Source organism: Oryctolagus cuniculus, chromosome 15 (assembly GCF_964237555.1).
Source record: "Oryctolagus cuniculus chromosome 15, mOryCun1.1, whole genome shotgun sequence".
NCBI lineage: Eukaryota > Metazoa > Chordata > Mammalia > Lagomorpha > Leporidae > Oryctolagus > Oryctolagus cuniculus.
In genome coordinates this window covers 61,007,677-61,257,342 of record NC_091446.1, presented here as the reverse complement: position 1 = coordinate 61,257,342, position 249,666 = coordinate 61,007,677, and the positions used below count along the sequence as shown (strand labels likewise).

The 249,666-nt window shown below is 54.5% G+C and overlaps 4 protein-coding genes, 2 long non-coding RNA genes and 1 other non-coding gene across 13 annotated transcripts; 2 read left to right on the top strand and 5 right to left on the bottom strand.

Annotated features, from left to right (window-relative positions):
• Positions 1-12,515: 12,515 nt before the first annotated feature.
• On the bottom strand, positions 12,516-57,209 carry TSPAN15 (tetraspanin 15). 4 transcript variants are annotated; one of them, XM_051823851.2, is made up of 8 exons: positions 56,974-57,209; positions 30,130-30,315; positions 28,907-28,981; positions 22,148-22,243; positions 19,651-19,767; positions 16,279-16,322; positions 14,572-14,688; positions 12,516-12,802 (listed from the first exon to the last, which is right to left on the bottom strand). In XM_051823851.2, exons 1-8 carry the CDS (start codon positions 57,067-57,069, stop codon positions 12,685-12,687), a joined length of 849 nt encoding a protein of 282 aa, XP_051679811.2. In that variant the 5' UTR covers positions 57,070-57,209; the 3' UTR covers positions 12,516-12,684. The 4 variants fall into 4 exon arrangements, with proteins under 4 accessions (XP_051679811.2, XP_051679810.1, XP_051679813.2 ...); XM_051823850.2 differs by having other exon boundaries at positions 16,279-16,326; positions 56,974-57,207; XM_051823853.2 differs by lacking the exon at positions 12,516-12,802 and adding an exon at positions 13,434-14,120 and having other exon boundaries at positions 56,974-57,205.
• Positions 39,324-46,515, bottom strand: LOC138845376 (uncharacterized). Its single transcript, XR_011382430.1, has 2 exons — positions 46,352-46,515; positions 39,324-39,832 (listed from the first exon to the last, which is right to left on the bottom strand). It is a non-coding gene; the product is annotated as an uncharacterized lncRNA (long non-coding RNA).
• A 28,149-nt stretch (positions 57,210-85,358) lies between the features above and the next one.
• On the top strand, positions 85,359-95,163 carry TACR2 (tachykinin receptor 2). 2 transcript variants are annotated; one of them, NM_001082331.1, is given in 5 exon segments: positions 85,359-86,159; positions 89,088-89,282; positions 92,831-92,984; positions 93,344-93,540; positions 94,729-95,163. In NM_001082331.1, coding segments are annotated over 5 exon segments (1,155 nt in total). In that variant the 5' UTR covers positions 85,359-85,767; the 3' UTR covers positions 94,946-95,163.
• A 1,433-nt stretch (positions 95,164-96,596) lies between these two features.
• HK1 (hexokinase 1) lies at positions 96,597-189,706 on the bottom strand. Of its 2 annotated transcripts, XM_070057777.1 has the most exons (21): positions 189,343-189,706; positions 177,045-177,233; positions 172,374-172,454; positions 168,048-168,095; positions 137,665-137,827; positions 128,263-128,411; positions 123,872-123,991; positions 120,042-120,137; positions 119,372-119,471; positions 119,102-119,285; positions 113,539-113,694; positions 112,780-113,013; positions 110,212-110,516; positions 109,298-109,446; positions 108,758-108,877; positions 107,234-107,329; positions 106,708-106,807; positions 103,602-103,785; positions 102,142-102,297; positions 98,937-99,170; positions 96,597-97,454 (listed from the first exon to the last, which is right to left on the bottom strand). In XM_070057777.1, exons 3-21 carry the CDS (start codon positions 172,398-172,400, stop codon positions 97,310-97,312), a joined length of 2,766 nt encoding a protein of 921 aa, XP_069913878.1. In that variant the 5' UTR covers positions 172,401-172,454; positions 177,045-177,233; positions 189,343-189,706; the 3' UTR covers positions 96,597-97,309. The 2 variants fall into 2 exon arrangements, with proteins under 2 accessions (XP_069913878.1, XP_051679186.1); XM_051823226.2 differs by lacking the exons at positions 168,048-168,095; positions 172,374-172,454; positions 177,045-177,233; positions 189,343-189,706 and adding an exon at positions 156,799-156,959.
• On the top strand, positions 157,394-166,301 carry LOC127484121 (uncharacterized). Its single transcript, XR_011382429.1, has 2 exons — positions 157,394-157,834; positions 166,088-166,301. It is a non-coding gene; the product is annotated as an uncharacterized lncRNA (long non-coding RNA).
• A 1,091-nt stretch (positions 189,707-190,797) lies between the features above and the next one.
• On the bottom strand, positions 190,798-239,497 carry HKDC1 (hexokinase domain containing 1). 2 transcript variants are annotated; one of them, XM_070057778.1, is made up of 18 exons: positions 239,294-239,497; positions 234,303-234,465; positions 226,372-226,520; positions 226,161-226,280; positions 220,937-221,032; positions 219,525-219,627; positions 217,761-217,944; positions 214,711-214,866; positions 213,075-213,308; positions 211,729-212,033; positions 209,099-209,244; positions 208,879-208,998; positions 205,284-205,379; positions 205,006-205,105; positions 203,544-203,727; positions 201,147-201,302; positions 193,637-193,870; positions 190,798-191,687 (listed from the first exon to the last, which is right to left on the bottom strand). In XM_070057778.1, the coding sequence occupies exons 1-18, from the start codon at positions 239,354-239,356 to the stop codon at positions 191,540-191,542; spliced, it is 2,757 nt and encodes a 918-aa protein (XP_069913879.1). In that variant the 5' UTR covers positions 239,357-239,497; the 3' UTR covers positions 190,798-191,539. The 2 variants fall into 2 exon arrangements, with proteins under 2 accessions (XP_069913879.1, XP_002718490.3); XM_002718444.5 differs by having other exon boundaries at positions 219,525-219,624.
• LOC127484286 (small Cajal body-specific RNA 11) lies at positions 197,671-197,804 on the bottom strand. The gene has a single exon (XR_007911167.2). It is a non-coding gene; the product is annotated as a small Cajal body-specific RNA 11 (non-coding RNA).
• Positions 239,498-249,666: the final 10,169 nt, after the last annotated feature.

The following is a 249,666-nucleotide window of genomic DNA, read 5'->3' as shown; positions in this document are numbered from 1 at the left end:
TAGCTGATGGAGCAGTCATGAGCCAGGGCCTGGAGCCAGATTGCATCACTTTGAATCTCAGCTTTGACACTTTGTGGCTTTGGACATCATTTTATTTCTTTTTATGTCTGGGTTTCCTCATCTGTAAAGTGAGGTTAATAATAGCAGTTCCTCCAAGGAGATTGAAGATCCAACGAGTGGATATTAGCTGGTCTTCAAAGACAGCCCTCACTGATTCAAAGTTCTGGGCAGCCCCCCCCCTCCCCTCAGTGTTGAGTCTGGGCTGATCAGGGACTGACAGATGATGGTAGGGGAGTCCCTGGGTCAGCCCGGCCCTAGTCTTTAATAGGACTGACAGTTTCTGCATTCTCCCTCTTGGTGGGCGTGGCCCTGAGCTGCCCTGCTGGAGGAGCCACCTGGACAGGTCACTTGAGGGGAGGCCCCAAGGTCACATCGAGCAGGAGTAGAGACCAGCCATCCCGTCATCACCCCAGGTTCCAGGCTGAGTCTCCAGGTGAGCCCAGGTGCAGCTGTTGGTCAATTGTAGCTGCACAAAACACCCCAAGGGAGACTACCAGAGGAACTGCCCAGCTGAGCCCAGCCACCCCATGGAACTCTGCGGGATGAGAAAGCCACTCAATTTCTAGATGGATTTCTATGAGCAAGGAGCAGCCAGATCAGCAAGCAATACGCTTAGAACGGAACCTGACTCTCAGTAAGCACTGGGTGTGCTGGCTCATGGTCACTATGTCCTAGGAGTTCTTGCTGCCATTTGTACCACATGTGCAGGGGAAGGGCAGCAGGCCGTAAGAGGAGAGATGTGGAGTCAGAGAAGCTTCCTAGGAGAGGCAGGTCTTGAAATAGGCTTGACTGGTGGGCGGATGCCTTGTGTCTACCTCTTCTGAAATGAGGTAGAACTTGGTTGGAGGTCTCTCTCTTCCCATGGGCCACCACACTGTCTTGAGGCCCACCCACCATACCCAGCAGTCTAAGCCTCCTGGCTCGGGAGTGTGTTCTGAATGTCTCCAGGCCTGAGATCTGTAGGGCATGCACTGGTCTCCCTCTACTGCTTGGGCCCAGGGCTGGTTTCTTTCTTTTCTTTTTAAGATTTATTTATTTATTTGAAAGGCAGAGACAGAGATCTTCCCTCCACTCCCCAAATGGCTGCAACAGCCAGAGCTGGGCCAGTCCGAAGCTAGGAGCCAAGAGCTTCTTCAGGGTCACCCATGGGGGTACAGGGGCCTGAGCACTTGGGCCATCTGCTGCTTTCCCAGGTGTATTAGCAGGGAGCTTGAACTTGAACCAGTGCCCATATAGGATGCTGGTACCACAGGTGGTGTCTTTGCCTGCTATGCCACAGCACTGGCCTCAAAACTTGATTTGTGAAAAAACCACACACTCCAAGTATAGTCTGGCATGTGGTAGACTCCCAGAATGAGGCAGCCATTACTGTGGTTATCTGGTAATATTTTCAAATTTTTCCTTTCAAAATGGTTTAATCAATGCCTGCATTTTAGACACTGACTCAGGACTCCTCCAACAGGTATGTTTTAAAAGAATGCTTGTTATTGGTAGTTAGAAAAGTCACTTTTTATATTGATTACACGTTAATATGGCTTGGCTATATTGAGTTAAATCAGCTGTGTCTGGCTTCTAATGCAGGCATGTGAAACACCAAGGAGGCTGATGGGAAGGGAGTTTTGTGGGGAAGGAGGCAGGGAGGCCCCAGGCCACAGCAGGAATTCTGCTTCCTAGCTGCAGTGATTTCACCAAGGGTGGCTCCTCTCCTCTGTTATCTGATTACACCACGGTGCTGTTCACGTGAGAAAGGCAACATGAGAAAAACTGCTTGATCTGTTCTCTTCATGTGGCAGGTTCTAAGACGCTAAATTGCTCCTCTGGCATGCTCCACGGGAGACAGACTAGTTTTCCTGTTATTTCTGTTCTTTGTTTTTGGTCATTGTGAACTCATAGGCTAAACATCTGATAGACTGTCAATCCATCATAATTGAAGCTCAGATTGTCCCGTCTTGGTCAGTGGGAGCCTCTTCGAGTTGCTTCTTGGGTCCTTTTGATGCCATCCTGGTAGCCTAATGACGTCATGTTTGGTAAAAAAAAATGTTCCAGAATGTTCTAGACTGACTCATGTGTTTCCTGTCCCGGAGTAGGAATCTTCTATTTCTCAAAAATTCTTATTTCTTTTCACGGGGAGTGGTATTTCAACACTGTAAGCTGGGCCCTAGGAATGTCCATGGGAGCCAGGAAACAGAAGTAAAATATATACTGGGGGTGACCAGCCTGCCACGAAGTTCCCACTTGGGGCGCCCGTAGTGCCACAGCAGAGTACCTGCTTTGAGTACAAACTACTTGACTGCCCAGCCAGCTTCCTGCTAATGAGTGCCCTGAGAGGCAGCAGATGGTGGCTCAAGGACTTGGGTCCCTGACATCCATATGGGAAACCCAGATTGAGCTCTGGGCTCCTGGCTTTGGCCTGGCCCAACTGGCTATTGTGGGCCTTTGTGGAGTACACTAGAGATGGGGAGATCTCTCTCTACTCTCCATCATTCTCTCTCTCTGCTCCGTCCAAATAAATAAATAGTGTTTTAAAAGCAGTGTAATTTTGGTGAAGTCATGAAGACATTCCTTGGGAGGCCTGCATCCTGTATCAGAGTGCCTGGATTGGAGTCCCAGCCATGCTCCCCACCCCAACTTCCTGCTAATGTACACTCTGAGAGGCAGCAGTGGCAGCTCAAATAGTTGGGCTCCTGCCCTTGAGGTAGAAGACCTGGATGGGGTTCCTGGCTCCTGGCTGTGGCTGTCCCAGCCTCAGCTGTTGTAGGCATTGCGGGGGTGAACCAGCAAATGAAAGATCACTCTCTTTCCCTTTCAAATAAAATAAATACATTATTTTCTAGAAATAGTCCTGGCTATCAACACATAGAGGGTGAAATGATTAGAACAACGCATGTTGCATATATGAGGGGTCTTCAGAAGTTCATGGAGAATACAGATGTATGAATTTCAAGACTTTTGCACCCATTTAAAAATTCTATTTTTCTACAAACATTTTGAAGTACCCTAGTGCAACAGTCGCAGGATAGCAATACTGCCACTGCCACTACCAAGCTGGTGACTGAAAGATATCTTTGCAGAGGCTTCCCCTTCTCCTCCTGCCCCCACGGGCCTGGGGGGGTCGCACTATAATCATGCCTGGGACCCTAGAGCCGGCGCACTCCCGCCAGTCCTCGGCTGCGTCTCTCTGCTCTTTCTGGTTGTGTGAAGCTCGTTCCTCCATGGATTCCTCAGGAGCGGGTCCTGAGATAATGTTTCCTGAGCTCATGCATGTTGTTAACAATTTGCCTCTGCTTTTGTAATTATTTTTAAAGATGTATTTATTTATTTGAGAGACAGAGTGGCAGAGAGAAGGAGAGAGAGGGAGATCTTCCATCTGCTGGCTCACTCCTTAAATGCCCACAATGTGCAGGGCTGGGCCAGGCTGACTCCAGGAACCTGAAACTCCACCCACATCTCCCTCATGGGTGGCAGGGACCCAAGTACTTGAGCCATCTTCTGCTGCCTTCCCAGGCCCATTAACAGGGAGCTGGAATGGAAGTGGAGCAATAGGATTCGAGTCAGCACTCTAATATGAGATGTTTCAGCGCCAGTTCCAGAATCTTAGGTTCTCCTAAAAGCTTGATGAGATAAAATCCACACACCACATAATCTGCTCATTTAAACTGCAAAATGCAGTGGTTTGTAACATATCCTCAGTTAAGTGCAGTCATCGTCACAGTCCATTTAAAGCACTGTGACCACCTTCCAAAAGACAGCCCTCCTCTGTCTTCCCCCAGCCCCAGGCAACCACCAGCTTCTGTCTCTGTAGATGTTGCTGTCCTGGACATTTCGCTCGACTCAAGTCATGTAATACTGTGATCTTTGGGGAGTGGCTTCTTTCATTCAGCGCAATGTTTTAAAGATCCGTCCAGAGTGGGCATGCTTTTTTTTGACTGCTTGGGACACCCACATCCCATATCAATAGAATGCCTAGGTTCGAGTCCCGGCTGCACCTCTGAGTCCAGCTTTCTGCTGATGTACCCTGTGGGAGACAGTAAGTGATGGCTCAGATACTTGGGTTCCTGCCGCACATGTGGAAGCCTTGAATCAAGTTCCAGGCTCCTGGCTTTGGCCTGGACCAGCCCTGGCTATCGTGGGCATTTGGGAAGTAAGCCAGTAGATGGAAAAATCTCTCTCTCTCTCTCTCTCTCTCTGCATTTCCAATAAATAAGTAAATATTTTAAAAGTTCACCCATGTTGTAACATGTGTCAGAATTTCATTACTTTTTATGACTAGACAATAGTCCATAGTATGGATATAATACACTTTATCCATTTGTTTGTTGGTGGACACCTGGGACGGTTCCACCTTTGGGCTATGATGAATAATGCTGCCATAACATCCATGTGCAAGCTTTTATGTGGACATACATGTTTCCATCACTCCTGGGTGTCTACCTAGGAACAGAAGTGTGGGGTCATCTGGGGACTCAGTATTTAATCACGTGACATTGTCAGCCCGTTTTGCAAAGTGGCTACACCCTTGCACATGGCCATCAGCAAGGTGGGAGGATTCCACCTTCCCCATGGCCTTGCCAACACTTGTCATCACCAGACTTTCTGATTCTACCTATACTAGTGGATACAAAGTATTATTTAAATCACAGTTTTATTTTTAAGATTAATTAATTTATTTGAAAGGCAGAGTGACAGAGATTGTCTATCTACTGGTTTACTTTCCAAATGCCCACAACAGCCAGGGTTAGGCCAACTGAAGCCAGGAGCCAGGAACTCCATCCTGGACCCCGACATGGGTGGCAGGGCCCAAGCACGTGGGCCATCTTCTGCTGTCTTGTAGGCACATAAGCAGGGAGTTGGATCAGAAGTGGAGTAGCAGGGCTGGCACTATGGCTCAGTGGGTTAAAGCCCTGGGCTGCGGCATTGGCATCCCATATGAGTGCTGGTTGGAGTCCTAGCTGTTCCACTTCTGGTCCAGCTCACTGCTAATGTGACTAGGAAAGCAACGGAAGATGGCCCAAGTCCCTTGATCCCTGCACCCACGTGGGAGACCCAGAGGAAACTCCTGGCTTTGTCCTGGCCTGGCCCTGCTTGTTGCGGCCATTTGGGGAGTGAACCAGTGGATGGAAGACCTCTCTCTCTCTCTCTCTCTCTCCCCCCCCCTCTTCCCCCCACTATCTCTGCCTCTCTCTGTAACTCTGCTTTTCAAATAAATAAATCTTGGGGAAAAAAAGAAGAAGTTGAGTAGCCAGGACTCTGGCAATTCAAGAAGCAGCTTAACCCACCGCCCCACAGCAGCCCCTACATCATGGTTTGCCATTTCTCTGATGACTAATGGTGTCAAGCATCTTTTCAGAGCACAGTGGACATTTATTTGTACATCAAACTTGAAGCACTGTCTGTTCAGGTTCTTTGCCTAGTTTTAATCAGATTTTTTTAAAATTATTGAGTTAAACCAAGTCATCGATTTTTCATTGCATTTTAATCTTTTTTTTAAGATTTATTTATTTTATTTGAAAGACAGAGTTACAGAGAGAGGTAGAGAAAGAGAGAAAAAAAAAAAAAGGTCGTCCATCCACTGGTTCACTCCCCAGATGGCCGCAACAGCCGGAGCTGTGCTGATCAGGAGCCAGGAGCCAGGAGCTTCCTCCAGGTCTCCCATGTGGGTGCAGGGGCCCAAGGACTTGGGCCATCTTCTGCTGCTTTCCCGGGCCATAGCAGAGAGCTGGACAGGAAGTGGAGCAGGCAGGTTTCGAACCAGTGCCCATATGGGATGCCGGCGCTTCAAGCCAGGGCGTTAACCCACCGCGCCACAGCGCCGGCCCCTGCATTTTAATCTTACGTGTGGTTATCGGCATTTTAAAGTTTATTTTTGTTTGTGGACTGGTTTTGTTAATTAATCCTAAAAACCATTTACTTCTCCAGTTCTTCCAGTTCACTGCTGTAGAGTTGCACATCGGGTTTGCTAATTCCTTTCTTGTCTTTCAAACCTGTGCTTATCCCATGTTTCTTGTTTCTAATGCACATTTTAGCTTCTCCCCTATGGTCCCAACCTTATTCAGGATTGTCAAGCACTAACTCTTTAATAAAAGCTAAAGTTCAGTTTATTAATCTTTTTTGTTTTTTTGTGATTTTCTGGTTCTCCATTTATTTATTTATTTCAACTTTTACCTTTTTTTGAAGTCTGTCTTCTCCTTTGCTTGTATTTTATTTCTTTTATTATTTTATATTAGATTGGATAGTCACTCAAGTTTCTTTAAGACTTTAATTCTGGTCTATACATTGAAAAATGGCTAAAATGCTAAAATTTAGGTTACATATATTTTACCACAACAAAATAATTCACCAAAAAACATCAAAGTGTATATGAAGTTCCTGAAGAAAACATAAATTCTCTATAGAAATCCTTAATGGTCAAATATTCACATCTGATCACTTCTATTTCCAGTTTTTTATTATTTATTTATTTGAAAGGCAGAATTATAGAGAGGCAGAGGCAGAGAGAGAGAGAGAGAGAGGCAGGTCTTCCATCGCAGGTTCACTCCCCAGATGGCTGCAGTGGCTGGAGCTGTGCCAATCCGATGCCCAGGCTGGTTCTCTGATGCTGGTGCAGGGGCCCAAGCACTTGGGCCATCTTCTACTACTTTCCCAGGCCATGGCAGAGAGCTGGATCAGAAGTAGAGCAGCCAGGACTTGAACCCGTACCCATATGGGATGCTGGCACTGCAGCTGGTGGCTTTACCTGCTAGGCACAGCAACCACCCCTAGTTTCCAGTTTTAAAAGAAAATGAGTGGGGCTCATGCTGTGGCGTAGCGGGTAAAGCCGCCGCCTGCAGTACTGGTATCCCATATGGGTGCCGGTTCGAGTCCTGGCTGCTCCACTTCCAATTCAGCTCTCTGCTACGGCCTGGGAAAGCAATGGAAGATGGCCCAAGTCCTTGGGCCTCTGCACCCACATTGGAGACCCTGAAGAAGCTCCTGGCTCCTGGCTTTGGATCGGCACAGCTCCAACCATTGCAGTCAACTGGGGAGTGAACCAGCAGATGGAAGACCTCCCTCTCTCTCTCTCTCTCTGCATCTCCTTTTCTCTCTGTGTAATTCTGATTTTCAAATAAATAAATAAATCTTTAAAAAAGAAAAAGAAAATGAGTAACACTGTACAGACAGGGCCAAATCCCACTTGGCTCCCAGTTCCATCTCCTTTCCCCTTTCGGAGTCTCCTGCACCTGAGACGCCTCCTTCCGGCCCTCGTTTTCATCCTGTCCCTCTCGCAGCGACACCCGTAAGCAGCAGTCCTGTCTCAGTTTGCATAGATGACGTCACGCTCTCTGTGTCGTCACGTGTGGAGCTTCCCCACCCACCGCCATGTTGCTGCGGCACCTTCCTTTCCCGAGCTGGGTAACATCGGCTGCACCTGGCTAGCTGTCACTCCGCGAAGGGCAAGCCCTTAGTGCCCATTTTCCACTAGGAGAAGCAGCGTTGCAGTGGAGCGCTTCTGGAGCCCGCCAGTGCCCGTGCCTGGGACACAGGTGGTTACGGTTCTAATTCCTGCAGCCCAGGGCCTGGGCACCTCCCCCTGCACTCAGGGAACGCTCAAATATTTCTTCTTTCTCTGTGTGCATTGAAGAAAGCAGAGAAAAACTGCCATTGGTTTTGTGCATTTTTTAACTTTACTGGGGATTTTTCACTTTTTAATCAAGAGTCTGCCCCTCCAAAAACCTTGATGGTTGCTTGGTTCCCTTTAGGCCAGAGGTGCGTGTGTCTGGCAGGGGTGGGGGCTGAGACTCCTGCAGTCCAAGTCCTGACGCGCTCCTGGTGAGGTTCTGTCCTCATGCTTTTCCATAGCAACCTGGGAATGTTTTCTCCTGCTCTTTTGATCTTGTACTTGACTTTTACACTTTGGGGTCTACTATTTGTTGCATCCATATGCACATTTTAACTGAGCTGTGGTATTTTTTGTTTACCACAGCCTCCTAATAGAAATTGTTCTGACCTAATTGTTCTTTATTTTTTTTTAAAGATTTACTTACTTATTCGAAAGAGTTACACAGAAAGAGAAGGAGGGGGGAGAGAGAGAGAGAGGTCTTCTGTCTACTGGTTCACTCCCCAGATGGCTACAATGGCCAGAGCTGGGCCGATCTGAAGCCAGGAGCCAGGAGCTTCCTCTGGGTCTCCCATGCGGGTGCAGGGCCCAAGCGCTTGGGCCATCCTCCACTGCCTTCCTGGGACACATCAGAGAGCTGGATCAGAAGTGGAGCAGCTAGGACTCAAACCAGCACCCACATGGGATGCCAGCACTGCAGGCTATGGCTTTACCCGCTACGCCACAGCGCTGGCCCCCCTATGTTCTTGAGTACCTTACATCTTAGAGCCTGACATATGCATGTGCTTTTTTTTTTATTTATTCATTTGAAAGTCAGAGTTACACACAGAGAGGGAGAGACAGAGACAGAGAGGTCTTCCATCCACTGGCTCACTCCCCCAGTGGCCGCAATGGCCAGAGCTGGGCCAGGCTGAAGCCAGAAGCCAGGAGCTTCATCTGGGTCTCCCATGGGGGTGCAGGGGCCCAAACCCTGGAGCTATCTTTCCTAGGCCATTAGCAGGGAGCTGGATTGGAGGTGGAGCAGCCAGGACACAAGCCAGTGCCCATGTGGGATGCAGCTTCTCAGGTGGTGGCTTTATCACAGCGCCGGCCTCTGACATACACGTGTTCTGATTGTGCCATTTGAATCTCGTGCTGAGGAAGACGGCACACTGAGTCATGAATTTACTGGACAAATGCTTACTGAGAACCTGCTCTGTGTCTTGTAGTTGCTAGTGCTACAGTGATTGTACGACGCAATCTGCAGGGGGATGTTGGGGTTTGTAGCACTCAGTGACCAGGCAGTGGCTGACATTCCCGACACAGGGTTCCCCTTCTGGCTGTGGGAGCCGGTTGCGGATACTCTGCTGCTTGGATGATTTATCCGGGGGCTCACTGGGTATGGGGAGCGGAGTAGAAGCCATGGCACGTTTGCCTCAGCTGCTGGAGGAGAGGACATGGGAGAAAGGAGATGAAGGGGGGACAGGTGGCATTAAAGGGCGTCGTTACATCTGGCATGGCCGCCTCCTGAAAACTAGGCTCCCTCTGGAGAAGAAATTAAGGCCTCGAGGGGGACGGATGCTTGACCGTGCTGACAGTCCCTGACCCTCAGGGGCCCAATCAATGCAGGTGCCAAGTGCTCCAGGCCACTGCGGTCCCTTGGTTGGCACGTGGATACAGAGCACCTGCCGTGCACCCTGCTCCACCATCTCAGCTACAGGGAGAGAGCAGAGCATAGATTAAAACCCTGCTGTCAGCAGAGGGGACTGCTGAAACGGAAGCAAATCAGTACAAGAGCGCAGTCAGTGCCCGCCACGTTACCACTGCTCACCGTCGGCGTGGCCGGCTCAGCGCACAGAACAAGGGCCTGGGGCTGGCCTAAGAACTGCTCATGCACCGTCTCTTGTCGTCCTCACGGGGACCCAGGGTTCACAGGTGAAGAACCTGCCCTGCAGAGTCCCAGGTGCCTGTACGGTCTCAGGTCTCGGCATCCGAGTCCAATACTCTCCCCTTGCCAGGCCCTGCTGTGGCTGTCTGAAGGCCAAGGTCTCCCTCTGGTGGTCACATGACACCAGGGCTGAGGCTGTGCTGGCTGGGAGGGGTCTGCCCTTGGGGTGCAGTTTAGAGTAGGGGAAGGAGGCAGCACTGGACTGACAGGTGGCCCTGGTTCCACCGTCTGGCTCAGAGGCAGGCAGAGCAATAGGACTTCTGGCTCCTCCCATTTATTCACTGACTGTGGCAAGAGCAAGTCAACTTCATCCCCTGCAAAATTGGCGTGATTAAGCCTTGCCTGTTGCCATGGTGACTACACAGGACGAAGAAAATATGTTCAGCACAGTGCCTGCTACACAGACTTACTGACAGCCAAAAATAATGATGGAGGTTAAGTTTCCTACTCTAAAATGGGGGTAGAGATGTCTCAACTATGCCAACCTCAGAGAATAGTCATTTGTTCATTTCATAAGCACCTACTGTATACCAGTATTCACGGTATTTTAGGCTCCCTCACCTTGTGGTCTACTCTTTTGTGGGTAGTGGTTGGGGGTACACTCCAGCAACTGCACCCAGAAGGTTCCCAGGCTATTGGGGCCAGGGAGGGTGGGGTTAGCGGGTTCTGGGCTCTGCGCAGCGGGTGGGCAGCGCCACCTAGTGTCCAAGTAAGTTCTCATTTTCTTGCTGGAAAGATCAGTGTTTTTTTGTCTTCCTGGGCTCTCAAACTTAGAAATCAGGTTCTCTCCCAGGGCTCACTGGCTGTGCCAGAGCCGGCAGCACTTACCAGTCCCCAGGAGAGTGGAAGGCAGGCTCCATGTTGACTAAGATAGTCTAGCCTTAGCTTCTGTCCTCTGAGGAATAAGAAGTCATTAAATAAATCCTTGCACACACAGAGTGCAGGTGAGACTGGGGGAGGGAGGAGGTGTGTGGAGGGTTAGGAGCTGGGTCTTCCTAAGTGAGATGATAAAGAAAGCCTTGCAACCCAAGAATGAACTGGGTCAGTCCAGGGACCTGCTGCCTGGAGCAGGAGCCTGGTGGTGAGACCAGAAGGGCAGACTGGACCTCAGATGCCAGACTGGTGTGATGTGGGGGAGCAAGGGCCCTGCAGGCAGTCGTGCATCCAAACCCCAGCTGCAGCATGGGCTGCATGAGGGGCCGGCACCTGCTGTGCAGTGTGGTGACTGTGGGCCACTGTGGGTGAGGAGAGGCCAGCACAGAGTCAGTGAGTGGCCAGCATGAAAGGGGGACACTGGTGACTTGACTGACTGGGGATGGATGGTGCAGAGGTCACCCCAAGAAGAGGCGATCGGGGGCTCAGAGTCCATGTCCCTCCCAGGGCCCTGGCGCAGCCCTGGCACCACATGAGGCCCAGGCTGTAGCACCAACCCCATCCACCAACCCCATCCGAGACAAAGGCTCAGGACTGGCCCGCCTGCCAGGGCAAACTCGGGGTTTATTTCCCCATGGGTAGTACCTCCCTGGCCCACCGCATTCACTCTTGTCCTTTGTCCACAACTGACTGGCTGCTGCAGTGGGCACTCAGCTAGGTGCTGGGGGTACTGTAGGGATCACACAGCTCTGGACCCCATTCGAGTTTTCTCATTCCATCCAGGGCTGCAGGATCCAGCTCCCTGAGCAGGTGCAGTGAGGCGTGCGTCCCCCCGGCCCACCCCACCCCTCTCTTCCTGCCTTCAGATTCCTCTGGGCCGTGGTCTGAAATACCCAAGACCTAGGTAGCAGAGTCAGTGACTGTGGGGCCACTCTTTTTTTCTTAAATTTATGTATTATTTATTTATTTGAAATGCACAGTGACACAGAGAGGGGTTTCCCATTCATTGGTTCATTCACCAAATGGCCACAACTGCCTGGGCTGGGTCAAGCCGAGGCCAGGAGCCTGGAACTCCATCCAGGTCTCCCACATGGATGCAGGGGCTCAAATACCTGAGCCATCCTCCACTGCTTCCCAGGTGCATCAGCAGGAAGCTGGATTGGAAGTGGAGCGGCCGGGACGTGAAACTGCATTCTGCTACAGTTTCCCAAGCACCTGCTGCGCCACAGTGCCAGCTACATAGGCACCAACCCCTGAGCCCGAGGCCACATCGTAGCCAATGGGGGCAGCAGTCCAGGACGGGGCAGCCACGAGTGGTGCTGGAAGGAGGGCAAGACCGGGTGGCCAGGTCTCCAGGGTCCAGGTAAGGTGACTTTGGACAAGCAGACTCAGTCCCAAGCACCGCTCAAAGCCTCTGACCTCTTGCTCCCAAAGGCAGCTGCCCTCTCCTCTCGGCACAGGGAGAGGCCTCAGAAAATGGCCAGAACCATGAGGCCACCAGCCAGACATACAGCTTGACATGGCCTTGTGCCTAGAAGTCAAAATGGAGCAGGTGGCAAGCAGTTGCCATGGCAACCCTGCAGGGACGCACACCTGGTCTCTCTCACCTGGTTGTGTGTGCACACACGGTTCCATCTGACCATCCGGTGCCTCAGTCTCCCCACCAACAACGTGCGTTTACAAGCACCACCACCTACAGTTGTGAGGATCGATATCTAGACAAGTTCCTGCAGCAAAGGATACAGTATGATGTTTGCCATGGCTGCATTGCTCTATTTTAATCATCTCTACTACAGTTTCTCCACCTGGAACTCCACCTGGGTACAGGGGCCCAAGCACTTGGGTCATCTCTCGTGCTTTCCCAGGCACATTTAGTAGGAAGCTGGATATGAAGTGGAGCAGCCTGGACTCAAACCAGCGCCCAAATGGGATGCTGGTGTCCTAAGCAGGAGCTTAATTCATTATGAGATTAACCCATTATGCCATGCCTGCCTCTCCCCTGCCCTTTCTTAGGCATCAGACAATGAGGCTTATATAGTCTGCACACTGAGCATCCAACTCTTTTTTTTTTTAAGATTTATTTTATTTGAGAGGCAGAGGCAGAGCGAGAGAGCGAGCGGGAGAGGGAGAGGGAGGGAGAGAGAGGGAAGGAGGGAGGGAGGGAGAGGGAGGGAGGGAGGAAGAGAGATGTCTTCTACCTGCTGGTTCACTCTTCAGATGGCTGCAACGACTAGAGCTGTGCCACTCCGAGGCCAGGAGCCAGGAGCTTCTTCTGGGTCTCCCACATGAGTGCAGGAGCCCAAAGACTTGGGCCATCTTCTATTGCTTTCCCAGGCCATAGCAGAGAGCTGGATTAGAAGTGGAGCAGCCGGGACTTGAACCAGCACTCATGTGGATGCCAGCACTGCAAGCAGCCACTTTACCCACTACGCCACAGCGCCGGCCCTGAGCGTCCAACTCTTAATGGGAGGGTTCTGGGGGCACTTCCAATCCTGAGGGCGGTTCTTCAGGTTTTGCTTCTGTTGCCCTGGCTGCTAAGAACCTCACAGAAAATCCAGAACCCAAGAACTGATCCGCGCACATGCTGCCATCTCCAGCAGGGGGCGCCCAGCACCAAGCTTTGCTTGGTACCAGTCCCTGGCAGAATCAGCTGCATAGGATGGGAGCTGGGAGGAGCTGTTCCCGCTGTGCTGGTGGCGGGGGTGGGGGTGGGCGGGCCGGTGTGGGCCCCTCGGCTCTCCTCGTCCCCACCTGCCCCACTCCCTGGTGGTGCAGCCTCATGCCAGATGCCATGGGTCTTGGTCTGCCAGCCTGGGCAATGGGTGTGTCATCTCTGCCTCCAGCCCTGAGCTGCTCCTGGCCTCGGTGTCCCAAACTATGCTCACCCCAGCATGGTCTCTCCTCAATCCTTGCACCAAGGGCTTAAGGTTACCCCCTCCCCACCCAAACAGCGCAAATGAAAGGCCAACAACAACAAAATGCATGTCTTCATTGTTTGATTAATGGACTGGCTGGGAGGGCAGGCACTCAGCTTTGGTTAGTCAGAAACTCCCGTTAACTGTGTACAAAATATGAATGTTACAAAAATCACATAGAAAAATAGGGTTAGTGAAGCCGCAGCCCCTGCCCCACAGGCACGCACTTCTCTCCCCTCGGTTACGGATCACTACAGAAAGACTCCCAACTGGGGAATCAACAGTGCACCAAGGCACTGCCAGGAATGCAATGGACTCTGAGCTCAGCCCTGGAGAAGAGACCCCTCCCTGCCTTGTGGCCCAGCGGGCCTCAGGCTCCAGGAGCTCAACCATCAGCCTGGGGTGCAAATCCTCTTCTGGGAGGGCCTCAGGCCCTGCCCCTGGGGAGGGCGTGGCCATGGGAGCCCGTAACAGCATGGCGCACACAGCCTGGGTTTCGGTCAGGCAGAGGGGCCGTGGTGCTGTCCAGCCCAGGGCACGGTGTGGACTCAGAGGCGCTGGGCCACGTGAGCTGCTGGCGCTGCTGTCCCGGGCATGATCCCTAACTGGGGTAGCACAAGCAGCATCCCGTGGCCGCCGCCTCCACGCGGGGCTTGGCGCCCGGCCCCAGGAGCCCGTCGGTGACAGAGTGCTCCGTGATGATGTCCTCCACGCGGGTGATGTAGAGCAGCGTCAGCAGCACCCCCAGGAACTGTGTGGAAGGGCAGGGCTGGCCAGAGCTGCTGGCCAGTTCCCAACCCCAGAACCCCCAGCAGCCAGGGCACTGGGTGACCTGCCAAACTCCAGTGCCCAGCACGTCCACACTGACCCTCCCAGGAAACCCCGGAGACCTCTGCACCCCATTAGCAAGGGCCTTCCACTCTGGGCTTCCCCCTCCACTCCAACACTCTCGAGGGGCCCTGGGCACGGCACTAAGCCCTGCTGAGCCTCGCTTTCCTCCTCTGTGAACAGAGCACAGTAATGGCCCCTACCTTGCAGAGAGCCCATGGAAGGGCTTCGCAGCCCACGCGCTGGCCATTGCCCTCTGCTCCCAGCCCTCCCCGGGGAGGCCAGGCCCCGTTCCCAGAGCCGCCTCCCCTGGCTTCTCTGTGCCTCTCCTCCGGTCACCACACCACTCTTCCCTGAGCCCAGGGCCCACCCACCTGGGGGAGCAGGATGCCCAGCAGGAGGCCCGCCATGATGGTGTAGTTGTCCATGAACCAGATGAGCACGGCATTGGTGCAGCCCCGCACGTAGATGACGTCCTGCACGCTGAGGCGCTGTGCAGGGAGAGCCCAGTCAGCTGCGGGCACTTGCTGCCCACGCGGCCACTCGCTCAAGGCCCAGGCTATCCCTTGACAGCTCAGGCCTCCATTTCCCATGTGCCATGGGAGATGGGGGACCTAGACCACCCTAGGTGGGCAGCACTGGGGACCCAGATGTGCCCACATCTGGGAGAGCACAGGCTCAGGGTGCTCCCAGCTGCCTGTTTCTGGGATGGGTGCCAGGCACTGGTGCAGGCAAAAAACCTGCTCTAATGACCAGAACCAAAGCCCAGCTCAAGTACACAGGGAAGTGTTTTCTGCATGGTGTAAATCCACAGTGAATTTTCTAGAACTACTACTATGTAAACCAAGGAATGATTATCCAAGTTGAGCAACCCTAATGCAGAATTCTTTTTTTTTTTTTTTTTTGACAGGCAGAGTGGACAGTGAGAGAGAGAGACAGAGAGAAAGGTCTTCCTTTTGCCGTTGGTTCACCCTCCAATGGCTGTCGCGGTTGGCGTGCTGCGGCCGGCGCACCGCGCTGATCCGATGGCAGGAGCCAGGAGCCAGGTGCTTCTCCTGGTCTCCCATGGGGTGCAGGGCCCAAGCACTTGGGCCATCCTCCACTGCACTCCCTGGCTACAGCAGAGAGCTGGCGTGGAAGAGGGGCAACCGGGACAGAATCTGGTGCCCTGACCAGTACTAGAACCCGGTGTGCCGGCGCCGCAAGGCGGAGGATTAGCCTAGTGAGCCGCGGCGCCAGCCCTAATGCAGAATTCTTAATGCTTCAAAACCTCAAACTGTTTGCAGCCTGACCTGGTACCACATGGGAAATTCCACACAGTGAGCAGTCACGCTGGGACACATCGCAGAGCTCTGAGCTGTTGCACACGCCGTCCCCTTTGTCAGTGTGTGCAGAGTTCCCAGGTCAGGTGTGGTGGGAGCCTGCCCCATCAGTGAGTGGCACTTGGGGATAAGAATGAGGATGTCGCCCATTGTTGGTTGTTGACAAAGTGACTGTGGGCTCTGGAGTGTTGAGAACCATTGCTGGGCTATAGCTGGGGAACCTCAGCTTGCGTCCCCTGGGCCAGTGCCACTGCTGACAGTCCAGGGCCCCCACTATGCGAACTTCTGCTCCGTCACCGTTATTCTCAGCTCCCTTTCCAGAACCCCAGCTTCTCTCCTGGACCGGTGGGGTTGCCCAGGAAGCTGCCCTGGGGAAGACCCTCAAAGAGCTTGCCACCCTCTGAGAAATTCTGGGTCCTGAGCAGAGGGAACCCGTGGGAGTGGTCCTCAAACTAAGGGCAGAGAGACAGACAGGTGCTGAGCATGCTGGGAGTCCCAGCGAGGGCTGCACTGGCCTCATGGGACAAGCCCACAGGAGGTCTCAGCAAAGCCTGGCAGGGGGGCTTTCCCCACCAGGGGGAGTCTGGGCTCCCGAGCCCTTCTGTGCCTGGGTGGGATTGGGAAACCTTGGCAGTCCTGGCTCCACTTCACAGCCAGGAATGTTGGGAAATTTCAGCAGTCAGGAGCAACCCCGCCAATCATCCTGGGGGTGGGACAGGACAGCAAGGCCTCTAGGTAAAGGAATTCCAGAGACATTACCTCCTTGTCGATGGTTTTGTAGCCACACATGGTGTTGACGACATCTGTCTGAAACAGAAATGTGTATCACAAACACTTAACGTGGTGCTTACCCAAAAAGACACTGCTGATCTACCCATTTGGCAGAAGAAAGAACTGAGGCACAGACAGCTGCCCTGTCCAGCATGGATGGAGCTGAGATTCCAAGCTAGGCAGACTGGCTTGAGCCCGAATTTAACCACACGGTGCTTTAAGAAATGCAAGTCGCAGGACCGCCCCAAGAGCAGCCCAGAAATGCAGGGAAAAGGGTCCTGGCCCAGCCCCTGCTCTGCTGGCTTGGTCTACACTGTCTCAGAGGTCAGACTGGGGCTGTTCCTGCTCACTGGCCCTTAGGGAGGAAAACCTCCGACCACAGCTGGGATCCTGCCAACATGGTTACCTGTGGACAAGGCCACGGCTCCTGGCCGCGCTTCCTGCCCCCACAGACCTCAGCTCCACCAATGTGGGGCGCTGCAGGAAGTTCCTTCCAGAGAGGAGAGTTGGTCTCTGAGACTCCTGGCCTCTTATTAATTCAGGTACAGAGGAAACTGCCCAGGCCCTGGACCCCATCAGATCCTGTGCCCTGTGGTCTCCTTGTTCATCTGCCAGGTAAGACGGCCAGACCCTGTGTCCAGCCTGGGCTTCCTGCAGCCCTGCCCACCCCCATAATGGAGTGAATGTGGATGCTTAGGGGACCCCAGGGGTCAGGGACGACACAGAAGGCAACAGTGGAATGGCCGCCCAGCATGGCCTCTGGCGTCACCCCTCCTGGGTCCAGTTCCTGCTCTACCATTTAGGAGTTCTGCACTGGCCTTGCTTGGTGGGATGGGCACACAGAGGCCCTCAGTAAACAAGTCTTCGATGCATGTGCACACAGATGTGTGCATGACTGGGGGAGGGAGGGAATGCATTGTGTGCACCGACACACGCATGGCTGAGGGAGTGACCAGGTCCCCTGGGCTTTTCCACAAAGCAATGACAATCCATGACCCCCACCACACACACACACACACACACACACACACACACAGGCTGATGTCAACACAGTGAGACACATGAGCAAAGTCACAGTTAGGGGTGCGTGTGCAGGGGCCCAGCAGCCGACTGCGATGCTGCTTGGTGAACAAGGCCCTCATAGGAGGTGCTCTCAGACTAACACCTGTGGAAGGGGCAGAGCCAGAGGCAGGGGCGGGCAGAGGGAGCCGAAGAGCAGTGATGGGGGCTCAGTGAGGTTCTGCTGTGGAATCCATGAAGATGACTGGGCAGGGGAGCCAGGCGTTGGCACCAGCACGGTGACCACCCCGGAGCTGGCACAGTGACACAAGTCTTGTCATGAGGTAGGTCATAGTTATGTCCCTTGTCTCCCTTTCTAGAACACAGATTCCATGAGGACAGGGACTTGGATTTGTTCTTCTGCAGCACAAACACCTGGAACTGCAGTAGGCACACAACAGGTGCTCGATGAACGAATGTGCAATCCTGTGCCCTCACTCCCTGCACACCCTCATGCACCTGCCCCGCAGGTCTGACCCCCTCTAGGGGTCACAGTCATGGCCATGGCAGGGCCACAGTGATGACCGATGCTAAGGGGGCGCTTGGGGAGAGCTGTAGACTTGGGGTGGGGGATTCTGCTGCATACCCAGCTCTGACATTTGGAATGAGCTAGACGACGTCCAGGGCCCAGCTCTCCCTCGTGGTGGGAGGGCGGAAGCCCTTCTTTGCTTTCCAGAGGCTGGGATTGTGAACAAAGTCTCTCCAGTCAGTGATCCTGCACTCTGCCCTGGGCCAGGCCCTATAGACTCGCCTGAGCCCCAGCGGAGCTGTGCTGAGCAGGCACCACTCCACCTCCCCCGGCCTCTAGCCCCGCCCTTTCAGAGGTAGATTGAGAACACCTCCTACCAGGGCCCCTGCTCACTAAGGAGCACCACAGTCAGCTGACCTGTGACTGCTGGGTCCCTGCACACTTACTAGCCCTAACCCGATTCCCGTGTCCACCTGTGCCCTGCCATGGCAGCCACGGTGACCCCAAGTCAGACCCACCTGCATGGCCCCGTCACTCAAGGGCACACTGCAGTTCTTCCTGTGACCTGACTCCACCTCCTGCCCTTCCTTCCCCAAGGTCACTCAGCCCCAGCCACGCTGGCCACCCCAGGGCCTCTGCACTCGCTGTTCTGTCTGCCAAGGACCCTCTTCTCCCAGATACCTGCCCGGCTCGCACCCTCGCTTCCTTCAGGGTTTAACTCTGAATCCACCTTCAAAAAACCGCCATCCTCCACACTGCTGCTTTGCACACTGTTTCCTCCTGAGTTCTCTTGTCAGTTTCCCTCATGGTAATGTTACCTTCCGGTGGGCAGAGACTTCTTAGAGTTTTTTTTACCTCTGGAACCTAGAACTGTGTCTGGCGCACAGTAGGTTCTCAACCAGTATTTGCCGAATGAACAAATGGGTGAATGGATGCAGGTTGGGCTTCCACATCTGAACACGGACAAGTTCAGGTTCCCCCTCCCCACCCCAGCCCCGGGGCCAGGCTTCTGAAAACCCTGGGCTCCTCTCCAGCACCCCTGTTGCCAGAGATCTACCCTAAAATGGCAGCTACAGTGCGTGGGGCAGCTCCCTCGGGCCGGCCTTTTTAGGGTGCGGGCAGCCCGGCACACGGGCGAGGCTCCCACCGCGGCTGCACTGCAGTGGGCACGGAACGGCGGAGATGTCAGAAGAGAAACTTTCCATGGCTGCTTGCAGCATGAGTAACGGCCAAGCTCTCTGCCGAGTTCCAGTCCAGAAACCAAACAGCTCCCGGCCGCGGTAGGCAGATGCGGGCACTGACGGAGTGCTGACTGCCCGGCACAGGACACCACGTGACGGAGGAGGTGGCCGAGCTGACGGTGTCGTGCTGGCACATCACGGACCCCGCTCCAGGTGCCCTGAAGCCCACGGGAGACGCCCCGTGTGCAAGCCTGGCTCTGCCTGCGGTGAAGCCACAGAGCCCCCTGCCTGGAAGTCCCCTCCCTCCGGCCCCTCCTGTCTGTGCGGCACTGCAAGGCGGGGCACCCTCGCCTGGCCCAGTCAACCTGGGCAAGACCGCGAACTTTTCCATGCCTCAGTTTCCTCTTCTGTAAAGTGGATACGTCACAGTGGCTGCCTGGCAGGGCTGTTGCAAGGAGAGGGTGAGTTGGCACAGCCAGAACAACAGATGCTGACAGCACCGACGCAGACCACCCCCTCCCTCCAGCGTCTCCCCTCGCAGGACTCTCGAGGCTCTGACCACACCCTCCTGCCCACCCCGTCGCACCCCCACATCCTCAGAAAGCCCTGCCAGGTGGGCTGCACCTGCCCGCACCCCAGGGACAGCGCTACCGTGTTTCTGAAGCAGCAGGTGTAGGGCACCCCGCAGGCCAGGGGCCCGGGGGCATTGCAGTCGTGGTACTGGTTCTGGCTCCAATCTCGGTAGTCCTCGCCGCCACAGCACTTGAACTGAGAAAGGAAGCAGGCAGGAAGGCGGCGCTGCAGTCATCCCCAAGCCTTGGTCACGGGTGTGCGTGTATCGGGGGGACACGGGGTGGGGAGGATCTCGCCAGGAGACGGTGCCCTTTAGGGTGGGAGAGGCCCTGGCAGGGGAGCCACAGCGAACACGAGCGGCACACCTGCCAGGTGACAGCTGAGACCAGCAGGCTGCCAGGAGGCGGTGAGCACCCTGTCCCTGGAGAGTCGTGCAAGCCCCGGCTGGGCTGCCTCCGTGCAGACGTCAGGGTGGCGAGGGCACCTCTCCCAGACACCCGCACCTGCCTTCACGCTGTGTCTGCAGTACCAGGCCTTTCTGTCCACGAGGCCAGAGTCTCTGCAAGTCCCTTCTGCACGCTGACCTTCTCCTAACCCGGCTCCCTGAGCCGTGCCGCCCCAGCTGTGCTGGACCCGCCCTTGGCAAAGAGGACGTAGGCACATCCACGTTCTGCCCTGTGCCTCCCGAGCTCAGCTCGGAGAGTTCCTGGCTCTCCTCCCCTGCACCACAGCCAACACCTGGGGAAGTGGTTAGCAGTTCCACCGCAGTGCTGCCGTGTGCTGGGCTCTCGCCTGAGTACCGCAGAGACCGGAGAGGACATGAGCTGCCCACGTGGAGAGGACAGAGAGTGAGCACCGCGTGTGACGTGGGAGAGAGGGGAGCCGTGCACCCGACACGGAGAAACAGGGAAAACGAGTGGACAAGGGCACTCTCAGGCTGGGGGGTGAGGATGGCTTTCTGAGGAGAGGACATTTCATTGGAAAGATGAGCAACAGGAAAAGGCCAGCCGACACGCGCAAAGGCCCGCGCAGGACTGTGCCTGTATTTCATTAGCAGGTGCAGAGGTCGGTTTGTCCAGAACAGAACAAGAGAGAGTGGAGGGGATGCTGTTGAGAGGGCAGCAGAGGGCAGCGCGGGCTGGACCCTGCAAAGCCTCGTCAGCCAGAATACACAGGCAGCCAGGATTATATTACAGGGGCGACAGGAAGCCACTGGACAGCTCAATCAGGGAAGTGCCGTGGTCAGAGGGGCTGGTAGAAACAGACCCTCCCGGAATCCCCTTGGTGCCCCCTTAGCTCTTCAGGCTTCAGGACCAGAAGTGCCTGATTGCAGTGCCGTTCAAAGGGCCCAAGTTCAAATCCTCCCACCACCATTCCCGGCTGTGTGATTTCAGGCAAGCTGATCAACTTCTCTGGCCTCAGATCCTCATTGGTAAAGCAAGAAGAGCACTGGCAGCTTGGCACAGCTGAGCTGTGGGTACAGCAAGAGGCTCTGCATGAAGTACTCGGCACAGGCCCGGCACCACGCAGGTGTCCAGGGAGCACCAGTTACCTCCTACCCCACCCTGGGAAAAAGGAAATCTCCAAGCCAGCCGCAGGCCAGTTCCAATAAAAACAACCCACTCTCCTGGAGCTGTCTTGGCTCTCCCAGCCAGAGCTGGCAGGCTAGGGCCTCCCAGAGGCTGCACCTGTCCTGACTACAGAGGTCTGAGCCAAGGGAGTGGCCATTACAGTGCCCTGGGTGTGGCTTGGACGAGAGTCCAGGCCAGCTGGAGCCCCCAAGGTCAGGTTCCAGGCAGCACTGCCAGTGCTTGGTGATCCTGTGGACCCTCAGATGCTGCTCCCCTCACTTCCTGGGACACTGACCACGTGGCTGGCACTGACAGGAATATAATGAGGCTGCCCCTGTCTCAGCACTTCCCCTGAGTTAAGTCGAGGTAGCCCTACGACTGTGTTACCCCCTTACACAGATGGAGAAACTGAGGTTCAGGGCTCAACGACAGGGATGTAGCACAGCAATTGAGGACAGTGGCCAGCCCTCCACCTGCTATTATTATTGCACCACTATGATTATGGCAGTGTCGGGTGGCCTGCGGGGAGAGGGGCAATATCCCCAGAGGACACATGATCATGCCATTGAAGGAAGGGGAGGGGGTCTCAGTCTGGGCCTCAGTGTGGAGGAAATGCAATCCAGACAGAGCTCTCTCCCCATCTCAGCAGGGAGCTGGCAGAGGAGGTTGGGCCCAGGGAGGTCATTTTCTCATCTCCAGGAAGCAGGCTCCTCGTCCAGCGGAAGGGGCTACCTGGGACACTACAAGGCGGCCTGAAGCTCCGGCTCACCTTGTTGCATTTGCAGAGGGGGCTGTTCAGGGCCAGGCACCTGGGCAGAGAGCCCCAGCTGCCCCATCCTTGGTGGGCCATCTACAGCCCACCCTTGCTTCTCAGCCTGGCCAGCCACCTGCTCTGGGAATGCAGAAGTCACCCACCTGAGCCATCAGCCCACCCTTGTGAGCAGGGACCAATCAGGGCAGAGGACATGGGAGGCAGAGCTCTGACCCAGGGCCCCTTGGCTCACCTGCTTCTGAACAAAGTCCATGATGTTTTTGAAGTCCAGGTCATCATAGTAATTCTCAATTCCTCTTCTGATGTTGTCGTTGAGAAACTCAATGGTCTATTGAGAGAGAGAGAGTGACAAAGGGAAGCGCCACCACCCCCAGCGTCCCAGCCAGACTTCCTGGAAGCCCAGGCTGGCACAGAGTGCCCTGGGCCGGAGCTGCCCTGCCTGCTGCCTCCAGTCCCCAGCTGTTCCCTGTGACCAGCCCACCCACGCCCCTCCATGCACCCGATGCCATTTGGCACCCACATCTCTGCTATGGCCGAGTAGCCACCATTCATGCTGCTTCCTTCACAGATCAGCAACCCAGACCCTGAGAGGCCAGGGTCCTGGTGGGGGCTCAGCTCCTAGCTCTGAAGCAGCTGCAGCTGAGTCAGGGCGAGGCTGTCCTGGTTCCACTGCCCAGGGCAGACTGGAGCTGAGACTGCCTTCGCCCCACACTCCTCCACCAGCCAACCTCTTGCTTTACAGATGAGGAAACTGAGACTTGGGGGGTGGGGGGCAGTGGCAGGACTTGCCCTGAGTGGCTGAGCAGACCTCGCTGGTCAGGGGCCCCGCCAGGACTGGCTTTCAGGCCTCCTGACCTCTGCCCCTCACTGCAGTGCTGTGGACGCACAGACAGCGGGGCAGGGACAGCCCCCTCCGGGAGGCACACTGGCAGGCTGCCCTCTGCCAGTCACGCCGGGCTTTTTGGATCAACAGCCGGCTGTTGTGCCGAAATCCGGGAGCACAAAAGGCCCCACAGCGGGACAAGCTGGGGGTGGGAGTGAGGGCAGCCCAGCTCCACGCTCGCTGTGACAATTGCAGCTTTCAGAGCCCCGCGCAGGCTATCAGCAGAGGCTGGGGACAAAGCGGCATTCTCTGCAGACAGGAGCCAGACAGCTCCCGGGGGAGGTGTCTGGGGTGGGGGGCCTGGGCTCCTGGCCCCCTCCCAGCTCATGCCCCCTTCCAGGACCTCAGTTTCTCCCTTGTGAACCTGTCCAGCCAGGAGGATGAGGTCAGCAGCAAGGGAGTGCCAGGCCTCAGTCCCCGAAGCTACCCAGGCCCCAGGCACTTCCCGAAGCTTCGGAGCCTACAGACCCGGGAGGGAAACTCTGCCTCCGGAGGCGGCCGTGAGATTTAAACCAAGCTGGGAATGCGCACATGGCAGGTTCCGGTGCCACTCCAGAAACAGATACTCTGGTACCTGCCACGACTTCAAAGGAAAAGGGAACAGTGAGGAAACCGAGGCCCCAAGGACCTGCTGCGACAGAGTGGCCGCTAGGGCAGGAGGCCCAGGTCCGCCACGGCCTCTGGCCTGAGCCCCTGGTGCACCCCCGCAGCCCAGAGCACACCGCAGCTCGTCCCCAGTGGCCCAGTTGCTGAGACCAGGGTGTCCGTCCCACTGTAAGGTGCCGAGACAAGAACTCAAGGATCAGGGTTTGGGGGTCATCTTCCCAAACCATCTGCCACATCAGGAAGAGAGGGACAGAGAACGCAGACCCTGGGACGCACAGCACACAAAGCCCCGCTGACGGCGAGAAAGCAGACACAGGCTCTGCACTCACCAGCCCGTGACCATTCCCAGGTCTCCCGCTAGACCCAGCCGCCTGCCCCCTCTCCAGAGGACCTCAGGGCATGAGGCCTTCCCAACCCTGGTGCCCGCTCCTCTGGATGAGGAAGGGCCAGGCCAGCTGGCTGGGGCGTGGCTAGGGGCCCAGGACACACGACACCAGGGTGGGGTCACTCTGCTCCCCAGGGTGGGGCAGGCAATGAGCTCACAGCATTGGACCGCATGAGGCAGGGACCCTTGGCGGGGCTCAGCGCAGGGATGACACCAGGGACAGGGACATGGCTAAGGCCACCCAGGTAGGGAAGTGCACGGTGGGTTCTTCTTTGCTCAAGGCACCATAGAGAGCCTCCTGGGCCCCTCCAACCCTCTGCTGTGGGGGGTCCCCCAGAGCTGGTGACAAGGTGGGATGGTGGCAAGAGGCCCAGGGAAGGGAGGAAGAGGGTGGCAGAGGGGTCGCTGGTGGCCTGTGGGGCTGTCCTGCCCTCTCTCCCCAAACCAGCCCTGTCCCTGGGCACTTTCCAGGGGCGCTGAGCTGGGAGAGGCTTCTTTGCAAAGATCAGGTCTCTCATCTGCTAGGCTGAGCCGGGCTGTGCAGGGAACACAGGGTGACAGATGGCTCAGGGCTGCCCCAGTTCCCATCAGGAGGCTCCTGCTGGGTCTGGTGAGTGCGCATTGCTTCTGTATCGTGTGTGTGTGTGTGTGTGTGTGTGTGTGTGTGTGTGTGAGAGAGAGAGAGAGAGAGAGAGGAGGGAGGGCTGAGGAGACAGTGAGACACTGAGCTCTTCTTGCTCTGTGACTGGATGATGGGGGTGAAGGTGCAGGTGAGAGGTGAGCAGGTTGTGCAGGTTGTCCCCTGTGACATTTACATAAATGCGCACAGCATTTGGAGGACATGCCCCATGGGAGGGTGGCAGGGACCAGAGAGCCTGGCACCAAACACACCCAGTGCCACACAGAGCACCCGGCTCGGAATCAGGTCACACCAGCAGGGGCAGCGCCAGCGAGGCGGAGAAAAGCACCTTTCACAGAGCGCTGGTGCAGCCTCCGAGGGTCCCGTGGGCTGGAGTAAGCAAGCACTGAAGGCACAGGCTGTCCGAGCGTGCTGTGCAGAAGAGCTGGCCTTTCTGGTTTCTCTTTAAAATCTAGTTCTAAAAATAGCTGAGGCCTCCGCATCACCACCACCCCATCCCCGCCCTGGTGCTCTGAATGAATGAGGGCTCCAAGGAGCCACAGGTGTGAGGAGGAGAGCGGAGGCGCCGGCTGACTGCATGGGGCCCCAGCCCCTCTAGGGATGCAGCCATCCGGGGACCCCACAGGCTGACCAAAGGCTTCCACATCAGCTTCCCGGCTCTAAGGCCTGTGCAGCTGGACCCAGGGCCCGCCCAGTTCTCAGAGCTGAGAGCAGGGGTGGCTGACCGGGGCCTTTCTTCCCTCCTGGGGTGGAGCCATCATTTCTGGGCTTTGCCCAGTCCCTCTAGCAGCTGAGGGGGTCCTGTCCTCATTGACCCTGACACCAGCCCTGGCCCAGCCTGGCAAGCAGGGATCAGAGAACCTTGGGGGCTGGAAGCAGAGAGGCTGTTAGGCTGTCCCGGAGTATCTGCCAGAGCGTCAGACCTGGGGGCATCACAGGCTGGCTCCTTCAGTGGCGATGGCTGGGGGCGAGAGGATACATAGCAATGTCCCAGGGGCTGGGGACCTCAGCCCTCCCTCACCAAGACTGCACACAGTGGAGCGCACCCACTGTGGAAATCTGGCCAGACCTGAACTTCTCTGCTTCTGGAGCCACTAGCAGCTTTGCTCTGGGTGGGAAGGATCCATATATTCAGGCACTTGGCCAAGGCAGACCACAGTGCCACCTCCCTTCTGCCCCTGTCCCCAAGGCCATGCCCAGAGCCAGCTGGTGCCAGCGCTCTGATAAAGCGTATAGGCTCTGGGGGCCAAGCGGTGCGTCCTGCTGGCACTGGGTCTGACCACAGCACCCTCTTCTCAAGGCCTTGCTCTGCTGGCAGGGGCAGAAGGAAGACGGCATGGGCTGGGGGTACACACACCAGTGACAGCCCAGGGTCGCCCAGGTGTCCCTGTCCAGTTCAGCCCTGCTAGAAACACATGGCTGCCTGCTCCACGTGCACACCCCTGCCTCTCTCCCCAGGAGTCCCAGCACAAGCTGGGATGGCAGCACACGCCAACAAGGGTGAGACCCAGAGCGTGGGGCTGGCTTCTCAGGCCCGCCTCCCCCTGTCGATCCCTGCTCTGTGTGGGGCTCCCCAGGGCAGGGCCGCTGGCCCCTGGGTGAGTGGAGGACCTGCTTCAGTCTGACGGGGAGATGTGGGGGGTGGCGCCTGGCAGCAGAGCCCTCACCCGGGGCAGGAGGCAGTGGGGCACTTCCTACCTTTTGTGGACCGGCTGTGCCTGTGACCTGCACACACCCTTGCAAACCCAGCATCAAATCATTAGCCCACAGATGTGTTCCCATGTCCCTACAAGAAGATTCCAGAGTTAGCAGGCAGGCAGTGGCCTTGGTGACTGGATCTGTCATGTTGCGGCACAGAAAATCTGTCTTCTATTCTTGATGAAGAAAACAAGAGTATTGGGGATTTGCCTCCTCCTGGAGGCTGACCTTGGTTGCTCCTCACTTTTTTCTCTACCTTGTACCACCCCTTCCTATCACCGTTCACAGCCGGCAGCTCCTTGTCTATCCTCTTCCAGGTCTGCCTCACACGATGATACTGTATGAGAGCTGGGGGAATGGGGGGTGCTACTTTTCTTTATGCAGTATGTTCCCTTCAGTTATGAAACAAGAAGGAATTTGGGGAGCCAGGGAAATGATGTAAAGGAGAAAATAAAAATCTCCCAAGTCACACCCTTCAGAAGCGTTGATAAGCCAGTGCTCAGATTTCTGTCTATCTTTCCAGACCTGTTTTTCTCATTGGGTAATTCTATATCTGGGGTAGACATTTGGCACAGTGGTTAGGACACCCCTGGGACACCAGCACCCCATATCAGAGTGTCTGGGTTCAAATTGCAGCTTCCTGAGAACACAGGCGACAGCTCAAGTACCTGGGTCCCTGCCACCCACAAGGGAGACCCAGATTTGAGTCCTTGGCTCCTGGCTTCAGCCTGACCCAGCTGTGGCCACTGCAGGTATTTGAGGAGCACCCAAGCAGGTGATCTCTCTGTCTCCCTACTCTCTCTTGCTGGCTTTCAAAATAAGTAAATAATGTATAATTTTGTATTCTGTTTTTAAATCCATTGAATGATGGCCCACCCTCAGTCTCCAAACACCTTGGAGCTCCTGAGCGTGAGGGCCCTTCCTGGGCTGCACACCAGCACCTCCCCACGAGGGGACACTGTCCGAGGGGACGGAGCACACCTCCCAGGCCCTGGCACCCGCTGGGCTGGGCGTAAGTGGAAGCTCTCACCCTTGGCCTCTGAGTCAGGAGGACTGCAGGCCCCTGGAGGCCCTGTTGGCCAATGCCTTTGTCGGCTCAGCTCCCTCGCTTGGGAGAAGGGGATGATGTCATGGCCCTCATTGACCCACGGGGCACTGGAAAATGACCGTCCAGTGGCCGTTGTGCAAAGATGCTAGAGACGAGAGCCGCTGTGCACTTAGGAGGTGACTGTTTCCTAGGGCAGGGACACTGCTGACCAGGGACGGTCTTAGGCTCCAGCCTGGTGGACACCAACCGTGACCTCGGGGAAACCGCTGCTGGGAGCACAGGGATAAACCCACTCCCTCCTCAGGGCTGCTGAGATCCAGCCCCCAGCCAGCAGCTGCCCGCTCAGAGCACAGTGTCTGGAAAGTTGAGACAAGGCCAGGGAAGGAGCAGGTTGCAAGGCTGGGGTGTGGTGGGGGGGAAGACCCCCTGGGCTGCCTCTGCCTTGCTGTGTGCTCTTGGCGGGGGAATATTCCTAACCTCGCTGTGCCTCAGCAACTCCACTGATGTGATAGGAAACACCCCTGTCCTCTCCTGGGGCTCACACAACAGGAAGGAGACTCCTGGATTCCAGGAGGGCACACAGGCTGGGGTGTGGGGGCGGGCATACAGAACAGGTGCAGCCCTACTCCCCCCTGGAGCTGGAAGGCAGCCACACACACAGAGTCTGGGCGGTGCAAGGGCTCTGCCCTGCCCAGGGTCGGGACAGGGGCTGCAGCATGGGGCTCAGCTTTGGACACAAGAGATCATTGGGCTGCAGGGCTGATGCCTGACCCACGGCGACTGCCCAGGGGCACCAGGAGCCATGCCGTATGGGGTGGAGGCAGGGGAGTAGACACATTGGACTGGGATTCTGAAAACGCACTCTATGCATCAAACCCTGCTTGCAGCACTAAAGTGGGATGAAGACAAAGGAAGGTTAGAGAAGAAGATGGGGCAGGGCTGGCACCAGCCCCGCCCACCACCACCTTCTCAAGGGGCCTTAGGCACAACAAGCTAATGAGGGTCTGCCATGGGGCGACCCCGTGCTATGGTCATCCCACTCACACTTTCCTCCAATCTGCCACCCGACACCAGGAGCCAGGAGTTGTGACCGCTGAGGATCCAAGAGGCTGAGTGACTTGCCTGGGTCACACAGCCTGCAGTGAAGGAGTTGGAGGCCAGGAGCCACAGAGACCCTTCCAGCTCCCAAGGGCTCTGATCAGGCAAACCCTGCCTGGGCCAGGACGCCAGGATCCCTCCCAACCTCACCCTGGCACCAGCACAGCAGATCCGGTCAACACTGCCCCCCGCGCACACACCCAGTTCCGCCACTTGGCCCCATCTCTGTCTGAGCCATGGACAGCCATGTCAGCTGTCTGCCCACTGTCCACTCACCACCCGGCAGCCAGAGTGAAACAAAAACTGGATCACAGCACTTCCCACACAGAATTCCCCAGAGATGTCAACAGCCTTGAGAAAAAGTCCCGAGCTCCTGCCCCGTGGCCATAAAGGACCCATGGGATCTTCCCCAGCACCCGCGCGGCCGCACCCGCGCGGCCTCACCTCCACCCTCCCACCCTCTCCCAGGAGCTCTGCTGCAGCCTGGGGGCCTTGCACGTCAGGTGCGCCGGCTCAGTGCGCGTCTCCTCCAGCAGCCAGGGCTCTGGCCAGGCGTCCCTGCCCTCTCATTGCAGCCCCGCCAGCTCATAGGCCGTGCCACAGGGGTGCTCAAGACTCAATCCCCAGGCCCACCTGGTTCCGGAAGATCAAGGCCATCACGCCGCCAATGAGCTCCATGATGAGGCAGATCCCGAGGATGTACATAAACTGGAAGACAAGATCCGAAGACTTGCCTGGAGGGGCTGCTGTGAGATCCCGTGCAGCCAGGAAGCTGCCTGGGGCAGCTCGTGCCGGCTCCTGGACTGGGTGCCCCAGCTGGCGTGGGAACACAGGAGGCACTCAGGCCCTGGAGCAGCCAATCCCGGAGCCAGGCCCGGGACAATGCGTCAGTGCCACAGCCAGCCAGATCTCCACGTTGTCCCCAGGGCCCTCAGCGGGGCAAGGTGGCACATCACGCCTCCCAGTCACCGTGGAGGAGACCTGGGCCTCACTCCAGGGAGCAGAGGGGACAGGTATGGTCCAGTGGGTGGGCTGGGGCAGTGTTTCCAGCTCTCCCCGACAGCCCCTCTAAGTGGCTTCCCAGATCCCCCAGAGTAGGTGATGGGGGCCTGAAGCTTAGAGGATGCACACCCACCTCTGCCCTCTGTCAGAGAACAGGCATGGTTCAAACGGATTCCAGAAACTTCCAGCCTCAGCCACGACCTGCCTCATCGGGGCTTCCAGGTGCTCCCAGGTGAAGGGAGACAAGGAGATGAGGGCACCCACGTGTACAGAGCGAAGATGCCTGCCTGCCTGGTGGCCCAGCTCCGAGGACCCTCCCTCAGCCACAGCCAGGGGTCGTCTCCACTCCCTGACCCCAGGATGGCCACCAGCATCCAGGGGCCTTGCTGGAGTTACCAGGACGGACTCCCTAGGACCAAGAGCTGTGAAGACTCAGTGTGTGTCTGCCGGCAACAACCCCATAGGAAGCTGGGGACAACGCTGAGCAGAGCAGTCCCAGGTGGGCGGTGAGAGAGAATGCCCAGCCCCGCCCATGGGCACCATGCAGCCCCTGTCCAAGGTGGGACGGTGGGACACATGAGCCAATGCCCCTCTTGGGGCTCCGCTTGCTGGCATTTGAATGCTGTTTCTCTTCCTTGCAGCGAGGCCCAGAGAAACAGAGTCCAAGTCAGGATGGGGTCAAATCGGCCTGTACATGCAAGGCTGTGGCCTGGGCACTCCTGGGCATGTGTGGGCAGGAGCTGGTGCGAGAGAGGCAAGGACCGCCAGCCCCGCGCTGCCCAGCGGCCCAGGGACAGGCTCCCCGGCTCCCCGGGCCTCCAGCGCAGGGTTGGGGGTGGGGGCGGCTGACTCACCGCCTGGAGGAGGCACAGGTTGTCCCGCAGGGAGGCCAGCACACCGATGAAGGAGACGATGAACATGATGACCCCCAGCAGGAGGAGGAGGATGGCAGGAGCCAGGAAGGCACTTTCCAGGGTCTTGTATTTCTGCCGCTCGACCTCCGCGTAGATCCCCACGGACAGGACCAGGCCCCCGATGAGCTGCAGCAAGGAAGCCAGGAGTGAGGGGAGAGAAGGAGTCGGTCACCTGACCTCCCTGCAAAGAGCTCCCTGGGCGCCGTGTACCTGTGGCCAGGTGACCGCGTAGCACGCCCCCAGCTTCCGGGTGCAGTCCTGGCCCCCAACACCTCAGTAGAGATTTTAAAGGGGCGAGGGAGGTAAAATGTGGCCATTGGGTGTCCTTGTAAGAACACAACACAGACACCCCCCAGGGGAGGACACGCAAAGGCGTCCAGAGAACAGGGCCCTACGCAAGCCAAGGAGAGAAGCCTGGAACTGACCTTGGCCCCCAGACCCTGGACTCCCGACCTCCAGGGCTGTGAGAAGGGTCTGTTGTTCGCGCCACTTGGTTTGTGGGACTTCATGTTGTGGCAGCCCTGGTACACGAGCACAGACCCAACCTAGCGATGCCACGGCAGACGAGAGAATACAGCACTGGCTGGAGGGCCAATCACAGTTCGCGTCTTGGTTCTCCAGCCTGCTGGCCTGGGCCTTGGACGGGCATCGGGCCAAATGAACCTGAGTGCCCATTGGGAAGGTGGATGCGAAGACACTCATTCCTGTCCTGCTCACTCCTCAGCTTTTTGCAAGGCTTTGGCAAAAGCCCAAAGTGGGAAACACGATGAACTTGAATGCACAGGGCCACGGCAATGCAAGATGAGCAGGCCTGGCGCCCGAAGGGAAGCCTAGAGCTGCCGGGGGCAGGGAGCACCTCAGTCGGTGTCGTCTACGAGGAATCCACGTTCTGGCTGCCCGCTGGGAAGGCCAAAGGCTGGAGCAGGAGGAATTTTGAGGGGGTTTTTAAGCAGAATCCCTCATCACCCATCATCAGCTTTTGTAACAGTGGGAACACTATAGGCACTGCTAACGGAACACATTGTGAGTTCCCATCAGCAATCCCGGGCTGCTTCCTGCTCATCACACAAGCCAGGGCCTTTTGCACAGGCTGTGCCCACCTCGACAGCCCTTCCTCCCGACTTCCACACGGCTCGCTCCCCTCCTCCTTCCTGCTCCCTGTGGGCACTGAGGGTACCTCATTTACCAGAGGGAAGTTCCGACCCCCTGGCCCTGTTCTCTTTCCTGCCTTTGCCTCTGACCAGCTTAACATGCTCTGTTACCAACTGTTTTCATTGTCTTCCACACCAGAACATAAGCTCCAGGCCGGGGGCCGGGGGGCGGGGGGATTTTCCCACGGCTGTGGGCATCCCCTGGCCTGACACTGAGGAAGTACAGTCAAGCTTTGTAGGCAGCATCCACCGAGTGATTGGGAGCTGGGCTTTCCTGCGGAGCCCCTGGGTTTGAGTCAGACCCCGTCTACCCAGCCTCCGGGGCCCAAGGATCCAAGGATCCTTTCTGGGCCATGTGCTCCGGAAGGCAGGAAACAAACAACTGGACTTCTCCACCGAGCTACCCTGGCAGAGAAGCCGGACGCTGTGGCGCTGTCAGCCAAGGTCCCGGTGAAGGAAGTGAGGGATATGGCAGGCGGGGCGCTGGAGGGTTCCGCTGGGCACAGCCACCTGCCCCAGCGTGAGCACCCGAGCACAGCAGTGCACAGCGGAAGCTGCCCCTCCAGCCACCCACAGGCCTGCCTCAGCCCTCAGTGGACTGCACCAGGCCTCCTCGCTGACTGTCACATCAGCCCCCACTGTGGGCCCGGGACTGCCTCCTCAAGTGCACTGAGGCTACTGCGTCATGGGGAGTGCCCATGGCGAGTGGCAGCCACGCCCAAGTCCCGCTCAGGTGGGCGGCGTCACCAGGACACCCAGGACATCCTGCGTCCAGCGCCTGCTGCCTTCCAAGGCTGAGCACCAGTCCTCTGGGTTTGAGAAGCTCCCTGAGACCCAAGCCCTCAAGTCGAGAAGGGAGGGCTGAAGGCACGGACAATCGCGCCCGCCCGCCACTTACTCACTCGTTGGCCACAGCAGGGAAATGGGGAGTGTAGTGACGTCATCAAAACTACCCACTTGGGTAAACGTTAAATTCTAGAACACAGGAACACACATGTGTACACACATATATACATACACCCAGATATACACACACACGTGTACACACATACCCAGATACACACACATATACACACATGTGTACACACACACACAGAGAAACAGTGGCCACAGGAAACAATACAGCTTTGATAGAGAAAGATGAACCAGAAACTACCATGCCCAGTCCTGCTTCAAGGCCCAGAATGGGATAAAATCATCCTTCAAGGCTGGTCTCAGCCTCCAACACACTGAGAGCAACAGTGAGGAGACCTTTTTTTTTTTTTTTTTTTCCAAGATTTGTTTATTTATTTGAAAGTCAGAGAGAGAAGGAGAGACAGAGAGAGGTCTTCCATCCACCGATTCACTCCCCAAGTGGCTGCAATGGCCAGGGCTGAGTCAGCCTGAGCCAAGAGTTAGGAGCTTCATCCGGGTCTCCTACTTGGGTGGCAGGGGCCCAAGCATTTGGGCCATACTCCACTGCTTTTCCCAAGCCATTAGCAGGGAGATGGATTGAAAGTGGTGCAGCCAGGACACAAACTGGTGCCCATATGAGCAGTGCCCAACCAGCTACACCACAGTGCTGGCCCCAAGGAGCCTTTTAAAAGCCAAGTCCTCCCACCTTTACAATTACTGCACCTGTAAGGACCCACTCATTGGCCCACGACCCTGAAGCCAGGGCCCAGAGCACTTCCTACCCCAAAGCTGTTAGCAGATCAGAGCCCAGGCGCAGGGTCCATAAAATACTTGGAGACATAGCCAGGGGCAGGAGAGATGGGTTTTATCTTCCTCCCTGAAGAAGAGGCATTTTTTTTGTTGTTTTTTGTTTGTTTGTTTGTTTGTTTTTTTACAGGCAGAGTGGACAGTGAGAGAGAGACAGAGAGAAAGGTCTTCCTTTGCTGTTGGTTCACCCTCCAATGGCCGCTGTGGCTGGTGCGCTGCGGCCGGCGCACTGCGCTGATCCGATGGCAGGAGCCAGGTACTTATCCTGGTCTCCCATGGGGTACAGGGCCCAAGCACCTGGGCCATCCTCCACTGCACTCCCGGGCCACAGCAGAGAGCTGGCCTGGAAGAGGGGCAACCGGGACAGAATCCGGCGCCCCGACTGGGACTAGAACCCGGTGTGCCGGCGCCGCAAGGCGGAGGATTAGCCTAGTGAGCCACGGTGCCGGCCCAAAGAGGCAAATTTTCACCTCCTCACTGAAACAATTACTGCATCTTAGTATTTGCAGAATTGAATTCATACACTTGTGAGGGTTCTGTTTCCTGTTGCTAGAAACAAAATAAAAATAGTTCCTCTCCGGCAGGAAGGGCCAGGGGCTGCCCTCTTGGCACAGTGGCCCTGCTGCAGCCTGCCCCAGTCCCTCCTTCCTGCCCACGGCTGGCCTGGGGCTGCAGTGCTCTGCTTTGGAACCACCCCTGTCACCAGACCGTCCCTGACCCCAGGCCCCTCCGTAAAGGCCATCAGTGGCTTCTCTGATTTTCACAGGCTTCCCAGGCCCCGGGAACACGCCAGCCCAGCCTTGCTGGCAGAAAACAAAACTTCCCTTGCTCTGATCTCACTCCCCCGTTAGAAAGCTTTCCCATTAGCCTTGTGACATTTCCAGACCACGAAAGCCATGGGAAAAGCTCCCATGACAGCACCAGCCAGGGCCTCCCCACACCGCTGCAGGTCCTGGTTCTCTTGGCGGGGGGGTCCTCATCCAAGTGCCCCCAGGGGCAGGGGCATGGGGCAGAGGCCAGCAGAGAGCTCCCCAGGAAGTTCATAATTTCCAAATGGCACTTCCATCTCCAATGACGTCAGCTTATCCATCTGGGTATAAAATGATCTGTCAATGCCAGGCTGCCATCCCATCCACTCCTGCTAATTATAGCCCTTCCTTCACCACCCGCCCAGGCCCATTTGTCAAACAGGACAGCTGCAGCCCCCAGCTGGGGCTAGGGGCATGGGGCCACGCCCATAGGAGGCAAGAGGGGAAAGGCCCACGGCTGGTGGGTGGGAGCCCACAGGCCAGGCCCACCAGGCCCCGGGACGTGAGCTCTGCAGGCAGCAGAGGAGCCCGTCGCCCGGCGTGGACTGAGCTCTTCGGCCTGGCACGCAGCTTCCTCCCATACTTCTGCTAGGAGACAAGAGGCATTGGCAGCGCCTATCCCTGCCAAGTTCACCCTCAGCTGGGGCCAGGCAACACTTAAATAAGGGAAGCTCTCAGGTCTGTTTCAAGGGGACCTGCAAGATGCATTTTCACTCCAAAAGGCACAGGTCAGGCCCTGTATCAGGCTCCATAGGGTTACAGCGGGGGCAAGACTGCGAGAGGGGAGAGGAAGAGAGGCCAGACATGACAGTCCTACCTATGGGTGGAATTCAGGGAGTCTGACCCGGGGATGGAGAAAGTGACAGCTTCACTTCCATCAGTCTCTCACTGAACTGTCCCCTGTGTCTTTTTTTTTCTAAATATTTATTTATTTTACTTGAAAGTCAGAGTTACACATAGAGAGGAGAGGGAGGGGGAGGGGGATGGGGAGGGAGGGAGAGAGAGAGAGAGGGAGAGAGAGGGGGAGAGGGAGAGGGAGAAGGGGGGGGAGGGAGAGAGAGAGAGAGAGAGAGAGAGAGAGAGATCGATCTTCCATCTGCTGGTTCACTACCCAGTTGGCCATAATGGCCGGAGCTGCGCTGATCCAAAGCCAGGAGCCAGGAACTTCTCAGGTCTCCCACACAGGCACAGGGGCCATCTTCTACTGCTTTCCCAAGCCACGAAGAGAGCTGGATCAGAAGTGGAGCAGCCAGGACTTGGACTGGTGCCCATATAGGATGCCGGCACTGCAGGTGGCAGCTTTACCCCTATAGCACAGTGCCGGCCCCTGCCCCTTGTGTCTTGAGCATAGGCCTGAAACCATGGTGGTGTCCCCAGCAGCCAGGATGCTGTCACCAATAGAAACGACATCAGCGTTGGTCTCTTCCGCACACTCAGGATCACTGCAGCATCTGATTCATGACCAGGCCTTGCAACCTAATGCATTGCTAGGGGAGCACACGGCGTGACCACATCACAAACTTGGTTTTACAAAATTTTAATAATTTGATCGCAATGCAATTGGTTTCTTTTGCAGTCCTGTGTACTTTATGCATTTCAATATTTTGTTCTAGGGAAGGGTGCCCAGGCTCCCCCAGAGAGCCAAAGAGGTCCCTGGCACAAAACCAGTGAGGCGCTCCTGGTCTATGTTAGGATGTCATTCCAGCTGTGGACCAGTGTGGGGGCTCAAGGAATGCAAGGGGGTGGGGATTTGGCTCAGCACCTAAGATATCTGCATACCATGTAAGAGTGCTCAGCTTCAGGCCGGCACCTCAGCTCACTAGGCTAATCCTCCGCCTTGTGGCGCTGGCACCCTGGGATCTAGTCCCGGTCAGGGCGCCGGATTCTGTCCCGGTTGCCCCTCTTCCAGGCCAGCTCTCTGCTGTGGCCAGGGAGTGCAGTGGAGGATGGCCCAAGTGCTTGGGCCCTGCACCCCGTGGGAGAGCAGGAGAAGCACCTGGTTCCTGGTTTCGGATCGGCACAGCGGGCCGACAGCGTGCCGTCCGTAGCGGTCATTTAGGGGGTGAACCAATGGAGGGAAGACCTTTATTTCTTTCTCTCACTAACTCTGCCTGTCAAATAAAAAGAAAGAGTGCTCAGCTTCAAGTCCCAGCTCTGCTTCCAATCCCAGTTTCCTGCTAATGCACACCCTGGGAGGCAGCACGTGATGGCTCAAGTACTCAGATCCTTACCACCCACGTGGGAGACCCAGACCAAGTTCCAGGTTCCTGGCTTCCACTCGGACCAGCAGCCCCAGCTGTTGCAAGAATTTGGGGAATGAAACAGCAGATGGAAGATTTAAAGGTAATAATAAATAAAATGAAAACCCAAGAGGGAGGGGCAGATATCAGAACATCAGGATGGGGCCGGCGCTGCGCTGCAGTAGGTTAAGTAGCTGCCTGCGACGCCGGCATCCCATATCGGAGTGCCCTTCTCAAGTACTTGGGAAGGCAGCAGATGATGACCCAAGTCCTGGGGTCCCTAGTGGGGAACCCCAATGGAGTTCCTGCCTCTTGGCTTCATCGTGGCCCAGCCCTGACTACTGCGGCCATTTGGGGAGTGAACCAGTGGATGGAAGATCTCTGTTTTTTTGTCTCTTCCTCTTCCTGTCACTCTGCCTTTTGGATAAATAAATAGATGATAAAATATTTATCACCCTCCCCCACCACCAAAAAAAAGCACCAGGATGGGCCTCCTGGGGGAGCAGTGCTTCTGGGAAGGAGGTGAGAAATGGCTGCCTGCCACCCACTGCCCTTCTGTCCCAAGGTCAATCCTGCCTGACTCTGGCCCAAGCACCCCCCACAGACAGCCACGTGCTCAGCACACTTCTGCCCCAACCTCGCTCCCGCACACATCACCGTGCTGGGAGGAGGCCCAGAGGCAGGGATAGAGACAGGAGCTGGTACTCTGGACCTGCATGTGTTAGCTCCGTGCCCTTGCCCATGTCATGCCTCCCCTCTGGACCCCAATAGTACCGCCCACTGCCACGGACACAGCAGTGATGCTGGGCCAGCATCCTGCCAAGTGCTACCCCTGAGCCACCCTCCTTCCTCTGCACACCCAGGGACCGGACATGCTCATCTCCAGACCAGGAACACAGAGGCTGAGCCACAGAGCGCCCCGAGAGGCCGAGTCATCACAGGCACACCTGTCAGTCCAGCCTGCCCCCGAGGGTCTGAGGCTGCCAGGCCGGGAATTGAACTGCCTGGGGAAGCAGGAGAGGTTGCTCTGTCCTGAAGGGGGCTGGCGAATGCTTATGGAGCCTTCTCCACCCAGGGGCAGGCCCAGGACTTTTCATTACAGATGCTCTCTGCCTTCAGCAAGGAGACACCATCACCATCCAATGCTGTCCAGCACAGTGGCCACCAACCATATGTGCTCACATTTAAGTGAATTAAATCGAAATAAATAAAAGTGAATGGCTGAAACCAACCCGAGCCACACTCCAAGAGCTCACAGGCCACACGTGGGGAGTGGCTACCATACTGGGCATCACCATCGTCATGGGACGTCCTGCCGGCCGGGCTGCATGCTGCAAAGGGACACCAGTCCCCGGCCCACTGCGTCCTGACTACAGCCACCATCGTGTGAGGAACCAGCTCCTCCCAACCCCACCCCCCAGCCAGCTGTTGGAAGAGCAGCAGAGGCTGCCTCCGCTGCCAGCAGGAGCCCAGTCCCTGGTCTTGGTCAACGGAACTTTGCTGTCAGCTCCGCCTTGACCTCCACCCTTCTAAAAAAATGACATAAACTGCAGAGAGCTCGGTTAACTGTAGTCTTGGGCCCAGTCCTCCTGTTCCCTACAGATCTGCCGTGACCACTGTCACACCCTAGGGTTTCACACATGCCTATGCCTGCCCAATTCTCTCTCTCTCTCTCTGCTCCATTGGTCATTCTACTTGCCCCTAAACAAGCCTCCCTTTTGTGATGACCACAGCTTTCCAACACATTGTGGCAACTGGTAAGCCAAGTCCCTCTTCCTGTCTTCAGAAGAGTCCTGGGTATCTTGGGAAGTGGCTTTTTCTACATACTTAAAATATTTATATATTTACTTGAAAGGCAAAGAGACGAGAGAGAAAGAGAGAAAGAAAGAGAGAGAATCTTCCATCTGCTGGTTCACTCCCCAAATGCACACATAGCTGGGACTTGGCCAGGCCAAACCTAGGAGCCTGGAACTCCACCCCAGTCTCCCATGTGGGCAGCAGGGACCCAAGTACTCGGGACAGCACTTGCTGCCTCCGAGGGTACACATTAACAGGATACTGGGATCAGAAGTGGAGTGGAGACTCAAACCCACACACTCCAACATGGAACGTGGGCATCCCAAGCAGCATCTTTTTGTTAAAGACTATTTATTTATGTGAGAAGTAGAGTTACAGAGAGGGGGAGAGACAGAGAGAAAGGTCTTCCATCCACTGGCTCATTCCCCAAATGGCTGCCAACAGCCAGAGCCAGGAGCCAGGAGGAGCTTCGTCCTGGTCTCCCATGTGGGTGCAGGGGTCCAAGGACTTGGCCCATCTTCCACTGCTTTCCCAGGCCATAGCAGAGAGCTGGATCAGAGGAACAGCAGCTGGGACTTGAGCCAGTGCCCATGTGGGATTCTGGCACCGCCGGCAGAGGCCTAGCCCACTCTGCCACAGCGCGGGTCCCCAAAGCAGCATCTTAACTGCTGTACCAAACTCCTACTCCTTCTGTATACATTCTAGAATCACCTTAAAGTTCCATGAAAAGCCCCTCTTGGGGTTGACTAGAAGCACACTGAAGCTACAGACGCCCTGGGGGAGTCCATCAGAGTTTCCCCTCCATGAGCACGGCTCATCTCTCCCTTATTATTTCTTTTTTAAAAGATTTATTTATTTATTCACTTCAAAGGCAGAGTGACACAGGGAAATTTTCCATGGGCTATTTCACTCCACAAGTGGCTGCAACAGTCGGAGCTGGGCCAAAGCAAAGCCAGGAGCCTGGGTCCCCATCTGGGTCTCTCATGTGTGTGGCAGGGGGCCAAACACTTGGACCATCCTCTGCTGCTTTCCAAGGCACATTAGCAGGGAGCTGGATCCAAAGCAGAGCTCCGATATGGGTTTCTGGCATCACAGGTAGCAGCTTGGCCTGCTGCACCACAGCACCAGCCCCATGAGGATTTCTCCATCGACAATTCTCTGCATCTCCCTCAAGCTCTCCTGTGGCTCTGGAACAGCTGGGAAAGACTGGCCGGGGTGTCTCCCCAGCCTCTCGCTGGGCCCACGGAGGATGACATGGCCTTGGGAGAACACACCTCCGCGAGAAGCAGAGTGGGCACCGCTGTCTGCTTTGCCGCCCTCCTGTCGGCAGACACCGATTTAGAAGACGCCCATATGCACACTGCACATTGCAGGCTGTCAGGGAGCGAGGCAGAGAGACAGCCGGCCCCAGTTATTCAATCGGGGCAGAGAGAAGCATTTTATTTTATTTTATTTTATTTTATTTTATTTTATTTTATTTTATTTTATTTATTTGAAAGACAGAGTTACAGAGAGAGGGAGAGAAAGAGAGAAAGGTCTTCCATCTGTTGGTTCACTCTCCAGATGGCCGCAATGGCTGGAGCTGTGCCAATCCAAAGCCAGGAGCTTCTTCCAGGTCTCCCATGTGAGTGTAAGGGCTCAAGGACTTGGGCCATCTTCTGCTATCCCAGGCCATAGCGGAGAGCTGGATCAGAAGAGGAGCAGCCAAGACTAGAAACGGTGCCCAGATGGGATGCCGGCACTTCAGGCCAGGGCTTTAACCCACTGCGCCACAGCGCCGGCCAGAGAGGCATTTCTGATCAGGAGCCACTGCTGACACGCGAAGCACCAGGTAAGAGCTGATCACGCCCAGGGCTCTTCTCGCCCGGCAGCAGGCAGATGGGGGGCGGTCAACAAGGAACTGACCGGGACGTCCTGAGACAAGAGGCAGAGCAGGGACTTCCTCCTGGAGGCAGGAAAGGGCGGCGGTGGGCTGAGTGGCGCAGGATGCGCAGTCTGGTTTCCCGCCCCGGGGCCCAGTGCCTCGGCAGCAGGAATGATTGTGGGCCGTGAGCTCACTGCAGCTGCTTCCAAGCCCAAAGAAGGAGCTCTGCGGTGCTTTCCAGGGCTTAGGAGGAGGGTGACTCACGCAGAATTTGGAAACCATGGAAACAGCCGAGGGAAGAAGGAGAGTCAAAAGCACATTGGCTTCCACCAAGCACCCCTCTCCTCAGCTTTCCTCCCCCCGCCTCTCCAGGACGCCCCACGTGTCTCTCTCTACTTTCTGTGTGTGACCCCAGGGGGCCAGAACCCGCCTCCCACCGCTGGGCAGGGGAGTCTGCAAGTTACCTCCCAAGAGCTCGGCCCTGGGGGGCTCAGGCCAGCCCCCAGCCCAGGCTGACGCATGAGCCAGAGGTCACCCAGAACAGAAGCCAGGGCTCCCCGAGGTGTCCCTGCAAGCCTGGCCCTGGCCAGCTCGAGTCACTGCATACAGGCCCCAGCTCACAACCGGGGCTCCTGCCCGGAACACCCCAGGCTGCTGAGACCGTGCCCGTCACGGCTGCTGGCCGCCCCTAGGAGCCCAGAGGGCCCGGGCTGCCCTCACTCAGACCCCTGAAAAGAAGGCAGACTCACAAGGTGACCAGCGGGCTTTGCCCTGTACGGTGGCCTCTGGTTTAGGCCCTGCAGCTCTGCAGAGCCCAGGGAGTGGTCTGGACAGGGCCTATCCTTTTGCTGACCTAAGGCCTGTCTCTCCCAGAGACCTGCCAGGAGCCAGCACTGCGAGCTCACCTGCCCGACCCCTCTGGGCTGCTCCCACAAAACAGCAGGGAGCCACCCGCAAGGGCACAGGGAGTGGTGTGTGTGTGTGTGTGTGTGTGTGCGTGCGCAGGGGTGAGGAGGGAAGGGAGAGACGCAGGCAGTCCAGCTAGCAGGTAGAGGGGTCTGGAGGCCTTGAAGCCAGCCTGGCTGACATGGGTGTAGGTAAATTGAGGGCTGCCTCCATACCACTTCAAAATGCAATGCTAGGGCTCACTGACTGATCCTGTGAGTGTCCGGTGTGGCTAGTTTTTTTTGTTTGTTTGTTTGTTTTTTGACAGGCAGAGTGGACAGTGAGAGAGAGAGACAGAGAGAAAGGTCTTCCTTTGCCGTTGGTTCACCCTCCAATGGCCGCGGCGGCCGGCGCACTGCGGCCGGCGTACCGCGCTGATCCGATGGCAGGAGCCAGGTACTTATCCTGGTCTCCCATGGGGTGCAGGGCCCAAGCACCTGGGCCATCCTCCACTGCGCTCCCTGGCCACAGCAGAGAGCTGGTGGCTAGGTTTTAATCTTGATTTGGCCCCTAGAGTCCCAAGTTAAGGGTCACACAACAGGCTGGACACGCACCCCGATCATGGTGTCAGGAGGCGGGCCTCACGGGGGGTCCTGAGACCCTCATTCCCGAGAGAGAGGCTTGGCTGTAGCATCCTGGGCGGGCCCTCTGCTTCCTGCCTCTCCCTGAGACCCCTCGTCACAGGAGACGCCTGAGAGAGGACAGAGGTGCCCTCGCTGTCCCCCTTGGATCAAGGCACAAGCTTCTAGCACCGCCTCCTAGAGCAGCCTCAGAAAAGAGGCCAACTGTTCTCTGAAAATCATGAAGCCACGTGACTCTGTCCTCCAAGGCTCCACTAACAGCCCCCCTCCCCCAGGAAGCCTGCCTGGCTCTCCCCAGCCTCAAGAACCTCCCTCCACTTCTGAACACCTGTGAAACCAGCCGTACTGGCATTTACGATTACTGACTATGCCCTCGGACAGACGACTGCAGGAATCTGCAGCCACACACACATCAGCCTTGACCTCGGCACCCTCGCCGTCCACACACAGCGTGCTGCACACGGATGCCCGCAGGCAGTCTGGTGGCTTAGCGCCCGCCACACTCTCCCCACCGAAGCTGGGTGGGACGGGCTGGGGCCCAAGCCCCATCAGAACGGCCCAGCGGAGCACAGTGGCCCTGAACCGAGCAGCTGGGCAGAAGATGCTCCACCTGGCAGGTGTCCGCACGCCTCCCTCCCTCCTCAGTCACCGCGCGGGACGCTGTGGTGCTATTCCCAGAGATCCTGGTTTATCTCCAAGGGCGGGCAAGTCCCTGTGCTGAATCCCAGGGCATCACTCACCGAGTCAACACACACTCAGCACTTAATGAGGATAAGTACACAAATGAACAGGTTAAGACCCAGTTCCTGCCCTCAGAGAGCTTGGCACAGTGAGAGACACACAGGCACACCAAGAAATGTAGCAGAGTCAGGAACACTCTGGGGGTAGAGGTAATCCAGTGCAGGGCCACTGGAGGTGCTAAATCAGATGGGCAGATCAGGGAAGGCTTCCTAGAGGAGGTGACATTTGAACCGAGTCCACTTAACAGACACTCAGGAATTCCTGAGGTGCCCAGAGGGATAGGGGGTTCCCGAAGCCCCTGAAGGGACTACATAGACAGCAAGTCACTGTGGCTGGGACCACGGCCAGGGAGGCTCACAGAAGCCACACTGACCACGAAGGCCAGGTCTCAGCTGAAGCCCAGAAGTCTGTTCATTCATTCATTCATTCGACATCTGTTCACTGGGTGGCTATCCCGCACCGCTGTGGTTTTAAGTCGCTGGTCTTGGTGCTTGTTCTCAGAGCTCCTGTCCACTCTCCGGTATCCCTGAGCCCCTGGAGCTTTGGCCTTGCTGATTATTCACAAATCAAAACAGAGATATATTGTAAGCATGTACTCACTCACTGAGAAACAACAGGCACACGTGTTCACTAGCGAGAGACAGCACACTTGTAACGCAGAAGTAATGCAGTGTAGAAGGAAGTCCTTGCTGCAGAGTGGCACCAGCTCTGCCCAGGCCCTGCCCCGCCTCCCTGGGCAGCCATGGCACAGCCACGGGCCTCAGCCAGACCGGCCTCTCGGACAGAACGCGAGCAGCAAATGCAAACACATTCCCAATTTCCTCGAAAGGGATTCTGGCCTCACGGACCCCCGAAAGGAGACCCTGTCACAGGTCCCTGGGCCCGCTCTGAGGGCCGCTGTTTTGGGAATCGGGGCACAGCTAGAGCCACAAACCAGGCCCGATGTCCCAGCTTTGCAGGCACTTGTGTTCCAGCTGAAGAAATAAATAACAAAATACCTAGTGTGTGACGGGTGCAAGGGCTGAGGACAAAGCAAAACCGGAAAGGGGCTGTGGGCGTGGCCAGGGAAGGAGGCCTTTGGGACCTACAGCAGGGAGGCAGGGACAGAAGCCAAGGCCATGGGAAGTGTCCCAGTGTCCAAGGGAGGGCAAGAGGAGGGGTCGCAGGGGGAAGACAGAGGCGATGGGGAGGGGCCGATCAGGTTGGGGCAGCCTTTTGGGCTTGGCGAGGACTCTGGCTTTTGCTCTGAGTGGATGGAAGGCGCTGGAAGCTTGCAGAGAAGTGAGCTGCTCCGACTGTGCATTTTAAATGAGGGCTCGGCTTGGGGCTAGAGGTGTGGGGGAGGCCAACCAGGAGGCCACTGCAGGGGCCTAGAGGGTGGTGGCGGCGCAGTGGGCACGTACAGGTGGTGAGAAGCAGGCAGGCTCGATGCAAGCTGAGGCTGGAATGAGGAAATCGCTGAATGAATCTGAGAGAGGCGTCACCCGCTCAGGTCAGCTTTCAAAAATTCTTTCGCCATGGCGTGAGCATTGTGGCTCAATGGGTTACATCACCACTTGGGGCACTGGCCGCCCACATCATAGTGCGTGGCTCAAGTCCCGGCTGCTCCACTTCTGATCCAGCTCCCTGCTAATGCTCCTGAGAAAGCAGCAGAAGACAGCCCAAGTGCCTGGGCCTCTGCCGCCCCCGTGGGAGACCTGGATGGAGTTCCAAGCTCCTGGCTTCAGCCTAGCCCAGCCCCAGCCTTTGTGGCCATTTGGGGGGTGAACTAGAGGATGGAAGATTTCTTTCTTTCTCTGTAACTGTCTTCAAAAAAAAAATCTATTGCAAGGCATGAACTGGATTGTAATGCTGGATCCTGTTCTTTTAAAATGTATTATGGGGACTGATGTTGTGGTGCAGAGGGCTAAAGCCCTGGCTTGAAGCCCTGGTATCCCATATGGACCGGTTCTAGTCCTGGCTGCTCTACTTCCAATCCAGCTCTCTGCTATGGCCTGGAAAAGCAGTAGAAGATGCCCCAAGTCCTTGGGCCCCTGCACTCACGTGGGAGACCTGGAAGAAGCTCCTGGCTCCTGGCTTCGGATTGGTGCAGCTCCAGCCATTGTGGCCATCTGGAGAGTGAACCAACAGATGGAAGACCTTTCTCTCTTTCTCTACCTCTCTCTATAACTCTTTCAAATAAATAAAATAAATTTAAAAAATGAAATGTACTATGAAAGATATTCTATGGACAATTGAAGAAATTTTAGTATGGACTAGGTGAAAATGTCACGTGATTATATGCACAAATGTCCTTTTTTCTTTCTAGGAAACACTTTATTTAAATTGTCATCATGTCCACAACTTACTCCACAATGGCTGATGTTACAATTATCTGTCCTAGCCACGGGCCCAGGGTGCTTACGGCATCATTCTTTCACCTCTTCTATATATCTGAAATTCATTTAACAGTAAAAGGTCCACAATGCAAGCAGGCTCTGATCCCATGCCTTCCAGAGGATGTCTGGAGCAGGCCTGAGGTCGCAGACCAGACCAGACCAGCTGCCCGCAGGGAACTCTTGGGGGGCCGCACACTGAGCTGGGCAGCCTCCCCTGGCCTGGAAGCAATGCCCAAGCCAGATGTTTTGTGAGCTGCTCACTGGAGCTAAATACAGGCTCTCCCAGAACCTGTCTATTATGCACCGCAGTGAGCATGACAGGAGGGCTTGGAACAGGCACCCCCTGTGCAGGGGGTGGAGACCGGGAGGGGACACTGCTGTCGCCTGAAATCCCCCTCTCCTGTGCTTGAAGAACATGGGACAAGAGATGAGGCCCACCACAACAACACCTGGCAAGGAGCCCTGGCAGAAAGTGTGGCTGCGCCACCAGGGTGGCCTGGAGGCCTGGGCTGTGGTGAGCTGTGAGCAGCACCTGCCAGCGAGAGGCGCTCCCACCCTGGGGAGCTGTGCGTGCCTGGACAGACCGGCGCCCTCCACGCACCACCTCCTCTCCTCTGTGAGACAGGACTGCTGTGGTCCCTCAGAGGAGCCCTGGCGTGGCAAAGCCGCTCTGAGAAGCGGGAGAGGCTGGCACACATGCTGCAAACCCCTGTCCTTTCTTAATACAAATTTTTTTAAATTTATTTGAGAGGCAGAGAGACAGAGAACTCCCACTGGTTCAGTCCCCAAATGCCCACAGATGTTGAAAGTGGGCCAGGCTGACGCCAGGAGCCCAGAACTCAATCCAGGTCTCCCATGTGAGTGGCAGGAAGCCAACGACTTGACCACCGCTGCCTCCCTCCCGTTAGCAGGAAGCTGAGGTCAGGACCTAGAGCCAGGATCAAACCCAAGCACGTCTACATGGAGTGTGTGCTTCTGAACGACCTGGCTAAACGCCGGCTCCCCGGTTCCTTCTCCACAAGTCAGCAGCACACAGCCTGTGACACAGCCACGAGGGACCACAACACCCAAGTTCCAGAAAGCAGAGAGAAGGAGTAACTGGGAACTTCCACTGTCTCCCGAGCTCCTCTCTCCCTCAGGCCACGCCTCCATCAGGCCACGCCTCCTCTCAGGCCACACCTCCCCTCGGGCCACACCTCCCCACAGGCCACACCTTCCCACCAGCCAGGTTGGCCAGTTACTGGTATTATTAATGACCTGGTCTCTTCCTTTAAACTCTTATTTACTAAAAGTAAACACGACCCAGATCCAAACTAACTGAACTTGCAGGCGTGAGGTGCTGGTTCTCTGTACTACACATGACAGTCAGAACAGACATATTAAACTTTTAAATATCCCCCCCAGGAGCAGACAGATGGCTGCAAGCAAAGCTCATCCCACTACTTGGCAGATGGAGCCCACGGCCGGGGGAGAGGGTGCCACCCCCGGGTCACACGCCAGCCCACAGTTAGCAGCATGAGCAGCTGTGACCGGGTCTCCCGGCTCCCAGGCTCTCCCCACACTGGCTGTCCTCCATCAGCAGGGACAAGGGTTCCCACGCCCCCGTACATCCTTTCCAAAACAAGAAAGGGGGGGGACCTTCTGAAAGACGGAGGGTACCAGCTCCATTTCTCCCGGGAACCCAACCTGTTCCGTCAAGGCTGCTTGCCCCCTCCCCTCCCACACAGGGGTAGCCGGCAGCCCACTCCCTGGGGAGCCCCGGCCCCCACCCCTGGTGGCTGCCCCCACTCCAGTGCCCTTGCTCAGCCAGTAGCCTCGAGGAGAATGGCAGAGCTCCCGGATGCCAAGGGTGTTTGATGAGTGACGAAATGACCCAAGCAGTGGACAAAGAGCCACCCCCCCAGAGTTCCTCCCGCGAGGAGGCAGCAGCTTCCCCGCAGAAGGAAAGCACGCACCTGCATCTCCAGCACGCGCCAGCGAGTGACCAGCGAGTGACCAGCGAGTGACCCGGCGTCTCCGAGCCCCTCTCCCCGGCGCCATCCAGGCAGTAACAGAGCCCGGGCAGAGGACCGCTGTAGGATCCCACACGAGGCCGTCGGGAAGGCACTGGGCCCGAGCACCACCAACACAGGATGCCGTGAGAGAACAGCCAGGCCACAGAGGGCGGTGTGGGGGAGGAGGGCCAGTCTGGCTGAAAGGTCATAACTTTTTTTTTTTTTTTTTTGACAGGCAGAGTGGACAGTGAGAGAGAGAGAGACAGAGAGAAAGGTCTTCCTTTGCTGTTGGTTCACCCTCCAATGGCCGCCGCGGCTGGCGCGCTGCAGCCGGCACACCGCGCTGATCCGATGGCAGGAGCCAGGTGCTTCTCCTGGTCTCCCATGGAGTGCAGGGCCCAAGCACTTGGGCCATCCTCTACTGCACTCCCGGGCCACAGCAGAGAGCTGGCCTGGAAGAGGGGCAACTGGGACAGAATCCGGCGCCCTGACCAGGACTAGAACCCGGTGTGCTGGTGCCGCTAGGTGGAGGATTAGCCTATTGAGCCGCGGCGCTGGCCCATAACTTTTATTTATTGATTTGAGAGGCAGAGAAACAGATAGAGGGAGCTCTCCCATTTCTGGCTCATTCTCCCAAACGCCCTCCAAGAGCCAGGGCACTCCATCCAGGTCTCCCACGTGGGAAGCAGGGACCCAGTTTACTTGAGCCATCACTGCTGCCTCCCAGAGTATGCGTTAGCAGGAAGTGGGGTCACGAGCTGGCGCCAGGAATCAACCCCGGGGTACTCTGATGTGGGTCACACACCAGGCCAAGCACCTGCCCTAAGAATCAAGCTTAATTCCATGTGAGGCCAGCACCAGAGGAGACCACACAAGGAGGGGGGAAGACACAAGTAGATGAGAAACAGGGCCCCGGCCCACCTTGGGGTCTTTGGGCCCCTGAACAACTCCGGCTCTTAGGGTATTTCTCCCAGGAACGTGAGTCCATGCTCCTCAGGGACTGAAGGGGTCAAGTGGCCACTGCCGCATTATGGGAGCTCTGAGCCTGACTCTGTCTAAACCCCCAGCCAGAGCCCCCTGGGAGGCGCTGGCCAGGTCCATCTGCTATGACCACAGGCCTCTGCAGCGGCACCCTGCTAGGACTCAGCGGGTGCCAGCAGAGCAGGGACAGGGACGGGGCTGCCATGGCTGTCCTGCAGCCCCGCACAGGGTCAGGCAAGCCTGCCCTCTACACCCCTGGCCAGAGGTTGAGTCAGAAGCGAGCCAGGGTTCCAGCCTTGCCAAGAATGTTCTTTCCATGAGAAGTCCCCCATCAGGCTCTGTCCTCGGGCGCTGCAGCAATGGCATTCACGGTGTGGACACTTACTAGAGAGGCTGCCGCTGGGTGGAAGCCCGGAGTGGTATCCACTGTCCACTGCGGGTTGCCCACTGGTGAGTTTTAGGACCAGGCACGCTTGCCGAGTGGCCTGGCTCGGTTCCTCCTCTCAGACACCCTCCACAGCCCCTCTGAGCAAGCAGCTACAATTTATGTAAAGTAATTTTTATTTATTTTCCATGTGAAAGGTAGAGAGACAGAGACATATAGAAAAAGATCTTCTAACCATGGGTTTACTCCTCAGATGCCTGCAACGCCAGGGCTGGGAGAGGGCGAAGCTGGGTGCCAGGAGCTCCATCCAGGTCTCCTGCATGGGTGGCAGGGGCCCAAGCACTTGGACCATCACCTGCTGCCTCCCCGGGGTGCATTAGCTGGAACTGGAAGTGGGGGCAGGCACTCCCACACGGGGTGCAGGTGCTTACCCAGGAGTTTCAGCTGAACTGTGCCACCGAGGCCCTTCCTCAAAGCTCAGGTACTTGCTCCTGTTTTGCACGTTCCTTCCCATGCTCCTTGCAAGGGGCGGTCCCTGGGAGAGGTGTGCGGGCCCTGGGGCCTTACTCCCTGGAGGTGTGGCTGTTTCCTGCTCAGGGCTCCCTGCGCCCAGCCTTCAGTGCAGTCCACAGAAGAACGGGGTGTTCAGGGCCCTGTCCTGTTGCCCCACCCCCACCCCAGCAAGGCAACCCGGCAAAGCAGAAGGGGTTTGCATTTAGTCCTAGGGCTGTCTAGCAAACAATCGCCAACAGGGTGGCTGAAGACAACAGTGTACATTTATCCTGGAGGCCAGAGTGAGAAGTGAGGGGGTAAGCAGGGCCGCAGGCCCTCGGAGGCTCTGGGGAGAGCCCTGCCCTGTCCCATCCAGCCTGCGCGCGCCTCCGCCTTCCCCTCCGAGCGTCTGTGTCAGAGCACAGACAGCAGGGAGCCTGTCCCAGTGTAACTGGTAGGTGGGGCCTGGCCTCGCGGCACCCACCCCTGCACCCCCAGCCACCCCTACAATCTCCCACACTGCACCCAGCCAGGCCAAGGACAGGAAATGGGATGGGGTGGTCACGTGACAGAAGAGACATCCTGGGAGGGACTTCCAGCCACCTGGGAGTTGGAGGCTCCCCGCTCTCCCCCGGGCAGGAAGAAGGGAGGGCTCCAAACAGGAAAAACAAGCATGGACGGGGTCAAGGCTGCTCTCCTTCCACACCAGGCACGCATCGGCCTCCCTGCAGGAAGTAGGCCCTTTCGGGAGAGACAGAAACTCAAAAAGCACCACATTCTCTTTGGTGAAATCCTCTCGACTCAGCATGGGCGTGAAGGGCACATCTCAAACAAGGCACTTCCTTCTCTGGGCCTCAGTCTTCCCTTCCATAAAATGGGCCAAGAGCTCCTGTCCTGCCCGGCTCACTGGGCTGCTCTGAGGGTCCAGGGGGGTGCAGCCAGGAGGCAAGGCCAGCGTGCACAGCGGCGACTGGCACTCACCCGAGGCCCTCTCCAGCGCACTCCTCTCCCTCATGCACAGAGAAGCCTCACTCTGCAGCCAGAAGCTACCGGAGCAGGGCCCTCCCACTCCCAGGCTCCTCTCTGCTGGGCCTCCAGGCCCCTCTAGCCCTCTGCGGCCTCCCCGGGCCTCCCAGGCAGCCTGGCTCACCATGGCCTCTGCTGCCTCATCTCGACTTGCCCCCTCTCACGTGCGGACCTCTGTGTGGGGAAGGTGACACCTTAGACCAGAGAGTAGAACTCGGGGCTGACAAAGGTATCGCCTTGACCGCCATCCTCCTGACGCCCCCCCACCCCGCTTCATCACACCCTGCCCCAGGCGCCCAAAATGTGTCTCCCCGGCCTGTTTCTCCCGCGCTAGGACCAGCTCTCAGAGCCTTGCAGGGCGCTGCTCAGAGTGCCTGATCAGAGCCCGCAGGCCTACCGCGCGACCCACAGCCTCCCCTGGCACACCACCGCAGCCCGAGGACGAAGGCACAGGAAGGGCCCAGTGCCTGCAGAAGGCCACGTGCACCTCTGTGGCCAAGGGCACAGCCACCACCAGGGGCTCAGGCCGGCAGAGCATCTCCCACAGAAAGCGGCCCCTCCAGCAAGAGCGACTCCAGAGGCTCGGGCACACCCATGTCCCCAGCTGCCCAAGCCATGCGAGGCTCCTGGGACAGGCTCCTCCTCCTGTGGACCCCGGAGCTCCCCTGGGGCTCTGGCATCGCTCATCTCCCAGGAGCCTTCCTGCAGCCCTCAGGGGACTCCATCCACGAGAAGTCCAGGGGTAGCCGGGAGAGCTGGCTCTTGATCCAGGTGGCCCTGCCTCCAGGTCCTGGACTCCCCTCTGGGTTACCTGGACACGAAACTCCTCATCCAACAAGGCCCCAGCCTACCTCTCCATCCACCCACAACTCAGCCCCCTGCGGGCTTCCTTCTCACTCCCTGCCACTCCCACCCACCCCCCACTCCTCAATTTCCTCCTTAGCCAGTGATGCTTATTTACTGGTTGGCCTGCACTAAGCCTGTTTTGTTGTTCCCTGTCACAGGGAAAACTCCTTGTGCGATGAACACACCAGCTGTCCGCACCCCAGGGAGCAGGCCTGCTCAGGATCGGGCACTCCTCCCTGCCCACAAGACGGCCAGTTAGGCCCAGCATTGCAGTGCAGCAAGTTAAGTCACCACCGACGATGCCTGTACCCCATATGAATACAGGTTCAAGTCTTGGCTGCTTCACTTCCATTCCAGCTCCCCGCTAACGTGCCTGGGAAAGCAGTGGAGGATGACCAAAGTACTTGGGCCCCTGCACCCACACTGGGGACCCAGATGAAGCTCCTGACTCCTGGCTTCAGCCTAGTCCAGCCCTGGCTGTTGTGGCCATTTGGGAAGTGAACCAGTGGATGGAAGATCTCTCTCTCTCTATGCCTTTCAAATAAATAAAATACATTAAAAAAAAAAAAGTCCATTCAAACCCATTTGTGTACAGAAGTTCTCTCTGGAAAGACTTTTTTTTTTCCCCAACCTCCTTTGTCCCAGTTTACCCAGGAGATCTCTTGCCCCTGTGAGTGCGGCAGGCTGGTACAGAAATGTCATTATCAGCCTCTTATCTGCTTTGCTCCAAGCCCCACCCCAGGGTGGCAACGTGAGTCACCCAAGAAGAGAGGTGGGGACAGCGGGCAGCAGGGCAGGTGGCTTTTCCTGCTGCTCCAGGAACCAAACAACCCAAGGTGGCAAGGTCCAGGCCCGCAGGTTACAGCAACCCCTCCCCTGCCAGAACTCCGCACCAGGGGCCAAGGAGGCTTCTCCAGGCCTGAGTCTGCCTCCAGGAGCCAGACTGGGGAGCGAGCTGAGGCTTTCCCACAGAGCTCTGCGGCTGCAGTCCTGAGTCAGGGGTCCAGGGCCAGGTGGGGGGAGGGGAGGGCCTCCCGGGGCCCAGGACAGGCTGTGACATCACGTCTGACTGCCCATTAGGCACGGCTGGCCACTTCGCCCAAAGGAAGCTGCCCCACTTTCAGCTTGAGTTTCACTGTTTTCTCTTTGAAAATGGGCCTGGCCGATGAATCAAGCACAGTTGGAAAAATAATAAGGAAACAAAATGCCGAGATCCAGGTTCAAGGAGCAGTGCAGGCTGGGGGATGTGCACTGTGTAGAAGAGCCGCCCTCTCCCCGGGAGAGAAGGGTCCTGAATTGCTTGGATTTTTGTGTAACCAGGTGCACGTATTATTTTCACTAAAACAGTGAGGCTCTTTTCAAAAGTAAAAATCTCCTGCTGAAAACTAAATCCACTTTCTTTTCTGTTCGGTTTCAGTCTTGCTTCACTGGGGAGCTGAGGGGCAGGGTAGAGGCCTGGGTCCTTTTCCCTCCCTCTGATACCAGGAGGGAGTATCTGTGGGGGCTGGAAAGGTCAAGGGGACTCACTGAAGAAACCACAGAGAGGCAGCAGAGTCCGGTCTTGGGCTGTCTCTCCAGGCCTCTGGTTCTCCAGGGTAAAACTTACAGGATGCACGAGAGGAGTCTTGAAGCGCCCGTCTCGTTCTGTCTACGGCTTTGCACACTGAGGGCAGGAGGAGGGTGGAAAAGGATGGCTGACCTGCAAGGAGTTGACGGAGTGCCTGCCACGTGCCAAGGGTCATGTGCCAAGCCATCTCACCTCCTCAGCAGCTCCTACAGACAAGGAAACTGAGGCACATGGAAGTCTGGGCCCATATCACTTAACGCAGTAGCACCAGAGCTGGGATTTGAACCCAAGCTGTCTTGCACGGAGTCCACTCTAAAAAGAATCCCAGGCCAAGCTCTGCTAAGCAGGTGCATTCTCGGAGAAGGCAAGAGGTTCACACTACCCCTGGCACGCACCTCCTCCACCACCTACCCACTCCCACTCCCTGCTTCCCAGCCCCTCCACCCCCACCAAGTTCTGTTCCTCTTGGTTAGTCGACACCCCCAGCCCCAGTATCCCTACCCTATCAATCAGGCAACAGGCCCAGTGCTTTCTACAGAGCCAGGGGCTCCCTGAGGAGCTCAGCCCATGGTGTACATCCAAGGCCTCAGCAAACCTGACCGCTGCTCGCCTCTGCCCTGGGGCTGGAGCCCTGCCCTATATGCACAGGCGGGACTCATCACCATGTGCGCCTACTGGATGCCCAGCCCCAGGCCTGGCGCTAGAAGGAGACGAATGGACCCCACCCCTGACCTCCAGGAGCCTGCAGGCCAGCAAGGAAAGCAGAGCGTAACCAGATCTCTAGGATACCCTGGGCACTGCTAAAATTAGCAGCGTGTCCGCAGCAGTCTGAGGGCAGCTGTGTCAGCGTGGGAGGAAGAGGCGGGGAGTCCCTCTGGGTGGGCTTCTTTCTCAGGGAGACATCTGAGGGACGCAGGGGACACTGGGCTGAGACTGAGGAGACCAAGTGATCCAGAAATATGCCCTCGGGACCCTGGGTCCCCTCTCTAAAAACAAGAGGCCCCCGGTGGGGCCTGGACGTCACTGTCTCATTCACACACCCACAGATGAAGAAGTTCTTGTTCAATTCCCTCTGACCGCTCTGGCCACACCCGGGAGTCAGTCTTGGTTTTGGTGCTAGTTTGTCCTTAAGGTGCTCAGCCCTTGCCCACCTGCCTTCTGAGCTGAGATGGGTGTCAGGGCCATGGCCTTCAGCACATACAACATTTTCATTAGGATTTCAAGACCGTGTCTTGCTTTCCTTGCACTATATTTACTTTAACTGCTACCTGCTAGCTGTGACGAGAGGTGTCGGACTCCCACTGGTGGTAGTGATAGAATGCCTCCTTTAAAAATTAAATTTAAAAAGCCACTTTAGGGCCGGCGCTGTGGCGCAGCGGGTTAATGCCCTGGCCTGAAGCGCCAGCATCCCATATGGGTGCTGGTTCGAGACCCAGCTGCTCCACTTTCAATCCAGCTCTCTGCTATGGCCTGGGAAAGCAGTAGAAGACGGTCCCAGACCTTGGGCCCCTGCACCCACGTGGGAGACAGGGAAGAAGCTCCTGGCTCCTGGCTTCGGATCGGTGCAGCTCCGGCCATTGTGGCCAATTGGGGAGTGAACCAGAGGATGGAAGACCTCTCTCTCTCTTTCTCTGCCTCTCCTCTCTCTGTGTAACTCTGACTTTAAAATAAATAACTAAATCTTTTAAAAAAAAGTCACTTTAAAGAAATATCTAAAGTGGGCAAGCACTGGCACATCAATTAAGAAGTTTCTTGAAAGGTGCACAGCCCATACTCCAGTGCGTGGTTGAGTCCCAGCTCAGTTCTGATCCAGCTTCCAGTTAACACACACCCCAGGAGGCAGCAGGTGGCCAAGTTCTTGGGTCCCTACCACTCATGTAGGAAACCCAGATTTAGTTCCAGGCTCTTGGCTTCACTCAGCAATGGCCCAGCTCCAGCTATTGCAGGCATTTGAGGGGTGGGGGTGTGTGTGAACCAGTGGATGGAAGATTTCTTCCTGTCTCTGTCCCTCTGGCTTTCAAATAAATAAATTTGTAAAAGATTTATTTTATTATTTATTTGAAAGTCAGAGTTACACAGAGAGAGGAGAGGCAGAGAGAGAGAGAAAGAGAGGTCTTCCATCCGCTGGTTTACTCCCCAATTGGCCACAACAGCCAGAGCAGCACCAATCTGAAGCCAGGAGCCAGGAGCTTCTTCTGGGTCTCCCATGCAGGTGCAGGGGCCCAAGGACTGGGGCTATCTGCTGCTGCTTTCCCAGGCCATAGCAGAGAGCAGGATAGGAAGTGGAGCAGCCAGCACTTGAACTGGCGTCCATATGGGATGCTGGCACTGCAGGTGACAGCTTTACCCGCTAGGCCACAGCACCTGCCCTTCAAATAAATAAATTTTTTAAAAGAAATATATAAACAATATTACAATGGATATAAACTCTACATAGGTATACTTAACATCAAAATTTTAAATGTGCTACAAAACACATCAAAGCAGTTTTACACTGCTGGATGCTCTAATGGCAATCACCACTGATGAGAAGGGGTCGTGTCTGGAAGAGGGCAGGAGGGGCTCTTACCTCCACTACCCACGCTGCTGGTGGACCCAGTGGCTGACGGTCCAAGCTCATGTACTTTGTGGGAACTCCGCAGGCCGTGTTCACTTGTGATTGGCACGTTTCTGTTTGTGTGTTGTACATTCACACACCCTGCAACCCGGCCCCTCCACTCCAGGAATTAGCCTGCAGACCCACACAACTATGCAAAGGGACACATCGGAGGATTCTTGCTGCATCACTGGCCTCAGTAACAAACGACTGGAAACAGCCTCAGGGGTCCCCAGCCAGGAACTGTAAATTTTGGCAGAGCTCAATGTCCATGCAGTTATGAAACAAAACGAGGCAGCCCTTGTCAGATCTTCAAACTGCATGTGGGTTTAAATATAAATAAAAAAGTAAGAGGCTGGGGGCTAGCCACAGCTCTGTGCACAGTGCACTGTCCTGTGCGGGAGGAAATAGAGAGAGACAAATGCCTGTGCCTGGTCATTCTTTGCTTGGATAGCTCAGGTAAGAACCACAAGAAGCCCCCCACCAGATTAGGGGCGGCCAGGAAAGAAGAGCGAGGGGCAGACCTGTCACGGACCACCAAGCTTTGCTCCTGGATTACCTACCATTCCCATGTGTTTCCTATCAAGGATAACTTCTAAAGCAAACAGCCTTACAGAAGGTATACGGCCTTGGGGAAACACAGCCCCCTCCAGACCCAGGATGAAAGTGTTAGGGCTTCGGGCGTGTAAAGGAGGTAACCCTTGCCCTCCTCCCGCTTCTCCCGAGGACAGCACTGCAGATAATGGGCTTTCCTGTAAGTGGTTTCCAATTAATAGCAGACTCAGTCCAGGACAAATTACTCACTCAACTGAGCCCCGCCCTGCAGGCACACTCTGGCACCTGGGGCTGCTCTGGCAGAGTGCTTGGCATGGGTGGGGAGATGGGTAAGCAGAAATACTTCCAGGGATGGGAGGCGAGGGTCGGGAAAGGCAACCTTGGCTGGCTGAAAGCAAAGGATTTTGAGTCCTGCCCTGCCCCTCTAGAAGCGAAGCGAGTGGGCGGTGACAGAACAAAGCCTGGAAAAATCAAGTTCCATTTTGTTGTCTACATCTTTCGCCTTTGTCTTGCACTTGTCTTGCTCAAGCATCACTAACCCTACTGCCAATCCAGTGAGGGGCAGAGCAGGGTATCACCCATTTCACAGATGAGAAAATGGAGGTGGCCTTCCCCTTCTTACCTTCCCATCCACCTACCTTAGCCTTTCCTTTCCATTCTGACCCACAGCCAGACAAGGGGCAGCAAAGAACCCCTGGGAATGAAAGGGACCTACTGGAAGACCACCTGCCTTGCAACTTTCAATCCACATTAGTTACCTGGAGAGCTTCAGCAAATTTTAAAATTACCTATGCCAGGGCCCAACAATCTGAAGATCCCCCCCCCCCACTTCATTCTGATGCAAACTTGAGTGAGAACCACTGGACTACAGCTAAAATCACCACACCCAGCCTCCCAAGAGCTTCTGCCAACAGGTCCTTGCACCATCCTCAGGCCCTCAGCCATCCTGCTCACCTCTCTTCCACACTACCTGGAGTCAGAGCACCGGCCTGAAGCTGCCCCAGGCGAGTGGTCTAGATGGAAAAGTCAGTTAGCACTTCTGCAGCCAAAACTTCAGCCTACGTCTCCCCAGTGAGGCAGGACTAGAATCGGGATCTCCAGCCTGCCAGGCAAGGTCACACCCATGAGGCACAGGTGCAAGCCAGGTTAGACGGCAAATCCAGCAGCTCCAGGCAGCAGAACAGACCCAGAGAGAGAGCTACGGAACTCGGGGTGTCAGTGAATCCCCCAACCCAGGACCCTGGGCAAGTCTGCCCCTGAGGCATCCTGGGGGCAGGGGTGGCGCAGATTCCTCGCCCAGCCTAGTCCCAAGTGGCCTGATGGGAACCCAGGGCTCCTCGGGCCAGCTTGCACCACCAGTGTCCAGACTGCCTGCTCACATTCTCTGGAGCTCTCTAGAGCTGCTCTCTGGGCTGAGTTGCATTCGATCTCCACAGGCATCCTAAAAGTGGGAAATAATTATGGTCTGCAGAAGAGGAAACTACGGCCCAGAGGGATGAAGTAACTTCCCCGAGGTCACTCAGCCAGAAAGTGGGAAGGGCAAGATTTGAAGCCTGGTCCATGTCCAACCACGGCCGCCCTGCCCCCTCGCAGGACCAAGGGGAAGTGGAGCCCAGGAGCAGCGGCATAGTGACTGAGCCCCCAGGAGCCGCCCAGCCTTCGTCTAGGGGACTCCATGCACATCTTCCTTGCACAGGGACAGCGTCTAGCTCCGAGGCATCCCAATAAATAGTGCTGAACAGACCCGGAACCCGAGTCTCCCAAGCCCGACCACCAAGTTGACCCCTTCTCCACAGGCGGACCGGGAGACCCTCAGAAACGCTGAGCCTCCCGGGCCGCCCCTCTGAGGCCCCGCGCACTCGCCAGGTGACCCCGGCCGCTCATCAGGTGCACACAGGTGAGCCGCGTCGCGCACGATGGGCGACGGACTCAAACACTCCCGACCGGGCACGGGGCGGCTGAAAGGAACCAACGGCTGAGCTCCTCAGGCAGAATTTCCCAGTCGCCAGGGAGAGCGGGACAAGGAGCCAGCGAGCGCTCCGGCGCCTTCCCTGAAGCGGCTCCGTCTGGACCCAACTCCAGGGCGGGGTTGGGGACCCCCACACCCAACGCTGGGCCCCGCTGGAGTCACTTACCCAGAACACCGTGGAGTAGATGATGAGCGAGAACTTGAGCCAGAGGTAAGAGAAGCGAGCGCAGTAGCGCACCTGCTCCGAGTCCCCGCGGGGCATCCTGGGCGCTCCCCGCGCGGGGCGCCGGGGCTCCCCAGCTCGGGCTCGGTCCCTCCGCCGCCGACCGAGGCCCCACCTGCGGCTGTCCGGCTGCGCGCCCGGTCCCCGGCGCTCTCTCCCGGACTGACACGGGCGCGCCTCAATCACTGACCCTGCCCGCGAGCCTGCCAGCCCCGGTGGCCAATGGGAGCGAGCCAGTGGTCCAGCCTCTGGGAGGGGGCGGGCCGGGGCGGGGCTGTGGCCGTGGACTCTAGAGGAGATGGAGGGAGGGGAAGGGGAAAGGGTTTTGCAAAAGAGGTAGCGTGCAGCTCTGGAGGCGCCGCTGCTGCCGGCGCGGAGGTGGCGCGTGGAGAAGGGGGACGAGAGGTGAGCTGGGGCGACGGCCAGCGCTCGGCGGACACGGAGATTCAGCTGCTGCCGCCAAGAGGGCGGACTGTGGAAATGGGAGCGGAATGAATTGCTCAGGTGTTAAAAGTGCACGTGAGCAGTAGGAAATTGGGGGTGCCCAGCCTCCATATGCAGAGCGCTGTGTCCTGGAGCGTGTAGGGACCGCAGCGGGGCAGAGCTGGAATCCGGTTCCTCCTACACCAGGGCTGCTCCAGGCCTTTCCCCAAGAGATGTTGGAAATTCCCTTCTTCGAGGCCCCCAGGGGCTTCCTGGAAGCCATCCCCTAGCCTGCACCCAGCTGAGGTCAGCAGCCCCTCCCTCGCCCACTCCAAGCCCGTGCCCAGCAGAGCACCTTGGGGCCTGGCCCTTCTACCTGGGGCCATAGGTGGCTGTGAGTCTGTCTCCCCTGCTCGCTGGTCTCGGTTTTACTCAACGATTGTTTTTCGTCTCCCAGGTTTTGCTCAGGTGGGGGCTTGGGAGCCAGGCCATCTGTGTTTGTGGCATTCAGTAATTAAATGCGTGGCTCAGAGGTCAGGAGCTCCAGCAGTGCTGGGTGGGATCCCTGCTGGTGATTTCAGGAATAGCACCCCTGTCGAAGCCCCCTGCCCTGGGCTCCTGAGCCAGGGCAGACTCACAAAGAGAAGCAGAGGGACAGAGGCAGAGAGACAGAGACCAGAGCTGGAAGAAAGTAAGGGGGTGAGGGCGGGAGGCGATGCCCTGTCTGGAAGAGTAAAAGGAAATGGGTTTGCTGTTACAAATGGAGCCGGGCCTGCAGATGGAAGCAGGGGCTGATGCAAGTCTCCCTCGGATGAGTAACCCAGGGCCAAGAGGCCAGCCCGGCAGTGTTCTGAGTTGGCCTTTCTGCCCTCTGCGGAGGAGAACCAACTTGTGGCTCACGTTTGGGGGCCAGTACACCACCCAGGCCTGCTCTCACTCCCGGAGGGGCTAGCCTAGGGGCCTGCTGCCCTCCCTAGCCCTTGGAAAATCAGCTTAGCGCCCTGCCCCCTCCAGGGTCCCCCAGCCATCCTTCTGGCCCCTCTGGCCGGGGGCACTTTCTCTCATCTATCAGCTATTCTGGGGTGACACAAAGACCTCCCAGCAAGCCCTCTCAGCTCTCCTTCAACCCCCATAAAATGCCCTGCGGGCTGAGGGGGCTGGTCCTGCCGAGGGAGCCTGGCGCTCTTTGGAGCTGGCGTGGCTTTGCCCGGCTCCCAGCCTCCTTCACTGTCCTCCCACCCACAAGGGCGCTCAGAGCCACAGCTGCACACATGGAGAGCTCAGAAGCACACCTGTGCTCCACTCCCACCCACCCCCTCCCCGTGCCAGGAGCTCCAGGCTGGGGTCACAGGCCTGGTGCCAATCCTGGTTTTACCATGACTTTGTGGTGGGACCGTTGGGATGTGTGACGCACAGAAGCGAATGTGACCCTGGCTGCTGTTAACTATGTCTTCTCATATCCCAGCCCCATCCTGCTCAACACAGAATCTCTGCCAACGGGGACCTGAGGATCAGGATTTTTTTTTTTTTTTGAAAGATTTATTTATTTATTTGAAAGGCAGAGTTACAGAGAGGCAAAAGCAGAAAGAGAGAGAGAGAGAGGTGTTCGTCCACTGGTTCACTCCCCCAAATGGCCACAACAGCCGTAGCTGCGCTGATCCAAAGCCAGGAGCCAGGAGCTTCTTCTGGGTCCCCAACGTGGGTGCAGGACCCAAGGACTTGGGCCATCTTCCACTGCTTTCCCAGGCACATTAGCAGTGGAGCAGCCGGGATGCGAACCGGCGCCCATACAGGAAGCTGGCACTGCAGGCGGTGGCTTTACCCACTATGCTGCAGAGCCGGACCCAGTCAGGATGATCTTAAATCTCCCCAGGTAATTTCTCAAGTGCAGTCAGGACTGGGCCTTCCTGGTGCTGGAAGCAGTCACGAGAGCGAGGCAGTCAGGTGGCTTGCTCAGCGGTCCTCTGGAGTGCCAGAAAATGTTTAGAAATTGGCTGGGAAGTCGGGCAGGGCTGTGATCAATTTCCACAGTGTAAATACTTCCCCTGTGTCACATTGCAAGTTGCCAACTTGAAACCCTTGAATCTGGGAGTTAAGAAGAGGCGTGCCCAGTCTTGAACAGCCAGCTCAGTATCTCGGTCCCCACGGAGGCTCTACTGATAGCACAATGGATGAGTGGCGAAATCCGCAGCTTGTTAATGAGAATAATTAACATAACAGCTATGATTCATGAGCTCTCCTTTGGAGAAAAGATACATAGGCCGGCTAAGATAGTTGAGATGTCACTCATTCCATATTCAGAGACTCGGGAAGCTGCCGGTTCTCATTTAGGAAAGATGCTCTGGCTTAAATCCTTCGGGGGCCTCTGACCCGAGGTGTTCAGCTGCAGCCGTCCCTCTGACCGAGCGCTGCCCCTCGGATGCTGTCATTTCCTCCAGCAGATACATCCTGCGAGACGGCCGAGCTCCTAAAAGTGCAGAGAGCTGGGCCTCGGTTGATTTCACAGAAGAGGTTGTAGGAACCGGTTCTGTGACTACTCACTAATAAATGTTTCTTCTATGGAAATTTGCATGGGCAGCAGAATTTGTTCTGAGATCTGTTTTCCTGATAACTTGGCAGAGAGATTTAGAGAAAACATCTAACCTTTGCCTTCAGTGGCTACTGTGGTTTATGAATAAGGACTTAAGGACAGTACACGACCGACTTGGCTTGAGTAAGCTGGTACCCATGCTGCTGAGCAGGTGATTCTCTGCCTCTGTTTCTCCTTCTGTGAGGCAGTGGGGTTGCCCTGTTTCTTTCCAGCTCCAGTGACCTTAGCTATAATCCTCGGTCAGCAGATCAGCTAGCAGGTGTAGACTGAGCTTCTACTCTGAGCGAAGTCCCGCCTGGGCTCCGAGGAGGTGGCTTCACACAAGACAGACAAGAGCTATTCCACTTAGGAGACACACACGTGAAATGGGTAGCTTCAGTGTGGATACCACTGCAGGTCTGCAAAAAAAGACCTTCCAAGTGGAAGAAAAGGCATGTAGGATCCATGAGACAGGAAAGGCCTGGGGGAGAGCCTCATGGCTCCTGGAGAGTAGAAGGGTACATGGGCAGAGGAGTAAGACATTCCATAGCTTTAGCAAATGGTTTGGATTTCTCTCTAGTTCCAGTGAGGGCCACAGGCTCTGAGCAGCGAAGTCTCACAATGTGACTTGTGCTTTAGTGGGCTGCTGTCTGGGGGATGGACAGATGGCAGGGGGCAGTGGTGAGGACAGTGGCAGCAGTCCCATGCCAGGAGTGTTCTGGTCTGGATGAGGAGGATAGCTCTGGACACGGCGGCACCTGGTTGGACTGGGGACATAGATTAGAGGACCAGCTAGCAGGGCTTACTGACGGGCTGGATGTGTGGTGTGAAGAAAACCAAGTACTTCTTGCCTTGAATGACGAGGCAGCTGTTGCTGTCATTTACAAAGGTGAGGACGATAAGGAAGGGGTGGGGTTTTGGGGTCAAGGATCAGGAACGGTGCTGGTGCTGGGGCGTGGTGGGTTAAGCAGCCTCCTGTGATGTGGGCATCCCATATCAGAGCGCCGGTTTGAGTCCTGGCTTCTCTGTTTCCAGTCCAGCTCCCTGCCAAGTATTTGGGCCCCTGCCACCCATGTGGGAGACTAGAATGGAGTTCCTGGCTCCTGGCTCTGATGTGGCCCAGCCTTGCCTGTTGCAGCCATTTGGGGAAGATTTTTGTCTTTCCCTCTCTCTGTGTAACCCTGCCTTTTAAATAAAACAACAAAAAAAATTTGTTTTAAATCCCACTACTTTGGCCATTTTATTTTTTGAGATGTGCTTTCAAAATCCCTTGGGGAGCTCGGAGGTGAGGTCTGGGTTGTAGGACTTAAACTTGAGAGTCATCAGATCAGCTGACACCTTGGGCCTATGTGCCATCATTAGGACAGCAGACAGCAGGACCAGACAAAGACAGAGCCTGGACCCCTCCAGCGCCGAAAGGAAGAGGAACCAGCAAAGCAGCGGAAGGTGCAGCCAGGGAGGGAGAGGGAAAACAAGGCCAGGCAGGCGACAGAGATGCTTGGAGAAGCTGAGAGAAATGTAGAAAGGATTTAGGTCCGTGGGAATGCCCCTTCATACACCACAGCTTCTACTGTGTCCCGAGAAGATAAGTGGACAGAACACAGCATCACTCATTAGCTTTGCAAGATGGGGGCCACTGGTGGCCTGTGAGAGCCCATTCAATGAGCCTTGGCAGGGAAAGCCTTAGTAGAATGGATTGAGGGTAGTAAGGGCCAGGAAGGGAGGAAGCGAGGACAGATGACAGAAGGAAGGGGTCCTCCCAAGGATGCATGATGCCTTTCATGTGGAAGTTCATGCATGGAATTCCTCCCACGCCACCTAGCAGGCAAGAGCTAATGACTACCACACAGGAGACTTTAAATGGCCATGAATTCTTTGCAACTTCTCCCATCAATTTAGATTCTCCCTTGACTCAACATTGGCCTTTGGAGTGGCAGTCACCAACGGGCTGGGGTCCAGGTGAGGTTGCTGGAGTTCTAAGCTTAGGAATCCAGATACCTTGCAGCCTCTGTTTTGGCGCTCACAAAGCAGCAGCCCGGGGAACAGTGGGAGCTGGGCTGTGGGGAGACTGCACACAGTAGAGCCCAGCGTCCTTGCCAACAACCCTCAGCTATCATTGCCCATCCAGCCCAAAACCCAAACTCCTAACCTCACCCACGTGGGTAAATCCAGGTGAGACGAACAGAACCACCAACTGATGCATGAATTGCACCCCCCCCCCTTTTAAAGATTTATTTATTTATTTGAAAGTCAGAGTTACACAGAGAAAGAAGAAGATGCAGAGAGAAAGAGAGAGAGGTCTTCCATCCGCTGGTTCACTCCCCAGTTGGCCGCAATGGGTGGAGTTGCACCGATCCGAAGCCACGAGCCTGGGGTTTCTTCTGGGTCTCTCACACAGTGCTGCAGGCAGCAGCTTTACCCACTACACCACAGTGCCAGCCCCATGGATTGCTATTCTTATGACACTAAATTCTAGGGTGATTTGTTTTACAGCACAAGGTAATGGACACATTCTTAGATCCTAAAGCAAACGTGAACGTGAACTCAAATACCCATGCCCTTCCGCTTCCCTCTGCCTCCAGCTCTTCTTCCCAGTCCTGTCCTTGGAGTCTGGGCACCCATTTTTGAGAAGGAACTTCAAGGGTCCTTCAAGATTTCCTTGCCCTCCTTTGTTGCCTTCCCCTGGCTCAGGTTTTGGGCCACTTCTTCCTCTCCATCCATTTCTGTTCTCAAGGACCTGCACTGGTCCTCCACCAGTTACTTGTCTAACATAGGTGTGGGCTTTCACAAAAATCACCTCTTAATTCCACAACCCAGAGGATTTGTTGTTATTAAACTCACCTTGCAGATGAGGAAACTGAAGTGTAGAGAAGTAAGCTGATTTTCCTGTACCAGAAAGTTCAGGAGCTCCCTGACCCAGAAAACCATGTGCTTTTTAGTGCTGATGCAGTTGGTGCCCCAGCTACCTTTCAGTGAGATAAACTATGTGGGGATGGGCGTGTGGCCTAGAAGGTAAGACACTGTCCTATATCACAGTGGCTGGGCTCAACTCCCAGCTCTGGCTCTGTTCTCTAGCTTCCTGCTAATGCAGACTCTGGGAGGCAGCAGGTGCTGGGAGACCTGGATTGTGTTCCTGGTTTTGGTCCCAGTCCAGCCCTAGCCATTTAGAGAGTGAACCAGCAGGGGAGGACTCTCTCTCTCTCTCCCCCTCCCTCCCTGTCGCTCTCCCTCACTTTTAAAAAACAAAAACACACATGCCTAAAAAAGCAAATTAGAAGGATGTCCTCAGGGGCCAGCTCTGTGGCATAGTAGGTTAAAGCAACCTCCTGCAACACCAGCATCCCCATATGGGTGTGTCCCAGCTGCTCCTCTTCCAATCCAGCTCTCTGCTGTGGCCTGGGAAGGCAGTAGAAGAGGGCCCAAGTGCTTGGGCCTCTGCACCCACGTGAGAGACCTGGAAGAAGCTCCTGGCTCCTGGCCTCAGATCAGCTCAGCTCTGGTTGTTAAAGTCATTTGGGGAGTGAACCAGCAGATGGAAGAGCTTTCTCTCTCTGTCTCTCCCTCTCTCTGTCTGTAACTCTGCCTCTCAGATAAATAGAAAAAAAAAAGATATATTGAGCACTCAATCCTGCTTAGACTCGCACTTAGAGTTACTGCAGATTACTACAAAATAGCAAAACCCTTGAGATTTTAAGAGTTTTGTAACAAAGGATCCATCAAATGAGCATGAGAAATGCCACAGACTTCTCCCTGGGAGACGGGATGCGTACTGGAACCTCCAGGAGGAGAGAAGGGCAGCTGTCTTCTCTCACCAGCACCCACCTCTTGCCCTCACGCTGTGGACGGTGGAATTAAAGCAGCCCACCACGCTCCTGTTAGAAGACCCACCCTGCTTTCTCCAGACCCCAGCTAACATCCCGAGGAAATGGCGGTCTTCGGAAGCTTCTCTGGGAAACGCTGCCCTCGGGACTGGTTCCCAGTTCTCTGGAGTTGAAAGTTGGAATCTCCGTGTCCAGAGGAAAACCACAGGGGCCGGCGCTGTGGCTTCGTAGGTTAAGCCTACACCTGTGCCAGCATCCCACATGGGTCCCTTCGTACCCCGGCTGCTCCACTTGTAATCCAGCTCCTTATTAATGGATCTGGGAAAGCAGTAGAAGGTGGCCCAAGTGCTTGGGCCCCTGCACCCATGGGGGAGACCCAGAAGAAGCTCCTGGCTCCTGGTTCCGGATGAGCCCAGCTCTGGCCGTTGTGGCCATTTGGGGAGTGAACCAGCAGATGGAAGTCCTCTTTCCCTGCCTCTCAAATAAATAAATCTTTAAAAAAAAAAAAAGTGTAAAACTATAGAGAACGCTGATCATGTGTTGTGCCTGCCATTGCAGAATTAAACAACTTTCTCTGTGACCGTCTAAGAGCACACCTGGGTGACTGGGCCCAAGGGGACTCAGGGGAAAAACTTCCAAGGAAATGCAAACAGGGGCCCAGATCCAGCACATCCGTTCTGGGAATCCCTGAAGAGCTGCCTGGGGAAACCCTTGCTCCTCTGGCCCCCTCTCCCGACTGCACCACTGCCCTGGCTGCTTGGCGGCAGAAGGCCAACAGCCCCAGGCATTTCTCCATCTATCCTCGGGCCTCCTTCCTGCCCTGGTCTGCTGTGCATCCCTTCCCACAGCCCCCGCCCCAGGACAGGTCTGGACCTTCGAAGTCCCAGGGGGTTTCTGCCTCCTTTGGGCAGTCAGGACAAAATCACCTGCCAAAGAGGCCCCTCCAGTCCTGGAGGAGGCCCTGGGCAGTTACACAGATGCTTTCCTCCTGTGGTGGTCAGCTCAGGCCCTCCCTCCTACGGTTCCCTGCTGACCCTGCTGCAAGGCTGCACCTGACCAGTGACCCATGGAGCACAGCTCCAACCTGCGCTCCTATGGGGTGCTGGTGTCACAGGCCGTGGCTTAATCCGTGTGCCACAACGCCGACCCCGGCTGCCCTGCCTCTGATCCAGATCCCTGCTGATGCACCTGGAAAACAGTGGAAGATGGCCAAAGTGCTTGGGCCCTGCCACACACATGGGAGACCCAGATGGAGTTCCAGGTTCCTGCCTTCAGCCTGGCCCAGCCCTGGAAATTGTAGCCATCGGGAGAAAACCAGCAGATGGAAGATATCTCTCTCTCTCTCTCTCTCTCTCTCTCTCTCTGCCTCTCCCTCTGGGTCACTCTGCCTTTCAAATAAGTAAATCTTCACAAAATTTTTATTTACTATGAAAAAAGGAGAAAACAGAGAGTGGTTAGGCTGCTTCACCATCACCAAGGGACCAGGACTGAAGACGGTGGGGAGTGGAGGAGTGCCGGAGGCAAGATGATCTCCCCCTCCTAGGTGTGCGCCCCCACGTGAATGACAGAGAAGCTCACGCTGACAGCGGGGCGGCCCCCGCTAATGGTTGCGCATTTGTAGGTTGGACATACGCGCCATATTGCACAATAAAATGTTTTAAACACAAACACATTCTCTTTCACTTTCCTTCCCCTGTGACGAGTGAGGTTGAGCAAATATATGTGGCATGTTGATCGGCCCTTTGTAGTTTCGTCAGTTTGCTGTTTCTGTCCTTTGCATGTTTTCAAGTGGAGCAGTAGGTTCTTTTTTTTTTTTTTTTTTTTTTTTTTTTTAAGATTTTATTTATTTGAAAGAGTTACAGAGAGAGGTAGAGCCAAAGAGAGGTCTTCCATCTACTGGTTCACTTCCCAAATGGCTGCAACAGTCAGAGCTGAGCTGATCTGAAGCCAGGAGCCAGGAGCTTCTTCCAGGTCTCCCACACAGGTGCAGGGGCCCAAGCCCTTGGGCCATCCTCCACTGCTGTCCCAAGCCATAGCAGAGAGCTGGATCAGAAGTAGAGCAGCCAGGATTCAAACTGGGCCCATATGGGATGCTGGCACTGCAGACCAGAGCTTTAACCCACTGTGCCACAGTGCTGCCCCGCAATATGTTCTCATAAGTGGCCAACATTGTGGGTCAACAGCCTGAGAAAATACCGTTTTCCCCTCTTATGCCCACAGGACAGGGGTGCACCTGGCTGGCGGGGCTCCGGGTGCTCTCACAGCTTTGAAAGCGGCAGGGTCTCAGTGCTCCAGCAGGCTGCGGGCATTCCGGAAAGGCTGCCTGGGAGCACCAGCTGCTGGGATGTGGGGCCAGGCCCTGTGACTCACACTGTGAGGGGCCGGCTGTCTGGGCCGTGCCACCTGTCACTCAGGGTGCTGCCAGGGGAGGGCAGCTGAGCCACAGGGGAGCCGGCTGGGTTCCCAGGGCCATCTAAGGATGTTGTCTTAGTCTACTCTCTGTTGCTGTCATAGGATACTCTTGACCAGCTAATTTGCAAAGAATGGAAGTTTGTCTGGCTCATGATTCTGGCATCTGGGAAGTCCAGGAGTGTGGTGCCAGCTCCTGGTGAGGGCCTTGTGCTGCACCCCAGCATGGCAGACAGCATCACACGGCAAGACAGAGCAAGCCGCCAGCTCCAGTCTCTTCTCATACACCCAGTAATATCCTGGGGCCCCCATCTAACCCTAATGACCTCCCAATGGCTCCACCTCCAAACACTGTGAATATAGATGTGAGGGTTCAGTCACCAATACACGAACTCTAGGGGACAAACCATTGCAGGTGCTAGGGTAGGGGAGTGGGGAACACAGAAGTGGGGTCTGGGCTTGCTCCTGTAGCTATCGGGGCAGGTGGGCATGGGGAAGGATGGAGGGTTCTGCCCTCAGAAAGCTGCTCTGTGCCGGGGAAGGTACCACACCCAGCGTGGGCCACAGCCCCTGCAGGTGACATCACGGCTCACCGTGGCGCCCTGGCTACTCCTAGGTTGCTTGGATGGCGTCTCCTTCTCCACTGGGTTGCCGGATCCTACTGCGTGGTCTGGGTGCCTGGTAGGGTGCCAGGCACATGAAATAAGTGTGTCGCAGCCTGCCATCCCCTCAGCCGCACCTCAGACAGCAGAGGTCTGTCGTCCCCCCAGGCTCCCAGTCCAGTCTCCGGGCATCTGATGCACGCTCCGTCAGTCCTCTGTCCTCTGCTCCCAGCCCCTGGCTCCTGTCTACTTCCTGTGCTTTCCCCCAGCACATTTGCACTTCCTGTTTCCTGTTCCTGAGCTCATCTCAGTGCAGCACCTACTTTCTTGCATATCCCACCCCTCTCCACCCTGTTCTGAGAAAACACAAGGCCCTCCAATAGCAAAGCATTTCCTGTTCCAAGCAGGTGTGCACTGAAACTCTTCCCTCCGCCCCTCCCTCCCCCTCCTCCTCTTCTCCCTCCCCCTCCTCCTCCCTCTCCTTCCCCTCCCCCTCTTCTCCTCTTCCGCCTCTGTCTCCGACACCAGCAATGTTTCCCAGCAATGTTTCCTCACTCTGTCTGAGCAATAGCCCTGAGCCTTTCCCGACAGCTGCAGGAGACCGGGCTACTGTGGATTTCCTGGAGGGCTAGGGAAAGAGTCCGGTGAGCCACAGCTTAGCCTCCTGTTTAGCAGTCACACTGGTGCAGCAGAAGTGCCCTGGGCTGCCTGCTGATGAAAGCCAGCTGGGGATAGAGGGAGCCATGCAATCCTTGCGGTAAGGGACCCGGCCTTCCATTTGCTCTCTTGCGAAGTCAAATCCGCTGTCCCAGAAACCCTTTAATTTAGTGCTGCTCATCCATGTTTAACATTACCCAGGAATGCATTATACTAGTATTCCACAGCCCAGCGTGCATACAAGCAACTGAGTAAAAAGCCACAGAGAACAAATGCATTCATTTTGTGCATTCTTTGATTTCCTATAGGATCCCTTTTGTTCAATGCTAGTCACAGTCCACTGTTTGAAACAGGGGCTGGCACTGTGGCACAGTGGATGAAGCCACCGTGGATTAAGCCGCCACCTGCAGTGCCAGCATCCCATATGAGGGCCCATTCGAGTCCCAGTTGGCACCACTTCCAATCCAGGTTCCTGCTCGTGTATCTGAGGAGTGGGATGATGACCCAAGTTCTTGCTTGCACCTACGGGGGAGACCCAGATGGAATTCTTGGCTCCTAACTTTGGACTGGCTCAGCCCCAGCCACTGTGGCCATTTGGGAAGTGAACCAGATGAAAGATTTTTTTCTCTCTCTCTCCCCACTCCCCACCCTGTCTGTAACTCTGCCTTTCAAATAAAGTTTTTTCAAAAATGAAACCAGGGGCCATCACTGTGGCATAGCAGGTAAAGCCGCCGCCTGCAGTGCCTGCATCCCATACAGGTGCAGGTTCAAGTCCCCACTGTTCCACTTCTGATTCAGCTTCCTGCTAATGCTCCTGGGAAAGCAGAAGATGGCCCAAGTGCTTGATCCCCTGCACCCAAATGGGAGACCCAGAAGAAGCTCCTTGCTCCTGGCTTCGGATTGGCCCAGCTCTGGCCACTGAGGGCATTTGGGGAATGAACCAGCCAATGGAAGATCTCACTATCTCTTCCTCTCTCTCTCTCTCTCTCTCTCTAACTCTCCCTCTCAAATAATAAATATTTTTAAAAAAGGAAAAGAGGGGAATAAAAGTTATGGGGGATGGCATTGTGACCCAGTGGGGTAAGCCATGCTTGCAAAGCCTGCATCTCATATTGAAGTGCCAGTTAAAGTCCCAGCTGCTCCACTTCCAATCCAGCTTCCTGCAGAGAATGGCCCACGTACTTGGGCCCCTGCCATCCATGTGGGAGACCCTGATGGAGTTCCTGGCTCCTGCCTTCAGCCTCAGACCTGACAGTTGTAGCCATTTGGGAAGTGAACCAACAGATGGAAGACCTGTGTGTGTGTGTACGCACACACACGCGTGTCTCTTCTCTCAAATAAATAAATCTTTTTTAAAAAATAAAAGGCTATAGGAATTCTTGGGAAGTGGTAGTTAAGATGCATGCAAAAAAAGTTCTTGGAGCCTGAAACCCATGACTTGCAGAGGCAGGCACTGGCATAGCAGCGAAGACTCTGCTTGGGGCACTCACAGACCATGGCAGAGCGCCTGCTTCCAGTCCTGGCTCTGCTTCCAATCCAGCTTCCTGCTGATGTGCATCTGGGAGGCAGCAGGTGAAAAGTAGGTGGACCCCTGCCATCCATGTAGAGAACTGGATGGAGTTCCAGACTCCCAGCTTCAGCCTGGCCCAGCCTGGGCCATTGCAGGCATCCGAGGGAGCGAACCAACAGACGGACGATCCCTTTGGGTCTGTGTCTCCGTCTCCCTCTCTGTGTCTTTTAAATAAAATGAAAATAAATTTTGCAAAGAACGTGACTTACAAATACAACACTTCACCAGAGGCCAGTGAAAGTCCAGAATGGAGTCAACAGCCGGGAAGGAAATGTGAGTTGTGTCAACACACAGCGAAAGCACAAAAGAGGCAGCCACAGGGAAGGCTGGGCGGTGTGGAGGTCAGATCCACCGTGAAGAGGTGCAGCAGAAGCTGTTGGCTAACCCACCCCTTCCCCACCGCTTCCTCCCTTCTCTGACCCCACAGCGGAAGCTGGAAGAGTGAGATGCACTCATTACCAGCTTCCCTTCTGTATGACACAGTTCTGTCCAAGGAGATAGAAGCTTCCAGAAAGATTTTTTCCTGATATGAAATACACATGATATTGGTGCAACACATGTTCCTCCTTTCTTCTTACCTTAAATACGAACATGATGTCTGGAGCAGCAGCAGCCAACCTGTGACCACAAGTAAGAGGCCAACAGAGTCGAAGAGATGCCAGCCCAAACCCTGTCATTGCTGAACAATGAGCCAAAGCCAGCAATTGCCTGGCTCTGGGCTTCTCGCTAAGTAAGGGAGACCAGCACCGAGCCGCATTCTTCCCTTGCATTTTCTGCTGCTGGTGCCTGACGCACTCCTCACAGACCTGAGAAGTGATCATTAGAGAACCGAGAGAAGCCAAGTTCCTGTGGGGAAGGACAACTTGGAGCTTTCAAATTGAAAGGACTCATTGAGCTCCAGGCACTAATGGCCATGGCGGAAAGTTGTAAATTCCTGATCTGTCAAGAAAGAGAAAAATCTACAATATTCCAGTGGGGATAAAAGTTCTCTTAAATAAAAGAGCATCAAATAAGCATTTGATTTTTCATTTTGAACTCTTCAATCAGGAAGACAGAGACATCACAGAGAGGGGAAAACCATGACCTAAGACTCTTTGCCAAGATAGCATGCACCTGACAGATAAAGGAAAATGGTTTTCAGAATAAAACGCGTACACCTACCATGCATATATGTGCCAGAAGTACTCTAACCACATGGAAATGTATTTATCCTTAAAGCACAGATTAAGACTAGTGCCCTTGTTAAATCTTTCCTTATCTGAAAGGCGGAGACCCACAGAGAGATCTTTCATCCCCTGCTTCACTCCCTAAATGCCTGCAACACCTGGGGCTGGACCAGGCTGAAGCCAGGAATTCCATGTGGGAGCACGAGGGTGACAGGGACCCAACTACTAGAGCCATCACCTCCTGCTGCCCAAGGTACACATTAGCAGGAAGCTGGCCCTGGGCTCAGAGCCGGGACTTAACACGGGGCTCTCAACACGGGATGTGGGCATCGCTAGTGGCATCCTAACCATTGCATCAGACACCGACACCCACGGGGCCATATGAATCAGAGCAGACATCTGGGGGCGGGGGCGGGAGAAAGAGAAAACAGTTGTGAAATAGATACAGCTGAATGGATGCTATCACAGGACCCAGCGATCCTTCTGGGCATATATACCCAAAGGGAATGAAAGATACCTGCACTCTGTGGTCATGTCAGCCCTATTCGCAACAGCCAAGCTACGGAAACAACCTAGGTGTCGCTCGGCTCCGGGTGAGAGGATAGACATTGCACGTACATACAACGCAATGTTTTCAGCGCTACTAAGAACAAGACCTGGCCATCTGCTACAGCGTGGAGGTGCCTGGAGGACACTGCACTCAGTAGTCAGAGAGAAAAGCATTCCATGAGCTCAGTTAGCCAGTCTGTGGAATCCTTTTCATAAAAATTCAAATATACAGACGGAGGGCAAGAGTGGTTCCCAGGGGCGGGGTGGGGGGGTGGGTTGTGCAAGGGTGTGGGTCAGAGGACACAGCAGCAGAGACCTCAAGTTCCATGAGAAGATCACAGGTAACAAGGCTGTGTATGTGGAATTCAAGTCCTGGGATTCCACAAGAATGGATATGTTGTTCATTTACTCTCTATAGTAACGTCCGTATCCTGCATGTGTAACCCCTAGCTCTTGTTGTATGCCTTACATATACAGAATTTGTTTTTTAAATGTTTTAAATTTATTTGCATTTTCTTTGAAAGGCAGAGTGAGAAAGACAGAGGCAGACAGAGAGAGCCTCCATCTGCTGGCTCACTTCCCACCATGGCCAGGGCGAGGCCAGGATGAAGCCAGGTGCCCCACAGGTGGCAGGTTCCCAAGTACTTCCATCATCACCTCTCAGGGTGCACTTTGACAGGGAGCTGGAATCAGGGGTGGCACCAGGACTCAAACCCAGGTACTCTGATATGGGATGCAGGTGTTCAAAGCAACATCTTAACTGCTGCTCCAAATGCCTACCTAAATTTATTTTTATTTTATTTTTAATGATTTATTTATTTATTTGAAAGAGTTACACAGAGAGAAAGGGAGAGACAGAGTGAGAGAGAGAGAGAGAGAGAGAGAGAAAATCTTCCATTCACTGGTTCACTCCCCCAAATGGCTGCAACAGCTAGGGTTTGGCCAGGATGAAGCTAGGAGCCAGGAGTTTCATTCTGGGTCTCCCACATGGGTGCAGGGGTCCAAGCACTTGGGGAAGCTTCCGGTGCTTTCCCAGGTGCATTAGCAGGGAGCTGGATCAGAAGTGGAGCAGCCGGGACTCAAACCAACGCCCATGTGGGATGACGACACTCAGGCGACAGCTTTACCTTTTGTGCCACAAAGCCAGTCCCACAAAATTTATTTTTTTAAAAAACTAAATAGACGGTGGTAATATGATGGGGCATGGTGTGTGTGTGTGTGTGTGTGCGCGCGCGCGCGTGCGTTTAAACGAGAACTCTCAGAACAAGAGATGCACAGTTACAGATAGCCCATGGGGGTGGACATTTGGTCCAGCTGTTAAGTCGCTGGCTGAGCACCTGCAACCCACACCAGAGTACCTGGGCGCTCCTGGGCCTGTGACCCCATCTTCCTGCTCATGCAGGCCTTGGCAGGCAGAGGTGATGGCTTAAGTAGTTGGGTTCCTGCCGCCAGTGTGGGAGACCTGTGTCGAGTTCTCTCCTCCTACCTCCTGTCCCAGCCCAGCCCTCATGGTTGAAGACACAGGGAGTGAACCAGCAGATGGAAGCTCTCTCCCTATCTCTTTCTGCTCCTCTTTTTGTTTCTCAAATAAATAAAACTTTTAAAACATAACAATAGCCCAGGACTAAAGGAGTTAAATGATCTCAGCAAAACTCAGGACCTTAAATGGAGAAGAAAAGAGAAAGGTGCAAACTTTCCAAAAGCTGTATCTATCTTGCCAAAGACAGAAAGTAAAATGTCCTAGTGGAGGAAAATCTCTATTTCATGATTTTTATGTATTAGTAGAGAACTAAAGTTTTAATTAATTGCAGTGATAAAAAACTCTACAGCATGTATTCTAGAATTTGGCCAAAAACCAAAAGGAAAGTGAGAGATGAAAAAGAAACATATTGCACAGAATAAAGTGTAAATGTAAAATATGATGAAAGAAATAAAAGTATTTCAGTTACAACATTTAATGTGAATGGGTTCATGCTCTTATCAATTGTCAGTTGCCTTAAAAAGATAGGCGCTGTGGCATAGCAGGTAAAGCCACCGCCTGCAGTGCCGGCATCCTGTATGGGCGCTGGTTGGAGACCCATCTGCTCCACTTCCAATCCAGCTCTCTGCTGTGGCCTGGGAAAGCAGTAGAGGATGGCCCAAGTCTTTGGGCCCCTGCACCCACATGGGAGACCTGGGAGAAGCTCCTGGCTTCTGTCTTCGGATTGGCACAGCTCTGGCCATTGTGTCCAATTGGGGAGTGAACCAGCGAATGGAAGACCTCTCTCTCTCTCTCTCTCTGCCTCTCCTTCTTTCTGTGTAACTCTGACTTTCAAGTAAATAAATCTTTAAAAAAAAGAAAATTTAAGGAAAAAAGATCTAGCTGTATGTTGCTGATGTGAAACAGAAAAAGAAAAATTTGAAAATAAAAAGGGGCAAAGAGATACCAGGCAAATGCAAAAAAAAAAAAAAAAAAAGAAGAAGAAATCAGAATTGCAACATTCATATCAATGTGACATATAAGATTAAAAGCATAAAACAGGAAAAAGTATATTATATAACTTTAACATCTACGGAAAAACCATGCATCTTTAGGCACCAAATAACAGAGCAGCCAGACACACAAGGTAAAAATCCCATAATCCCATACCTACAGACAAATTTAAGAAAACACAGTTGGATTTTTTTATATACTTGTTTCAAAAGTTAAGAGATCAAACAAATAGTAATCATAGAGAATGGAGTAATAAAATCAATAGGTCTAGTTTAATAGATATTTTATAATTTTTAACACCACAAATATAGATTATAGATCCTTTTCATTTGTCTGTGGAAAGTTTACCAAAATTAGTCATGTACTTGACCATAATGGAACCTTTAACAAATTCTAAAAAGCAGGGATTTCACAAGAAATATATGCTGATCATAAGCCAATAAAACTAGGAATCAACAAGAAACAACTTGACCAGCAAATTCTCTCAACTATTAGAAAATTATGAAACATTCTTGTTCAATGAGAAAACTGCGGTTAAAGATTTCTAGAACACAGTGACATAAAGAATGCACCTAAAACCCGTGAGCTACAGGGAAACCACACTCAAAGCAGACATGACGGTCTTCAATTCTACTTTATTTAAGACAGAACATTGAAAATGCATGACTTCATTAAATTTAAGAAATTAGGGGCCAGTGTTGTGGCTGAGCAGGTTAAGCGTCGCCTACAATGCCAGCGTCCCATATGAGCACCAGTTCAAGTCCTGGCTGCTCCACTTCTGACCCAGCTCCCTGCTAAAGCAGCTGGGAAGGCAGCAGAAGATGGCCCAAGCACTTGGGTCCCTGTCACCAATGCGGGAGACTCGGATGGAGTTCCAGGATCCTGACTTCAGCCTTGCCCAGACCCAAGCATTGTGGCCATTTGGAGATGAACCAGCAGATGGAAGACCTCTCTCTCTCTCTCTCTCTCTCTCTCTCTGTAAACTCTTTCAAATAAATAAATCTTTAAAAAAAATGGATGTGAGTTCCAGAAAAAGGGCTACAAGAAGTGAAATCAGCTGCCCCTGGGGAACAGGAACGAGGATTAAGGAAGTATTATTACAGCACTGCTGCTATCATGATGGCATTATTTGTCTCCGTACACTATATAAGCTTATTACTTTGATAAGCAATAAATTAAAAATCTGCACCGTGGGCCGGCGCCGTGGCTCACTAGGCTAATCCTCTGCCTTTCGGCACCGGCACACCGGGGTTCTAGTCCCGGTCGGGGCGTCGGATTCTGTCCCGGCTGCCCCTCTTCCAGGCCAGCTCTCTGCTGTGGCCCGGGAGTGCAGTGGAGGATGGCCCAGGTGCTTGGGCCCTGCACCCCATGGGAGACCAGGAGAAGCACCTGGCTCCTGGCTTCAGATCAGCGCGGTGCGCCGGCCGCAGCACGCCAGCCATGGCGGCCATTGGAGGGTGAACCAACGGCAAAAGGAAGACCTTTCTCTCTGTCTCTCTCTCTCACTATCCACTCTTCCTGTCAAAAAAAAAATCTGCACTGTGAAGGGACAGTGGCTGCGGGCCTTCTCCCACCCCACAGGGACAGCGGCACAGCCGGCCCAGGCTGTGCGGCTTCCTCTGGGTTCTCTGGCGACTCCAAGTCTGGGTCTGTCTGTCTACAGGAGCACAGGAAGGGCCAGGGACACACCAGGCGCCCCCCCACTCCCCCCACTGCAGCACGAGCAGGACCCCGGCTGCAGACACTCGCGGATTAACTCAGTTCACCTGCGCCTGGCTTTCACTTCCTGGTTCAGAACTGCTGTGTTCTGGCTTTCCTTAAACCATCTGCATCTGAGGCATTTTCCATAGCCCTGGGGTGCTGGGGCTGACCGCTTCTGGGGAATCCTAGCAGCAAACAGCACCAGGGACGAGAAGCTGTGTCTCTGTGCATGGACACCACGGAGACGACCTGCACTCCCACAGTCCCGGGCAGGAGTCAGTTATTCAGAATCACAGAGGTCCCTCTCCTGCTACTGAGCAGACTCACTCCACGCACACTCCCAAACCCAGGCACCGAGGGAGCACAGGCATCTCTCTCTCTCTCTCTCTCTCTCTCTCTCTGCAGAGGCCTTCACAGTGGGCGTGGAAAGCGTGGGTGTGGGGGAGCAGCTGATTGGCCCTGCGCATTCCAGGGAAGGCAGCACTGCTAATCAGAGGCCCCCAGAGCAGTGGGAGTTGCCCAGGCACAGGGATGCCCAAGCCTGGCCACAAACTGGAGCCACCTGGAGATCTGTGAAAGGTCCTGGCGCTGGCTCCCATGCCCGGCATCCCGCCTTGGTGGGTCTGGGGTATGACGTGGGCCTCTGGGGTGGCCAAAGGTTCTCCAGTGAGTCCCTCATGCCTGGAGGGTCAGGAGCCACGAGCCGGCATCAGGGCATGAGGAAAACGGAACGGGGAGAGCAGGGGGAGCACAGGGAGCGATGGATGGGTTAAGGTTTGGGGTAGAGAAAGGACAGAGGAAGCCATGGTGTGGACAGAGGGAGCGGGGAGAGGCAAGTAGGACCCCAGGTTTCAGGCTTGGGCAACTGGGGGGATGCCGTCCTTTTTCTAAGATTCAGAACAGAGAAGGAGAATGCGGGGTGTATGGTAGCACCTGCTGAGTGGAGTGCTTAGTACAAGGCTGCTTGGCTCCGGAAACAGGAGATTTGGCCACTGCCACCATCACCACCTTCATCATCTGACTGAGAGAGGCTGCTTAAAGCCCTTGTGCTGGCAAGGATCAGAGCAGTGGCACTGCCCTCTAGTGTCATCACCTGTCTATTACAGGCACTCACACGGCCATCTGTATGCCGGCAGGGCAAGGGCTGAGCCCTGGCCCCAGCAGAAGCAGGGTGGGGGTGGGGGGCCAGGGATGAGTAAGGGTGGTGTCCTCTGAATGCCCAGGCCACTCTCGCTCAGGGGAGCCCACGCTTGGCCCCTCCGTGAGTGAGGATTTCCCCTGGATGAGCAGCTCTCTCCGCACGCTGGTCACCTGTCACGGGGCAGAGAAAGCAGGTCTCCGCAGAGACCCCGGGGCCCCAAGCTCCAGGACGTGGCTGCCTGCCTGCAAGTGAGTGTTGGTCCTCGTTGGGACCGGATGTCTCTGGAGGGCTCACATTTGTCTGTGATGACCACAAGATCACGTGAGACCAACGTTCTCTGTCCCGCACGTAAGAGATGAGGGCAGCTCTATGCTCTTTAAGAGAGGCCTGCCAAGTGCCAGTGAGGGGAGGTGAGGAAGAATCCTGGCAGGCTTCCTGGAGGATGTGGTGTTCTTTCTGGGCCCGGAAGCAATGAATGGGTCGGTAAATGATGTCTGTGGTGAGAGGTCAGAGGACAGAGAAGAATGGGCATGGGCTCTGCAGTCAGGCTGGGCATTGCTGTCGGCCCGCCCAGCTGCATGACCTCCCACGAGTCATTTAACACACGGTCCTGCCTGTGAAATGGGGATGTGATAAGCTATCAAGAGAAAATGTTGCTTAGCCCTGCGTGTCCAGTGCTGCTCTGAACACTTGGCATGGATTAAACTGACCTAATCCTGAAGCGACTACAAACAGCCCATTCTACAGATGCACAGAAGTCAGACAGAGGGCTTGTGTCGTTCGTCTAGTCGTCTGGCACACGGCTGGCACTCAGTGAATACAGGCTACTGCCATGACCACAGGGGTGACAGTACCGGCTGCACCAAACCAGGCAAGCTCCTGGCAGAGGGGACAGTGTCACGGGGGAAATCTCAACAGGCAGAAAAGCCCCAAGCTCAGCACCCCTGGCAACCACACTGTGACACCCCGTCATCCCTAGGGCTTCCCTAAAGGGGGCCCCCCCAGGCCAGGAGGGCAAGGCCTCTCGTGAGGAAGGCCGGCTGGGTCTGGAAGCAGGAAGTTCTCCTTTTCCCAGCTTCCAGGCAGCTGGGGTGGACATGTGACCTAGTTTTGGCCAATGACATGGGCCAGGGGATGCTGGGAAAGACTTCCCTCCCTGACAACAAGTCTTTCCTTCCTGCCCCCCTCCTGGGATGCCAGGGCTGTCATTCAGGGCCGTGGCACTCAGAGCTGTCCCAGGCGCCTTGCAGGCATGAGGGGCAGGCCAAAAGAACCCAATGTTCCCAAAGACCTGCTGATGTCCTGGAGCTGTTCCCCACGGACTCGCCTGCTCCAGACGTCTAAGTCGCTGCCACAGCAGCAAGGATTCCTGATGCCACACAGCTGTTTCGGAATGTCCATCCATCTGTCCCACCTCCCAGGCACCTCACCATCCAATGTCATGGGGCACAGCTCGGGGCAGGGATATGGCATAACCCAGAGAGACACAAGCCCTGGCCTCATGGGAACAGGTGTGGCGGGTCAGAATGTGGATCAAAGCGGGTTCAGGTGGATCAGCACCCAGGGAGTTCTGGAAGGCTGCTGATTAGCAGTAAGTGCTGGAAGAGACAGCCTAGCCCACAGGGTCTCAACCAGCAGAGAAGTTTGTTTGGTTTGGCTTCCTTTAAAAAAAGAAGTTTATTTATTTTCATCTACTAGAAAGGCAGTGCACCATACACAGAGAGACAGAGAGACAGAGACAGAGACAAGGAGAGGGAGAGATCTTCCATCTGCTGGTTCACTCCTCAAATGCCCACAACAGCCAGGACTGGGTCAGGCCAAAGCCAGGAGCCAGGAACTCCATCCTCACGGTGGCAGGGGCCAAGTACCTACTTGAGCCACTGCCTACTTCTCCCAGGGTGTGAGTTAGTAGGAAGTGGGATTGAAAGCAGAGCCGGGACCTGAACCCAGGCTCTCCAACATGGATGTAGGGGTCGCAAGAGACATCCTAATCACTGCGCCAAATGCCCAGCCTGGGTCAGTGCCATGGCACACGTCGAGGAGGGCATGGAGGGGAATGAGATCATACCAGAAGTGGCCAGGAGGACACTACGGAGAAGCTGATGACAGTGGTGACCTGGATCGGCTGGGGGTAGACAGAAGGGTCTGTGGACCCAGGCATGCTTTATTGCCAAGTGAAAAATCATTTATAATGACAGGAACCAGACGGGAATCTAAGATGAGCTGAAGCCATGTAACACTTTTTGATTATTATCATTATCTGAGAGGCAGAGCTACAGACAGAGGGAGAGAGAGAGAGAGAGAGAGAGGTCTCCACCCGCTGGTTCACTCCTCAAATGGCTGCAATGGCCAGAGCTGCGGCGATCTGAAGCCAGGAGCCAGGGGCTTCTTCCAGGTCTCCCACGCAGGTGCAGGGCCCAAGGACTTGGGCCATCTTCTACTGCCTTCCCAGGCCACAGCAGAGAGCTGGATCGGAAGTGGAGCAAGTGGGACTAGAACCAGCACCCATATGGGATGCTGGCACCACAGGTGGTGGCTTCACCCGCTACACCACAGCGCCGGCCCTGGCAATGTAACACCTTAACCCATCCCTGCTTCCCATTGCTCAGGTGATCTCCCACACCTCCAGTTTCATGAACTGAGAAGGTCAATTGGCTTTCACTTCTGAAACAGCCAAGCCTGTGGCAGGGCCAGGCTCTGCGCCCCTCCTAAGAGATGAGCGGGGTTGGGGGGGGGGCATTGTGCAAGCACCCTGGGGTGCTCTGTGAGGGTCAGGCTCGCGATCAGGAAGGGCATTTGCCCACAGGCCGTTCCAATCAGACTTGACATTTGAGGGGTCCCAGAAGGGCCAGCAGGGCTCTCCCCCACAGTCTCCCCACCGCCTCCCCTCCTCCCGGTTCACGCCACGCTTGAAGGATGGAACACAAATGTTTTTCACTTCCTAGTAAAGCGCAAAGATGAAAGATCTGCATATCCTGGGGGAGGCAGACTGAGTTGTTGGTTGCCAGTGTTCTGGGTCTCATCAAAGATGCATTCCGCGAAAGGCAGGGTGGCAGGCTGGGGCAGGGGCTGGGGTGGGGGTGGGGCAGGGGCTGAGGCAGGGAGCAGCGGGGGTGGCTGGAGCAGGCGTGGGAGGAGAGCACTGCGGGGCCAGGAGCGGGGGACAGGGGGAGTGGGGGGACCTAGGCAGCTGGACCTCTGGGGCCCAACCCCCAGCCACACCCCCAGTTCCCAGCCTCAGTCCCACAACCTCCAGCTGCCTGCAGAAATATGGAGAAGAGTCGCCCCCAGAGTGACCTGCGTAGGGGGTGACAACAGAGGCCTCTGCCAGAGGCCTGGGCTCTGTTTCAGCCCCACCCTGGGGGAGGGACTTGGAGTGATCTGGGAGGGGATGAGGGAGCTTGCCCTCCCTCTTGCCCCCCCCCCCCATGCACGCCCGAGGCTTGGGGGGTTGCTACTTCTTCCCTCCTTTCCTGCAGGAACCCTGGGCCCCAGCTGGGCCTCCTCCACTGCTTTCGGGAGCCGCTCGCTCTGTGTCAGCCCCCTCCTCCCCGGAAGCCTGACGCTCCTGGCACCGCCCCTGTGGCAGAGGGCATGGTGCGTTCTCTCTACCAGGCTGGGGCTTGGCTCTGCAGCTTGGCTGGGAGCTGCGTGCAGAGAGGGGCGTGGCCTGCCTGCCTCACTCTGAGCCCACCAGAGACCCTCCGGGGGCCCAGTGCTTCACACAGCACTCACTGGCCAGCCCAGGGCAAGTCTGCAATACTGAGGCTGGCACTGGGATGAGCCCTGCCCCCATTCCCACCCCCGCAGGCAAGCAGGTGTCAAGGGGACGCCTCTTGGGATGGGCCCCGCCCACTTCCTCCCCAGGCAGCCTTAGATGGGCAGATAGTGCCGGAGCCCGGAGCCCGGAGCCCGGAGCCCAGGGCGGGGAAATAAACACGTTTGTGTTAACAGCCTGGGAGCTCTGTGTACAACAGCCCGGCAGCAGATGTAAACACTCCGCCGCTTCTCCGCCTGGATGAACTGAGGCTTTCGGCCGGCGCTGCCCTGCCGTTCGCAGTGTTTACGGGAGATGTCAGCGGCAGCCGTGCCCTTGGCAGAGCTGCCTCTCCCCCTCCCAGCGGACATCCCCAGCACCAGGCCACCGATGCCCAGGCCAGGGGGCCCAGAGCGCAGCTCCTAAAGGGGCTGGCCTGGAACTCTCTGGCTTATAGACCGGGGGGGGGGGTTGGGGGGGGGGCCTCCGTACAGGAATCAACCCAGGAGTGCTACCGAAACTCCCACGCCTTCCAAAGGCCCCTGCCGACTTCAGCTCTGGACCCTGTGTAAACAAGGACGCTACCCCCTTCACCCTACAGGCTGGGCCGATGGCTTAAACATCACTCATCTGACATTTCCCGAGCACCTACTATGTGCCATGGGCCAGGCATCCTACTGCCCACCCACTCTAAATGATCTCAGGGCACCCTGAGTGCTCGTCCCGTGAGATGAAGACGTCCATGTCTGGGCCAGCAGTGTGACACAGCGGTAAAGCCACGGCTTACACTGCCAGATCCCCTGTGGGGGGGCTGGTTTGAGTCCTGGCTGCCCTGCTGGGGATGCAGCTCCCTGATAGCACACCAGGGAAAGCAGCAGATGATGGCCCTCATACTTGGGCCCCGGTACTCAAGTAGGAGACCCGGATGGAGGTCCAGGCTTCTGCCTTCGGCCTGGCCCAGCCTCAGTTGTTGGGGGCTGTCTGGGAAGTGAGCCAGCCGATGGAGTTCTCTCTAGCTCTGTCTCCCCCTTTGTCTCTGTCACTTTGCCTTTCAAATAAGTAAATAAATCTTTTTTTTAAGCCACCCATATCTGAGTGCGCTCTATGGGTGGAGATGAATGGTACATGTTACCATCACCCCCCAGCATCCCCAGGAGATTTGCTGCAGGACCCGCCCACACACCAGGACTGCAGGTGCTCAGATCCCTTACATAAGACGGTGTTGCGGGGGCAGTAAAGCCACGGCATCCTCCTGAGTACCTGGTCCTCTTAGATACTCACAACCCCTAGCACAGCGTTCGCACGCACTGTGCACATCACAGGTGTCGCCCAGCACTGCTCAGGGAATAACAAGGAAAAGAAAAGTCTCTGCACATTCAGTACAGATCGTGTTCTAAGTCTCTCCGACCTGTGGCTGGTGAGCACAGACGCCGGCCCAGACGTGGAGGGCCGGGACCTTTCCGTCTACCAGTCCCCTTGCACTGTTGTTTCATCCCTCATGTTCATTCAACCACCATCCACAGGCCATTGCCGACGCGGCCACTCGCCTAGACACTGGAGACAGGAAGATACGGCCTGGGCTCCGAGGGGCTCCTGCTTAGTGTGACAGGGAAGTGACCGGGAGTGACTCTAATGAGTGTCCAGAGGGAGAAGGCCGACAGGCCAGGGAAGGCCGTAGGACAAAGCAGAGCCACTGGGGGCGTGGTCCCATCTGGGATGGGACCCGAGTCACCCCCTCCCCAGGGCCCCGGTCCCGTGATGCTTCTCCAAGCCAGGAACCAGATCAGAGCTCTCAAGGGCTGAGAAAATACCAAAAATCCTAACTGAGAAATCCATGTGGTCACCAGCTTTTTATTCATCAAATAAGAAATTCTAGAGGCAAAGCAAAAAAGCAAGTGAACACCTGCCGCCCACCTCTGCCATTCACTCTGGAAAGAAAGGATGGTTTAGCACCGGCGCCCCCAAATTCACGGTCTCCCAAGGAAGGGTGAGCCTCGGGACCGGACTCAGGGAGCTGCATGAGAATTCACTGCCTTGTCCTCAGTGTCCTCCCTCTGCCCGCTCCAGGCCAGCTCCGTCACCACCTGGTACCACGAGTGCTGACAAGACGGCCCCCAGCACTGCCCAGTGCCAATGTGACCGGTTGAAGCCTCCACCCAGAGCAGTCTCCAGGCCACGGCCCCAGCCAGGCAGCTTCTAGACTCCCTCAGACACTGTGGGAGCCCCCTCCCTTCTCTCTCACCCACTTCCCTCATCCCTTGCACCTGTTCCCACCCTCTCCACCTCCATACGCCCCCTGGAAAACCATCCCTCCCTCAACTCTGGGCAGTGGGCCCCTAGCCTAGAGGTGACAGTAACTTAAGTCAGCAGGGAGCCCTTGAAGCAGCCGCCTGTCAGCCAAGTGGACGCTGTCATGTGATTCCAGACCCTCATCCACACTGGCTGTGCTGTCCAAGGAGAGCCCTCAGCTGTCAGCCCCTGGTGGCCTGGCCTTGTCAACTGTCTCGGCCCTCCCTGGGGTGGCCCACATCCAGCGATGGCTGTGGCAGGGGAAAGATCTGCTCACTTTTGCCCAATTCGGGGCTACTCAGATGGGCTCGTCCACTTCCAAGAGACCACGGGGTTGTCCAAGCCGGTGCTGGGCTGCATGGAACTCAGCTTCTTCCCCCTACTCCCGCCTCCTGCCCTGTCCTCCCCAGAGCCATTCCTGATGGCTCCTCCTTCATCCACCTGCACACTGGTCTCTGCAGCAGAGTCTGCTTCCCGGGGAACCCAACCTGAGCCGCTGGCTGAGCGACGCTGGCTGCCTTTGCCCCATTTCTCGCCCAGCTGGAATTTCCCATACGGATACCTTGATGCGCAAGCCCATCCAGTCCAGCTCTGTCAACAGGAACTCAGAGAACGGAGAATATTTTCTGTCTTTGAACAAAGATGGGCCTTTGAGACCACTGTCCAGTGGTGGTCTCGAGGCCAGCTCTGAGCAACATCGCCACCCATCACCCCTTGTGCCCTGGGCGGCCCCTCCCGCTCCCCCCCCCCCCCCAGAGGCTGCAAAGTGCAGAGCACATAGTTGGAAAGCTGCAGGCCCATATGATTTAAGGGAGAAATAAAAGCTCAGTTTTAATAGCTGCACAATATAATCCCCTTACATACACAGTGGAGGTTGGAGGACAGAGCGGGGAGCGGGATGGATACTGCTCTGGGCTGCTGTGGCGGGTGACAGTCAGGCATCCCTGCCTGCACTGTGTCTGCACCCGGAGCTCCACCAATCCTGGCTGCCCGGAAGCGCGAGGCCAGGACAGCAGTGTGGGGAGGCTGGGCTGAGCTCACCTTCTTGTTTCTACAGCTCTAGGTCCCTGGGCCAATGAACACAAGACAGAAGCGGGCCCCAGTGTTGACCAAGTGAAGTGGAAGGAGACCACGGGCAGAGACCCTTCAGCAAGGGCCCAGAGACCGCCCAGAGCACGTCGGCCCACACCAGGGAGGGAGCGGGCTACCACCACACTGCCTGGCCAGGGCTCCACAGCTGGTCCTGGGAGGGCGAGAGCGCCAGGATCTGCTGTCCCTGTCCTCACCGGGGCAGGGGCCCAGGAAGCTGCCCCTCTCCGAGGACAAGAACATACACTCAGTATAGCAGGGACATCAAATAACAGACATAATGTCACTGTTGACCGTTGATGGTCTTATCCAGAAGTTCACTCTTGGAAAAATCTAGAGAACAGCGCTCTCATTTTTGGCATATGTTTGAGTTTTATGAAGAGATTTTAAAAAGTTCACTGAAAAATGGAATTAAAAGATAAGCTTATTTGGGTGCAAAATAATTTTTAATTGTATATGAAGAGTCTTTGAAATGCTCTTGGAAAATGTGGATTATGAAAAGATTATGCATGGATGTAAGATTTCTTTGTATCAAAATAAATCTTTTGATCCCATTTTTCTATGAATTTTTTGAAGTTCCTCGGGCAACATAACCTCTTTGGCACTGGTCACTTTTAACGTTTCCCCCAGCTCAGCCAGGGAGGCAGGAGGCCCCACATGGGGGACACGGCACACGGAGAGAAAGGCAGGAAGGAGGGGACTGGGCGAGGGGCACGGCCGTGAGAGACCCGGGCTGTGCCAGGCAGAGCTGGGGGAGCCCAGAGCCCACTGCGCTCTCATGAGGGACACGCTCTTTCCCGAGCCTGCCTCGCCTTCCGGTCTGTGCCAAACAGGTGCATGAGTGTGTGCCAGCTTGCACACGCAGCCCCACAGTCACGTAGATCACCCGCACCTCACTTGGCGTCCGACACACAGGCACACGGCTAGTGCTCACGAGCTAACCCCAGAGCAGCCACCTGGGGCTTAAGATGCCAGCCCTTCTGGGGTTCACAGCCACGAGCCCCGGCCTTATCCTCCAACAGTGGTTCTCAAAGAGGGCGACCTGGGCAGGCGGCGGCGGCGGGGGCAGCATCACAGGGGAACTGGTTAGAAACGCCTGGGGCCCCCTCTTCTCCCTCTGACCGGGCCCTGAGCACCTGGGAGCCTCCTTCAGGGTCACAAGTCCATGCCACGCTTTCCACACACAAGTCCCTGCTAAGTGACCTTCCTGCACGTCATCGCGTTTAAAGCTCACACACCTCGTGCAAGACGCACCTTTGTTCTCTGTGCTGCGAATGGGGTGGCGGGTCCCCTCTTGTCCCCTCACAGCTCCACCCCAGCCCACCGGCCTCAGCCACCTCCCCACCCCCCTACATCCACCCATCTCTGTGCTTTAGCCTGTGGAACCAGGGAGTCCCCCTGAGTCTTTGCTGATTAAAACAGCTTGAAGGCCATTTAGCTAGGCCAGCCTTTGAACTGTACAGCCAGGGAAACTGAGGCTAGAGCAGAGCAGGACCCCTGACCCCTGATGCAGCAGGTCACCAACACAGCCAGGCGGCCCAGCACCCAGACCTGTGGGCTCTCAGCACAGGGGAGGCTCTCCCAGCATCTAGCCGAGCCCCCCTCCCCCTACAAGCACCTTAACACCCCTGGATATTTCTGAACATCCCACTAACAGTCATTTTTCAAAGTCAGAGGTCACGCTCAGTCAGATCTGGACTAAGATCAGGCTCAGTCCAGCTCCCGAGTGTGCACTGGCAATTACCGTCTCGCTGGAGCGCCTGTCCCAGGCTGAATGTAAACACGCAGCCGGGACTGTGCCCGCCGTGCCAGCGCTCCCGCCTCTCCCCCAGGCTGCCCTGGGTCTCTCCCTGCCTCGCAGCCAGTGCTAAATCTTCCAATAGACAAGGCCTGGCCGTGCAAGCAGGGGGTGGGCCGAGGGGCGGGAGCTGAAGCCCCACCTCGTGAGCAGGCAGCACCTCTGCCAAGGCCCTGGCCGCCCTGCCTGGGAGAGCAGCGGCACAGGCTGGCAGCTGGCGGAGTCGTGAGCGCACCCCGGCCCCCAGACCAGCCTGCACCCTGAATCCTGGAGGGACGGCCTGCTGCATAGGTGACCTGTGGGATGCTCTCCTGACCTGCGATGTCTCCTGAATAGCACTTAGGAGGACCCCGCGTTCCTGTGCCGGCTTGTCACCGACCCGCCGAGTGGCCTGCGCTGGTCAGATGCCCTCCGGAAGCCTGGATCTTTGGTAAAGGGGATGTTTCCTGCTCTGAATACGTGGCTTGAGCTCTACTTTTACATGCGATGTGCAAGAAGTCTGGCTGGGAGGAGGCACCGTGAGCTGACCATGGCCGTGCACCAGGCCTTCTGCTCTGCCTAGCCCACCTCTACCTGATACATAGGACCGGCGCCCAGGCGCGTGGCTGCATCTCCTTTACATCTCCTCCTCTCCTCACCCCACCCCTCCACGCTATACCCACGCACGGGAGAGGACCCAGGAGCTGTGGGCCCCAGCCCCCCGTGCCCTGCTCAGAAGCCACCATGGGGGCCTGTGACATTGTGACCGAGGCCAACATCTCATCTGACATTGACAGCAACGCCACAGGCGTCACCGCTTTCTCCATGCCCGGCTGGCAGCTGGCTCTGTGGGCCACAGCCTACCTGGCCCTGGTGCTGGTGGCCGTGGTGGGCAATGCCACGGTCATCTGGATCATCCTGGCCCACCGGAGGATGCGCACGGTCACCAACTACTTCATCGTCAACTTGGCCCTGGCTGACCTCTGCATGGCCACCTTCAACGCGGCCTTCAACTTTGTCTACGCCAGCCACAACATCTGGTACTTTGGCCGCGCCTTCTGCTACTTCCAGAACCTCTTTCCCATCACGGCCATGTTCGTCAGCATCTACTCCATGACGGCCATCGCCGCTGACAGGCAAGAGGGGAACCGGGGCAGCTCCTCCCTCCCCAACTCTGCTGGGGCTCAGACGGGGGCGGGCGGCTGCAGTCAGAGTAGACCCCAGGGAACTGCCTTCCAGACCTGGTCCGGGCCCAGAACACCGTGGGAGGCAGCAAGTAGAGTCCAGAAGACACAAGGAGAGAAAGGGCTGACGGGCAGACCGGTACGGGGGTCGGGGGGCGGCACCTGCGGTGGGGCTCTCGGAGCTGGTCTTTGGGGTGTTTCCTTTGCTATAAGAAACCTGCTGGTACTGTCTCTCTGTGGCAGGTGGGTCACAGGAGGGCACGCAGCGTCCACCTGGCCATAGCATTGTAATAGGACCCCTTCTTGTCCCGCACTGCCCTTGGGGGCTGAGACCCTGACCTCCTGCTGAGGGGCCCTGGGGCAAGCAGGCTCAGTACTCGGCAGTGAGCCAGCCTGGAGCCCTCTGGCGGCTGTTGGGACCGCTGGGGCCTGCCTTGGATGTGGGAGGGGACGTGAGGAGCCTGTGACCCCGGAGGCACTGAGTCCCTATCAAGTCCACCCACCACCCTCCCGCTCTGTGCCCCCTTCCCACCCCGCCCTGCTCCGGTAGCCCCAGGAGCTCTCTCACCCCAGCTGCGCAGCGCCAGGCTTTGCGGGTTTTCCTGTGGGAGACATCTTCTCCCACTCATTCCACGCGGAAAGAAACCTTGGAACCCCATTCATCTGCAGGGTGGGGTACGTCCTGGCCATAGAAGGCTGGCGAGTTCCCCGAGTCTGCCGAGGCCAAGGGGACAGACCCGCAGGCAGACTCGAAATCCAATAAAACTACAGCGGTGGATCATTTGGTATGGCCCCGGAATGAGGTTATACATATCCAAACGGCCCTTGGCAGAATAAAGCTCACCCAGGGAAACTGAGGCAGGGATGAGCAGGCTGCCGAGAGGTCGCCAGTGAGGCAGCGGCAGGGCCAGGCGCCCCAGCCCTCAGAGCGGGCCCCCCCCAGCACTCAGAGCGGGGCCCCTGCACCGCGCACCCTATGCCCTGATGCTTCAGCTCGTCTTTAGTTTTCTCGGCATTCCCACAGCAAATGTTCCCGCGTCTCTGTGGCAGGCACAGCCCTAGGAAAAACCGGCCTCCCAGAGCTTCCACTGCGGGGCGGGAGGAGACGGTGGGGGCCGGGGCGGGGGCAGTCGGGGGAACCCGCTGGAGGCCGGTGGAATAACCGGGCCCGCTACAGCGACAGCGGAGATTCACCCGTTCGGCGCCTCCTGTCCTCGCGCATGCGCGCAACAAGCACTTGCGCAGGCCTGTTCTGGCTCTTTGCAGGCCCTACTCCCCGATGCTGCGGCCAGCACCACCGGAGGCTGCCCGCTGGGGCAGAGTTTCAGTAATGAGCGCCTCGCCGCTTCCCACAGCAGCCCTGCTGACACCAACAGTCCATTTCGCAGAGTGGACAGGAGGCGGGGAGAGCTCCGCCATTTGCTGGACAGTGGGAGCACCGGTGGCGAATCCGTCTGAATCCCAGGTCGCAGGACCCTGCCCCTCGACGCACAAGATGGCCTCTCGGCCACCTCCCTCCAGGAACAGGCGGGGAACCAAGCCCCCACACTGACCTGAGGCCACCTGCCTCACCTGTGGGGGCGGGGACGGGTGCCCGGGAATCCGGAGGCACCTGCTGCAGCCCCAGACGGGAGCTGGCCCTGGCTCAGCCCCAGGGAGGGCCCGGGAGGGAGGGAGTTGACATCACCTGTCTAGAAGGGCCACTGCACTGCTCACCTCTGAAACTCACTGTTGGTGCTCCACTTTGCTACTCGTTGGGTGGCAAACAAGGGCGTGTATTTTCCACTTGGGTATTTGTCCTTTGGTAGAACCCATTGTCTTTGTAACCCTGTGTATCCTAGACATGCAAATCTCATTCTAAGGAGCGGTCCCTGGGCACAAAGATCTGCCAGGTACTCTCCTGGAGAGAAAACCAAAGGCCAGGCCACACGGCCACGTGAAGGGAAGGGAGTGGGCAGAGGCCGGCGCCTGTATCCTTAGTGGACCCCACCCTTCAATTCCTTTGGCCTGGGAGAAGCAGGCAGCTTCCCCGAAGCCCACCGTTCCTCAGTCCCACCAGGGCCAGGACTCCGGGGCGCCTGGGAGCAGAGAGGAGCTCCGCATCCAGGTAGCAGGGGTGCCAGGTGGCAGATTCAACCCCTGCAGCTCCCCCAGAGAGAGGCGGCAGCTCCTGCTACCTGCAACAGGGAGGTGGTGTCCAACATGAATTTTAACAGGAGGGGCAGGAAGGAGGCTTTCCAAGCTGAGGAGGGAGGGAGCACCCCATAGAAGGTCACGCAGGGCTGCCCCACAGCCAGCGTGAGCCAGGGGTGGTGTGGGAGCAGTGACCAAGGAGGCTGAAACGTGGGCTGGCCACATGCACAGGGCCTTGAACGCCAAGTTTAAAGGCTAGGGCCTGACCTGCGCCATAGGTGCGTATTGAAGTGTGCATGAATTGAAGTATGCAACATGGCTCCTTGGCCACATTAGCCACACTTTCTCGTGCTTGTGGCCATAGGTGGTTAGTGGCTACCAAACAGGACAATGCATGAACAGAGCGTTTCCCACATCAGAGAAAGTTCTAGTGGGCAGCACGGATCTGGCCTTCATCCTGGAGGCTACCAGCTCTGCCGAGGTTTCTGAACAGAAGTGGGCTGGGCACGGGGCTGAGGGGCTCCGAGAGGGCTGAGCTTCAGGCTAATGTGGACACTCTTGGCACGTAGAGAGACGGACTGCCCGTGAGGCCACAGCGCCCTCTTGTGGCCGTCTGTGGGAACGTTCACATCCAGAGGGAGGCGTGGGTTGGTGCCTGGGCACTGTGGGCCTGAGCTGGGGGAAGGGAGGGGAGTGAGAGCCAGGCTGATGCAGCAGCCCACTGCTCACACTGTGCTCTGCTCACAGGTACATGGCCATCGTCCACCCCTTCCAGCCCCGGCTCTCGGGCCCTGGCACCAAGGCAGTTATTGCTGGCATCTGGCTGGTGGCCCTGGCCCTCGCCTTCCCCCAGTGCTTCTACTCCACCATCACCATGGACCAGGGCGCCACCAAGTGCGTGGTGGCTTGGCCTGAAGACAGCGGAGGCAAGATGCTCCTCCTGTAAGGCTGTGTGTGTGTGTGTATACATCATGTCCATGCAGGAGCAGTGTGTGTGTGTGCATCATGTCCATGCAGGAGCAGTGTGTGTGTGTGCATCATGTCCACACAGGAGCAGTGTGTGTGTGTGTGTGTGCATCATGTCCACGCAGGGGCAGTGTGTGTGTGTGTGCATCATGTCCACACAGGAGCAGTGTGTGTGTGTGTGTGTGTGTGCATCATGTCCACACAGGAGCAGTGTGTGTGTGTGTGTGTGTGTGTGCATCATGTCCATGCAGGAGCAGTGTGTGTGTGTGCATCATGTCCACACAGGAGCAGTGTGTATGTGTGTGTGTGTGCATCATGTTCACACAGCAGTGTGTGTGTAAGTGCATCATGTCCACATAGGAGCAGTGTGTGTGTGTGTGTGTCTGCACTCATGTCCACACAGGAGTAGTGTGTATGTGTGTGTGTGCATCATGTCCACACAGGAGCAGTGTGTGTGTGTGTGTGTGCATCATGTTCACACAGCAGCAGTGTGTGTGTGTGTGTGCATCATGTCCACACAGGAGCAGTGTGTGTGTGCATCATGTCCACACAGAAGCAGTGTGTGTGTGTGTGCACTCATGTCCACGCAGGACTAGTGTGTGTGCATCATGTCCACGCAGGGGCAGTGTGTATGTGTGTGTGTGTGCATCATGTTCACACAGCAGCAGTGTGTGTGTGTGTGTGCATCATGTCCACACAGGAGCAGTGTGTGTGTGTGCATCATGTCCACACAGGAGCAGTGTGTATATGTGTGTGTGCACTCACATCCATGGATGAGCAGTGTAGGTGCTGGGGCGTGCACCTGCGTCTAGGAGCACACATGGTAAATTGAAAACGTCCTAAGTGGAGCGTGCACATCCCCCACCTAACCTGTGTGTCGGCGCAGCTCTGCAGCCCAGCCGTCTGCTGACCTGGGACCTACCCATATTATTCTTTTTATTATTCCCATTTTGGGTGAAGAAACCGAAGCATTGAGAAAACTCAGCAGTGTGCCCAAGTGCACACAAGTAAGTGGTAAAGTGGGATTCGAACCCAGGCAGTGCTGCTTCTGAGCCCCATCTCCCAGCCGCTCTGCTACTTAAACAAGGATGGGAGTCCTGGAATAAGGATTCGAGGCACAGGCCCAGGCGCAGTCACCCCGCACGTCACAGACACGCTGCAGCCACTCTTGTCTGCATCCCTATGCAAGTGCAGGCAGGCACGTGTGAGGGAATCTGTTTGGAAGAGGGCTCTGTGTGTGCCCAGGCCTGCTGCCTGCTCCATGCTGAGGTGGGCACCATGGCAGGGGTGGGCAGAGGAACTTGGGTGCAGCACAGACGCTGTGTGACCCGTCACAGTGTGGCTTTGTGCCCCGCAAAGCACAGCATGGCTTGTTGTTAGAGCACAGAGCTGATGGAGGCTTGGGAGTCTATGCTGGCCCCACCCCTCCCAGCCAGAGCCTCTGTTTCGAGTGAGGACTGGTAACCATGGATCGTAGGAAGCCTTTAGCAGTGTGCAGGGCACAGAACAGGCACCCAACCCAGGGACAACAAAACCAGACCTGGAGGTGGCCGATTTAGTCCCACAAAGTCCCTGATGCTGCAAGCATGGGGACGCACACACTCCTGGCCAAGAGCTGCTGGGTAACCATGACAACCCAGCCTCCACCCCTAGCATCCTCCCACCCCACCCCCGCCCCTACCTGGTCTCCATCTGTCTCAAGCACCTAGCAGGAGAGGCCGTTCCATGCTAGGTAGGGAAGGCGTCAGGCTGCCACGGAGCCTGGTCCTGGTGTTCGGCCTCCACCTGGTCCCCCACCCTCACTGACGCTGGTGTTCAGGCAGCATCCCCCTTGCAGGCCCTGGGAAAGGTGGCATTTTGGAACTGACCACTAGGGCGCAGTGTTTCCCCACCTTCAGGCATGGGCCTCTGTCCCTGGGAGTGGAAGCAAGAACTTAGGCCATCAAATACCAGCTACTGCGGGCAGGGCCTTCCAGCCCTGTGCAGTAACAGGACGGCCGCGCTGGGCCAGGAGAGCTGCACTCTCGAGTTCCATGGAGTCAGAGAGGATCTGGGCAAGCCTGGCTCTGTGCGAGAACAGCACTGCTGTGCTGGGGTCGTTAGCCTCAGGCGACTGGGGGCTCCCAGCCTGTGTGTAGGAATCTGATGAAGTTTTGGAGGCCCCCTCAGAGACACACATCCCCCGAACCCAAAAGTACAAAAACACCAGCCAGGCCCAAGGGGAGACATCCCTGATTTGGGGAGACCCCGGAAGGCGGCCCCCACGCTGCTCAGCTCTTTCACCCTAGCCCGTGGGGATTCCTATCATCCTGGGCAGTGGAGGAGGGAGGAGGTAGGGGTGACCTCCCCATTTTACAGACGGGAAAACCGAGGCTGAGGGCGAGAACTGCCTTGCCCTAAGTCACACGCTGCATTGAGGCTGGGCAAGAATCCCACATTTCCGACTCCCATAGTGCCGCCCTTCAGTGAGAGGGGAGTGGCGTGGGTTCCGGTGCAGCCTGCAGAGCTTTGACCAGCACAGATTCCTGCGCCTCTTTGGGCCTCAGTTCTGTCTCTGGACACTGAGGCAGGTGGCCTGGTTGATCTCCCAGGTGTCTCTAGCTCGGACACCCTGAGTGGTGACAGGGCGGGCACTCACTGTGCCTTCCCCTCTCACCTGTTCTGCAGCGGGGCTCCCCATCCAGACCCCACGTGAGGACCAGGGCATCCAGGAGCCGCCCCCACCCCACCCCAGCTTCTGCAATGGCCATACTCGCAAAGCCAGCGAGCGGCATTCCACACACCAGGCTCCGGGAGGGAGACTTGCTGGGGCACCTGCTCCCCTCCCACAGGGCGTGCAGGGTAAGAAGAAAGGAAAAGGCCACAGGCAGGGCTTCGGCTGGCTCCAGGGCTGCTCTGGGGCCCCCGCTGGTCACTCCTGAGGGTGCAGAGCAGAGTAGGCCATGGTGCCCTTGCACTCTCTCAGCCTAGCCTGGCGTGCGCCCAGGGACTGGTAGTCTCCATGCAGGGGTCTGAGGGTGGCCTGCCTGGGGTGGCATGCCAGGGCCTTGCTGACACGCGGGCAGGAAGCAGGTGGCCCAGTGATGTGTGCAATGTGGCAATCCCACCGCCTTTCCTTGTTGCAGGCTTGGGTACAAGATGGAATCCCACTGATGCTAGCCATTCCATCCATCCACCCATCCACCCATCCATCCATCCATCCATCCACCCACATAGAGGTTTGCTACATATGCATAGGATTCTAGAAGAAAATAGGCCACATCGCTAATCGTGGTGGGCCTGGGATTTGACTTTCTCCTCTATACTTAAATTTCAAAGCCAGCGTGTTGCTATTTATTTCCTTCGTTGGTAGTGTCTGTCACCTGGACGACTCCCAGCTAATGCTGGTGTCCCCCCTTGGGGCACAAATGCTGCCGAGATGGCCTTCTCTTTACACCAAGCCCTGGCCTCTGGAACCAATCGGGCCCCAGGGACGTCCGAGCCAGGGCGGCTGCCCGCTGCCCAGACCTCTGGCTCTCCCCCAGGTACCACCTCACGGTGATCGCCCTCATCTACTTCCTGCCACTCGTGGTGATGTTCGTGGCCTACAGTGTCATTGGCTTCAAGCTCTGGAGGCGCACTGTGCCCGGACACCAGACCCACGGCGCCAACCTGCGCCACCTGCGGGCCAAGAAGAAGGTGGGTGTGGGGCTGGGCGGGGGCCGGCCTGGGAGCCGCCCCTGCGGGCTCAGGGAGGCAGGGGGTCACAGGGGAGCCTTCCGGCTTGCCCATGGACAGGCACATATCTCAGGGATACAGCACTCTGTAAATCCCTGAGGTTGGGGTTAGGAGCTGGCGGGAGCCCATCCACCCTCCAGGATCTGGTGCTGGGCTCACAGCAATGAGGACTTCAAAGGAGGAGGGCAGTGAGGGCAGAAGGACCAGCCTGGGCAGAGGCCCGGAGGTGAGGTCCAGCCATGGAGGGCGGCCCAGGCTGGCACCTGCCCTTGGAGGGCTGTGGCTCGCGGCTCCGGAGTGACCTGAGCTCTCGTGGCCAGTTCGTGAAGACCATGGTGCTGGTGGTGGTGACGTTTGCCGTCTGCTGGCTGCCCTACCACCTCTACTTCCTGCTGGGCCACTTCCAGGACGACATCTACTGCCGCAAGTTCATCCAGCAGGTCTACCTGGTACTCTTCTGGCTGGCCATGAGCTCCACCATGTACAACCCCATCATCTACTGCTGCCTCAACCACAGGTGAGCCTGCCCGCCCGCCTGCCCTCCCACCTGGCCGGCTCTCAGCAGTCTGCCTTCTGGCCCGGGCCTGGCTTGAGCTCTAACCCCTCCTCCGCAAAGCCTCGCCCCTTTGCCCAGGCCACGGCGCCCCTCGTCTGTCTGCCCCTCGGTCCACATCCGGGACAAGGACGAGGAGGAGAGAGAAGGGAGGACCAGAGAGATGCTCAGGAGGGGAAGTCAGAGGGGGTCGGGACAGACAGAACGGGAAGAAGGGGAGCACCAGCTACGAGGGGGAAAACTCCATCCAAGGTGCAGTAGCGGGGAGCTGGATTAGCAGCCCAGGGTAGCCAGGGCTGGAACCAGGCATTCCAGGATGGACACGTCCTGTGCTCTGGCTTAGCTCTCAGGAGAACCAGGCCCGTGCTGCACGGGAGCTGGACCACAGGGACAAGGGGAGACACAGGGAGAGGGCTTCAGGGAAGCTACCGCAGTCACCCAGGTGAGAGACCAGCTGGGGTACGGTCAGGCGTGATGACGGCGTGGGAGAGGAAGTCGGGGCGACCCCAGCAGGTCTGCCAGAGCTGCCGGGAGCCGGGTTTGGGCAGGTTGGGCACCGAGGCCGCCAGGCTTGGACACTGCAGCTCTGCGGGGACACGGGGGCACACAGCCCCAGGGAGAGCGTGCACGCGGCTGGGACAGGGCTCCTTCCCCTCTGCCCCGGCTGGCCAGCTGGCGCTCCTGCCAAGCCACTCACTGTGCCTCTGAAGTCCAGGGGCTTTCAGTGCTGCCACGCGGGGTTATTTTTTAAGCAAACCTGTCGTAACTCGGTAGCTCCACATGTGCCTTCTCTGTTGCAGTCCCCTCGGAGAGCACCTTTAGTGCACCCACGCTGCCCAAGTCCTAGTTGCTTTTTTTTTTAAAACAGACTCTGAATACTCTTTAGGGAAGCCAGCCAACAGACCAGCCAGGACTATATCACTGGCTGCGTTCCTGTGTCTGCAACGACACAGCCCAAACCCGCAGAGCCACCCGATGGCCTCTTAGCTCTAGAGCACTTCCGGCTGGTTCCCAAACCCCACACGGGGATAGAACGCACCTGCTAAGACACAGCGAGCCATGGCGTCTCCCCCGCGTGAGGCCCCACTTTCCCGAGGGCTACCGCACCCCACTCCCTCGCTCAAGGTGACCTACCCGCCCCCCCCCCCCCAGGTTTCGCTCCGGATTCCGCCTTGCTTTCCGCTGCTGCCCTTGGGTCACGCCCACCGAGGAAGACAAGCTGGAGCTGACGCACACGCCGTCCCTCTCCGTGAGGGTCAACAGGTGTCACACCAAAGAGACTCTGTTCCTGGTTGGGGACGTGGCTCCCTCCGAGGCTGCCAATGGGCAGGCTGGGGGTCCCCAGGATGGGGGTGCCTATGATTTCTGAGGCCTCGTGCTTGGCTGCAAGGTGGGGACCTAGCACCCCTTGGGAAGCAGCCAATTGAGAGGACCGGATCTGAGGGTCTGGCCCATGCCCGCCACACCCAGGGAAAACAAGATGGGGCCAGGGTCTCCCATGGGGCCAGCACTTACCTACGCCAGGAATCGAAAGCTCAGGTACCTTCCTAGAGCAAGCAACATAAAGTAGTGAACTGGATCCAGCACAAAAGAAAAACTCCACGTGCTGATTTCCAGCGTCAGGGTTGATGTGATAGGGAGAGGTGCAGACTGCGGCAAACCGGGGCGCTAGGCTGTCAGGGGGTCGGCAGCCGCTCCGCTTTGGGTGAATGGTGTCAGAGTCAGGGCAGCCCATAGCTGCCAGGGCCTCTCACCCTTTCAGGAAAACCCAAAATCCCAAATTTAAGTGTGCGACCTGTGGACCTGTGAGATCTGGCTTGCAAAAAACACCTCCAGACAAGCCAAGGACATCTGTGGGCAGTGCAGAATCCGACACACCGATTCCTCATCAGGCTAAAGACACAAGGAGGCGGCTGTGTGCCTGGCCACGCCCATCGGCCACGAGCTGGCCCAGGACCTCCAGGCCAGTGGAGAGGGGGGCTGAGTCAGCGGGGACCTCAGCTGTGCTGCCTTGGACAAGTCGCTCTGGCCCTCCACCTCTTCCTCTGCCCAGCAGCCCACGCCTCACATGGAGGTAGGGGACTGATGCACGTGACGCGTGCAAACCAGGCCACACAGCGCTCACCAAACAGCAGCGTGGTTCTTGCGACTTCTTTGCCAGCCATCTCCCACAAAAACCACCTGCAAGTCAGCCACGCAGCTCCCAACCTCACCCATGCAGCAGCCGACAGCAGCAGGTGTCCCGACCCCCAGCCCCGCCCAGGGCACAGCCCTCCCCTCTCGCTGACTCCTGCTCCACCCCTGCCCCCAGAAGAACCATGTCCCATCCACGTACACATCAATGTTTTTGCGTTATCCATGTTCTCCACAGATCACTGTACCAGACACCGGCACTGCAGGAACCCCAAATAAAGGGACTCTGATGTCACCAGACCAAGCGGGCAGTCAGTCCTGGGGAAGCCACGGAGAGCTGGAGTCGTGGCTTGGGACATCACGGGGCGCCTGGAGCCACAAGGGGGTGGGACCCAGCAAAGGGCTGGCAGGAGACTCCAACATGGCAGCCACAGAATGAGAAGGGTCAGATAAGGGCTAGTGCCCGATGGATGGGCAGGGTCAAGTTCAGACTTGGGGGGCGAGTGCAGCAATCCCGCAGAGCTGGGCTGCTCCGAGGCTCCACGTGGGGCAGGCGGCCGCTGGCAGACAGGGAGATGGAAGAGGAGGCCTCCTGGGGCACACGGCAGGGGCAGGGGGTGTGAATCAGGGCTGCCCTGAATGGCTCCTGGGAGCCAAGTCGGAGGACAAGGGCCTTACACTGTCACCTTCGGATAGGAGGTGGGGAAGGGGCTATGGGACCCTGGGACTAGAGGAGGAAGACAGGGCGAAAGACTACTTCTGTGACGTTCCACAGGGAGAGGACCTAAGCCCTCGTGCCCACCCAAGGCCGGGGGCTGAAGACCATAACCTTTCTCCTGCATTTAGTCTGGGGACATCCCCAGGCGCGGGACGCGGGACGCAGGGCCTTGAATTGGTACAAAGTTTACTAGGTCATACAACACGGCTCACAGAAGCGATGGAGATTCCAGTGACGGCACGGTGGCTGGCTGGCTCCTCTTACCCACATACAGACAAGACATTCTCCCCCAGACAGCCCCCCTCCCCCCACAAGACAAACAGGATGCAAGACTGTCACGGTGTGGCTAGGATCGGGGTCCACAGACACGTGAGGGTGGCGCCGGGACAGGAGGCAGCGGCTACCATGAGGCCCCCCCTTGCCCTCCAGGCGGCGCCCCGGCAGGTGGAGCCCCGGCAGTGTCTGCTGGTGATAATACATTTCACACGGGGGAGGGGACCCCAACGATGAGCTTCGGAGGCCCATGAGGGCTGCCCAGTGCTGTGATTTTTTTCATCTTGAGCCAATAGATAACTCCGCTGGGTAAATGTACACGGTCGAAATGGATGCCACTACACTTCACACGTGGGGGACGGACGACCAGGTCGAAATCAGATCATGCAGAGTGGCAGGGTGGGTGAGGAGGGACCCAGGTGAGAGAGGTTATCAACAGCACACACTCTACGTTGTACCCTAGGTTATACGCCGTTAGTTGGGTTTCGTCTTCCTCCCTGCGGCGGGGACGGCGGGCTCCGGCCGCGTGCCACAGCACGGCTCGCAGGGAGGAGCAGGACCGGCGCTGGCAGAGACGTGCCAGAAGGATGGCGGCTGGGGCCCCGGCTCCTAGCTGCTCAGTTCGCCTCGGAGCCTCACGCCCACAGCCGTGATGAGCGCGGCGCCTTTACCGCTACCGTCTTCGGACAGGAGGAAGGACACGTTACACTTTGGGGACAGCTCCTTCACGGTCTGATGCATGATTCTGGAGAAGCTAAGAGACAGAGACAGAGGAGACGATGGAGACAGGAAGAAAGACAAGAGCCACTGTGCTCCCCTGCAGACGCTCAAGTGCCCGACCAAGGCGGCAGAGGCTGCCCGGGAGCAGGGTGGCCGGAAGCCACATGGGTTCAGCAGCCCTGGCCCAAATCGCTTCTGGGGGGGCGAGGGCATGAGTGACACAGACACACCTCCACCTTTACCCCCAGAGCTTGGAGCTCCAGGGAACCTGAAATCCCAGAAGGACACGGGGGCTCTGTGGACTAAACATTACCAACCCCCAGCTGCAGCGCTGGGACCCCAGCTCACTGCCATCCCAGTTCAACACCCAGCACCCACAGCCTGGAGCAGGCAGCCCCCAGTGGAGGGCGGTCTGCACTCGAGGATGACTCTGGGCACTTGCACGTTATGCCAAGGTAGAGACAGGGCCAGGGCCAGCTCAGGCGACTGCGAGGACAGCTCTGCAGGTACAGACATGGGTGAGGATGTGGCAAGACATGTGGCTTCATCAAGGTAAGCAGGTGCCACTGCTTACGTGTGAGGTGACACAAAGGCTCAGTTTATCCAGGATGGTCCCGGGGTAGTTACCAGGAACTAATAAGCTGGCAAAAGCACCCCAGTTTAGACAATAAAATTAGGGTCACTCTATTCGTCAATGCCACACTCTGCCTGCTTGCTCTCTCCTCCTCCTCTCTCTGTTAAGTCTGTCTTTCAAATAAAAAAAAATAAATCTTTACCCAAAAAAAAAAAAAAAAAAAAAAGAAAGAAAGAAAAAATGGGGGCTAGTTCTGTGGCATAATGGGTTAAGCCCCCGCCTGTGATGCCAGCAGCCCATATGGGCGCCAGTTTGAGTCCCAGCTGCTCTACTTCCAATCCAGCTTCCTGCTAATGTGCCTGGGAAAGCAGTGGAGGATGGCCCAAGTGCTTGGGCCTATGCACCCACATGGGAGATCCAGAAGCTTCTGGTTCCTGGCTTTGGCCTGGCCCAGCCTTGGCCACTGTGGCCATTTTGGGGGTGAACCAGCAGATGTAAGACCTCTCTTTCCTCCTCCTCCTCTTGTTCTCTGTAAGTCTACAGATGGGTCTCACGCCCGTCTCCCGCATGGGCGTCAGACATATGACCAAGAGGAGGCCACTCCCTGCCCCCAAGCCCAGAGCTACAGCTGCTCCTGCCCTTCCAAGGCTCCACAAACTGAGTTATTAGCAGGTGAGCAAGACAAGGCCCTCTCCTTTCTCAGTTTCCTCTCCACTTCCCAGCACACGCTCACGCCCACCCCTACCTCCTCTCCCACCTGAGGGTCTGGCTTTGCGCTGGCCAAGGAAAGCCACATCTTGAGCCCCCCACCCCACCCCCGGCCCCGCGAGTCCCAGTCACACTCTGGAGCTGCTCATCCGCCCGGAGCAGGCCCTACACGCGCACAGCCTCCAGGCTGGCCCCATTCCCTGCCACCCCAGCCCTGGGGGAGGCCCCACTCACTGTGGATGAAGCTTGTACAGTGTCCCATCCACGCCCACGGTCACGTTGAGATGGTCCAGCCCTCTGTTCTCGCGGATCTTGTCCACCACCGCAGCCATGCCTGCGCCGCACAGCTGCGCGGCCCTCCTGGACACCACCCCGCACACGGTCTTGACGAGGATGCTGTCGTCACACGTGCTGTTCAGACCCAGCTGCTGGAGGATGGCCCGCACCTGGAGCAGCGCCAGCCGGTCGCTGCGAGGGACAGAAGCCAGGTGCTGGGTGAAGCGGGACTGCCCCAGGTCACTGTACTTAGCCACCAGTAGGCCTTAAAAATAACTTTTTTTTTTTTTAAGACGATCTCAAAGGGCGCTGGCGTTGTGGCTCAGTGGGTTAAGCCACCGCTTGTGACACCAGCATCCCATATGAGCACCATTTTGAGTCCTGGCTGTTCGACTTTCAACCCAGCTTCCTGCTAATGCACCTGGAAAACAGTGGAAGATGACCCACGTCACTGGGCCCCTGCACCCATGTGGGAGACCCAGATGGAGTTCCTGGCTCCTGGCTTTGGCCTGGCACAGCCTCAGCGGTATGGCCATTTGGGGAGTGAACCAGCAGATAAAACATCTCTCTCTACTTCTGCCTTGCAAATAAAAAATAAATCTTTAAAAAAAGAAAATATTCTTTTAAAAAAATCTCACAAGGATTTTGTTGAATTTTGACAAATCTAGAAAAATAAAAGTTGGGAGATTAAAACTACCCATTATTCCAACACCTCGACAAATGCTCAATATATTTCCTTCCCATGTATTTTCCTTAGCTGTCCCTGGACACGGTGCTGTGCTCGTGAGCTGAGCACGGAATCGTCCTTTGCACACATGTGGTTTTCTTTCCTTTTCCCTGGTTTGTAAACCTGAGCCATTCTGAGGGCAGGACTGCAGAGTGCTGACACAGCATTGCACTCCAGGCACGCAGCGTTACCAAATCAGCAGTCTGCCGAAATGTCAGTCTTTTGCAATTTTCTATTATAAAATACTGACTCTGAGGAGGGATGTTTGGCACAGTGGTTAAGATAACACTTGGGACCCCTGCAGCTGATATCAGAGCGTCTGGGTTCCAGTTCCAGCTTCCTGCTATCATGCATCCTGGGAGGACCTGGGTCCCTACCACCCACCTGGGAGACCCAGATGGACTTCCAGGCTCCCAGCTTCAGCCTGGCCCAGCCCCAGTCAGCAGGTGGAAGGTCTCTGTCTCCCTTTTTCAAGTAAGTGGCAATAATAACTAAGAGAATTAGTGTGATGAAGTTTCCTGTGGCTAAGTCTCTGCATGCAGTTGGGATCATTTCCTGGGGTCCACTTCTCAGGCACAGGGCTCTGGACACACAGTGCCAGTGCTACCCAGGAGGCGGCACCTGCTCCTCGTGGAGAGGTGGCTGACCGGCACTCTGCTCCGTTAGTGGGGACGGCCCCTCCTTTCACTTGTCCACTGGCTGCACGGCCTCCCTAATGTGTACCAGGGCCTTTGTTTTCTCCTGGGATTTTGTCTTGTCTGCATTAAGCAGAAGAGAGGACAATGACTGACAATGGATGATCTTGAGACCAGTCTGCCTTTTTGAGGATTCCCCGCATGTACACTACCTCATTTACTCCTCAACCAACCAGTACATGCTTAGTCTCAAAGATGAGGATTATTCCTGTTTTAAAGAGGAGGAAACTGGGGGCTGGCACTGTGGTGTAGAGGAGGAAGTTCCTAGCTTCGGATGGGCCCAGCTCTGGCTGTTGTGGCTATTTGGGGAGTAAACCAGTGGATGAAAGGCCTCTCTCTGTCTCTCCCTTTCTCCATAACTCTGTCTCTCAAATAAATAAATAATTAAAAAACAAAAACAAAACAAAACAAAAAAAACGAAGAGACAGGAAGCCTCACTGCTCTGCTGGGGGAATGTAAAAGCGGCTCCTGTGGAAATAGGAAACAGCAGGTGTTCCTTGGAAAGCCAAAGATGGATTTCCATATGACCCAGCAATCCCTCCGGTGCATATATACAAAGGAGACACTACACCAGTCACCTTGAAGGGAGGAAACTGCAGGTGCTATGACCCGACGTACCTGTGGACATTATGCTAAGTGAAAGATGCCAGACACCAAAGGACAAATGCTGTAGGTACCTCGTAAGAGGAAGCACGTAGCATTTGTTATAGAAGCACAGAGCAGAACGCTGGCAGCCCGGGGAGGGGAGGAGGCGGGGAATGGGAATCGTTTGATGAGCTCGGAGTTTCCATTTGAGAAGGTGAAAAAGTCCTGGAGAGGGAGGGTGGTGACCACTGTACAACCACGTGGACGCACTCGATGCCAGGGCAGGTGTTACGGCGCAGTGAGTTAAGCTGCCACCCGCAATGCCAGCACCCCACAGACCACCAGTTCGAATCTTGGCTGTTCTACTTCTGATCCAGCTCCCTACTAATGCACCTGGGAAAGTAGCAGAGGATGGCCCAAGTGCTTGGGACTCTGCACCCACATGGGAGACCCAGGTGGAATTACCAGCTCCTGGCTTTGGCCTGGCTCAGCCCCTGGCTATTATGGCCATTTGGGGAGTGAACCAGTGGATGGAAGATCTCTCTCTCTCCTTCTTCCTAATTCTGCCTTTCAGAAAAAAAAAAAAAAAAAAAAGGGCACACAATGCCACTGAGCCGTGCACTTGCCAATGTCCTTGTCTGGGCAAAATCAACATGCAGGCTTCGTTAGGTGACTGTGCAGAGCCACCCCTGGGTCCCGAAGACCAGTCTAAGACTAAGGTGGCATCTGCGCAAACGCTTTTGCTTTCTAACAGCAAAGGTGGGGATGAAATGTTCACGCCATGAGACAAAGACAGAAGTGGCTTTACCAGGAGGCAGGGGACTGAGGGGTGGCCCATGGACGCCACACAGGCTGCACTGAGGGCAACTGGGCCCAAGGTTCTTGCTCCATGCCCCTTCAGGGATCTGCACTCTACCTGTCCTACGCTGAATCAGTCAACACAAGAATAATGACTGCCCAGCAGAAAAGATGCACAAAAGCCAAGGAATGTACAGCGAAAGGATTTGGCCTCAGTAAGCAAACTCAGGGCCGGCCACTGCCGTGGGGAAAACACTTCCCACCCGGGGCCAAACCCCCGGCGACCCCCCGCCCGCACAGCCTGGCAGCCAGCCCCAGCTGTCAGCGTGGGTGCGGCGGGCGAGCCCCTGCCACTCACCTCTCGATCTGAGAGAGGAACTTGGTCTCAAAGATGCCCCTCGTCTTGAGCGGCTCGGAGACCTGCCCGCGGAAGAGGAAGCCCTTCTTGGTGAAGTCGATGAGGATGTTGCGGACGATCTCCCCCAGGTACATGCCGCTGATCATCTTCTCGTACCTGAGACAGCAGGCAGGCTGGGCATCCAGGCGAAGCCACCGGGCCACCGCCAGCCCTCGGTCGGCCCCTCACGGGCGTCAGCACAGCACAGCACACACACACAAACACACACGGACATGCACACACACACACCTTGCCCTTCAGCTTCATGACAACCAGGGCCTCACTGCCTCCTGTCACCACGGCAGTGACAGCCCTGCAAAGGCAGGGAACGCGTGTCTGGCTCGGCCCTGAGTGCCCAGGGCCCAGCACAGCATCAGGCCCCCCATCAAGGGCTCCATACTTGGCGACAGAATAAGCAGATGAGTGGGCTGAGTGTCAAAGGGACAAGTGAATGACAATGGGAAGCCCCTGGGTTCTAGGAAGACACTCAGGGTCCTGGGGGACACACACAGCCGTGTGCTAAGGCCACGCGGGCCAGAGGATTCAGGGCCACACACTCCCAAGGGTGATGGGGCCTGCCCTCCCCACGCTCAAGGGCGTCAGCAAGCGACAGGGGTTAAGGGCTTCCCCGGCACACGCCGTGGAAAACGTGAACCAGCAGAGGGTGGCGAAGGGGTCTCCTTACACACCCTACCCCCAGCCCTTCGGAAACAATCTCAGGTGGATGCTGGCAGGTCTCTACCTCCTCCAGCACCTGCCCGTCCTCCTCTCCAACAGAGGGGCTTGGCTGAGAGCCTTTGGTAGGCGCCGGTGTCAGCTAGCGAGGACAAACACCACCCGGCATGGGGTGCAATAACCACCATCTGTCTATGGCAAGCTTCGCTCCTCTCTTCCTCCCTCATTAACGGACATAATGGGACAAGGTGGTGCCTTGGGAAAGGCTGGGGACCCACCCGTGTCGGGAGGTGCTGACCTAGCCCTGCCTTCTGCCTCTGGAGACACAGGCTCTTTTGTCCCATCTCCTGGGAGCGTGGACACTGCTGCTTCAGACATGGTCCCTGGGAACTGAGCGGCAAAGCCCTAGCAAGCACTAGGTGGGGCTGGAGGCTCACAGAGGCAAGGAAGAATGGGGAGGGAGGGCTCTGCTGCCCCTACCTGCAGCCCCACCCCCATGCCATGTGGATGGGGAGGCTCGGTCTGGCTATCTGTCCTCTGGGCCATCCTGTACCACTCTGGGGGCCCAGCCCTCTGCTGTCCTTGGACCAAAAGCCAAGGTCAGGAGTGAGCCACAGGGGTCAGTCTCCAGGTCTCTGCCAGGACCTCACTCCTCCTAAACCTTTCCCATGGCAAGAGGTAGAAGGCAGCCGAGTGTCCTCAAGGTCCTGACCCTCGGGTGTCCCCCACCCCCCAAGCACAATTACCTCTGCTTCCCAGCGTTTAGAGAATATTCGTCCACCAGTCGGTCGTAGATGGTTCTGATGTCATCCAGACAGCCGTTGTCGCCAAAGGCGCCCCACTCCATGTTGATGCACATCTGCCCCTCGTTCCCCTCCAGCATCTCCACGTTCCTCATCTCCTCCATGTAGCAGGCATTGCAGCCCGTCCCTGCGACACAAACGGGGGCGTGTGCGCGAACGGCCCTGACACCAGGCACGGGGCCGGCATTCCGCAGATAAGGGGCATGCTTTGGAGATGAACACAGCAACAGCTTTGCTTCCCCCATGTCCTCCAGGAAAAAATTTTGAAATATAAACAGAGAGTATGAGTTAAGCCACCCGGAGAGCGTCTGATTAACTCGCTTTACACCAACGGCCTTCCATGTTTATCCATGCAGGCAGGGCTATACTTATGTTAATAGATGGTCTTAGGACACAGGCATAAATCTGGAATGGTATAAGTTTAGGCAATGCGCAGACAAGGAAAAAATATGTGAACACACACATACACAAACACTCGGGCAGGCATTTGGTACAGCGGTGAGGACACTGCTTGAGACACTTCCTTCCCACACCGGAGTGTCTGGGTTCGAGTCCTGACTCCACTCCTGATTCCACCTTCCTGGTACTGAACACCTTAGGCAGCAGCAGGTAACAGCTCAAGTACTTGGGTCCCTGCCAACCAGGCGGGAGAGTTGGACTAAGTTCTTCGCTCCTGACTTTGGTCTAGTCCAGCCCCAGCTGTTGCAGGCATTTAGGGAGTGAACTAATGGAGTTTGTTCAGCTCTGCATTTCAAATAAATGAAAACTGAAAAAACTTGCACTTGAATATATATATATATATACAGGCATGAGTTCGAGTCCCGGCTGCTCCACTTATAATCCAGCTCCCTGCTAATGTGCCTGGAAAAGCAGTGGAGGATGGCACAAGTCCTTGGGCCCTTGCACCCATGTGGGAGACCTGGAAGATCCTGCTGGCTTTTGGCTTCAGATCAGCCTGGCTCTGGCCATTGTGGCCATTTGCGGAGTGAACTAGTGGATGGAAGACCCCTCTCTCTGTCTGGAGCTCTGCCTCTAAATAAAGAAATGAGTCCTTAAAAAAAAAAAAAAAAAAGCTGATGATTCTCCTAGGAAAAAGGTACGTTCATCTGGGTGTACAGGTGTACCCACTATCTGGCAGATGGCTTCCAGGGGCTCACAGCCCGCGGGTTTCTATGCCTGCACTCCTAGAGCTTGTTCCTGAGAGTGCGGCCCCCACAGGGCTGGGGTGGGACCACAAACTGTGCCGTTCCAGTCCATGTAAAGGAACTGAGGAGCTGGGGCTGTACTGCAGGGGACACGGGCTTGAATCTTGATTGCTCCACTTCCTATCCAGAGCCCTGTTAATGCACCTGGGAAGCAGTGGAACATGGCCCCAAATACTGGGTCCCCTGCCACCCTGTGGGAGACCTGGATGGAGTTCCAGGCTCCTGTCTTCAGCCTGGCCCAGCCCCAGCCATTGTGGCCATTTGGGGAGTGAACCAGAGGACAGAAGATCTCTCTCTCCCCCTTTCTCTGTAACTCTACCTTTCAAATAAATACAAACAAATCTTGAAAAGAAAAAAAAAAAAAGGAAATTGAGAGGATGTGTTCACTGCAGTTTTAATTGCTAGGACATGTAAATGGGCAGTCAGTGGGCTTCTCTCTCTCTCTTTTTTTTTTTTTTTTTTTTTTGACAGGCAGTTAGATAGTGAGAGAGACAGAGAGAAAGGCCTTCCTTCTGTTGGTTCACCCTCCAAACAGCTGCCACAGCCATAGCGCTGCACCGATCCGAAGCCAGGAGCCAGGTGCTTCCTCCTAGTCTCCCATGAGGGTGCAGGGCCCAAGCACTTGGGCCATCCTCCACTGCCTTCCCGGGCCACAGCAGAGAGCTGGCCTGGAAGAGGAGCAACTGGGGCTTCTCTTATTGAATGGACTAAACATTTAAAAACCAGCCAACTAACCAAACCAAGCAGTCCTTCCCAGACACTTCAGTACGCGTCTGAACCCCCAGGGGCTCTGGTTAAGATCCAGATCTGGGTCAGGGAGCCTGGGGCGGGCCTGAGACCTGGCGCGTCCAGCAGGCTCCCAGGCACGCCTGGGCTGCTGGCCCAGTGACCACGGTGGCCCTGGAGCATAGACCCCTCCTGCCTGGGATGTAGGCACAAGTTCAGCATCAAGGAGTGACTCAGGGACAGACCCCCTGGCTCTGGCACCTTCACTGCCTTGGAAGAAACAAGTGGAACCCGTGGACTGAGTACATGCCTGGATTCATTCTGTTTTCTGCACCCGCAGCTCCCTTTCACCCGAGGTGTGAAAGAGAGGGAAGAGGAACCCCAGGAATGGAGGCGGGGGAGGAACCCGCCAAGCCAAGTCACATAATCCCCACTTGTCACCCAAGGGAGTTCCCAGCAAACAGACCCACGGATGGAGGGAAGGAGACAATGGCTTTGAACGTGGCCAGAGTCTGGTGCCAGGAACATCTGCGGGCCTGACCTGGAAAGCAGAAGGTGAGTCCTGGCCTGCAGCGGGGAATGTGCTGTGTCACTCTGCCTCTGCATTTCACACCCAAGCCCACAGCAGCAGGGAGGGAGCCGCCCAGCAGAGGGAGAGGCAAAGCCCCAGAACCGGCCACAAACAACCTTTCCCCTGCTCCCTCGTTCTTTGAATTTCTGCAGAAGCCACAGCAGCTCAACAACAAAGGAGAAGGTCTTCCAGCACCGGCGCGGCAGCCTGCTGGGGCCTTACCCAACCTCTAGACACTCAGCAAATGGCCCATGCGGCGGGGCCGGGCTGGGCCGGGGCAGGGAGGGGGAGACACACACACCTCCCTGTGCAGGCAGAGTCTGCAGATGGCGGCCAGGATTGGGTGTTTCCCCTGGGGCAGGACCACGGGACAGACAGGTTTCTCCCCGCCCCAGTCAGTGTGCATCAGGGATTACATGCTACCGAACCTAGACCCCCGACGTGTGCAGAATAAAAGGGAACAACCTGCAGAACCCGTGTCAGTGGCTGCTGAAGGCCATGGTGTCCAGGGCCACACCAGCCCTTTGCAGCTCGTTAGAACACTCACCTACAATAAGTCCAACCTCGCAGGTGGGCTCCTCGTAGGCACAGGTCATCATGGTGCCCACCGTGTCATTGACCATGGCCACCACATCCAGGTCAAATTCCTTTGAAGAGAAAGAGGTGTGGCTTTAAGGAAGGGCCAGCTCCACACCCCCACCCCCACTCCCGCTCGTCCACTCTGCTACCCCAGCAATGGGGAGGCCTGGGGCTTGGATCCAGGTGGGACGTGGTCAGGAAGCAGGGGTGACTCTGATGGCCATCATAGGTGGGGTGCCTCTCGTCTAAACCCACCACGGCTGTGTGGGAAACCTGCGTGCCATGAGGCCATCCTGGGCAGGACGTGCCGGGCTGTGGCCCACTGTCTTGTTACTAAAAGGCAATCCTCCTGTGATGGTCTCGCGAGGCTGTGTGCCCTGGTTTTACTGCGGGCAGTCAGGTGGGGAAGCGAGGTGCTTTGACTGCCCAGGTCACGCGCTCCTGGATTGCTGGAATTCCACAGAGATTTCTTGCAGTGCTCTTGCGACAGTTACCTCTCTCCTTTTGATGGCGTCCCTCAGTAAAGTGGCTACGTCATGGCCCACGCAGTCAGTCGCCTTGAAGCCTTTGGTCCAGGTGACCAGGATTCCCTGAAACACGGAAGACGCCGGGGAAGGCCCGTGTGACTGACGTGGAGTTCACGCCCTCCCTCCCGAGGCTACACCTGCTGGGGACTCTGAAGAAGATAAGGCTCAAACCAATACATCACGGGGAGCGCGGCAGGCCGGTGCCCCTCCTTCTGTCCTCACAGTGCTCCGGCTTATAACCCCACTGCACAGACGGAGAAACTGAGGCACACACGGCAAACGGCTCTCAGAAAATGGCAATGCTGGACAAGAACCCAGATCTCTTGATTCTCAGTCTGGCCCTGAGGTCTGACCAAGAGGTCCCCTACAGCACAGCTTGCTGACAACCTAACTAAGGGAAGCAAGGATCCTGCAGCACTGGCATCACTGCCCGTGGGACACAGCAGGTTTCACTGCAACGAAGCCACACACCTGGGGGACATGCCATGGAGGTCCTCTGTGACAGAGGCAAGGCAACGGTGTAAGCACCACTGTTTAAAAAAATCACCAGATTTCTGGGGGCCGGCGCTGTGGTGTAGCAGGTAAACCACTGCCTGCAGTGCCGGCATCCCTTATGGGCACCAGTTCGAGTCCCAGCTGCTCCACTTCCCGTCCAGCTCTCTGCTGTGGCCTGGGAAAGCAGTGGAAAATGGAACAAGTCCTTGGGCCCCTGCAGCCATGTGGGAGACGCAGAAGCAGCTCCTGGCTCCTGGCTTCAGATAAGCCCATCTCTGGCCATCGTGGCCATTTGGGGAGTGAACCAGTGGATGGAAGACTCTGTCTCTCCCTCTCTCTGGAACTCTACCTCTCAAATAGCTAAATAAATAAATAGAAGGAAAACATCTCAAGTCAGGCAGAGACCTTACCTGGCTCTCCCAGTGTTGCCTACCCCACCTTCACCCCTGGCCTCAGGCCCTGTGAGTGGACACTGTGTCCAGGGCCTCCACCTGTGGCAGACGGCACTACCTGCGGCTCTTCAACAGGCTCGCTCCTGCCCCGTCTTGCCTGGGTGATGGCATAATGGGTGCCCTCCAGGACCACACCCAAGCCCTATCCAGCTAGGACAAGGACTTGACCCTCCTCCCTGGGGCTGGGGGCCCCCTAAGGACAGACCCTGTGGCCCTTGGTTCTGTGCCCAGAGCTCAGGCCCTGATCTCGGAGCCTTCACGGTGCTGACTGAACAGGAGCTCTCCAGGCTGTCCTCTGACAGGACGCTGTGCTGGGTGTGCGGGGACACAGGCACCTGCCCAGCAACAGTCACCAGGAACCATGGGAAAGTCATAATCAGGACCACGTCCAAGGAACGGGAGGCCGAGGGGAAGGCTGGTTTTCAAGGGGAGGCCCCGAAGGATGTCCAGGTGCCAACAGAGCCCGTGAACCCCTGGACCTGCGAGACAGGCCCAGGCACCCGGGGATGACGGCCAGGCTGGAGGCAGCCCTGCCCACACTCACCGCGTCCAGACTCGTCTGCTTGCAGGGGAACGAGAATGTGAAGCCCAGCGGCATCCGCGGGCCCTTGATCCCCATGTAGTCCAGGAAGTCGGAGATGCAGGAGACGATGTGGTCGAACAGCTGCAGGAGGCAAGAGGCACACGCGTGTCCTCTCTGCTCTTGAGACCTTCAGCGTGCATGTCCAGGCACACACGCACACCCTGACACACACCCGGACACACACCCTAGCACACATGCACACTGATGCACATGCAGACCCTGACACACACCCTGACACAGGCACACTGACATGCATACCAACACACACAAACCCTGACACACACTGACACACACCCAGATACACATGTACACTGACACACATGTACGCTGACACACACACACTGACACACATGCACATCCTGACATACACAGCAGCTCCCCTTTCCTTACAGCCACCAGAGCAGCAGGCCAAGCGTGGCTGAGGGGACTACAGGGCCCAGCTGGGGGCATCGCAGGACCACCAAAGCCACTGTCCCTGTGTGGGCTGCACACGGGCCTCACCTCTTCCCCGGTGCCCTGCATGATCTCCAGAGGGATGGCATAGATCTTGTTATGCATCTCCACCGTGCGCTTCTTCCCGCTTCGGATTTTCACCAGCAGGACGCGGAAGTTCGTTCCTCCGAGATCCAGGGCCAAGAAGTCACCGTTCTCTGCGGCAGCGAAGGACAGAAACGGCGTTCTGTGCCCTGGGCAGCCAGGGAGCCCAGCTCTGCCGCCTTCCAAGCAGGGACCAGAGTTCTGTGCCCTGGGCAGCCAGGGAGCCCAGCTCTGCCGCCTTCCAAGCAGGGCCCAGAGTTCTGTGCCCTGGGGCAGCTGGGGACCCCAGCTCTGCAGCCTTCCATCAGGGAATGCCCACAGTGAGTCAAAGGGGCAGCAGGAAGTCCTCCCTCCTACGCGGAGGAGTGGGTGCTCATTCCCCACCACCACAAACTCTGAGCCACGTGGAAGGGCAGAAGGCCAGCACCTGAACCACCTGTCACCAGCAACAGGGTTGCCAAAGAGCCTGACAGCAATGCCGGATTTTAAGGAACCTCAACAAAAATCATGTATGCCAATGTGCGGAGTGCGTGCAAAAGCGGCACACCTGCCTTCCTCTGCAACGTGATTATGCAGTCCCTCCCACCAAAGGAGGCAGCTCGCTCCTCCTCCCCTGGGCTCCAGCCTGGCCTTGAATCTCTCCTGAGCCACAGCCGAGCCAGTCCCCGGCCTCACTTGCACCTTCAACTCCACAGGCAGGGCCAAGGCTTCTGAGACAGCACCAGGGTGAGAGGGGTAGCCAGAGGAACGCTGACAGCCCTGAGTCGGTACACACAAGTCAGCGGCCAAAATGGGAAACAGAGGTCTGAGGGGGATACGGCTCTTGCTCGCGGCCCTGGGGCTGGCCCAGCCCCACCCCCACCCCGCCAGGGCCTCACCGGTGCCGTCGGGGGTGCTGCGGACGAAGGAGGGCAGCATCTTGACCACAGCCTTGTCGTGCGTCTGCCTCCTCAGCCCCGCCTCCATCTCGGTCCGCATCCTCTTCTTCACCTCCAGCAGCATCTCCTTGGTGAGGCGGAAGTGGGCCAGGGTCTCCTCTATCTGCCGGTGCTGCTCAGCCAGGCGGTAGGCCACCGCCGTCACCATGGCGGCCCCCTTGCCGCTGCCACTCTCCGACAGCAGGAAGCGCACGTCGGAGTCAGGCACCAGGCGCCTCAGGGTCTTGTGGAAACGCCGGGAATACCTGGGCGGTGGGGCACAGCACGACAGCTGGAGAAAACCGTCTGGGGCGCCCTGTGGGTCCCCTCTTCTCTACACTCAGATGCCACTGTCTACGCTTGCTTGTGTTTTTAATATACCCGCTGAAGAACTAGCAAACGCAGACAAGGCAAAAGGGACTCAGCCACAGGCACACATAAGAGAGGATTTTCATTATTATGTGAGTACTGATCAAAAGAAAATCCAAGGCCCTAAAAGATCTTATCTTCCGTACAACAAGGAGATGATGGTGGGGCGTAGTGCTCAAAGCAGCGTGTGCAGGTCAGATCGGAAAACAAGAGTGGGTGAGCTCCCCCATGGCCCCATCAGCGGTTACTCAGCCTGGGCAGAGAGAAGGGCTCAGTTCAGTGTGTGGAAGCAAACGAGTCCATCAAAAGGACTGAAAACTCAGGGCTTTTGTTTTTCATTGTCACCTGGCTCTCTCCCCGCCAAGCTCCCCCATAACTCAGGATGTGGCCAGGGCTCGCTGAGACACAGAACTGCCTCGGCCTGCATCAGCTGTAAGGATGGAAGGCTGCCTGCGAGGGACACAGACCAGCCCCCAAAGCCTTAACATGGGGCGGGATCCAGAATGGCTTCTGTTCTCCTTGTAACTCTCTAAAGTTTCCACAAGGAGCCTGTATTACTTCTGAAGTCAGAACTATGCCATCAAGGCTATTTTCAAAGATACAATGCTGTCCTGGGAACAGCAGCGGCAGTGACTGCGCAACAAGGCAAATGTGCCGCTGAACTGCACGCCCAGAAACGGCCTGCAGGGCGGCGCTGTGACACAGAGGATTAAGCTGCCACTGGGGATGCCTACATCCCACACCACAGAGCCTGGGGTCACGTTCCAACCCTGCTTCCAATCCAGCTCCCTGCTGATGCAGCTGGGAAGACAGCAGAAGAAGGCCCAAGTACTTGGGCTCCTGCCACCCATGTAGGAAACCCCAATGGTGTTCCTGGCTCTTGACTTCAGCCCAGCCCAGCACCAGCTATTGTGGGCATTTGGGGAGTGAACCGGTAAATGGATGATCTCTCTCCACCCCCCTCTCATAGCCACTCTGCCCTTCAAATAAAGAAATAAAACTATCAAAAAAAAAAAAAAAACTGATAAAAATGATTTATTTAGATGACATATTTTACTTTAGGTATATTTTTTAATCACAACTGAAAAACTTTTCAATATAAAATGTCTACGGGATTTCTTGTCCAAAAATTAACCAATAAATTAAAAAGAAAAAAGTAGCTTGTTTCATTTTCAAGAATTTTTACAAAACTTTAAAAAATTAAAAAGTGCTAAAACTATGAACGTGGCAGGTAAACCACACAAGCGGCTCAACCTCTACCCCAGCAACACAGAACCGCTCAGTTGGAGCCGGGGTGTGTCTGCCACTCCCAGGGCCCGGTGTGAAGCTGCAGTGCCTGCCAGGCTGGTGCCGGGCAGGGTCCAGCCGCAGAGGGGAAACATCTGATGTCCTGAACGTCACAGGCCGTTACCACCGAACCCCACCAAAGACTTAGAATCTAATTGCAGACTCTAGAATGTGCAAGCCATGTGCTTCCTGGCCAGGGGGCCTGTGGAAGCGAGGGCCAGCAATCATGCAGACGGCCGAGGCAGCCGACGGGACAAGAGGGCTGAGTAGTGAACGCAGTGCCCCCTCATCAATGGGGCAGACTTCCAACTCGCTCCTGGCCTCTGGCTGTCAGATGCCAAGCATTGACAAGCTGCCCATTTGAAAAAGTAACATGGAGCGTGCGTTTGGCCGACTGGGAAAGACACCCACATCCCATATCAAAGCACCCAGGTTTGATTCCTGGCTCCAGCTCCAGATTTCAGCTTCCTGCTGACACAGACCCTGGGAGACAGTCATGCTGGCTTAAATAATTGGGTTTTTGCCACGCACCTGGACCGCATTCACAGCTCTGGGCTTGGGCCTGGCCCAGTCCCGGCCACTGTGGGTGTCTGGGGGGAATGAATCAGTGAATGGGAGATTTCAATTTCTCTCTCTTTGCCTCCCAAATTAAGTAACATCTAAGCGTTAGGGAGATTTTTAACGGGTGCTTCTGAAACAAGAACACAGGTACTGCACGTCTGACCCACATGCATTCCACCCAGCGTCCCTGGCAGCTGTGGGAATCCCTAGCTCGCGTGGTGAGACGAGGACAGACGACAGCAAGAATCCGCGGAGGGTGAGCCTCCCCATACAGGCTCCTCCCACCTGGAAGGCAGCAGAGGGTGGACTCACTGTGGGTGTGTCTTGTACAGAGAGCCGTCGACACCGACGGTGGTGCGTAGCCGGGGCGTGCCCTTGTTGTCCCGCAGGCGGTTCAAGATGGCGCCCAGCGTGGCAGCCACCAGGTTGGCCGAGCGGAACGAGACAATGGTGCACACGTGCTGAACGGAAATACAGTCATCGTCGGACGGCTCCACTCCCAGGCGGGTCAGGATCTCTTTGGCGTTGTGGAGGCCTTCCTTATTCCTGGGAGGGGAGAGGGCGACACGCAGCAGCTAAGGACCACATGAGGCAAGGCGAAACACTAAAGCTCCAAGGCCCTGGCTAGGCCGAACCCTACTCACCAGATGTGCGCTACGGGATCAGACTGTTCACCACTGGCTTCCTAGACCCTCATCTGCCTCTGAGTGCATGTGTGCATGCAAATTCATGTGTGTGCACATCAACATGTGCACGTGTTTATGTAAGTGTGCGCATGTGTACATGCATAGTAACACACCTGTTCCTGCATGCACGCGTGTGTGTGTGTGTGTGTGTGAGAGAGAGAGAGAGAGGGAGAGACAGAGGGGGCGGCAGGGGTGGGAGAGGAGGCTGCTTTGGTAAGCAGCCAGGACAATCATCTGAAGCGTCAGCTGCTGCCTGGGCCGTGCAGCAATGAACCCCCACAAGGCACCTGTGGGGAGCCTGGCCCAGAAAGCCTTGACACTCCTGAGGGACCCACGGCCCTCCTCCAACCCACCGTCCCCACAAGGCCTGAGGGGCGGGACCTACTTTTCGATGGCTGACACGTCGCTGGTGTTGAACTTCCCTCGGGTGAGCAGCTCTGGGGTGATTCGCCCTTCAAACAAGAGGCCCTCCTTGGCCATCTTGACCAGGATCAGCCGGACCAGCTCCCCCATGTACATGCCGCTGACCATCTTCTCAAACCTGCAGGAGAAAGACACACGGGCGCCGTCAGTCCTTCCTGGGCACCAACCTGAGGGCAACAGGCCGGGAGAGGAGGCACTGCTCATCCCTCATGGCCACACTGGCGGCACGCCTGGCCCCTGTGTGACTGAACAATGAGCAGACAGGGATGGGAAGCCAGAAAGGGGTGGTCCAGACCCTACGCCTGTGCCCAGGGACCACTACAGGGCAGCAACAGGCAGGGACGGCTGCCTGGAGGCAGGGGGAGCCTTAGGGTTACACTGGAGATGACAGATAAGAGGGCTTGCAGGAAGGCAGAACATAGTAAGTTCTTACAAAACTGTAACTGTATGTCACACTTTTTTTTTTTTTTTTTTTTTTTGGACAGGCAGAGTGGACAGTGAGAGAGAGACAGAGAGAAAGGTCTTCCTTTTGCCATTGGTTCACCCTCCAATGGCTGCTGTGGCCGGCGTGCTGCGGCCGGCGCATTGCACTGATCCGAAGCCAGGAGCCAGGTGCTTCTCCTGGTCTCCCATGGGGGTGCAGGGCCCAAGCACTTGGGTCATCCTCCACTGCACTCCCTGGCCACAGCAGAGAGCTGGAATGGAAGAGGGGCAACTGGGACAGAATCCAGCACCCTGACCGGGACTAGAACCTGGTGTGCCGGCGCTGCAAGGTGGAGGATTAGCCTAGTGAGCCGCGGCGCCGGCCACACACACTGTTTTATTATTATTTTATTTGAGAGGCAAAGAGAAAGAGAAAGACAGAGACAGAGAGAGTGAGCTCCCATCTGCTGGTTCTCTCCCTAAGTGCTCACCATGGCCAGGGCTGGGTCACGGCCAGGGCCAGAGCCACAAGTTGGAAACTCAATCTAGGTTTCCCGAAAGCGTGCAGCAGGGACCCAACTACTAGAGCCATGACTGCTGCTTCCCATGGTCTGCGTTCACAGCAGCGAGAGTGAGGAGCTGGAGCCGGGAACCCAACCCAGGCACTTGGACGTGTGGCACACGAAGGACAGACAGTGTCTCCAAAGGAGAAGCAGCTGCTTCCATGAGGCCACTGCTGGGGCGTCTGCTGGTCTCCAGCCAGGGGACCACGAATTTGTTCTGAGGAACTGCTCTTCCCCCACTGACCTCATCCTAAACTCACAGCCCATCAGCTCATCCCACCATTCTGGCCATGACTGGGCACAGGCCAATCAGAGAGTGACTCTCTGTCACCTGCCCTTGGGGGTGGGGCTCTTCCAGGCCGATGCTGCAGAAAAAAGGAGACCGCATGGAGCCCGAGACTGCAGGTTACAGGCACAGGGGACAGCCAAGCCAGGAGTGAGAGAGGGCCAAGTCCTGGCTGCTCAGGTCCTAGGAGGAAACCCTTGAGAAGGACAGAGGAAGCAGGCAGGTCCGCACGGGAGCACCAGCCCCTCCCCAGAGGGAGCCGGCATCCCCGGAGCTGGCAGTGACCCAGCAGAACAAGCAGTTCCAGTCTGCAGGCCGGCGAGCCCAGGTGCTGCTGGGGCCTGAGCGCCTGGCCCTCGCCTGTGAACATGGCGCAGAGCCTCACTGCAACACAGTCTTCATTGTGTTCCCTCCTGGCAGGACCAGCCGGGACCACCCTGGCTACGGCGGTGCTGAGGATCCCTGGCAGAGGAGTCCCAGCTACCCAGGTGCCACCGAGTGCCCACGGAACAGCCCCCATGTAGCCCTGAGCTGGCATCCTTTTATTCCTTTTATAACCCTATGAGGTAAGCATCTGCATTATCCCCACTTCACAGACAAGAAAACTGAGGCAGCTCCCTTCCTCCCTGGGCAGCCTGACATCAGCTTCCTGGTGCCTCCTACCCACCACTTCTCACCCTGTCTTCTAGCAACACCCAGAACAATCGCTCCCTTTTCTACACGGTGGTCTTCTACACACGTACTTCCCAGAAAAAGGAGCCCTAGACCCAGCGTCTGCCCGTTCCCAGTCTCTAGCCGAGCACCTCCCACCAGCCCACTCTGCTCAAGCCACAGGCTCACGGGGCTGGACTCCCCCTCTGCGCCAGAGAAATCGGACGGGCCATGCTGGCCTCTCACACCACACTGCTGCAGCCGCCCGGTCTGCTGGCAGCTCCAGGAGGGCTGAGGCGGGGTGGCGGTCACAAGCAAGACCTTGCACGCCAATAAGGCCCCCTCCGGCCTCCGGGACTGCTCCAGCTGGCAGCCCAGGGAAAGGAGGGGGGAGGCCTACAGGCAAGCAGCAGATGGATGTAAGAGCTGCCGGGAAAAAAGCCATGGCGTGGGCAAAGAGACAGGAAGAAAAGTGGCTGAGAAGGCGAGCAGGAGCCCTGTGCCAGCCGGGCCAAAGAAGGCCACTCCCCGACCTGTGTGCTCACTGCTGTCCTCGCATTGAGCAGGAGCCACAGGGAAATGGGATTTGAGATTCCAGACACAACGGGGCAAACAGAAGAGCAAGAGGCCCGAGAAGGCAGGAGGGGAGGAGGGGAGCATGAAAACCCAAAGCAGAAGGAACCCAGATCTGCAACAGGAGGCAGGTATGTGAGAAGGACATCAGAGGCTGGGACACAAGGCAGGGGGAGGACTAAATGTCTGCTCCCTTTGAGAGAGAGACCACCCAGCTCCCGGGCAGTGGTGGGCTCCCCAGCTGACCACTCACCGCCACCGAAAGTAGCAGCCCCAGTACGGCAGAACCGCCGCGCCACTGTGACACTCCTCCCTGTGCTGTAACGTATACAGCAGGTACTCAGTAAATGCTAACTTCGACTGAAAGAAATGAGTGGTGTGTAGTGGTCTGGAGCCCACCGAGGCACTGACAGCCTTGGCACAAACCTAACACAGCCAAGTTTTCAGTCCTGGTTCACCCTGAAAACCTCATACTTCCAAATCCAGCAGCAAACCCCAAGCCTGCACCAGGTCAGATCTCAACAGAGAGGCTCGGGCAAACATCAGTCCCTAGCTCACAGAGGCCACAACAGCCCTGAAGGACTGCATTCTGTGGAAGACAGACTCGGGCGGTTCCCGAGATCCAGACAGAAGCCTGGGGGCAGAGCAGAATTTTGCTTGTGCAGAACGTTCTGTGGCCAACAGCGCATTTCCAGAAACACGCGACGCAACTCAGGAATCTCATCTCTCTGGAACTGTACTTAATGAGACCCGGCCCATGGGGAGAAGGCAGACTTCTCCTGCCTTTCATTCACCCTGCTTCTCCTCCCTCTCACCAGCCAGCCAGCCAGCCAGCCACCGACCCAAGCCAACTGGCATCCAGCTGATAGATCAACCTGGGGATGTGAGACAGCCCTTTGGAGAAATTCAGAAATACGTCAGGATGGCAGAGAAATTCAAGTTGACATACAAAGAACAGAGAAAGGGCCTGGGCCACGGCTGCTCAGTCATCACAGGTGGCTGCCCCACCTGCTGGGTTTTCATCTGCAACTTTTTATCTGCAACCCCTGGGGCCACTGATGCTTTGGAATGTGGAAGCCTGAGGACTTCAGAGATGCGAGGTGGTGCAGATGTCACATACCGCAAAACACATAAACAAGCACAGAAAACAGTTTCAAGGGTGGGGCCACATTTTAGGATCTGGGGCCAAGTCAATGGACTGGGGCAGGAGGGCGGCAGGGAGGGGGGACAGGGGGGAGACAAAAAAAAATTCTTCAACTGTCAGAGCTTTGGAACTGGGGCCACAAGTCCCCAAGCTGGTGTCCTCATCCCAGCCTGGGAAGCAAATGTTCAACTTGGGGTCTGAGAACTTGGAATCCATGCACTAAGAAACCCACTGTTGGGGCTGGCGTTGTGGTGCAGCAGGCTAAGCCATCACCTGTGACACCAGCATCACATACAAGTGCCAGTTCGAGTCCCAGCTGCTCCACTTCTGATCCAGCTCCTTGCTAATGTGCCTGGGAAAGCAATGGAAGATGGCCCAAGTGTTTTGGTCCCTGCACCCATATGGGAGGAGCCCAGATGTGTTTCAGGCTCCTGGCTTCAGCCTGGCCCAGGCCAGCTGTTCAGCCATTTGGGGAGTGAAATAGCGAATGGAAGAGCTCTCTCTCCCTCCCTCTGTAACTCTGCCTTTCAAAACAATAAATCTTAAAAAATAAAAATAAAAAAGAAAGAAAAGAAACCCACTGTATTCACCACCACCTCTGCCCCGGGGCTGGGCGGCTGACCTTTACACATGCCATTGACCAAGACAGCTGTCCAGCGCGGGGGATGAAGATCTTTTGGGTGATGGCATCAGAATAAGGGGTGTACAGGGTCGCCGGCCAACCCCAGGATAAGGCTGGTGGGAGATGGGGTGGACCAGAGAGGGCTGGCAGCACGCGGCCCGCACAGAGGAGACTCGTGGCTCAGAGGCAGCGATGCCCTCTGCAGCCCGAGCAACGCCACTTCTGCGACCTGGAGCTGTCCAGGGTCGAAAGCGACCTGCCCGAAGGCTGACCTCCTTCATCAGCCCACCTGCCCGAGCCTGGCACAGGCACAGAAGAACATCATCCCCCGTGCCCCCTGAGCTCTGCAGGACTCACATAGTTCTGACTCACACCCTCCCTCGAGACAGCAAGCAGGGGGCGGGGGTGGGCGCAGCTTTGGATCCTCAGAGCCCAGAGCGGGGCTCAGCCCCCAAGTGCTCGGCGAGTGTGTGCTCCACAAATGGACACTCTCCGCCCCTGGCTCAGCACATGCCCGCTGTGTCCACAGCCCCCCTCTCACCCTGAGCAGCAAGGTTCATGACTACGGCACTTTGCAATGTGTTGAAACCTTGTATGGATCCTGATTTTCCCAAAATAGCTTACAGTGACACAACCATAATGTGATTAAAGAAAGAGAACGTGGGCCGGCGCCGCGGCTCACTAGGCTAATCCTCTGCCTTACGGCGCCAGCACACCGGGTTCTAGTCCCAGTCGGGGCGCCGGATTCTGTCCCGGTTGCCCCTCTTCCAGGCCAGCTCTCTGCTGTGGCCAGGGAGTGCAGTGGAGGATGGCCCAAGTGCTTGGGCGCTGCACTCCATGGGAGACCAGGAGAAGTACCTGACTCCTGCCATCGGATCAGCGCGGTGCGCCAGCCGCAACACACCGGCCGTGGTGGCCATTGGAGGGTGAACCAACGGCAAAGGAAGACCTTTCTCTCTGTCTCTCTCTCTCACTGTCCACTCTGTCAAAAAAAAAAAAAAAAAAAAAAAAAAAAAAGAAAGAAAGAAAGAAAGAAAGAAAAGAAAAGAAAAGAAAAGAAAAGAAAAGAAAAGAAAAGAAAAGAAAAGAAAGAGAATGTGGTGTCAAACGGCCTTTAGAGCTGCAGATGTCACAGCTGTGCCTCTGTCCCAACAAGGAGTGACAAGCCATGCAAACGCGACAGGCTCTCTGGGTTGCAACCACCTGGCTCTCCCAAGGAGCCTCCCCCACAACCCCTACATGCCACGAAGGCCTGGGACTCACAGCTGCTTCCCCGGGTTGAGCGAGCCCCGGTCGATCTCCCTGTCAAACTCAGTGCGGATGTCTTCCAGGGCGCCGTCGTCGCCGAAGGCCCCCCACTCCGTGTTGATGCACATCCTGCCCTCGTCGCCCTCCACCAGGTCGATGTGCCTCAGCTCCTCCATGTAGCACGCGTTGGTGCCAGTGCCTGGGAGAGACGACATCAGGGGGGAAGCTGTGACCACCGGAGACAGAGGCCGTGGTGCCTCCCGGAAGCAAAGGGGCGGCAGTTACCAATAATCAGGCCGACTTCACACTGCTGGTCGTCGTAGCCACAGGTCATCATGGTCCCCACCGTGTCGTTCACCACAGCCACGATGTTGGCGTCATAGTCCTGGGGACAGACAACGGGGTGTCACCGTCCGCTCACCAGCCGAGGGGAGCCTGGCGCTAGCACTCGGGTCTCTGCACCTGCGCTTGTGGGCGGTGCTAGTTCCCTGATTTGCTGGAATGCAAATCAGCCGATGAGAGCGCGGTGACTACGTCCTGGAAACTGCACAGTCCCTCGCTGTCTGCCTTCGCATCCTCTGGGGAGTGGATTTTACCCACGGAGCCACATGCCTCTGCAGGCCCTGCATGGGGTCCGCGTTTCCACTGAAGGCTGGCTGCTCCATCCTTGTTCCAAGCACGGTGGGCTGCACCTGGGATACCTGCTCCCTGCCGAGGTCAGCCCGCCCCCGTCAGAAGCAGCAGTGCCCTGGCCCGGGGCTTGGCTCCTACAGGCAGCCCCTCTGACAGCTCGGCTTTGAACCACCCTGACCTGCCACAGTCTCAGACCGCGGCACCACCATCCAACCCCCTACCCCCAGCTCCCAACAAGGGCTGTGTGGCATTTTAGGATTCAGACTTCTTCCCACAAAGCCCCCGTCTGCACAGCCAGGGCAGATGGCCCCAGAGGACATACCCCTCGCTTTTTGATGGCTTTGTTCAGCAGCTTGACCACATCTGCCCCTTCCACGCCGCTCGCCTTGAATCGCTTTGTCCAGGTGATCAGGACAGCCTGCAAGGGACAGCAGATGGGGTAGGACAAGCCCCCCGCACCCCAGCCCTCAGGAGCTGCTCTGGGACAGGGACGAAGCTCAGGCCACCAGGTTGGGTGGCTTCCTCCAGACTTCACTGTGATGCAGCCTGGCTCTGTTCCCCCTCCCCTCACCCTCACAGTGCGTTTCTATGGGGTCTGCCAGGAGAGAAAGACCCTGCTCCCATACCCAGAGCTCATACCAGCATAAAGAAGCAGCCAATGGGTACAGTATACCACACAGCATGCAAATCTAACTAGACATCCACTGTGTAGCCAGATCCCATTTAAAGAGACAGCAGGAAGGGTGGTCATTAGGTGCAGCGGTTGAGACACTGCTTGGGACAACCACATCCCATATCAGAGTGCTTGGGTTCGAGTTGCAGTTCCATTTTTTTTTTTTTTTCAAGATTTTATTTATTTGAGAGGTATAGTCACAGAGAGAGAGAGAGGGAAAGACAGAGAGAGGTCTTCCATCCGCTGGTTCACTCCCCAAACGGCCACAACAGCTGGAGCTGGAACAATCTGAAGCCAGAAGCCAGGAGCTTTTTCCAGGTCTCCCAAGCAGGTGCAGGGGCCCTAGCACTTGGGCTATCCTCTATGGCTTTCTCAGGCACATCAGCAGGGAGCTGGATCGGAAGTGGAGCAGCTGGGACTCAAACTGGCGCCCATATGGGATGCTGGGCACTGCAGGCAGAGGCTTAGCTTACTATGCCACAGCACTGGCCCCAAGCAGTTCCACTTCTGATTCCAGCTTCCTATTGATGCACAACTTTTTGAAGCCAGCAGTGATGGCTAAAGTAGTTGGGGCCCTGCTTCCCACGTGGGAGATCTAGACTGAGTTCCAAGCTCCTGGCTTCAGCTGTTGTGAGCATCTGGGGAGTAAACCAGTTAATGGGAGATCTCTGCCTCTCTCTCCCTCTCCCCCTCTCCCCCTCTCTCCCTCTCCCTCTCCCTCTCTCTCTCCCCCTCTCCCCCTCTCTCCCTCTCTCCTTCTCCCTCTCTCTCCCTCTCTCCCCCTCTCCCCCTCTCTCCTTCTCCCTCTCTCTCCCTCTCTCCCCCTCTCCCCCTCTCTCCTTCTCCCTCTCTCCCCCTCTCTCCCTCTCTCCTTCTCCCTCTCTCCCTCCCTCCCTCTCCCTCTCTCTCTCACTCTTTCCCTCCCTCCCTCCCTCCCCCCTCTCTCCCTCTCTCCTTCTCCCTCTCTCCCTCCCTCCCTCCCTCTCCCTCTCTCTCTCTCTCACTCTCTCCCTCCCTCCCTCCCTCCCTCTCCCTCTCTCCCTCCCTCCCTCTCTCTCTCTCCCTCCCTCTCTCCCTCTCTCCCTCTATCCTTCAATCTTATTCTCTCCCCCCGGCCTTTCAAATAGATGAGAATAATCTTTTAAAGGGGGAGAGCAAGAGAAATCCCCACCAGATCTTGGCTACCACAGTCCCAAGGAGAGAAATCAGGGCCAAACTGGGGGAGACACAGGAGGCCAGCGTAATTCTTGGCTGCTGAGCTGCCGGGACTCGGGGCCCAGAATGCACAGGGACGATGTTGACGCTGATGCTGATGCTGACCACGTGCTTGGGCATCTCTGGAACTCAGTCCCATTTGTAAGGGCTGACTGCACTATCTATACAGAAACATCCCATTTCAGTTTTCCTATCAATAGGAACACAGAGGGTAGCAATCCAACCTTGGACTTTAAGTATTATTTCAAGAGTCTTCCATGTTGCTTTTGTACCTTAAACAAACTCATCGTTACACTTGGCTATTCTCGTTGAATGGGGAAAGTCATTACCCATATGCAGCAGGGCTGGGAACATGGCTGTCTGGGCCTGTGGGTCCCCCGGGGACACAGGAATGGGGTCTTGCCCACACAGGCCCTATCCGCACTTGCTGAAAGCCACGTGGACCAGAGGCCCTTGGAGAGAGTTTGTGGTTCTCCGCTCAGCAGCAGCTGTGGCTAAGCCAGGCAGGACAGAAGCAGCCCCTGGACACTGCTTCCCTCCCGCCAGAGCCACACAGAACACGAACCTGCGGGAGGAGCAAGGGGTCGGGAGTCGGGAGACCTGGTTAACTTCTTTCCACACTGTTTGCCCACCACTCTGTGAGCTGGTCGGTCTACTGTTTGAGGTCTGCTTTGCATACTTAGAATAAGGGAGCAGGTCTAGACTTGGACAATCTCCAAGGTCCTGGCCAGCCTTGAGGAGTGCGCACGGCACCCTGGACGGCAGTTGTGTGCATGTGACTCACGGGCTATCTGGCAGGCAGCCTGGCCGCGCCTAGGAAGCCCTCTCCAGATGGCAGGCAAAGCAGGCAGGTGGGGCCCCCACCTTTGGCTCCTTCTCTGCCCACAGCAGCCCTTCCCAGGCACCAGTGCTCCACCCTGCAGGCCCCTTCCCAGACCTTCCTACTACACCTTCTTCCCTGGTACACTGCACCTTCCTGGGGGTAGGCTCAGTCTCCCAGCCATTGTCTCCCAGGGCCTGGCTTAGCGCCCAGCCCCAGGTCAGCACTCAGGAAGCTTGCTGAATGAACTAGGGAGCGAGGAGTAGGCACCGCCCCCCGGAGTCTCTTCATTCTCAGCTACTCCCCCAGGAGGGTGTCCCAGGTCTGTCTCTGCCTAGCGGATGTGACTGGATGTCTCACTTCCCAATCTTTCAGCCGAGGCAGTCCTGCATGGATGCAAGATGCGCCAGCAGCATCTCAGGGAGGTAGCCGTGTTGGAAGGGGTGTGTGTGGGGGGGGGGGGGTTGTCAGGGGAAGTGGAGGGGTGCGTCAATGGATAGGAGGCAGGGTCTGGGGCTTCGGGGCCAAGATCTGCCGAAAGAAGCCCTGTGGCCCCGGCAGGCCTCCCTTCTCCATCCTGGAATGAGGGCCTTGGCCTCTCCAGCCCCTTCATGCTGATTCTGCAAACTGAACAGGTGTAATGGCTCCAGTGGCAGGAAGCAGTGCCTGGGAGAGAGACCTACTGACAAAGGGGTTCTGAGAGGCCACCCACACGTGTGGGAGGTGCCCCACGCCCCAACATCACCACCCTCCAGCAAAGGACACCCCTCCAAGCATGAGCTCTGCCGTCGCCTGGCTGGGTGACCCTGGGCAGGTTCTGAGCCCTCCAAGCCTCGTCTTCTCATCTGCAGAGTGGGAATCACTTAACTCAGGAGTGGATTTTGGAGATTATGTGCATATGGTGTGAAGCACCTGGTATCTTGTGGGTCCTCAATTATGCCAATATCAGGATCCCTATTAATGACAGCAGTACGTGTGTGTGTGTGTGTGTGTGTGCGTCTGTGTCTGTGTGTATTTCCGTCTTTGTACAGAGAAAAAGAACAAGGCTGCAGCTGTCTATGTGGAATTCCTGCAGGGCTCCAAGGGACGCCGCTGTCACTGCAGGTCTGCTGAACAGAAGAACGAGTGAACAAATGACAAACAGGAGGGTGAGTGCCGCCAAGCCACCCGGAGTGCAACAAGGCAACCCAGGGCCCTACAGACACTGCCCACTGGCCACCACCGCCACGCCCACTTCATTCTCCTTCCCTTGTTTGGGGTCAATAAACTGGCTCTGCCTACCTGGTGGCCACAAACACCAGGATTTAGCTCCAAACGCACACGCATCATGAAAGCAGTTGACAAAGTAAACAGTGCATCAGCGCCAGGTGTTAAGTTCCACCCACATCTTAACACGAGACGACATGGGGCACCCAGGCCGCACTGACCGGATCGGCGCCCTTACCTCGTCTATTTTTGATTGTCGGCAAGGGAACGAGAAGGTGAATCCCACGGGCAGTTTCTTGTCCTTGATGTTCCTTTTCTCCATGAAGTCTCCCAGGCATTCGGCGACATGATCGAAAAGCTGCAGGAAGCACGCGAGGGCGGTCAGGCGGGAGGGAGGGAGGCAGGCAGGGAAGGCATGTGGCGTTCCCGCTCCCCTCCCAAGCACACACACAAAAGGGCCCCGTCCCCATGGGCTGCATGGTGCGTGGATGGCAGAGAGGAGCTGTGCTGTGGGTCGTGACCGCCGTTCTCAGGAGCGTCTGAGATCCTGTGGAGAAGGCTGACCCCGCAGCGGGCGCCAGGATGGGGCGTCGGGTACTGGGAGGACTTGAAAGTCACAGAACACTGGTTGATCCCCGCTCTGTAAATTGCAGCCTCCAGGGGCCCGTGGCAGTAACTGTCTACTGCAGCACGAGGTGCGTACCCAAAACAGGGCACACATCTGAAGGCGAGAGCTCACTGGGTTCTCACAGCTGCTTTATAGGCGCACACGCACCTTTGGAATCCTCTAGGAAGAGCCCAGAACACGGGCTCCCTAGCTTCTGCGTAAACACTGCCAGGGACAGGAGGCTCGCCACCCCTCTGGGGTAATCTTTTAGGGTCTCTGTTAACTCCCCTCCTCCCTAATGTCATCAGAACTGAAGAGAATATTCCATTTGCCTTCCAAACAGAGGAGAGCTGAGTAGAACAAAGAGCCTCTCTTTTCTTTAGCTCTGTCCCTCTGTGAATGCAACCTGGGCATCCATAGCTCCTTGGGCAGCCACGCCACGGTCTGGGTCAGTCCCCGGTCACCTTCTGTTTCTTGCACATGACAATCATGACTCTAGACCTTCCTTACACATGGGATGAACACAGCCACAGAGCTTCTCAGAGCCTAGGAGGAGGAACTGAGAGAAGCAAACCACACAGTCCCATGAGGCTGGCCAGTCCATGCTCCCAGACAAGGCCACCATCTGCCTGAAGGTCTCCCTTGCAGGGGTGCCCTCGAGAGGGGTCAGAGTCCTTGCTGTCCTGCCCAACTCTCCTCAGATGCCCCTGACAGCCAGCTCTCATGCAGACCTCTGTGCCAGTGTGTCTGAGGTTGGGGCCTGTGCCCCTGCTACAGCCCGCCCCTCTGCCTGCGGAGACTCACGCCCGCCCTCCCTGGAGAGGCCCGGCTAAGCTTCTTGTGACCCATATTGCAGACTGATAATAAGCCCGTTACTAAGTCCGTCCTCGCGCCCACGCCATCTGCACTCAGAGGCTCCAGGCTCCCCTGATGCAGGCCGGGGCGGAAGGAAGGAAGAAGGGGAGGCTGGCGCAGGGCAGCACCAGAAAGGACCCAGGCTGCAGAACCGGATCTGCCCGCACAGGGCCTGCAGCCGCCTCCTGCAGGCAAAGCACTCCGCTGAGGAGGGAGGGGCGGTTCTGGGGACACTCACAGTCAGAGGCAGGAAGCCACTCCAGGGCTAACCCCCAGCTGGGGTCAGCCAGGAAGAGAACTGACCCAACTGCGGGGGACTCACAGTTCGAGTGTCTAATAAGAAGCATGAATTAGCTCTCTAACAGCTCACTCACTTCCTAAATATTTCCCCAGCCGGGCACAGGCCCTCTGCTGGGAGATGGTCGACAGGACTGCAGCAGAAACAGAAAACATTCACTTGTTGAAATTCCCCAAACTAAGTCACTGGTGTTTTAGGAATGCTGCATTGGTGCTTAAGCTGAACAATGCACTGAGACTCTGGGGATACCTGTGTGCGTGTGTGCACGTGTGCGTGTGCACCTGTGGGCAGGTGCACGTGTGTATGAAGACAGAAGACAAGGATAAAGGAAACAGCTAATACCTGGGAACTTTGAATGAAGGGCATTTGCAGGAGTTCTTTATGCTTTTCTTCAAACTTCTAAGTTGAATATTTCAAATAAAAGGTTAAAAATTCTACTCAAAGAGCCAGTGTTATGGCGGGTTAATGCCACCTGCAGCCTTGGCATTCCATATGGGCAATGGTTCATGTCCACTTCCAATCCAGCTCCCTGCTAATGGGCCTGGCAAAGCAGTGGAAGACGACCCAAGTGTTTGGGCCCCTGCACCCACACGGGAGACCCCAAAGAAGCTCTTGGCTCCTGGCTGTTGTAGCCATTTGGGGAGTGAACCCGTAAATGGAAGATCTTTCTCTCTGTAACTCTGCCTTTCAGATACATAAGTTAAATCTTAAAAAAGAAAAAAACTACTTGCAAATTCCCATGCACAACAGAAATGACACTCCCCCTAGGATGACAGTCCCAAGAACCGGCCACTGTTCAGTCTGAGTTCAACCCCAGCAGACTGGGCACTGCACAGGTCAGTGGGAGAGCTCGGGAAGGCGGAACACGAAATGTGTGTTTCTAACCCAGCACCGAATTTCTGCAGGACAACTTCCTGTTTCATTTTTTCCACCTTCCAACCCTCTCTCCCTCCCTCCCTGAACTACTGCTGCCCACCACACCATCAAAGGACAGAAAATAAAGACAAAGACAAAACCCAGCCCAGGAGTTCCAAGTTGTTAAAACGATAACATCTGGAGCCAGACTGCCTAAGTTCAAGTCCTAGGTCTGCTACCATTGAGCTGTGTAACCTAAGGGGCTTAGTTATTCAACACCTGAGCCTCAACTTTCCTAACTGTAAAATGGGAATAGCAGCAATACCTACCCCCCCACTCGAAGTTACTGTGATGGTCAAACAAGTTAATACACATAAAGTGCTTGTATACAACAAGCACTATGTAGCCATCTGCATGGTGACTGTGTATTTTCATCAACATCGTCGTAGCAGACTGCTTAAAAGGGGCAGAGGAGAAACAGAGACAGCGGGAGAAACCAGGGTTCCTGGGGCTGAGAAGGGAAGGAGGGGGCAGAGGCTGGGGGCGACAGAGGATGGTAAGAAGGGGAGCAGTGGGGAGAAGGAGGTTATTGTGGAAGTGAGTGCACCAAGTGTGCACCTGCACAGGGTCCCCCTTAACAAACCCTGCTCCTGATAGGTCAGGACAAAGCCCCCAGGGGATGCGTGCACACAGGTCAGCCTCCCAGTGATGAAGGCACCAGGGCTGGGTGGCCCAGCTTAAGAAACAGACAACACCAAATGGACAAACAGGACGCCAAGCTCCGAGGCACCAGCCACCCACAAAAAGGAGCAATGCAGTGGTCAACAGGGCACAGTAAGGACCTGCCCGCTGGCCACCACATACACACACGGGACCAAGAAGCTGGGTGCTACAGCCCAGTAGCAGAAGGTCACGGGGAACCACCCAGTGAGTGACAGGTGCCCATCTCAGTGGCTGCCTGTAGTCACCCCCCCTGCTCCAGGGCTAGCATCTCCTCTAATGCTCACCTGAGCCTAAAACCCAGGAAGCAGGCCAAAGGCCAGGACTGGCCCTTGGACAAAGAAAGGCTTGGTGGCCTACTTCTGGTCCCACCCACACCCAGTGAGGCCAGGGGAGGGTTCCCGGGTCCCATCTCAAAGTCCAACTCAGAAGCACCAGGCTCTCTGAGGCCTTAGTCACGCACTGGCCGTGCACACACCCTCCCCAGGGCAAACATTTAGCAAACTCCGAATCCACCTCCTGGACAGCAGCCCTGACTCAAGCCAGGACAGACTGGAGGAGCAGGAATGTCCACAGGAGGGGCCGGCTTAGGGGACCCTGAACACCCAGGGGGCTGCAGGAACCCTGGTCTCAGGGCCCTCCGTGGGCCAGGGCCCGGGACCTCGCAGCAAGCAGACACGCAGGAGTGGGCACAGGGGCCCCTCCTGGGCACGGCCACGCCCTCGGCCGGGAGGGAGGCCGCCTGTCAGGGGTGGGGCACACGAAGGGATGGGCCCCATACGAGTGCAAGGAGGAGACGCCAGTGTCCAGGCCCTGCCTTCTGCGCTCCTGTGCTCGGGCTCACTACAAAATCAGGGGCGAGGAGCCCCCGACTGCCTCCGGGCTGGGAACTCTACCTCTTGTCTGACAAAACCACAGCTACACCTTACCTGGTGGGTGGGCGAGGAGGCCAAACCTGGAGGAAGGGCCATTTCCAGCAAGGGCTCCACTGAACCCGTGCTGGGGAACCAGCCCAGGGTCCTCAGGGAGGGGGGTACTCAGCCAGCAGAGCTGGGGGCCCCTGCTCACTCCCGCCACTCCAAGAAAGCGCCAGCGCCAGCTCCTGCTCCCCACCGTTCACCCCGACAGTGCACCTCTCTCCAACCCAGCCCAGCCTTGCCCGGGGCCACTGCACCTTTCCACCCAAGAGTCCTCATCCAGACAGACTGGCGACAGACTCCTCCTGCAACCCCCTCCAGGGGCCCGGGAACCCATGCTTTCCAGTCTGACGCCTGGAGGCACCCCGGGGACCCACCTGGCTCCCGCTGCCATGCACGATGTTCTCGGGGGTTTCGTAGGCCTCGGACTCCATGTGGACATTCTGCTTCTTCTCGTGATTCACTTGCACCCGCAGAATCCGAAAGGAAGACCCCCCGAGATCCAGGGCGATGAAATCTCCCTTTTCTGTCCAGGGAGACAACGGGCATCATGTCAGTCTCACGTGTCAGAAGAAAATCACGTCCCACCCCTGCTCCCTGTGCAGGCCCTGCCTGCTTCCTCCTGTCCCTGCTGCGTCAGCCACGCGAACCCACGCCCTGTGTGGAGACCCCAGCCTGGCCTGGGGCCCTTAGACCAGGGGTGGGGACCCTGTTCCTGCCAAGGGCCACCTGGCTATGCGTAGCATCATTCACAGGCCGTACACAAAGATCAACTTAAAAATGAGCTGCTATGGATCTGCTGAATTTCGAGTCCCGCCCGTGGCTGCCTTCGCAGGACCAGACCAAGTGATTTTTTTGGCCGGACGCTCCCCACCCCCGCCTGAGACAGAAATAGCTGCAAGCAATCCAGCCTCTCACTCCTTACCACAGGGCAATGGAAATACTGAATTAAGTACAAGGCCCTGGTCCATCTTTCTTCACTTCTTTTCCCTATTTCAAAAACAGCACTGCCGTCCATTAGTAAAAATCACCCAGCATCTTGACTCAGAGAGAATCCTACACCCAGAGTCCATCTGGTACCTGCACGTCAGCAAGGAGTCCAGGCTCCATTCACTCCAGGGCTCGTTTTTGTTTTTGTTTTTAATATTTATTTATTTATTATTTGAAAAGCAGTGTTACAGAGAGGCAGAGAGACAGAAAGGTCTTCCATCCACTGGTTCACTACCCAAACGGACAGAGCTGGGCCAATCTGAAGCCAGGAGCCAGGAGCTTTTTCTGGGTTTCCCATGTGGTTGCAGGAGCCCAAGGACTTGGGCCATTCTCTGTTGCTTTCCGGGGTCATAGCAGAGAGCTGGACTGGAAGAGGAGCAGCCAGAACTTGAACCGGCACCCATATGAGATGCCAGCATTGCGGTGATGGCTTTGCCCGCTACGCCACAGGGTCAGCCCCCAGGACTCGTTTTTTTATTATTGTTATGCTGGTGGGGATGGCGGTGGCGGGACACACATACCATGAAACCTGCCATGGTGACCACTTTTCGGTTTGCCTTCAGTGGCATGATGAGCACGCACAGTTACGCAACCATCACCACCACCTGTTCCCAAAACTTCATCAGCCCAGACAGAAACCCCACACCCATTTCCCTCCCCCCTCGCCCCTGGTAACCTCTGCTACTTTCTGTCTCCATGAACTGGACGGCAAACATTTGAGTTCGTTTCTGAATTCTCAATTCAGTTGCACGCTTACACCAGGACCATGGCGTCCTGTTGCTTTGCAGGAAATTTTGAAATTGGGAAGTTGGAAGCTCCAAGTCTGTTTTTGTTTTTCTGTTTTTGCTTTTTCCCCTGAGATTGTTTTGGCTACCCTGGATCCCTTAGGTTTTTTTATTTTCAAAAAATAATGGCTGCTTTTTGTTGAAACACGAAAGTGTTGTCTTTCAGAGAGCTGACAAATCATTGCATGTGTGTCCACGGAACCCGTGCGCTCCTGACACCCTGTTCTATTTCTAGAGCAGTTTCTGGCGTACTGGAAAGGCTGAACGAACACGTGCTGAATTAATTAAGGTGTTCATGAATGAATGAACAGAGAAACTCCTGCACTGAAGTTCACTGCTCTTATCTGCCCTCTCACGTGCCTCGGGAGAAGGGCCACACTCAGGACTCTGCGCACCTGCTCTCGGTACCCGGGAGACTGCCACAGATGCTCAGTGGCTGCTTGGTCACAGGCAGTGGTGGCCCATTCACTCACGGTGCCACTGCTTGTCGCAGGGTTCAGGTTACACAAGCTCCAGGTGTCTGGAGACTGGGACCTCCTGCTTACAGATGTGGGTGCCAGTATGGACACAGAGCCCGTAGAAGCTTTCAGTCCCCCACCCAGGAAGAGGTCAGGTTTCAGGCAGCACCTTTGGGAGTCCCAAGCCTGAAAATTTTCCAGCCAAGTAAATCAAAAATGACCACATGGGACTGGCATTGTAGCACAGCAGCGTCCCATATCAGGGCACCAGTTCAAGCCACACCTACTCTGCTGCCAGTCCAGGTCCCTGCTAATGCACCTGGGAAAGCAGTGGAAGATGGCCCAAGTGCTTGGGCCCCTGCACCCACGTGGAGACCTGGATGGAGTTCCAGGCTCCTGGCTTCGGCCTGGCCCAGCCTTGGCTGTTGCAGCCATTTGGAAAGTGAATCAGCAGATAAAGATCTCTCTCTCTCTCTCTCTCTCTCTCTCTCTCTCTCTGCCTTTTGAATCAATCAATCAACCTTTTTTAAAAAGAGCTCCCTGTACACCTGGGAGGAGCCTGCCTTAGGGTGCAGGAGGCTGGCCCACGTTCTTGCAGCTCAGCAAAGATCCCTGCCTCACCCCAGCTCTCCACTGCTCCTTTCTTAACAAGCACATTTCGGGGGGGTGGGGGTCCCAAGGAGTCAGAAAAGAAAGGGCAGCCATGAAAGGCGGGGCAAAGCAAGACACTGGACCCTCACGCAGTGCAGTGGAGGGCGGCAGAGGCCAGGGGTCTCGACAAACAGCCCCGGGAGGTGCTTGCAAGGAGTCTCTCAGCCTGTCCTTCCTGAGCACTGGCCTGGGCCCGGGAAAGCTGTGCTTTGTGGCTGCACAAAGAGGTAGTGACACCTCTTCTGAAAATCACATTTGCAGCTTAGAAAATGCTGGACAGAGAGCAGCTCCCGCTCTCAGGCTGTGGAAAAGGCTGACTAATCCACCCTGGTCACACCTGTGGCCAAGCCAGGGGTCCCCCTGCATCTTCCCCTTGCTCCTGCTGTGCGTGTGGACCTGCAGGCAGCAGGCAGCCCCCAGGCACTTGCTGCTGGCTCAGGAAGAACTGCCCCAGCCAGTGCCCGGGCCGTGGGCTTCTGTTCAACACAGGCACACCAGGGATGACTAACGTGCAGGCGACAAGACTTCTGGCAACACCGTGGGGTGTCCAGCATCTCCTTAGGTAACGATCCTCGTATTTTCTACCCAGGAGGTTGGGGTGGGGTCAACTCCCTGCCCTAGGTCCAGAGGACCAACCTGTGATTCAGGCACCTGGATCCAGGGGCATCCAGGGTCACCCGTCTCGGGCACTATGACTGGCTCAGGATGGGCCCAGGACTCCAGTCTGCCCATCATGGCCGTCTCCAAGAGGCAGCCGTGCCTGCTCTCCGGCTGGAATCGCCTAGGGCTGCAGGCGCTGTCCCCTCCAGTGTTAGGAGACAGGGGTCCCACAAATGGAGCCAGCACCAAGGAAAGCTGGGCTGACAAACAATAGGGACCATTAAATCCCCGGACACAGACGCCAACTGACACCTGGACTCCAGTTCCAGGAGGCTAGAATTTTTCTCTCTTCGGCCTAAACTGATTTGAGTTGGATTTCTTTCAGCCACAACAAGGCTCCCAGGTTGGTTCTTTACGAGGGAGTGAGGCCCCCAAGTACCCATTTGCTCTCCACAACAAAGGGAATCTCTCACCCCTGTTACCTCAGATGGTTTCCTGATGCGGAGCTGCGGGGCCATCACCCCAGTGCGGAGCCCCGCACTGTACTCGGCACGTGCACCCCATTGCACCCGTGGGCTGCAGGCAGGGGACACAGGTCCCCTCTCACTCCACCCCTGCCTCTAACATCACTGAGATGCCTGTGAATTCTGAACACCATGCTCCTCCCCTAGAGGCTGCGTTCCCACAGTGAGTTCCCTGACGGGCAGGGCCCTCTGACTGGCCCCACGGTTAGCAAAGGCGTCCCAAGGAGCCCGTGCAAAGTCAGTTATTAAATTACAAGGAAGTCGGTGATGACCTGCGGCGGCTGCCAAAGTGCTTCCATTTAAACCATCCATGACAGCCTCGTGAGGCAGGGACAATCGTGCCCACTGCACAGAAGTGGAGCTCCCAGAAGCGGCTTCTCCAAGGTCACACGGACTGGCAGAGCCAGGGACACTGGGTTTTGTTTGATTTACTGTTTTCCTTCCACTTAAAGCTCAGCCTTTCTGCAATGCCCTCCTCCAATCTCTGGTCTGCAGGCTTCCTCCATGCTCCCGGGGCCTTCACGCGCCCCTTTGTCATCCACTTCCCATTTCCACAGAGGCCAGGAGAGCCCTCATCAGGTGAGGCTCATTAAACAAAACATCTGAAGGGCCTGCAACTCTCCCTCTCTGAGGACAGCCATTATTACCACCAATTAATGGAGAACAAACACGGGACAGATGTCTCTCTCGAGTCTGGGCCTGCCTGGGCCAGGGCAAACAAACCCCGCCTCCACCAAGTGCCTACCTTTGCAGCTCAGTGAGCTAACTCTGCACAGGAGCCACGAGGGCTCTGCCTCCCGGCCACTCGATGACACTTCTGCACCTTCATCAAAAGTCCGGCTAGAACGCAGGCATTCGGCACAGCGGCCGAGTCACCACGTCCCGTATCAGCGTGCCTGGGTTCGAGTCCCGGCTCTGCTCTCCATTCCAGCTTCCTGCTAATGTGCAGGATAGGAGGCAGCAGGTGACGGCTCAAGTAACCGAGTCCCTGATACCCATGTGGGGAACCTGGGTGGAGTTCTAGTCTCCTGACTTTGGCCTGGCTCAGTACCAACTGAAGGCGTTTGGGGAAGGAACCAGCAGATGGGAGATCTCTCTCCCTTTTTTTGTCTCTCAAATAAATAAGTAAATAACTTTGTAAAAGCCCCAGCGAGGGCATCAGACATTCGGAAGAGTTCACAGATGGAGAAAATGTGCAAGAGAATCTAGCAACCCTTCCAGACAAGAAAGCTGGAGGCTGCTGAGATGCCGCGGGGAGAGAAGGGAAGTATCCGTCTTCCTTTGGCCGGGAAGCAGAACCGTGCACCTTCGGGGCCCAGGGATAACTGGGGCCGCCTGTACCCTACTCTGCTTCACATGCAGAAAGGCGGTGGTACACAGGAGCTTCCACAAATTCTGTGCTAAAAACCATGCAGCAGAAACAAGGAAAGATGCCACGTCATCTGCCCCCAAAAAGCTCACAGCTCCACCGGCACCACGATACCCCTAGAGATGAATGAGACAGGGAGCAGAGAAGAGAGGTTGCACGAACAACAAGGCCTTCGGAGGCGCCGGACCCAGAAGGGCAGCTGCTCCCGCAGACCAGGAGGCCTGAGGAGGGGCTTCTGTTTAGCCAAGGCACCAGCGTCAAAAGACTGTAACACTCTCCTTCCTTCATCTATTATTCACACCTTCCTACCTCAAAAGGATTTGTAACAGCTGAAAGCCATTTCAGGGTTTTGCTTAAAAATTAATGCATTGGGGCTGCCGGTGTTGTGGTACAGCGAGCTAAGTGCTGCCTGTGACGCCAGCGTCCTACCTACAGCTGAGTGCCAAGGTAAGTCCCAGCTGCTGCACTTCCACTCTAGCTCCCTGCTAATGCACCTGGAAAAGCAGAAGATGCCCAAGTGCTTGGGTCCCTGGCACCCACGTGGGAGACCCAGATGGAGTTCCAGGTTCCTGGCTTCAGCCTCACCCAACTCCCCTCCCCCAACACACACCATTGCAGCCATTCGGGGATGGATCTCCCCTGGCCCCCCTTTCTCTGTGTCACCCTCCCCTGCAGATACATATTTTTAAAAAATTATTATATGGATTACTCACAAGAATAGAAAAAAAAAAAAAACCATGCCACTCATAGTAAATGTCCAAAGGGATAAAAGTTAATAAAAAACGGCTGAGGTGCTATCAGACGTACTTATCAGATGTTCTCGGAGATGCCTCCGGAAAATGAGCAGTTCTCAAGGCCTGCGTCCGGCGCAGGCCAAGGCCGGCGGGAAGGGAAAGGCCTGCTCCTCCCTGGCAGGCCGGGGCGCGTCTCCCCAGCAGCTCCCTCCAGGGTGGCTCCATCCCTGCTCTGTGCTTTGGGATTACCACTGACTCTGAGGCTGAGTAATTACTATGCAGCGAAGCCGTGATTAACGTTTCAGGAAGAAACGCGCTGTGAACTTCCTCCTAAGGAGACCCACGGCCTGGTTCCACCCAGACTGCTGGGTCCTGGATGATCCAGGAACAGAGCAGCGGGAGGGGAAGGGGCAGGCCCTGGACGGGTGGCGCTGTGGGCAGGGCACAGCGAGGGCGGGCACCCCCAGCCAGAAGCTGGGAGGGGCGAGGAAGGCTCCACTCAGAGTCCAGAAGGAGCATGGCCATTTTATTTTGATTCTGGACTTCCAGCTTCCAGAACTGTGAGACGATGCATTTCTGTTGTTAAAACCACAGGGCCGGCGCTGTGGCACAGTAGGTTAAGCCTCTGCCTGCAGCGACAGCATCCCATATAAGCACTGGTTCGAATCCCGGCTGTTCCACTTCTGATCCAGCTCCCTGCTAATGGCCTGGAAAGGCAATGGAAGATGGCCCAATTGCTTGGGCCCCTGCACCTGCGTAGGAGACCCAGAATCAGCTCCTGGTTCCTGGCTTGATTGGCCCAGCTCCGGCTCTTACAGCCATTTGGGGAGTGAACCAGCATATGAAAGATACCTTTCTCTGCCTGTGCCTCTCAAATAAATAAATAAATCTTTTAAAAAAAAAAAGTTTGTGGCCCCTTGTTATGATGGCCCTGGGACATTAACACAGGAGAGAGGTCTGGGAAGGGGAGAAGGGGGCTGAGCACAGGCCGACCCAGGCTCTCTGCATGAGGAGGGTGGCCCTTGCTGTGGGGGGCTTTGGTTGTACTTCCCCCCTCCTCTGCCCTGTGCTCTCAGCAGCAGCCCATGCTCCCGAGGGGCCCTATCAGCCCTGGAGAAGAAGAGGCTCAGAGGCAGCAGGAGCCCCGGCTATTGACTCTGGCCCCACAAGCCTCTGATCGGGGATCAGAACGCAGGCGTGTAAGCACACCTGCCAGCCAGATCACGGGATCACAGGCATGTAGCCACACCTGCCGGCACAGCGGAGACTCCATGCACTGACAGATGGCATTATTTTATGTAACACGAACAAAGAAACAAAGCCACCCACAGCAATTTTACAAGTGATTCATATAGCGCACGGTGCTGGTTTCAGAGCTCACATCACAGACAGACGGAGAATGGATGCAATGCGCCAGCAGGTGCTGGGGAAAGGTGGACCAGGCGACGCGGGCTTCTCTCCCACAGCCCTGCCCAGGGCCTTTGGTCCACTGCTGCTGCTGTGGCTCTCTAAGAGGGGCTTGCAGAACGAGCCTGAGCCCCGGGCCTTGCTCTAAGGAGCGGCTGAGGGGGCAAGTGGCTCGATTATCAGAGGACTTGGCTCCCATGTGGAGACCCTCAATCCTGGAAGTTGTGTGTGTGCAAAGAGTGCGGGGAGCAGCCCCTGCTGACACAGGGTCTTGAGGGGGAGGAGGTAGGGCGAGCTGACTGGAGAGCAGGGTCACGAGGAAGGGGGAGGCACCATCTCCTCCCGTGTAGCTGCCCCCGGCCAGGCACCCAGGGATCAGAGTCGCCCAAGCAAAGCCAAAGCAGGAGCTCTCCTGGCGCTGCCTACACCCAATCCCTTCCCAGTTCCTTGTCCCTTGGCTGGGAGTGGACACAGCCCCACCCCTGCTGGGGAATTCCACCAATCCTAGAAAGGCTCCAGTGCTCCTGGACGCAGGTACCACCCAGCTGGGATAAAGCAGAGCCGGCAGTGTCTGTCCCTAGCCAGAGACACAAGAACATACCCCAGGGACACCACACTGCGGTCTCTCTGGTGGCCAGCTCTCCTCTTAGGAGTTCTTTTTTTTTTTTTTTTAAGATTTAAATTTACTTGACAGACAGTTACAGAAGGGGGGGGGGCATCTTCCATCTGCTGGTTCACTCCCCAGATGGCTACAAAGGCTGGAGCTGAGCCCATCTGAAGCCAGGAGCCAGGAGCTTCTTCTGGGTCTCCCACGTGGGTGCAGGCGCCCAAGCACCTGGGTCATCTCCTAATGCTTTCTCATGCCATCAGCAGAGAGCTGGATAGAAAGTGGAGCAGCCAGGACTCGAACCGGGACCCATATGGGATGCCAGCGCTGCAGGCCAGGACTTTAACACGCTGTGCTACAGCGCTGGCCACTTTGCAGGAGTTCTTAAATAGCTGAAGCGCTGTAACCAGCCCCTCAAAGGTAACCAGAGGAGCAAGGCACAGTGATGAGTCAAGGGTCAAAGAAACACCAGAGACACAAAGGCCGAGGCGAGTGCAGCACGCGGACCCGAGGCCACAGAGTGAAGAGCACGCACGCGCTGTCGGCATCACAGCTGCACCCAGGCCTTGGGAAGGCTGGCGGCAGGCAGAGCAGGGCTGTCCCACTGCGGCCGGTCTGCCGGGCAGGCTGGCCCTCAGCGGTGTCTTTTGAGCGTAAGTATAGCTGCGTCAGTCTTTCTGGTGTCTACAGTGCAGGCTGCACTCAAGCGCTTTAAACAAGATTTAAATGACTGCTTTTAGCAGCTCCTGCAGAGCAGGGAAGAACAGCAGGGCTGAGTGCACAAGGATCACACTCAGGAGGCGCATACGACATCCTCCCAGCCACACACGGCCAGCAAAGCCCAGCCACAGCACGGAGCACAGCTCCAGCCAGCCCGTCAGAGGGTCTCGCGGGACTGCGCTGAGCTGGGGCAGGCACCACACCCACCTCTGCAAACTAACAAGTATGCTTGGCTGAGCAGAGCAGAGCTGACCCTCCTGGCTTCTGTCTGTCCCAAGCAGGGACCGATGCCACTCCTGGAGGGGGCGGACAGTGACACCCCACACTGACCCCTGCACCCCCCGCTGTGGGCACGAGTCTCAGGGATGCAGACTCAGGGGATTTTTCAATTTTTTAATTCCACCTCGTCTCTCCCTTCCTCCACGTCAGGGCTACCTGGATTCAGCGTCGATGAAATCTGCTCAAATGGGGACTTGAAGCCCCTCCTTGAGTCCAAGGCCCACCTGGCCACTAGGATGGTTACTTCTCTGGAGTACCGAAGGGAGGGAGACCTTGGTGCCCTGATGGAGAGACTCGCCTGAAGGGAATTCTCCATTTATTCCAAGGCTTTTCATGCTCAGAAGAGCAAAACCCACCAACACTGCACTTCCCAAGTCCCACAAGCCACTGGGCAGTCGGGCCATCAGGCGGTCGGCCTGGTCCAGCCATGCCTGGCACGTCCCAGATGCCCTGCAGACACAGGTTGGCTGGGTGGCTGGGTGGATGGATGGATGGGTGAGTGGGTGGATGATGGATGGATGGGAGAACAGGTGGACAGAATGAATGAAGGGGTGAGTGAGAGTGAGTGAATGAATGAATGAGCAAAGGAAAGCGGGAGGGGTGGCCGCCCAGAACAGTCAGGCGTCAGAGCCCAATCTCTGGCTGAGAGACTCACCGGAACCATCAGGAATGGACCTTACAAACGTTGGCAACATCTTGACTGTGGCTGTTGGGTTAAAATCCCGGGAGAGGCCATTCTTCATCTCCTTCTTGAAGCGAGTCATGATATCTACCAAAGTTTCATCGGAGAGCCGCATGGCGTAGAGATACTTGTCAATCTGGGCAAAGGATGAGAAGGGACAGTGAGGCTGAGGGTCAGGCAGGCGGCTGCGGCCCCAGCCTGGCTGGACGAGGAAGAGCAGGCCGAGGAACCTGCCTGCTCAGGACAAGCCGGCTGCTGCGGGCCCCGGAGCACCCAGGCTGGCAAGTAACACGAGGGGAGGCCATTCGACCTCCACCAGCCATGTCACCCGTAGCGGACTTGCAGATGCTCTGAGCCCCAGAGCTCCGCCCCCGCAAAAGGCTCTGGACATCTTCAGGGTCCTTTCCAACCCTTAAGGACTGCACGGCACAACCCTGCAAGCCCGAGTTTATAGTGCAGGCAGGTTTCCTCCAGCCCCAGACACACTTCAAGCCTCCTTCCCGCTGTGAGGGGTGTGGACATGTGGATCAGAGGTGAAGAACAAGGACTCCGGGGCTCAAACCCCACCCCTCACTGCCTAACAACGACATGGATTTTACTTCCACCAAGTGACAAACTGAGATGATAAATCGGCTCGTTCACAGGACCCTGTGAGGTCAAGCGAGCTAGAGAGGAACTCAGGACACTGTAAGCACTCCAAAACAACACCTGTTGTATCCAAGTGCGACAGCGGTGCTGCTGGGTTTCCGCGGGTGTGACTTCCCGGAAGGTACAAATGGTGGCCACAAGGCCAGAACCCTTCAGGGAACATGAGACAGCAGGTCCAGAGCCTGAAGACCCCAATGCCACCTTCAGGATGTATGGAGAAAGCCCCTAGGCTCCCACACCCAAGTGCAGGGTCTGTGTGCCAGGGACCTCCAAACAGAAACACACCCGAGCCAACACAAACTGGTTCTCTTCCTGGATGCCCTGTGCTCCTGCAAGCACCCAGGCTCCCAACCTCAAGCCTCCCAGGTCGCCACTGGCTGCTCCTCGGAGCATCTTCCCCTTTATTCTCTCCATCTGATTTGCCTGGCACTGGGCCCGACACCTGTCCTCGGGCACTGTCCTTGTGCACCTGTTGGAAGCCCTTTCACCTCACCTTTCCAGCCCTCTGCAGCTTGGAAAGCCTGGAACCACACCCTCGGATCACCAGTGCTTCGTCCACTGTAAGGGTTTTCCACCTTTAGTCTGGTTCCCAAAACCTGCCCTCTACATCTCGGCCACACTGGGTCTTCGAAGTGCAGCCCTGGTCATTCACTGCCCAAGCCTCGCGATGCCTCTCCATGCCTCCCCTGGACGGACCCACCTACCCCTTGCAGGTGACTCCTGCGCTCTGAACTCAGGCCAAACTACCTCTCCCAGCACTGGGAGGTGCCCCAGATTTCCCAGCTTCTGCTGTCACTCTCCCTGCAATTCCCTTCCTTCTCTCCCCCTTTAAGTTTAGATCAAATGTCGCCTCCTCTTGCTGATGGCCAAGTGCGTCAAGCTGGAGTTAACCCTGCGCTCCGTTCACCTGGCCTTCCGGGGGCCGGGCTCGACCTCCCCGGTGCCCAGCATGCAGTCTTGCATGCAGGCGGCTCCTGGCACATGGAGAGGCAGATTCATGACCCAGTGAGGCCGAGAAGCCCTTGACTCTGACTTGCTTCTGCACGGCATCTCACGCTCCCGTTTCAGGGTGGCTGATCGTCCCAGCTCAAGGACGCAGAGTCCGAAGCTTACCTCTGCAAACCTCACTCCTGGCAGCCCCTCCTCGCTGGTCTCCATGCATGATGCTCCCCCAGGCCCTGCCTGTCCTCTGCCTTGTGGACAATCATGGTGCTCACAGGACTCTGCCCACGTCCCCTGGGGCCAGCTGATCCCTGCCCCCACTCCCAGTCACTACCCCACCCGCCCTCTCCTTCCCTCCTCACAATACAGTCAGGCACAGACGGTCAGAAACCACTGCATGCTGGGATAGAAGCTGCCAGCATCACGGCCCCGGGAGCAGACACCATGTTCGGCCCCGGGGCTGGCAGCACCAGGTCAGCAGCCTTCGCCATCCCGGCACACTCAGTCTCGCGGGGCAGTGACACGGCGGGCACAAAAGAGCCTGTAAGAGGAGGCTTCCCAAAGCGGCGAGGCCGGAGGGTGCGTCCAGGCACGAGCAAGAGCGTGTGAGGGCCAGAGGCAAGGGAGGGTGGCCTGTGAGATGAGCAGACATGAAGCCACAACGCATCAAACCGACGTGAGACAACCAGACAGACGGCGAGAGCTGCGTCCCGCGTGGGGCCTGACGAGCCACACAGAGACCAGACGGCTCTGGTGGGGGCAAAAGGACGAGGCTGTGCTTCTGAAAGACCAAGCTGTCTGCAGGTGTCCTGCACACGCTCCAACGACCACCCTCCCCGTGGCATTGCGGGCATCACCTCCCCTGACACCGCGGGCTTCCCCAGGGCGAGGAAGTGCTGGCCAGACCTTTGGAAGTCACCCAGCTGCCTGGCACGAAGGAGGAATGCAGATAACGCCGGATGCTGCCGTCAGACTTCGTAACTACACTGTGGGTTGTAGTGCAGCAAGTACTTCCACGTGTGGTATGGCATGTCACCTGCCCCCATTTTACAGATGCAGAAACTGAGGCCCCTGAACACTAAGGGACGATGGGTTCAAAGCACACAGCCAGGGGAGTGAGGCCTCGTGCCTGTGAGCCTGGGGCTCCTCAGTGCAACCGTCCCCACCCCTTGGGGAAGGCTGGTTCCCCTACTCTGCAGAGGGCAGGCTCAAGTAAAGCTGTGCGGCTTTCCACCTGGACAGGAAGAATCTTCTGGAAAAGGCGGGCTCCCCACAGCTCCACAGTCAGCCTCCCTCCCAACTCAAGGGGCAGCTCCAACAGAGTCCAATGAATCCAACAGCTCCAGCAGAATCCAAATGCAAACACGAGCCAGGGACACAGGAGAGCCCACCCCCGAGCTTCTAGGGGGAGGACTTTCCTCCTCTTGTTCAGGTTCATGAGTCATCCAGGGGTACAACCTCCCGTGACGAGTGCGGGAAGCCCCTCTGCAGGCCAGGGAGGGCCTGAGCCTGGCTGGACTGGCCAGGCAGCACCCACAGGAGCGGGACTCAGCTGTTAGCGCCAGAGAGAAGCTCACCATGAGATACCTGCAGGAAACTCCCCGGGCACCCGGCACCTCCCCAAACGAGGGGCCTTTGCCCTCGTTCAGAGCACCTGCTGGCACTGGCCGGGCCAGCGCGTCCTCCTAGGAAGGAGAGACGGAGAACGGGAGGCAGGTGGAGGGGAGGAGGGCACGGGGCAGTCACTGCTGCATCTCCGCGCTCTGCAGGAAACCAGCAAGAGAGGCTGGCGACCTCCCAGCGCCCCGCTCTGCCCTGGGCACGGCCATTCCAGAACTCTTCCTCTCCTCTCCCCCCTCTCTGCCCCCTACACACTCCCACTTTCACAAGCCTGCCCCTCCCCTTCAGGGGCTGCCTCCAAACCACCACCCTGTTGGTCAAACACTGGGGCCCAGAGCGTCCAACCCTGCGCTTGGGGGTGGGGAGGCCAGCACAGCACCTCTTCTGGGAGCTTCCACCCCAAGCCTTGGCCTTTGGAACATCTGTCCTAAGGCAAGGCTCCCAGAAGCCCTGAGCCCTCAACTGCTCACTGCTTGATCTGAGCGTGTAGGACTGGGTCAGCCCAGGGGGTGGGGGAGGTGCCAGCCACCAGATGCCCCACGCCAGACTGGGCCGTGCAGGCTCTCGCCGGGACATGGACCTCTCCCACCGTCAATAGAGCGGGTCTCCTTGCTGTGGCGAGGGGCCAAGCCGGCCGCAGCAGGCAGGCACTCCGGCCCAAACTCTGTCCAGATACTCGTCCTTTTTGGGCTCAAGAGGGCCCTGGAGCTCACAGCAGCTCCCCAAGCTTGACCCCAGGGGAGTGCCCTGCAGCAGAAGGAACACAGCCTGGCCAAGCCGTCCACCCAAGAGGGAACCTGCCTGCCCGCCACTGGGCTAAACCCAGACAGGTCTGCGCCCGATCTCACATTCCCCTCCTGCTCCCAAAGGAACATGCACAAAACACAAATTCAAGACGAGACATGCCCAAGTGAGCAAGCCAGCTGTGGCAGGAGGCGCTGTGACCACCGGCGACCCTGTGGAAGGGGCTTGGCCGTGGAAAATGTCACTCCCTCTCCTGTCTGCTCTCCCGTGAGGATCAAGGATAGGGCAGAGCAACAGGCGTGACGGACGCTGCTCCACGCAGGACTTCCAAACAACTTTTCAAGCGAGACACTTCCCGGGCAAAGGCAAGCCGGGAGCCAGCGGTGAAAGGTCAAGGGCACCAGCTCCAGGGCAGGCACGGGACGGGGACTCAGACCCAGGAGAGGCCGGGTCCTTGTGTGCTTGTATCAAATCCTCAGCTCAGGCTTGCGGAGGGCCCTGCTGTCGACACATAGGAGTCCTCCCAAAAGTTCATGGAAATAGCATGAAGCGGTCAGTTTGGGTGCAAAAGATTTTTGAAATCCACGCGTAGTTTTTCCATAAACTGCATTTTCCGTGAGCTTCCAGAAGATCCTTTGTGTGTGATCCCATCATACCTCAGCGAGCTCACAGATGCCGAGTGGCGAGCACACGGCAGGTGCCTCGGTCCCTCTCTCCAGGAAAGATCCCATTACCTCCATTTTAGTAAGAGAGGAAACGGAAAGCCATGACTCACATGGAATCACAGGGTTTGTAAGTGGCAGCTGAGCCCAGAATCCAGATCTCCTAACCCTTCATTCAGGGCTTCTCCTTAAACACGTTCATTATCTCTCAAACAGTGGAGAAAACACAGGGCTGTGGGTAAACAGCTAGGCCCATATCCAGGATGTGCCCGATTATTAGCTGTGTGACTGTGGACAGTCACTTAACCTCTCTGTGTCCCGCTTTCCTCACTTTTAAGATGGAGAAGTAGTCCCTCTGCCTTGGAGGGACAGGGGGAGGGTTTTAACAGCAAGCCAAAAACAAGGAAGCATTCGGTATCACTTCCTTTCTCCCACCCTGCCTAGAGACATACCCACGTGCCTGCTACTCTTTTTACCTAAAGATCTAAAAAACTACTTCTACCACAAATGTTACTGACCCGCTTTGTTGAAGACAAAATTAAAAGAAGGTAGCAGCATGCCAGAAATTATGGCAAATGAAAGATTCCAGTAAAATCCCTGCAAAATATTTGCACTTTTTTTTAAAGTAAGTGACATATACTTAGTATAAAAATAATCAGCACACCAATGCACAGAAGTAAAAATTAAGTGTTCTCCCCCTCAATTTCCCCAGAGAAACCCCTTCTTTAACTTCCACCACTGTTTTCCTACCTAACCAAACACACCTACAGAGATTGGGTTTTGAATTTAGAGAAATAAATGATAAACACTTTCTCCTTTGAACCCTCACCTCCATCTTCCTAAGTCCTCTGGGAACTAAGACGGTGTGGGCACTGACGGCCACCCTGCCTGCTTCAGTGTGGAAACAGAGACCTGTGCACTGGACTGTGGCCTTGCCAGGCCCCTGGACGCCAGTCTTCCCATGCATCAGGTGGGTGTGTTCCTGGGACTGTGCTCCGTGAAGCTCTCCCCACGGTGCGCACTTCCCCAGGGTGCCCCCGACACCATCTGGTCTGCAGAAGCCGGGCGTGCAGCATTACCTCTAAGGCCCCGAGGAAAATTCAGAGGCCAGAGAGGTTCCTCCGCTGCCACAGTGACCGGCTAGCCAGCTAGAGGACTGGGGCAGACACCACATTCCCCAAGGCCCAGGCTCTTTCCTCTCAGTCTGGGGAGACCCTGGGGAGACCCGGGATCATGGGAGGCATCAGTGCGGAAGCCACGTGGCTCCCTGCGCATGTAGAGAGCACACGCCACGCCAGGAAGACGCGGAGGCCCCACTCTGCCCGCTACTGGGAACCAGACCCATGACAAGCTGTCCACCCACCCCTCTCCTCTCCCACCCAGTCTTAGGAAGGAAGTTCACAAGCCACAGTAAGCTGAAGGCCCCGGCTCAGCCAGATCCTCCGTGGTGGCCTGCGCCAGCCAGGGCCTCCCAACCCCTTCCTGCCTGCATGTGGCTCTTCCGGTTTCCCTCTCTCCCAGCTCCCCCGCCGCTGCGGGTGGCAGGGGGGAACCCAGTTTCCCTTGTGCTCTCAGCAGCCTATCTCTAAACAGGGAGGGAAGTGACTCCAAGCAAGACCTCTGTGACCTGGTGGGGTCCCCCCAGCAACCACTTCCTCCCGGCACCCCCTCCCCGCTGCCAGTCCGACAGTAGCTCTTGACCCCTAAAAGGCCTTCTCCCAGAGCCACCACCTGCTGGCCTCTCCGTCCCCCACCCCCTCCTCTTCCCAACTCACCTTGCCCAGAGCACCAGCCATGATCCGCCCCGCCCACACAGTCCACTCCTCTCCTCCACATCCCCTCTGACCTAGGTGTCCAACACAGGTGAGTCCAACTGCCCCAGGGGACATGGCGTGACAGGTGCCTCTCCTGGGGGCTTCAGGGACACACACATGGTGCACGCCTCCAGCTAGCCTGTGAGTACCAGGAGGGCAGGGGCCATGTCTTCCGGTCCCTTTGTGTGCTGCTGGGCTGGGCTGGGCGGGAGGCCTCTGGTGGGAGGTCTCCAAGGGTTTGCTGGTTCAGATAAGGCCCAGGCACCGACTCTTCCCCGAATAGCCCAGCCCTTCTCCATGCCCCAGCCCCGAACTTCAGCCTCTCTCTGAGGTGTGGTGAGTTCCAGGCGTTTCTAAGCCCTCCTTCCCGTCACAATATCTCCAATTAACGACTACCGTCCAGAGGAACACAAGGGCTGCAAATCCCTAAAATAATCAGGATCCCAGAGCTCTCTGAACTGCCTGAAAGTCACTAGGAGGAAATGTGTTTGGGAAAACGAATTCCACAGCAGAGGCCCTCAGGGAAGATCACATGTGAACATCATTCAAGCAAAAGCCGTGCCCCAGGCACTCACAGTCACCGTGCTGGGGAGGTCCCTGTATCCCAGACTCTTTCTCCAGCTCCATTCTGCTGTCCCAGTGCCCCACCCAGCATTCTGTAAATGCTTCTGAACCCTGGCTGTTTCCATGAACATGGACTACCCACCAACTGCTACATCTGATAACACACAAATCAGAAGGAAGACGAAATCCCCATGCTTGCGAGTTGTGCTTTTTAAATTTTTTTATTTATTTCATTTATTTGAAAGATGGACAGAGAGATTTCTCATTCATTAGTTCACTTCCCAAATGACCACAACAGCCAGGGCTAGTCCAGGCCAAAGCCCAGAGCTAAGACCTCAATCCAAGTAAGGACCCAGGTACTTGAGGCATCACTGCTGCCTCCCAGAGTCTGCATTAACGGGAAGCAGGAAGACGGAGCAGGACTCGAACTCAGGCACTCTGATATGGGATGCGGGCGTCCATGCAGCTTCTTAAACAGAATGCCAGTGTCTGCCCCAAGTGACAGTCTCACTTTTTTTTTTTTTTTTAATTTTCAGCCTTCTATTTCTTTCTTTTTATTTATTTGACAGGTAGAATTACAGACAAGCCAGCGCCGTGGCTCAATAGACTAATCCTCCGCCTTGCGGCGCCAGCACACCGGGTTCTAGTCCCGGTCAGGGAGCTGGATTCTGTCCCGGTTGCCCCTCTTCCAGGCCAGCTCTCTGCTGTGGCCCGGGAGTGCAGTGGAGGATGACCCAAGTGCTTGGGCCCTGCACCCGCATGGGAGACCAGGAGAAGCACCTGACTCCTGGCTTTGGATCGGCGCGATGCGCCGGCCACGGCGGCCATTGGAGGGTGAACTAATGGCAAAAGGAAGACCTTTCTCTCTGTCTCTCTCTCTCTCTCACTGTCCTCTCTGCCTGTCAAAAATAAAAGAAAAAAAAGAAGAAGAAGAAGAATTACAGACAGTGAGAAGGAGAGACAGAGAGAAAGGTCTTCCCTCCGTTGATTCACTCCCCAAATGGCCGCAACGGAGCTGTGCTGATCCAAAACCAGGAGCCAGGTGCTTCCTCCTAGCCTCCCATGCAGGTGCATGGGCCCAAGCACCTGGCCATCCTCCACTGCTTTCCCAGACCACAGCAGAGAGCTGGACTGGAAAAGGAGCAACTGGGACCAGAACTGGCGCCCATATAGGATGCCGGCGCTGCGGGGGAAGGATTAACCTAGTGCGCCATGGCGTTGGTCCCAGTCTCACTATTTTTTATTTTTATTTTTATTTTTTATTTTTGACAGGCAGAGTAGACAGTGAGAGAGAGAGAGAGAGAGAGAGAGAGAAAGGTCTTCCTATTGCCGTTGGTTCACCCTCCAATGGCCGCCGCAGCCAGTGCGCTGCGGCTGGCGCACCGCGCTGATCCGATGGCAGGAGCCAGGTGCTTCTCCTGGTCTCCCATGGGGTGCAGGGCCCAAGCACTTGGGCCATCCTCCACTGCACTCCCTGGCCACAGCAGAGAGCTGGCCTGGAAGAGGGGCAGCCGGGACAGAATCCGGAGCCCCGACTGGGACTAGAACCTGGTGTGCTGGCGCCGCAAGGTGGATGATTAGCCTATTGAGCCGCAGCGCCGACCCCAGTCTCACTCTTGATGGGGAAACTGAGGCTCTAGGACAGGGCCCATGCTAGCCATGTCAACCTACCCTGACCCAAATCCACACCGCCTGTAAGGAGGCCTCATCCACCCCGTCTGAGGACACAGGACCCTGGGGCTCCACAGGTAAGCAATACACCCAGGCACCCAGCAACCAGGGCAGCCCCAGCTCTGACTCCAAACCCAGCCCCTCCCCTTTCTCCCCAGACTCTTCTTGCTGGGGGACCACTGTGAGGCCCTGACGACTCTTCTTGCTGGGGGACCACTGTGAGGCCCTGACGCCGTGCCCAGGCACCCACTAACAGGAGCTTCCAGGCCGGTGAGTGTGGCCCAGCCCAAAGCTGTGGCACTGCACTCTGCTCTGAAAGTTAAGGAGCCTCCAGGTCCCTGCAGTGGAACTGCACAGCCCTGGAATGCGGTGGGGTAGGAACAACAGGCTAATTCTCTGCCTCCTCCTTGCCCTGGGCCAGGGACAAGCCAGCCTCCAGGCTCACAATTCCCAATGTTCGGATCCCTGCAGACCGGAGGATTGGGCCTGCAGCAGAGGCTTCCGTTGGTTCACCCCCCAAATGGCTGCTACGGCTGGCGCACCGCGCTGATCTGATGGCAGGAGCAAGGTACTTATCCTGGCCTCCCATGGGGTGCAGGGCCCAAGCACTTGGGCCATCCTCCACTGCACTCCACTGCAGCAGAGTGGTTGCCTTCACTGCGAGGCAACCAAACAGACCCCGTGGGCTGTGGCTGTAGCAGTGGAGCCGATGAGGCTGCAGCACGGCCTCTCTGTGACCTTGGGCACTCCCACGTCTGCGTAACACAGTAACACAGCAATACTGAAAGCTGCCCTCTTGCCCTCACCTATGGTGGGCACAGGAGCACCAGGCCACACGGACTGCAGGTGGTCTGAGAGCTCCCACACAGTCAACAGCAAACGCTGAGTGGGGAGCCAGGCCCCGGCCCCGGGCTCACAGCTCTGCTGTCTGTCTACTGTTACCAGAGAGCGGCCATCCCCCAGCCGCTCCACGGCTGTGTGCTGGGTGAATGGCAGTGATCACACCTGGCACCTGTACGATTTCCAAGCGCTTTGCGTCCGTTCCCTAGTTTCACAAGTGGGCGTATCCCACGGGCGGAACTGCCTGCCCCACCTAGCAGAGAAGGAAACGAAGGCCCTGAGAACTCCACGCCCCCCCACCTCCACCCCCACCCCCGCGCCAGCTGCAGGGACCCCCAGAGGTGCTGGATTCCAGCCTCCTGGCCTCCCACACGAGGGCCCTCAGGCACCCACGCTCTAAACACAGGCGTCCTGGTCCAAACTCCATACGAAGAGAATATAATGCAAGCCACGCACAATGACTTCCAATTTTCTAGTCGCCACATTAAAAGAAGAAACCATGTGAACTTAACTTTAGTAATGTATTTTACTTAACCCAGTATATCCAAACATTTCAACATGTAATCAATACTAAATCATTATTATCTTAGTAAAAAATAAGAATGGAAATAGGAGAGGGAGGAGGAAGAGGCGTGGGAGTGTGGGTGGGAGGGCCGGTACAGTGGGAAGAATCACCATGTTCCTAAAGCTATACTTATGAAATGCATGAAGTTTGTCTTCCCTAAATAAAAGGTTTCTGGAGAAATAAATAAATAAAAATTAGGAAAAAAATTTTAAAAAACCAAGCTAAAAAGTAATTATGGCCGGCACCGCGGCTCACTAGGCTAATCCTCCGCCTGCAGCGCCGGTACCCGGTCAGGGCGCTAGATTCTGTCCCGGTCGCCCCTCTTCCAGTCCAGCTCTCTGCTGTGACCCAGGAAGGCAGTGGAGGATGGCCCAAGTGCTTGGGCCCTGCACCCACATGGGAGACCAGGGGAAAGCACTTGGCTCCTGCCATCGGATCAGCGCGGTGCGCCAGCCGTAGCAGCCATTTGGGGGGTGAACCAACAGAAGGAAGACCTTTCTCTCTGTCTCTCTCTCACCATCTAACTCTGCCTGTCCAAAAAAGTAATCATTATTAACAAGCTATTTTACATTCTCTGGTCTGAAGGCCTGGAACACCTGGGTGGATTGATTTCACACTTAGCACTTCTGGAATCAGACCTGCCTCATCTCAAGCACTCACAGCCACGTGGGGCTGGAGGTTACAGTTCCAGGAGCATGCTGTCCACTGGGGGGAGGGTGGCACCGCAATGCAGACCACGCCGCAGGGGGAGGAAATCCCCCTCCTGCCCACCTTAGGCTCGTGGCGTGGCGGATGCACCAACCGACAGCCTCTTTCACGAGAGAAAAGGCACAGATTTATAAAAAGGTTCCCAAGACAAGGGACCCTTCTCAGGAAATGATGACCTGGAGACACAGTGGACCGAGCCGTGGTCGGGCTCGTGCTGAGGTTGAAGCAGGTGGGTAGCCACGGAGAAGCACACCTGGGCAAAGGGGCTGTGGCCTCGGGGTAACAAACAGGGGATCTGGCAAGGCCTGTTTGTTCGGACACTTCTCTGTGTCCCTGAGTTTGCAGACAATACAATGTTCTTTTCCTCCAGGTGCGCCACGTGTAGGGCCTTCCAACCTGCTTCAGGGAGGTGGGCAGGGGAGGGCGAGGTGACCTTCCTGCTCCTACCGCTTTCTCAGATGCCAAGGGGCCGTGCTGGGGGGCATCAGGGCTCTGGGTCTGAAGCCCCAGATCACAGTTCTGGTTCTATAAGCATGAGAAGCGGCCCACCTGTGTCAGGGACTCCCTATCCCCTGCTGGCCCCTGAGACAGCCTCCATTCCACCTCCCAGGTGTCATGTGAGAAGCAGGAAGAAACAAATACCTATGTCTGCACCTGCTGGAAGGACCCAGTCCCACACCAAGCACCCAGCTAAATCCAGGGTCTTGTGCGGCACTGTGCTGGTGCGATGGGGTCTCTGTGAAAGTGGTGGCCTCCACGGCCAGCTCTCCACTCCCCCTACCCACGCCAGCAGGACCCTGGAAGGCACCAGGAGACATCAGAGAAACGAGGTGTGGTGAACCCCATGTGTTCATCACTGGATGAAAACAATAGCAGCTTACAGCGTGGCCAGGCAGAAGTGGAGCAGGCATTACAGCGAGCAAAGCAGGCTCTTAACAGGGAAGTCCTGCCCCCACCGGGCAACCTGTTGTAAATGCAAACAAGGACTGGGGCCAGGGACCAGAGAGAAATCCAAAAACCAGGGCAAGGCCTAGACTTCTCACCGCAAACGCCCCTACTGGACCGACTTCCTTCCCAGGTGGAAGGGACCCATGCACACGGACTAACTGGGAGCTCGGGGGATGGGGGTGAGGGTGCATGTGTGGGGCAGGGGCAGGATACTGAGTTCAGGAACCCTGGGGGCCCTCAAGCTAGCTCTGCCCACTCCCCAACCCACCCCCCACACAGCCTCCCACCCCAGACCTGTTTCCCTACACTGTCGAGAAAGAGAGCCGGGTGCCGTGCGGTGCAGAGGGAGGTTTCTGAGTCGGGGACTAGTGGGAGTTTTGCAGTCCCCATCCCTCGTGGGCTGCGAGGTGTCCTGCGCAAGTCGCTTCCCCGCCTGGGGTCCCTGGTCTCTAAATGCAGAGTCTGGCTTCCTGGAAGGGACACCCAGGACACATGGCAGCATCGTTCCTAAGAGCCAAGGGGCAGAAACAACCTGACTGACCACTGGATGGATGTGGCACAGAGGGACAGGGGGCATTATCCAGCCTTAGAAAGCAGCCAAGTACAGACACACACTACAGCATGATGGACACTGAAAATTTTATGCTACATCACCAAGAAGCTGCATTTATAGGACTGCATCTGCAGCAAGCATCCAGAAGAGGCAAATCCCACAAAGGTAAGACTAGTGGTTGCTGGGATCTGGATGGAGGGAGGGAGGGGGAGGGGACTGCTTTGGGGGATGATAGAACCGTTCTGGAATTAGATGGTGGTGAGGGCTGCGCAACCTGTGACTGGATTAGAAACTTCAACTGTGCACTTTAAAAGGGCGAGTTTCTCACGATAGGAATTATAGCTCAGTTTAAAAAAAAAAAAATTAAAAACCCAGGCTGAGCCATCACACTTGATGGGTCTGGACGCAGGCTCCACCACTTCCTATCTATCGAGTCTCAGGGTGGCAATCCAAGAATGGAGATGGCAGCGGGACCCTCCTCGTGGGGACCGTGGGGAATGAACAAGCAGGCAGGCGGCAGGCGTGCACGTAGGCTTGGAGAAGGATTATTACTACCAATGATTAAGTGAGGTCCACGGTAAGGAGAGCAAAGGCATCTGGTAGGCACCCAATGCCATTCCCGGCGTTCCCGGCGTGGCGTCTGTAGCCTGGAATGCAAAGGCACTCCAGAAAAATGCAAGCCACACTTCCCGCTCTGCTCCCGTCTGCAGAGGGCCAGGCTGCACGCTCTCCCCGCTGCGGGGTGCAGCCTCCTTCTCCTTTTACGGAAGGTAATCTGGGAGAGGCCGCTGGCTGCAGTGATCTCTGAAAGGAGCCAGGCACGTTTAGGGGGCTGATAAGCCCTGCCCGGCTGGCCGGCTGGTCCTCCCAGGAAGAGGGAGAGTACAGGAGCCAAGAAAGCACAGGGGCGTGCTTAATTCCCAGAAAAGTTTAACGGAGTCACCCCCACAGCACCAGCGCCACAGGCTTCCTCTGCGTCTGCCCCATCCCCAGCACCCACCCGCAGCACTGGGTGGGGCGAGGGGCTCACCAGGACAGCTGTCCCACTTCACGCCCTATGCCAGGAACGAGGGTCAGTCGATAAGGCAGGTAGATTAGGAAGTGCTCTAATTTTAAACTAAGCCCCAATGATGCAATGAGAATGGAAACAGCTGAATCTAAAAATGATCTACGGCAAATCAGCAAAGGTTTGACCACACCAAGGGCTGGCACAGGGCACTGGCAACTGCATGTGCTCCTGGTGGCAGTGTGGATGACGGGCAGACCGTGAAGGACAGCCATGAGGCAAAACCTTGCAAACGGGGGTTATGCACACCCCTCCTCCCCCTGCTTTTTCCAGCTCAAGGCAGCCTGCAGCCTAGAGAGGTTTGTTTGTGTGCTAAAGGGCTTGTTCCAGAGAAAGTCCGCTGCAGCACTGTCATTTGAAAAATAAGAAACACACATGCTCATTAAAAGAAGAAAGATTAAATCAACTGTGGAGTATTTATACAACGTTAAGAACACAAAAGCTGCAGTTTCAATGAATGAAGTAGCTACATGGATCAACAAGAAAAAAATCTCAAGAGCATGTTACGCTTTAAAAAAAGCAAGTTGCAGCAGAATGCACACAGTACAGCAGCAGGTACACACATTTAACACCATACAAAGTAACAGGATACACTGCAATGCACACAGTACACACCATGCGCAAAAGGGGAAAACCACAGACAGCAATCCCATCTACTGTTTCCTGATACATGCATATGTAAAGGCAGTCGAAAAACTTGCATGGTGGCGCTGGTGCTGTGGTACAGCGGGCTAAAAGCCTCAGCCTGCAGTGCTGGCATCCCGTATGGGCACCAGTTTGAGTCCCAGCTGCTCCACTTCCAATCCAACTCCCTGCTAATGCACCTGGGAAGGCAACAGAGGATGGCCCAAGTCCTTGGGCCCATGTGGGAGACTCGGGAAAAGCTCCTGGCTGCTGGCTTTAGATCAGTCCATCCAGCAGCTGTGGCCATTTGGGGAGTAACCCAGTGGATGGAAGACCTCCCTCTGTAACTCTTTCAAATTAAAAAAAAAAAAAAAAACTTAAAAAAATAAAATCTTGCATGGCAATGATATTCAAAACAAAGCTCACCTCTGGGGGAAGCAGCAGCAAATGGGATGAATGGGACGGGAGGTGGGCCTAGCAGGGGCTTCAACTGTGTGTGCAACAGATTTACAGTTGTGTCTGTAACTTCTCAAACCGAGTGGAAATATACGGACATTTGCTATGCTCAGCTCTGGAACTCTTCTGACTGATGTGTGTGGAGGGAGAATTTTAAAACGTAGCTTCCAAAGTAAACCATTAAAATCAACAAAGAGAGGTTTTTCTCCCAAAGGAAAGAAGCAGAGGGAACAGGAAGAGTTGCATGGATCCCATTTCTGACTTTCTTGTGACCTTGAGAAAACTGCTTATCTCCTCCAGGGGAGCCTCTGGTCCCTGTTTCTAAATGGGGAATAAAACCTCTGCCTTCTGTCTGCAGGGGAGGAAGCACCGGGAAGCCCAGAAACACTGCTTCCTCTCCCGACAACCTTGCCGAGCTCTTCCAAAGAGCAAGTGAATGCATACACACGCGTACACGTATATCAGCACATTTGTGTGCATGCAACATTTGTGATATCAATTCTATACATGACATACAACTGATGTCTGCTGTGACACCCCTTGAATGCTGGGGGATGTGCAGAGATAACAAACCATTCAAAAAGAAAGCAAAACTACATTTGGGTGATTGCCCGTGTAATTCCACCTTGCAAAGTTTCTAAGTATAATATCACCATTTGTACTGCCTGCCAAAGGGTGATGTTATTTCCTGAAATGAAAACCCATCAATCAGTAAAATGTGCACCCATCTTTCTTTAAGATCAGGTACCACAGACACAACCCTGTGCACAGGAAGTGGTTTCAGCAGATCCACTGTTACTGTTTATTAGTCTGGAAGGCAGTGGGCACCTGTCCTGCTACCTCAAACAGATGAACTGGCATCCCCTCCCCAGATAACTTCTGGAGCCCGGCTTCGAGCAGTTCCTAAGTGAGTGCTTCCCCATCCTCGGCTGCAGCACGACCCGGTGCTCTCAGAGCAGTCTCTGCACGTACCCCGGGACAGCATGCAATGATGTGTGCTTGTGAGCAGAGACCACTTCTGCCTGGCTTACAGGCCCGGCGCAGTACTCCACATATAACGAACTCAAAGACTTCTAGAGAAATGGCTGAGTTCCCGTGATCAGATTTGCTTCCAAACGTCCTCCAATCAATAAGCAGGTGCCAGCAGTCTGGCGGATGCAGAGGGACATGGCTGCAGCCCTGTAGCCAGGTTTCCCCGGCGCTCAGTGCTGACTTGGGTGGCTAATTCTGGCAGCCAGGACTCCCTGACTGCAGACACACACACAGAGACGGTCCCAGTCACGCCCAATCAGTCTTTTTTGGAGAAAGGCTGCCCATGGCTTCTCCGGGGAACAGCAGGAGCGTGGGAGCGCTGTGCAGCACGGCCAGATGTGAAAGCGCCGTGTGGCCGCCCCACTTGCTCGGTCCATTCCCTCACGATATTCCCAAATTATCCACCAAGCTGAAGCGACGGGGCTCGGGAGGAGGAGAAACCCTAGGAGCGGCCACGGTGAGGGGGCAGGGCACAGGAAATGCAGCCTCAGAGGAGCGAGGCTCTCACCGGCTCTCCGGACAACACCTGGCCCAGAGGTGCGGGAAACGCTTTGATCTTTTTGTAATTCTCACCTCTCTCACCCCCAAAGCGGTAAGGAGGGTCTGTTTATTATTATTATTATTATTATTATTCTTTTAATGCTTGCTCTGGCAGCTGGAACACATGGGTTCACCTCCGGTACACCTTGCCAAGACCAAGCACTCCAGGGCTCCCACAAACCACGCCTGTGTTTGCAGGGGCTGTGGAGGGTTACAGGGACCCCACCCACCGCACTGACAAGTCTGGAGGAAGGCAAGGCCCAGGCTTTCTTGAAAAGCCGAGGTCTGACACGCCCGGCCCCCTCCGCCCTTTCTGGATGTCACTGATCCCTCGCCCTCCCCCAGGCTCCACGCGGCTGACCCGGCTAACCCAAGTGGAAGACGCCGGCGAGAGGCCATCAAAGCTACTGAGAGGTCGGCGGCCGGCCTCCAGCTGCAGAGCCAGCAGGCGTCTGGGCTCCTGATGAATGGCACCGTTCACAGAGCACACGTGCCTCCTCGCCCTGCAGAAAGCACCAGAGAGTGTGCTCTGTGCTTCACTCAGCTCACGACAGGACGCCGCTTCACAGCACCCGCTGACCAACATCACACACACACACACACACAGTCCGGACAACGGGGCTCCACGTCCACGAGGCGAAGTGGGACGTCCGGACTGCGTCAGCCCAGGGTCTACTCCGGGAGGCTGCAGTGCCGAGGGGCCCCACAGACCGGGAAGAGACAAACGTGCGTGTCTGCACCCTGAGCAATTAATTCTGCAGTGCCCACCCTCCCTCCTTCCACCTCCAGGTCACAGCAAGAAAATGGATGAGCAGGACCAAGGGACACCAGGTCTTTCTCCAGAGCCCCGGAGGCTGAATCATCATGGCCGCCCACACATCCTCGGGAGGGGAACTCCCTCACTGGGCTCCCCTTGGGTGGCAGGCAGGGCCCAGCCCAGAGGGCTTGGAATCCTGCACCCCTGCCCAGCCTCTGCCTGGGGGAATGCTGGGTGAGAAGGGCTGGTTTCCAGTAAGCTCTGAGCCCCAGGAGGGCAGATGTAGCCCACCAACATCTGCACACTCAGGAGTGGGGACCGTTGAGGGGTGACCAGAGCAAGTGCCCACTGTGGCCTAGGAAGCCTCCAGGGGACCACACCACGGATGTAGTGCCACGCAACCCACCAGGCAGGTCAGCACCTCGGGGAGATGCAAAAAGCCATGTGGTTTTTCAGGATCTCCTTAACAAATGATATTATCTGGTTGAACCTCTGGCCCCAAAACCCTCCTCCAGCAAGGTTCTGGGGCCAGAGGATCCAGGAGCCCTGGAGTCATAAGTGAGTTACAACCTCAGAGTTTAAGATCATGTGAATCGAAGGCGCACCCGCACTACCTCCAGGGGACCTGGCAGGGAGTACGTGCGAGGACAGAGGTGATCGGGCCACCGCAGCAGCAGATGGCTCTGAAACGCTCCGGACACCGCCCAGTCCCTCCCAGTGCAGCCCAAACCTCGGCCAACTCAGCAGGCGCCCTGGCCGGCAGTCCCACAGGTGGTGGTCTGGGGTGTGCATGCTGCAGGCTATAAGGTGGAGCAGGCCTCCTCCTGCACAGTCCGAAGCCTTGAGCACAAGCCGCCATGAGCAGAGACAGTGCCCACCTCTGAGCCTCAGAAGCCCAGCTGGGCAGGCTCTGCCAGCGCCAGAGGACTGACCGGCCTTCTCCGGCAGGAAGGACATCAGGGACGCACACCCCCCGAGGAAATGTGTGAAACGCAAGGGTTGGCACCCACGGCTGCTGGGGTCAGCAGCCAGGAGGATCCCCGTGCTCCCCAGCAGCAGGAGTGAGCCCCATGGTGTGACAACCCCAGAATCATGGCAGGGTCTCCTAACTACCCCACTCCTGCTCCTCACCCACGGCACAGGATCCAGGATCCAGGGCCGGGAGCAGGGTCCCCAGGGACTCTCGCTGCACTTCCCCCTCAGCTGATTTCCAGGAGGAGGCGTGGTCGAGTTCCTGAGTGGAGAGAGGAGGAGACCCCACCCTGGCACCGCCTCTCACTGGCCCGGTGACCTTGATGAGGAGGCCACTGCCCTCAGGAGGCCTGTTTCCGGCTGTGCCAGATGACGGAGTCACCTTGGGTGGGCTGGACCAGAGGGGACATCCTGTGGCTTGCAGGGCAGCCAATCAAGGCCCATCACTCCTACCTCTCACCTGTAGGAAGCACTACCTGTCTGAGCTGCAAACAGGTTGACTTTGTCGGCCCATCCCAACTAAGCCCGCAGGAATGTCACTCACACCCAGGTGGCTGGGTCAGGAGCCTTTGCCAGACCTGGCCCTGATAAAATGGGCGTCCTTCCCTGCAGCTCTGGCTGTTTCTTGCATACTCAGTATGCAAAGCCGGCAAAAGGGAGGGTTACACCTTTAAGACCCGCCAGCGGGACAGCGTGTGACACTGGGCAGACGTCAAAGGCAGTCACCCCCCGAGGGCAGGGCTCTGCATCCCAGAGAGGGAACACACAGGCCGCAAGCACGCACGCCAAGGCCTCCTTCAGCCGCCAGTGCCCAGGGTCTCTGACTGGAGCTCCCAGGCTGGCTGGAAATTACAGCTTAAGAGGAATAAAAAATTCCACTCAGACGTGCGGCTCCAGGACCCGAGGCCTATGAGCAAAGTTTCCGGTGGCCTGCGCAACCCTCCCCGTTCCGGAAAGCCAGGCGGGTCACCCCGTCCTCAGCACAACTGCAACTGCTGGGGGAGCCCGGCGGGGGGAGAGGGGGAGGGAAGGGAGGCCCCGGACGTTCCCTGCTGGGAACCCCAAACACAGGGTGCCTGGCCCGCAGCCAGCACGCCCGCCGGCGGCCGGCTCGCTCCCGGGCATCCCGGCACCCGCGGCGCTCGAACCCTGCGCAAGGCCGCCCCTCGCCACCAGCCCCCTCCTCGCGCGTGCGGGGGCCCATCTAACATCCTCAGCCCGTCTCAAGGACACTGCGGCCAGCAGCCCAGCCTCAGGGGTCTCCGCCTCGCCGCCCGCGCCGACACGCGCACACACACAATGCCGGGGAGAACAGCGCGGAGCCTCTCGCCGGCAGAAGCCGGCCCGGCGGACGAGGCGCGCGCGGCGGCCGGGGGCTCACCTTCTTGATCTGGTCATCCTTGAGCTCGGTGAAGTAGTAGGCCAGGAGCTGCGCGGCGATCATGCTGGCGGCCGGGCGCGCGGGGCGGCAGGCGGGCGGCCGGGCGAGCAGTGGTCCTCCCGCGGCGGCGCGGCCGCTCCGCCTCCTCGGCTCCGCCCCCCGGGCCCGGGCGCGGCGGCGGCGGCGGCTCGCGCGCTCCCGTGCCCGACAGGGTGACAGCCGCCCGCCGGCCCCTCCTCGGCGCCCATTGGCTGCTGTGCGCCTCTGCAGCGCGGGGCGCGGCGTCCTGGCTGGGGAGGGAGGCGGGGGGCGCAGCCGCGCCCTCCCGCGCCGGAAAGGGGGCGGGCGACGCGCCGAGGTCCCCCCCGGCCGGCATCACCCGGCACGTCCCCCACGTAGGGAGCGGCGCGCACCGTCACGCGTGGCGGCGCCGTGCCCGGGCGGAGGTGCGGGGCGCAGGCGGGAGGCACCGCCCGGCCCCGGGGACCCGGGGGAGCGGGCCTTTTCCTCGGAAACGAGGGCGGGGGCCTGCAGAAGTGGGCGTGGAAAGCGAGCGGAAGCGGGCGCGCGGAGGGGCGGCCCTCGCACCCGGGTCTCCGCTCCTGGTCGCCCTCGCGGGGCCGGGCATCCTTCGCAGCCCTGGCCACCCGGTCCCAGTCTCCGGCTGGCCGATTCGGCTGCTCCAGCCCACGGCGCCCGCCCCTGAGCCGCCGGCTTCCCCGAGGGCTCGCGCCCGCTGCGCGGGACCTGGTCCCCAGGCCTCATCTGGTTCTTGGACCGTACGAGGAGCTGGGGGACAGCTCGGGCCCCCTTCTTTTCCACTTCCCTAGAGGAGGTTAGGTGGGGTGGGAGGGACCCGGCCGTCCGAAGGGGCCGGACAGGGAGTGCAGTGACGGAGGTGTGTACGCTGCTACTGGGACGGACAGCAAGATTAACCGCCTCAGTGTGCTGGGGGACCCCAGGAATGCGGCGCCTACAAACCGCCGTGTAGTGAGCTCAGGCCTATAAGGAAGTGGTCGCCGTCCTGACTGAGCAGGTAAGGGTTCTGGGACCTGGGGAGGCCTCCGTGCTGTAGGGCTCCACCCAGCCAGGAAGCTGGCACTGCTGGATGACAGCTCGGCTCTGTGTGACTCCGCAGCACCTGCTCACCCCCAGGGTGTGCCGACCTCCCAGATGTCTGTAATCCCCTCTGTCTAAATGGCCCACGTCCTGGGACCAAGGCGGCACCATCTGTCGCCCTGAGACGGCCAGAGTCCACTCCCCCAGCTATACCTCTAGGTCCTGGGGTGGGTTGGGGGTCCCTTAGCATCTTGGCCAGGCCTGGCAAAAGTACAGTTGAATCTGGGGGAGAGACTGGGGTCCAGGACAGCCCCATCAGGAACCCCAAGGTCCTGACAGCTGCCCTCGCCACCTGAACAGGAGTAGCCTGGTTGCTGCCCTGGAGGCCAGAGCCGGGGCCCAGCCCCGGCCCCCACCCTTGCCTGTGACCAATGCACTGCAGCATCCCGACTTGCCTTCTGAGCTCAGTTCCTCATTGGTAAGGGTTAGCACTGCCGGCCCCTCTCCCCTGCACTATAGCTAAAACACCTGCAGTAACCTACACCTACTCAACAGGGAGACTTGAATAATTGCCTGGGAAGCTGATGAGGCTAAAACTTCAGGGCCTCACACCTGCGTCCCCTCTGTCTAGGCCTGGGGTAGGCCTGGCAGTTTTATATTTGTATAGTTATATTTGAGTTTCTTTCTAAAAAGACCCTCCCCCCGCCACTCCCCCCCCCCCCCAACACCAATTATTTAGGCTTCAAGGCCCTGCAAAACCTGGACCTGCCCCTGGCTTACAATAACCAGGAACAGAGAGATTTTCTGGCACCCATCAGACACAACACCCTGCGTTGTCTGAATGGGAACAAGCCGGTTCTCAGCTGCCATTTGATGTGCGTGCTGTAAATGTGATGCTGCCAAGGCTCCTCTTGGATGGAGGCCTGGGTTTGCTGATCACTCCAGCTCCCACATCTAGCCCAGGCCCGGCACTTTGCAGACTGCGTGGACCAGTGCAGCAGTCAAGAGCATGGGCCTTAGCACAGCCCCCACCCCCACCCCCACCTGCACTACCCCCTGTGCAGCCCAGCTGTAGAACCCCTATCTGACCCAGAGTGGGGGGGGGGGCTGCCTCCCCCAGGGGCCAGGCTACCCTGAGACTTCCGTTTGCCAGCAGGAAGTCTGCCTCTGCCTTCTCTTTCCTGGCCTTTGAGAGAGAGGCTGCTTTTCAAGGTGACTCACTTCTTCCCACCCACTGAATGCAAGCGGGCCCAAGGCCTGTCAGTGTTCCCTGAGAAATAGCTGTAGGCCTGACCCAACACCCGTCCTCATCTCCCCAGGCCACAGATCCGAAAGGAGTCTTGAAGCTGTCCTAACTGGTTCCTGGCTTCCTGCCATGCCACTCATTCTGAGCTCCAGGCCACATTAATCCTGCTAAAAAGCAGCCTAATCACATCGTGAGCCTGTCCCAAATGCCTGCCTCCCCCCCCCCTTCCTGATGGAAGCGATTTAAGCGCCGCAGCCTGGTGTTTGGGGCCCTCTGTAATCTGACTCCAGGCTCTCCCGCTTATCTCTTCCTCCACCCGTGGCCACAGCACGGCCACTTCCCACTGTCCTCACCCCCACCAAGTCCGTTCCACTTGTTCCCTGCTCCTCTGCTCACCTTGGCTTCAAATCTCTCCTCTCAGCCAAGGCCCTGCTCCCCCTCCTTCCCAGAGCTACTCACCCCAGGCTCCCAGACCGCAGCGCCTCCACAGGCCGAGCACGGACTGTGCTCACAGTCCATCCGGCTCTAGACCAAGGCCCTTCTTCACACACAGGGAGCCTGAGGTGCAGCCAGTGGGCCATCTTGCCCAGTGTCAGCCTGTGCTCGTTGGGAGCCGGGACTCAAACCCAGTTCTGATGCCAAGCCAGAGCCCTGACCATCCCACCCTGCCACCCAGTACAGCCTGGGCCTCAGATAAGTGACACCAAGTCATGACCGCCCGCGTGATAGGGCTTTCTGTGTTCTAAGAGGCTGGTCTTATCTGCCCCAATCAGACAGCTCCCCAGGGCCAAGAGCCCATGCTGCCCTGCGGTATTCCCCCCGTGTCATAGCGGCGATCACCGACTGCTTTCTGTGCTGCCCCTGTCTGCTGTCACAGCTGTTGGACCCCAGAGGAACCCTTTGGTGCCTACTCCCTGGACCCTCAGGAGAACCCCAACCCAAATGAGTCTTCAGTTTCCTCCCCCCAGATGGCCCTGCCCATTCCCTCCAGTCCCCTGAGCTCTGTTCATTTACTGTGGTTCTCCTACACAAGTTGGGGTGAAGGTGTTCAGATAGTGCCAGGTTGCCAGCCCATGAAACACCTGCCCGGGATACATGTTTGGTGCGGTGGTTAGGACGCCACTTGGGATACCTGCATCCAACATCAGTGCCTGGGGTCTTGCTAATGCACGTCCTGGGGGGCAGCAGGTGATGGCTCAAGTATTTGGGTCCCTGCCACCCATGTGGGAGACCCAGATTGAGTTCCTGGCTCCTGGCTTTAGCCTGATCCAGTCCTAGCTGTTGGTGGGCAGCTGGGGGATGAGCCAGTAGATGGAAGATCTGTCACTCTGCCTTTCAAATAAAATGAAAATCAGTTAACTTAAGAAAACCATGAACCTGCCCGTAAAAGTGCAGGCTGCATTCTAAGTCAGCATGAGTGTACCAGCTCCCACCCGACGCACAGCACCGGGAGTGCTACTACACAAATGCCTTCCCACAGATCGAAGCTGGGCCCCCACACCTAGGAGCAGCAGGAACAGCAACTGTTTGCACAAGGACGACAGTTTACAAAGCGGTTTCTCATTTATTGCCTCATTTCTCCAGATAACAGCCTAGTGAGTTAGAAGGGCAAATATCATTATCCACTCTGAATTCATCAGTGAGGGTATGGGGGCTGGAGAGCTTGTCTAAGATCTCAAAGATGACCAGAAAGAAGATCCCACACCACTGAGCCTCTTAGAATCCTGCCACAGTTGGGACTTTCACGCTAGCTGGCTCACGGGTCCCAAGGAGATGCCCCAGCAAGGAGTGCTGACCCTGCTGGTCCTTGGTTTTCTTTTTTCTTTTTTTCTTTTTTCTTTTTTTTGACAGGCAGAGTGGACAGTGAGAGAGAGAGACAGAGAGAAAGGTCTTCCTTTGCCGTTGGTTCACCCTCCAATGGCTGCCGCAGCCAGTGTGCTGCGGCCGGCGCACCGCGCTGATCCGATGGCAGGAGCCAGGTACTTCTCCTGGTCTCCCATGGGGTGCAGGGCCCAAGGACTTGGGCCATCCTCCACTGCACTCCCGGGCCACAGCAGAGAGCTGGCCTGGAAGAGGGGCAACCGGGACTAGAACCCGGTGTGCCGGCGCCGCAAGGCAGAGGATTAGCATAGTGAGCCACAGCGCCGGCCCAGTCCTTGGTTTTCAACCTGGCCTTGCCATGGCACCAGCCTGCAGAGCTTTTCTAAACACTGCTGCCCAGGCCAGCTTCAGAGACGATGACTGACCTGGGCTGGAGTTGGGGAGAGACTCAGGTGTGGCCAGGAATGCGGCCACTCGTGGAGACCCTAACTTTGCACTGGAAGACATTTCTAAAATGAATCAAGCTGTCATAAATATCACAGCCTCCCTTGGACGATGCCGAGGGCCACTCCTCCAGGTCCCAAGCATGGTGGGGTGAAGTTCATGGTGATTCATCGGCTTCCCAGACATGTCTACCTCCTGCGGGAAAAGACAGGTGTGGAGACACGAGCTGCCTGGCCCTGGGAGTGGCTGGGGATGTAGTGTACATCGCCTCTCCTCTCATCTGCTTTCAGGATAAAAACCTGTGGTCTATAACGTCTTGTTTGGCCCTCCTGTTTTTAAATAGGGAACAACATGTAAAAAATAATTAATTTCACTTTAAGACCTAGGTTTCTGGGTTCAGCTGTGGTGCAGGTTAAGCCTCCACATTCGGTGCCAGCATCCTACAGGCGCCAGTTCATGTCCCAGCTGCTCCTCTTCTGACCCATCTGCCTGCTAATGACCTGGGAAATCAGTGCTCCCTGCATCCATGTGGGAAACCCTGATGAAGCTCCTGGCTTCATATCAGCTCAGCTCCAGCCGTTGTGGCCATTTGGGGAATGAACCAGCGGATGGAAGACCTTTCTCTGTCTCTCCCTCTCTCTGTGACTCTACCTCTCAAACAAAAAAAAAATCTTTGAAAAAAAAAAAAAAAAGACGTAGGCTTCTGATACTTGAGGTGTAGCTACATGGGGGCCACATGGGCAACCCTGTGGCAACAATGGACTGGAGCTGAGTGCCTGTGGCCCTCTACACAGGGTCAGAGGAGCTCCAGCCTGGCCCAGCCCCACAGCCCACCCACTTCACTGACACTGCTAATAGATCCCTGTAACGTGTCTTCAGTTTCCAGCGCCTGCTGATTGGGCTTTCCAGGCAAAAGGCCGCAGGTGTTAGAGCTGGGATTGAAGTAAGGCAGGCAGCGTGCACAATTTAAATCTTGCACCGGAGTCTTGGGCCCTAGGTGTCTCTCCTTCCCCCAAGCCCCAGCCCTAAAGGTCGCGGCCAGCCTGTCCTTTGCTGCTCCCTCACCCAGGGAGGGCCTGGCCCCCAGACTCCTCTCTCAGCTTCTGTCCAAGGAGGCCCCCTGGGAAGCTGACGAAAGGTCCCTGAGCAGGGGGCTGCGAGTGGCCACTCCCCTTGGGGTGTGCAGCTCAGCCGGCTGATGGTGCTACTGTCACACCTGTAGATCTGTCCCAGCGTGACCTGGCCAAGCTTCAGCCCCCACCTCTCCCCTAAGTCCTACTTCCAACTGCCCAGACTCGTCACCTCCCAGATGCCCCAGCACCTGGAGCTCAGTGTCTCCCCTTGCCATCACTTTCGTCCTTAGCTGACTCTTCTCAAGTCCCCGGCCTTGTCATTTATCCCCGCCACCAACATCTGTGAAGCACTTCATCTGCGCCACACTCCCCTCTCACCAAAGAAGCAGTGACAGTTGGGGCCCGTGTTGTGGCACAGCGGGTAAAGCCGCCACCTATATCCCATATGGGCGCTTGTTTGAGTCCCAGCTGCTCTACTTCCATTCCAGCTCCCTGCTGATAGCCTGGACATGCAGTGGAGGATGGTGCCTGCCACCCATGTGGGAAACCTGGATGACATCCCTGGCTCCTGGCTTTGGCCTGGCTCAGCCCTGGGCATTGTGACCATTTGGGGAGTGAAACCAACGGATGAAAAATTCTCTCTCACCCTCTAACTCTGAATTTCAAATAAATAAATAAATAAACACGGCGGAAGCCGTGAGAAGACAGAGACCCTGCCTACGATCTGCAGGGGAGAGACGGACAGTAAACAATCACCAGTTAAACATACATCAGGCCAGGCACCAGCAGGGAAATTAAAGCAGGGTGGAGCTGGCACAGCTTTATCCCACTGTGTCCATTTCCCCTTCGCCCTCATCAGCGACTCAGTTTGTAGGAGGCTGCAGGACCAGCCTCCCTCTGCGGCTGCTCGTGGCCAAGTTCTGGCCAAAGAGATGCAAAGCGATGGAGCCGCTGGGAGCCTCCTAAGACAAGGCCCCTTCCTGCTGACTGGAGCACAGACTGGCTGGACATCCAGCAGCCATCCTAAGTTACCTGGGGAATACCATGCCTTGGGAATACTGTGCCTTGGGAATGGTAGCCACACGAACGGACCAAGCAGGATAACACAGAATTAGGGAGCCATGCTAAACACCTAATTTGAACTTAATTCCCTCTCTGAAGTGCATATAGGAGCACTGCTTCAAGACTTGGCTGCTCCACTCTGATCCGGCTTCCTGCTAATGTGCTTGGGAAAGCAGCAGAAGATGGCTCAAGTGCTTGGGCCCCTGCCACCCATGTGGGAGACCTGGATGAAGTTCCAGGTTCCTGGCTTCAGCGGCAGTCATTTGGGGAGTGAATTAGCAGATGGAAGATCTATTTCTGTCTCTACAACTGTTTTCTTTCAAATAAAAATAATTAAATCTTTAAAAACTATATCTAAACATAATTATATTCTTAGGTACTAGGGGTTAGGATTTCAGCATGTAAATTGGAGGAGGTAAATTCAGCCCATAATGGGTTAATTAATGGTTAAGAAACCATTGCCAGGGGCAGGCACTTGGCCCAGTGGTTGAGACAGCAGTTGAGCTGAGTTTGAATCCTGTCTCCTCTTGCAACTGCAGCTTCCTGCTAATGTGCACCCTGGGAGGCAGCAGGTCTTGGCTCAAGGAGTTGAGTCCCTGCCACTCACATAGGACACCTGGATTGAGTGCCCAGCTCCTGGTTATAGCTTGGTCCAGCCCCAGCTGCTATGGGCATTCAGAGAGTAAGCCAGAGGACAGAAGCTCTTTGTCTGCCTCTCAAATAAATGGAAAGGAATGGTAAAGAAACCATATCCAAATTCAAAGATTTATACCTGTATTTTCCTCTAGGAGTTTCATGATGTTAGTTCCACATTTGGGCTTTTGATGCATTTTGAATAAATTTGTGTATGGTTGAAGAGGGAGTTTAACCTAATTATTCTGCATATAGAGATGCAATTTCCCCAGTACCATTTGTTTTGTTTTGCTTTTGGGGGAAAAATTTTGTTTCTTTATTCAAAAGCCAGAGTGACAAAGAAAGGGACAGACAGAGATCTTCCATCTGCTGGTTCACTCCCCAAATGGCTACAATAGCCAGGTCTGGGCCAGGTCAAAGCCAGGAACACTGGGCGGCATGGGCCCAGGTACTTGGGCTGTTGTCTGTTACCTCCCCAGGTGCTTTAGCAAGAGACTGGATCACAAAGCAGTGGGGACTTAAAACTGCACTCTGATATGGGATGAGGCGGCTTAACCTGCTGTGCCAAGACCAGCCCCAGCCCCAGCCCCAGCCCCAATTTGTTAAAGAAATTTTTCTTTCCCCCACTGAATTGTTTTTATTCCATTATCAAAAACCATTTGGCCATAAATGTAAGGGTTTATTTCTGAACTCTACATTCTAATCTATTGATCTACATGTCTATCATTTTACTAGTATCACACTGTCCTGATTACTGTAGCTTTATAAAGTTTTGAAATCAGGATATGTGAATTCTCTTTCTTATTTAGTATTGTTTTGGTTATTCTGGATCTCTTCCATTTGCTTATGAATTTTAAGAACAGCTTGAAAATTTCTGCAAAGAGGCCAGCTGGGATTCTGAAAGTGATTAAGTTGAATCTGTAGGCCAATTTGGGGAGTATTACCATCTTAACAATATTAAATCTTTCAATCCATGAACATGGGATGTCTTTTTATTAGATCTTTATTTTCTTTCAACAACATTTTATACTTTTCCAAGTAGAAGCACTCCACTTCTTCTGTTTATTCCAAAGTATTTTGTTCCTTTTGGTGCTATTATAAATAGAACTGTCTTTTAAATTTCATTTTTAAATGGTTCATTGCAAGGGTATACATATCAAATTAAGTTTTGTATATTGATCTCATATCTTCTAGCCTTACTGAACTTGTTTATGTTTTGATAGATTTTTTTGTGAATATTTGGGATTTTTCTTTTTAAAGTTTAATTTTTTTATTATTTGAAATGCGGATAGAGAGATCATCCATCCACTGGTTCACTCCCCAAATGCCCACAGTTCCTGGAGCCACAGTTTGGCTCCTGGCTTTGGTTTAATCCAGGTCTCCCACATGGATAGCAGAGACCCAAGTACTTGAACCTTCACCTGCTGCATTAGCAGGAAGCCAGACTGGAAGCAGAGAAGACGGGACTTAAACCAGGTGCCTCGATATGGACATGGGCATCCCAAGCAGCATCTTAACTGCTGTGTCAAAGGCCCACCTATATCTCGGGATTTCTACAAACATCGTTAACTCTTGATATATGCAGCAATGTAACAACATTGAAAGTTATATTTACATGATGTTCAAGAATGTTAAAAGCAGCCTAAGGCAGTAGAGGCTGGCATTGTGGTAGCCTCAGGACGAGAGATGGACAAGTATTGAATGGAAGGGAATATGGGGACTGAGAGGTGATGGGAGTGTTCCATAGCGTGGTAATGGTTAAACAGGGACACATCTGTGTTAACACTCATTTAGCAGATGATATTTGTGTATTTGACTGCTAGAAAATTTTTAGGGGGCAGTGCTGTGGTGTAGTGGGATAAGTCTCTGCCTATAGTTCTGGCATCCCATCTGGGTGCCGGTTTGAGTCCCAGCTGCTCCTCTTCAGATCTAGCTCTCTTCTATGGCCTAGGAAAACAGTAGAAGATGGCCTGAGTGCTTGGGCCCCTGCACCCACATGGGAGACCCTGACAAAGCTCCTGGATCCTGTCTTTGGTTCGGCTGAGCTCCAGCTGTTGCAGCCATTTGGGGAGTGAACCAGTGGATGGAAGACCTTTCTCTCTGTCTCTCCCTCTCTCTCTCTGTAACTCTACCTCTTAAGTAAATAAATAAATCCTTTAAACAAATTTTTTTTACTAAAATTTTAATACAAGTAGAGAGAGATAGAATAAATTATTTTAAAGTGTGGTAGCCCTGTGATGTCATCACCTAATTCTCTCAAGTTCCTTTGTATACACAGGGATTCACTCGTTGCTAACAATATCATGTGTAAAACCAGAATTTAAATAGCCTCACTCATCTTCATTTTTTTTCACTGATTTCTTAATGTATCTGAGGAGACCTTTGATTTTCTTTTAACTCCACAATATGGCTGATGAATGGCTTGTACCAGGGATAGGAAAATGTAGGTGCTCTTATTCTCTCACTGTTCATCTGTGTTAGCTTCAGCCGCAGCTTCCGTGCAGAACTTGTTCTGAGCCACCTGCCTGTTTTGTGAGGGTCACTCTAGTTAAAGCCAGAGAACATGATTCACACAACCCATTCAGCTACACAGTTCTCCAGCTACAATGCGAGGAGACAAAGTGGGGGCCACTGTAGACCCTCTTCACCGAGAGGCCGGGTGCAGGATGATACAAGGGGGCATCTGGAGTGCCAACCAGACGTGGCCACCAGTGTTGATCACAGCAGGATGGCAATGCTGAATGAGTCACATCACACATACACACACACAGCCCTCATTCTGGAGGTCTCCCTACACCAACCCCACTGCCCCCTTCCAGTGTGCTGGATGCCCCCGCTCCTTGCTACCGCAGACAAGGACTGCTCAGCCTGGAACTCCTGAGCGCCTTAACTGAACAAGCAAGCCCAGCGCTCCCAGCCTCATCAGCCTCCTCCAGCGTCTCCTTATTCTTCACAGGCGATTCTGTTGCACTTGCTGCCATCTCTGCTTGGCACATCCCTCCTGAGCTGGCCCATTTTACATCAAGACAACATCTTGCCACTTCTCCCCACCCTTCCCTGTCCCCTAAGACAGGGATGATCACTCCCTTACTTTAAGACACTTGTCACTCTGTGTTGTCACTTTTTTTTCCTTTCTCGTTGAGTTCCACTTCTCAGCCCTAACTCCTTTGAGACTGGGGACTGAGTCTTATTCATTTTTAAAAGAACAAGAAAGTAGCTACTCAACTGGCAGAGTGAGGAGCAGGCAGTGGTGGTGATGAATCCAAAGCCAGCCTTGGGCCTCACCTGGGACCAGGAAATAGGCCCAGGTGCAGGGGAAATGGAATGTTGCCATACCTGCTCCCAACGAGTGGACTCTTCAGGTCTCCACTCACTGCCCTCACATAGCTGAATCTGCTCAATCACAATTTTGAAGGCATAAAGGCATAGCGAGGGGAGCGGAAGCAGCATCCGCAACAGCAAAGAAAACTCATCTGAGACCCTAGGGACTGTCAGTAGGGATGATCTGAAACACACCCATGCCAAAGTGCAGAAGGGCCGGGGCAACTTCCTGTCTGGCCTGACTGCACAACGCAGGTCAGCCAGGTGGGAGAGCCCCTTCTATGTCCTATCCCAGGCTCGCCCACCATCAGTGCACCGTGCAGCTCTGGGACACAAGGGCTCTGTGTGTGGCTCTGACACTCAGCATTTTGCTTCCAAGAGGAGCTAAGAAGGAAAGCCTTGCCTCAGAGGCTCTGCAGAGGTGGGCTGGGCCACGAGGAACCGGCTGTTCCTCACCCTAGGGAGTCCACATGGGCTACTGGGCCGCCTTCAAACTATTATCAGAACTCCCCAAAGGGATTGCCATGCAACGTCTACCTTTTGCAGTCAATGTTACAGAAGCAAATGAGAAGAACATTAACATTTCTTACCTTCTTTTCAGTAAGTGGGGGCTGTATCACCATTTTAGGTTCTGTAGCCTGAAAGAGGCAGGACAAGAAGAGGTGTTACAAAAGCATCTTCGCAACTTGTATTTACAACATGTTAATGCTCATAACTAAGCATGCTCAGAAAGCAAAAGCAGTGACAAATAACCTTGGATGGTCTAAGCAAATTCAGCAGAGCTCAGAAACACGCAATTTCCAAATGTATGCAAATCAATGCTTACTGCGTGCTTTCAAACGTGCCAGGCACGGTGCTAGGCCCTGGAGAGTCAAAGAGGAAAACCAACAGAGGCTCAGCCTCAGAGAACCCACCGCCCACGAGGGAAGGCAGATGTGTCCATCAATATTAAAAGCTCAGCTCCTTGCTGACCTGCTGCGGAGGCCCAGGAAGGGGCTGCTCCCACAGACCAGAGGGATCCGATCCCTGCTCAGCCACCGCCCCGCCAAGTCTCAAAGATTGCAGGATGCAACGCTCCCTAGAGGAGCCTGGGGGGAACACAGCCATGGAGCCACAGCCAGCTCTTGGTGGGGTCTGGGAAGGGTGAGCCAGCATCCTGCCCTTGTGTAGCTCCCCTTGTCTGACAGATTAGGGGAGCTGCAGCCAGTCCAGAAAAAAACCCATGTGAATTTCTTTAAAATAGTAGCTGAAGGGGTGGGGTGGGGGCACAATACAATGTTTGCACAAACGGCCAAGGTAACGCTTCTCCCTGCACTCATGCTCTTATATATTCTCTGCCCACTGTGACTCTGGGGTTGGTCATATGACTTGCCTTGGCCAATCGGATAACTGCAATGTGATGCAAGCAGAGACTGGAAAATGCCTCTGCTTTTTGGGGTCTGCTCTCTTGCTGATCCTGGGGTCCTTGCAATGAATGAGTCCCAGCTGGTCTGCTGTAGACACATGGCCTAGTTACCTTCCTCACCCCTGCCAATAGCCAGTCAACAGTCAGACATAAAAGAGAAGCCACAGACCTCAAACTGAGCATCATGCTTGAGTGAGCAGAGCTGACAGCAGGTGAGACAGAGAAGAGCTGTCCCAGCTGAGCTCAGTCCAAACTGCCAACACAGGATGGAGGCTAAATAAAAGATTATTTAAGCTACTAATAGGTGATTTATTTTTTTCAAAGATTTATTTAATTATTTGAAAAGTCAGGGTTACACAGAGAGAAGGTGAGGCAGAGAGAGAGAAAGAAAATCTTCCATCCACTGGTTCACTCCCCAGTTGGCCGCAATGGCCAGAGCTGTGCTGATCCGAAGCCAGGAGCCAGGAGCTTCTTCTGGGTCTCCTATGTGGGTGCAGGGGCCCAAGGACTTGGGCCATCTTCTACTGCTTTCTCAGGCCATAGTAGAGAGCTGGATCAGAAGTGGAGCAGCTGGGACTCGAACCAGTGCCCATATGGGATGCTGGCACTGTAAGCAGCGGCTTTACCTGCTACATTGCAGCACTGGCCCCTGGTTAGGTGATTCATTACACAGCAAAGACTGATACAGAGAGATTTGAAAGTCAGAGGCAGAAATGAGAGGGCACACACATCTTAGGGATATTTTTCTTCCTCTAGTACCCACTACTCGGATGCTTGGCCCTTTCGTTGCTGGAATGTGTCATGGAAGGGGAAGCCCAGACTACTGGAGGTGAAGAGGGCTGGAAGCTGAGGGACAGGCGAATACCACCCTCCTGCCTCGACAGCGAGCTGGGGCAGCTGGCTGAGGCTGGGGAGCCAGCTGTCACCTGTCTTCAGGCACAGAAGACAGCTACCTAAGAAGTGCAGGGATGGCCAATGTCCCCACATCTGAGGCTGCCAGGACGGGGATGGAGAGATGAGTTAAAATGCTCCGTGATGGGCTGAATCACACCGCCAGTAATGGATGCTTGGGGACACTCACATGGCCAGCAGGCCTGCATCACCGTCAGTGGGAAGGGGGCACATCAGGCTTGTCCAGTGATGGGAGATCAGTCAGATGGACGAGAGCCTGGCTGCGCCCTTCCACCCCTTCTGGCAGGGTGGGGCAGGCCCTGGTCTCAACCTATCCCAGGGCTGCTACAGACAGCCTCTCTGGGGGACCCCAAGCTAGAAGAGATGCGACCCAAAGGCAAGCACATTCGTTGGTCCTGACTAGAGGCTTAGGATCCTGTCAATTGTAGGATTCTGACTACATCAATAGCCTGATGCAGCCCTCTATGGCATCAGGGAAAGAAAAATAAGGGGTAGGGAATCACAACCAAGAAAACTGGCCCAGCGGTTAAAATGCCAGTTAAGTTAAATGCCTGTGTCCCACATAGGACTGCCTGTGTTCAGTACCCAGCTCTGGCTCCTGGCTCCAGCTTCCTGTTAATGCAGACTCTGGGAGGCAGCAGTGATGGCCCGCATGACTGGGTTCCCCCCCAGCCACATTCTCATAGGAGACCTGGGCTGAGTTCCCAATTCCCAACTTTGGCTCCAGCCCTGCCCAGGCTGTGTGGGCATCTGAGGAGTAAAATAGCACCTGGGACCCCTGTCTCCGTCTCTGCTTTGTCTGTACCTCTAAGTGTCTGTCTCTTCCCCTACCCCATATATATATAAGAATTTTTTAAAAGAAAGAAAATTGAGGTCTCCCAACCACATATTCCTAAGGATGGAGGTATTTTGAGTTGTTCCCGGCCGAGAAACGCCATGCTTTGGGTATTGACTTCCCACTCTTGGTCTACGGAAGAGCCAAAATTCATGGGTCCATTCAGTCTCCTTCTCCTGGGCTCCCTGTCCAGCCCCAGACGGTATCTTTCCCTGCGGGCCTGAAGTAGCTGCCCCTTCAGCTTCTGCGGGGTGTACCTGTAAGGTCTAGACGGTTCGATCCTTGGGCATGTGGAAAACCTGCCAGACGGCTGTTTTTGGGGTGTCCCCCTACTTTTTTCTTCCTTAGCACCATGATTTCTGTGGGATGTCCTTTTTTTCTTTTGATAAAACAATTTGTTTAGTTTGAAAGGCAGAGTGACAGAGAGTGACAGAGAGAGAGAGAGAGAGAGAGAGAGAGAGAGAGAGAGAAATGGATATCTTCCATTTGCTGGTTTATTCCACAAATGCCTGCAGCAGCTGGGGCTGGACCAGGTGGAAGCAGGATCCACATGCAAGACTCACACATGGATGGCAGGGATCCACGCTGCCTTCCCAGGATGCATTAGCAGAAAGCTGGATGGGACACAACAGGCAGGACTCACACTAGCACTCTGACACGGGATGCGGGCGTCACAAGTGGCAGCTTAACCCCCTGCACCACACACCTATCCCAGTTGTTTGTTAAATGGCAGTGGCTGCAGCAAAGAGCATTGATGGATGTAGGACGGAGCAAGAACTGAACATGGGGCTGGAGCCGTGATGCAGTGGGTTAAGCCACCACTGGCAGTGCCAGCATCCCATTTCAGGGTGCAAGTTGAAGTTCCAGCTGTTCTGCTTCCCAACTCACTCCCTGCTAATGCACCTGGGAAAGCAGCAGAAAATGGCCCAAGTACTTGGGCCCCTGCCACCCACAAGGGAGACCTGGATGGAGTTCTTGGCTCCCAGTTATAGACTAAACCAACCCAAGTTGTTGCAGCCATTTCAAATTTTAAAAAAAGATTTTTTTTAAAAAGCAAAAAAAAAAAAAAAAAAAAAACAAGAACTGAACATACCCTGGGCTACCTGGAGGTCAACTCCTGGGGTTGTGTCTTGTGTCTGGCCCATGCTCCTCTCTCTGGACCCCCACCTGCTACAGAGGACCAATCCTAGCCCAACGACTGACACTGAACTCGGGTCCAGAGCCCAAACCTGCTGACTGCCACATGGCGCCCGTGACACTGGCTGCTTTGTGCCACCTCTCCAAGGCTGGCCTGGCCTGCTTTAAACCCTCAGTGGCATTCTGCCTGGGGCTGGCAAGGCCAGGCAGGGGCACAGGCGGGGGAGGGTGGGGGCCGTGAGAGGTGGCAATCACATCTCAAACAAGTTCCCAGCTTGGAGAGCCAGCAACACTTCTTCCACCCTGCTTGAGGGGGTGACAGAGGAGAGAAGAAGGTGGCCCCCCGGGGGTCCAACGGCCAAAGGGCGTCTTCAGATTTATGTATTTACTGACCCCTAGAGCCCACTGTAAACCAAGCAGGCGACTCAGATTCTGCAAGAGAATGGGACCAGGAGCTTCCACTTGGGCGTTAGAAACAGGGTGGGATTCAGTTTTCTCAAAGCCCTGTGGGGTAGGAAGGCCGCGGGCTGGGTGAAGGGGGCATTTCCGCCTCTGCTGCAGCACGGAGGGAAAACGCAGGCCCCTCCGTGGGGAGCAGCAGCCAGAGAAAGGCGAGGACGCGCTTACCTGTGTTCGCTGGCAGTTCTGCCCCATGGCGGGGGCGCCTGTCCTGGTCTTCACTGTTCTCAGCAGCAGAGTCTCCTGCGCCTGCAGAAAGGCCAAGGTCAGAGGCGGCAGGTCAGGGTCTGGCCGCCTTGTTCCTGTCCTCACCAATGGGAAGCCCATCATGTGACACTGAGGGTGAGGGACAGGGTGTTTCCAGAGGCTCCGTAACCCTGGGAAAGAGGCTTCTGGCAGGACACAGTTCTAGCAGAAACTCCCTGGAGCCTTGTCTGGAGGTAACACCTCCTCACCAATCAGGCCTGAAGAGGGAGCCTGCCTTGGGGAGGAACCCAACAGAACAGGAGTGAGCCCAGACTGCACACCTTCACAGGCCAGTTTCCTCAGTGTGATCTCCATCCTGTTGCACTCTTTTTCACACCAGGCTAATTTAAACAGAATAGGGTGTACTGAGGAGTAAAACTTACTTTTCTAACTGTAAAAGTGATGCATAGTCATCATTTCTAAAAAAGAAGAAACTCAGAACATATAAGCAAGTAGCCTAAGAATGAGAGCCAGGGGTGGGCTTTTGGCACAGTGGTTAAGACACTGCCTGGGACACCCGCTTCCTGTGCTGGAGGCTGGGTTCAAGCCACAGCTCTGCTCCCAGTCCCAGCTTCCTGCTAATGTGCACCCTAGGAGGCAGTGATGCCTCAAGTGGTTGGATCCTTGTCTCCCCCGTGAGGACTTGGACTGTGTTCCTGGCTCCTGGCTTCAGCCTGCCCCAGCCCCAGCTGTTGCAGACATTTGGGGAGTGAACCAGTAGAAGAGATATCTGTCTCTGTCTCTGCCTTTCAGATAAAATAAACAAAAAAGCTTAATTAAAATCACATTTACTCCCATAGAGATACTTCTGTTAGCTTAGTGTTCCATATCCTCCCGTGCAGCTTTCTCTGGAAAACTACATATCAGTAACAACACAAGGAGGGAGCCATGTTATAATAGTTTTTTTTAAAAGATTTTATTTATTTATTTGAGAGGTAGTGTTATAGACAGTGAGAGGGAGAAACAGAGAGAAAGGTCTTCCATCCGTTGGTTCACTCCCCAAATGACCACAACAGCCAGACCTGAGCAGATCCGAAGCCAGGATCCAGGAGCTTCTTCCATGTCTCCCACATGGGTGCAGGGGCCCAAGGACTTGGGCCATTTTCTACTGCTTTCCCAAGCCATAGCAGAGAGCTGGATCAGAAGTGGAGCAGCTGGGACACAAACCAATGCGCCCATATGGGATGCCAGCATCACAGGCAGAGGATTAACCTACTGCACCACAGCACTGGCCCAAGGTAGAAGGTGTTAAATGTTCCTACCTCACACACACACACACACACACACACACACACACACACACACAAGTTACCATGGAGATGATGGATATGTTAGTTTTGACCATAGTAATCATTTCACAGTGTATGTGGATATAAAATCATCATGGTAGGTATTGAATTCAGCCTCAAGGTTAAGTGCATGGGGGCCGGGGCCAGCTGGCTGGGGTATAGCCCTGTGTGGCCCACTCAATAGCTCTGACTATGGAAAAGTTACGTAAGCTCCCTGAACTTCAGTTTCCTCAACTGTAAAACAGTGATGTTATCAAAGTGACCAAGCCCCATGGGATTAGCAAGTATCAGCACATGAGCAGAGCCCTTAGAACAAAATGCTTGGCACATACTTAATATAAGTCAACTGTTGTTGTTGTTGATTGATTAACAGTTTTAATGAAATTCAAAACACTCGTAAAAGTAAAAGTGCTGTCCTCACTTAGGTTCCATTTATTTTTAAGATTTATTTATTTGAAAGGCAGAATTAGAGAGAGAGAGAAAGCAAGAAAGAGAAAGAAAGGATGGATCTTCCCCCTGCTGGGACACTCCCCAGATGGCCACCATAGCCAGGGCTGGGCCAGGCTGAAGCCAGGAACCAGGAGCCAGGAGCTTCTGGTTTCCCACATGGATAGCAGGGGCCCAGGCACTTAGGCCATCTTCTGTTTTCCCAGGTGCAACAGCAGGGAGCTGCATCAGAAGAAGAGCAACCGGGACTTAAACCAGTGCCCATATGTGATGCTGGCAGATGGTGATTTGACACGCTATGCCATGGTGCTGGACCCTATTTTTTTTTTTTTTTAGATTTATTTATTTGAAAGTCAGAGTGAAAAGGGGTGGGGGGGACAGAGAAAGAGATTTTCCTCCTGCTGATTCACTCCCCAAAGGCTTCAACGGCTGGGGTTGGGCCAGGGTGAAGTCAGGAGCCCAAACTCCATTAGGGTCCCCACATAGGTGGCAGGCGCCCAAGTACTTGGGCCATCATCTGCTGCTTCCCAGGAGCATTAAAACAGAACTGGATCAGAAAGGGAGCAGCCAGCCTGTGCCGCGGTTCAATAGGCTAATCCTCCGCCTGCGGCACTGGCACCCTGGGTTCTAGTCCCAGTCGGGGTACCGGATTCTGTCCCGGTTGCTCCTCTTCCAGTCCAGCTCTCTGCTGTGGCCCGAGAAGGCAGTGGAGGATGGCGCACGTCCTTGGGCCCTGCATCCGCATGGGAGACCAGGAGAAGCACCTGGCTCCTGGCTTTGGATCAGCGCGGTGCACTGGCCGCAGCGTGCCAGCCGCAGCAGCCATTGGGGGGTGAACCAACGGAAAAGGAAGACCTTTCTCTCTGTCTCTCTCTCTCTCTCACTGTCCACTCTGCCTGTCAAAAAAAAAGGGAGCAGCCAAGACTCAAACAAGCACTCCAACATGGGAGGCAGGCGTTATAAGCGGTGGCATAACCTGCTGCATCACAACGCCAGCCAAGTTCTATATATATATTTTTTTAAATAATAGGCACTGTGGTGTGGCGGGTAAAGTTGTCACCTGCAGTGCCAGCATCCCACATGGGCGCCAGTTTGAGTCCCAGCTGCTCCACTTCTGATCCAGCTCTCTGCTATGGCCTGGGACAGCAGTAGAAGATGGCCCGTCTTTGGGCCCCTGCACTCACATGGGAGATCCGGAACAGGCTCCTAGATCTGGGCTTCGAATTGGCCCAGCTCTGGCCATTTTGGCCATTAGGGGAGTGAACCAGCAGATGGAAGATCCCTCTCTCTCCATCTATCTGTCTGTCTCTCTTTCTCTCTTCCTCTGCATCTCTGTAACTCTGCCTTTCAATAAATAAATAAATGAATGAATAATAAAATTGTCCATTGTTTTAAATAAATAAATACTAGGTTCTATTCTTTAATTTTTTGAATGGTTTCTTTTTGCTAATTTGGAAGGCAGAGGAAGACAGAGCTCCTATCTGCTGCTTCACTCCCAACATTCCCACAAAGGCCAAGGCTGGGTCTGGTCAAAGAAGCTGGGAACTCAGTCCATGTCTTCCACGTGGGTGCAGTGACTCAGCTACTAGCTCCACTACCAGCTGCCTCCAGGGGTGCACATTAGCAGAAGCCTGAATCAGGAATGAAGCCAGGACTCAAACCCAGGCATCTAATACAGGATGCAGCCATCCAAACTTCAGCTTAACCATTAGGCCAAACATCCACTCCATAAATAGCTTCTAACTGGGGCCCAGCCTATCCAAAGGTGGTTTAAATTAGTGGTTCCTTGGGGAAAGCACAAAATAATTTCTTGGAATGAGAGAAGATAACATCAGAATTTATATTTATGACTTTTTAATCTCACCCTATAACTTTTTTAGGTTATTCTTTATACATATTATATTATAAACATTACTAAATGTATAGAACCGTAAAATTTGAGATATAACTCACATCCCAAAAGACCCATCCCTCTTTTAAAGATTTATTTGAAAGGCAGAGTGACACAGAGGGAGAGGGAAAAACACAGACAGATCTTCCATCTGCTGGTTCATTCCCTAAATGGCTGTAATGGCCAGGGCTGGGCCAGGCTGAAGCCAGGAGCCAAGAACTCCATTCTAGTCTCCCATGTTTGTACAGGAGCCAAACACTTGGACCACCTTCCACTGCTTTCCCCATGTGCATTAGCAGGGAGCTGGATTGGAAGCAGAGTAGCCAGGGCTCTGAAATGGGATGCCAGCATTGCAGGCGGTGGCTTAACCTGCTGTGCCTTGGTGCTGGCCCAGAGGCACCCTTTAAAGTATATAGTTCATGGGGCCAGTGCTGTGGTATAGTAGGTTAGCCCTCTGCTTGCTGTGCTGACATCCCATATGGGCACCAGTTTGAGTCCCAGCTGCTCCACTTCTGATCTAGCTTCCTGCTAATGGCCTGGGAAAGCAGTGGAAGATGGGCTAAGTCCTTGGGCCCCTGCAATTCATGTGGGAGACCTAGAAGAAGCTCTTGGCTACTGGCTTCAAACAAGTTAATGAAGTTAACAGAGAAGGGCACCTTACAATTTATCAAGCTATGATAAATTCTAGAACAGCACTTCCCTTTAAAATAAAAATCATGTCATAGATGGCATTAACTTAGTCACTTTCGACCAAAATACTTGGTGACCCTGGGAAAGCATCCGCCCCTCCCTGGACCTCATCAGTGAAATAAATGAGTTTGAACTCCAGGATCTTCCCTTTGAGATTCAGAGCCTTGGGTATCTCCCTATTCATGTTGAGGACAGGAAGCTACTTACTGCAAAAGGCCAGCCAGGCTCTGCCTGCTGGGGCTGGGCCATGCACGCCCCCGCTGCCCACCCACTTGCCTTGGGATGGCGTGTGACACCTCTGCCAGCTCTTCACTTGGACACATTCTCATTTTTCCAAAAGGAACATAAGCTGCCCTTGCAGCCCAAGGGTGGATTCTTGGCTCAGAGCAGGTGTGGGTGGGTGCTGGGGCTCTTCTCCTTGGGAACAAGGCCCTGGGTAGGTTGTCTGGCTGGTTAGCTGGAGTCCTGAGAACAGGAGACAAAAGATGCATTTGTCATGAAATTGAGAGGCATCAGAGGGCCGGGATGGGGAGAGCCGGCGCTAGTGCCCTGGGGAAGGAGGAAGGCCCTGGGCTTCTTTTTTTTTTTTTCTTCAAAGATTTATTTATTTATTTTGAAAGGCAGAGTTACACAGAGAAAGGAAAAGATCTTCCATCCACTGGTTCACCCCCTGAAATGGCCGTGAATAGCCAGTGCTGGTCCAGACTGAAGCCAGGAGCTTCTTCTGGGTCTCCCACATGGGTGCAGGGGCCAAAGCACTTGGGCCATCTTCCACTGTTTTCCCAAGCCAGCAGGGAGCTGGATCAGAAGTGGAGTAGCTGTGACCCAAACTAGTGCCCAGATGGGATGCTGATCATGGGCAGCAGCTTGACATCCTATGCTGCTATGCCGCAACACCGGCTCCAAGATTAATTGATTTGAAAAGCAGACTGTACAAGAGAGAGGGAGACACGCACGCATGCACGCGCGCGCGCATACACACACACACACACAGACTGATTGATTCTATCCACTGGTTCACTCCCCGGATGGCCACAACAGTCAGCTCTGGGCCAGATCAAAGCCAAGAGCCAGAAACTTCATCAAAGTTTCCTTTATGAGTGGCAAGGATCCAAGTTTTTAACCCATCCTCGATTGTCTGCCCAAGCTCATTAGCAGGAAGCTGGATAGGAAACAGAGCAGCTGGGACTTGAACCAGCACTACAGTATGGCTGCCGGTCTCGCAAACAGTGGCTCCGCTCGGCTCAGTGCACCAAAAGACCTGCCCCTCCTCGGGCCTCTTTTGTTAGGGCACTAAACCCATTCACAAGGACTCTGCCCTCGTGGCCTAATCACTTCTCAAAGACCCATCTTCTAATTGTGTCACATTCTGGCTTAGGTTCAATGTATGACTTTTGGAGAGACACAAACATTCAGGCCACAGCATGCACCCAAGATAAGACCCGGGCAGTGGGTCTCACTCTTCACAGCACCCCTTGCCATCAGTGGCTGGTTAAGTCAGAGACAACACCTGCCTCCCTCTCACTTCCTTCCATTAAGCTTAGTTCTCTGGGTTCTTAAAGTTAAACCTTGTCATTCTTGGTCAAAACCACCAAGGATGAAAATTATGCTTATCTGTGGTTTTTAGTGAACACGCCATCACCAACCAACTAAAGCATAAGAGAAGACCCTGAACTTATACATGCTTTTAGTAGAGCAAAGGCAAAGGTGAGGGAAACTAAGTACATGTGCCGTTTCACAGCTGGACCAGCTGACATGAGGCTGGCTTTGTAAACTGACCCACATTCTGGAAAATGTTAGGTAAAAGTCCCTAGGACCTGTTTCCAAGTCTGACCCAGACTCCAATATTCTCAAGGTCATGGACACCTTTCTCATGTGGTTTTTCTTAAGTCCTGCATTCATGACTTAATTGAATTAGGAAGAAATCAAAAAGTTCCTGGAAAACAGAATTATAAGATTATTTTCATGAGGCTAGCATTGGGCATAGCGGGTAAAGCCACTGCCTATGATGCCAGCATCCCATATGGCACAGGTTCAAGTCCTGGTGCTCTACTTCCAATCCAGCTCCCCACTGATGCTCCTGGGAAAGTAGCAGAGGATGGCCCAAGTGCTTAGGCCCCTGTACCCATGTGGGAGACCTGGAAGAAGCTCCTGGCTCCTGGCTTCAGTCTGGCCCAGCCCCGGCTGTTGCAGGCATTTGGGGAGTGAATCAGCGGATGGAAGACCTCTCCTCTCCTCTCCTTCTCTCTCTCTCCAATTCTGCTTTTCAAATAAATAAACCTTTATAAAAGATTATTTTAGTGCAAAAAATATAAAATCCATGCATAGGTTTGAACAATAGGCATTTTTCCAGAGCTTTTAAAAGACCCTCCCCGCTGTATTTAAATGGTCACTGTTTTTCATGAACAGTGGCTACTTCTCAGCCCTGGCTCTACTTAGCTTCTAGAGGAGCATGTTTCTTACGTCATCCTGGGGTTCTCATCACAAGCAATCACTTACACATTCATTCATGTAACCATTCTGCAATCCTGCAAACTCCATCCAATCCCAGTCCACCCTCCTCATCCACCTGCAAATGGCCACTACCTAATTTCTTCTCCAAATAGAAAGACCAAAGTTGACCCCAGACAGTTTTCATTCCGAAGAATATGCCAACAAAAGACCTAACTCAGAGAAAACAAAATACGGCGGAACACAACAGAGTAGGCTAAATTCTGTTTTAAACCTGTATTTGCATACTGTCCCAATATCCCTTACAACATGAGGAGGAGGGCAGAGAGATGACGGGTCCATTGCAAGGAAAGCCAGACGGAAGTCCAGGAAGAAATACAACACAGCTCCCTCTGGGTCTGGTCATCCACCACCCACCACTGTCCCCACCCCCCACCCCGCCCTCCCTCCGTCTGGGAAGGCTCCCACCACCAGCTGGGAGTGACTTCAGCCTTTGAGTGATGACACAGCATCAACGCAAAACAAAGGCTCAAAATGAAACTTACTATGCAATGGTGAAGACAGTCTCTGGAGAGCCACACACAATCAAAGCTCACTCCTCCGAGGCCGGAATCACAGCTTCTCTGTGCTCTTGATGATGTTGGACAAAAATGTGACCACATGCTCTTCCACTGGCTCCGCGCCCAACACTGGAGAGCGAGCTCATCTGCCCACCACCTCGTAACGAGCCGAGCCAAATCTCTTGTTTCATTTTCACCACACACAAAAAGACTCCATCCTACCATGGCAGTCATTGAATTCACAGAGGAAGCAAAAGACTTCCTAATTTCTAGCAGAAAAATGCCAGCTATGCGCTCCCACAGGGTTCCCGCCCCTGGAGGCAGCAAGGGCACCAGGGCTATCACAATAACCTTGCAGCTGATCTACAATTCAATTCTCTTGTGTGCAAAACTCCAGACATTGTCCAATCGTTCAGATCCAAGTTTCAATCCCAGGGCGCCTGCCCTCACCCTCACCCCTGAAGCATTTTCTGACCTCACAAGCAGACTCAAAAATGGAGACGGACTACAATCAGGGAGGAACCGCGCGGCTCCAACCCACTGGGAGAAGAGAGATGGATTTCCAGTTTGATCCGGTCAGCACCACCTTCTGCGCTTACTGGACCCCAGAGGGAAAGAAGGTTGGTGGGCAGATCCTCAGAAAGCTCGAAAGACAAAGTACAGCTGGACACACACATGCCCAGGAGAAGCCGGCCAGGGAGCCTCCATGGGGCAGCAGGCGCTGGAAATGCGTTAGGTCAGGCAGTGGCAGGCTCAGTCCCAGAAGCTGGGTTTGGTCTGAGGTGTGGGTAACTTGTGAGCCTCACTTCCTCGGCCCCTTCAGCCCAATCCCACCTGTTAGGAAGATGGCACAGTCTTATCTATGGTGCGATCTACACCCTGACACCATCCTGGGCTCTAGCACCCGCCACCATTGCTGGAAGCCAGGTGGCCACAGGGCCCAACCACCGGTGTCAGCTCCACCCCCTTCCTAATGGGATTCGCTGCTCCTGCTTCCCTGCCCGCCCTCCAGCAAAGTTTTACAAGGGCCTGTTCCTGACCACGTGGCTCTCTTGGCTCCTCTCTCCTGCTCTCTTCCCTCCTGCTCACTCACTCTTCTCTCATCTCTCTTCTCTGCTCGCTAGCTCCTCTCCTCTCTGTCTCTCTCGTACACTCTCCTTCTCTCTCTTCTGCCCTCTTTGCCCCTTCCCTCCAGTCTGCTGGGTTTTCCCCAGTAAACCCTTACCCTTACTCTGGTGTTTGGTGTGTTTTGTGATGGCCTAACACCACCACTGGATTTATTTTTGTGCTCAACCTTGACCCTTATTCCTCCCCAATTCACTACAAAACAGCACCGGGGTACCTGGTAAACAGCATTTTTTTTTTTTCAGCATTTTTTTATAAGGAGGTATAAAAATACAAAAGATGATATAAATCATAATGGTTATCCATGACACATGAAGTATTTTCAAAAAGTTCATGAAGGGGTGAGGCATTTGGCACAGTGGTTAAGGCCCCCCTGGGGATACCTGCACCCCCATCAGAGTACCTGGCTCCAGTCCCGGCTCCAGTCTTTGCTTCCACCAACATGGTGTCAGTGATTGGCTTTCTGCGCATTGGGCCAGTAGATTCAGTTTGGGGGTTCTACAGCAACTGCTCCAGCCAGTTTTGGGGGCTGTTCTATATCAGCGTCACGGTGGAAGCACATACAAGCAGGAGGGCACACACGACAGGACAGGAAGCCAGAGGCTGGGGAGGGATCAGGTCACTCTTTTATAACTGAGTCTTGCAGGAACCAACCAGGGCCCCGTGGGAACTACACACTCCCATCCATGGGCAGTGCCCCAGTGGCCTCCCCCCAGGTTGCATCTCTTAAGGATTCCACATTGCCATATTGGGGAACCACACTTCCAACACATGAACCCCTACTGGAGAACAAACCACATCCCAATCACAGAGAAAACAAACCAGACATGAGAAACGAAGCCACTTGGAAAGAATGTCAGCAAGGGGCACATGGTTTATCTGAGGCAGAAATGCTAGCACAGACAGACCAAGAACGCAAAATAAGGACACAATTATTTAATCAGATAAGGAAGAAAATGATAACATGAAAGAGAATACAAAATCATTGCAGAACTAGAAATATTATGTATGAAATACATTGGTAGTTGAAAAAAACAAGATAATAGAAATAATAGAAATAGTCAAAAGTTTTTATTTTAGATAGGACACAAAAAACACAAGTCATTAAAAAACTGGACTTCATTAAAATTAAAAACTGTTAATCCTTGAAAGATACTATGTAGAGAACAGAATACCTAAGAAGTAACAGATGAATATACGTCAATTAGAAGAGATGGATACAGTTGAAGATGGGAGATCAGATTGAAGAAATCTCTCAGTTAGCAGCAGGGAAAGAAAACAAAACTAAAAAGTTAAATGATAGGAAGTACAGAAGAAATGCCAGTACCTGGAAATCAGGAGTTCCAGAAAGAAGAGAAATAAAAAATAGGGATTTAAAATGTGTGAATACGAAACAGACACACTTCCTACAAATAAGTAAAAATGAAGGTCTGACACGGAAAAGGCATAGTGCTAATGAGACCTAGGGAAGGTCCACCTGCGTTACACAGCATCAGACACAACAAAGAGAAAATCTAAACACTTTGAGAGGCAGAGCAGAGCACCCAAATGGAACAAGAACCAGACTGATGTCAGACTTCCCAACAGTGACAGAGATGTAAGAAAAGAGAGTGAGACATCCAAAGACGAGAAGGAAAGGATCTTGGAAGTTAGAATTTTATATCCAGCCAAATGATCACTTAAATATAAGGACATCATAAAAATATTTTTTTAAATTTATTCGACAGGTAGAGTTACAAACAGTGAAAGGGAGAGACAGAGAGAAAGGTCTTCCTTCTATTGGTTCTCTCCCCAAATGGCCGCTATGGCCGGCGCTGCGCTGATCCAAAGCCAAGAGCCAGGTGCTTCCTCCTGGTCTCTCACGCGGGTGCAGGGCCCAAGTACTTGGGCCATTCTCTACTGCCTTCCCGGGCTACAGCAGAGAGCTGGACTGGAAGAGGAGCAACCAGGACTAGAACCCGGTGCCCATATGGGATGCTGGCGCCGCAGGCAGAGAATTAACCAAGTGAGCCATGGCGCCAGCTCCATAAAAATATTTTAAACGGGCTGGCATTGTGGCACATTGGTTTAAGCCACCACCTGTGATGCTGGCATCCCATGTGAGTGCCGGTTGAAGTCCCAGCTGCTCCACTTCTGATCTAGCTCCCTGCTAATGTGCCTAGGAAAGCAGCAGAAGTGCCTGGGCCCCTGCCACCCATGTGGAAGCCCCTGTCAGAGTCCCAGGCTCCTGGTTTTGGCCTGGCCTAGCCCTGGCCATCGTAGCCATTTGGACAGTGAACCAGCGAATGGAAGATCTCTGTCTCTCTGCCTCTTTATTTCCTTGTTAACTCCCTCTCTCTGTCTGTAACTCTTTCAAATAAAATAAATCTTAAAAAAAAAAAAGAATTCATGATCAAAATAAGTCATAATCAAAATATCTGGAATAGTGGTTTGGCTATAAGAAGGTAGTAGCAAATACTTGCATCCAGTATTAACAATCAGAAAAAAAAAATGGGTACACTAAAAAAAAGTCCTGTATCTTTTTAGAGACACTGGGAAGTTATAGATGCAAGGAATTCCAATGGAACTAAACCCCACTGCAGAAAGGACGGCCAGGCTGGCTGGAGACTGGTGAAAGCTCTCCCTTCCGGGCACTTGTGGAGAGAGCAGCAGCACAGGGCAGGGCGGAGGCAAGCCTGCTCTGAGCAGTGTGAGGAACCAGCCAGCTCTCACAGACACACCTGTGGCTTCAACAAAGCAGGGTGTGGAGAAGCCTCAAGCGCACAGCCAGGCTTCCCCAGCCGCCAGCGCTGCCCTAGCAGATTTTTGCTCGGTGCTGGACGGTGGAGGAGGCAGAGGCTAGGTTGGAAATTCAAAGAAAGCTCTCCTGCAATGTTATCCTGCTGGGCAACAGACAGCTGCAGCAAACACAGCACAGACATCACTCTGCCAGTAGCTGAGATCCGGCTCAGCTTCAGACAGGATCGAAGTGATCAGTCCGTGACGGTAGCCGTCTGAGAGGAAGGAAGGCCAACAAAATCTACTTCAGATTCCACGGCTATTTACACATAATATAAACAATACACACAAAGTAGAAAGTGGGACGTGTGAGCAAGAGAAAAAACAGACAATAGGAACAGTCCTGCAGGGGCCAGCGCTGTGGCGCAGCAGGTTAATGCCCTGGCCTGAAACACCAGCATCCCATATGGGCGCCGGTTCGAGACCCGGCTGCTCCACTTCCAATCCAGCTTTCTGCTATGGCCTGGAATAGCAGTAGAAGATGGCCCAAGTCCTTGGGCCCCTGCACCCATGTAGGAGACCCAGGGGAGGCTCCTGGCTTCGGATCGCCACAACCCCGGCCATTGTGGCCAATTGGGGAGTGAACCATCGGATGGAAGACCTCTCTCTCTGCCTCTCCTCCTCTGTGTAACTCTTTCAAATAAATAAAAATAAATCTTGAAAAAAAAAAAACAGTCCTGCAGAATCAGCAGACAAGGGCTTTATTTTATTTTTATTTATTTATTTATTTATTTATTGACAGGCAGAGTGGACAGTGAGAGAGACAGAGAGAAAGGTCTTCCTTTGCCGTTGGTTCACCCTCCAATGGCCACTGCGGCCGGCGCACCCACCGCGCTGATCCGAAGGCAGGAGCCAGGTGCTCCTTCTGGTCTCCCATGGGGTGCAGGGCCCAAGCACTTGGGCTATCCTCCACTGCCTTCCCGGGCCACAGCAGAGAGCTGGACTGGAAGAGGAGCAACCAGGACAGAATCCGGTGCCCTGACCGGGACTAGAACCCGGTGTGCTGGTGCCGCAAGGCGGAGGATTAGCCTAGTGAGCCGCGGCGCCGGCCGACAAGGGCTTTAAATTTACTATTATAACTATCATGAGTATGTTAGAAAAAATGGAAGAAAAGTAGACAAGCCTTTGAAAAGATGAGTACTTGTCAATACGATAATGGAATCTGTAGAAAGAATATGGATATTCTACCACCGAAAACCACAGCATTTTAAATTAAGAATCCATTGGCCAGGCTTAACCAGACTGGAGTCAACACAGAATATCAGTTGAGGGGCTGGTGTTGTGGCACAGCAGGTTAGGCCCCTGCTTGGGATGCCTGCATCCCGTATCAGAGAGCCACTTCTCTGCTGCCGATCCAGCTCCCTGCTAGTGCATCCTGGGAGGCAGCAGATGATGCCCTAAGTGCTTGGGCCCCTGCCAGCCACGTGGGAGGAGTGCACAGAGATCCAGACTCCTGGCCTCGGCCTGGCCCAGTCTGGGCCATTGCAGCCATTTGGTGAGTGAACCAGTGGATGGAAGATCTCCCGCTCTCTCTCTTGCTTGTTCTTTCAAGTAGACAAAAATGAATAAACATTTTAAAAACAGCAAGAATATATATGAGTGGACTTGAAGGCTGGTTATTAGAAATTATATAAACTGAATAACAAAGAAAAAATTAAAACAGACCCAAAAGAGATGTGAGATGTGATAAAAAGAGTATATATGAGTTCAAGAAGAGACAAGAAATAACGGGGCACAAGACAAGAATCTGCAAAAACCAGTAAAAGTTATTAATCCACAGGGTCCAAAAGCTCGCAGCAAACCCCAAACTGCATAAATAAGAAGAAAACCACACCCCAAGCGCATTAAACTGTTGAAAACTAAAGAGAAAGAGAAAACCTTAAAAACAACCAGAACAAGTTACTGGCACAAAAACACAAAGAAGGATGAATGAGTTACAGCAAAAACTATGGAAGCCAGAGGAAATGATGCTGGTATCCTTATAATATCAGGGGCAGGGGAACCCTACACCAGAATAGCATTCTCTGTCATTCAGACATGAAGGCGGGCAGGGACGGATTTCAAGATGAACAAAAACCGAGCAAATTTACCATAAGCAGGGCTATCATCCAAGAAATGCTAAAAAAAAAAAAAAAAAAAAAAAAAAAAAGTGCTTTAGATGGAAGGGAAATGAGCCCAGACAGCATCATGGAACTACAGGAAGGAAAGCAAAGGTAGATGCACTTACTACTATAATTTTCCATTAAAAAAGACTCTTGACCAACTAAAACAACAATAGCTGTATATTGTGGAACTCACAGCAAACATAAACTCTATGTAGGGAAAGCACAGAGGCAGTAGGGAGCTACACAGGATCACTCTGTGAGATTCTTAGGCTGTTCACGAAGCAGCAAAACCCTGGCTCAGAGTAGGCCGGGGAAGTCCAGAGGCGTCTGTCATCTCCAGGGCACCGGCGAGAACTGTGCAGTCCCGAAAGGCAGCTTCTCCAAGGGCTGCCGATGTCTGTTCTGCACTGCTGCGTGTGCACATTAGAAACAGACAAAAAAACTGGAGGATTTTTAGTGTTTTTCCTTTCTCCTTAGCTTCAGTGCTTCTCTGGCTGCACCGTGAAGGAATCCAACTCTTCACTAACTGCATCTTCTAATGCACTCCAAACATGAGCTCCCAGGTCTCCCTGTTGTTATCTGACTCCTCCCAAGTCCCTTCCTTCCTCTGTGGTTCACTGGGAAAACAGCAAGCGGGTATCTAGACATGGGGTGGCAGGAAGAGGCTGAGGGAAGGGCCTACGCCTTCCAGTTGCCACTTAGTATCCATCCACATGGCGGCAACCAGCCTGGAAGGACCTCAATGCTGATACTGAAGTCGACCACACCAGTCAGTGGTAAGACGGACCCTCCAACAACAGAAGCCACCTCAGGCAATCGCCTGGCGCTGCACAAGCTGCTTACGGGGTATCTGCAGGGCCACACAGGGAGCCTGTACTGCTCTCACTCCACTTGCTGAGGGTCTTGTATGTTTTTCTCTTGCTACACAAGGAAATCGAGGCTCAGGGAGGTCGGAGAGCACACCCAAGGGCACAGGGTGAATCCCGCGCTGAACCGAGCTCTGTCCAACTCAGAAACAGTCCCTTAAATGCCAGCCCCATCAGGACTTTCCAGGCAGATATTATTAACCTAAACACCAGGCATCCCCATCAACTTTCCTGGAAGGGGAAATCATAAATTTATTTTTGATAGTCTCTGAAATTTAGTAACTCCTTTAATTTTGGATTATGTGGGGGGACGAGTCACAGTAGTGTTAACAGACTTGTAACTTTGTCTCCTGCAGTAAAAACCAGATATTTTCCTATCTGTGCTGTTGTCCCAAGTGTCTCAAAACACTGTTTACCTCCATCAGAACTTAAAATTACGGCATTAGATTCCTGTTGGCTCTTACTAGGTAATGCACTGAAAAAATAATCCCAGAGAGTGCCACGTCACCACTTCGGTCTTTTAAAGTAGCCACAATTCAGTACCTCCGGTTTTCTTTGTAGGCCTATGTATTTTATGCACTTACACACGCTATTCTGAAACAGAATCCACTAAGTTTCCCATGATTACTAAGGGGCAGTGCGGAGCACGCACACACAGAGCGCTTGGCGTAGAAGAGGTCCAGGGCGTGCTGTGTCTTCTATGTGCTCCTGCTTACCATACAGTGTGGCAGGGTTTCGCCTGGCTTTCCTTCCTGGCTAGTCCACGAGTCCTCACAGCACACGAATGGTGTCTTTGGGTTCTTGGTGCTCACTGAATCATCATTTATAGAGTCGCTACTGTGTACAAGTCCCACAGGGTGAGGTTGAGGAATGGAGAAACCCAAAGGAAGAGAAAAATGCACGTGCTTGTTTGAGCATTTTTTCATTCCTGCTTTCATTTAGAGAATTTCCCAGTGGCTACTCAATGCCAGCCTCTGTTTTTGGCCTTGGGGACAACAGGAAGAAGAAGGCCCAAGTCCTTATTCCTGTGGAGCACCCATTCCAGCCAACAGGAAGAAGAGAAAACAAGCTCTCTGGAGAAAGACAAATGGGAACGCCGTCACAGATGTGGGGAAAATCTAATTCTGAATCTGTATCCGTCCGCTCTGTCTGGCCAAGAAGATTTTGGGAGAAATAAATGATAGGGTTAGAAAACAGGAAATGCGGGTGAAGGTGCTCTCAAAGGCAAAGCCCGTGGGGCTCTCATGAGGACAGCCTACCTTGTCCTATGGTTGCCGGTCTTGCCTAGTAAACTTGGAGGAGGAGTGGAGCCTCCATTGCCCCAGGTGTTTCTGGGGCTGGCCCATGCAAAGACACAAGACAGCTGCCAACTCCAGAGTTCCGGTTCTGGTTCAGAGATTCTATGATGCTGTCAATTACTTGGAATGTACAGAGTTGCTTGGATACCTCGGGCTCCTTGTACAAGTCGGAGAGCAGAGCTGGGAGAGAAGTCGTGTGGGTGACCTGCTCCCACCTGCCAAGCATGTGCTCGGGCACCAGGTCATGGGAGACCCAGTGGCCCACACCCTGATTCTGTAGGCCAGATCTTCCATTCAGGAAGAACAGGAGAGAGAGAGAGACACCCCCAGGAGGGGCGGGCATTGCGGCCCAGTGGGTTAAAGCTGCCACTTGAGAGGCACACACCCCCTATCAGAGTGCTGGTTCAAGTCCTGGCTGCTCTGCTTCAGATTCAGCTCTCTACTTAATGCAGCCGGCAAGCAGATGATGGTTCCAGTACTTGAGCTCTGGCCTCCCACACGGGAGACCTGGATGGAGTTCCTGGCTCCTGGTTTCAGCCTGGCCCAGCCCCAGCTGTCATGGCCATTGGAGAAGTGAATCAACGGATGGAAGATCGAGCTCACTGGCTTGCGTGCACTTTCTCTCCTTCCATCTCATATAAATAAATCTTTTTCTTTCTTCTTTTTTTTTTAATTTTTTTATTTTTTGACAGGCAGAGTGGACAGTGAGAGAGAGAGACAGAGAGAAAGGTCTTCCCTTGCCGTTGGTTCACCCTCCAATGGCCGCTGCGGCCGGCACGCTGCAGCCGGCGCACCGCGCTGATCCGATGGCAGGAGCCAGGAGCCAGGTGCTTCTCCTGGTCTCCCATGGGGTGCAGGGCCCAAGCACCTGGGCCATCCTCCACTGCACTCCCTGGCCACAGCAGAGAGCTGGCCTGGAAGAGGGGCAACCGGGACAGAATCCGGCTCCCCGACCGGGACTAGAACCTGGTGTGCCGGCACCGCTAGGCGGAGGATTAGCCTAGTGAGCCGCGGCGCCGGCTTCTTTCTTCTTTTTAAGAGGGGGACCCCCTCCAGCAGAACCAGGAGACACAGGGACTGGACACTGAGGGTGTCTCACAAGGAAGACGGAACTGGAGAAATAGCCAGGATGGCCAGGTTTTCAGTTGACTAACACAGACGCTGATATGGACAAGCCTTTCCCCAAAGAGAATACAACCTCACAACACAAGGAAGATAAACACAGCGAGTCCACACATTGCTCCAGAGAGGTGGAACCTCAGACTACAAAGCAGGTAACTTTGGTAAACCAGGACCTGCTCACAGCATAGTTACCGTATACGCTCACCAAACGCAGAAGAGCCACCTGCCAGGGTCCTCGGCTCCCTCATCTGTCCCCAGGCCCAGCTCACCTCTCTGTGTTTTGGACTCAGGCTCCTCCACTCTCCGGGTGAACGTCCTGCTTCCGCAAACGGGGACACTCAGCGCTGGGAATCTTCACCTCCGGAAGAGGACGCCGACGCCGACAGCTCTTGTGGGGTGGGAGTGGCGGACAGATCAAGACCAGCCCAGAGCACCTCGGGCGCTGTTCTTTCCATCCCGGTCTTCACTTTTTTCAAAGCAAATTTCTCCAAAAGCTTCCTTATTCGATCATGCCTCCCTCCAATAAAAATGCAGTAAGGATGACACAGTGCTGGGTTCACTCGGGCAACTCAAACACATGTCTGACAAAGAGTCTACACTTGACTCGGCCGGCTTAGAAACTCATGCAGATAACTGTGACGACAGAGGCGGTCACAGGCAGTTCAGATAAAGAGGGGGAAGAGGGAGGAAGAGACAGAATGTTACTGGAGAAAGGGTCAGGGACAGGCCGACTCCACATAGTTCTGGGGTATGTGGGAGGGACCAACTTCCCCGGCAGTAGGGTCAGCTTGAAGGTCAGAAGGCCTTCCTCTTAAGATGCTGCTAGGAAAGTCTGCATCCCCAGCTCTATTCTCCATTCCAGCTTCCTGATAATGGGCGCCCTGGGAGGCAGCAGGTGATGGCTCAAGTAGCTGGGTCCCTGCCAACCATGTGGGAGACCTGGATTGAGTTCCTGGCTCCTGGCTTCAGCCTGGCCCAGCCCCTGCTGTTGCAGGCATTTGAGGAGTGAATGAACAGATCAAAGAACCCTCTCTGTCTTTGCCTTTCTTTTTTTTTTCTAATTTTTATTTTTTATTTTTTTGACAGGCAGATTTAGACAGTGAGAGAGAGAGACAGAGATAAAAGTCTTCTTTTTTCCATTGGTTCACCCCCCAAATGGCTGCTACAGCCAGCGCTGTGCCGATCCAAAGCCAGGAGCCAGGTGCTTCTCCTGGTCTCCCATGCGGGTGCAGGGCGCAAGGACCTGGGCCATCCTCCACTGCACTCCGGGCCACAACAGAGAGCTGGCCTGGAAGAGGAACAACCAGGACAGAACCGGTGCCCCGACCGGGACTAGAACCCAGGGTGCCAGCGCAGCAGGCGGAGGATTAGCCTATTGAGCCGCGGCGCTGGCCCTGTCTTTGCCTTTCAAAAGAGATGATAGACGGATACAAAGATAGCTGGATGAACAGATGCCTTCTAATCACGCTTAGCTGTTCAAACATGAACTAGAATTGTAGGATCACACGGTAAGTACACAGTCACAAGAAGTATTCAATAAAATGAAATGTGGATGATCTGTTAAGGATATTGTAGAAGATATTCCATGAATTTTCCCCTGTTGGTATGAAGCTGGGACTAAGGAGATCTTGAGCTCTTGCCAAGCCCATGGGTCCCTTATCTTATCCACCAACAGAGTGTGGGGTTACCAACGAGCCTCTCAGAAGAAACAGCCATACCTCATATCAAGCTTCTTAGGAAATCAAGTATTTTTATTCATTTACTGGATTTCATATACCTTGCAGTCCTTAAAACAACTACCAACAGCAGCCACACAAGCCACATGTGAAATGGCAAACAGATGCCCCGGACAACACCCCGCTCCGTCACACACTCAGGAAGGAAGAAAACCCCACAGGGCGCTGACATGGCTTGCCTGAAGCATGACAGGAATTCCTGCAGGGCCCCATGGCAACCAAGCCCTGGGCTTCCTGGGGCTGGACACTCAAAGGCTCCTCCTTCACTTGGATGTCGACTTGACAAGTTAAAGACACCTTACACTGAGTCCCTCTCCCTCTCAATGTTCATCCACAGTTGAGGGCCCAATCAGAAAAAGCGGCAGCTTACACATCACGGCAGGGCCTCAGCCAGCCAGGCCACATGGCCAGATTCTGGACACGTTTCCAGGTTCAGCAGCCACAGGACCCAGAGCCACACAGGGCTGACAGCTCAGGCTTCAGCTGAAAAATCTGCTGAAAGGGGCTCTCGCGAGCCAGACCCTTTGATTTCCTAAGTTGGCCCAAGTACACGAGAGAAAGATGTAAAGCAAGTAACAAGACGCTAACAGCACCCGAGAACCTGGGGTTCTCTTTCGGCCGTCCACGGGGTGAAGTCAGCCGGGAGTCGGCCCAATGGTCCGCGGGCAGCTCCTCTGCCGGAGGAAAGGCTGGTCGGGATGGCAGGTGCATCAGGCCCAAGGCGGGGCTCCTAGTTCTCCTTCCGCGGCTGCTGCAACCGCTTGGCCACAGCGGTGATGAGAGCTGCTCCCTTCCCACTGCCATCCTCTGACAGCATGAAAGTCACCTCGCATCGAGGAGCCAACTCCTTCACAGTCTCCTGCAATATCCGAGAAAAGCTATGAAAGAGAGAGAGAAGCATCATCAGCTCAGTTTTGGAAAGGGATTTACAAGCGACTCTGGTCGAGTCTCCTCGCCACCCTTGCCTCTCAAGTCTCCCAACAGCTTCTGACACAGCTCTTGCAGGCTCTCCTTTCACACAACTACTAGCATGGGATGGTGGGATGGCTCCAGGCTCTCAAGGGCAGAACATCACAGTGTAACGAACAATCCTGTGGAAACAGTTATTACTCTCTACTGCAGAACTGCTGCTCAGAAGTTCAGAAACCTGTCCAAATTTGTACAGCTAACATGCTGATCAGAACCTGTACCAGGTCTTTTTCCCAAAATCTTTCTTTTTTCAGGCTCAAAATTTCCCCTTTTTAGTTCAAATTTCTTCAAGGCCAGGCATTTGCTCTTTTTTTTTTTTTTTTTGGACAGGCAGAGTGGACAGTGAGAGAGAGAGACAGAGAGAAAGGTCTTCCTTTGCCGTTGGTTCACCCTCCAACGGCCGCCGCGGCCAGCGCGCTGCAGCCGGCACACCGCGCTGATCCAAAGCCAGGAGCCAGGTACTTATCCTGGTCTCCCATGGGGTGCAGGGCCCAAGCACTTGGGCCATCCTCCACTGCCTTCCCAGGCCACAGCAGAGAGCTGGCCTGGAAGGGGTCAACGGGGACAGAATCTGGCACCCCAACCGGGACTAGAACCCGGTGTGCCGGCGCCACAGGCAGAGGATTAGCCTAGCGAGCCGCGGCGCCGGCCAGGCATTTGCTCTTGAGGTTAAGACAACACTGCTTGGGAAGCACAAATTCCATATTGGAGTGCCCGAGTTTGAGTCCCGCTCCACTCCTGGCTCCAGCTTCCTGCTAATGCACACCCTGGGAAGCAGCGGTGATCACTCAAGTAGTTGCGTCCCTGTCTGTCACATGGGAGACTCTGATGGACTTCCTGCTTCCTGGCTTTGGCTTTAGCCTTGGCACAGTCCTGTCTGTTCTGGGCATTTGGGGAGTGAACTGTCTTTTGCTCTCTGCCCCTCAAATAAATAAAATTTTTTTTTGAGCTAACTCTTCAGGGATACAGCAGGTTAAGCCACCACTTGGGAACCTGTACCCATTACTGGAGTGCCAGTTTGAGCATTGGCTGCTCTGCCTCCATTTCAGCCTCCTGATAATGTACCTGGGAGGCAGATAGTAGCTGGAGTAATTCAGTTCCTGCCACCCACATAGGATACCGAGATGGAGTTCCTGGCTCCTGACTTCAGCCTGGTCTGGCCCTTGACATGAACCAGTTGGTGGAGGATCTTTCTCATTCTTTCACATAATCTATTTTCTAAAAAAGATTTTTTATTTATTTAAAAGACAGAGTTACAAAGATAGGCAGAGAGAGAGAGAGAGAGAGGCCTTCCATCTGCTGGTTCACTCTCCAAATGGCTACAACAGCAAGAGCTGAGCCGATTTGAAGCCAGGAGCCAGGAGCTTCTTCCAGGTCTCCCACGTGGGTGCAGGGGCCAAGCACTTGGGCCATCCTCCACTGCTTTCCCAGGCACTTTAGCAGGGAGCTGGATCTGAAGTGGAGCAGCTGGGACTTGAACTGGCACCCATATGGGATGCCAGCGCTGCAGGCCAGGGCTTTAACCCGTTACAGCACAGCACCAGCCCTTCAAATACTATATTTCAAAAAGCTAACTCATCATTTATACAAAAAATTAAATATAAAATAGAAACCTATAAGCAGCTTATAGTTGATAAATGCTCTGAGCCAGGTATAACGGTTGATTCTGAGTGCCACCTTGCGAGAGCCAGCTGTGCTTCCAGGAGGCAGAGGCACTGGGGCTCAGCCCTTGTCTGCAGACTCAATGGGTGACATCACCATGCAGCACTCTGTCCCAGGAGAGGGCAGGACACCATCCCACTGGGCAGCCCAGGAGGCCACCACCCCCAACCCCCGCCAGGCCTCTCGGGGCACTCACTGGGGGTGTAGCTTGTACAGGGTGCCGTCCACACCCACGGTGATCCTCAGGCGCTCCAGCCCCTGGTCTTCCCTCCTCTTTTCCACGATGGCAGCCAGGCCGGCACCACAGAGCTGGGCTGCCCGCCGGGACACGACGCCGCACACCTCCTTCACCACAATGCTGTCCTCGCACGTGCTGTCCAGGCCCAGCTGCTGCAGGATCCTCCGCACCTGGAGAAGGGCCAGGCGGTCGCTGTGGGCAGGCACAGCGGTGGGTCAGGACCTGCTTCCTGGGGCCCTGGGACCTGCTCCGTGTAACACACAGCTTCCCCATCGTGAAGTGCCCCGGAGACCCAGGCAACAGCTCAACGGGAGCACAAGGCCTGAGATCTCCCCAGGAAGTTCCATCGTCTTTACAAACCGCAGTGTGCGTGCCTCTCGTGTTAGGCGTGTTTACTCCCATTCCCTCACTGGGAGAGCCTGTGAGATGTGGCAACCTACACACCAGGACCCATTTTCCAGCAGAGGATCCAGAGGTTCAGAGGACCTGAGCTCTCATACAGTAGCGAGCAGGCTTCCAACACCAGCCTCTGCCAGCAGCTCCGGCCCTCTGGCAGGGACCATGCCAGCTCTCAGCTCTCCACCCCATTTAGTGGGGGGCCATCTCTCTCACTCTGTCTTTTAAAGCTTTATTTATTTGAAAGGCAGAAAAAGAGGGAGACAGAGAGAGAGGCTTTCCATCCGCTGGGTCACTCCCCAAGTGGCTGCAATGGCTGGAGCTGGGCCGATCTGAAGCCAGGAGCCAGGAGCTTCTTCCGGGACTCCCATGTGGGTGCAGGAGCCCAAGGACTTGGCCCATCCTCCACTGCTTTCCCAGGCCACTAGCAGGGAGCTGGATCGGAAGTGGAGCTGCCCCCACTGTGCTCACGGGGCTTCTGAGAGAAAATCTGCCAGTGCTGCAGGGCCCTTTGTGCTGCCTTGACAATGACAGGGAGTCATCCCTGTGAAATCTTGGTGATTTACAAAGTCCTTTGGATTTCTATACATTATCAGGGATATTCATAAGCATATATTAAAAAGTGACCCATTTTGATATCATTCTGTTATGAAAATGTTATTAGAACCCCAATAAATTACTGTTTTTCCCTTTGTGCTGAAGAAAAGACTTGGCTCACTGGTGGTGAGTAGGGCAGGAACTGCCCTGTTCTGGAAGAGCCAGGCTCTGAGGAACAGATTCCTAAGCAGGCCCTCAGCTGCACACGTGATGAGGGTTCCCATCCCCAGCCGGCTCTCTGGTGACTGTGACCTTCTGTTGAGGATCCTCTTGGAGGGCTGTACAAAACCCTGCATTGACGGGAAAACCCATCTGGCTGGTGTGAAGTCCGTGCAGCCGCTCAGCCCAGGTGGAGGCGCCCTTTGTCATCCACCTTGGAGAGCCTTCAGTTGTTCCCCTGGAGGAGCGGGGCCTTTCCCGACACCAGGTGACACTGAGGTGTGCTACAGAGGGGCTCTGGGGCCATATGTGAATGCTGATGTTCCTTTTGTGTCCCACAGTCACGGGGAGGGTACCCACCAATCCCTAAGCAAGATGAACTTGTCCTACAGAAAAGTCAAGGCCTCCAAGAAATGGTATAAGTCACGTTTTTTGGCATTGAACCTCCTAATTCCAGGTCCTTGGGAAGCATGATGTGGAACTGGGTCCTAACAGCTGCAAAAATTTGAGTGCCCTGAGCTGGCCTTGTGGAGAAGGCTCTGTGTCTGTAACTTGGGAGCTCCAAGTCTGAGGATGTGTTGAACCCCTTCTGCAAAACTGCACTACTAGTGTCCTGAAAGTTTGTGTCTACCCACATGTCTGATTTAACTACCAGAAAACTCCTTCTGTCCTGTGACAGGTCAGGACCAAGTCTCGGAGGTGAAGCATTACTCAGCAGCACAATAGTAGAAATCACCCAGCTCTGAACGGCTTGTTTCGTGACAGCTACTGCTCCTTGTTTTACATTACCTGGAAAACCTCCTTTTTTACTTCTTGTTCACAACTAGTTTTCTCTTTCTCTTTCTCTCTCTTTCTTTCTTTCTTTCTTTCTTTCTTTCTTTCTTTCTTTCTTTCTCTCTCTCTCTCTCTCTCTCTCTCTCTCTCTTTCTCTCTCTCTCTCTCTCTCTCTCTCTTTCTTTCTTTCTTTCTTTGACAGGTAGAGTTATAGACAGTGAGAGAGAGAGACAGAGAGAAAGGTCTTCCTTCCGTTAGTTCAGTCCTCAAATGGCCACCACGGCCGGCGCTGCGCCGACCCGAAGCCAGGAGCCAGGTGCTTCCTCCTGGTCTCCCATGGGGTGCAGGGCCCAAGCACTTGGACCATCCTCCACTGCACTCCCGGGCCACAGCAGAGAGCTGGCCTGAAAGAGGAGCAACTGGGACTAGAACCTGGCACCCATATGGGATGCCGGCGCCGCAGGTGGAAGATTAACCAAGTGAGCCAAGGTGCCAGGCTCCACAACTAGTTTTCTTATTGATCCTAGTGGACTGTCTTTTCTTACACAGACTGATTTTGGCCAACATGTGGCAGTTGATAATTAATGCATGTTTCATGCATATGCAAAACAAAAAATATATTAGTTGCTTTTAAGGAATTTCTGACATTACATGTGCTTTTCTGTAGAAATTGTTACTGGACTTATAATTACATACTTAACTCCAATCAGGTTTCTGTAAAATTTAAATAAAACCAAATTCAAAAAAAAAAAAAAAAAAAAAAAGAAGTGGAGCAGCCAGGACTTGACCCAGCACCCATATGGGATGCCAGCACTGCAGGCAGCTGTTTTACCAGCTATGTCACAGTGTCGTCCCCTCCCCCCTTTTTTAAGCCAACTCTCTTTCTACCTAACATTTTCTTTTTTTTTCTTTTTTTTTTCTTTTTGACAGGCAGAGTGGACAGTGAGAGAGAGACAGAGAGAAAGGTCTTCCTTTGCCATTTCTACCTAACATTTTCTGATTCTCTGCTTTCTCATCCAACGAGAGTACACGCCGTGTGAGGATAAAATGATATCTTCCATAGCAGCCAGCACAGGGCTGAGTGTGTTCAACAAGCAGGTGATTGAAGGATGCAGAACACACACCAGCCCCTTAGAGGAGGGAGGGAGACAGATACACAGAGTGAACCAAATGCACACAACACCCAAAGCCTGGAGCCAGGAGCCAGGAGCCAGGAGCCAGGAACTCAATTTAGACCTCCCTCGTGGGTGGCAGGGACCCAGTTACTTGAGCCACCACTGCTGCCTCCCAGGGTGCCCGTCAGCAGGAAGCTGGAGTTGCGAGTGAAACCAGGAATGGAACCCAGGCATTCCAAACGGCATCTTACCCACCACACCAAATGCCTGCCCCAGTCTGTATTTTTAGACTTTGTTAAATGAATAACACTGTGTACCAAGGGGGAAAACAGAGCTTGCATTTTTTTTTTTTTAATGTGTATGGAACTAAAATTTGCGATTCCTTATAGGCCTCGTCCCCTGGTTTACCAAGCCCTTTCATGTACTGTATCCTCAGAGCAGTCCTGGGGGTTAAGCCACAGAGCGATTGTTTATCTTGTAATGAAAGAAGCCGTGGTCCAGAGAGGTGAAGCAGGCCGCCTCAGGTCACACAGCTCAAACAGGTTAAGTGGGAAACACACACTCTGAGACTGGAAACCCAGGGCTCTTCCCCGGGGAATCCCTGTGCATAGCACACTCTGACATGGGCCACAGCCAGCAACAGCACCACTTTCCCACGGACACTAACTGGATATGATTTTCTTTGTATTCCATGAAAGAAATGCAGAGATCAAACCATGCAAAGCAGACGCTTCTTGGGCAACAGAAGCGAATGACTGTGCAGCGTGCGGCTGCTGCCACCTTGTACTCCGCCAGGAACAACATCCTCTGTACTCAGCGACCCCCTCCCTCTGCCTCCAAAAAAAGCAAGGCAAAGCTAAGCCGCTCTGCTTCTCTGCTGCACAGGGGGAGAAACTGTCTCCCACAGCCAGAGAAGATCCCTCTGGTCATCAGAGGCGACTTTTTTTTTTAATTGTTTTCTTGTGCCTTTAAAAACTAGCCCTGTTCTTAGGATGGCCTCCTAATCTGAGAGGGAGCGTGCTGTGTGTCTTGCCGGACTCCCCCTGTGAGAACTGAGCAGAGACAAGGAGAAGCATGGGTGACTTCTACCCTGAGACTCTCATCAGCACTCATCAGCGGGGGCCACTGATCCCGCAGCACCTGCTCAGGCAGCGAGGGCGCCTCTGCAGCAGCCGCCTGATTCCCCTCTGCCCCGCACACTGCTTGCATTTATAAAGCGGTTTCCTCTTCTCCCCTCTGCAATGGGCTTTTTCATTCGCAGTATTTGAACATATTTACTCAGATTCACTGAGTACAATCGAGAGAAAGGTCAAGCACAAAGCCTCTGCTAATATCCAGTACTTGTACAAAGGAAAAAGCAGGGAAACGAACGTACTTGCTCACAACTGCCCATGGTGGAAGCTGGACCTATCTGTTTAAAGGCAGTATTTCCTGGGGCTGGCACTGTGCTGCCGCAGGCTAAGCCACACCATAGGGAAACACTTTCTTTAACCAACATTTCTGCAGTAAGAAAACAACTCACAAAATACAACTGACTATGTGTACAAGAAATAGATTGTATCTCAGAAAAGCAGAAAATTATAAATTATAAGCCAGATACCCTAGACCAAAGGGAAAGGTTAGTAAATTATAAAAGCATAATGTAACTCTAATGCAGCCATTCAGAACAACAAGCACATCTAAGTGAAGAAGGGGAAGTCCTCCTTTTTAGAAGTATTACAGCTAGTAAATCCAGGAATGAGCCCCTCAAATTATCAACATTTGGGAGTAGGCAATGAAGCTAGTGGTTACGATGCCCACATCCCATACCGAAGCACCTGGTTTCGATCGCCAGCTCTGGCTCGTGACTCCAGCTTCCTGCTGATGTGAATCCTGGAAGGCAGCAGTGACGGCTCAAGTAACTAAGTTCCTGATACCCACGTGGGAGACATGACTGTATTCCTGGCTTACAGCCTTGGTCCCCGCCCAGCCTAGCTGATGCAGACATTTGGGGCGTGAATCAGCACTTTCTAAATAAATAAAGGTAAAAATACATAAAGGTAAAAGTTATCACCATTTTACAAACTCTAGTGACATAACAGATCTAGGCAATAAGCATCAATGACTGAAAACATAGGAGAGAGACAGATAAGGCCGTCTATGAAATATTCTTATCCAAAATTCAACACCAAATGTAACCACACAACTGTGTCTAGTTATGAGTTCTCAGGAAATACAAGAGACAGAGGAAAAGGTTACATGCTGCAACCAGCCAAATCCAGAATATAGGAAACTCATGGCATAAAACGATCATTTTTTTTCCTTTTTTTTTTAAACAAATACACTGCAGGGGAAAACAAGAGAAGGAATAGAAATCTGTAGATTAGAAGAGATTTAAGAAACACATCAACCAAATGCAACATGTGGACTTTAGATATCGATCCAAAAAGATGAACTGTAAAAACCATCATTTTTACATAATTCTAGATATAGGCACACTAATAGGACATATTATGGGATTAAAGCTTATCATTCCCTAATTCGGGTGTGATATGGTACTATATTTTGTTGTTTTGTCTTCTTAAAAGAACTCTTATATTGGAGCAGGCGTGGTGGCACAGTGGGTTAAGCTACTGCTTGGGGCAACCACATCCTCTATCAGAGCTACCATGTGAGTCCTGTGTACTCTGCTTCTTATCCAGCTTCCTGCTAATGTGCCAGAAAAGGCAGCAGCTGATGGTCCAACTAATTGGGCCCTGGCCACCCATATGTGAGTCCAGGATGGCGTTCCAGGCCCCCAGCTTCAGCCTAGCCCAGTCCCAGCTGTTGCAGGCATTTGGGGAGTGAAATGAAGATCTCTGTCTTCCTCTCTCTGTCACTGTGCCTTTAAAATAAATAAATCTTTTTAAAATAACCCTTATATTTTAGAAATATATTTGAAATATTTATAGTTCAACTGACATAAAATGTGAGATTTGTTTCAAATTAACCCCATCTGGGAGTGAGGACCTCTGAGTACATAGAGGGGTATTTAAAAAGTTAATGATCGGTGTGTATTAGCAAAACATGATGCACAGATTCCAAAACTTTTTTTGTACAAAAATCAACTCATCTTTTAGCCCCATTTTCCACAAACGTTCTGAAGCTCGCTTGTAGATGACTCAGTCTGGTTACAAGATGATTATTGGTGAAGTAGATGGTGGAAGCATTAAGTTCATTTTACTATTCCTTCCATTTGCTGTGTGTTTAAAACTTTTCATGATAAAAATTAAAACAGGGGCCAGTGCTGTGCCGTAGCAGGTAAAGCCACTGCCTACAGTGCTGGCATCCCATGGGTGCCAGTTCAAGTCCTGGCTGCTCCACTTCTGAGCCAGCTCTCTGCTATGGCCTGGGAAAACAGTAGAAGATGTCCTAAGTCCTTGGGCACCCGCACCCACGTAGGAGACTGGGAAGAAGCTCTTGGCTTCTGGCTGCAGATTGGCTCAGCTCAGGCTGTTGCAGCCATTTGGGGAGTGAATCAGTAGATGGAAGACCTCTCTTTGCTTCTCTGTAACTCGTTCAAACAAATAAATAAATGAATCTTTTAAAAATTTAAAATAATTAAAATTGTGAATGAAAGCTTTCACAAAAAAACACTGAACAAATAATACACACAATGATATTCCGTGTTTGCAAAAAAAAAAAAAAGAAGAAGAAGAAGAAGTTTGCATGCATTTAAGCACTTTAAAAGGACTATAATAGGGGCCGGCGCCGCGGCTCACTAGGCTAATCCTCCGCCTTGCGGCGCCGGCACACCGGGTTCTAGTCCCGGTCGGGGCACCGGATTCTGTCCCGGTTGCCCCTCTTCCAGGCCAGCTCTCTGCTGTGGCCAGGGAGTGCAGTGGAGGATGGCCCACGTGCTTGGGCCCTGCACCCCATGGGAGACCAGGAAAAGCATCTGGCTCCTGGCTCCTGCCATCGGATCAGCGCGGTGCGCCGGCTGCAGCGTGCTGGCCGCGGCAGCCATTGGAGGGTGAACCAACGGCAAAGGAAGACCTTTCTCTCTGTCTCTCTCTCTCGCTGTCCACTCTGCCTGTCAAAAAAAAAAAAAAAAAAAAAAAAAAAAAAGGACTATAATAGGGCAAAACCCAAAACAGCTGCATTCGTCAGTGAGCATCAGGTTGGAATGTTTCAGACTCTGTTTACATCTAATGGACACCGGTCATCTTTTCAGGAAGAAAAGAACACGTTTTAGCCTTCACCTAACTCCTGTGTAACCATGTAGGACCCCCTGGGGAGGACTCTATCATTTCTGCTGAACACTCTGAGCAGATGGCTACAGCCAGGGACTGAGACAGCCCCAGGAGTCAACCCTTCCTCCAGATCTCAAATCCACTCAACCCCAGTGTGATGACGGCACATCCCAACAGGGTGTCTCACAGCATGCAGGTAAACCTGTCACACGTCACCTTTCAATCTGGGACAGGAACTTGGTCTCGAAGATGCCCCTGGTCCGGAGCCGCTCTGAAATCTGCCCTCGGAAGAGGAGGCCCTGCTTGGTGAGGCCGATCAGGATCTGCCGCACAATCTCGCCCAGGTACATCCCACTGGTCATCTTCTCATACCTGTTTGGGGGAGGGGCATCCAGCTGGTGAGGGCAGGAAACCTAGTGTGGGCAAGTGGTTTCTGGAAGGGCTTCGGGTCCTGGTGGAGAAGGTGTGCCCTGGGCATCCACAGCTGCCTGGCTGCCCAGGCAGCACAATGCAGAGGGCAGCCTCATGGGACAAAGTGGCCCTGGGACCACTTCACCAGGAGCCAGGCCCTGGCTCTGCCATGGACTAGCTGCCCAGTGTGAGCATGCACCATGAGCCATCATCTGCCAAGTGCAGAGCAGACAAGCACTCCACAAAACCAGCAGGAGGCAAGCATGAGGTGCAGAGCAGGCACTAGGCAGAAGCTAATCCCTCTCCTGGCCCCAAGGCCTGTTCTCCTTGGCTTTGCATTACAAATCTGTTCTGCTGGAGATTCTCCTCGGCTTTGCACTTGAAGAAATCTGTGCCACTACAAACGCTGCTCTGTAAGACATTTAAACCATCTGTGTGCACCAGGGGTACTCCAAATAATGCGAGGTCCCTTCCCCCTTCTGCCAGGCTCCGAGCTCCAGGAGGGCAAACAACAGGCAGCAAAAGGGTTTTGGAACTGACAAGGCACGGAGAAGGCACCGGCCGTGGTTGCACTGTTACTCGTGACGGTGCTGCAGAGCCGGATGGCCACTGCCTGCAGAGGCAAATGGAAACAGAAGGTGTCTGTGCCGCAGCTGGGTTCCTGTCACTGCGCAGGACCGCATCAGCCTGGGAAGCCAGCATCAGAACACAGAGAATGGTGACTGCGAGGCAGGTCCCAATGTTCTCCCCTTCACACTCTGACGACCCAGTGGATGCAAACAGAAGGCTGAGGCAGAAGGAAGCGGCCCCTGAAGGAGAACCCAATGCTCAGATGGCCTAAGGTGTGCTTTACAGAGATGCTCCCTGCTTTTTGGAGCAATTCCAGGTTTAGCTGAACATGCCTCACCTGCCTTCCAGCCACAAGGACTAGTGTCACAGGAAGGTGAGGAACCACCAAGGCCCAGCTTAGCCCTGCCAAGGCTTTCCCTAGACAACACTCTCAGTCCACCAGCTCTGAGGGTGCCCACGGCCCAGGCATCCCCTTACCTATCTGCTCAACCTCCCCTCTTAGATGTCACTCATCACAGTGAGTCTCTAGTCCCCTTTACCTCACATATGAAGACCTTCATTGTGACAAAGTCCATCTGGCCTGCAAAATGTAAAACGTTTTCCGTCTTGTCCTTTTCAGAAAGTGCCAGCCCTTGTGCTGGGGGAAGGGCCGAGGCCCAGTGCACTGGCTCTGCTCTGCCTACCTGAGCTCTCCTAATTAGGAAGGGAGAGCGGCATGCAAGTGAAAATACGTTTTGGCCGGCGCCACGGCTCACTAGGCTAATCCTCCACCTTGCGGCGCCGGCACACTGGGTTCTAGTCCCGGTCGGGGCGCCGGATTCTGTCCCGGTTGCCCCTCTTCCAGGCCAGCTCTCTGCTGTGGCCAGGGAGTGCAGTGGAGGATGGCCCAAGTGCTTGGGCCCTGCACCCCATGGGAGACCAGGATAAGTACCTGGCTCCTGCCATCGGATCAGCGCGGTGCGCCAGCTGCAGCGCGCCAGCCGTGGCGGCCATTGGAGGGTGAACCAACGGCAAAAGGAAGACCTTTCTCTCTGTCTCTCTCACTGTCCACTCTGCCTGTCAAAAAAAAAAAAAAAAAAAAAAAGAAAATACGTTTTTACTGTTACTCTCAGTGTTTTCAGGATGATCAGTAATTGGGGTACATCTCACAAGTGATTGTGCCCCAGAGTAACACAGGACAACATGACTGGCAACCAGGACTCCTGCCCATCACTGGGATGTACTTCCAGCCCCCAGAACAGAGGTCAACAACCTGGCAGCCAGCTCTCAAAAGGCTGAGGACACTGACCACTAAACTGGACCTAGCAGAAGCCCACGCTGAGAGGGCTCACTAAATCACCACGCCCCTGCTCTGTGACGCCGGCCTCAAGCAAATGGACACTCTGACAGCCCCTGTCCCACCTGCAGAGCCACCGCTAGCCCTACAATGCCTTAAGGTAATTAGAAAGAAGGCCCCTTTCCTTCTGCCTGCTGGAAACTTGTCACAACCTTTTGCTTTTGTCCCAGTAAGAGACCTGACTGACATGTGACAGAGTTTTAACCAACCCAAAGCCATGGTGTGCGTGGCACGGAAAAGCACCCCTCTCCCCTTAGAGCTGGCAGAGCTGCTCTCTGCACATCCGCCTTCCTCACCTCTGTTTGCCGGGATTCAAGGAGCCCTCATCCACCTCCTTGTCGTACTGGGTCCGGATGTCATCCAGGCAGCCGTTGTCTCCAAAGCCTCCCCACTCTGTGTTGATGCACATCTTCCCTTCGTCCCCTTCCACCAGCTCGATGTTCCGCATCTCCTCCATGTAGCACATGTTGCTGCCTGTTCCTAGGAGGAAGCAGGAAGGGGCTTCAGCCATCAGAGACACCGCGAGGTCCTACTGGGGCAGCGGAGCACAGAGTTGGGTACAGCTGGTGTGAGTCCAGCCTGGCACGCGGAGCTGGCTGACCTCCAGCAAGAACCTCAGCTTTCAGAGGCTCACCTTCTCGCCTGTAGAAAGGAAATAACACCTGCCTTACAGGTTTGTTATAAAGAAAAAAAAAACGGAGTGATATTTCTAAATTTCCTCCCTGTGGCAAATATTCAGTACATGGTCCCTGCCTCCTCCTCTCTCCCCTTCACCTCCTCCTCCATCATCATTGTTGTCAAGCCACAGGCACACAAAGCTTCCAAGCGGTCACAGAGTAGCCATCCGAGCTGGAAGGGACCATCGCCTAGTCTGGGACAAGACAACACACGGCAGCCGTGAGCTTATGACCTGGTGTCAGAACTATGTCAACCCAGCGGTCTGGGGAGCCATCGTATTTGACCCCACAGGCTCCCTATTTGCCCACTAGATCCAGCTGAACCCCTTCCACAGATGAGAAAACTCCAGACAGAGCAAGCAACCTGCCCGCGCTCACAGGTGGGTAACTGTCTGGACTGCAGACAGCTCGGGATACCCCCTCACCCTGTTCCACCTGCTGCTCACATTCAGGAAGCCCAGGCAGCCGACTGGAACAGCTCTCTCAGACTCCATCACGACTTCACCTTTGCCTTTTCCCCAAGACGCCCTTTGTCCCCACCTCACTTGTTCTAATTACACCTCTTCCCCAACCTCTAAGAGACAGTCATCTCCCTGGAACCCACGTGGGCCTTAGTTACTACTGGGCTTCTCCCACAGGTCACTTCAGATCACTGCTTCCTCTCCACTCTTTCCCCTACCCTGAGCCCCGAGAGCCCTAGAAGTCACAGAAGAGAGGAGGCATACGCTGGAGCTGGAGCCAACACCCAGCTCCTTCAGGCTCAGGCCAACACCATCTGACTGCAGTCTAGTCTCCTTCCAAGTCCCTCACTTGCAAATCCTTCCTTTCTATACTATCTCCTTCAGTGGAAAAGGTGTCCTTGGCTTTGAACCCTTCACGGAAAAAGATAATAAGATTTAGGAATTAGGTGACTTGCAATCCCAGTGTTAACTTCATCTTTGCCTAGGACAGAACCTCTGCATAATGGAAAAATCACACACACACACCCACACACACACACACCCTGCCCCTCGTCGCATTAAATGGAAATCCTGACAGGATCAGATGGGAGGAAGCCAGTGGTCTGTGTCTGGTCACTCACCTGCAATCAGGCCAATCTCACAGTTGGGATCTTCATAGCCACAGGTCATCATGGTTCCCACTGTGTCATTGACAACCGCAACTATGTCCAGGTCAAACTCCTGCAAAGGAAGCAGCTCCACTGTGAGCAGCATGTGCAAGTCAAACAGGCTGAGAAGGGGCATAGCAGCCCGAGGAGAGCAGAGGCCAGAGCCACGGGGACCGGGCAGAGGATGGCAGAGCGGAGGGGCCTGGGGGTAGGGGGCAAGGTCAGACATGAGCCTCAATGCCATATCCTACATTTCTCCTCTTGATAGCTTCCCTGAGCATGTCCACCACGTCCTCCCCTTCACAGTCGGTGGCCTTAAAGCCTTTGGTCCATCCTATGAGTGTTCCCTGAAAGAAAGGAGGGGAAATGCACTTTGTCAGTGGTTGCTAAGACCTTGCACAACCTGAACATCTAATGATGCAGGCACTAGAGCTGACCGCCGACCAAGTGCGTGAGCTTTTGGCTGCACACCTGCTCTGCAGCCCTGACACCAGCACAGAGGTGACACAGAGCACAACGCTCAAAAGAGGCTGATGGCTGAGTGCAGTTGCTGGGGAAATTCATGTTCTTCAAGAGTCAGATGACACTTCCTGGGCAAGACTACACAGAATAAAGGCCTGGGATCCCAACAATCCCACTTCTAACTCAACCAAGGACAGACTGAGGTGGGATCAAGGGCAATTCTACAACACGTTCACCAAAACACACTTCTTACAAAGTGAAAAACTAGAGGCAACCTGTGATGCCAATACAGACGTCTACCGTCTTGTACGTGGACAAGGGAAACGTTACACAGCCAGAAAAACAAATCATATTGTGAGTGAGTGTTGGATGCTAGAATGGAAGGGAAAGGAAGGATGCTCACCGGGTGCTGGGAAGTGAAAGCACATGAAACATACAGATAGTTCACTGTTCTGCTTTTACTTTTAAAAATTACGCACACATACTTGACCTTGGAACAGAATCTACACTGAGGGGTTGGCAGTGGTTCTGAGTGCAAGATTATGGGTACTTTTATGTCTCTTCTATTTGTCTGTATTTTCTAAAATTATCAGGCATAATTTTTTATAATAATGAGAAATGCTCAAAGTCACATGGTTAACTTGGGGCAGCATAGTTAGTCCAGCCCCAGCTCCGTAGCCTGGAAAATTGAAGGAGGGAGGGTAGACTGGGGGAGTGCTTGGGATAGGAGAGGCCCCCAGCAAACCTGATGGCAGCACCCTCAACCCTGTGGCTGGATGCCACCTTACCCAGAGACCCTTAGCCAGCAAGCCCCGCCCCTCTTGCTCTCTTCAAGCCTTGGGAAATGGGCCCCCTTGCTCCTTTCCTGGTTAATGCATGCAGAACATCAGAGACATACCCCTAATTCAAAAACCCCCTCATACAAATAATCTTTTAAATTATGTACGCATGTGTGTATTTTATTTGAAAGGCAAAGACATAGAGACACACAGCAAGCTCTCCCATCCGCTGGTTCACTCCCCAAGCATCTGCATCACCCAGGGCTGGGTTAGGCCAAAGCCAGGACTCTAGAACTCAATCCAGGTCTCCCACATGGGTGGCAGGGGCCCAAGCACTTGAACAGTCTCCTAGGACAGATATTAGCAGGAAACTGGAATCAGAAGTAGAGCTGAAACTCAAACTCAGGCACTGTGATATGGGATCCAGGTGTTCCTAGGTGGTGTCTTAACCACTACACGAAACACCTCCCACATAATATACATATTCTAAAGCTCCACTCCTTCCCCCAGCCATCAGTGGCTTTGCTCCAAGGTGTCCACTGCTCTGCCCTCCTTGCTGTGTTTTCAGGGGCCTGTCAACATTGCTGCAGGCAGAGGCCCAGAGGCCTGGTGGCCTGGTCAGAGGCACTGCTATGTCTTGGTGCCTATCGGCCATTCAGAACCGTGGACAGCTGCAAATGGCAAATCCCCTCCCCAGCAGCAGATTAATTTTTAACGGCAGCAGTAATTCAGGAACATGTGACTCTAATGAAAAATTACAACATGACTGGTAAGGATAAAGTCCCCCTAGCTCCCCCTACCCTGCCCAATCTGAAAGACAACCTCTACTAGCAGTCTGCCTTGAACCCTTCTTGACCTCTGCCTCTCTTTCTCCACGTATTTTTAAATAAATGAATTCACACTGCAATTTGTTTTCCTCATTCAATAATGCACTTCCTGGACCCTTCTAGGTCAGTTCATATGGATCTGCAAAACACTCCCAATTGTACACAGAAATTTTAAAATCCACAAGAAACCTGTGAAATAGTACTATTTTTATCCCTTTTTTTTTTTTTTTTTTTTTTTTTGACAGGCAGAGTGGACAGTGAGAGAGAGAGACAGAGAGAAAGGTCTTCCTTTGCCGTTGGGTCACCCTCCAATGGCCGCCGCGGCTGATGCACTGTGGCCGGTGCACCGCGCTGATCCGATGGCAGGAGCCAGGTGCTTCTCCTGGTCTCCCATGGGGTGCAGGGCCCAAGCACCTGGGCCATCCTCCACTGCACTCCCGGGCCACAGCAGAGAGCTGGCCTGGAAGAGGGGCAACCGGGACAGAACCGGCGCCCCGACCGGGACTAGAACCTGGTGTGCCGGCGCCACAAGGCGGAGGATTAGCCTAGTGAGCCGCGGCACTGGCCTTTATCCCAATTTTTGAAATAAGGAAAGACACGTACAGAGAGGTTAGCTAACTTGCCCAAGGTCACACAGCCAGTGAGTGGAGCAGGCAGGGTGTGAACCCAGGTCATCTGGCCCGAAAGCCCATGCTCTTACCTACTGCTTCCTGCTGCCTCCTGGTCAGGTTAGGTCACACCCATGGAGCACTCAGAGCAGTTCTGCCATAGATCAGCACTACCGATGTGTTTGCTAAATAAAATCAAGTCCACCGACATGAGGCACATGGGGCAGTCACACTCACAGTGACAGACGGCAGCATGGGGCTTCCAAGGACTGGGGGCTGGGAGTGAGGAGGTAGGAGCTCCAGGTAGGGAAGGTGAAGAGCTGAGAGGAACGGTGGTAATGCTGGTGATGGTGGCACAACAGTGTGAGTGTCCTCAGTGCCACTGATGTGTACACTTAAAAATGCCTACAGAGGTCAGTTTCATGTTGCGCACATGAGGGTACTTCAAACAGTTCAGGAAGTGTGGATGGAAAAAATAAGCTTATTTTGGTGCAAAAAAAATGTTGAGATCCAAGCATAATTCTTTCATAATGTACACTTTCTGTGAACTTTTTGAAGATCTCTTGTATTTTACCCCAATTTAGAACACAGTAAAGGAGAAAGAGTATCTATGGGGACAGTGAGTGGATTAGATGAAATACTAATAAGCCTTTGGTGCTATTCTCCTTAGGGAATATGGCCTCAGTCTGAGCCAGCTCTGGCTGCTGCAGCCATCTAGGGAAGTGAACCAGCAGATGAAAGTGCTCCCCTCACCCCACCATGTAACTCTACCTTTCAAACAAATAGATCAATCTTTAAAGAAAAAAAACAGCAATACAGTAGAACATAGCATTCACCTTGTGTTAGGTGTAATACACAACGCAGAGATGATTGCAAGTGTACAGGAGGAGGTGTAGGTTGTGCACAAATGCCACATTTTTATAGAAGTCCCTTGGATTTCAGTCTCTGGGGAAACCCTAGACCCGATAGCTCGCAGAGGTCCAGGGACACCTGTGTTGTTAAATCCTGCTGTGAACTTCAACCCCCAAGATAATGAAGCATAATAAATACACCATCTAAGTGGTTAAAATTCTCTATGCTGTGTCCCCAGCAGTCCTGACGGTGAGACCCCTGTGTCAAATGCGCAGCGGCTACGAAGCTCCTGCTGTCCTGGCCAGCGGGGCTGCTTACCTTGTCGATGCTCGCCTGCCTGCAGGGAAACGAGAACGTGAAGCCCAGAGGTAGCCGGGCTCCCTTGAGGCCCATGTACTCCAGGAAGTCGGCGATGCACTGCACGATGTGGTCAAACAGCTGCGGGGAGACAGTGGCGTTCACACTGGGCAAGCCCAGGGGAGGGGCTGGCAGGCTGGCACCGAGCACACAGCCCCCACCCCCACCCCCTGGCACCCACCTCCTCGCCAGTGCCCTGCATGATCTCCAGTGGGATGGCGAAGATCTTGTTGTACATCCGCACCGACCTCCGCCCGCTTCTGATCTTCACCAGGAGGACTCGGAAGTTGGTGCCCCCCAGGTCCAGGGCGAGGAATTTCCCTTTCTCTGTGTGCAGAAAGCAAGGACTGAGCAGGGATTGTCCCAGGGCACCAGAAGGATGGAGAGGTGCCGAAACCAAGTAGACCCAGAGCCTGCCCTGCTGGGGCTCATGGATCAGAGGGGCGTGGGGTCACCATGCCCGGCATCAGGCCCCGGCAGGCCCTTGGGTCTGTCTGAGGCCAGACTGCTTCTCTAGGCACAAAACCCCAGGCACAACCTACAGGATCACCAGTAGGGTGCTGGGAAAAGAGCCTGGACTGGAGTCAAGGGATCTGGGTTTCTGAGATGTTGCTGCTATTTTAAAAGATTTATTTATTTGAAAGGCAGAGTTTACAGAGAGAGAAGGAATCAGAGAGGGAGGGAGGGGGAGAGGGAGAGAGGAAGAGAGAGACCTTCCATCTGCTGGTTCACTCCCCAAATGGTGGAAACAGCTGGAGCTTCCTCCAGGTCTCCCACATGGGTGCAGGGCCCCAAGAACTTGGGCCATCTTCTGCTGCTTTCCCACATGCATTTGCAGGGAGCTGGATGGGAAGTGGAGCAGCCGGGACTTGAACCAGTGCCCATATGGGATGCCAGCATCACAGGCGGCAGCTTTACCTGCTACGCCACAATGCTGGCCCCAAGACATCACATTTTTTCTTGAGCAAGAGGAGCCAAGGGCCAGGTCCTGTCTCCCCAGAGCTGCCTAGTGAGGAGGCGGGGCCTCGAAAGGCTCTCTGGCTCTAAACTGCACTGATGGACAGCCTTCGAGGGGTCTGGTACCTAGTAAAGGATATGCATGAGACTTGTACTCAGTGGGCCCCCAAGGATGAATCCAGGCCAGGCCACCCTGACTGCAAGGGACTCTGGGGGTGCTTCTATCTCTCTGTGGCCTAGAAGAGCTGCTTGTTCATCCAACTATGGAGCGGCTCTACCCGTTCCCTGCCCGCCCCCAGACCCCCACATCTCTGCCTGACTAATGAGAAGCCATGTCAGTTCTGGTGCTGTATGCACCCACACACACCCACCCACCCCAAGTTCAAGCCTCTCCCTCGTCTGCCATCGTGTAGCACCAGTCTGTCTACAAAGGTCTGCACCTTGCTCTTAGCCCCACCCACGTGGTTCTAGCCATGCTGGTCTTTCTGCTGTTTCTTGAATGTGCCAGAGCTGTCCCCTGAGCTGTCTCTCTGCCCTTTTATCCCACTCTACCCTCTCTCACAGCAGGTGCTGACATCACGTGGCACAGATTTCTCCAGGGACTGCCAGTGCAACACACAAGGAGTTCCCAAAGGGCAGGTTCTGGGCGCCACTACTCTCTTGTACCCAGAAAGGAGCCTGATGTGGAGTGGCGCTCAGTGAAACTGTGAGGGACGGAGGCAGCAGGACAACAGAGATGAAGGAGTGAAGAACTTAGCAGTAGTCTTTTATGGTTGTTTCTTCTTCCCGTGGGAAAACAAAAGAGCCTTCCTCTGGAAGAGGTCTTTGTTGTTGACAGAACCAAAGTAGAGCTGTGCATGCCAAACCCTTGGGGTCTCAGTCTTGGTGCCCAGCAAATGGGAACCATTCCCTCTTTAGATGAATACCAAGGGGGTGAGGATGAAATTAAATCCAAGGTACAAAAGCAAACTGGAAGATGTAAAAGCTTTTTACAAAAGTCATTAGTTCCAGAAGAGGCTCATGAGGTCTAAAGAATAGATTCCAGGGGTTAAGCAGGTAAAGCCACTGCCTGAGACATGGCATCTCTCAGGCAACACAGGCATGGTGGCTGCCGGTTCAAGTCCCGGCTGCTCCGCTTCCCATCCAGCTCCCTGCTAATGACCTAGGAAAGCAGCAGAAGATGATCCAAGTCCTTGGGTCCCTGCACCCATGTGGGAGACCCAGATGGAATTTCAGGCTCTTGGCTTCATTGTGCCCTAACCTTGGCCACAATGCAGTCATCTGGGGAGTGAACCAGTGGATGGAAGATCTCTCTCTCTCTCTCTGTAACTGCATTTTGAATAAATCAATCAATCTTAAACAAGAGAGAGAGAGAATGGATTCCATTACTGAGTGGATTCTCTCTGCTGAGCACAGATGAGCAGATGAGAGATGAAGGGTTGGAAAAGTCTGGGCCAGAAAGTGACAAGAGGGGCGGGGAAAGAGCCAGGGAATCGGGCAGGAAGACAAAGCCAGCACCCAGATGGAAGCTCCTGGGCCAGAGTCTGCGTATTCTGTTTGCTCACAGGATGAGGTGTGCTTGTGTTCTCACATACAGACCCTAACACACACACACACACACGCATGCACGCATACATACACACACACACACACACACACACAACCTAACTTAGATACTCTCTCACTGCAAACACAGAGGGCTAACCAAGGCAAACAGGCTCAGGAGGAGAGCTAACCTTCCACCCTGCTCCTCCTCCCTCATTACAGACATGAATCCAAAGCCCTAAAAGGCAAACAGCACCCCAGGTTTAGGGCTCCAGGTGGCCCTTCTGAGAGGGGCTGCAGCAGGCCCACCTGTGCCATCGGGCATCCCGCAGACGTAGGTGGGCAGCATCTTGACCGTGGCCAGAGGGTGGGTCTTCTTCTTCAGCCCAAACTCGAGCTCAGCCCGCATCCTGTCCTGCACACCCACAAGCTGCTCGAGGGTCAGCCGGAACAGAGCCAGCACCTCGTCGATCTGCTTCCGCTGGGCCTGCACGCGGGAGGCCACCGCGGTCACCATGGCGGCCCCCTTGGTGCTGCCACTCTCTGACAGGAGGAAGCGGACATCACAGTTGGGGACCAGTTTCCGCACTACTTTGTGCAGGCGTTTGGGGTACCTGAAAGCAGGGCAAAGACAGCATATTTCACACTCAGGAAGGCCCAGCCCAGCCAGCGGGAGCAGACACAGGCATGGTGGGGCAATACATCCTGCTGGGCCAGAGCACAGCCCTTTCTATGCTGGATGGCGGGGCAGGGGTGTTAGGTAACTAGGAAGACGGGCAGTGAAAATGTGCTCTGGAGGCCTCGGGACATGGCTAATTTATCCACTGGTGTTTCAGCCATGAGAGCAGGCCCATGCATAGGGTGCTGGCTGAACATCACCCCGTCCCAAAGGGAAGGGTTTCCCTCCCAGCCCTTTTCAGGGTGAACCCCCAGTTGGCTTCCAAAACCACCTCTGGGCCTTTTACTCTCCTTCCTCTGAAAGATTTTCCTTTTCTCTCCCAAGAACTTTCACATGAACTTGCCAACCTCTACCATCCCAATTTTCCTTGTCTATAATTAAGTGTGCCTTGTTTCCTACTCTTACCACATAGTGGGTAATCAGTAAGTAATGGATAGACAAGACAGATGGGCACAGGATGGATGGATGGATGCATGGATGGAGACACAGATGGGTAGATGGACCTATGGATGGATACACTGATAGCTAAGTGGATGGACGGGGGGATGGATGGACATGTGAAAGGATGGAAAGGTGGGTGGATGGATAGGGGAGGGATGAACAGACATGTGGATGAACAGATTAGTGGACACATGGGTGGTTGGAGGGATGGATGAACATGTGGATGGATGGAAGGAAGGAAGGAAGGAAGAGCTGGGTGGATGAATGAATAGAGGGAGGGGTGGATGGCCATGTGGACACATGGATGAGTGGCCTTCCTCATTAGACAACTGGCTTTAGCAGAACATTCCCATAATGGTGGCCCCCAAAAGCAACCCAGTCAGAGGAATGTGGGTGCTGGATCCACCCACTCCTTTGCAGAACCAACAGAAGGCGGGTGGTCCCAGCTGCTCAAACTACACAGTCCAAAGAGAACGCTGAGATGCCACTGCAGGGAAGGCCATCTGTGGGGTGTAGGCTGGCAGACGGCACTCACTGGGGGTGGATCTTGTAGAGCGTGCCGTCCATGCCCACAGTGGTCCGGAGCCGTGTCAGCCTCTTGTTCTCCCGGAGGCGGGTCAGGATGGCCGCCAGGGCAGCAGCACAGAGGTTGGCCGAGCGGAAGGAGACGATGGTGCAGACATGCTGGACGGCAATGCAGTCGGCCTCGGATGGCTCCAGGCCCAGATCCACCAGGATCTCTCTTGTATTGGCCAGGCCTTCTTTATACCTGCCAGGGAGAGGAGTGAAAGGGCCATACTGCTCCCTCCTGTGGGCATCCCCAGCCCTCTCCTCTCTCAAGGATTGTGAAAATAAATGAGCTGGTGCCTAGCAATCCAGTGAGGACAATATCAACACTGATAACAGCAGCCACTACTTGCTAAGCACTTGCTACGTGCCAGACGATTGTCCAAGGGTTGTATGTGAACTCACTCATCTAATCCTCACCTCAGTCCCGTAGGAAGCACCACCAGTCCCCATTGCAGAGATGAGGGATGTGAGGCACAGAGAGTGAGTAATTTTGACCAAGGTCATACAGCAGGTAAATGCTAGAGCCAAGGTTTGAACTCAGTTAGATTACAGAGCCTGCATGTGTAACTACTCTGGACAATCCTGCCTTTCTTTTTTTTTTTTTTTTTTTTTTTTTTTTTTTTTTTTTTTTTGACAGGCAGAGTGGACAGTGAGAGAGAGAGACAGAGAGAAAGGTCTTCCTTTTGCCGTTGGTTCACCCTCCAATGGCTGCCACGGCCAGCGCACTGCGGCAGGCGCACTGCACTGATCCGATGGCAGGAGCCAGGTACTTATCCTGGTCTCCCATGGGGTGCAGGGCCCAAGTACTTGGGCCATCCTCCACTGCCTTCCCGAGCCTCAGCAGAGAGCTGGCCTGGAAGAGGGGCAACCGGGACAGAATCCGGTGCCCTGACCGGGACTAGAACCCGGTGTGCCGGCGCCGCAAGGCAGAGGATTAGCCTAGTGAGCCGCGGCGCCGGCCAATCCTGCCTTTCACAGAAGCTCCATCCCCACTCAGTCTGGCTCAGACAAAGACTCTGCTGGGCTAAGAATCTAAACTGACTACAGAGCTCAGGACAATGCCAGGGTTTTGAAAATCAGGAGCAGAACCCGCAGTTAACTGAGGCCAGCCGGCTCCCCATTCCAGCTTCCTCTTCTAGGGACCTGGGCAAAAGCTGTCCATGTTGGGACCAGATGGAGAAGGCTCTTGCCACTGTGGGAGCTTTCAACTAGGACCCCATGCGTGGGCTCAAAGGGGCCCAAGGGTGCTCTGATATCATAAGTAAAATTGTGCACAAATGTGCATTTTGGGGATAAAGCATCCAGAAAGGGGCCTGTGACCCTAGCAAAGTTACAAGCCACCCCTTCAGACAGGAGGAAGGCAGCAAGCGTGGAGAGAGGGTGGCCCCTGCAGAACTCCTGGCTGACAAAGCCAGAAAGAAGGTGGCACCTGAGTCCCAGCAGAAACTCCAGCCCATATGAAGCTGTGCCCAGGTCTGACATCCTGTTGGTGAAGGGGAAGGACCTGGTTCCCACTGCTGTCCACCCCGAGCCCACGGCCCATGGCCACCCACCCTTGCCCTCTCAGAGTCAAGGCAGAAGGGCCTCAGCCAGCGGCTTACCTCTCCATGGCAGCCACGTGCTGTGTTTCGATCTTGCCCTTGGTGTGGAGAGCAGAGGACTTCTGGCCACCAAACAGGAGGCCAGTCTTGGCCATCTTCAGCAAGATGAGCCTGACGAGCTCCCCCAGGTACAGGCCGCTGATCATCTTTTCAAACCTGTGATTTGGTGAACGGATTAGTGGGAGGAACGCCCTTGGTGATGCAGCATCACTGCCCAAAGCCCAGGAGCCAGAGCCACAGTCCACAGCACAGGCCAGAAGGCCTCAGTCCAGCCCAGCGCAGCTGCAGCCCACTGCCCGTGGGAGCCCACTTTTCTGTGGGAGCTGTGCCCCCGCATCTGTAAAGGAGAGGACTGAGCCAGAGAAGAGCTAAGGTTCCTTCCTCCTCACAAAACCCCGGATTCCAAGAATCTTTATCTCAAGTTACCCCTGGTCACGGGGGTGCCACAAGCGTCCTCAACATCATAGACGTCAAGAACTTTCCCCAGATCACCCAGCCATGGCATCAAATCCAACTTCAGACTCAGAGGCTTCCAACCCCTACATCAAGCTTCTGTCCGAGAGAGAAATGTGCTGTGTCTGTGAGATGGGCACGGACAGCTCCAGAGAGACTCTGCAAAAATGTGGGTGAAGTATCCCTCAGAGCTGCCTACGTCTTTACTCTGGGTCTGCACACCACCCCAGGTAAACTGTTACATATAATTTACTTTTGCTATATCTTTTTTTCTTTATCTACTTGAAAGGTAGACTGACAGAAGGAGAGAGAGAAAGGGAGAGAGATCGTCTATCTACTGCCTGATTCCCCAAATGCTGACAATAGCCAAGGATGGGCCAGGCCAAAATCAGGAGCCAGGAGCCCCATTTAGGTCTTCCACACGGATGTCAGGGACTTATGAACTTGAGACATCATCCACTGTCTCCTGGAATGCATTAGCAGGAAGCTGGATCAGAAGCAGAGCAGTCAAGACTCAAACCAGCACTCTGATATTAGATAGAGGCAGCTCAACTGGCAGTTTAACCCAGCACATCACAATCCCCATGATGCCCACCTTTAAATATAATTTCCATTCTCTAAATATAATAAGACACAAAATCAAGCACAATCTGTTTCACAATCAACCTTATATAGTCCACTATCAAAGTCTTAGAACATTAAAGAAACAGAAGACAATAAAAAAATCAGATTGAATTTGCAGAAATGGGATTTATTTTAAGTGAAATGGAAACAGATGAGGAGGATAAAGCCCAATGACTGGATACCACTTCCTTGGAACATGACTGCTTGGGGTCACCAGGGAAGTCAGTGTGTGCTGGGAGCAGGTGCAGTCAACTGCACACGGGCAGTTCTGGTGTTTAAACGGCTGCTAGGAGGCACCTAAAATATTCACTCATCAGGGCAACTCTGCAAAATGGTTGATTCCAGAGCTGGGGCTGGGGATGTGTGAGACGAGGACGACCCTTCTTCCTGTGCCAGAAAATAAAATGTTCTTAAAGGGCAATGGGGACATGTCAAAGGGACACAGAGGCCGGCTGGAAGGGTTTCCTTTGAAAACATTTGATCATGAAACCAATAAGAAGAAATCAGAACTCATTCAAAAAGAAGCCACAGCACAGTAAACGGATGGAGGAGATAGGAAAGCTCTGCCTTGCGGTAGGATAACAGCTAATACACACAGCAGCGATGGGTTCAGAAACTCGTCGATGGATGCTGAACCTAGTGAGTGAAAGCTGCCGGAGGAACGCAGTGTTGACACCGTCTCACGGCATCTCCACACCAGGGACCTGCTCATTACAAAAGGAGTAAGGGCGACCTGCACTGCAGACCCCTGTTGGGTATCCCCTTGCCTATGTGATCAGAGTTAGCTCAAGCAGTAAGGGAGCAGACACACGCCGCGTGCCTCCCCATCCTAGGCACTGCAAAGGCCATCGTCCCTGGCAAGCCGCTGCTGCTCCAAAGTGCAGAACCTGAATCTAATCACGAGGAAACAGCAGACTGATCCAAACTGAGGGGCATTCTGTAAAATAAATGGCCTGCATGCTTTGAGGTCATGAAAAACAAAGAGATCCCAGGGAGTTGCTCCAGACTGAAGGCGGCTAAAGAGGCGCAGCGGTGAAATGTAACCCATGATCCTGGACCGGAGCCCAGATTGGGACACGTCTTTCTTTCTTGTTTTATAAAAGACATTGGTGGGGCAGCTGGTGAATTATGAATAAAGTCTAACTCAGACGCTAGGACTCAGCACTGATTGTCTAACTGTAGTGACTGTGGTGGTTATGTAAGAGCAGGTTCTTGATTTTGGATGATATGCCCTGATGTATTTAAGGGTACATGGTCACTACACCTGCCACTCAGTCTCAATGGTTCCTGAAAGGTGATGCTATACATCCACACAGACGTGTACCCCAACAGCAATGGGAGCGTGTCAAAAAGACACAGGAGTCAAAAAGAAAGAACTGCTACTTGGGAAATCTGAGTGAAGAGGGTGAGAATATGGGAAATTCTGTACTATTTTCTCAACTTTTCTAGAGACCTAAATTTACTTTTGCACTTTTTGAAAATATTTTTTTTCATTCAACAAATACTGGCCTGCAATATTGTATAAGATACCACGTGTGGGAGGGAAAGGACAATCAGCCACGTGGCTACCCTCAGGGAGCTCAGCACGGGGACAAGTGCTAAGCAGATAGCACCACGATACTTACAGTGCAGGCAGGATGGGACGAGGCTGAAAAGACCCTGCCCAACTAGAGAAGAGAGGGACGCGTGCCCTGGGGGGGGGGGGGTCACACCTTTGTCTCCAGTGCCTTGTGCATATTCTTGGAAATCTTGATGAATCAGAATTAGAGTTCCAGCTTAATTTATGCCCTAATCACTTCACTTCCTTGGCTTTGATTTCCTCGTCTGTCCAGTGAAACTGGAATAAAGTCTTGCCTTGTAAACTCATCATGACAGATGGCTTGCCGCGACGAGGGCCTCCCAGGTATCAAGGGCACAGAGGGAGTGGGGATGGCCTGGTGTGCTCACCCAGAATCTGGCAAGAAGATACTCACAGCTGCTTCCCCGGGTTGAGCGAGCCAAGGTCCAGCTCCCTGTCAAACTCAGTGCGGATGTCTTCCAGGGCGCCGTCGTCACCGAAGGCCCCCCACTCCGTGTTGATGCACATCCTGCCCTCGTCGCCCTCCACCAGGTCGATGTTGCTCATGTCCTCCATATAGCACGCGTTGGTGCCAGTGCCTGGACAAGGGGTCAGAGAGAACACGTGAGCAGAGAGGCGCTCCTGGCTGGGCAGGGACGGAATGAACCCTCGGCAGCCCAGCTTCCAGGTGCTTCTGTCGCTTCTGGGAGGCCCCTAGCACTTGGGAGGCTGTAGGAGGCTTGGGAAATCACTCAGCCTGGTTTTGTCAAGGCAGCCACAGGCAGGACTTGAAGTTCAGTAAGTCAACAGCAGGCTGAGTTTTAGGTTGATCATTATGTGTGGCCTAAGAATGATACTGTCTCATTCTCAGCCACACAGACACCCCTCACCCTGCCATGTTGTCTCTCTCTTTCTTTTTCTTTCTCTCTCTCTCTCTCTCTCTTTCTTTCTTTTTTTACTGTGTTTGTTTATTTGAAAGTCAGAGTCACAGAGAGAGAGGGAGAGATAGAAAGAGATCTTCCATCAGTTGTGTCACTGCCCAAATGGCTGCAACAGCCATGGCTGAGCCAGGCTGAAGCCAGGAGCTTCATCAGGGTCTCCCACATCAGTGGCAGGGCCCCCAGAACTTGGGCCATTTTCCATTGCTTTCCCTAGGCCATTAGCAGGATCTGAGTCGCAAGTGGAGCAGCCAGGACACAAACCGGCACCTATGTGGGATGCCGGAGGCACAGAGAGCAGCTTTACCCACTACACCACAGCACCAGCACCCCCACACACTCACCACGACTGAAAATCACTCGCCAGTTCAGTTGTGTGGCCTTTCCCCCACCTCCCCAGGGACTCACCCCTGTGACCGCAATACCAAGTGCAGGGCCTGGCACCCAACAGGCCCTCAGTGAACACTTATGAATGAATGAAGGAGCCGATCAACCAGAAATATTTGTATTTGGATTTTGGGGGTTTTGGAATATTTGCATATATATATAATGAGGCACCTTGGGGATGACACCCAAGTCTAATCTCAAAATTCATTTATGCTTCATATACTATGCCTTATACTCATAACCTGAAAGGAATTTCATACAGTGTTTTTGGTACACCTGCACTTTGACTGCAACCTGCCCCATGAGGTCAGGTGTGGAGTTTCCCATTTGAGGCACCACGTGGGAGCTCAAGAAGTTTCAGATACTGGAGACAGGCATCTGGCAGAGTAGTTAAGACCCACGGTGCCTGGGTTCCAGTACCGGCTCCAATTCCAATTCTAGCTTCCTGCTAATGCAGACCCCAGGAGGCATCAGATGACGGCCCACATACTTGCTGCTCATGTGCAAGACCCAGACTGAGTTTCAGCCTCTGGCTCCAGCCTGGCCCAGTGCAAGCTGTTGCAGGCATTTGGGGAATGAACTAGTAGATGAAAGATCTTTCTTTCTGTCTCTCTGCCTTTCAAGTAAACAAAAAATAAATTAAAAAAATAAAACTTTTGGAGTTTAGACATTTTAAACTTCAGAATTTCATACTAGGGATGCCCAGCCTATAGTAATTGTCCATCTCCCTATGTTGCTTCTCTCAGCAGACTGTGTCTATGTCCTTTACACAGATTTTACCTAGATTTTGCTGAAACAAAACCTGAAATCAGGCCCTTCCTCCAACCCTCAGAAAGCAAATCCCACCGACTCACCGATGATGACTCCAACTTCGCAGTAGGGGTCGTCGTAGGCACACGTCATCATGGTCCCCACGGTGTCATTGACCAAGGCCAGGATGTCGACATCCATGTCCTGCTGAACACAAAGTCCCACAGAGGGTCAGCGGGTGGCAAGGAGGAGGGGACCGCTCCCCACGGAGGAAGTGAGCACAGTGAAGGTGGCTGGCTGGGAGGCTGCTAGCTGGGCCTGCCCTGGAGAAGCAGGCCTTCGACCAGGTTCAGGGAAAGGGAGCCCCAGGGGGAGCTAAAGAAGGGACATGCTCCTGCTTTGTGGTGAGGGTCTCTGTGCAATGAAAATGGGGGCAAGCATCCCAGGGGCTCCGCAGCCCTTGTGAGGACCCTGGGAAGTCACTGCGGAATCATGTTTACCCCGGAGTCCTCGCCCACAGGGACAGCTTAGCCAGCAGGCGTAGCTTCAGTCAAGTCCCGTCCAGGGTTTCCACTGAGTCAACCTGGGTCAGTGCACCAAGGGTCCCGAAGGTTTGGAAGAACATTTTCAAGTAAAATGAAAACAGCAAGAGAAAAATACAGGCTATGAAAGAACAGGATGCCTCCGGCGCCGTGGCTCACTAGGCTAATCCTCTGCCTGTGGCGCTGGCACCCCGGGTTCTAGTCCCGGTTGGGGTGCCGGATTCTGTCCTGGTTGCTCCTCTTCCAGGCCAGCTCTCTGCTGTGGCCCGGGAGTGCAGTGGAGGATGGCCCAAGTGCTTGGGACCTGCACCCACATGGGAGACCAGGAGAAGCACCTGGCTCCTGGCTTCGGATCAGCATAGCTCCGGCTGTGGAGGCCATTTAGAGGGGTGAACCAACGGAAGGAAGCCCTTTCTCTCTCTCTCTCTCTCTCACTGTCTAACTCTGCCTGTAAAAAAAAAAAAAAAAAGAGAGAGAGAGAGAGAAACAGGATGCCAGCCTCAAAGAGAAAAAAGACTTGAAGGGGATACATCCAAAAACGTCCTCTTGCTGATGAGATAATGAGCAATTTGGGCTTCTTTTCCTCTTTTCCAGCTCACCAAGGTCTTGCTTTCGTAGTTATTTAAATTATCGTAAGATACATTCAATAAATAGCGATGTTCAGTGAACAGAATGGGAAGCAGAACAGAGTCATATTAGGAAATGTGATCTTTTAAAGTTTCAGAGAGGGGTGGGATGGCTCACACAGCGTGGGTTCTCCCCAAAACCCCCTGAGAGGGCGGTGGCAGCCCAGGGAAGGGAAGGGCACATGGCTCACCCGTGGGCTCATGCACTTTGGCCATATCTGAACTACATACATCTGGACTACAGCAGGAAGGGCCCTCACACCCACCCCTCGGATTCTCCTTCCAGGCAGGCACAGCACGAGGCCCCCAGGAGAAAGAGGCTAGGACTTGGGGGAGGCGACTCCTCACCTTATGCTTTTTCACGGCTTGAGTCAAGCGGCTCACTACATCCGTGTCCTGGACGCCACGTGCCTTGAATTTCTTGGTCCATGAAAGTAGGACGCCCTGTGAGAAGACACAAGCCCAGGGCTCATGATACAGTGCACAGCTGCCACCCTCACCACATACCCCACCCTCTACACTGCATCCCCCTAATTTTTTTTTTTTTTTTGCATTGCTTCAGAGGCCTTTTCCAGTCACTTAAATGCCTGCATTACTCTCATCTGAACAGACTGAAACATCATGATGGCACAAAGAGCAACTGCTGAAGGGTTAAAATGGAACCATCTCCTCCCTCACCAAATGCTCTGATGAAAACACCTCGCGTACGGCAGCTGCATATCACACATGGAGGACATGTGGCTGGCAGGCAGAACCACGAACACGCAGTTACCTTACGGGATTCCCTCGGGAACAATTCAACCTGGAGAAATGGTTCTCAAGTTGCACTATCAGTTATTTGCCTAAAAATCATGCTTTCCAAAAGTTTCATGTACAAGACAGCAAATAAGCATAGAATTGTTCAGACTGGAAGAGGACCAGGAGGTTAACAGAATCGCTCCAGGGCTGCTGAGCCCAAGCTCACAACCACCCCCATCCACTCCCTCGTTAGAGACGAGGAAAGGAGCTGTGGAGGGGGAGGTCTCGCAGTGGAGGGCACAGCCCAGGGACGACGGCACCTCTGACACCACCAGGTGTTTTCCTTGCACCTCAGCACCACTGTGTGGCACCTCCCTAACTGCCGCCTTCCGAGGCTCGGACAACGGGGACCCACGAGCGACAGCTGTGCTACAGTTGCCTTATCCAGAAAGGTGCTGGGATGTGGGGTGGGAGAATAGGGAAGGGAGGGACTGACGCTTGCCATTTAATGCTAAGTTGGGGAAAAACAACAGTATACAAGTATATCTGTTTTTATCTGGAGAGCACAATATCAGTGTTTGTCATAGAAGTGACTGGAGAGGCCGGTGCCGCGGCTCACTAGGCTAATCCTCCGCCTTGCGGCGCCGGCACACTGGGTTCTAGTCCCAGTCGGGGCACCGGATTCTGTCCCGGTTGCCCCTCTTCCAGGCCAGCTCTCTGCTGTGGCCCGGGGGTGCAGTGGAGGATGGCCCAAGTGCTTGGGCCCTGCACCCCATGGGAGACCAGGATAAGTACCTGGCTCCTGCCACTGGATCAGCACGGTGCGCCAGCCGCAGCGCGCTGGCCGTGGCGGCCATTGGAGGTTGAACCAACGGCAAAGGAAGACCTTTCTCTCTGTCTCTCTCTCTCACTGTCCACTCTGCCTGTCAAAAAAAAAAAAAAGTGACTGGAGGGGGCACCCCACAATTCTAGTTGAGAGTCTCACTCAATGTCGTGATCAGAGGTGCTTTCTATTTCCCCTCTGAATTTTTCAACTTCTACTTTTTTTTTTATTCCAAAAACATTATATCTTATCATCAGAACACACACACACACTTCTCCTTGGCTAAAACCTTTCTGTCTCTCCATTTTAAAAATGTACAAACAGGATCAGGTGTTTGGCCTCGCAGTTAAGACACCAGGTAAGTTACCTGTGTCCCATATCCCAGTGCCTGCATTCACACCCAGCTCCAGTTCCCGACTCCAGTTTCCTGCTGATCCAGACCCTGGAAGGCTCAAGTAGTTGGGTCCCTGACACCCACAGGGGAGACCCAGACTGTGATCCTGGCTCCCAGCTTTGCATGGCCAAGCCCCAGCTGCTGCAGACATCTGGGGAGTAAACCCATGTCTGCTCTCTCTGCTTCTCAAATAAATGAAAGTAAGCGGCTTCCTCCTCTAATTCCCATGCCTTCATCTTCCTTAATCATCTTTAGTTTCTCAAAGAAGCCCTCCCAGTCGTGAAGGCATCCTTCACTGCTCTTCCCACCCTCTTCTGTACGTGCACAGCTGAACGGACCCCGCCTCCTCCAGAAGCCCTTATTTGAGTGTCACAAGATCCACCTTGCAGCACAGCCATGCTGGACGAGCTACACATTTCAAGCTGCTGGGACTCAGCAAAGGACACCCCGAAGCATCGTGCTGGACTCCAGAAGCAGCCTCAAGATCTCTCGGACTTCCCTCCCCCATCTCCTGAGCCTCTTGTTCTCCTAAGGTGCAAGAAGGAATTTCTCTGAAGTTCCCCTCTCAATGTACACGGCGGCTCCTATAGAAGATGAACTCCAGAGTTGATGTACGCCCAGGTGAACTTTGTCCCAGATCCCTGTCCCCAGCTTCAGAACCACTCATCTCCCCTAACAATACTTCACCTCCCCTGCAGCCCACGTCTTTCTCCCTGACCTGCCACCTGGCCCTCCTCCATTCCCTGCGCTGTGTGACTACTGTGCACGTGTCTGCCTTCTCTCCTGTTGATCTGTCAGTCTGCTTCAGTCGACTCCTTTACTGAACCGTGACAAGGAGGAGGGGATGTTTCCTGAGCTCCCACGGGGACCACGTTCAGTTATGGTTATGAATGAGTTTTTTGTTGGTTGGAGCTTTTCTACTGAACTTTCTTGCAAGGTAGTCTATCGGGAAAATTTATAAAATACAAGTATTTCAACCAGACTTCGATGAGAGAAAGTATTTCTCCCTTCTTCAGTATAATCTAGATTCCTTCCTTAGTTCAAATGTTACTTGAAAATCCTTATCATGAAAGAACAGAAAATGGGTCAAAGAGCTTTTTAATGGTAGGCACCTGCTGACATTAAAAAAAATTTTTTTTATTTATTTGAAACAGATAGGTAGATGAAGATCTTCCATCCACTTGTTCACTCTCCATATGCCTGCAACAGCAGGGCTGGGCCAGGCCAGAGATAGGAGCCCAGAACTTCAGCTAGGTCTCCCATGCGGGTGGCAGAGACCTAAGCACTGCAGCCATCACCTGCTGCCTCCCCAGGGCCAGAAAAAAAACAGCGAAGCCCAGAGCAAAGCTCCCCTTGGCCTAACCTAAACATTCCAAAAACTTTCCATTATATTCCCAATCTATTCTTTATAAAAGAATGCTAACATAAACCTCAGCCTTTCTCCTGTAGGGATGATGGCAAACCCCCCACTCAATAGGATTAAATAAATGATTAGTTGCACCTTTCAATCACGAGCCAGCTACCAAGCCCTACCAAGTACAACAGTATTCTAGAGAAACCCTGGAGTGGGCAGGGTGAGGGGAGAAGAATCACACACCACAGCACTTGCTCTCCAAAGCACAAAGGGCTGGGCGTTCGGTGCCATGTCGTTTTTTGTTTGTTTGTTTTTGACAGGCAGAGTTAGACAGTGAGAGAGAGACAGAGAGAAAGGTCTTTCTTTACTGTTGGTTCACCCCCCAAATGGCTGCTACGGCTGTGCCAATCCGAAGCCAGGAGCCAGGTGCTTCCTCCTGGTCTCCCATGCGGGTGCAGGGCACAAGCACCTGGACCATCCTCCACTGCACTCCCGGGCCACAGCAGAGAGCTGGAAGAGGGGCAACCGGGACAAAATCTGGCGCCCCAACCGGGACTAGAACCTGGGATGCCGGCGCCGCAGGCGGAGGATTAGCCTAGTGAGCCGCGGCACCAGCCTGGTGCCATGGTTAAGTCGGCTCTTGGGATGGCTATCTCCTATATGGGAGTGCCTAGGTTCGTGTCCTAGTTCCACTTCTAATACAGCTTCCTGCTAATGTGTACCCCAAGAGGCAGCAGGTGATGGTTCAATTACTTGGGTTCTTGGGTCCTTGCCACCAACATGGAAGACCCAGATTTAGTTGTGGGTTCCCTGCTTTGGCCTAGCCCAGCCCTGGCTATTGTTGGGCATTTGAAGAGTGAAGAAGCAGGTGGAAGACCTCTCTCTCTGTCTCTCCCCCTTTTAAACAGAAGAAAAATTAAAAACACACACAGAGACACAGATCCAGTTAACACAAAGACAGTTATTGCAGCCAGCAGCTACACTTAGGCCCCAGGCAGTGTCTGGCATTTTACAAATGCTCCATCCAGCCCCAACTCCCCCACACCAACCCCCACTCCCACACCGCCCTGTCAGCCCAGGAGACATTAGTATCGCTGCTCCACAAATGAGAAGTTACGGAATCGTCCGCAGGGACACCTCTTGCTCCAAGCTGGGATTCAAAGCCAGGTCTGTGGTCCTGAAAGCTCAGCCCTTCTAGTATCTCACAACAGCAGGTGGCTCAGACCAATCCCATCAAACCCATCCCAAGGCGGATCATGACCTCAATGAAGGCCATGATTTGACAGTCAGACTGGGGGGTTATAACCAGAAGGCAAAGCAGACTGGGGGCCACCACCCAACACAGGAGCGGCCTGGTGAGACTTGACTGATGGTAACCCCTGGCCCCTGCAAGCTCAGCGTCCTAGTCCACATCCCCTCACTGACTTTGACAAATTCACCTAATGGCAGGTTCAGTGCCTGCCCTGTTTATAAACTGAAAAGTGGAGACATAGCGGTGAATTGGTGACACAGCTCACTCTAGCAACCCTACCTCCAGCTTCCTCCTGTGGGCTCACCAGGGAGGCAGCTTCCTGGAGCTGTCACCTTGGGCAGCTGTGTTAGGGGGTCCAAGTGTGGGCCACGGACCCGCAGCCTCAGAATCTCCCAGGCACCTCCTAGAAATACAAACCTGGGGCCTGGCTGCAGACCACATTAGGAAACCACAGGGTGGGCCCAGCGATCTGTGTTTAATAAGCCCTCTAGGGGATTCAGATGCACACCCAGGTTTGAGAAAAACCATTCCAGGGGCTGGCATTGTGGCATAGTGGGCTAAAAGCCTCAGCCGGTGTTGCCAGCATCCCACATGGGTGCCAGTTCCTCTTCCAGTCCAGCTCTCTGCTATGGCCTGGGAAAGCAGTACAGGATGGCCCAAGTGCTTGGGCCCCTGCACCCACATGGGAGATTCGGAAGAAGCTCCTGGCTTCTGGCTTTGGATCAGCCCAGCTCCAGCGGCTGCGGCCATTTGGGGAGCAAACCAGTGGATGGAAGACCTCTGTCTATAACTCTATCTCTCAAAATAAATAAAATATTTTAAAAAATTTCTTCCCTTTGCTGTGACCACGTTGAGTGCAAAATTAAAGAAAAAGACAATCAATCAAATAAGCAAGCTCCTGCTGTTCGCCCGTGTCCAGCCTCATTCCTGCCAGGCCCACTTCCTCTTACCCTAGAACCCCAACCCTGCCCAACCCTGCCCAGCTTCCCCCCTCCTGGGCTCCGGCCTTACCTCCTCCAGCTTGGTCTGTCTGCAGGGAAAAGAGAAGGTGAAGCCGAGCGGCAGCTTCTTGTGCATCAGCTCTTTGGTCTTCATGAAATCGGCCAGACAGTCAGCTACGTACTCAAACAGCTGCAGACAGGAGAACGCACAGGACGCGGGGCTCAGGCAGGGTCACTCTCAGAGGCCGCCAGGGCCTGGCCTGCCCTGCCCCACGGGGTACCTCGGAGCCGTTCCCACGGGTGATCTCGTTGGGCGTGGGGTAGAACTGACTCTCCATCTGGACACTGCGCTTCCCCTCTGCGGAGACCTGCACCTTCAAGACGCGAAACTTGGAGCCTCCAAGATCCAGAGCGAGGAACTCCCCGTTTTCTATTAAGAAACGTAACAGTTACAGCTCACTTAGTCTACTCAGTGGCAAGCTCTGTGTCAGCAGTGGGACAGACGAGCGACATCATTAAATCTCACAGCCGCCTCATGAGCTGGGTATCATCACATCCACTTGCAGAGGCTTTAGGAATGCGGCCAGGGGGTGGGCATTTGGCCTAGCAATGAAAACACTCACATCCCACGTCAGAGTAGCCGGGTTTGGGTCCCAGTGCTCCTGCCCCGACTCCAGCTTCCTACCAATACACAAAAGGGAGGCAGCAGCTGATGGTTCAAGTGGCTGGGTCTGTGCCACCCACATGGGACACCTGTTCTGAGTTCTCCACTTTTGATTTTGACCCCAGCCCAGCACCAGCCATTGTGGGCATTTGAGGAATGAAAAACAGATGGCAGCTCACTCTGTTTTTTCTCTCTCAATTAAATAGAAAACAAACAAACAAACAAAAAATAACAAGAGGAAGAGCTGGGGTGGATCCTAGCCTGTCTGCCTCACAGGATGAGCCTGTCAAACTAGGCCACAGTGTCAGGAAGGAGCCCGTTCCTTTGGAGAAGGGCCGTGAGGCTGGTGCCTATTCTAGCACAGAATACAGAGGACTGGGGCCCCAACCATGCCGAGACTCAGACAAGGGCATGAAGGAGAAGGCGGAAGTGGTCAGGGAAGACAAACCAGCCTCACACAAGCCTCAATCTGACGGGCAGAGGGAAAATCAGGAGGTGAGAGGGACAGGGGCTGAAGGATGGCCCTTGAGGTGCCAGAAGCAGAGAATGGAACGCAACCCAGCCCAGCCCAGCCCAAGGCAGATGCTGTTGATAAGTGGCCAGGTCATGTGCAGGGGAGGCAGCCAACATGAAAACTTCTGCTCACAATCCACCAGCACCTTCACTGCCAGCCACACACACGGGACAGAAACCCAGGAGCGCACACCCTTGAGCCACGCAGCCTTTGTACAGAATTCGCTGTACCTGAGAATGGCTGCAGGGACCAGGCACGCTTCCCAGCTCATGCCCCAAGGCCGAACTGCATGAGACTCCAACTCACAATCCTGGCACTTCGAGAGGCCTGCTTGGTACCATGAACCCCTGGCCACAGCTGCTTAGATCTCAGGGACCAAGCAGCCAGAGTCACTCCTTGCAAAACATGAAACAAAACAGAGAAGTGGCCAGCAGGTGGTACCAACTGAGAAGCAGCAGCCCAGTGGTGCGGGGTGGGGGGGGGGGGGGGACTACACTCCTGAAGCTGCTTCCCACGCCCTACACACACCACATTTCCTGCCCTCAGTCTCACCAGATCCTGCATGTGCCCCTCCCTGGCCCAAGTCCTGGTACAGCAAACCCTTTCTTGACCATGCTCCAGAGGGTCTCTCTGTTCCTCACAATAAAAGAGGTAGAAGCAAGCCTCTGGATTTTTGTTACCACGCAGGCTGCGATCCAAGGGAGGTGGGGCCTGGGAGTCTGCATTTCCAAACAAGCTTGCACCTGCTGCTGATGGTCTATGGACCACAGAGAGAGCAGCAAGGGTGTGCGATCCTCATGACCGAGCCGGCCAGCCAGCCCCAGCTCTGGTTTTTGAGCAGCCTCCTGGAATTGGTGGAGAAGCTGATGCATCTCCTCTCTCAGACCAGCCCTGAAAGGAGCCTGACGGAGCCACTCAGTGTTCAGTGAGGGACTCAGGGGGCTGAGCCTACACAGCTTTTTGTAGCATCTCCTATGCTCCCAGCAAAAGCAGATGCCCAGACCTTGCTGCGATGTGTCAGAAGCAGAGCAGGCCACAGCCTCCACATGTAAACATCAGCCGGGCACCAGCAAGGCAAAGACAAAGAATTGTGTGCTTCCTGCAGGTCTATCAGAAATCCAGCCACTTAGCAGGCCATTTCCACTGGGTGGGCCCAGCACTCTGATGGTGGGAAACGAGGGCAGAAGCACTCAAATGGGAGACAGACATCAGAGGCAGCTGGCAGCCCAGGGAGCAGACAGAGCAGTGTGGAGGCATCCCCAGGGAGGAAACCCTGGGCCAAGGAAGGAAGGGGTGGCACCTGCACCTTTGTGGCAGGAGGGAGGCTGTGCAGAAGTGAGGCTGGAAGGGTTAAAGCGGGAAGGATAGGAAGAGCTCGGGCTTTATCCAGAAGGTGTGAGGGAGCCAAAGAAAGACTCTGAGCAAGGGAGCCCCGATGTCTGACCGAGATTCTGGTGCCAACCAAGACACACAGAGGGTTGGACAGCCCGGAGGCGGTGGGCTGCAGTCCAGGTTGGAGGAAACGTGCTAACCCCAAAGAAAGAGCTGACCAGACCCTCGGGGAGGAAGGCCCTGCCCAGGCAGAGGAAGAGGGAGAGGGGGTGGTAAGGCCTTCAGGGTCTTTATAGACATGATTAAGGAAACAGTCTCCCAAGCTCTGGAGTCGTCTTCTTTTTTTTTTTTTTTTTAACTTTTATTTAATGAAGATAAATTTCCAAAGTACAGCTTATGGATTACAATGGCTTCCCCCCCATAACGTCCCTCCCACCCGCAACCCTCCCCTTTCCCACTCCCTCTCCCCTTCCATTCACATCAAGATTCATTTTCGATTCTCTTTATATACAGAAGATCAGTTTAGCATACATTAAGTAAAGATTTCAACAGTTTGTGGAGTCTTCTTTCAAGAACCCACTGCTGCAGGGCATCCAGCCTTCATGCCCTGTCTGGAACGTCCGGCCTCCTCCTCCCAAGCCACTGCCAGGCCTTGTACTCTGCTCCTTCCCCATCCCCTAAATCCATGCCCTGCACACGGTGCCCCATGACTTGGGACAACATGAAGTGTCTCTCCAAGGCTCACAGCAGCTGGACATCTGGACTCCAGGGCAGCCAGGTCTGCGCAGGCAGAGGCCTGGGGAACCGTGTGCCTAGGGTCAATCTAAATCTTATGCTCTAGCAAGTCAGAAATCCCCACCCTACTGCAGAGCCCTGGGCTCATCAGATGACCTCAGGCCGAATGTGCCACTTGGCTACCTGGAGGCAGAGGTCAAAGAAAGCGCCAGCTGGGGCTGGGCCAAAGAATCCTAATTCTGTGATCGCGTGGTAAGTGCTTCCCACACCCTGGCCTTCCATGACAGGTAGAGAAAGCACAAATGATAACAAAACTCATGAGGCTCTTGGGCTCCTGACTCCAAAGAACAGTCCACTGCCTAAAGGCTGGGAGGGCACTGAGGCTCACAGGGGGTGTGTCCTCTCAGGTAGGTTCTGGGGAAGGGAGGAGAAACCACAGTGGGCAGTGTAGAGGATTCCTCCAGCGTCCGTTGTTGTGGCACAGCAAGTTGAGCTGTGCCTGCGATGCCAGCATCCTCCACTTCCCATCCAGCTCCCTACTACTGTGCCTGGGAAAGCAGCAGATGGCCCAGAGGCTTGGTCCCTGCCACCCATGGATGGAGTTCCAGGCTCCTGGCTTCAGCCTGTCCCAGCCCTGGCTGTTAGGGCCATTTGAAAAGTTAACCAGTGGATCAAAGATCTGTCCCTCTCTCTCTTTTACATAAATAAAAAAAAATTTTTTTTAAAGGATCTCTCCAGAAACTGCAGACAACTCTAACAGAATGCACAAGCGGTTAGGAGGACCCCACGTGTCTGGTTTTGAGGATCGTGAACTGACCACTAGCTCACAAGCGCGACAGAGAACCAGGTTCACACTTCAGAGATCTCATAGCACTCCACGCACACAACCTCACCAGATCCCAACGCTGGGATCAGAAACAATGCTCCAGATCATGCCATTCTGGACTTCAACCTAGAGCAGCCGGGGAGCAGCCAAGGGGGGAGGGGTCTCCTCTGAAGCTCCCTTCTCTACCTGATGACTCATCACTAATGAGAACACCACTGCCTTCAACAGTGCTGTTCCAACTCCCTTGACCAAGGAAAACTGAGTTCCTATCACAGAGGAGAAGACTGAAAGTCGAACAGCATCCGAGAGCCCAGGGGAACGCTGTCCCAGGTCACTGTCCATTCTCCCTGGGGAAGCTCTTCAGCCTCAATCATCTGGCTCTTCTTTGAGTTTCATACGTCTTTGGATGTATGTATTTGAGAGAGAGTGGGAGTGGGAATTCAGGAAGGAGGGAGGGAGGGAGGGAGAGGGAGATGGGGTAGAGGGAGGGAGAGAGGAGGGAGGGAGGGAGAGGGAGATGGGGTAGAGGGAGGGAGAGAGGAGGGAGGGAGGGAGAGGGAGATGGGGTAGAGGGAGGGAGAGAGGAGGGAGGGAGGGGGAGAGGGAGGGGGAGAGGGAGATGGGATAGAGAGAGGGAGAGAGGAGGGAGGGAGGGAGAGAGGAGGGAGGGAGGGGGAGAGGGAGATGGGATAGAGGGAGGGAGAGAGGAAGGAGGGAGGGAGAGGGAGGGGGAGGGGGGAGAGGGAGGGGGAGAGAGAGGGAGGGAGAGGGAGGGGGAGAAGGAGAGGAAGAGAGAAAGCTCCCATCTTCTGATTCACAATAGCTAGGACTGGGGCAGGCCGAAGCTGGAGCCAGAAGCAAAATCCTGATCTTCCATGTGGGCAACAGAAACTCAATCACTTGTGCCATCACTACTGCCTGCCAGGGTTTGCATTAGCAGGAAGCTGGAGTCAGCAATCAAGCCCAGGCACTCTGGCATGGGATGCAGGCAACTTAACCAGCATCCCACCACTAGGTTGAATGTCTGCCCCATGTTTCATTTGTTGCATGGCTCCCATGCACATGTGCATGTTAATAAATGTGTATGCCCTTTCTCCTATTAATCTGTCTCTGGCCACTTTAATTCAGTAGTTTAAGGTCTCCAACTTTTGTCAGGGGGATTCCCGTGTCCCCTTCACTAATAGCCACTCCCTCTTACTAATGACAGTGGGAGCACAGTGGTCCTGGGGTTCACCAAGGGCACCTGACCCAGGGACCACACCACCACTGAATCACAGGCGAGACTCCTGTGAAGAGAGGTCCTGAGAGAGTGACGAAGGCGTCTCCTGGCCTGAGCAAGATGAGTTTTCTGAAACCTGCTCAGCTGGGAGCTAGTGTTTAGCAGTGAAGCCATCTGTGTCCTGCACTCTAGTACCTGGGTGCAAGTCCCAGCCAGGGCTCCTGCCTCCTGCCAATGCTGACCCTGGGAGGTGGTGGTGATGTCACAAGTGACTGGGTTCCAGGCCGGCGCCGCGGCTCACTAGGTTAATCCTCCACCTTGCGGCGCCGGCACACTGGGTTCTAGTCCCGGTCGGGGCACCGGATTCTGTCCCGGTTGCCCCTCTTCCAGGCCAGCTCTCTGCTGTGGCCCGGGAGTGCAGTGGAGGATGGCCCAAGTGCTTGGGCCCTGCACCCCATGGGAGACCAGGATAAGTACCTGGCTCCTGCCATCGGATCAGCGCAGCGCGCCGGCCACAGCAGCCATTGGAGGGTAAACCAACAGCAAAGGAAGACCTTTCTCTCTGTCTCTCTCTCTCTCACTGTCCACTCTGCCTGTCAAAAATAAACAAACAAACAAGTGACTGGGTTCCTCCTCCCCATGTATGAGACCTGGATTGAATTCCTAGCTGCCAGCGTCAGCCTTAGCCATTGCAGATATCTGGGGAATTCTCCAGCAAATGGGAAAGTCTCTTGATTGATAGACAGACAGACTCTCAAATCAATTAAATACAAAAATTTTAAAGACCTTGGCCAGTTACTTCTTTTTTGAAGAAAAAAAAAAGAAAAAAGGTTCATTTATTTGAGAGGCAGCCACAGAGAGAGGGAGAAACACAGACAGAAAGGTCTTCCATCTGCTGGTTCACTCCCCAAATGGCCGCAACAGCCAGGGCTGAGCCAATCCAGAGCCAGGAGCCAGGAGCAGGAACTCCCTCCAGGTCTCCCACATGGGGGCAGGGGCCCAATGATGTGGGTCAACCTCTAGTGCTTTCCCAGGCCACAGCAGAGAGCTGGATTGGAAGTGGAGCAGCCAGGACTTGAACTGGTGCCCATACGGGATACCGGCACTGTAGGCAGTGGCTTTACCCGCTACGCCACAGTGCTAGCCTCAAGCCAGTTTCGCTTCTAAACTTATCTGGCTGGAGGGCCAGGAAAGCACCTCCTCCCCACAGCCTTCAGATCATCCAAGGCCACTTTTCCTGGTTCTGGGACACACCTTGTCTGCATCCCAAGGAGAGGCCGCAGCTCCGGAAGCCAGGAGGACTTAGCCCTGGCATTCCCTTCTGTCCCTACACACCCCATGACTCAGTGCTTCCTCTGAATGGCCCTAAATGCACTGTTAAGGACCAGAGTGCCCTTAGCACTCTCATCAAGCAGCGTCAGTGATAGGGCTGTGAATTCAAAGAAGAGCTTCTGTTCCTCCATGGTGGGGGGGCTCACAGCCACCCCTATCATCCATCTGCCGCAAGAGAGCAAGATATTCCTATCAAGTGTCCCAGGGGCCTTCGGACCAGCAGAGCCAAGTTCCTTTGACCCCTGCATTACCCCAGAGGAGCCTAGAACCCAGCTAATCTAATGGAAGGCTCCCTCACCCCATCCTAGAGCCCCCCAAGCTTTAGTCCCTGCTCCAAAAGAGCCTGAGGCTACTGCAGAAGCCTGTTTGAGCACTGGGGAAGGCTCTTGCTGTCACCTGTCCTACTGACAGCTACTCACAGGGTTCCATGGGTACTGTGTGACACAGGGAGTCCCAAGCAAAACATGACAATAGAAGATATCAGTTCTTCTCCTTCTTAGAGCTTCTGACTGAGGCTAAGTATGGAAGAGTTGGGTGGGACCCCATAGATCCCCTCTGAAGAGCTCTAGGCTGCAGGAGGCAAAATAATGCGCCCCCACCCCACCCCCTTGTCCCCCCGCTGGGCATGTCCACGTCCCAGTCCTAGGGTTGCAGTTGGAATCAAAACTGCTCATCAGCCGACTTGGATGTTGGAAGATTATCCTGGCTTAACCAAGCGGGCCTACTGCCATCACAGGGCCTTTAGAGACGGAAGAGGGAGGCAGAGGGTCGGAGTCAAGAGATTTAAAGACAGGAAGAAGCATGAGCAGGGGAAGCTAGGCGGCCTCTAGGAGAAAAGTCAAGGAAACACAATCTCCTTGGAGTTTCCAGAAGGAAAGGAGCCCTGCCAACACCCTGACCGGAGCCCACTGACACTTGTTTCAGAGTTCTGCCTTCCAGAACCGTCACAGAATAAATCAACGTTGTTTTCACTCACTACCTTTGTGGTGAGATGATGTAGCTGCAACAGGAAATGAATATGCAGTCCAACTCTCCCGTTTTACAGATGGAGAAACTGAGGTTAAACACTTGCCGAATGCCACTGAGGAGTGACAGAGCTGAGCTAGAAGCAGATCTCACTTAGTATTTTTCAATGGCATCATACTGCCCTCCATTACTTGCTATGAATACTCTAGGATCCAGACACCTGGGAAATGCCATTTATGGTCCCTTCAACAAACATGCCAGGGCTTCGTGTGCATCAGGTGCTATGCTGCTAGAAGCTGGGAACATGGCAGGGAACAAGATCCTGGCCTCAAGGAGGAGGCTCTCACCCACAGGAGGATGACGAAGGCCCTGACAGGCACTTGGCCCAGGACGGGGATGATCTCTGTGCTGGGATTGAGAGTCTAAGCTAGTGCTCACCAGGGGAAGGTGCAGGAGGCCAAGACAGGGAGAGAACAAGGCACTCTGGGCTGTGGGACAAAAGGGGTCCTGTAGGACAGAGGCAGAGGGAGGGGGTATGAGAGAGGCCTAGGTAAGCCGGGGCATACTGGAGGAGGCCAAGAGGAGCCGGGGTCGGGGTCCCTGGCAGTCCCCAGCCCCACTCACCTGAGCCATCCGGAATGGCCCTGACAAAGGTGGGCAGCATCTTCACCGAGGCTGTGGGGTTGGTGTCCTTTGCCAGGCCCTTTTCCATCTCAACCTGGAACCGCGCCATGATGTCCAATAGGGTCTCGTCAGAGAGCCGCATGTGATACAGGAACCTGTCCACCTGGAACAGACACCGGAGTGGCCAGGGCTGGCTGCTGGCGAGCTTGCCCTCCAGTCAAGGCTGTAACTCCCCACGCCCGCCATGAAGCCACATTCCTGACTCTGCAGTGGGCCCACGGCGTGCGTTCCCCAGTGGTCAGGCTGGGGACAAAGTACAGAGTTGGGAGACCGGAATGGAATGGGGAGCTGAGAAAGGTGTGGACTATTCCTCAAACAGTGAACTCCACGGGAAATGTGGTTCTCCCATGTTTCTGATGGGACAACAGAGGGACCAAGCTAAGAAGTGTCCAGGTTCCGGGACTCCCAGTCCCAGGCCGTCACAGTTTTTCCCCTTGCCTGTCCACCACAATAAACTGGTTCATGCTTGAATCCTCAGTTCCCAAACATGGAAGCTTTCTTCTGTCCAATGACGAAAGCAGATAAAGCCAAGCTCTTTCCTTTCATTTACTGGCAGCTGGGAAGCTCAGAGCTAAATTCCATTTCCAGCTGTAATCTCTAAGATCTAGTCCTTTTAAATCTCCATTTTGGCTAAACTGAGGTGGTTCCATTGCAGTGAAGTGCAAATCTTAAAGGAGGAAATGAGTGGATGTGATTCAAGTCACCAAAAAGTGGGGCAAAGGACCGCCATTCCACAGGAGGGAAGTTATACAATCACATAGTCTGTGCTCAGCCCACCTGAAGGCGGCATGTCACATCAAGAGCTCCCTCCCCAAGCTCATGCTCACTGACTGGTGGGGGTCTTCTGCCTCCCCAGGCAGGGCTCCCTGGAATGGGACAGACTGTGGAAGGGGACGGGAGGGGCAGGACATACGTGCTCTGAATTGCCAGCCCTGTTTTGTACACTTAGCACCCTCTCCGTTCCTCTAGGTCACAGGAAGCTCGACCCCAGGCACATTCCTGGAGGAAGTGCACTTCTTTCCTAAGGCTGCCATCTGCAAAGTGCTCTCATGTGTGTCAACTCATCCAGGCTCCAGCTATGTAAGGCCAAAGTCACCGTCCCTGGTTGAGAGATGAGGAACATGGGCTCAGAGCCACTGTGCAGCACCAGCGGAGCAGAACTGGGAGTGGGAAGCAGCCCCTACACTCCACACCCCCAGAGCCCAGTTTTGGCTCAAAGCTCCATGTGGGATCCACAAGTCCGACAGCCAAATGACATGAAAACCACGGGGCTCACATCATCTCTGTCCGAGGACGGGTGCCCAGCATCAGCCAGGCCTTAGGGGACAAGAAGATCCAGCTCAGTCCAGGGCTCATGCAGAGACGACAGCAAAATGGCCTCATGGCCAGAACACAGGAGAGCACCGCTGACAACAAAGGACAATTGCGCTTTCCGCGTAGCTGGGAAGACAGGGACATAACCAGGTCAGGCTTTATTAAGGGCTTCCTGCTCAGCCCGGGCTCATCACGACTAATTGGTTGGCACAGCCACACACGATGTTGAAAACTGGACGGGAGGGACGTGACTGCAGTAATTGGGGTTGGGGAAGGGTGGGCTGCCCTGCGTGGGAACTGAACTTCATCTTTTATCTTCCCAAAGCCCCTTAGACAGTGCCCCTGAGCCCACCAATCATTTCTGCTCAGCCTAGAAGACAAAGAGCTTCCCCGGGTGGCTACCTCCTGTCCTCCCCCATGTGCCAGGGCCTGTTGGGATGGTTTGCAGCTGCAGCTGAGCGGGGTCAGCTCTTTGGGTTGCTCAGTAAGTTAAAGTTAGGACAGAAAGGACAATTCGGGCAGTTTCTGGTTTACTCTTTGTATCTCCCACAGCATCTTGTCTGATAGCTGCAAGGAAAGGAGGAAATGTTACACTGAGACAAGAAAGCTGCCCTTTAAATCCAAACAGGTGATCTGGGGCACGTGCCACCAGGGACACACACCGCAGGCCCTGGGGCAGGGGGCTCATGTCACAGAAGACTCGCACACTGCAGCAGCTGACAGCTTCCAGACAAGAGAGCCGTCAAGTCGCTTATTTGACTTAGAAGAGTAAAGGTAAAAATGTCCAGTCTGGCTGCTGGCTTACAAATGCAGGAGCTGCAGGGGGCCATGGGGTCCGAAGGTCTCAGACCACAAAACAAGAGTCCTTGACCCAGTGGTCTCATTTCTGGAACTCGAGAAATAACCCCAAATATGGAGAACAATAAATACAGACCAACGTCTACCATGGCAACATATAAGAATGTTTAAAAGTATCCCAAGGTTGGATAAGAAGGAAAAGGTGGAATAAATGATGGTACATCCGTTTGATGAAATGCTAGGCAGATGTCACAGTGAGAATTACTGAGAAATGTTGGTAAGCAACCCAGTAATAACAAAGGTACCAAGACTGGGAGCTTGTGTCCAGCTCACCATCAGGGTAACTGCGACAATGTACGTGGAGATGAGAGACTACAAGAGCTTCCACAAAGCAAACGTGACAGGGGGTGCAAGGAAAGGGGACATTTCCACCTTTTCGTAATGTTGACTCGCTAGACAGTAAAAAAAATACACGTTGGAAGCCTCACTGCCCTGCTCTTTCAGATGACCAATCTCAGGTCAGTGACCAGATCCGGCCAGGGCCATCAATAGGTCAAATAATATCAATATATTGAATTGGAAAAGAAGCTGCCAGCATGGCTTCTCTGTTCTTTCTCTCCTGTTTTGTTTTAAGGTGGGTATGGAGAGACTTTAAAAAAATTGTTCCAGGGTCAAAACAGGAGCCCTCCCAGGCAAGCATGGCCCAGGATCTGGACAGTTCTGAAACAGGAAGCAAGGCAACAGAGACAGACCTGGCTAGCTGACCACAGGGAGAACACGCAGTGCCTTCTGACCAGGTGTGTCACCACCACGTGGAGGCGTGTCCTGCGCAGCCCAACTCAGCCCGGCCACCACTACCCCACATCACCCCAGGTCACTTGCTTAGGGCAGCCACAAAGTGCTCCTGGCCTTCTTGCTTCCTGCAGGATAGGGAAGGTCAAGTCCAGGCATGGACAAAGGCTGCAATACATCAGTGCAGGGGCCCCCTGAGCCTGCACCTGGGTTGGTGAGCAAACATATCCCACTTCATCCTCGGGCAGAACAAAAGGCTCACTGCCACAGCAGGCCCAAGGTCTCAGGGCTCCAGAGACCGCTTCCTGGGGGCAAGAGAGCCGCTTCTTTCCTGAGCAGGGAGTAACAGCAAGCCAAATGCTCACGGAGGGCTTTGGAACATTCCTCACTTCCCTACTTAAATTTACTGGTAAGCAAAAACTCAGAGAGGTTAAATCTGATTGGTTTATAGCGGGTTTTTGTTGTTGTTGTTTTTTAGGATTTATATTCATGTATCTGAAAAGCAGAGAGACAGGAAGAGAGAAAGAGATGGATGGAGGTGAATCTGCCATCTGCTGGTTCAATTCCCCACATGGCCCCAACAGCCTGGGCTTGAGCCAAGCTGAAGCCAGGAGCCAGAACTCTATCTGAGTCTCTCACATGGGTGGCAAGGACTCAAGTTCTTGGCCACCATCTTCTGCCTTCCCAGGTGCATCAGCTGAAAGCTGGGTCAGAAGCTGAGACGCTGGGGCTTGAACCAGCACTGATATGGGATGTGTCTGTCTCAGTCTGCTGCTTAACCCACTGCACCACAATGTCCGCCCTGTTAATAATATTTGTAAATTCACTGTAACCTCTAGCCCCAACTGTAATGCCTAGAATTTACTGGGAGTTTATCCCACCCAGCCCAGGAGGGCTGTGAGGAGCCAGGCTTCCTCCTCTCTCTCATGGAGAAAGCAGGAAGGCATCGTGGCACAATGGGAAGAATGCTGGAGGAGGAGTCATCCAGCCCAGGTCTAATCCTTGTCCCACCTTAAACACCTGGGTGACCTTTGCTCCATCTACCTGCCAGGAGGACTTCGGTGATCTGTAACCTGAGAGACGCTACACATGGCCAGACAGGCAGGCTGAGCTCATTGGCACTGCCTCAAGAGAATCTAACTGAACCTTAGCTACCTCTAGCCAGCTCACCCTGGAGGGAATTCTGTAGACAAGTTCGTCAGGTAAAATGACAAATTGTGCACACCTTTGACAGCATGCCCTTGGCAAACAGCACATGCCAATAAATAGCTCAATTATTGTACATTAAAACTCACACCAATCTTGGTGTCCATGCTTATGCAAATATATAATCAGGTCTGCTTCAAAAGTTCTTAAAATGTCTCTAAAAATGACCCTCCTGGGGAAGGTGTTTGGCACAGCAGTAAGATGCCCTTTGGGATGTTCCCATCCCGTATGCAAGTGTCTGGGTTCGAGTCTCAGCTCTTTCTGATTCCAGCTCCCTGCTAACATGTACCGTGAGAGGCAGCAGGTCTGATGGTTCAAGTACTCGGGAGACCTGGATGGAGTTCCTGGCTCCTAGCTTTGGTCCGGCACAGCCCTGGCTTTTGTGAGCATTTGCCGAGTGGACCCGCAGATGAGACCTTCCTGTGTCTGTTTCTCTATGTTTCTCTGCCTTCCAAATAAAATAAAATTTTATAAACAAAGAAATAAAAAAGGACTCTCTTCTCTCATATGGACCTTCCCCTTATATCAAACACAAGCCTCTTCAGGTTCTCCAAACACTTTCCCCTCATCACCTTCTGCATCCCATACACGGCAGGAAGTTCCCAGTGCAACTCAGGGATCAGGAGTCATCCGCGGGGCGGGGGCGGGGGGGGAGCGGTTTATTTCCACTTTCCCTTCTGTGAGGTTTTTTTTTTTTTTTTAACGAAGGGCTCCCAGGACCTTTTCTAGTAAACTCTCTGAAATCCTTCCTGCTGCAGGCAGAAGTGAGTCAGTCTGCCAGCAAGGAGTGGCCCAGGCATCTTCCGGCGCCAAGTCCTTACCTTCTTGATCTGGTCCTCCTTCAGCTTGGTGAAGTAAAACGCCATCAAATGCACCGCAAACATCTTCCCCAACGATGGCTTCTCCCAAGACAGGCAGAGATTTCCCAGCAGAGCTTACTCCCAGGTCCCCGTGAACCGCACACTCACAGCCCGGCCTGGCAGACTTCCTGGGGAGCTGGGTGCTGCAGACTAAATACTTACAGCCTGCTTGGTTCAATGATTAAACCTCGCCCCTCGCTCTGGCCCCTCCCCCGCGCACACTTGATTGTTAATAGAGGCTGTGGTAGTAGCAGAGGGCTGCTGGAGGGGGAGGCACGGGACTGACCGATTGCTGGCCTATTTGAGAACCGGGGGCCACACGCTCTCGTTGCTAAGCAACTCTCAAGCCAGTGCTCCACCAAGCCCACTCAGCCGAGGAAAATCTGAGAAGTTGGGCACTGAACAAAGCCAACTTTCAACCGGCTGAGCTGCTCTGCAAATTTCCAGTCCCAGGGTTTTCTCGTTAATCCTTTTTCTCCTCAAGCCAGAGACACAGTTTTGAGTCTCTGCTTCCCCGCAGGTCTGTCTTCATCGTGAAGCCCACACATTGCCCTGTTTGTGGCAGATCAGGACTCTCAGCTAACAGACTCTAGTTAATGGGAAACCATCAATAAAGGTTTATCTACTCACAACGTTAAGACAGAAGACCTTTATTTCCCAGGTAGTGACTCCGAGAAGGAAAATATGCATGAGAAAGAAGGAAGTGAGGTCCCCAGGATTCACTGGGAAGCTGCTGCTAGAGAGGAAAGTTTTAAGTTACAGGTGGGAAACCTCTCCTGCCGCCGAGACGTTTGGTTCACTCACTCACCTCACTGCTCAAACTTGATATGAGGGCCCACAAAGGGTCAGTGGCAGGGACAATCAACCTTGCAACCACAGTCACTGGGTGGCCAACAGATTCAGGAACAACAGTGCTAATAGCAGCTAACACAGACAGGACAGCTACAACTCCCATTTTATAGATGAGAAAACCGAGGCCAGAAAGGTTAAGTAGTGTCCTACTCAAAATCACAAAGCTTGTAAACGGCACGGCCAGGAATCAATCCTGGACCTTGAATCCAAGGCCCAGCTCTTACCCAGCACATAACATTGGCTCTCGAATTATTCTTTCTCCACACAATACCTGTTTGGGTTATTGTTAAGAATTTCAACCAACTACCTAGAAAGCTAAATAAAGAGACAATCGCTTCAGTAGGGTATGTCCAGTGAAGGAAAAACACAACTGAGGAAACCCAAATACAAATCAAATGTTCCCTGAAACGAGCAACTCTCCAGATGTTAACAGAAGTCTGGGGTTTCTTGCTCCTACATGTCACCTGCATGTCTTTCCAAGACAAGAGACTCCTAGAAAAAAATTCTGGTCACCTTAGCATCCCCCACTCCTCTGCCTTTCTACTGCACAATCCCATCAATCAAAACAATTATGGGATGGCTGCCTGGAAAGGGTCCTTCCCAAGCTGCCCCACAGAAGCCACTGACTCCCCAGGCCGTGCTGCCTGCCCAGCCCTGATGGGCATGCGCCATTAGAGCCCAGCTTAGCCTGCAGTGCAGGGGCTACTTGGTGAAAATCACTCCCGATACTTTACTCAGACACAAACCCATCTCCCATACTGAGAAACCCCAACCCAACATTTTCAACTCTGCTGCCCCTCAGACAATGACTTTAACTTTAGCTCCTTTCCCTCATTACACAAGCAAACAAAAGTTACCCTTCAGGTCCCCAAACCAGCTATAATTGGAGGTGTTCTGAAACAGGCCTGCTACGCCCTCCCTTGCTCTGGCTGAGGACAGTGTTCCAGGGCAGGTCCTGACCCACCTGAGGTAATGTTCCTTGTCTTAATTCCCCCATGTAACATGCACGCGACCACTGCAGTGCTGCTTGGCATCAACTGGCACTGACTTACTCAACACAGGACTAAGTGGTTACAATGGCCAGTGGACAAAAGAACACAAAGCCATTACCAGAGCGCTCTGCAATGACATGGTGGCTTGTGTGAGTCAGACAGGCATAGCCTTTGGACACTTACACAGGAAAACGACATCAGAGGGTTTTTACCTGTGACATCACTCCATTTTTAATCTCAGTACATTAGCATCTTCATTCCAGGTCTGAGTCTCGCTGACTAAACCCAGAGTTTACTGATTATAAAGATCATGTGCATCTGGAGTCACCCAGCTCAGTTCCAGCACTGCACTCATGACAAAAATAACTATATTATTTTACCATTCCTTTTCTGATTACTACAATCCAACTCTTGGAATTCTTCACTTTACTGGAAGTTCTGTGTGCCTATTCAAGAATCTCTGGGTGTCAGCCATAATTAGCACTGGGATTTTGCTTACAAATACCCATTGGAGGGCTGACACTGACAAGTGACAGCTCAAGTGTACTGCCCATTTGGCCCAGATCTTCCACATAAGAAATGAAACTCTGTACACATCTGTTTCCACAGAACGCCACCTTAACCAACATGGTCAAAGATCTTAAACATTTGCTTTCCTTAAAAAGTACTGAGCATAGAAGTAGTAGTCCAACAATATTCGCCTGCTGGAGTGAGCCGGGCTAAGCATCTGTGGTTAAGGTGCCAGTTAGGATGCCTGCGTTCCACACTGGAGTGCTTGGGTTCAATACTGGCTCTTTGCTCCAATGTCCCGCTAGTGCAGACACTAGGAGGCAGCTGTCATGGGACTGTGCCAAGTAATTGTGATTATGCCACCTACATGGGAGACTTGGAATGAGTTCCTAGGTCCTGGCTTTGGTCTGACCCAGCCCTGGCCATCTGGGGCATTTCAGCAGCGAACCAGCAGGAGAGTTCTCACTCTCTCTCTCTCAGATAAATTTATTTTTTTAAAAAAATCTATTTATTTATTTGTTCGAAAGGCAGAGCTCAGAGATATAGGGAGACAGAAAGAGACTTCCATCTGCTGGTTTACTTCCCAAATGACCACAATGGCCAAGGCTGGCCCAGGCTGAAGCCAGGAGCCTGGAATTCCATCCAGGTCTCCCATGTGGGTGGCACGGACCTAAGCCATCTTGTGCTGCTTTCCCAGGTGCATCAGCAGGGATCTGGATTGGGAAATGGAGCAACTGGGACTCAAATGAGCATTCATATGAAATGCCAATGTCAAAGGTGGCAGATTAACCCACTGCACCACAATACTGGCCCCTCTCAAATAAATTTTAAAAAATGAATAAATTTTTTAAAATTGCCTATTTTGGGCAAACATTTATATGTTTACTAGGTGACCTCTAATATTAATTCCCCCAATAACTCTCATTCTCCCCATCTTACAGATGGAGGTATACAGGTCCCGGGCCTGGCTGATACATGGCAGACAGTGATCTGAATGCAGGTGGTCTGACTCCGGAGTCCATGCTCAACCATGTGCAACACAGGCTCTCATGAACAGGAGGCAAAGCACAGAGGAAACAGGATCTAAGCTGGAGAAGTGGACCAACGCCCCAGGCAGCACAGTGAAAGGTGCACAGGCCATGGGTTCCCACTCCAGCTCTGCCTTCACAGAAGACACAGGTTCAATTTCACATGTGTAAAGAGTTCATGGCTACCTCAGTGGTCATGATGAGAATGAAAAATTAATGAGATCAACAAGGAAAGGTGTGTGGCCATCCCTACAGATGGGGAAAAAGCAAAACAACAGAGACAGTTAAGAGACCGATGGCTGCCAGGGATCTGGAGACAGAAACGTGAAGCATGGGGCATTTTCAAGGCAGTGCAACTGTTCTGTACAAGACTGAAATGGCGGCCGGCGCAGCGGCTCACTAGGCTAATCCTCCGCCTAGCGACGCCGGCACACCGGGTTCTAGTCCCGGTCGGGGCGCCGGATTCTGTCCCGGTTGCCCCTCTTCCAGGCCAGCTCTCTGCTGTGGCCCGGGAGTGCAGTGGAGGATGGCCCAGGTGCTTGGGCCCTGCACCCCATGGGAGACCAGGAAAAGCACCTGGCTCCTGGCTCCTGCCATCGGATCAGCGTGGTGCACCGGCCGCAGCACACCGGCCGCGGCGGCCATTGGAGGGTGAACCAACGGCAAAAGGAAGACCTTTGTCTCTCTCTCTCTCACTGTCCACTCTGCCTGTCAAAAAAATAAAAATAAAAAAAAATAATAAAAAAAAAGACTGAAATGGCACCTACGTGACACACTTGCTAAAGCCCACAGAACTGCATCGCACAGAGACTGAACTTCAATGCCTGTGAATTTTAAAACAAATCACATGTATAGTTGGGTATGCAATGTAGACTGTGACCAAAGAATCTGACCATATCATAAATGGCTAAGATAGTCTCACTGAAGGGGACAGAGCAAAAAGTTGCAGATCTAAGTAATTTTGGAAAGGAGGGGAATTGGTGAGAATGACAGCAAAAAGGAAGTAACTCTATGTGGTACTGTACTCTGGATGATAAAGATGATAAAGTTTTATCCCAAATGCATGGCTTAACAATTTAACAATGCATACTAGAATTGAACAATTAAGTAAATGGGATGATGGATACAAGATTTCTCATTGTTGGTTTCAGACAAGAGAGAAGGCCAGCATGACCCACGTCACTAGATCAGACTTGTAGACAGCAGTAGAAACTCATGTCTAGCTTAATAAATAGAAGGACACATACCTATGCTTGCACAAGCATTCTCAGACATGAGAATGCCCACAGGCTGGTATACACATACGTATCTCCTTGCTGTGTCTGCTGGGAGGCACTAGAAGCAGGATGCTCAGCGGCAACAAGCATACTCAGTGCTCAGAACTTGGTTTCTAGTATCATTCTGGGAAAAAAGTTTTTGAAGGAACTAAATTCATACAAAATAACTCCAGAGCACCTTTATAGTGCCAGAAAGTGAATTCCACCAAAATATGGTGCCCTGGTTTGCTGATGATTTTAAATAAAAGGCCCTCAGATAGCAGCAGATGGAGGAAGATACTTGTTCTGACATCCTCGCATCTGCCTAAAGGATGGACCACCAAAGAAAACCACCACCTTTGGTCTTGTCCCTGAGCTTCAGGAAACAAACTCGTATCTGCATAAGATTAAAGGATATAACCACCCCCAGACAGATTCTGTCACAAGTGATTGCCTGTTTCCTAGGCCCACTCAATTCCATAGAATCATCTATAGACTATGGTCTAAGCACTGGGCCCAGGCACTCACTACAATCATTTACTGCCCCTCAAAATGGACACATTCCCCATTTCCCTCTCCCTCTGAAGAATTCATAAGCATTTGGACCTCACCAGGTTACTGGATAACCACACAACTGTGATTGCTATCCAGCCAAGCACATTAGGTTAAATTTGTTTACCATTTCTCCTATTAATCTATCTACAGTCAGTTAATGCCAACAAATCTTCAGAGGGTGAAGGGTAGCTCTTCTTTTACCTCTATGAAAGCAAGGAAATGATCAAAAACCAAAATATCAAAATGACAGGAACATGTCGAAGGGACACAGGAACCAAGTGAAAAGTTCTCAATAACCGAAGCCAGAACAATTCGAGCAAGAGATAAAGATTACTGGAACACAATCCAAAGTATAAAGTACATTTCCCATTACCTACACAGATAGATACAAATAACTCAATAAACATGTAAAGGCAGGCGAGACAAATCTCCCATGCAGAACCTCTAATCATTCACACAGATTCTCCATGCTCACAGAGGCAGAACGTGACGCACACTGTGGCTTCCTTCCAAAGAGTCCACAGTGGAGAAACCGGATAAACCACTCCAAGGCAGATCAAGGTCAGCACCGGCAGTGTTAAGTCACGCTGACAGTACACACTCTTGACATAGTATGACAGAATGGCACTTTCCCTCTGTGTTCTTCCTCCCCAAAAGGGCTGGGTGTTGTGATGCAGCAGGTTAGGCCACCACTTGGGATCCCCCAATCCCACATGCATGGCAGTTGGAGCCCCACCTTCTCCCCTTCCAATCCAGCTTCCGGCTAATGGGCCTGGGAAGGCAGTGCATGATGGCTCAAATCTTCTTGGGTCCCTGCCACCCACATGGGTGACCTGGATGGAGTTCTTGGCTTCTGGCTTCAGCGGGCATTTGGGGACTGAATGAGCAGACTGAAGATCTTATTCTTTGTCTCTATCACCCTGCTTTTCAAATAAATAAATCTAAAAAAAAAAAACCAAAAAAACAAAAAAAACCAAACACCTCATCTAATCATAGGGAAAACATTTGACAAGTCCCAATTGAGGCAGTCTACAGAATATATGACTAGCACTCGTCAAAGCTCTCAAGGTCACCAAAAACATGGAACCTGGGAAACTCACAATCAAAAGGAGCCTGAGGAGATAAGACAACTACATGTGACGTGGTGTCCTGGACAGCAACCCAGAGCAGATAAAGGACATCAGAAACCTGAGAAAATCCAAGTAATCTGTAGACTTTCTTTAAAGCCTGAACCCATCTCAAAAGCTTTTTTTCCTTACCATTGTTTTGTCCATAAAGATTATGGTTTTCTGTATGCAACTGATCCATTTTTTTTTTTTTTTTTTTTTAAGATTCATTCATTTGAAAGGCAGAGTTATAGAGAGGAGGGAGAGACAGAGCTCTTCCATCTGTTGGTTCACTCTCCAAATGGCTTCAATGACTGGAGCTGGGCCAGGAGCCAGGAACTTCTTCCAGGTCTCCCACTTGGGTAGTAGGGGCCCAGGGACTTGGACCATCTTCTGCTGCTTTTCCAGTTGCATGAGCAGAGAGCTGGACTGGAAGTCGAACAGCAGGGACTCAGATTGGCGCCCATATGAGATGCAAGTGTTGCAGGTGGCGGTTTAACCCACTTCACCACAACACCAGCCCTACTCCACTGTCTTAAATGATAGGCACTTAGAGCATAGTGATAATTCAGAAACATAAACATCATCTTCTCTGTTTGAGGTGTATAAGTACATATTCTTTCCCTCTCTTTTTGGAGGGTCACAGAAAGAGAGCAAGTACACACATGCTCCCACCCAGGGGCTGGTTTATTCCCTAAATGCCTGTAACAGCTAGGGTATGTGTATATTTATTCTTTATCTTTTTTGCAGGTCAGAAAGAGAGACAGATACTACACTCCCATCTACTAGTTCATTCCCTAAATGCCTTTAACAGCCAGTGCTGGGCAACATCAGAGCCAGGAACCAAATCCCATCTGGGTCTCCCATGTGGGTGGTAGGAGTCCAATTACTTGAGCCTCATCACTACTGCTTTTCAGGGTCTGCATTGGCAGGAAGCTGTAATCAGAAGCCGCAGGCAGGAAATGAACCCAGGTACTCCAATGTGGGATGCAAGTTGTTTTTTTGTTTTTTTGTTTTTTGTTTTTGAAAGGCAGAGTGAGAGAGAGACAGAGACAGACTGAGATCTTCCATCCATTGGTTCACTCCTAAAAGCCTGCAGAACCCAGGGCTAGGGCAGGCCAGGCCAAAGCCAGGAGCCAAGAACATGGGTGGCAGGAACCCAAGCACTTGAGCCATCATCTGCTACCTCCCAGGCACATTATCAGGAAGTTGGATTCATAGCGAAGGTGGGACTTAATTCCATGCACTCTAATAAGAATGGAGAGGTCCCAAGCTTTGGCTTAACTTGCTGTGCCACAATGCCCACCAAAGGATTCAGGTATCTTAATTACTAGGTTAAATGCTTACTGCAGGTCTATGTATTTTAAAGCTTTGAAAAAGGAGGGAAATCTTAGCATGACTCATTTGCTTACCTCTTAGCAAACCACACATTTCATTATCTCCTAACAGGTTTGGAGCAGGACACACATAAAACAATGGCACCATCTTTATAGACTCCCAGGTCTGAGCCATAAGAGATTTTGATAATGTGTGACAATAGTTCTGTATATTTGTGATACATGTAAGTCATTTTCAAAAGACCTGGTTCCATTTTATAGATTTATACTCTTCAATGGATACCATGTACAAAGTACTACAAGTCATTGGTTATTATTCCCAGCCAACTACACACTAACACACCTTATTAAATTACCCAGGTCTACAGTGATGAAACCGAGACCAGCATCCAAGCCTCAGTCCACAACCCAGGTTGATGTCCAGCTGCATCCACCACAGTAATCGCAGAACTTTCAGGCAGTTAGAAAACTGTAAGGGAAGAAAAAGAAAAAAGAGCTGTTTTAGAAAAGATGAGGATACGACACTATGAAATGTGCACCTGGAACCTAACTGGCCCAGAAGTCCACAAGGAAAGCTAAGGGACCTGGCCAGCTCGCTGCTCGGAAGACGACCAGCCCATTCTCCTAGAGCCAATGTTAAGGACGTCGCTGAGACCCATACAGGGCCACACGGATTACATGTTTCCTGTTTGCTTCCCTTAATGTTACCCTTTTAGTCTCTCTGCTTAACCATGGTGCTTGCTTGTCCCTGAAAAGGGAAAGGTCAAAGGGTAAACTATTTATCACTGTGTATAAACATTCCTTAGCCAAATGCCCAAGCAGCTCTTCCTTAACAGAATTCCCCACCCCCACCTCTCTTTATCTGAAGCTTTGTGAACATTTAACTTACCCATTTCCAAGAGTCTCTGATTCACCACCTCGGCCCCCAACCTAGATAAAATGAGGGAATTAACAACCTCCTAAATAACATACTTCATTGCTTAAATGCAACAGGACCGAACACATTATGCAGCTCAGTTCATAGGTACTTCTAGGCAAAAATGACTGTAGGTCTGCTAGGGTGAAGTCAAAGGGAAAGGATATTCAAGAAGCTGCATTTGCCCCAACACAAAATATCAAGAAATATGCTCTTCCAGGCATTTGACTACTGCTTGCCCACAAGCAAGGGGGAAACAGTCACTACCACCCATTCAATCTTTATGTCCATGAAGGCAAAGGTTAGAACAAAGATGGTCATCTGTTAACATCCTAACTCCGAACTACCCAAGAAAAAGCCAGGGAGAGCTGACCACGTTGGTACATCTGGCAGTTCCATGACCCAGTCTGTACCACAGTTTAATCCTACTCCAAAATCAGCCTCAGTTCAGCAGGTGTTTCAGGAATCAGTTCAGTTCTCAGAATGACCTGAGTTTAATTCACAGGACAGAATGGGCCCTTTTGGTTCACTACCTATGTGCCAGACCCTCTGCTAAATAGCATTTCATCACATTTAAGCTAGTGAAAGACTCCCAGCAAGCATTGTCCATTTATTTCTTTTTTTTTTTTTTTTAAAGATTTACTTATTTAATTGAAAGAGAGAGAGAAGAGACAGAGATTCTTCCATCAACTTGTTCATTCTCCTAATGGCTACAATGGCCAGAGCTGGGCTAGTCCAAAGCTAGGGCCCAGGAGCTTCCTCCAGGCCTCCTACATGGATGACAGGGGCCCAAGAACTTGGGCCCTCCTCCACTACTTTCCCAGGTACACCACCAGGGAGCTAGAATGGAAGCGGGGTAGCTGGGACTCAAACTGGTGCCCACATGCGATGCCAGCACTACAGGTGCAGCTTAACCTGCTGCGCCACTGTGCTGGCCCATCTATTTTCTTCAGATGTGGAGACCCAGTCCAGAGAGGACCAAATCACAAAGCTGGTATTGTTGAGAAAGGCTGAACCAAGTCTACCCAACTTCCACTGCTCAAAAATCCTTTTAGCTATGCTTCTAACCAGGGCTGAATCTCTATTGGATACAAATGCATCAGACTGGCCTTTGGACAAGAGACAGTCCCCTTTTCCCTAAGAGCCCACTGCAACCACATGTCATTCTTCTCCCTTACTCTCCCCTTCCTTCCAAGATTTATCTCCAAAATGACATCAGTGCTCCTCACACTGACTGTGCTTCTACAATGCTCCACGCATTGTAGATGGGGCAGTGAACTAGACAGACAACCTCTGCCCTCATGGAGCTGGCTTTATCTGTCACCTTGTTCCTGTCTCCCCTGTGAACTTCTTGAGGGCAGGAATGTGTCTTGCTTACAGTCCATTTCCAGCACCCAGAACAGCCTCTGGTACATGGATCTAACAGGCAGCGATGCTGGTCACAGAATTCCAGCTATGACATCCTCAGCAGTGGCAAAAGTACATCAAACCACTCACCAAGCTGTTTTACTGACATGCACAGTTCCTTATGGTACACTTAGTACTATGGCCATTATAGGGGCTGCTGCTGTGGCTCAGTGGGTTAAAGCTGTGGCCCACAGTGCTGGTATGCCCTAAGGGCTCTGCTCCACTTCCGATCCAGCTAATGTACCTGGGAGAGCAGTGGAAGATGGTCCATGTCCTTGGGCCCCTGCACCCATGTGGGAGACCTGGATGAAGCTCCTGGCTTCAGCCTGGCCCAGCCCTGGTAATTGTGGCCATCTGGGGAGTGAATCAGCAGAT

What these genes read in the sequence shown, in the direction of transcription:
- TSPAN15 (XM_002718443.5), bottom strand. Translation starts at nt 57,069, where the DNA reads ATGCCCCGCGGGGACTCGGAGCAGGTGCGCTACTGCGCTCGCTTCTCT. An exon ending in CCTTGATCTTCCGGAACCAG is followed by an intron (nt 22,244 to 28,906) that starts GTGGGCCTGGGG and finishes CTCTCTCAATAG; the next exon opens with ACCATTGAGTTTCTCAACGA. An exon ending in TGGACTTTGTTCAGAAGCAG is followed by an intron (nt 19,768 to 22,147) that starts GTGAGCCAAGGG and finishes TTCCTTTCTCAG; the next exon opens with TTCAAGTGCTGTGGCGGCGA.
- TACR2 (XM_070056993.1), top strand. Translation starts at nt 85,768, where the DNA reads ATGGGGGCCTGTGACATTGTGACCGAGGCCAACATCTCATCTGACATT. An exon ending in ACGGCCATCGCCGCTGACAG is followed by an intron (nt 86,160 to 89,087) that starts GCAAGAGGGGAA and finishes CTCTGCTCACAG; the next exon opens with GTACATGGCCATCGTCCACC. An exon ending in TACTGCTGCCTCAACCACAG is followed by an intron (nt 93,541 to 94,728) that starts GTGAGCCTGCCC and finishes CCCCCCCCCCAG; the next exon opens with GTTTCGCTCCGGATTCCGCC.
- HK1 (XM_070057777.1), bottom strand. Translation starts at nt 172,400, where the DNA reads ATGGGGCAGAACTGCCAGCGAACACAG. An exon ending in AAGCCATCAAAAAGCGAGGG is followed by an intron (nt 119,472 to 120,041) that starts GTATGTCCTCTG and finishes GTCTGTCCCCAG; the next exon opens with GACTATGACGCCAACATCGT. An exon ending in CTCAACCCGGGGAAGCAGCT is followed by an intron (nt 113,695 to 119,101) that starts GTGAGTCCCAGG and finishes TTTCTCCTGCAG; the next exon opens with GTTTGAGAAGATGGTCAGCG.
- HKDC1 (XM_070057778.1), bottom strand. Translation starts at nt 239,356, where the DNA reads ATGTTTGCGGTGCATTTGATGGCGTTTTACTTCACCAAGCTGAAGGAG. An exon ending in CCCGTGGGAACGGCTCCGAG is followed by an intron (nt 226,281 to 226,371) that starts GTACCCCGTGGG and finishes TCCTGTCTGCAG; the next exon opens with CTGTTTGAGTACGTAGCTGA. An exon ending in CGGGATGCCCGATGGCACAG is followed by an intron (nt 209,245 to 211,728) that starts GTGGGCCTGCTG and finishes TTCTGCACACAG; the next exon opens with AGAAAGGGAAATTCCTCGCC.